Raw genomic sequence first — 274,790 nt, 5'->3', positions numbered from 1 at the left:
TATAATTTTATATGTTTTTTTAATAAGTGTAAAAAAGCTATAACATGGATCTTTTAAGATCAGATGAAGTAAGTTATTTCGTAAACTCTTTTGTTACCATTCTACTATCAAACTTGCTTGTTTTACGTTTTCGCAGTATCAACAAAGTACATGTACGAAATTACCTAATATTTATTATATTTTTAATATATGTGAAAATTTTATCTTTTTTTAAAAGACAGAGTATTTCATAAAACATATTATCAAAAGCTTTGAAATTTTGCAAAATATTTTTCTTCAACTTTGGGATAAAGCGTTTTGACTTGAAAAGAACAAAAGATTCCTAAACATTTCATATCGAATATTGGTGGACTCCAATACGCTGATTCCCGATATGAACTCTTCTTTATTTTGTAAATGGAAAACTTAACTTTTGAAAAAAATATCAAACCGGACTCCAATACGCCAATTCCAGATGTGAACTCATCCATAGTGGAACTGTGTCCAGCGGACTACATGCAAAGTGGTAGTTGTCACAATGACCTTGTTTTAGCTCTCATTACCCTTTTTTTAGCTCTCATTGCTTACTTCACGTCTTCTAACAATATTTGTTTGCTACTGACGTTCTACTAAATCACAAAAATAAACTTAACTGAACCTATTTTGACCATATCCACTTGGAAAAAACTGTGAACAAAAAAAGAAGATAAACCAAAGTAAAATATGGATGTACATGATTGGCTCTTATCCCAATACATATGGTGTCAGAAAAGTTTGTGGCAGTAAAAGTTCATCAGACTGTACTAACATCATAATTTCAGACGCAGTCACTTTTGTTGTCTCTCCAACCTCCAATTGAGGTCTCTTGCACCGTCCATCCTAGAAGAGATAATACTAAATTTTTTTATAACAAACAAAAAAAAAAATTTCTATCAAAAGAGAAATTGACTTTGAAAATAACTTTACTTTTAAATGTGGGATATTACATAAAACACCATAACATTAACATTTTAAACTATTCCTAAAAAATCTTTAATAGCATTTAAGTCTTTTTCCAATCACAACTACTTAACCATGCAAAATCAAATTAACATTGCATTAGATATATATATATATATAAAGTTCAACGTATTACATAACCAAACTTGGCTAATCAGTTATTCCTACCCTTAGACACGAAATCCAATTAGTCAAGATTAATTAGTTAACAACAATTATTTCTGGTACATAATTATGATTGTTCCGAGTATGCACTACATGTATAACTATTAACCGACATCGGTTTCTTTTTTTCCAACTTGGTTAACTATATTAATTTTCCACTTAATATATACTCACTTTGACACCATGCATCGTTACATCTAAAAATCACTAAAACACTACAAAACGAAAAAGATGGAAAAATGTAAAGATAAAATGTTAAGAAAGTCCTAAGGCGGAACCACATGATCACCCATATAAAGCTACCGACCATCAAGAATGGTATGCAAAAAAGAACAACCATGTAACTGAAGCAAGAGAAGTTTATCAAAATTTTGAAGGAGAAATGATTGTTTGTAGTTTTTGAAACAGTTTTTGGTTTTTGATTTTCCAAAAACCATTTTTGATCCAATCAAGATTTTTGGGTTTTAGATTTCCTAAAATTTAGGGAAACTAGTTTTTAGAATAACTAACAATTTCTAAGCAAAAGTCAAAATCCAAGTTTTTTCTAGTTTTATGGCCCTAACGATGATTTTATATTATTTTTTTTGAAATTATAAATACTCTTATTTAATAAATATTAATTAAGAAAATAATATTCAAAAGATCAATAATAAAGAAACTACTTATCTAGCTGGTGCTTACCGTATGAGAGTATGTAATATTCTCAATCACATACACATAAAATATATGATTATATGTATATATGTGCATAGTTTTGGAACTTTAGTTTCAACAATATAGTTCCAGCCTATTTTTTTATTTAGTAATGTCACATTTATTAAAAAATAATTTATAAGAACCAAATATTTACAGAGTAATCAAATAACTAATATGTAACAAGCATAATCTAAATATTACCATATGTGTAGAATTATATGTTGCCACAATTTTAGAAATATACGCCTAGAATTAAATTTTGTAGTTAACCAGTAATGAATATATATATATATAGATTATCGTTATGGTAAATTTTATTAAAAATTATGTTTACACATTTCATTTTATATGTACATATTTCTAAATATATTATATATACAAGTTTATAAAATAAAGTATATATATACATATGTCTGAACATAGAATTAAAATTTTAATTTATCTTTAAACATAAAATTATATTATTTTGTTTATGCTTTTTTTTAATAATATTCTATATTTTATTATATTTTCATCATATTATTTTAAAAGTAAAAACCAAAAACCAAAAACTAAAAACAAAAATCTAAAATCAACATTCATGCTTCTCTAAAAACTAAAATCTACTGCAAAATCAAAAACCAAAAACCAAAATCTAAAATCCAAAAACCAAAAACTAAAAACCAAAAACCAAAATCCAAAATCTAAAAACCAAACAAACAATCATCAAAGAGATGTTGGTTCTTAATCTATTGGAGAGGAAGATGAAGAAGAGTTGTTGAAGAGAGACCATGGTATACCATACTCTGATCAACATGATGAAAACCAACAAGAAACTCATTATCAAGTCGACTAAAAAATTATAGAGGAGAACAAGAATGTCATAATATATTTGTTTAGGGAAAGTCTTCAATGAGGTTGGAAGAGAAGATGATAAGTTCAGATACACCCATTTTGCAGACCATCATCAAGAACCATAATGATACCTATGCTGGGAGAGAAGCATAAAACAACCAGTTTAGATGTTTTTAGATTTTTATGAATTTTATGATTTTCTAAAATTTTATATCTATGGAAATTTATTATTTTTATTATTTTATGAAATATTCAATTTTTTTTGGAAAAAAAACAACTGTTTTTTCTGCAAGAGCTGTTGTTAATTGAGAACATTCATAAAATTGATGTACTAAATTGACAAAACAGTTAATAGAATTATTATATTAAATAACAGAAAGGTTAAGAATTATTGTCTTATAATTTTTTAATTTCTTGTCAAAGTTCTTATAAAAAGTTACTTAGAATACTGTTATACAAAAAAAATACATGTTGTATAAATATTTAGTTTATGACATTTTAGATATTTAATTATTTTAAAATTAGATATAAATAAAATGTTAAGAATAAAAGACGTATTTCAATATGTTCATGAATACATTCAATTTTCAGTTTGATTCATGTCCAATTTTTAGATATTGAAAGCAGAAACTATTTAGATATTTTTGATTATTCAGTTAAGTTTGGTTTGATTTGTCGGTCCTAAATAAAACATCCTTACCTAAAAATTAATATAAAGATAAATAAAAAGTAGAGGACTGTAGCAATAAAGAAAACATAATCCCCCCATACACAGAGCCACTTTCTTGTTCCGCCAACCTCTCATTATAAATGAAAGCGACTCTCGCACCCTCCTCTCTCATAAGCCTCCCCAGGCACAAAGTATCTTCTCTCCGTTCACCGTCGCTTCTCCTTCAGTCCCAACGGCCATCCTCAGCCTTAATGACGACGACGACGGCATCACGTGGAAGCGTGGCTGTGACGGCTGCTGCTACCTCCTCCGTTGAGGCGCTGCGAGAAGGAATAGCGGAATTCTACAACGAGACGTCGGGACTATGGGAGGAGATTTGGGGAGATCATATGCATCACGGCTTCTACGATCCTGATTCCTCTGTTCAACTTTCAGATTCCGGTCACCGGGAAGCTCAGATCCGGATGATCGAAGAGTCTCTACGTTTCGCCGGCGTTACTGGTTCGCTTCTCATGCTATACACTTAGAGTTTGATTCGTTGTGTTGTTATGAATGATAAAACTACTACACTTTCTAGACTTATTATAAACATTTTTTTGAACTTATATTATAAACAATTCTTACAAACAAAATACTCTTTGAACTCTTAAAAATATATAACAATGGTTTAGTTTTGATTTGTCGGTAAGAGAAATGAGTAGGGATGTTTGAAGCCAGATAAAGCCTTTCTTTTATCCCTGGGGAGAGGCTTACAGTAAGCCACGTCCCATCCAGAAGCAGACCCATTCCCTAACTAGGCTGGATGATGATGAATAAGTTCTTCCTCATTTCAAGATTAAGAAAACAATCTAATTAAACTGAAATAATAACGCGCAGTCGGTGAAAATATCTTTATGCTTGGGATTGTTGTTGTTATTATTAATTTATATTATAAACACATGACTTTTTTAAAGAAGAGGAGAAAAAGATAAAGAGAGTAGTGGATGTTGGGTGTGGGATCGGCGGAAGCTCAAGGTATATTGCCTCTAAATTTGGTGCCGAATGCATTGGCATCACACTCAGTCCTGTTCAAGCCAAGAGAGCCAATGATCTCGCCGCCGCTCAATCACTCTCTCATAAGGTGTCTTCTTGTACATTCGACCATTTTTTTCTGCGGAATCTGAGCTAACTGAGACGCCACTGGACCAGGTTTCCTTCCAAGTTGCAGATGCACTGGAGCAACCATTTGAAGATGGTATATTCGATCTTGTGTGGTCAATGGAAAGCGGTGAGCATATGCCTGACAAGGCCAAGGTATACTACCTAGCTCACTTTAGTAGACAATATCCATCTTTTTGATGTCAATGACGTCCATTAATTTTTAAATAAACAAAATAAAAAAATGAGAGTAAAATTTTGTCAAACTTATCTAATAATATTATGTAATAATACCACGTTTTTCTATTTAATTATGGCATGGTTTCTTGTTTTGTCTAAAAATTTTAGGCAGAGTTTACAAAAAGAAAATTGTAGTATCTGTTAGAAAACAGAATCCAAGTGTGATATTTTTGAAACTCATTCAGTCTTCGTTGTGGAAGTATATTTACCGTGTGTGCGAAATGAGTGTAGTTCGTGAAGGAATTGGTACGTGTGGCGGCTCCAGGAGGAAGGATAATAATAGTGACATGGTGCCACAGAAATCTATCTCCAGGGGAAGAAGCTTTGCAGCCATGGGAGCAGAACCTCTTGGACAGAATCTGCAAAACATTTTATCTCCCGGCCTGGTGCTCCACCTCGGATTATGTCGATTTGCTTCAGTCCCTCTCGCTCCAGGTTATTATATTTCTCACGCTCCAATTGCTAAAATTAGTACTTGGAGCTAGTTAAGTAGTGTCTCAAATATATGTGTGTTTGTAGGATATTAAGTGTGCAGATTGGTCAGAGAACGTAGCTCCTTTCTGGCCGGCGGTTATACGAACCGCATTAACGTGGAAGGGCCTTGTGTCTCTGCTTCGTAGTGGTATGTTTCCGCAATGTTGTTTACTTTCATGATTCCAAATGTTTATGAGATTAGAACTAAGGTTGTTGGGTGTCGGAAACACACAGGTATGAAGAGTATAAAAGGAGCATTGACAATGCCATTGATGATTGAAGGGTACAAGAAAGGTGTCATTAAGTTTGGCATCATCACTTGCCAGAAGCCTCTCTAATAAGTTTAATCTATAAACAATAAAATTGTCTTTTAAGTGCTTTTCAGCGAATTGATTTCTATCTATGATATAGGAGATTGAATAAGAGTCGCTTAAGAAATGTGGATGCATGAGATCCCTTAACGTCATGAATATTGTAGTTGATGTCCATTATGGAATGTTCTAAATTTACTTGATTCCTAAAACTAAAAGGACCTACATATATGTTTCATTATCAATAGAATAAGACACACAAATTCCTCTTCTCTTTTTACTTACAACCCTAGCAGTTGAGCCCCTAAAAACCAGTGATATCTCCATCATAAGATTCATAACTCATCCTCAATCATCGAGCCGACCAATGAGATAACTTCTCATGATTTATAAATCTGCCGTGATTTATTATTGATCTATTGCTTTTCTTCTATATGCCACCAAAATTTAAACCATGTTTCGTTTTATAAGTTACTAGTATTGGTCCCATGCTGCGCATGGGAGTAGTTTTGGCTTACAAATAAAAGTAAAGTAAATGTTTAATTACATATAACTAAAAATGACATGTAACTTTGATTTATCAGGAGATAAGTATTAACATATTATAATTAATTAGATTTTCTTAAATTTTGTTAAATTTATTTTAATTAGCTTGTTGGATACAAATATTACTTTGATGCTTTCCTGCTTTACTTTTATGTCTTGTTCTTTTTCCATATTTTCCTAATTCTTAGCATGCAATCTATGCTTCTTAGTTTATTACATCTAGTCATTTATTTAGTATATCCATCTGTAAACAGTAAGAATCATATGTAACAGAGAAACATCATATCGTGAAAGCAAATCAAACGGTAAAATAATCAAGTTATCAAAGTTGCTACTAACACGTAGCTGCTAATACAAACAAAGTTACTGCAAGAACTACAATAATACAAACACGTAGCTGCTACTACGTATCTATGTTAATTTTGTCTTAGAATTTAAGCAGCCTTCCAATGAAATATTGATTTTGCCATCTTAAACAGGTCATGTTTCTCTTGTCCTAATTGTACATAAACAAACTTTTTACAGAATATTTGAATAATTAAAACTCTAAGGCAGTAGCAAAGTACTCACATAGTCGGAAGGATGTTTTCAATCTATTGTACAGGAAAACAACAATATAATTAAGTCGATTCTTTAGTAATGAATTAGTGGAAGGGTATTCACCTTTTATCCAAAGCCTTTCTTCTAATCCCACCACGTCTTCTTTCTATCTTCCTCCTTTTTTATCCAAAATCTTTTTGTTTCTGGTTGAATATCTCCAGCAATGCAAATCTACCAAATTGACTCTAGAACCTTCCAAGCTTTAAACTGGTTTTGATAAATATATGTAGTGCTCTCCAAAAGTCAATGAAACCGTACAAATAGAGGGGATATAGGTTGGTGGCATCTGTTTTCTACGCCTTAAATTATGGATTAGAGTTTTGAAACTAAAAAGAGTATAGACCTTTTAATTTTGTTATGATCGATGAGAGTTTTTCAGATGTTTGTTTCCAGATCTGAGAAATATATAAGTATGGAAAAAAGATCATGGACAAAGGAGCAAGATCATGGATTTGTGGAATTGTTATTTAGAAACCGTTAGATAGTTATTTTTTTCCAACTATTATTTTTTCAATTGATTTTTTTATTTTGTAAATATTTTCCACATGTCAAATTTTGATTTGTTGAGTGACTTGTGCTTTAGTATATAAGGGATTCTGTCACGCTTTTCAATTTTGATAAACTGAGTATTGTTTCTTTACTGGCTATATTTTAAGAAAGCGCATGTGATATAGTTAAGGACTTTAGAACCATTTCTATTACGCAGATAAATAATCTTGTTTCTGGCATAGTTTGCAAGCACTGCACCAAGATAAAACTTTCTTTAGTTACCACAAAAAGTTCTTACTATGACGAGCAATATATTCATCCTTGAATAAAGAATCCGTCGGAGAAGTAAGAAGGACGCCTAAACAGATTCCAAATGAACTAGAGCCACACCCGTCTCAAAATAAAAATGGACCTTGTGCAAGTTGATTATTTTAAACCAAGTTTGGTTCATAATGATCATATATGAAAACTGGACCTTTTTGAAAAAAATAAAATAAAACTTAAAGACCCTAAAACACAAAGAAAAATAAAAAAGAAAATATGTGTCATGTGCTACATTATTGGCACATGGATAAAGACGGGTCTGGCTACAGCCTGTGTCGTTTTTCGTTGGATATTACCAACATCCTCCATAGTCAACTTCTGACAAACCAACTTAACCTTCTACCCTCCAAATCCCAAGCTTCAGTGATTATCCGTATAAATGATGGATAAGTTGATAAGTCTAAGTAGGATTTGAAGCCCTTTTTACTTATGTCGTCTTCGGAGACGGTACTAATGAGACATGAAAAATGATCCAAAATCTAGGAAGGTCGAAGATGGCAAATTGGCAATAGAGTCTGAGAACTCCGCAAACACTTCATTTGTGGGAGATGATGAATATATTGTTGATTATATTTTGCAAAAATTTCAAAATTATGCCGAATTTTTTATTACATAATATCTTGTCATCTAGAGTTCAAGCTTTACTTAGTAGGTCTACCACTTAAAGCCCAGACCCACAAAAGTTGATCGATTTCGACAATTGAGCGGAACAAATGTTGAAATGCTCTTAAATGAGAAAAATTAACTCAACTTTTACTAATTCTCAAATGCACTCCCTATTCTCATACTTTTAAGAATAATTGTGAAAATTTAAAGTGCATTCTCTAATTTGACCGATCAAGATTTTTCTCTCTATCCTATTACCTTTTTCCTCTCTCCCTCTCCTCATCCTCGAATTCCGAAACTCGTTTCTCAACCCATCTCGTTTGGATGCTCAAGTTGAATTGAACTGTCAGGCTTATCCTCCCCCACCCAACTCAATTGAACTTCAGGTAAGATATTCTCTTGCTATATAGCTTAAATCGTCTTAAAACCCTCCAAGTTATTCAAAGTTCAACATACATGATTGTGGTTGTGATATTAAATAGATTTCATATTGTGTTCACAATTAATTAATTGAACATTAGCAACTACGGATGGTCAAGTTATTAGAGAATTGGATAATCAACATCTGGTATAATCATAATGAATCGAAGAATATACGAAATCAAAGCTGATTTATATTTTGAATAGAAGAACAACTAGAAAACTTAGTAGAACTTGGAATGAATAAAATGGTATAAATATGGTATTAGTTAAACCATAAAACTGTTAAAACTTAGTAAAATTTTAATAGTAAAATTGTATAACTTGGTTAAGTTAGACTGGTAAAACTTGAAATAATTTGGTATTAATTAGTTGAACCATAAACATGTGTAATTGGTGAAACTTTAATAACAACAATGACTAGGTGAAACTTTATCGAGAAGACTGTGTAACAAAATATAATTTTAGCGGTAAAAATGTATAATTTGGTATAACTTTAATGGTATAACTGTATAATCAGGCTTAACTTGATTGATATCATTTTTTTTACAAGAGACAATGAACTCGTCTTCTACACATATACACTTTAATTATGATGGACATTATTCGAAGTCTGAAGATGATTATGATGAATGGATTCCAGACGATAGTTGCTTGTATGCTATATCTTTTTAAGACATTATCAATGGAAAGATCACTTATTCGTTGTTAAATAGATCCATCTACGAAGAGTTTAAATTTGAGTTACATTCAATTGGTATTGAAACGTAAAAGACAATCATATATTTTGGATGATAAAAAATGTGTTTGTTTATTTAATATCACTAGATAAAGTTTAAAGAAAAAAGTATTTTGCATGTAAAAAGACATTAAAAACGACAAATAATCATTTTTATTCTTTTTAAAATCAAAAGGCATGTGTTGGTTTAATTTTATAAAACAAAAGGACAAAGGAGCATATTATATGAAGCAAAAAAAAAAAAGAGAAAAAAAAAGAATGTAGTATAATAGAGTGGGAAGTCCTATGCCAGACATATTGATACCTTGATAGCTAAAGAGAGACACACACACACACACAAAAGCCTCTATACTTCTCATCTCATGGCAGGCGAATCTGTAGACGAGTTCCTGAATCGGTGCCAACAATCGGGCGACGCGGCTTATGGAGCCTTGCGATCGGTTCTGGAACGGCTCGAGGATCCGAAAACTCGATCCAGCGCTCGGATCTTCTTGTCGGACCTCTACAAACGCGTCGGATCCTCCGATACATGTCTCCAGAAGTACCACTTCCATATCCAGGACATAGTCCTCGATCAATACGAAGGTACTTTTCCTTCAGATCCGATCCGATTGTTTTACGATGCGTTGATGATTGTTCTCTCCGATCTGAAACTGATTTTCCCAGAAATTTGGGATTCGTCGACTTGTTGACTAACACGTCGATGAATAAATAAAAAAAAAATATATATAAAATTTAGCCTTTCAATGCCACTTTTGTCGTTTACACACAGTTCTTTTTTTTCCCCTACTTTGTCATCTTTTAAATCTACTGTCAGTTATATCTAAAACTAGTCACATTTGATCATAGCTCAAAAGCTAACAAGCTGATTTTTTAATTCAATACGTTTGGGCAAAACCATTCTGAGGCTTACGCGTAATATAGAACTTGACACTGATCTTTATGATATGTTAAATCAAATTATAAATTTTATACATATCAATCATATGTTTACAGATATTCACGAAACCTGCCTCTGTTATCTGCAGGTTTTCAGTCAAGGAAGAAGTTAACGATGATGGTGATTCCTAGTATCTTTGTTCCAGAAGACTGGTCGTTCACGTTTTATGAAGGACTTAATAGACATCCTGACACCGTCTTCAAGGACAAGACTATCTCTGAACTCGGCTGCGGGAATGGTTGGATATCCATAGCCATTGCTGCTAAGTGGTTGCCTACAAAGGTCTTTAGATTTTACATTGAAGCATACATGTGTCAAGCATATATCTTCATAGTTTTGTGTTTTTTTTTTGTTTGTTTGCAGGTGTACGGGCTTGATATTAATCCTAGAGCTGTGAAAATTTCTTGGATAAATTTGTACCTCAACGCTCTTGATGATAATGGCCTACCTGTCTATGATGACGAGAAGAAAACTTTACTGGACAGGGTGGAATTCTATGAATCTGATTTGCTTAGTTATTGTAGAGATAATAAAATTCAGCTCGAGAGAATTGTAGGATGCATACCTCAGGTATTTTTTTTTTATCTATTTGTCTCCTATAACTTATATGTGTAGGTCTTTGTACTTATAATAAAGTCTGACGTTTTCCTTTGATGTGTGTTTTCCTTTTGTCTTATGTTCTTGCTACAGATTCTTAATCCAAACCCAGAAGCAATGTCTAAGATGATTGAAGAAAATGCAAGTGAAGAGTTTCTTCATTCGCTGAGTAACTATTGTGCCCTTCAGGTAAGGGAACCTCTTTTCAGTGAAAAACAAAAATACACTCTGCATGTGTCCCTAGAATGTATGGAAGCTAGCACCCTGAGGCTTGAGCTCTTCCGGTTTAATCCATATTCATCTTAATTGTTGAATTGTCAAGTCCGCGATTCCATTTTTTTTTTTCCTTGTCTATGTCAGTTCATGTGCAGTCTCACCTTTAGTTAGCCGCAGGGGTTAGTTAGCCAGTCATATGCATGCCTTGCATATCACATTTCAACCTAGATTGTGCATGTTTGGATAAGGATTAACGTCTGAAATTGTTCTTCTCTTCCTCTACAAAAAGACAAAACTTCTCTCTTTTTCTGTCGCGCCAATTGCTTTTCGCGTGCCTGATGAGTTTTATCCATTTTCAGGGTTTTGTTGAGGATCAGTTTGGTCTAGGTTTGATTGCCAGAGCAGTTGAAGAAGGGATATCTGTCATCAAACCTGCAGGGATTATGATATTCAACATGGGTGGTCGCCCTGGGCAAGGCGTCTGTAGACGCTTGTTTGAGCGGCGTGGAGTCCGTGTCACGCAGATATGGCAGACTAAAATACTTCAAGTAAGAATTTTACTTCTGAAAGTATGAACGATCATGCTCCTCCACAATGGCCACTTGACATGTGATTTCACAGGCTGCAGATACGGATATCTCGGCATTAGTTGAAATTGAGAGAAGCAGCCCTCATCGTTTCGAGTTTTTTATGGGACTTTCCGGAGACCAACCAATTTGTGCTCGAACTGCATGGGCCTACGGGAAGGCTGGTGGACGAATCTCCCATGCTTTATCTGTTTATAGTTGCCAACTTCGCCAACCAAATCAGGTGAGTAGATAAAAGCGTCTTGTTTAAGTTGTTGGATTTATCTTACTATTTAGTATAAATAACAAAGGAATAAAATAATTGGTTTTTGCTTGACAGGTTAAGATAATCTTTGATTTCTTGAAAAATGGATTCCAAGAAATCAGCAGTTCACTGGATTTATCTTTTGAAGATGAAGCCGTTGCTGATGAGAAAATTCCATTCCTAGCCTATCTTGCTAGTGTTTTGAAAAACAGCTCCTATTTCCCGTTTGAACCTCCAGCTGGCAGCAAAAGATTCTGTAGCCTAATTGCAGGATTTATGAGGACATACCACCGTATTCCAATTAATCAAGATGTAAGACTATTCTCTCTTTATGTTTTTTTCTTAACAGGTTTCTTTCAGTTCCAGAAAATTACTTTGTCAGACTGATATCGTTGATAAACGAAACTAACGGGCCACTAAAGAATTTTCTAAAGATCTCTAGAAGGAAAAATAAAAGGAAACTAGATACTTATGGACTCATCAAATGTAATGAATCTTCCATGGGAAGCATCTAATCATTTCTGGTCTTTTTTTTTTTTTTTGCAAGAACATTGTGGTGTTTCCATCAAGGGCTGTGGCAATCGAGAGTGCATTCCGGTTATTCTCTCCTCGACTTGCAATTGTTGATGAGCATTTAACTCGACAACTTCCAAGGACCTGGCTAACTTCTTTAGCCATTGAGGTAAAATTATATCTCCGCATCTGTTGCTTTTACTTAGTTTTGAAAAGAAACGATGCAAGGAATGCATTTTGTATTTATGTAAGGAGTCGCCTAGTGTTATGAGTGTATATCGTCCTAGCTGGATGTGGACATACTAACTTTTTACTGAAATAGGAGAAAATTACCAAGTCTAAAAAGAAGAAATAATCAGTTATTGAATACAGAAGTAAGGAGACAATAGTTGAGAGAAGGATTTAGTAGTTTGATAGCAAAAGGCGTAGTAAGAGAAAGATTCTGTGACGGGTTTTATATAGACACCAAGTTAAGAGGGAGCCTATAATTTAACGATTTGAATCACGTAATCGAGCTAGCTCATGTCACATGAATGATTCATATTGCATGTTACATTTTTACTGATAATAGAGAAATTGATGAGTGCCTAGTACTGGCAAAAAACATATGTAGTCAGGAAAAATACAACAGTTTACAAATATCCAAACGAATGATCCAGTCCCGAGGAGTTATGTTCCTTTTTTATCAAGAACATATATGTTGTATAGACTGTAGAGAGTCATACCTACAAATCAAATGAAAAATTAACTTGATTATCAGGATTTGCTTTGATTCATTTTGAGAGCTAGGATATAATGTTTACGGCACCTGCTGCAAGAAATAGTATTATTTGGTTCGTAGTTGGTAAATTGTAATAGATGAAATTTCTGCATTAAGGCATCATTTTACCTGATGTCTCTGAATTTATTGAGTGTCTCTCTGAGTAACTATGTTTGAAGATAAGTGTGTTTATTAATGCGTGCTTTCTGTTTTGGGTGTGCTTAACGTACAATTTATTAATCAACTGTAGGGTACTAGCGTGGACACATCAGCTGATCAAGTCACAGTCATCGAATCCCCGCACCAATCTGATCTGATGATAGAACTAATTAAGAAACTAAAGCCACAGGTGGTGGTTACTGGGCTGGCTCAATTTGAGGTCATTACCAGTTCATCATTTTTGCACCTGTTGGATGTGACCAAAGAAATCGGATGTCGACTTTTCTTGGATATATCTGATCACTTTGAGTTGTCTAGCCTCCCTGCATCCAATGGAGTACTTAAATATCTCGCTGAAAATCAACTACCTTCTCACGCTGCTATTATCTGTGGTCTGGTAAAGAATAAGGTAAGGTTTTCCTCCGACCGCATCTGCTGACGAGTATGCATTCTGTTCTATCTCATCTAGTTGAAAACAAATAAATCTGTGATAATTTCTTCAAGTCTCGCTTTAAATTTTTGTCCTGTGAGTTATTTACCAAGTCATCGTTCTGCAGGTTTATTCAGATTTAGAAGTAGCCTTTGTCATTTCAGAAGTTGATGGCATTTCCAAGGCATTGTCTAAAACTGTAGAAGTATTGGAAGGTCATACTGCTATTATCAGTCAATACTATTATGGTTGCCTTTTCCATGAACTTCTGGCTTTCCAGCTCGCTGATCGCCATGCACCAGCTGAGGTATGTTGTTCGAACTTATGCGCTAGATTCTTTTTTCAAAGCTTGTTTTGCCCAATTACTGTCACTTGCTTAGTAGTATTTGCATAAAAATGTGGCAAACTGGTCTGCAAGAACTTAAAAGCGTACGTGGTATACTGGATTAAATCTTTGACATTTTAGTGATTTGTTTTCGTGACACCCTAAAACTTACAATCCTGCATCCTTAGGAATAACAAACAAAAAGAAAGAAAAAAATCTGGATTAGGCTCGTTTATGGGAAAAAAAAGGTTAAACCGATATGTCAATCAAAAGGGTTGCAACGTGTCTTCTTAGTTTCTCTAATGTGTTGCTTGCAGAGGGAAATTGAGAAGACAAAGTCTGAAGAGATCATTGGATTTTCAAGCTCAGCCGTTTCTGTTCTGAAAGATTCAGAGCTTTCAGTGACTGAGAATGGCGACACTTCTCTAATCCACATGGATGTGGATCAAAGTTTCTTGCCAATTCCACGTTCTGTTAAGGCTGCAATCTTTGAAAGTTTTGTGAGGCAGAACGTATCTGAAGCGGAAGTTGATGTCAACCCAAGTATCAAGCAGTTTGTGACGAATAATTATGGGTTTCCTACAAAAAGCAGCACAGGCTTTGTATATGCTGACGGCTCACAAGCACTATTCAATAAACTGGTCGTTTGCTGCGCTCAAGAAGGTGGAACGCTCTGTTTACCTGCTGGGACAAATGGGAAATACGTTGCTGCTGCCAAATTTTTGAAAGCTAACGTTGTGAATATCCCCACTGAGTCTAGCGACGGCTTTAAGCTGACGAAAATCACTCTAACGAAAGCACTAGAGTCCGTGAAGAAACCATGGGTTTATATATCTGGACCAACAGTTAGCCCAACAGGATTGGTGTACAGCAACGAGGAGATGGGTGTACTATTGTCTACTTGTGCTAAATTTGGAGCAAAGGTCATCATCGATACTTCGTTCTCGGGATTAGAATACAGTTCAACTACCTGGGATTTGAAGAAATCTTTGGATGCATCCTTGTCGGTTTCGCTGCTTGGATGTCTCTCTTTGAATATGCTCAGTGGAGCAATGAAACTCGGGTTTCTAGTTTTGGATCAGTCTCTGGTTGATGCCTTCCATACCCTCCCAGGGCTGAGCAAACCACACAGCACTGTGAAGTATGCCGCTAAGAAAATGTTGGCTCTGAAAGAAGAGAAAGCAAGTGACTTTTTGGATGCCGTTTCTGAAACCATTAAAACGTTGCAACGCAGATCCAAGCGCTTGAAAGAGGTACACGACACTCCCTTTTGTATGAAAGGTATTATTATTGCGCCATTGATCACTTTTTTTTTTAAATACTGGGGAACAGGTACTAGAGAAGTCTGGTTGGGAGGTTATCGAACCAGAAGGCGGAATCTCAATGGTGGCAAAGCCGAAAGCTTATCTCAACAAAATTGTAAAGGTGAAAGAAGGAGAAGTGGAGCTAAAGGATTCAAATATGAGGGACGTGTTTCTCAGCCATACAGGTGTTTGCTTGAACAGCGGTTCCTGGACTGGAATCCCAGGCTACTGCCGCTTCGCATTTGCACTGGAGGACAGTGAGTTTGAGAAGGCTATTGAATCCATCGCTCAATTTAAAAGCGTCCTTGGCAATTGAAACTAAAGGCGCCCTCCGTGTTTCTGGTTTATGGCCAGTATGAGTGGAAACTTCATTCGCTCTTCTTTGGCGTTTCATTGTTCTCTTTGCTTCTAATACTTTGAGTTGGTGGGTTTTCCTTTCGAAAGGTCATGCTAATAAAAGGATTTGTGGACTGTGTTCTCAAACGGTCCATCACATTGACTTCGTTTCTCATATATTTGAATAAAGGATTTGTTTTTTAATACCTTTCTTTTTGAACTTTGCAAACATGTTACAAAAGCGGTCAGCGCCGAGAGACCAATACTAACACTGACCCTCAACATTACTGAAACAAGCAGCATCCCTAGAACATACCAAGGGACTTAACAGAAGAGAGAGGGAGCCAAGGATCCAGGTATATGCGAGGAAAGCGAGTTGCCTTGAACCTTTGAAAGTGAGAGAAACCTGTAGCAGATTGTGTGCTTTATGTCCTCTATCAGCAATGAAACTGGTTTTGAAGATAGGGAGTAGAGACGTGAGTTCTGTGAATTCTAAGTATAAATCGACCGACTTTTTATCGGATAGACAAAAAATTAAGAGTGTTTTTGTGAATCCCTCAAACATTTCTCCACGTTTAAGACATCCCACGGTAGTTTTTATATCCTTACATTCTGGTAGGTCTATATAACTATTTTTTGTATTACAAAAATATTTGTATTACAAAAAAGACAAATATACAAGAACTTAGTAAAGACGACCCATATAACAAACAATCACGTCAAACCCATAAAATCCATACTATAAACCTATCTATCCGTTTTCATTCTTATACTATAGCTACTTTCAATCATATAACCAGTTTCAGTTTACTTAGGGTATGACTGGTTTTCCCGCTACCACCCGCAAACGCAGTTTTTGCGGTTGGTAGCGGTTGCTGGCGTTTTGCAACAATCGCTCAAACCGCTCTAAACCGCTCCAAATAGCTCCAAATCGCTTTGAACCTCATAAATTCAAAAGCTGGTTCCAGCTAGCGTTTGCGGTTGCGGGTGTTTGCGGGAGGATAAAAAAATTATTTTTTTTCCAAAACAATATAAATATAATAAAAAAATTCAATAAAAAAATTAAATTGAAATTATAAAAATGCTAAAATATATCAATTAAATTTTAATTAATATTATAAAACTTTAAAATAACAATATTTTCTATATTTAAAAAAAAATTAAACTATAACTTTCTAAATATAAATTTTATATTTATTATAATATTATTATTTTTGATATTTTTATAATTGTATAAAATGTAAATATTGTTAATTTATTATTTAACTGCTACTGCATTTGGTAGTTAACCAGTCATAAATATCCCGCAAACGCACCAATTTCTAACCGCAGAACCAGTCATACAAATCTCTTAAAACCGCTAGAAACCGCAACCACCCGCATCCGCAAACTCCCGCAACCGTAAACGCAACCGCTGCGGTTGAACCAGTCAGGCCCTTAGTCTCTCGACTCTCGTACACATTTCTGATTACTAAGGTTGTTTATACACATTTTCACCTTGAATATTACTCTTTAATCAAATTGCTTACACTATCATCAACTTGTGTTTGGTTGATTATTAAGACAAGCAATACTCATTTTGGATCAAAAACTACAAACCAATAATATTTTATGAATTGCAGGTTTTCAATGTTTATGAAGAATGTGCATTGATTATGATGTGAGAAGTGGTACACGAAGATTCATCTCTTAAATTACACCAGCGACAACCCACAATTTACAAGTGCTACATATCTTCTATCTTTTTTTACAGCATGGTTAATCAAACGTGTATCAACCAAAATCTGTTTCTTCCAAGACAACAAAACTTGGAAAGGTTATCATAACAAAGACCAGCTTCACGATGCGTTGCTTACTCCTCCTCATCATTCATATGACATAACCTAGCCCGGCCAGGATTTAGAAGAGATTCTGACATTCTCCATCCCTAGCAACATAGATCAAGAATGAAAACCCACCCAGCTCCTTCAATATGATACTTTAAGACTAGACAATAGATTTCTATCAAGTTACCTGTTCCGCAGCACTGCTTTTGAAGATTCCATAAGAGGTAGACACCATTTCACACGACTCAGCAATCCGAGACTCCAGCTCATATTCCATTGGAGCAAAAGCAGGAGGATCCAGTTGCTCAACCGATTTTGAGGCACCACCTTTTGATTGATTCATAAAATGAAGAAGCACATGTGCCTGTTATATCATATCATGCAACCGAATGAGAAACTTTAAAGCATTAGTTACTTCTTCATAGAGAAATTTAAGAATTTGGAAAACAATCCCACATGAAATGCAGCTTTGAGAATGTCATCTGAGCTAGCCTGGTCCTTGAGCAGTGCATAGACTTTACCCTTGGTAGGGCTGTAAGTCACCATGTATCTTTCTTTCTGCCATAAGTAAAGAGAATAGAGAGTGAAATATATAGATTAACAAAAAGGGTCAAAGCTCTATATTTGAGACAGTAAAAAAAAAAGAGGCATACATCGAAAAAAGGCTTTACTGCCAGATATGTGCAGGGGTCTTGGAATGCATCCTTAAATCTGGCTCCTGCCACACGATGGTATGAAAATCGTTTTCAGTAAGGTTAGCAGAAGAAAAACAAAAAGAATATAGTGTTACATAAAACATACCAAGCATCACCGGTCGATCCTCAACCCATGGAAAAGTAAATATCTTTTCTTGGATATTACCTTGCTGTAGTGAGGGAACCCGCCCTGGAGATAGATGCAAAATTCGGAACTGTGAAGTCTAGGCTAGAAAAGTTTGAATTGACTAAACACTCATCTGCATGCTAGATTAGCATCATCACTTACCCGTCTTGATAAAGGATTCCACTGCTACTGTAAATCTTGCACGGTTCAGTGTATGCAGTACCACAGATCTAACCTGAAAGGGAACTAGCCACGTTAAAAAAAAAAAAAAAAACAAACAAACTGGTATACTGTACTTGAAGCTGCACTGTACCTCTTGGTATGAGCTCAAGAGATAGCCACATGACAGAAGACCAAAGGTTGTAACCAACGAAGGATTTCTTTTGGATATCAATATACTAAACCCAGTTCCCATCTGCACATACGATTTATATAACAATTTTTTTAAACTCAAAAAAAAAAGATGAATAACAAAAAACACCCAAGAAATAAAGAGAAGGATCTCATACCAGATCTGCAATATTACCAACACACTCTCCCTTAGCAGTGACGTCTCCTATGTTCTCTCCTTTAGCAAAGGCTTTATAGATGGGGGTACGAGTAGACGTTGATGTTACTGCTGCAACATTCTGTAATAAAACAAAACAACAAATTAAACATCTACAAGGAAACTATACGAGTGTTAGCGGCCACTAAATACCTTAACAACATTAGCAGCACAAGCTAGAGGAAGAAAAAGGTGCGGAACGGCAGCAGTTCCTAACTCCACAGCAGCACCCAGCTCCATCAAAAGATCACCAGCAAACCGTAACTGTAATTCAAAAAGCTGAGTTTCAGAGGATTCTTCTATCTACTATTGCTAAGTTATTTAGAACAAGTACCTGTTTCAAATCATAATCGAATTTCTTTCCCTGACGCGCAAAAAGCATTTTCCCAACACGCCCAGCACCATCCTGAATAGATATTCAGCAATTAAGTAAAGCCATGTACGTTTGTTAAAACAAAAAAAAAACAAGAGGAAACTGAAACCTTGAGAATCCAATTAATTGCAACAGCAGCAGAAGCAGAACTGTTCCGTGAGGCTCCAACTGAATTGAGAAGGGTTTGAGTGGTAAACACACCCATCGCTCCACCAAAGAAATGCTACAAACAAACAAACAATGTCAATCAAAACGATCAATAACATATTCAGGGCGGTCATGGGCCAATCCTAATGAAACATTAGCTCTTTTCGAAAAAAAATTATATATAAATAGGCACCTAAATTTGTAAAAAAAAATACTAATTTAACTCCCAAATTATTAAAATCCTTCTTAAACATTCATACAATACACACCTTCAAAGCTCGAAAGGTCATGTAAGGAACATAGGACTCATTAACACTTGCTGGGAAGCCTTCAGGTACAACGTAAGATCTCAGGAACGAACCCACTTCCTGTAATAAAAAGTGAATAAAGTTTGAAACTTTCATTTGCTAACAAAACCTCAATTTCAAAATGGGAACGTGGCGTACATCAAAAGGAGTCCGAGGAGACTCCAAGCTTACAGCACGAACCACCGAGTTCCTCTTGAATTTCCCAGAGCCATCGCTCTCGGCGACGTACTTCCATCTCCGGCCGTCGATTTCCTCGCAGCAGATCAGTCTCAGCGTGGAACGGAGAAAGTGGGAAGAATCGGGGAGAGCCTGAGGGAGGAGATCGTCGGGAGGGGAGGCGAGGGAGGCGCTGATGCGGAGGGTTTCGCGGGAGAGGAGGCGGACGGAGTCGGAGGAGGAGGATATGGTGTCCGGCGAAGAATGTTTGAGCGGCATTCTCGTGAGGCGGAGGAAACGAGGAAGCTCTCTTGTTCCACTTGTGACCTACCTTTGACGTCTGACACAGATTCAGGCTGTATTATACCCAATTTTGTTTTTTGTTCTATTTTTCTTTAAATCCAATAAAACACCAAAATTCATTTGATATATATATATAAATTATATGGATAATTCCGAAAATATCTCACTCTTCTCCATTCTCTATTTTTGAGAGAAGTGTTTATTTTTCAATCTGATCTTATGTAAACTGGAATTTAATTTTGATCTTGTACAGAATTATGAAGAATTTTACAGACAAACTGCAAAAAAATCTATTTATTTTTATTAAAATTGTTATTGTAAGTTTAGTATGTACTGTGTCGATTTATAATATTTCATATTTTATTAAATGACATATATAATTTTTGTAATACTATTATTTTAATATTTAGTTAAATCACAAATTATAAATATATAAATATATGAGAATACAAATAGAATAATTTACATGTTTGACATTATTTAATTTATTATTATTATTAAAAGTTCAAAATGGGTAATCAATTTGTAAAGCATGGAATTATTATTTGATTGTATAATATTAGATTAATGTAGATTTTAGTTTTTGTAATTCATTACTGTATATATTTATATTTATTTATACATAATTTTTGTAATTTGTGTTTGATAGATACATTTTTGGGGGTTTCAAATTGAATGGCCATTATTAGCGTAATTAGTGTGATCAAACATTTGGATATATTGTTGTGCTGTGTTGAAGTACTTGATGACATACAGTACTTTCGAATTTAGAAAAACTGAAATTTAGACCCTAGAGGGAGTTTTAGTCTAGAAATGGAATTACACTAAATAGTTGTTGTAATAGAAAAAGACAGTACTTCAAGAGGCTTGTGTCTAATTTATGCGTTAGCAATTAGTTGTATTTGCTTTTTTTGTGAATTCGAAAAAGAAAGTTTCTTTTGTCTTGTTTACTTATGCACCACTCTTACCTCACTGCACCTACACTTTCGTTTGTTCTTTCACCCATGATTTCGAAGAAACAAGATCAAGCGAAAAATCGAAAGTCAAGAATAGGTTTTCGTATCATGTTAAACTGGAATCCTTTTTACAAAAAAATGTTAAACTGGAATCCTGTGAGCGTCTCCTTATATATATAGGACGATATACAAATGATTTTATCTCTAATGCTTCTCGGCCTAACTTTCACAAGTTCGTGGAATGTTTTTCTTAATTTTTCCTGTCTATTACTTTCCTTGCTAACCACATCACTTGAAAATGCGAGATCTCTGTTTTACGATCGCAAGTATGTTGCCACCAATACTCTAAGCTTTTTATACATAAAATTATAAATTATGCTCAGCTTTTTATAAGACAGTAATTTAAGTGACCTCAGCCAAATAAATTGTCATTCCATGGCCTTTTCAGATAAATCAAATCTTATTTAAAAACTCAACAATTCATCATGGATTTATTTTTATTTTTAAAAAGATTCATGCTATAGCAATTCTTGTGTTACCAATGTAAGCCAAAGTAATGAGCAAAAACGCAGTTTCTCTTTACTACTTCAAAAACAGCTACTTAAATTTACAACTCTCAGTTCAGTTCCGGGTGAGCAAGATCTTCATCAAAGACTGTAAATCAGAATGGTGACAATAATCTTTCGGTTTCACGAAAAGAGATTTTCCTACATCAAATCCGTAACATGGTGACTAAAGATCAACATTCTCTTTACTTGACAACCCAAAGAACAAGAGATAAGAAAGGACCAATAAAAGAAAACATTCAACTCAACCACATTTACACACCCTTGCATCAATAATTTGAGATTCTATAAAAGAAAAGCAGAGCTGAAAAGAGAAAATCAAAAGTTCTTACCACTAAGCTTCTTTACATACATAATATATAATATGGGGGTTGGTTGGTTCAACAGCTGCCATGTGATCTCGCCGATGAAACAGACTGAGCCGAGACAGAAGCAGTCGGGCTGTGGACTTCCCCATTGTTGCCTTCTGCTTTACCACTCAATCTTTCCATTCCATCCAGACATATTTCAGTAAACCAGTCGTCTTTTGGCAGCTCACTGTACATCATTCAAAACCGAGTTTAATTCATTTATACTACCAGAAAAGCTAAAACATAGCCAAAACCGACATATACCTATCCAGTCCCGTTGCAGTGAAAGCTGCTAAGGCTTTAGATATTATCTCATTAGTTCCCCTGTTCAAATTCCTCAATGGGTAGCGACCTTGGGATGCAAAGCATGTGACAAACTTCATGTCCAAATACAGCTGTGACAGAAGAAGATTGTTAGAAACGGTATACAACCGTTTTGATATTGCTCGCAAAACAAAAGCTAAAACGAATTTACAAACCTGCCGGAGGCCAAGAGGTCCCAAAGGTCTAGGACCTTTCTCAATGTCATCCCAAAAGCTCTGGTCTCCGGAAAGCCATAAGATCACAGTCTCTTTTAATCGCATCAACAAAGATGTGGCAAATCTTTCTCTTCCTACAAACATATCCGCTGCTAAACTTGCCATCCTGTTAAATTTGGCAAAAAGTTCCTGTTTTCCAACGACGCAACACCAAAAAGTTAAGAAAATTCAGCTAAAAGAAGAGAGAGAAATAAAAAAAAGTCCATGACAAAAACCATAGTTTCAACTAGACAAAACGTGGCAGTACTTTATAAAGGGTTACTAAACTTATATGGAGATGGGGAAACCACAATTACCTGAAATACCAGAGATGGAAACCAGTCCACATCGTCGCCATTTTCATCCATGTTTATGTACATATCTGCAGACAAACGGCAATCTCCTTCCTCGGTAAAAATGAGATCCAAGGCATGCTGGCAACAAAACGCATCTTTTAACTTGTCAACAGTACTAAGTAAACGTCTCTTCCACTCACGTTGTTCAGGATTACGATTTTGTCTGTCTGAAGGTCTCCTTATGCCATCTGTCCTGTGACTTGTCTGATCAAGAGGAGTGAGTTTCATGGCAGCACGTGGGAGCAATTCACCCGCTAGCAGTGATGCATTTGCAAGTAATGCAAGTTGGTGTGCCTCGGTCTGAGCCATTTGGACAATCTTATTACCAAAACCTTCAAAATTTGCCTCTCCTTCGTCTTCTATGGAACCAGGAAGTGCTCTAATCAGCACATCTACATATGAGTTGAACACTATAAATAGCCCTTCTAGCGCTTTACTTCCCAACTGCTTACTTAGAAGAGGTCCTACATCCTCAAAGAAGTCCTGCAACAAAATTCAGAATTTTAAAACAGATCTACTTTTACAAATATCTCCAAAATTCATGAGAATCCACTAGGCACTACTTTGCCTATCGGAGCAGACTAAGACAGAAATGGTACTGTATAAGAGTTTAAGACTCAAAGATAATCCAGGTTCCTAGCATGTCTGCATTCCCTAAGACCATCTCCAATCCCACTCTAATTAATATTTTTTTGTTTGTTCGTTACTCCATTTTTCCACCCCATTTTGGAGTGAAATATGGAGTGGATTGGGATGCTCTAAGAACTTCGTTTTGTCTACTAAATTTTAAAACAAAGGTTGAAGCTTCTGAGAGGTTTGACAAAAGATTGTCTACCTGGACCATCAGGTTAAAGCGGTGGGCACTGGATGTAAGCTTATTCTGAAATGCCGTACCAACATGGCGACTACCAGCAGGAGGGTACGTCAGCACCCAATCATCTGCAGCAGCCATACCTGCAGTGTTATCTTCAATGCGCTTAAGATTTGCCTCCAAAGCCTGTTCCACGACAGGCTTAAAGTGCTTTAAAAGCACAGGGCAGAGGGACAAACCACGAGCTTCCAACAAAGAGCAATGACCAAGAGCTATCTGTGCACACTCTGCGGCGGCTCTTAGTCCTCCAGAAGAAGCTAACGCATGCTTTTTAACGAGAAGGAAAAAAAACGCCTCTGTTTGCTTAGTAGCCCAAGTCACGAGCTCAGAGCTATACGCTGGCTCTTCCCCAAAGATCCCCAATGAATCGCTGGAAGCGTGAGAGATAGCTGAGAAAAAAAGCTGAGAAAGTGCAGCAGCAGTGTACGCTACTCCATTGCTAGATGGACGAAGACTCTGCATGTTGTATTGATATCTCTGGAAATGGGCATCAAGAAGCACAGTATGGGCTCTAGGCCCATCTCCAAGCCTTTTTAGAGCCGTTATTATTGAACGAAGCTCCCCGCCTCGAGTCGAAGGTTGACAAGCAGCTTTGGCAAGTTGGTCAGCCATTTTTCGCTTGCGTTGGGAAATAGCAAACTGGAGAGAAGAGCTTAGAGTGTGGCTTTCGTTTGCTTGAGATATCAAAATTTCTCCCTCGTCAAAAGCTGTTAGAGCTTCATCGACTCTTCTTTCGGCTAATAAAGCATCAAGCTGGTCAATGTACTCTGCAGCCCATTTCTCTAGATCAGAGAGGTCATTATCTCCAAAATTCAACACATCATCAGACGGTTTATCGTCGTCAATGTAGACTCCGTTTGCTAAGGCGTGAATTAGAGTGGCCTGAGTGGAGAGGAGATTTCTGATAGATGATAGCTCCCCTTCCAAATCCGATATCTCTTTCGATGTGCTGCATAGAGCACAAGATTTTTACAACCATCATATTAACACTAGGATTAAATAACACTAAGCTAACCGTATAAAGGATGGATAATTAGCATAAACACTGCGCCGCATTTCTTCAGCAGAAGCTCTCTTCAAATCCAATAGATAGGAGCATAACTGCTTTATATCCTTGTGGTTGATAGAACATTTGGATTGAACATAAGCGTCAGCATCGAACTTATCAGACTTGAATATACTCAGGCCTTCCTCCACTCTAACACCGTTTTCCTTCGTCGGTGTGCTTTTTATTCTGGCCGTCTTCGCCGCCATCGTTAATTAAGAGAGTACTTTCGGTTTCCGATCACCACTCCCGAAGCGCAGCGATACGGCAAAATGTATGGGAGAATTAAGCACAGATCATACGTAAAGGATAAAGATCAGAGCGGGAGAATGATAAGATTGATAGTGGCGTTAGGTAGAAGATGATCGAGTTGCCCAACCAGCGACGGAAGATTGGCTTTTTCGTCTGCTTAAATAAATATTTGTTTTTCTTCTCTCTCTAAAAAATAAAGGGGAAATACTTTTAATAAAAGCTACTAAAGTAAATTTTTAAAAGTTCTCAAAAACTATATATATAAAATATTAAAGTTCCAAAACAATAATTTAAAAAAAAAATAATTTTTAAACTATTATTTTTGAAAAACATAAGATGGTATATTTTAAATAATAATTTATTTTTATTATTAAAATAAATTGCGCTTTATCAGTAATTACTTTATTATAATTCCGCATTATCACTTTTTAAGTTGAAGTAGAAATGCCGGTAAAAATCATTTAAAACTTAAACTAAATATAAATATTACTTTAGACGTTTTAAATATGATTTTTCTGTCATTTTTTTTTGTAAATAGCATTTTCATTATATAATTATTCAAACATTGGAAATACTAGAATATTTTAAATGCTTTGAAGACGAGATCTATCTTTTTTTTTGAATGAATGTTAAATTTTTATTCATCAAAAAAGTTTTTTTTTACATCAAAGTGTAGACCATAATAAAAGATATTTCCTATCATTTTATTTCTTTACTTCTGATAGTCCACAAAATATTTTTCCATACCCTTTTCTCCTTTCAATCTCAATAAGCTTAGTTTGTTTATGACTCCTTTGTCAACAAGCTTCTGCACAACAGCTATGGGCAAAGGTTTCTCGCCATGGTTGATCTTATTTCTTTCTCTCCATATCGTGTGAGCAACTTTGATTATTCGGGAATGAGATAAGTTTGTTTTCCTTACCTAAATTCATTGCAACTTTGATTATTTAGAATTCAATATTCAATATTCTGGATTGAAATACAATTTTATTGGGTTTGAGTAAGTTTAGGAAACAATTTTCATAAACCTAAATGGGATGTCACAAAAAATGATAAATTGAGTGATTTGGTAAAATCTGTCTTATCCTCTCTTGTTCCACACACGTTGTTTCATTCAAGACAAAGACTGTACGTAGTCTTATCATAGATGGTGGAAGTTGCACCAATGCAGCTAGTGAGGTTTTGGTGGATAAGATCGAGTTGAAGGTCCATAAACACCCAAAACCCTACACTCTTCAGCGGCTAAGTGAAGAAGGTGAGATGCGTTTGACCCATCAGGTTGACATTTCTTTTACTATTGTTCGATACAAAGACATGGTCGAATGTGATGTCCTACCCATGGAAACAAGTCATATCTTGTTTGGAAGGCCTTCTCAATATGAAAATAAAGCTGTTCATGATGGCTTCACCAATAGACACTTTTGTGCATGAAGACAAGGTCACGTTGGTACTAACACCTAAGAAGTACATAAGGATCAAATGCAACTTAATCAAAGGAAGGAAGCAGATAGAGCAGATGGAACCAAAGCAACCGAAAATGAAGATAAGGTAAGAGGTTTAAGTCTCCTTGCTACCTCCTCTACACTTAAACAAGATGTATTCGACCAGCAATCCTTGGTGTTACTAATCTTTAGGGAGTTGTTAACTTCTTCTAACCACTACCCGGTCACACCAAGGAAAATTGAACCCTTTTTAGGGAAAAATGGAATTAAACTGAACCTCCAGGTGGAGTCTCTTCAAGTAACCATGGATAATACTTAGTTACTCTTAATTAAAAAACAATCAAAATATTATAAATGACATAGATTATACAAGTGTTAGTTACATGCTTCTTTTTTTTAACTGGTAGATTGACGTGGTTTATTTTTCATATAAAAAATTAGTTTAAGAGTTTGAAAACAGACCATACTTTTATTACCCAACTCACTACATTGCACAATATTCCCAATATTCTTCTCAACAAAAATAATTGAAACAAATGGTTATGAATGTGGGCATAAGAGCAAATCAAATGCTCATCTGGGGTTTTAAATTTGATATGCACATATTCATCACAACGAGTATAAAATGGGGAGAAAGAACTCTAAGAAACTTTTTCTCTTCATTCCTTATCACCTGTAAATACAAATCAAAGTTTCAATTAGATAAAAGAAAGAAAAAAAAATGGATACACAATGCAGGCAACAAGACTAAATGGCTAACCATATTTTCACTTGAGAGGATCAATGTGAGGGTAGAGGCCCAGGACATGTTCCGGCATGAAATCATGCCTTGTAAGTATCCCAACAATAGGCGGTCTCTGCGATACAAAAGACATGTGCGTTAGAAACGTAAACAAATCTCTAGAGAGAAATAAAGATAGAGAGAGAGTCTGACCCCTGGTGTTTTGGGCACCACACACAAGTGGCGAAGGCCAAGTTGCCGGAAAAGAATAGCGGCTTTAGCTAGAGACAAAGTCTCAAGCACAGTGTAAGGAGACGTGTTAGTGATGGGATGGAGATCAACATACATCTCCATCTCCTCATCACTAATAACCAAATCATCAATCTTGAGCCCTTTCCCCAACCCTGCTTTCGCAAAGTCACGGGCCTTGCAGCTTCTAAGAATCTGAGAACCAAACGTCGTTTTCTGCTTGGAGAATCTCTTTCCTTGGAGAAGCACAAGGAGATGAGACCTCAACGCAATCCCACACAGCTCAGAGGCTTCGGTGAAAGGTGGCTCATCAATCACAGGGAAGCCGTTATGACTCGTCATCTTTAAAGCCTGCCATATCACCCCAACCTTCTCAACTCGTGAAAAAGACAGCAAAGGTCCAGCGACAACGTCCTTCGCCATCAAATTGCGCATGTAGGGCTCTGCATGGTCTTCCATGTAAGGCAGTCCTTTCATTGTCACAATCTGGTCATACACCCCTTTGTTGAAACAATCGGCAACGGTTTTGGAGATTAAGAGTACAAGCATCACCAGCGGAAGCATTAGGAGATTGTTTGTAAGTTCGAGAAGAATGACGCATAGAGAGACCGTCATTCTCATTGTGCCTCCAAGGAAGGAAGCAGCTCCAAGCAGAGAGAACAGACCCACGTCAAGCTGAGATACTGGTCCCAGAAGTCTACCAACAAGCCGTCCATACGAAGCTCCAGCGAGAATGACGGGAATGAAAAGCCCAGAGGGTATAGCTATGCCATATGTTATGATGCCAAGGCAGTAGACAAACACAAAGAACATGGCGAGGGTGGAGATTTGGAACTCATTCTCAGACCTTGACGTGAAAAGGCTGCGGATTGCATCGTCATTGGTGTTGAGAAGGAGTGAGGAAAGGTCATTGTAATGGTTTGGAGGACACTGGAAACTCTTGTAGATCCCGGATCGACCCACGCTTGGGCACTTTCCCTCTGATCCAATAGGACAAGGGGTACACTGTGAGATCCATGGAAGACCAAATGCACAGCACGAGCTCAGAATTGAAACCGCCATCACAAGCATCACTTTAAATCCCGGACCTCTCCTGCAAGTTATGGATAGAATAAATATGAATTGAGAGAGCAGCCAAACACTTCATCTTAAGACAAGTGACTTACTCGTTGATTAAGGCATATGTGCGGAGGACAATGTCCACAAGGTAGTTGTAAAGGCTTCCAAGAACACCACCAACAACTCCAAGGAAGACTACCGCTAGCAAATCTGGTGTGCTGTAAAGAACTGGTCCAGAGTTGACGTCAAACATGATAAGACCTCCTTTACCGAACAGTCCACATTTGCCAGATCGGCAGAGCTCAATCAAAGTTCGTAACACTACTGCTACAACTGCGGTAGTGAAGAAGGTCCTCCAAAGAAGGGCACTCCTCCACCTAACCAGTTCAACAAAGTTAGTTAGACATGATCCTTTCAATAAAGGTTATAAGGGAGAAACCGAAAAATTACCAAGAAGCAGCTTCTTCAAGGGCGAAAAGAACTCCACCGACTGGAGCACGGAAGGCAGCCGCCACACCAGCAGCAGCGCCGCAAGTGATCAGGTCTCTTCTGTCTCTGTCGTTTTTGAAGAACCTGAGCCACTTCCATGTCAGTTTATACTTTCTGGAACCACCTTGTCCAAGTAAATTAGCAATGCAAGCACCAGTATGCACCATAGGCCCTTCTTTTCCAACTACGAATCCAGCAGCAACTCCAAATATTGACCCAAATATCTGCCAATAAAAAATCATAATTAATATGTTCGATTCAAGACGCTTGGACAGATGGTTTTGGGATCTTACCTTAACGAAGAGGGTGCTCGGAGCTAGTATTGAATAAGCATCTATACCATTGAGATAAGCTTTAACCTCAGGTATGCCAGATCCTGCTGCTGCCGGAGCAATGAAAGCACAGAGAGAAGCAGCAGCAGTCGCCAAGATCAAGTTACAACCAGCGAATGCAAAGAAGGCCTGAAAGTATCTGCAGTTTCAAAAAAAGATTCCGCAGTCATTAGAGAACATCAGAAGCAGAGATGAAACAATGAAAATGCTATTAGACTTACTTTTCCTTGAGCATGAGGTTGCCGGTGAGCAAGAGTTTGAATCCAGCTATGTTCTCAACAGCAAGGTTATTCAAAAAGCCGACAAGGCCAGTGGCTAAACCGATAAGGAACGCAAGCGCCCATTTGAGGATGGTATACTGAAGTATCTCAATCTTCTTCCTAGACCTCCAGTCCTGCTTGAATAGATCATTCTCAAAGATCCTGCCCAAAAATAATAACAAGACACACCAAACTATCATAACAAATAAAAGGCAATACAGCAATAAAATAAAAAAGCAAAAAGAAGATTAAATCTTAAAAGATTTAGAAGACTTAAAAACTCTTTTGCACTTTTACTTAAAAAGAAAATGATGATGTCTCTCAAAAAGCTTCAGTTTTTTTACCTATGAATTAAAAAAAAATGCAACACTATTCATAAAAAAGTACATAACACGACAAAAAGCAACACAACCCAAATAATCTTATCCCATTGATTGTCTCTGTTTTCCAAAACAAAAGGAAAAGTGAAATTGGGAAAACACAAAGACATACTCGTAATCAAGGCTTTCGATGGGACAAGTGTTGGCTCCGACAATTGCGATCTGGGAAGTCGTGTTCTTTCGGTTCCTCGCGAGCAGAGGCTGTTGGAATCCGACAGATCCATCATCTAGAATCCCAGATATCTTCCTTTCGTACGCGTGGATGCCTCCTTCCACCTCTATATCATGGTCGTCGCTACGATCATCCATCTCCTGTTCCACAGTTTTCGATCCCGATCAGATAGGAGATTGGTGTTATATAATTGGTTTATTTAAGAGAGCTCGTGTCCCCCTGGAATCAAGGACCTCTCGCGCTCAGGTAAATTGTTAAAGTCGATTTTTTTTTTTATTTATTTTTTTTTTTTTTTTTTGGAGTTTTGGTTTAGGACGCAAGGTCAGGGGAGTTTTTATTGTTTTCTTTTTTGACATGAGTTTTTGTTGTTTTCCTTTTCCTCCTTTATTTAGCAAACCCAAGTCAATAAGAATGAAATGAACGAAAAAATGTCTCTTTTGTTTTAGTACGATTTGACTGGAAATTGTGGATCCTAAATTCACATTATGTATTGTTCAAAAAAAAAAAAATTCACATTATGTATTTAAAAATATTTTAATCAGGTTCGAGTTAAAAGAAATGGATTATATTGAAGAGTATCGAACTATAGGTGTAAAAAGGAAATAAAATCGAAAACTACAAAATAATGAACAAGTGTTGATGAGTATCTATATTGATGAGTTCGAATATAGTTCAGCAAATACCTTTTATTCAAAGGAGAAATGTGTACCCCAGCAAATACCTTTTTTTTTATTAGCAAATACCATTTCTTCTACGTATTAGAATGAATTTTTTAATCAATTTTTATTTCATGCATAAAAGAGTTGTACAGTTTTGTATTTTTAAATTATGTAAGGTGGAGCCGACCTAGTAATTTAGTCCCTATAACGTAATCATAACATAAACAAATTTAAGTCTGCATTAGGAATTTGGGGGTGGTGGAAAGCCGTCTTAGGATATCATTGTTATGGCTAGTGATAGGCTAGTGACAATAAATCAACTGCAATAAACTATATAAATTTTAAAGTTGACCAATTTTTTAAAATGAAATAAATTAACCATCTATTTATGTGAAAAGGAAATTACCTTTTAAATTTCGTAAACGAAAAAAATGCTTGAATTCTATATGATATTATTCACAGTTTAGGATGAATCAACTAACAGCCTTTTTCAAACTCGAGTTTCAAAATCTCAACTTAAACCGTTAGGAAACTTGATCTCAGACATATGATCTTGGGATTTCAGATTTGATCTGGGAACCTCGGTTCAATGTTTGGTCACATGGTAATATCTTTTGATCATATTAAAAAAATTTAGTTCGTCGTACATATCTAATATATTAATTTAGGGTCATATTTTTTATCTACGATCAAAAATTGTCATTTAAATTTTGAACATTCTCTAGAATCTAATAATAATCTTATCATTTTAAATAGTACGATCATGTTTAGTTCTTTTAATATATCGACATCACTTAATTTAAACGAACTTCTAAATAAATAGTATTTCGGTCATCTACAATCTAAAATATAATAAGAATACACAATTTATATTTTTATATCAGTGAACAGAAAATTTATATTTTTATATCAGTTTAACAATACAAGTATCCACCTTTGTATTGCATTCATATTACAGCATTATATCCACCCTAAATCACTTAGACTAAACCAACTTTATAAGTTGCTTCTCTTTAGTTACCATGTTCTGCACCTGCTACACAAACTCAATTCATATTTGTCAAACGTTCATCATTCCAAAAATTGTGACAACGTTTATATTTACATGAGTTTTGTGTAATACACCATTCTATGCAGTTATCAATATGATGAAGAGTTTAATAAACAAATTCATGTATGTTTCACTTCATTTCACGAATCTTGCAACCTTCGTACATCAAAATCATTTATCTTTATAAGAAAATATACATATATAAATTATATGTTCTGTAAATTAGTGAAACAGAATATTCTAACCACCTATATATAGATTAGTTCAAATCCACAGTAACTTATCTATATTTATTTGTATATATCTTTTTAGATATTCAAATTAAATCTGTTATTTAAATTATTTCTTCGCTGATATTTCGAGAATCCATACCATGCGCGGTTAAATCCTATATTTATATTTAAACATTTATTTTGTTTTATATATTGTTTGCGTTTGCATTTTCTATCTTTTAGAAGGATAGTACGTTGTCACTGGGTTCTAAAAGCCATATATAAATCATTATATATGAAGTGCCAGCCAGAAATCCACAAAATCTCTAACTCTAAATGAGTCGCCTATAACTACTAACCTTAATCTTAATTTTCCATCATGTTTTCAATGTTTTGAGATCTTTTAGAAAAGTAATTTTTTAGAGGATCCATTTTGAATTTGTTATTTTTTGGAGCTTTTATTTGGATACATTAGTGAATATATGATATGTTTAAAATTGGATTTAATTTATATTGTTCCATTTATAATCGATTAGTTTTAAAAAATTATAAACATTAATGAATGTAAAATATGTTATTTACAGATTTGATGAATGAAATCTAGAGAAAGAATATTAAGTTATTCTTTAGAAATATCTAGAATTTGAAAATTTGTTAGTTTATATATTTGGGAATATCTTATTTAATAAAATATAAAAAGTTATAATAATTACAACTTTATGGAATCGTATATATTATGGTATATTTATTAATGCTTTTCAAAAATATATTAAAATATTATTATATAAATATGGATTTGTAGTTATATATTATGTGGAATGATTTTATGATTAATCAAGTATTTAAAAACTGCTCAAGAAATCTAAAAGATTTAGAAGAACCTGTATTTGGTGGTCCAAAATTAAAATATAAAACATAAGTCCAAAATATAACTTTAATTTAATAGATTTCATATATTTAATATATATTTTATTTGAAATACAAATGAATATTTTAAAAATAAATTATAACAAATATTTTTAAAATTTAAATTTTAATTATCAGTAAAATATATTAAACTATTTTATATGATTTTATTTATGTATTAAAATGAAAAATTATTTAATTTTATGCTAATTATATTTTAGTGATAAGAAGAATTTAAATTAATAGCGAAAATAAATTTCAAAAGTATTTTAAAAAAGATTTTGTTAGAATTTTTAAAATAAAGTCATCTATTTGTATTTTAAAAGATTAAGATATTATAATTAAATTATATATAATTTAATAAAATTTCTAAGAGATGGTCTAAAAAAATCACACATCAAAAAGTCATAAGATTCTAATTTAAATACGTAATCTCTGGAATTATTAAGAAAATTAGTCTAACCATATCAGCGCATAGCACGGATTGTTTTAGTATCTAGTTCTTATTTGTTTGTTGCATTGTAAAATAATTAAATTTGACTTAAACTGGATCGAGAGTGTTACAGTAATCATTTATTGTGGGTAAACGAGCATTCATCTCGCAACTACGACCATTGATTGATTACGTGGGTACTTTAGGTGTCATGTTTGTTACGTATTAGAGCTAAATTATATCTATTCAGTGTGCTAAATCTGAGTCCATGAACTTACTGTTTTAGCTCCTCATAATTCTCTGAATGATTACATGTTATTCACATCTCTTTCTTCCACTTTTCAGGTGATGCTGAGTTATGTATCACATCTTTCGTCTTAGAAACTCGTTTATATTCGGGAGCATATATCTAACACCCATTCAAATATTTATACAAAGAGATTGTGTTTGGTTTAAATCCAAAAACATGTAATTTAGAAACAGTACCAAATTATATTGTATATATAGTGTATTTTTTAAGGGGAAATTACATGTTTACCACTTTTATGGTACCACTTTTCATTTTTACCACCAGGGACATTTTCAAAAATACATTATTCATTAAGTGGCAAAAGACTTTTATGTTCTTGTTATTATATATATAATAAATTATTATTTAAATAAAATAAAAAAATAAAAAATAAAAAAAGTGAACTTTTTTATAAATTTTTTTTTGAAATTTTTTTTTCAAATTTCTTTTTGAAAAGCAAAAATTATGTTTGAAACTATTTTTTTAATTTTTAATATATTTTTTAAGTATTTATTATATATTTATTAGAATCCTAAATTTCACATTCCAAAACCTACTCCACCCCTCAACTCTAAACCCTAAGTCTAGATTAGTTAACCCTAAGGGTATAATTATCTTTTATCCTTCATTAAAAGTGAGGGTAAAAGTGGTTAGTGTAAACATGAAAAGTGGTACTATGAATATGCTATTTGTGGTAATTTTCCATATTTGAAAACAAATTTACCAGATATTTGCATAATTTGTTTAAAATTTTAATTTTATAAATTTGATCTATTAAAATTTTGATGTATTTAAAAATTAATGACAAAAATAAAACCTCTCAAATAATTAAGTGTGGTTAGGAAAAACTTATAAACTAAAGATTTACTAGTAGCATTTCTTTGTGTTACGGTAAATAAAGTTAATTTGGAGATGTTTACGTTAAATACTTCATAACAAACTTAATTAACATGTTTTATCATTAGAAAATTATTCTAGGACACGAAAATCTTAAATTCAGTTTTTGATTCTGCTAGATGATCATCCAATAATGCTGCCCATATGTAAGCACCAAAGGGACCATCCAATGGAGTTTTTAATAATTGTTGTATTTTTTTCCTAATTAGTTAACTCCAATATATTATGACGATATGTTATCAAGTTAAGAAAGTTCTAATTTCGCTTGAAAAGAAATATAGACAAACTCTTACCAACTATTTTCTTAATTTATCATACACACGATTAATATCAAAGATGAATTTCAACAAAATTTGTGTTTGAACGCATAATCCATGATCTCAACCACAAATTCTCATCAGATTTACAAACACATACAATAAACCAATTATATATAACATCTTGCAGCCTTTTCACAAAAACATTCTCCTGCAGCATATCACGCACGCAGGCGCACACATTTAGTAGATACCTACAAATGTTGAAAACTGTACAAGAAAACATACACAGATGGTTGCCGCAAATGTCATGCAGCAATATCAGAGACGAAGGACATGGTTCAGAGGACTTTGAGGAACACTACCTGTTCTGCCCCAGAACCTACGTTCTTCATTACACCCCAACTTTCCATTACCAGTACCACCACCGGAGCTATGGGCGTTACTGGGTGGATCCCAGCCTCTCTGTAAAACTAAAGGGGGTGATGGTGGTGGTCGCAGCCTACAAGTCAAGTAGTTAGGTGGCTGAAGGTAAGCACTGTGGTGGTGATAGCTATGTGGTTGAGTGATGTTTGGACTGCTCTGTACTTTATGCATTGGGTAAAGCCTGCTCAACTGGTAGCTGCTACCAGTTTCAGGCAGCTCGTGATTATATCCATCAGGTGATGATTCTGATCTCGGAGAAGAAGAAGCACTAGCAGAGAGGGTGAAAGAAGGTCGTGTTCTGATTGGGGCACGAAGAGAAACACTCTTGCGAAGAATGCCATTGACTGCTTCGATGTAGCGTTGCTCTATCGTTTGTGGCTCGATAGGACCTAACTGATTCTCTAGAACCAATGGGTTCGCTGGAAACAAGAACGTTCTTAGCTTCGGAGCTTCGTGACGGTTGTATTCATCCATCATGTGTTTGAGATCTTCGTCGGACTTTACGGAGACTAACGCGTCAAGATCTTCAGGGATGATTTGGTATTTGAGCACGACATCGTTCTCTGTGATTTCTATGAGTTTCTTCATGAGTTCTGAAATTAAGTTAAAAAAATATTTCACAACAATGATTTTGATTACTGCAGGAGAAGATTAAGAGAACACGAGGTTAGTGGTCCAGTGATTAATTTGAGGGCAAAGTCTAATACTGTAAAACCACCTGGGTTCGAATACCATTCGAATACAGGTCACTAAAGAATTAATGTTTCCGCATAGGGCCAATAAAGTAGGCTAGGCTGTGGTTAATCTGGATCCACTTTAATGGGGCCATGCTGCCCTTATATAATTCAAAAAAGGAGAGAAGTTTAAGAGTCGTTTTACCCGCGAAGGTAATGTCTGGAGAAACGGCGATGACACGAGTCTCTCCGCCGACGTATTTGAGAAGGCCGTCGGAAGGTCTAGGGAGGATTTTGCCGCCAAAGCTGCTCATGAACTTCACTTTATTCCTCGGCGATCTCTCTCCCATGGACATTTTTGCCGCCAGGATCTTTTAGGGTTATTCTTTTTTGAAAAATAAAATAGGAAATATCAAAGAAAATAAAGAAATGCAAATTGAAACCCCGATTAATATATTTAAAAAGATTGATGCTCTAGCCTCTTCCTTCTTCGGATCAATTAAAAATGATGAGATTGATGTAGAAATGCATGATGAAGAAGAAGAAAAGAGGTTGATCAAATTGTTGTTAATTCGGGAGTTTTTCAGAGCTTTTTCTACAAAAAAATATTATAAAGCAAGAAAATAGGTGTAGGAGATTTCGTCGCCGTAAGATTTTATTAGATTGTTGGGATTTTGGCTAATTTTGGATTTTATTATTGATAAGAAAGCATCATTTGCATATGTCACAAATGTCAACTTATAACAAACTTTTTTCCAGTTTTTACAAACTATTTTTCTTCTTTTACCCAAGTTTATATACATCATTATCAATGTTTATGTAACTACCATGATTTTCGGGTGTTTTTCAAAACCAACCCATATTTTCAAGTCAAACCCAAAACCAACCTTTTTTTTTTGTCCATACTATTCATCAATAAAATTTCCATATTATCCTTATATTTTTGAATTATTCACAAAATTACCATTTTATTTATTTTTTTTATTAATTTCGAAATTAACAAAAAACCAAATACATCCTAACCATTTCTTCTTATTTACAAAAATGCCATCATCATCAATTTTTCCAACCACCATGAACTACCATTTTTGAACTCTAAAGCTCTAGAATTCAATTTTCAACCACTTTTTTTCTCATTCTAACCCAAAAAACTTCATTTCTTCTCATCTCCTCTACATTTCCATCTAAAAAACTCTCATAACTATCATTTTCATAATCATAAACTTCATATTTTCGAGTTTCTTCATTAGTGAATCGTTAAAGATGCTTCTTTTTGCTCATATTTGGAGTTTGGACGGTTGAAAAGGTTGGAAACGAGCTTTACACATGAAAAAGGTAACTATTTACATGGTTTTCGTTCTTTTTCAGATCTGTGTCGTGACGGTAGACTGTTTTGTATGTCTACGCCTCCGTAGAGACTTACGATGCAGTCTATTTGTCAACGCACAGGTTAGTTTTGCAATTGACCAGACAATTTTTTTTTCTAACGTAGACTTCCTCAGTAGTCTCCGTCTTTACCTTTGACAACAAAAATAAATTTTTTGGTAGACTTACTAAGACGTCTACCTAAAAGAGGTTAGTTTTTCATTTGACCGAACTTTTAACTTTTCAAAATAGACTTCAACGGAAGTCTACAAAATGTAGACTGCCACCGAAGTCTATAAAAGGTCAGTTTTGCATTTGACCAAAACTTTGACTTCGTGGAATAGGTTAGTTTTGTGTTTGACCAAAAAGTTTAAAAAGCAATAAAAAATTTATTAAATTGTAGACTTCATATGCAGTCTTCTTATCTTAAAAAAAAAATGTAGACTGCGTATAAAGTCTACTTTTTTATTTTGGTCAAATGCAAAAACAACCCGTCGGATATGAGAGTAGACTTCACAAGAAGTCTACACACCCGTAGACGTTCATTTCAATCTACTGATTTGAAGTCAAACTTGGTCAATTGCAAAACTAACCTCTTTCAAAAAAATTCAAACATGTAGACTGCATATGAAGTCTAGTTCTGAAAGTCAAATCTTGGATGAATTCTGGTCAATTGCAAAAAGTAACCTTTTTAAATTGTAGACTGAAATGAAAGTCTACATGTACAAAATCACAACTTTTATTCAACTATAGAAAGCAACCCGTAAAATGGTCAATTGCAAAAACCAACCCAAAGAGTAGACCTATTTGACAGTCTACGTCTGTAAACTGAAAAGAACGTCTACATCTTCAGAGACTGAATATTAAGTCTGCATAGAAAAATCTATAAAAATGTGAATTTGTGTATTATTCATTAAATTTTTTCTAGTTTTTTTGTTTGACAGTGTGTGTTAGTTAATCCTAATGGGTTTGAGTGATTTTGAAAAGATTTTTTTTAATAATTATGAAGGTATAATTCATTTAATTTGACAATGTTGTTAGCTAATAATTGTAGACGTATTTGTAAGTCTTCGTTTATAGTTTTGCTAATAAGGTTGAACTTGTTTTAAAGCTGAAGTCGGTGACTGTGGAATATAAATTTACATTCTCAGCATATAAGACATCATTTAAAACAAATGACTCCGAATAGGAAAATATTCCTCTTATGCCAGTCACGAATAATCGACAAGTACGAAACTTGATCGAGTTATCTAAGACATACTTTGTACGCCTTTGTGTATCAAGCCTGCGCCAAATACACTAAATTTTTTTGGATTGACTATATTTTAGATAATAAGTGTAGACGTTTTTGTAAATCTACAAATGTAGACTGCAGTTGAAGTCTACGTCGTAAATTCTATTAAAAGTGTATTTGTGTATTATTCATCATATTTTTTCATGATTTAATTATTTTACAGTGTATGTTAGTAAAATTTTAATGGTCTTGGATGAATTTCACAATTTAATGTGTTATAATTATACACTTGATACTTATTGCAAATTGTTTTAATTAGTGTTATTCTTAAAAAATTTTGGGAAAATTTTGTATAGATTTTCTTCTTCTCACATGTGTGTTAGTTTTTATTTTAGCTTATGGTGGTTTTACTTGTTTGGTTGGTTAGATCTTGTGAAAAATTGATATCTAACAAAAAATTAATAATATCATACAAGTGAAAACAACTAAAAATGAATACAATGTTTATAGATTATGCATTAAAAAATTATTTAAAAATTAATATTTTATTATGAAAGTTATTACAAAGCAATATATTAAAAAGTATTATTGAGTATGTTTGATTTTTCATAATCTTGATGCTTCAAATAAAGTCTTGGAAAAAGTACCTGCAAAATAAGATAGAGTTATGAGAAAAACATAAGATAAAAAATGAAATCATATTTTAGTAGACCTTTTATTAAGTCTACGTAAAGTTATTGTTTAGTAGACTTTAGTTGAAGTCTACACTAATGGAAAATTTTCATATCTAAAAGTGTGCATTTAGAAAATTTGAAAATACTTTGTTCTGGAAAATATTTCAAAAATGAATTTTTGTCATCCTTGTAACAAAGCAAAAAGATAATGTATGAATCTATAAATTTAGTTCATTATAAACACAAAATATCTTATAATGAATATATGGAAAGCTTACATATTTGGGAAGATGATTTGAAAACATTGGAAGAGAATACCTGCAAAATAAAATAAAATTATGAAAAATAAGATAAAAATTAAAATCATATTTGAGTAACTTCTAATGAAATATGCTTAAAAGTCAAGGCTAGTAGACTTCGTTTGAAGTCTACCAGCAGTAAGTTTTAAGTAGATTTCAAATGAAGTCTACTCTATAAAAAAAATAGATCTGAAAAATAAATACACTAAAAATATGAAATAAGTTTAAATCTAAAAAACTTTTAAAAATATGATTTAGTAGACAAAATAGTTATAAATTAAAGACATATTAATATGAATTTTAATATGTAACTTTATTTGAATATAAATACTAGAACACATATTTTAAATGTATAGATGTAAACCTTACATTTCTAGGAGGAGAAGAGAACAACTATGGAAGAAAATACCTGCAAAATAAGATAAAATTATTAAAAAAACATAGAAAAAAAATTAAAGTCATATTTTTGTAGACTTCCAATGAAGTATGCTTAAACTTTGTGGTTTAGTAAACTTCATATGAAGTCTGCAAGCTTTAGTAAACTTCTTTAGAAGTCTACACTGTCTGATAATTTTCAGATCTGAAAAAATCTATATATTTTGAAATGTGAAAATAATTTTAAATCTGAAAATACTTTACATAATAGAATTTATAAGGTAAACTAGTAGCAAATTAATGTAGAGAGCTTGATCTATAAATTTATTTGAATATAAACATATAAATACATATTTAAAATCTATTAATCTAAAACTTACATTTTTAGAGGAGATGATAAAATCCATGAGTGATAATACCTACCAAAAAAAGATAATATTGTGAGAAATAAACATAAAAATACACATTTAAAATCTATAGATCTAAAACTTACATTTTTTTAAAGGAGAAGATGAAAACCATGAATCATAATATCTAAAATGACAAGATAATATTGTGAGAAAGACTTGAGAAAATTTTAGAGAGAAAGAAGATAATGAGAGAGATTTGGAAACAATTGAGAGAATTTTAGAGAGAAGAGAGAAAGTTTTAGAGAGAAGGGAGAGAGTTTTAAAAACTTGTGCAGCCACTTTAGAGAGAGATTGTATAAATTTTGTTTATATAGGGAGACACAAATGTAACTAGGTTAAAATTTACGATACTGTAGACTTCGTTTGAAGTCTACTAAAATTAAAATTTTGGAGTAGATCTTACTATAACATAGTAGACCTTTTTGGAAGTCTACTATAATAATTTAATTATTGTTATTTCTTCTTTATTATTTTAGTAATTTTAATATATGATTTATTAAATTTATTTCTTTATTTTTTAATAGTTATAGTATATGATTTCACTTTTTTATTCGTAAGGAACTTAACTTAGTTTACATATAATGATTTTTTGTAAAACAAATTGAAAAATATAGACTGAAAAAGACGTCTTCAGATAAATAGACTTTATTGTAGGTCTACGAAACCCTAAACCACAAATCTCAAACCCTAAATGTTTTGCTTGATAATCAAAAAGTCTCATTTATACAAATTATAAACTACTAAACATTAGTATGCAGATTTAAGTTAATAAAACAAAAAAAAAAAAAAAATCTAAAATCTAACCCTATGAAATCAACTACTAAAAGACATAACATGTTAGAACATTTTGTTTCTAAACTATGAACATAGTCTAACACATGATAACTAAATTAGTATATATTCTTCAAAATTGTTCGATTATATGAAATTTTAATTTATTTACTTCATATTATCCATTATATTGATGATTAGTTAAAAATATCACAATAATTATTTTTATACATTTTCAAAATTAAATTATTAGATCAAATTAGAGTGTAGACTACAAAACAAGTTTATAAAGTAGACTTCGTATGAAGTCTATATATATGTAGACTTCTTTTATTACATGTAGACTTGCAAAGGATAGAAACGTAAAATACATTTCTGTTTTTTGTTTGGTCATAAGGGTTAAATAGTACTTTCATTACTCCTTTAGGTTGGTTTTGAATTTGACTGAAAGTGGGGTATACTTTTAAATTTGACTTGAATATTTGGGTTAGTTTTAGCAAATGTCCCATGATTTTCTAAGACCATCTCTAATCCACCTCTATTTTTATCTTTATATTTTTCTATAAAATAGAGAAATTCTATTATAGATATGAAATTAATCAAATGTATACTTCTATAGTAAAGTTCATCTATATATATATAGGAAAATATAGAGATATGTAATTTTCATCTCCAAATGTAGAGGTAAAAAATAATTTTCTTCTAAAATAGAGGAGCTCTGATATAAGAGAATGATTGGAATAAGCTGTAACTTTATGTTTTTTTATGTAGAATTGAAGTTGTAGATTTATTTGATGTAAATTATTTTGATGTACCTTTGTAAAACACTATTTATTTCCTCTAGAAATAAAGCTTTCTACACCATATTTTGATTTTATAGAGATTTTTTTGCTGTGAATTTTTTAAAGAAAGAAAAACTCGATTAGCTGACATATATGACTCTAGATTAAATTTTGGTTATCTAGAGCATCTATAACCGCAACCAATATCACTCTTACAGATATATATTGGAGCATTTTCACCTCTATAATAAAAATCTTTATTTTTGAAGAAATTATAGAGTTATATATTGGAGATGCTCTAAACCTGTTTTCACTATTTAATTTTTCTTGAACCAAACTATTTTATCTTAAACCAAATTGAAACCCTTTTCATCTCGTTAAGTGCAACACTACCTTTTAATTTATACATTCCCTTGTATTTCATCACCAAAAAGAAAAGTTGCCGTCATCCTACAAACCACCATGATCTCATGCATCTTCTTATTCCTCTGAGTCCCCTCTCTCATGCGTACCAATCTTTCATATGTGTTTCTCTTCTCCTTATGATATTCTTGTTATACTCTCTCTCACCCCCCCCCCCCCCCCCCCCCCCCCCCCCCCCATTTTCTCAGATATGTGCGGTTGATGTTGGAGAAAACACGACGCAACACCTCGCCTCCATCACATCTAGTTGATAGAGTTGATGAGAGTATAGAATTGGAATAAATATTATTGACTCTCATGGTGAATAGATTACAATATGCATATAGATGAGTAGATAACTAAACATAATTCCTAAACTAATATGGAATATTAAAGATAAGTTCTCTATTCTAATATATTGATGTATATCTTGGATTTGGGTCGATCTTCTAGATCTCTCAATACCCTTCCGCAAGCTCATACGTGTGACACATCACACGTGTGAGATTGAATATATCTTCAAAGTATGGTAGCGCGGCTTGTTAAAGCAGCATTAGAAGTGGTTATCTGAAAAAAAAGCAACAGCTATTTGTAGTAGTAAAGTAGTGCTGAAGAGACGGTCTTGTTGTTGTGAATGAGACAAAGGCGGTTTTAAAGAAGCAACAGCTTGATGAAGCTCGATTGCTTGAGTATAAGTAGAATTTGAACGTTGCTTGATGACTATATAGCTGGCCACCCATTAATTCTATTTTGTAATATTTTCTTCGCTAGAGCAGAGAGTTTACATTTTGATCCACTGATATCCTTTTATATGTTTATATAAATTTTCATACCTCTTTCACTTTGAATACCCAAAATAATTTTGATTAGTCTTTTATTGTTCAAGAAATTCGCTTGCCAAAGAAAATAATTTATACATTGACCATATGCTTTATTTTTCTTTGTTCCATAGAAGTCTTTATTCCCACATGTAAATATTAATATGATACCCACGTCTAAATATTGGTATGACATTTACTTATACAAATATCAAATAATTTTCCTCCCACATTTTAATATCCAAAACGCATTTGACCAAGTTCACAACGCATTTGACGACGTCTCAAGAATTTTTCTGACGGGCAATCGCGTGAGACCGAGTAGTTAAGGCATCTGAAAGCTTATAAATAGCGATCTCTTCTCCCTGATCCGACCAATGACTTCCCCAGACAGGAAAGGTAAGGCAACGACAACAGAGCAATCCTCCCCACTTCCTTCGCTTCCAGATGATTTGCTGTTGACCTGCTTCGCACGCGTCTCCACATTGCACTACCCAACACTCACCCTCGTCTCCAAAAGATTTCAATCACTCATCGCCTCACCTGAGCTATACAAGATCCGATCCACACTAGGCCGCACCGAGAGTTGCCTCTATGTGTGCTTTGGGTCCGATCATGACCCTAACCCTCTCTGGTTCACTCTCTGCCTGAAACCTGACCGAAACGTGATTAACCGGTCAAGTGGGAATGTTTTGGTTCCAACCTCAGTTTCCCATTCTGCTCCTGCGCACTGGTCTGGTCTTATTAGCGGACCTTCCAATGATATCTACAACATCGGCGGCCCCCTTGAGGATGCTCCATCCTCAAGCGAGCCGGGAAACATGTGGGTGGACCCAATGGTCGATGTCCTTGATAGAAAGATATACCTAACAAGAGGCTGCAATCCAAACACTCGAACTTGGGACCCTGAGGGGTCGACCCCTCACGCTTTTGTAAGCTTAGTGGTTAGAAAAAAAGTTTACATGTTTGGATCCTCTGGCGATTCGGTTTACAAACCCAAAAACGGTCAATGGGAAAGGTTTTGGGGTTGGAAACCGAGTTTGGGATGGTTTTCCTGTTGCGTGGTTGAAAAGGTACTGTACCGTTATCGTTCCGAAGAGTTCAAATGGTATGACACCAAGGCAGGGCACTGGAGGAAGTTAAAGGGTTTGAAAGGACTGCCTAAGTTTGTCAGTTATGGTTTTCAGTTGGTTGATTATGGTGGAAAGTTGGCGGTTGTGTGGGCCGAGCTCGTGCCTAACGGTGGCGATAAGAAAAAGGTTGTTTGGTGTGCGGTAATTACTCTTGAGAGGCCTAAGAGTGGCGATGAGATTTGGGGGGAGATCGAGTGGTGTGACGTGGTGTGTACAGTCCCCAAGTCATATCAATTGGAGTATGCTCTTGATGCTACTCTCTGATCAATCACATACCATAACAGGTGACTTTTTTTTTTTTTTATTATTTACTAATTGTGGATTCTCCTGCAATTAACTTCATTTAACTTGTATCTTTCATAGAAAAGAAGAACCAAAAAAAGATATTCATTTGATTCAAGAGTGTTTTGCCTTGAACTGTACAATAAAATAATTGTCTCTGTTTCTTTGTGATTCAATGAAAATGTGTCGTAATATTTGGCGTCTAGATTGCTTCTTCTTCTTCTTACCATCTCTCCATAAAATGCAAATGGTTTATATTCTTGTTTTTTTTTTGTTGCTCTGATAAGCAAATCTCTATTACTCAGAGATTAGGTGTTAACACATGAAGAGGTCATCTACGGTTTTGTTAGTTACTGACATGAAGCAATGACTACATAAACATCATCAAGCGACCATTTTCTAAGCTTTGATTTATCTGAAGGATTTATAACAGCTTGGTCCATACCCGCAAGGCGATAACCGATTATGATTTCTTGTCTTTGACGAGCCCTTCTCATTATATCATAGAAGCAAACCTCTTCTTGGTCATATATGTAGAATTCTGCAGGTCTTATGCACAATTCGTTACCCTGCAGCAAAAATAACTATACTCATCAGAGAAAATTGATATCATTTGGCAAAGCACGTTACATTCTTATGTACCTTCTCAGCGAAAAGCTCTTCCAAAACACGGTTTATTTGTTTATCTTCTGCGACCATAGCAAGAGCCATACTAACTAGCTCGTTGGATAGTACGTAATCACTTATTCTGGAGACAGAGACAAGGTTCTTTGTTCTTGAGTCCAGAATTTCACTTATCACAATGGATTTATCTGAAGCTTGCTGCATTTTACGGATCCAACAGCTACTTGGGAACACGTTTGATTTTGAATCTTTGCAGGGAAGCCGTTTAGACTGTCGATTAACATAGGAAAACAGCAGCTCTCGTTAGTAGTCATATATTTGTTGGGACAGGCATACATAAAGCTTTCGACTCTGTACACTGGCCATTCTTACTGAATACTCTGAGGGCATTAAACATGCCTGAGGCTTTTATTCACTGGATTAAGCTATGCGTATGCACACCCTCCTTCTCCGTACAAGTCAACGGTGAGCTAGCAGGGTTTTTCCAAAGCAAAAGAGGGCTGAGGCAGGGGTGCGCTCTCTCTCCCTACTTGTTTGTAATATGCATCAATGTCCTGTCTCACATGTTGGATAAAGCGGTAGATAGAAAGCAGATTGGCTATCACCCTCGGTGCAAAAATATCCTACTGTCACACCTGTGCTTCGCAGATGATTTGTTGGTATTCACAGATGGAACAAAGAGATCAGTTGAAGGCGTGTTGAAGGTATTTACTGACTTTGCAGCCATCTCGGGTCTAACCATCAGCCTGGAAAAGTCCACTCTCTATGTTGCTGGAATCTCTGAGGCAGTCAAAGCAGATATCATATCCAGTTTCCCTTTCTCTTCTGGAGAACTCCCAGTTCGTTACCTCGGGCTCCCGCTTCTCACTAAGCGCATGACAATAAACGATTACATGCCGCTAGTGGAGAAAGTTCGAAAGAGGTTGCGAAGCTGGACGGGCAGGTTTCTGTCACACGCGGGTCGGCTTCAACTCTTAAGTTCAGTAATAACGAGTCTTGCGAACTTCTGGATGGCAGCATTCCGTTTGCCAGGTAGCTGCTTGAAAGAAATAGAGAGACTGTGCTCCGCTTTCTTATGGTCGGGACCGAACTTGGAAACTTCTAAAGCTAAGGTGAGTTGGAAGGATGTCTGCATCCCTAAGAGTGAAGGAGGTCTGGGGCTTCGGCCATTAAAAGAAGCAAATACGGTGCATTGCTTAAAACTCATATGGAGGGTTTGCTCGGGGGGGCCTTCCTTATGGGTTAAATGGATTCACTGCTACTTGATCCGTAAGGGATCTTTTTGGTCGATCACAGATAACACCAGTTCTGGATCATGGGTGTGGAGAAAATTGCTTAAGCTCCGGGAACTTGCGAAACCATTCCTCAGGAAGGAGATTAGAAGTGGGGAGCAAACATCTTTTTGGCATGATCAATGGTCGAAGTTTGGAAGCCTCAAGGAAATGATAGGAGATCGGGGCATTATTGATTTGGGTATATCTGAGAATGCTAGTGTGGCTGAGGCTTTAAGACGGAGAAGAAGAAGAAGAAGCCATCGGCTGAGCATTTTAAATGAAGTGGAAGAGGAGCTAAATGCAATTCGCCTTATTGCAAATCAGGAAGAGGATATTGCAATGTGGAAACAAGCAGACGACAGATTTGTCTCTACTTTCTCCACTAAGAGAACTTGGGAGCAGATACGAGGAAACCACCAACCATGCACCTGGAGCAAAGGCGTCTGGTTCTCTCAGTCCACTCCAAAATACTCTTTCTTACTTTGGACTGCTATTAGGGGAAGGCTTCAAACACTTGATCGTATGCAACAGTGGTGTGATGGGCTTAATACCACTTGTGTTCTATGCAATGTCGCTCAAGAGTCCTGCGCCCATCTCTTCTTTGAGTGTCACTACTCAGAGCAGGTGTGGAAAAAGCTTGTGGGGGGTATCATGCGAGACAGATACACCGCAGATTGGAATGACCTTATTGGAATTATAGCAAATCCCGGCTACAATCCAACTGAGACCTTTCTCTTTAGGTATAGCTTGCAAGCAACTGTGCATACGATTTGGAGGGAGAGAAACTCGCGTAGGCATGGTGAGGAGTCACATGATGTGGCAGTTTTGGTCAAGTTCATTGACAAGGCAATCAGGCTGAAGCTACTTGCAGTTAAAGGCAAAGGGCATAAATATCTTGAAGAGGGTCTCATGGCTTGGTTTGGATCACGAGAAGGCTGAGAGGAGGTTTAAAAAATAGAGTCTCTGATTTTTTGATTCTTTGTACAAAAATAAAACAGTAGCATCAGATGTAATACAGTTTTGGCTGAATAAATTTTACATTCATTCAAAAAAAAAAAAAGATTTTCATATACTAAAAAAACTAACTGAAATGAAATGGTACATAAGAGCACGAAGCAATGTAAATGACAACCCCACAACATGTTTGTTTTGTTTAGAAAGATGTTCAATCCGATAAAACTGAATCAATTAAAACGAACTGAAATAGAGAAAGTGGTTTGGATTTGGTAATACCGTATTAATTGAACGGATGTTATTTTTAAGAAAATGCAGTGTATGAATATGGTTCAAATATACTTATCAATCAAACCGAATAAATGGACTAATTGAAATAGAATAGTACAATTATATATAAATTATATAATATAACTGATATATATATATATAGTTTTTTTTTTGTGATATAACTGATATATAAGACGCCAATTTGATTTGACTTTGATATTTAAGACGCCAATTTGACTAATTTGTTATTTTGTTTTAACTTAAAGTTTTTATTGACACATTTGTGCTACAATTTAGTTATTTAATAATATTATGATATTTCTAAGTTTTTATTTTTACTTTACTAAAATTATAATAATTTTTTAAACTAATTATTTTGTACTAGTTAAATAAAACAAACATTATATTTAAAATTTAGAGTACTGAAAAAATCTTTTAATAAATTTGATTTTAATAATATAAATTAAAGATAAATATAGTTATGGTCTTTTTTAGTATAAAACCGAATAAACATATATCGATAGTATACAACCGAGTCACACCAAATTTAGTATAGTTTTAATATTATAGTTAATTTTTATAAACCAAAATACTGAAAAACAAAAAGCCAAACCGTTACTGACCGAAATCCGAATTGAAACAGCCCTATTAGAAGCCATAGGATATGTACCTGTATATCTCGAATAAGGAGAAGCGTGGCAAGAGATCGGGAGTCTGAATGAACAATAGAGTTTTCCAGTGACTGTTCTGCAAGAATTAAGATCTGCAATTTGATTTGGTAACATGGCATATGTATTCTCAAGCTACATCAACCAGATAAAGCAAAAAGAAACCAAACAACTTACCGAGTCAAAAGTTTCTAGAGGTAAACTCTCTAAATGACGCCTAATTACTGCATTTCCCTGCCTATGCACAAGTCTTATATTCACCAATTTGGATACATTCAATCCTGCATCTGTCAGCTTTTTCTCTCTTTCCTGATCTGGAACCTCATTAAACATCCACAACTCAGATCCAGGCGCAAGCAGAGCTTCTAGCACCTATAGGGATAGAAAAGTAAATAACCCACAGGATAGTATATCTACTACCATCAACTTATTTATGCTGTAGTTCTTATTTTATATAACATGCACCTTGATCATATCATCAATGTCACGGCGCCAACCACAAAATAGTATTTTCTCTGGATATTTTGGAGGATTCTGCATTTTTGGAAAATGACACATCCGCACCTACAATGTGAACACATCTCTATGTACATGATGAACTGATATAACTATATTATGAAATCATGTTAGCTTGACAGGGTACCTATTGTCAATGGCAAAGTAGATTCAGGATGTCCAACAATTGTATGCATATATTTACATGAGAGGGAGGGAAGCAAACCTCAGGAAGTGAACCAGGAGCATAAGTGTCATCATCCTCGGCTATAACAAGTATTTCATCTCCTTCCTCCAGAACATAGTTGTCACTCGGATTCAAAACTATCTTCCCATCCACTGCAATCTTCACTCCGCAGGGAATCGCATTTGGAAATGAAAGGAGGGCATCTTCAAAACGGTAGCCATCAAGCTGAGGCCACTTCTTTATGTAAAATTCAGCATTCTCAAAGCCCAATATATCCTCCCATATCTTGACAATGGTAATACAAGAAGAGTTAAAAGCGGAAAATGATGAATGGAGTTGCCTCATCTAGAGAGACTAACCTGCGCAAGGCCAGGTTGAAGAGCGCATTGTATCATTAAGCGTCCAATCACATCATGTGCTACAACTGTTTCAATGCGCTCCCCACCAACAAGCTTTACCAATGGCTCGTTGTCAAGATCACACATTTCAACCACAACATGCCCTTTCAAACCCTCCTTCACTCCCGTTAAACTGAGAACAACCCTTAAGGCACGTGCATCGCTCTGTTTATATTATGCTAAAGCGATTAATACTTCACAAAATTACCATATTGATGGAAAACAAGAAACAACCTGATCAGCATTTTCATCAGATCCTAGTACAATGATAGCACGTGCATTTGAAACCGAAACCTGTCAATCAATCAAACGTTTTCACTTGTCAGATTAAGACATACAAAAATTTTAAGCTTAGAAACAGAAACTTGACCTTCTTTAAATCAGCGAGTATAAGTGCACTACCACTTCTACATATAACTGATGTTCCCATCAAATCAAATTCGAATTTGGCAATATCAGTCTCCATCTCTTCCTTGTCTCTTTCCGCTAGCACCACCACAACACCTCCACCAATGCTTTTATTTGCTATTGCCAGCTGCTTCAAAAGGGAACCCTACACATCAATACAAGATGATTTTCACTGTTTCTAAGCTTTTTTTAATTTTATTTTATTGCCAACGTTACACAAAAAGCACAGATTACCAATTTGTCACTCCATCCAAGTATTAATATATGATTGCTTTCAAGGACTTCGCTTTTCCCTTTCCTCAAGGAATCCACCATCTTCGAGATAGCATCTGAAATGAGTCCAAGCATTGTAGCGAATATCAGCATGCCTCCTGCGCTTATAGCCACTGAAACTATCCTCGGCCCGACGCCTATCCTATCAGCGTGGTTCCCTGAATCCGCCACAAAAGTCCACGAAAGCCAAAGTGCTTCATCGACCCCACAATCGCTGACTGCATACAACGCCAAGCCGCCGTATACTATAAGAACCACTGTTGCGAAGAGAAGGGCGAGTAGCTTAGCATATGGATATACTGAAAAACACACATCCAATGAATAAGCTATTCTTTTCTTCAAGGGAACCTCTTCTTTCTTCTTATTCTTGTTTGTTCGTTTCAGTAGATTCTTGACGTATGAGAGATCGTCTAGATACATGTACAACAAAATGGGTAAGGCTATAGTCATAATCACACTGTATAAAACAACAGCTCTATTATTAACATCTTCCATCTGTGGATTCTCGTTGTTGCTACTGCTTCTGCTACATCTTGTTAAAAGGATGGAGTTCTCTGCCTGTGACAAGAAAGCAGAAGTTGGGAGATAACACCAATTTAAATAAATAAAAAAATAAAAATAAAAAAAACTCTCACTCTCTCTCTTGTAAACTTAATACAGAAAGAAAAGTCTGAGGTTTATTCAAACATAGTGTCCAGTTCCGACCAGAATAACAAAAAAAAAAACATACCTCTAGTTTTGCAACTTTAGCTCGAAGAAACATCACATAAAGAAAAGAAAATGAACAAATGAATTTGAGCTGCAACAAGAGTTAAAAAAAACATTAGAAAACGCCAAACAACTCACTATGCTTGAATTGGTGAAGACAGAGAAAAAAAAACATAACATACACAATGAGTAAGAGAAAAATGAGTCCACAGCTTAGTTATCCTTTGACTCGGTGATTGAGTCGCCAAAACTTGACTCGGCGCCGATTCAGAGTTCAGCACCGCCACCGCGGAGTTAGTGGTGTCACTGTCGCAGCTGCCACCGTCACCGTCCCGTCGAAGATCAGAGGCGGAGTCGTATCTGTAAGTTGGAACCAGAGGAGTTGTAAATCTTCGGTATGATCCCGTCGGCAACGTTTTGGATCTCCGGAACAGAGACGACTTCTCCGAGCTTCTAGAGCTATGATTCGGCATCGCTTGAGATATAGAAACTGAGAGAAGTGATCACTGACAATGAATCAAGGTCGCCATGGAAGAGATCTGGAGAGAGCTTCTTCTTCAGTGTAATTTTCTTTTGTCTTTTCACTATTTTGTCAACAGTTTTTTTAAATAAATTAATGAAAAAGTAAATGGAGGGAGAAGGCCTTTGATTACCCAATTTAGAATAAAAATCTTCGGTTAACTTACCTTACTCTTGTTGTAAAATATCAACAAAAGAGTGGTAAAGATAGTTGTATAAGAAGCTAATATATTCTTACAATAGTCAAAGGCGAGTTGATCTATATAGTCAATGATTTTCCATTTCAAGGGATAATAGCATCAGGACTCGCAAGATGAACATTTGCAATATTCCAAAGATTGATCGACCCTAAGAAATGATACAATTTAGACCGATCAGTTTTTACCATGTTAGTTATAAGATTATTTCAAAGCTATTTTTTATTTTTATTTTTGAATTATACATTGATATCATGACCTCCGTAGAAGTGGTCCAGACTAGTTAAGTGTTGCCAACTATTATGTTATTATGCCCAACTTTCATATCTGAAATTTAGTCGGCCTTTATCGATGAGATATATTTTATAGATAATATTTTGATAACTCACGAGATGTTTTATGTGTTGCGTACGAATCCAAATGGACGTCACATACCGAATGACGATAAAACATGATGGAGTGGAATTTCATTGAGGCAATAATGGAAAAGATGGGATTTTCACATATGTGGATCGGTTCAATTATGAAATGATTAAGTCTATTAAGTACCATGTGCTTTAAATGGCGACCCAAAAAGGGAATATTACACCGAAGCGGAGGATAACATGAAGGAGATCTTTTGTCTCATTTTATTTTTATCTTACGCACGGGAGCTCAAGTTAGCTTTGTAAATCATGTAGAAGTTCAGGGTAAAATAAAGGGTGTGCAATATGCATGTGCTAGTCCTCTAGTGTCTCACTTCAATTTGCAGATATTAACTATTTTTTTGTAAGGAGGAACTCCGTGAATATGATGAAGTTATGATTTTCTTCCAAACTAATGGAAAAGCATTGGGACAATGAATAAATTTTGATAAATCATTTTTTGCTTTTTGGCAAATGATTTCATGGGACAACAAAGGAGTCGAGTAAAACAGTTTTGGGTATTCAAAATGAGGAAGCTATTACGCTAGCGCTTAAAGAAGATTATATCCAACTTCATATCTGAAATCCAGTCGGCGTTTATTGATGAGAGATAGTTTATAGATTGTATTTTGATAGCTCAAAAGATGTTTTATGTGCCGCGAACGAATCCAAATGAACGTCATAAGCAAATGACAATAAAGACAAACATAAGCAAAAAATGATGGAGTGGGATTTAAATGAGGCAATAATGGAGAAGATGGGATTCTTACATATGTGAATCGGTTCGATTATGAAATGTATTAAGTCTATTAAGTACCATGTGCTTTTAAATGGCGACCCAAAGGGAATATTACACCGAAGCGGGGATATTTTGTCTCCTTTTATCTTTATCTTATGCATGGGAGCTCTAGTTAGCTCCCTAAATCATGTAGACGTTGAGGGTAAGATAACGGGGATGCAATATTCATGTGATAGTCCTCTAGTGTCTCACCTAAGTTTTGCAGATGATAAATTTTTATTTTGTAAAAAGGAACCCCGTAAATGTGATGAAGTTATGAAATTTTTCCAAACTAATGGAAAAGCATCGGGACAATGTATAAATTTTGATAAACCATATTTGCTCTTTGGAAAATGATTTCATGGGACAACAAAGGAGTCAATTAAAACTGTTTAGGGTATTCAAAGTAAGGGAGGTATGGGCAATTATCTTAGCATTCTGCAGATATCAATGGGTCAAACTGCGAGCTCATTGCGTTCATTAAGGTAAGATTAACAAATATAGTGAGTGGGTCGTCAATTAAATGGTTGCCTAAAGGTGGAAAGGAAGCCATGATAAAATTAATTTCTTTGGCTTTCCCCATTCATGTTATATCCAGTGTTTTTTTTCTTTGGAGATTTACGAGAAATTAGCTAGTGCCCTTGCACACTTCTGGTGGAGTTAAACTCCTCCAAGGAGAGTGATTCATTGGATGAAATGAGAGAAGATGTGTCTACCCAAAAAAATCACTACAATAAATGGTCTTTCTTAGCGTAATATATGCTATAGATAGTCTTATAAAAACTGGTATGTATGCCCCAGCTATAATAGGTCTTCTCTATATTATAGCAGGTTTATGAATGCTATTGTCTTCGAATCATATGATATGCACTTATTATAGTTTGCTAGGTGAAATTTATAATTATAAATAAAATAACTAAAAATTAAATCGAAATTTATTTGTAATTGAAAATAAAATAAATTTTATTTATGAATTAAAATCGGTTTACAAATAATTTGATTTATAAATTAAACCGGTTTACAGATAAACCTGGTTTAGAAACTAAATCTAAAAATACACAAAAATTAACCCTAACTCCTCTGCCTCCACCATGGCATAACCGCCACCACCTCAGTCTTCGTCGAGGTCTGATAAGCTGCTGAGAACCTGCTCGTTTCTTATTCATCTGCCTCTTCTCTCTGTCTCCGTCTGTTTTTCATCTTGTCTCCTCTTCTTTAGTGAGATGAAGAAGCTGGTCTGTCGTTACGAATCCGTCACCACCTCCAGTTCATCAAGCTATATTCGTGACGCCACCACCTCCGTTTCATCAAGTTCGTCATACAACCGATTCATTGCATGTTGTTCATTGTGAAAGTTTTTGGCTTCGATTTGTGAAAGTTTTCTCACACTTTGCTCCAACAGTGTGGAGTGCTCGTTCATTGTGTTCTACAAGACTTGAACCTGCGAGAGAAGTTCAGGATTGTCTGTATAGGCGTTATTATTCCGAGCTATGTGCAACTCAGTGATTTGACTTAACACGGCGTCAATCATGGCCCACAACTCAATTTCAGCCAGGGTGGCCAAAACTGCTCATTATGCTCACTCCATCATCGTTACATAGTCTAGATTACTTCCTTCCTTACAGCGTCAAAATGTTAGGGTAGATTCATGCAGGTACGTTGATGACACTACAAAACGTTAAGTAAGCAGATGACAAGCAGGAAAAGAGATCAAAAGTATTGTATTATTGATCTTTAGAGCCGGGCTACAATGTTTGGTATATGAACCCTAGTTATATCCGCCTAACTCTGGTATTTATGTATTGGATAGCCAAACCTTCTTTTTAGGGTATGGATCTTCCTTATATATGTTGTTCATAGTCGGAAATTAGGTTAAAGACTTCCATATTCTAAAAATGAAAAAATCACTTTTAGTAGAAATCTTCTATTTTACATGGAGGCAGAGATGGAGCCGGGTTTGAGCCGGAGTTTCTCTAGGCAGAAATATGAAAGCCGGTGTCCTGCTCGAAAGCATAAGTAATATCTTCCTGAATTATTTATTCCAACAGTCTTGATTACCTTTTCTGATCCCGAAGAGACCGACAAACAAAAAACACTGGTGAGAAAGATGTAACCAAAGCTCTAAAAAGAGTCCGAGAGAGCATCTCTTTTATAGAAAAGAGGTATGGTGGTGAATAATTTAACTCCTCAGTGAACGAAAATGATAGAAATAGACACAGATAATCCCAGTGAACTTACCAGTAAATTCCTCATAAGATAGAAATATAACACTGGACGCAAATTAAAGGTCTCCGGTGAATAAAACATTATATGTAGCCTAAAAATGGCATAGTTCTTTTTAATTACAAAGCTACATAATTTGAAAGCATTTCCTACATTTTCCTTGAATTGAATAACAGCACCATTAAATCATATAATTAGATTACAAAATCTGCCACTAAAAAAAATAAGATACTTCACTAAAATATGTTAACTCATTGTCACTAAACATAGGTCAGTCAGTCCAGTAAAAATAATATTGTATATTCTAATAGTAATAGTAAATTTAATGCTAATTTGTAATATATTACCAAAATTAATTCATGAATCTTATCATTTATATAAAATTGTAAATCAAATAATTCAGATCAGATTAGTATTTCAACTTAATTATGTAAATTATTTCTCTTATAAATTTAGCTACAACTTTATTACAAAAATGAAATCACATTGAAAAGAAGGAAGCAGATAATAAACTAGACTTCTTCTTTTATAATTTCTACACATGTAACATATAGATTCCTTTTTAAGAAAACATAAAAATTAAAAAAAAAAATTTGAAAAAATTTGAAAAGTAACATAAGTAGGTACAAACCAAATGCTTATTTTATAAACAAAACTAACAAAATATATTCTTATAAACATACATAAAAATAAGAAATTAAGGCATATGTAACCTATATTTTTATAAAAAAATATTGTAAATCTATTATATATTGGCAATTTAAATCTTTTACAAATAAATTAAGTTAGTAATATATATCCGCACTACGTGCAGACCAAGATCCTAGTATCTTTTAAAAGATTCATAGAAACCAATGTAGTTAGAATATAAAGAGTATATTGTAGGTGAATTGGCCGTTATATAGAGAATTGATTGGAATCGGAAATTAAATAATTAAGATGATTAATAATGAAACAGAAACTCAAATATCATCCTTTGGCTTGTTTAGGGGGCCAAATCTCAGCTGGAGGAAGACAACAGAGACACTTGTGCCAGGGAGGAAACACATTCTTCTCAAGTCTTCAAAGGGTAATCTCAGACCAAACCGTTGACTTTGTCTCTATTATTTGTTTATACTAACCCAAAGATATTTTGATCTAAGGATCACCGTAAATCATTATATAAAGACATAATGTGCACCATCCACCTTATCAAACATAAAAGTCAATCAAAGGCATATTCCTCTTCTTCTCATAAGCCTTTTTTCCACATTCAGATTCAAGAATCCATGGCGATCAAGAAGCTCCTCTTCGCTTCACTTCTAATATGCTCCATGATCCAATCCAGTCATGGTGCTACCAAAGAGAGACTATTCACCGACCTGGAGAAAGGTGCACTTGAGATCACCGCTACACCCAGCAGAACTGGAGAAGGTGTCGGTAAGTGTATTCTCTTATCGCTATTTCCCTGCTTTAGTTCGGCATATCGTGTTCGGTTTTCTTGTTTTGCTCTCATATCTTACTAGAATTAAAAAAAAAAAAATGTGTTGAATGAAAACGTTAGGAGACCAAGATTAAGTATTGCTCTCGTATATCTTTTATCCCTATGTCGCGGCTTGATTTATATAACATATTTGTTTATCTTACGAGCATTACTATTTCAATCAAGGTTAGAGACTGTGAAAACCTTGAATATTTTCAAGAATATTCGGCGCACCAGAGGTCCTGAGTCTGAACTTAAGCACTGGTTATGAAAAATATAATAAAACACGTTAATCCTACTTACTTTTGAAAAGTGATACAAAACATATTATCTAACATTATTGTATGGAAAATTGAGTCATTACTGATATACATCAAGGCTGATCAATTTGGGATGTGTTTTTTAGTTTTGGCTGCCGGAATTGATAAGTTGAGCATTACATGGAAGGTAAGCTCGACGGCTACAAAGGAGCCTGAATTTAAGACAATTAAAGTAAAGCTATGCTACGCTCCGATCAGCCAAGTGGACCGACCATGGCGCAAGACGGAAAATGAGCTCTTCAAGGACAAGAGTTGCCCACACAAGATCTCTTCATTTTCTTATGACCCCACTGTCAAAACCGCTCAATCATTCGACTATACCCTCGAGCGCGACATCCCTACAGGGACCTACTACGTTCGTGCCTACGCAGTTGATGCCAAGGACCACGAAGTTGCCTTTGGACAGAGCACAAACCAGGACAAGACAACCAATCTCTTCAGCGTTCAGGCTATTAGTGGCCGCCACAAATCCTTAGATATTGCCTCTGTCTGTTTCAGCGTCTTCTCCGTCGTGGCTCTGCTCGTCTTCTTTGTTAACGAAAAGAGGAAGGCCAAGATAGAGCAAAGCAAATGAGCCACGTTAGCGTAATTGCGATGTTCAACAAAAAGGCGTTGACTTTAAATTATCTTTTTCTATCATTGCTTTTGTTTTGTTGCGTTTTTTTTTTTGCTAAAACAAGCTTACTTCTTTCTTCTTCTTTCTTCTTTTCTTTGTACCTTTACTTGCGTGTTTGTATCGTTATATAAGTCACTCATGTGGGACCAAAAAGAAACTAATCCTACGGTGTGATGTGTTATGTGTTTTCTAAATTCTTATTACAAAAATTTGATATATCGATATAAACTTTGTTTGATGGTTCTGGATAAATACCGAAGATCACGTCGCTGTTAAAATTCTCTTTCACACAAACTATAAAAAAGATTAGACCAAAAAACTATAAAAAAGACAGAAACAAAAGAGAAAGGGGTCCAAGCTTCATTCATCGAAGATATCCCTATTTTATACTCGAATACATTTGTACTCAGAAACTCTCTTAACCATTATTAATTATATAAAAATCCATTATCAATATGATATACATTTTACCATGAAATCATTAATAACTACTCGATTTATTCATCACTTGCTATGTTAGACAAAACTATAACCCTAATTTATGAGTGGATCATGTGATCCATCATTTGGAGCTAGAACGTTAGAGTGATTAAAAATTAAATAACTCTCCGATAATCCAACGTAAGAGACACATCCCAATCCTAATGAAAAGAGTAGACACATCCCAATGACAGGAGTAGACGCATCTGGTTCAGCAAGAGCATGAAACCTCTCAGGTTCCATTCCGCAGGATGTACTGCAGTTCAACGCTGATGGAACTCCCACCATCCTTCCACCACCAGCGAGCGGCACAAACCATACATCTGGACGAAACTCTATCCCATGTATCAACTGATTTACAAAATATTTGATTCAATGTCATACAAGTAAGTAGGATGTAAAAGGACAACAAGCTCTACAACGTTTGAAGCAACTCACCCAGATCCAAACCGACCAGTAGGTGCAAATCAACTCCTTAATTGGCTCGTTGCCTTGAAGCCCACAAGATTGTTCTAGGAGTACGAACAAACTCCACGGAGAATAACATATCCTGCAGCAACAACCATGAATCCATTGCATACGATGAAACATCAGCCCAGAAAATGAGATTGGCATCCTTAAATGGACGATAGCCCGGGCTACATCCAAACCTCAGGGTGTTGCAATCGAGAATCCACTAACCCACCAGCTCGGCCTCTGAAGTCGATAAGTTCATCGAAGAAACACAGAAGTGTCGTTTACAGATCGCATCGTCACGCTCTCATCCCAAACATCAAACTAAAAATCTCTTCATACGATGGGAAAACCTACACTTTGTAAACTAAACTATGGTAAGACTTGATCTCATTTAGGATATGTAGGCAACCCAATAAATATAGCTATTAATAATGTGAGGGTTTGATCGTTTGCTAAAACCAATTTAGAGTAAGCATAAACTGTAAAAGACACAAAAACTTTTGACCCAGTTCATGGCCTCTAACCGTTACCTCTGGGGAGGGAACTCTTGTCCCTCAAGCTTCACTATAATCTGAGAAAAGTACAAGCTTTTAGTATTTCTTCTTTACACTTTTTGATACAGGAGATTACTGCTAGGGTTCTTAATGCTTAGGATAAGGTTCTATTTATACTAAGCATCTCTATCACAACCCTTGTGTGCTTCACGTTTACTGTTAAAACGTGATGGGTTTCATATGTGAATAAACCCAGTCTCCATTTTTCTTGCAGTTCCATTGATTAAGGCCCATCTTGCTTGTACGTGATTAGAGTCAACATTCACATTCTCCACCTTTGACCTAATCACCAACCGACGTTTGCTTTTGTTCCTCGGTTTCTCAGATTCCTTGATCTCACTCCACCGCGACGTTCAGCTCCTGAGCTTCCTCTTGTCTCTGTTGCATATCTGATGTCTCTCAAAAATTGTGTAGCCATCCTTGCATGTAACGCCGGTGAGATCCTTTCTTCTTTACCTTGTGTCAGTGATATGTCATAGCAATCTTTCTCAGATTTAAGCTCATGACTTTCCAGGTGATTCCTCTGTTCATTATCACCATCTGAACCACAAAACCTGAAGATTTGATAGTGAAGCCAATCAACCAAGATCATTACCTTTCCGTCAGCCACATGTAAGGTAAGAATCTTCTTGTTTTCCTCTGATGCATGGAAGGGTAAGTAGATGCAACCGCCTGTTACAAATACTTATCCTTTCAACTGATGCACGCACAGATAACCAGATGCCACTTCCTATTTCGGATAACATCTTTTGAGATCGGATATATGATAAATTTCTGATTTTCATTTATGCAGCTCTCGATACTTGAAGCCGACCAACAACAGCTTGTTTGAACTTCAATTCAGTTCCTCCTGCGACAATACACGAACGTCACTAACTGAACGCGAGCTACGATGACCTTCTCAGAATAAGAAATCTAAAATCCAACAGAGCTTCAAGGTGCAATTTCCTAAGCTCTGACAAGTCTCAATTCCCTTCAGTTACTTTATCTCCTGCAACTCATAATCTCCCATGTTCCACATAGAATTCCAGATTAATGGGAGAGATAGAGAATACCCACTTTAAAGTGCATCCAAAACCACACAAAAACGAGTTAGTCCGCCTGACTATTCTCTTTTCTTGCATTTCCTGTGTTGATTTTAAATACAGAATGCTCACTTCTGCATTTCCTTTATCCTGCGAGATTCCAAATCAACAAAGAATCCCTACAGGTTTCCACAAGCTTTCATCAGGCGATCACCTTCAGGAATTCAAGCCCCTTCTCGAGCTTGTTTCCAGGTACCGCCTTAGTTAGTAAGTCTGCCGGGTTAGCTGATGTATGAATCTTGTGTAGAGTAACATCCCCAGCCTCAATAACATCTCTGATGAAATACAGCTTAGTGTCAATATGCTTGGTCCTCTCGTGAAATCCACCATTTTTCGCCAAGTGAATAGCACTTTGTGAATCTGAGAAAACCTTAGCTTCATCCTGTAGAAAACCCAATTCACTGACAAATCGCTTTAACCATAAAGCTTCCTTAAAGCCCTCTGTTAGTGCCATATATTCAGATTCTGTAGTCGATAATGCTACAATGTGTTGGAGCCCTGATCTCCAGCTAACTGTATTTCCTCCAACCTGAAATACATACACTGTGACTGATCTTCTGTGATCCAAGTCTTTAGCATAATCAGCATCTGTATAACCCACTACCTTGAACTCAGTGTTCTTTGTGAAGGTTAACCCAAAGTCCAATGTTCCTTTAACATATCTGAATATCCATTTCACAGCTTCCCAATGTTTCCTTCCTGGGTTTCCCATGAACCTGCTGACTACTCCCACCGCATGCGCTAAGTCTGGTCGAGATCCAACCATCGCATACATTAAGCTCCCCACTGCGCTCGCATAAGGAACTTCACTCATCAATTCTGATTCTCCTTTTGATTCTTCTTCTGTGAGAGCCTTGAGTTTGAATTGACAGCCTAGTGGTGTGGTAACAGCTTTTGATTCACTCATGTTGAATGTCCTGAGAACTTGTTCTAGATATCTTCCTTGTGACAGCTTCAAAATTCCTTTATTCCTGTCTCTCACGATATCCATTCCCAGAATTCTATTCGCAGCCCCTAAGTCTTTCATCTCAAACTCAGCAGCTAAACTTTCTTTCAACCTCTGGATTCCAAGCTTGTCTTTTGAAGCAACAAGCATATCGTATACATACAACAACATATATACCATGTCTGATGTACCCTCTCCTTTAATGTAGACACATGGATCACTCAAACTTCTGATGAATTTGTTGTCTTTCATGAAGCTGTTGAACTTCCTGTTCCATTGTCTAGGTACCTGTTTTAGGCCATACAGTGACTTCTTCAGCAAACATACCTTGTCCTCTTTTCCTTTTTCAACAAAGCCCTCAGGTTGTGACATGTAGATCTCTTCATCGAGAGTTCCGTGCAAAAAGATTGTTTTTACGTCCAACTGCTCAAGCTCAAGATCATAGTTTGCAACTAGAGAAAGCATGGTTCTAATTGAAACATGTTTCACCACTGGAGCGAACACTTCTGTGAAGTCTATTCCTTCTACTTGAGAAAACCCCTTGGCTACCAACCTGGCTTTGTATCTGAAATTTCTAGAAATATCCGGTTTTAGTTTGTAAACCCACTTGCAGCCGATAACCTTTTTGTTCGCTGGCTTGTCTACTAATTCCCATGTTCCATTTTGCTGATGAGAACCCATCTCCTCTGTCATTCCTGAGTTCCACTTTTCACAGTCTTTACTTTTGTTTGCTTCAAAATAAGACTTTGGCTCATCCATATCGATTTCTTCTGCACATGTCAATGCATACGCAGCCACATCAAAGTCATCAAATTTGGATGGAGGCTTCGTCTGTCTGCGTCCCCTGTCCCTAGACAAAACATAATCATCCAAGTTTCCAAGATTAGGTTCCTCATTCTGACTAACATCAATATCAGTCTCTTCCTCAGACGTCACGCCTTGATCATCTGAACTTTCTCCTGACTAATCTGTCCCAGATGATGCTCCACCTTGATCTGAAGTCTCACCTACTTCAAAAGTACCTGAAGGTCCTTGAATGAGATTCTCGCTGAAGGTAACTCTTTTTCCTTTACTCTTTTTCTGAGTAGTTTCATCGATTTTTCTCGAGTCACCTTCATCCTTTTGCTTCAAGGTATCTTTGTACAGTTCTTCTTCATGAAAAATGATGTCTCTGCTGATAACACATTTATCCTCTTCTTCAATCCATATCCGGTAACCTTTAGTCCATTGCGGATATCCCAAAAATAATCCTTTGATTGCTCGAGGACTTGTTTTCCCTTGCGAGACATGTACATATGCTGAGCATCCAAACCTTCTTAGATGACTAATCTTTGGTCTTTCTCCAGACCATACTTCTTCTGGCAACTTGAAGTTAATATACGAGTTTGGTGATCTATTAATCAAGTAAACGGCTGTGGAGGCAGCCTCTGCCCAGAACTTCTCTTCTAGCCCACTCTCAGCTAGCATGCATCTCACCTTGTCCATAATGGTCCTGTTCATGCGTTCTGATACTCCATTTTGCTGTGGAGTGTAAGTACACGTCCTGTGCCTTTTAATACCAGAATCCTTGCAGAAATTATCAAACATGTTGTTACAGAACTTGAGTCCGTTATCTGTCCTCAAACAACGTACTTTCTTTCCTGTCTGATTTTCGACCATTGCCTTCCATTCTTTGAACTTAAGAAATGCTTCATCCTTAGTTTTTAGGAAATAGATCCAGACCTTCTTCGAGAAATCGTCAATGAAGGTAATGAAATATTGACAATTCCCCAAGCTCTTCTCAACTGATGGAGAGCCCCACAAGTCAGAGTGAATGTATTCCAAGACTCCTTTTGTAGCGTGCTTCGACCTGGTAAAGCTCAGCTTGTGCGATTTACCCAAAACAGAACTCTCACAAAAACCCAAAGTCTTCACTTCTTTATCTGTCAGATACCCATCTTTGACCAATATATTCATGCATTTTAGACTCATGTGACCGAGCCTAGAGTGCCATATCTTGGTCATGTCAGTTTCTGGCCTTGCTACCATCGACTCTCCTTGCACCACTCTCCCTTGTAGATAGTACAATCCGTCTTGGTATTTTCCAGAAATTACCTTCTGTCCATCTTTGTAGAAAGTGACTACAAAATCCTTTCCCTCGTATTTGCAACCACTCTTTTCCAACTGTCCATAAGAAATTAGATTTCTCCCCATCGTTGGCATATACCGAACCTCTGTCAGAATAACCACAAAATTATCTGGATTTAAGATTTTAATCTTGCCAATCCCCTTCACCTCACTGTGCGTCATATTTCCCATCAAGACTTTTCCTCCATCAAGCTCTTGTAGATCAAACAAAGACTCTTTATCTGGAGTTATATGGAAGCTACAGCCTGAGTCCATGACCCAAGCGCCTTTGGAGTCATGCTTGCTTGCTGTAAGAACAAGCGGCTCTTTCACCTTCTCTGTCACCTTTGTCGCAACGTTTGCAAAGCTGTTTGGCTTCTTTCCATGTTTATCTGGACACTCCCTCTTCCAATGTCCTTCTTTACCACATAAGAAACATCCTGTAGTGTTCTTATTATACTTCGGTCTTGACTTTGATCTACCCCTTGACTTGGACCTCGGTTTGTAGTTTCCTTTTTCAGGTCTTCTTTCAGACCTGCCTCTAGACTCAACGTACAAACCTTCTGAGTTTCCTCTGGTTCTGTTCAGGAGACCTTTCTCCTTTAACACCACTTCTTTGGAATACGCTGAAGTAGTAACATCACTTACTGAAAGTGTGTCTTTACCACTACCATACTTGAGAGTGTGAACCAAGGCTTCATACAGTGGTGGGAGGCTAGTAAGGAGTTGAATAGCCTGATCCTCATCACTTATGTTTATATTCAGACTTGCAAGATCATCCACAAGCTTTTGAAAACTGTCTAAGTTTTCTTCAATACTTTTGTTCTCCTCCATCTTGAAACTAGCAAACCTCTGCTTCAGATAGATCCTATTGGGTAAAGTTTTGGTCTAGTAGTCAGTCTCAAGAGCCTTCCAAATCCCAGCAGCAGTAGGCTCTTTCATGACCTTCCTTAAGATCTGATCGCTTAGACACATCTTAATAAGATTCTTCACCCGTTTATCCTTCTCAGCAAACTTTGGATCTTTTCCTGGTTACTGGCCTTCATCTTGCTTGTCTGGTTCTGACTCAGAGGTCTCACCTTCTTCCAACACAGACTCTAAGCCCATGAGCTCCAGCTGACATAACACCTTATGTTTCCATAATCCAAAATCACCTTTACCATCAAATTTCTCTACATCCAGTCTGCTTTGAGGATGTTCCATGCTGATGTATTTGACCCTTTGATTTCAGGAACCAGATTCAAATACAAGAACAACCTTAACTCGCCTGAGTTTGGGGTTGTGTAACGCCCTCCTCAACACAACAGAAAACTAGCTCAAGAGATATGATGAACCAAATCCGGATAACAATTTCTACTCCCGGTTACAGCAACTATCTTCAGAAAACTTACTCCACCTCAAACCAAGAAATCTCAAATGAAGAAACAACCAGTGAGAGTTTCTTCTAACCTGTAGATCTTCTTCTTCTGGTCGACGATCGGTTTAGCTTTAACCAAATGTGTTCTGATACCACTTGTGAGGGTTTGATCGTTTGCTAAAACCAATTTAGAGTAAGCATAAACTGTAAAAGACACAAACACTTTTGACCCAGTTCACGGCCTCTAACTGTTACCTCTGGGGAGGGCAGGGAACTCTTGTCCCTCAAGCTTCACTATAATCTGAGAAAAGTACAAGCTTTTAGTGTTTCTTCTTTACACTTTTTGATACAGGAGATTACTGCTAGGGTTGTTAATGCTTAGGATAAGGTTCTATTTATACTAAGCATCTCTATCACAACCCTTGTGTGCTTCACGTTTACTGTTAAAACGTGATGGGTTTCATATGTGAATAAACCCAGTCTCCATTTTTCTTGCAGTCCCATTGATTAAGGCCCATCTTGCTTGTACGTGATTAGAGTCAACATTCACAAATAAAATAAAATTTATTTTTGCAAATAACCGTAGTTTTTAATTCACTTTAAGAGCTCTTTAGCTCCAAGCGGTACACATGGACCAAAGGAGTTTAGAACAAAAAATTTTTGTTTTTTTTTTTTGATAAACATGTTAAAATTTTAGAACAAAATTTATGGGGTCGTTTCTGTAGCACTGCCATATCTTGTTCATCTAATCAAAAGTCTTTAAGAAGAACTTGGAAAAACACTATCCCATTGTCGATGGAGAATCAGAATCTTCTCCTGGATTGTCGCTCTGCTCAGTTTAGCGCGTGGCAACAGTGAATGCCTTCTAATTTATTTCAAAATTTTAATTATGTACTTGTTTCACCAACTATATGCATGCTAAAAGAATCCTTAATTTTGGAAATAAATATCCACATCCCAACTAGATTCGTGTCATAAGCTCCCTCTTCACGTGTCAAAATCTCTCACCATCCTACATCCTAATAATAGAAACCAAACTTAAAATAAAATAAAAAATTCAAACTCTATGACCAAATGAGTAAACAAGATTGGGCCATGTGTCCTGCGTCTCGTAGCCTTAGGTTACACGTATACTGGCAAGTTACAGACATATGTGTCCGTTACCTTTAATCGCACCGCAACTAATAGCCACTCCTCGCTCTGCGATTGGCCGTCACGCCCTCGTACCGAGTCCTTTGTGTGACCCCAAAGTTTCAACCGCAAGACGCCACGTCTCTCCCCTATCGTCCAATCACAGGGTTGCGCTGTTCAGCCTGTGGTCTCGCACGTGGCTGTTTCTCCAAACGTGTCGACGTAACAGTTTTCTCTTTATAAACGTACCGGCAAGCTTCACGTTAATTCAGCATCTTCATTTCATTTGCTTTAAAAGTAAAATTTCGCAGAAAAAATCAATTAAAAATGAATTTTCGGGGAGGCTGTTGTATAGCGAGATACGGAGGCAGTGGTGGTGGTGGTGATATGTCAAAGGTGGATAGGATTATGCTCCGGTACCGTCCGATTGCTCCGAGACCAGATTCCGGCGGATCCTCTTCGCTGCCGTTGGATTCCGTATCGCCCAAGTCGCGGAGAGGAAAGAGAAAATATTCGAAAGAGAACAGTAGCAGCAGCGGGGGATCTGTTAACAGTAACGGCAACAGTAAACGGAGGAGAAACGAAGAGGCTAAGAACGGATCTGAGACTGTGACGTTGCCTCTTCTTCCCGAGACTCCTGAGAGGAGGAAGGAACCGCCTAGGGTTTTGGTGCCTGCGGCGGCGTCTTCGTGGTTGAGTTTCGGAGATGACGGACGTTATCAAGCGGCGAAGAAGAGTTTAGATCTGACGGAGGGATTACTAACGGCGAGAACGGAAACGGTTGTGTCGTCGTTGTTAACGGTAGAGTGCGTAACGGAGGGGGAGTACGAGTTAGGGTGTACGGACGAGGAAAAGAAGATGAATCTGGAGAGGGACACGTGTCCTGGTTTTATATCGGACGGTTTAGGGAGAGTCGTTTGGACGAATGGTTCGTACAGAGATTTGGTGATTGGGAAGGACAAGTGTTGTAGTAAGATGAGTGTGTGGCTGGTGATGAAGGAGAAGCCTTTGCTAACGAAACGGACGTTCACATGTAGAATGAGACTGCAGTACACGTGTCGCGATAGTTTAGTGAGTTCGATTACTTCGCCTTGTGATGGTTGGAAGATGAATGACGGTGGCTTCGCGTGGCGGCTTGACGTTAACGCTGCACTTTTTCTTGGACGGTGAGTTTTGGCCGTTTGATCTGCAGGATCGAATATCTACCGTTAGATTGACATGATGAGGAGAGAAGGCTTAGTTAACTAGAGGCTAGAGCCATGCAGTTCGAGATCTTTGATATTTTCACTTAGAACTTAGGAGGAATGTACATATTTTGCAGTTTTATTTTCTGTTTTGGAGCTTTTGTGTTTCTTATTTTTTTTTTTTTGGTCGAAGTTTGTTTGGTAATCGATATAGTTTCTTTTAGTACTTCGATGAATGGCAGGTAGCTTATGTTAATAATAATAATGCATGAAGCTCAAGCAGTTATAAATTCTCGACTATCAATGGGCGATAACAGTTGTCTTCCATGGATATAATCCGGCCACGTGACATAATAAGCGAAAGGGATTTTTCGCCGTTGCCGGAGATTCGCAGTTTCATCATTTCTTCAATGTTTCTCTTTAGCACTACCTGAAGACTTCAAATCATACTTCTGTCACATCTAGTCTATCACAAATCGCTTTAGCTTGTACCGATGATCTTCAATCAACATCTTCTTTTCTTTTTTGCGCTATAGAGAGCTTGAAAGATCAAAAGGTGGATCATATGTGAGACGTCTATCATAGTAGACCTTAACTTTGCTTAATCTAAATCTGATTCTACCAAAAATCTTCCATCTGTTCAATACACAACTAAAAGAACATGAAACCCACTTTATTGGTCATAAAGTATGGAGATTTATAATCAAAAATGGAAGGATCAAGCAAGAAAAAGAAATAATACGACGCATAACCGTTAGGGATTATAATTAAAGCAAATGAAGAGTCCGGTCAAAGTTGGAAGAGAAGCAGTCTCTTTGATTTCACCTTTATCTGTTTAAACTAAAATTCATTAGCTGGAGAGAGCAGCCATGAACTCCAATCGAGAGATGGTGGGAGAGCTTTATTAAAAACAATAATTAAACTGCTGGACATGAATTTTGATGATGATGAAGTTCTGAGTCTGGTGGAGAAATATGGTATCGAAGAGACAGAAGATGCTATAAAGAAGATTCCTCGCTCCAAATTTATGAATATATTTTCACCAATGCAGAACGAAAATTTTCTCAAAGATATTTTCAATTTGAATAAAGACACCCAAGAATACCTTGACTCTCGTGGATTAAGCATAGCTTTGAGGAGCCTCGGATTCGTTTTCTCGGAAGTGAATGCGCAGAACCTCGCACACCGCCTCACTGGGTCTGGAAGTGCTTTTGGTTTTAACTACCGTGTCCGGCTGTCTTTAAGATCTTTCTGCGAAATAGCATGTCTTGCTTGCATCCACATGAATGTGGTTAGGGAAGTTCCCGTTGGTACCGTACGTGTTGGATCATGGGATGACATTGTTTTGTGCCTCCACACTGTCATAGGCGCAATGATAGTGGCTATGGTAGGATTCTTACCCAAGCCAAGTCCAAGCCCAACGGTGAGCGCAAGCAGCAACAACACTGCTTCTCCTATTCCGCCCCTTCTTCCATTCATATACAACAAGAACAAGAATCTGGGAAGCATTGTTTTGATGTCTTACTATGTCTTTACCCTTTTTATGGGCAGGTAAATATTTATTATCTCTCTGTCATACTACTGTCCAAACAAAACTTTGATGTCCTTATAATATATACTTTTGCATTGTATGTGCACGGTACCTTCATCAACAATCGACAGCTCCGGTCAACAATGCAAAAGTATATATTATTGTTTTTGGATCGGTTTAATTAGATTCTTCTTAGTTTAATTATTCTAAAAAAAATCTATATTATTAAAGTTGAAGTACACATTGAGATTGTTTGGCAATATGGATAATAGTTACAAAAATAGTATTGTTTGGAAACATGGATAATAGTAAATTAAAAAAAAAAAATGGGCTTATGCTACTAAAAATTGGAAGTCCATTACATTATATTAAAAAAATAATGGGTCTATGTTATTTGATATATAATATATTCAAATCAAAATAATAAATTAAAATTGATTTATATCAAAAATTCATTCATATATATATATATATATATTCAAAATTTGATTTTTACTAACATATTTTCTAATAACTATTATAAAAATATTTTCAATATATATAAGAAAAATACAATACAAAGCTCAATTTCAAACACCAACTTAAATTATGGTTTTTCTATTTCACATTAAATTTTAAAATATAATATATGTGATTATTTATATGATTGTACGTATAAAATATTATTAATTCTAAGAAAAACTTATTTGATGGTACATATAAAATACGATTAATTATATGATAACACATATTTTGTAACATATGATGACACATATATGATATATATATATATATATATATATATATATATATATATATATATATATATATATATATAATAGTGATTAGGGGTGGGCGTTCGGGTTCGTTTTCGGGTCTTTTTGGAATTTCGTGTTTAGTTCAGATCTTTGAAGATTTGGTTCGGATTTGGATAACCAATTTAAATAGGTTTGGTTTAAATATTTGGATAGAGAATTAATAATTATTTTAGTATTTTTGGAGTTTTGAGTATATTTTAACTATTTAAGATATTTACGTTTGATTATTTGTATATATTTTCAAGCATTTAAGCGAACTTAAAAGTTTACATCATATATATAAGTATTTAAGCGTAGAAGTTTACATCATATTTTCAAGCATTTAAGCGAACTTAAAAGTTTACATCATATATTTAAGTATTTACGTTCGATTATTTGTATTCATTTACATCATATATATTCTGGATATTTTTATATATATTAAATCTAAAAATAATTTATATATATAAGTATATAAATCTATTTTGGATACCCAAAATACTTCGGCTCGGTTCGGATTAGATTTCAGTTTTTCAAATACCAAAATTTTGAATAATTCAGATATTTAATCAATTCCGCTTCAGATTTAGTACTACTTATTCGGATTGGAATCAGTTCAATTCTTCGAATTCGAGTTTTTTGACCAACCCTAAATAGTGACATAAAAATCAAATAGCATCATATTTTTTAAAAAAATACATCCGCACGGGCGTGCGGGTCAAAATCTAGTTATGTTTTAAAACATAAACTAGATCTTGACCCGCACAACCGTGCGGGTATTTGTTTTCATTCATATTTACATAGATATTTTGTTTTTACTTTAAAATAATATATATTATAATAATCACATATTTTGAAATGTGTAAATAACTTTTTCAAACTCAAAATTGTTATAGTTTATGTGTTCTTAATCAAATTAATTGTTTCAAACTATCACATTAGTTTTTTTTTATTTTCTTTACAATATATTGTTTGTTGGATTTTTGTTTAATTATTAAACTCGGTAATCTCTTCTAATTTTCGTAAAATAGAAAATTATTGTAATGTCTAAAAATATATTACATATGAAGGTTTATTATTAAAATACAAATTTATATGTGACTTTACATAATAAGATGACTTTACATAAATAGAAAAATCCTATCTAGTAAAAAAATATATTTCGTTTAAAAAAAATAGTTTAAACATTTAAAAATTAGGACAATGTACGAAAATATACTATCTATCTATAAATCCAATGGGCGTTAACATTTTAAATTCAATTATTCAAGAAATATGTGATCTATTACTAATAGCTTTTATATATACACTTGGAATATATGATTAGTAAACCCACACACAATATTAAATGATTTATGAATTTACCTTTTCAAAATGGATCTTGTGTATATTAGCTAAGGTCGATGAGCTTTTTATGGAGATCAATAATAAATTATGTCAATATTATGGAATATAGAAAATATTTTTGAGAATCGTATATTGCAATCAAAAGGTTTAAAAAGCCTTTTAAAATAAACATTCGTCTTAACTAATAAATCCATAAATCCATAGAATCTTTTTATATAGGTATAATATGTACTTGGTTCTCAACAATAATTTATGAATTATGAAAGTACCCAAAAATATGAATAGTATTTCATTCCAAGTACCGTTCAAATCTTATTTTGTTAGTTTTATTTACTGTATATAACGAACCGGCTGAATACTCAAGGTAATAATGTATTATAAATGATGATCACTTGATGTCCGGTTAAGTCCAATGTGTGATGTGGTTTATTTAGTGTTTAAATCGAATAGGTTGAATAGTCAAACTAATCATATATTATAAATGATGGTTAGAACCGGTTTAATCAAATGCTTTCCTTGTTTATTAAGTGTATAAAGCGAGCCGGTTCAAGAGTGAATCTTATTAAGCATAAGTTAGGTTCGATATATACATGTCGTGTATGTGATTTATAAATGATGCCAAAATATATTTGTTCAACCGTACCAATTTTATAGGCGTAAGTAATTACCGCCGAGTAAGTCAGAAAATATTAATTAGAAATAAATGAAACATAACTTTCTAGTGAGGGTCCATTTTTTGAAAAAATCACACATGAATCAAAGTTGTGACTTCTGTTTTAATATATAAGATTATGTAAACATAAACGATGTGAACTAAATTCTATATAAAACTAAAACAAAAACTTTTAAGAAGTCACAAAAAGTATATAAAAATTAAAACAAATGAAATTTAACTAAAGTAAAAAAACAACAACATCATTAGTAATGTCTCTTATATCATATCATCAAAAAGACTGCAACAAATCAATAACTAGTATATATATATGTTATACACAAATACAAGTATTTATTTATATCTTTGCCACTCTAAACACATGATTCCATTATCATAGACCTAGTATATTCTTTTCACTAACTAGAATTGCAAACAGGATATTTCAAACTAGAATTATTAGGTTAGAAGAATATATGTTAATGAATGAAAAATGAAAAATATGGGGTTTACTATTAGAATTTTAGTATATTTGTATTACTAATATTTTTAATTTAAATAATTACAAAAACACATCAGTTTATCGGTTCGGTTTGGTTTAAAACCGAACTGAACTAAACCATTTGGATTGGGAAAATCTTCAATCGAATAGTTTGAAATAGACTTTGGTTCGATTTGAATCGGTTTCATTTCGATTGGTTTGGTTTAACTTGATTCGGTTCGGTTTTTTTTGTCCACCCCTACGTGTTATAATACGGTTAGCATTTTACATATATTTGACATTTCAAAAAAAAAAAAATTTTATTTATAAATTTTAAATTGAAATCTAAATTTCTCCTGAAACTTCTTCTAGTTAGTAGCGATGAATTAGAATGAGAGAATCTAGGTGTAATAATAATTATTTTCTATTAAAATTTAAATAACTGAATTAGAATAAAAATTTACACATGGCATATGTCTGAATTCTGCCAAAAACTTAGTTCACTGAAAAAAAACTAATATAAATTTTATACGCACATTTTAAATATGAATCATATATACAAAACATAAAACAGATAAACTATTTATAAAATTAATTTTTTATTTGATAAAATCTGATCAACTAAACAAATACTCTTAATAAAAGCACGGATCAAAATATATTATACATAAAGAAGGATTACAAACATTACGTGAATTGTTTTTGAAGTGTATAGTCAGGAGCTACTTTGAAGCTTATAGGAGTAACCTTTTATCTTTTGGTGTGGATATATTATATTACTCATTAAAATATATTGGTTAATTCATTCAAGATTGATATGAAGGGCATCATGTCAATAGGAGCTAGGGTATGAAGTCGCGCCTGTGTCTGTTTGAGGCTCGACCACACAACAAAGCATTTTTAGGCAAAGGATATTCATCTCTGGTAGAGTTAGCCGGAGAGTGAACTCGGAAGTAGAATTGTTGACCTAAGTATTGTCTTGCCCAAAACTCACTTCTGAAATTCCACATCCCCACATTATCGAAAGCCACATATATAGCTGTCCAAGATTTTGGATAGACCTATAATAATATACACATTTCCAACATTAATTAAGAACCAAGTGAATAATTCCAGTCTTGTGGTACTATTTAGGAATACCAAAAGGGACTGTTGCTTAGATCCCCTAATGTGAATTTCAGCTGGGAGGGGACGTGCCCCACGGGGAATTGTATGAGCTTTGCATAAAATCTATTGACAACAAATTCCAAAACTGTATAGATATATGGAGAGAGTTCACGTCACCTGACCTGAGTAGTGGAGCGAGAAATAGCATCCCTGAGGTTATAGTCTCGTCTGCTCGCATGTGACCATGTAGACCATCGATTACCAATCCTGTTGAGAAGTCACATACGTCAATGACCTTCAATGGTTAATATCATTACCATAGTATATGATTAAGTTATTGTTCTCACCCGACAACCCAGAAGTTGTATCCATCGAGATGGTAAGTCTGGACGTACTTCTCGCGGTTTTGAAAGACGATCTCAAGAAAATCCTTGTGGTGTACTCCCATCACTGCTGTTTCTAGTCTGATCCCTGCTCTTCCAGGCTTATCTGGGATGCTTCCTACTTTGAAAACACCTTTGATCTTAAAGTAATCTGCTAGCTTCAGTGGAGTATCAGCAGGAACGAATGATACGCCATTTATGGCATATCGTTGCTTCCTGTTCACAACGCCTGCTGAGCTTTCAAGTATTAATGTCCTAGAAATCTTGATTCGACCATAATGGTATGAGCCCTGAGCATCTTGCCTTTGCCTGGACGCAGTCAGGTTAGTCTTAATGGACCGAGCCTGTTTAATCGAAAAGTCTATGTCATTGTCAGGTTGTCTATTAGGGACAAATTTAGAGCTTTTGGAGTTGGAGTAGTGAAGAATAATTCTATTCGTAGATCGTGAGTCAGTGAATCTCGTCCCCACGACAATCGAATAGTTTTGGGGAGGCTGGTCCATGGTGACCAGGACAGAGTAAGATTGACCAACGTGAATGTCGAGTGAAGTGAACTTGGTTTGGATTGTGTAGGTTCCCTCGACCTCAACGAGCTTCAACATATGACCTAATATTTCGAAGTTTAGGGACAGTTGAAGCCCCACATTTGATATTCTGAATCTGTACGTTTTACCTGTTAATTATTAACCCATGAAAGTGATGATGAGATCGCGAAAATGCTCTTCTTTGTAACTAACATATTAGAGTTTGGAGTTTTAAACATTAACCTTTGTCGACAGTTAGAGAAGTAGAGGCGGTGTCTTCATTGCCATTGATCAAAACACTATAAGGCCTAGGTATCATGCGTCCTCCATCCAAACGTGCCTTTAAATCCTACGTGTGGATTAGTAACACTTTTTAAAAACAAACATTATTTAATAAAAAGGTCTAGAAATCCAATGTGAATCCAAAAATAAAATTAAAAATCGCCATGTAAACCCACAATAATCTTGAGCCAGCCGTTGTGCTAAGCAAACATGATAAGTTAATAATTAAGATATAAACCTTGTGGTCTTCCCCAGTATACCAATCCCCGATGAGGATGGTGAAGTCTCCGGCTGGTTGCGGGAAAGGGACGGGCGTGCCAGGGCGACTGAGGATACGGATGGCACCAAAACCACCGGCGGCTTTTTGAACGGCCAGCGAAGGGAAGTAGAAGAAACTTCCGATCTGGTCTTCGAGATGGAAGGCATAAGTGTAATTCTTTCCAGGTGGGATTGGACAAGTCGTCCCATACACTCCATCTTGGTAAGAGTTTCTCTTTAGATGCAAGCCGTTCCTCCATTTATGAAAACATGTTTTGTGTTTATGATATTTATATGATTTTTTTTTATGATACTGTAATTAGGATGAAACATTGACGTGTAATATTACCCAACAAAATAGAAAGAATGGGAAGAAACGGCACATGTGCATGCAAATGGCCTTCTTCTAATATAACTTATAATTTCCATATATGCATATATATATATATATATATTAAAATTGCATTGCTTTTTAAATGGATGTAGAAATATTTCATGTGAATCGGGTTCAAATTATGTTTACCGAAAGGTGAAACGAAAGAGGTAAATAAATAGATACCAAGACAAGAGAAAAGGCTCGTCCAGATCATTGTGAACATTGATGATCAAATTATCATTGGTGACTAAGTAAAGCTCCGGTCCGGGAAATTTTCCGTTTATTAGAATTACCTGCATGTCGATATGCATGTGTATTTTAAATAAATAAATTTTACATTCATTCAAAAATAAATAAATACATACACACATATATATACTACGAAAACAGAAGTAGCCATATTGTTGAAAATGTACCCTTGTTGGAGGAACGTACTTAGTCACAGAGACATTGCCGTAAGTGACCCTCAAGTCGAAGAAGCGGTTGGAATCTTCGGCTTGAACGAAAGAAATGATGGTCATCATCATCATCATCAAAAAACCGCCGTCAGGCCACCACGCCATAGTCGATCTCGTAGCTGCCTTAGATCCTGATGAAATTTTGGTAGCGAGAAAGGACAAGAAGCAAACGTTGGAAGAAATAGCTTGAAGTTTGTAACAACCCAACTAAAGGACTCGGTGACGTATTGAAAGTCTGAAATCTTTCCAATAAGCTAATTCCGTAATTCATTCAACTAGCTTATTCTCATGCTTTTTTTTTATCATCTAGAAATTTCATCAAACCTTATTCTCATGCTATGAATAGTTTTTTTTTTGTTGTTGTAAACTAAAGACAAAGAAACTGAAGAAGGTATACAAATAAGATTTAATCAAAAGCCATTTAAACTATCCATGTCAGATTAAGTATCAAAGTTAACGAGAAGAGCCAGCTCAGCTTAGTTGCCATGTAATCTTATTCTTTTTGTTTTGGAACACGACTCACTTTCATTACTCATCAACTTGTTTGATGAATACAATAGGTAGAGGGAATTATCTATGCTCTTTGATAAAAACCATAAACTACAACAACATAAGATACCAATTAGGATAGTTCTTCGAAAGAAGTTGACAACAATTCGAAAAGGAACTTGAATGCGTCAACATAAGATACCAATCGATTAAGGTTCCTTAAAATTTACGAATATTTTGGTCTTACTGCACTACAATACAGGCTGCTACAATATATAATATATAGTAACACTTTATTTTTTATTTGTATATGGTTTATATATATATTTTGTATTACAGAATGTAATTCCTCAAATAACATTCAATTTAAAAAAATACTTTAATCAACGTCAAAATACTAAATCCTATTAATCTAATTATAATATATATTTTGTATAATTGACTATTTACATTCTTTAAAATAATACTTTAAAAAGTTATGGACTTTGTTTTTAACATAATTTAATTAATATATATTTAAAAATATAAGTATATATGTTTTAATTCTTCTTAAGAATGTTTCTCATATTTTATTCTATTTTTCGTAGAAAATAACTAAACAAGTAGCAACAATCATATACTTCCTCTTTCCTTCAAACACAGTATGTTTAGGCTGTGAGCAACATTTAATAAAAATTAAAGAGGCAAACATCGTTTTACAGCTCATGGTGAGCATCTCTCTCTCCCTCTCTCTCTTCGTTGGGCCTACATATAGTCTAGAAAAGGTTACAAGTTACGGTTTGCTGCACTGCACCAACATACATTCAAACAAAACTCCATACAGCTACATGACCTTAACATTTCACAAACAGTTCTACAACACCAAAAGCAGATAACAGACGTACAAAGTCAACCAAAAGGAAGTGTTCGAAACCAGCTTCTGATTGACTCTACAAAGAAGTAGGTAGATAAGTTCATGTGTTGGTTATTCGAGGCCTTGAAAAATGCGGAGCTAGTTTCTTCTCGAGCTCAACCAAGCTGGATGATGCGTAAAACAAACATTAGTATAACCTTTAAATGAATAGTTAAATAAGTTTATGTTTATTACACAGAAAGTGTTGAGAAATCCCACTCACATCTCGAATCTGCGTTTAGCTTCTTTAAGTTTAGTACGGTAGAGGTCACTGTCTTTTGGTATATTGCTCATGGGATCAGCTAAAACATTAAGAATGACACTACATCACTAACAAAGAGCCCTTTGAATCTAAAACAATCATAAATAAAACAAACAATTACAGAAAGCGTTTCTATACCAGAAAGGGTGGCATTATGGTGTTTCTCCCCAAATTCTTTGTGAACCTCCATTGCAGTTTCTCTACTAAGGCGGATCAACCCCTGATTCAAATTGCAAGCAAGTCGAAAACAGATGAAAAACAAATGAAGAAAATTGCAAAGAGAGTTTTGCTTTTACCTTCTTCTCCTTTCTTTTAAGTATCTTGAGATGACATTTTTTGACATAATGAGTCAAATGATAACGAGAATGCCTTGACGAGAGCTCTTCCTTAACCTCTGGATTCGCGTCGAGCCACTCAGAGATATCCTTCGATTTCACCAGCTCTCCACTATCCAGAGATTCTAACCACGAGTACACTGGTAACCACTGGTCAGTCCTCTGAAACCGAGCTGGATGCTGATCAGCTTGGCTCTCTTGCTGTTTCGTTAAGACAAACAAACATCAGATAAGAGAAATCATAAACACAAATCCAATTCATCAAGAAGAGACACGTACCTCGTTCTGTTCAGATGCTGTCTGTCTCATGTACTGTTGCATGGAGAGGAAACGGTCGACGAGGTCGGAGAGGGGCCTCTGACGGAGATCCGCCGGCAGGGAGTCGAAGTTGGAGCCGATCCAAGTCTCGACTTCAGTGGCGCTTACGACGGAGTTGGCGTCGGGGAAGGCGGCGACCCAGGCTTGAGCCATGGTCTCCCATTCCTGAGACGGCTCTGTTCGTTGATTATTAGAGATTTTGCCATCGGATTGTCCCTTTTCAGACAGGGTTTCGTTTGTTGAGTTTGACATCTTTTATTTTTTCTTGGTCAGGAGTTCTATCAGATTTTGTTTTCTTTTCTTCTAGTAAATACCACTTCCTTGAAACATTTAACAAAAAAAATTAAACAAATTAGAAGAAATCCAACTTTATTATGAAGCCCATGATTGGCCCAGCGACATTTAGGATTAATTAGTTTTTACAGTATACAGACACTTAATAACATCTAGAAAGTGCTCTTGCATATTACAAAAACAAAAGTTTCTTTTTTATCACAACATTACAAAAAAATAAAAATAAACTTCAAACTTTTATCGCTTGAAGAGAGACAAAAACAATACATTTGGATTGAGACAACTTTGTATAATATGTATTACTTGTTGAGAACCCGAGGCTCTTTCTTCTATCGATTCACACTGTTATCTCCACACCATCATGGAAAAAATAAAAATGGAAAAAAGTATCCAAAATCGGGTTTCTATAACTAACTACGACTCAACTAGAATAAGAGAACAATGGAATGTGGGAATAAAACAAGTTCGTAAGAAAAAAAATGTATGCTTTACTTATTCATCTTCTGCTATGAAGTTTGGTTCTTCCCCTCGACATAGGTACTCATCGCACATAGAAGACGTCCCCCAATCTTTCCTTAGCCTCAAAATATCCTCCGTGAACGTCGATCCAGAGGCTCCAATGAAGACGCTGGACATGGCACATATCGTTTTATCCAGCATTGCATCCACCTACACATTTGCCAAAAAACAATTTACTGGTCTATGACTCATGAAGATGGTAACATGCAAAGTTTGATACATCACGCCATGATATATCATTAGGCATTGTCTAGTCGTCTATAATAAGCATTTTAGTTCACTTACCAAATTCAGACCGCGCAGCATTTCAAGAGATATGGTTTTTTTAACCGTAGACAAATTGCAGAAACACTGAGATTCATACCTGAGAGTCATCCTCTATACCATGTCGATATAACAGTGCGTCCCATTTCTCAGCTGAATTACGCGGTGGACGTTTGACAAGTGGCACAATTTTTCCATCGACCACAACAAGTGACTGAAGCAGACTTGTTTCACTTTCTGCAGCATCTGTCGAAAGATAGATTACTGCACCGTTGGATCTTTCGACCATCCTAGCAATACACTCCGCAGCTTGTGGAATCGGATAGAAGCAACTCGGCGCTTTTGCATTGCTGCGAATGAAATATATTCAATTTTAAATATGACTACAATGCCGCTTATAAGCAAAGATGAAAAAGCTATACCAGAATTTAAGGAACCCATGTCGACGGAAATGAAGCGCGATGAAATTGTTTCCCAAGAAGGTCTGTATGAACCGTTGCGCGGTCAGCAAAATAAGCTTATTGGGTTCAATCAACGTCTTGCACTTGTGGTTAATAGGTCCACCAGGCTGCATCACCCAATCCTGCTCCATATCAGCATAGAAAACATCCCCAATTGCGATCACATCATCATCAGACTTGAAACTTCTCCGCACCTCATCCACATTTCTCTTGCTAGGTTTCTTTATATCTTCGCTCCAAGGAGACTCGAGCTTCCGCTCGATTGAAACCCCCAAACCTTTAAGCTTCTTGATATGCTCATCATCTACATAGCAAAGCTGCGGCGATGAGAAGTAACAAATGAAACGGTCGATACGAGGAGGACGACTCTTTTTAAACTGATCGAAAGAAACGACAACGTTTCTTCCCAAGCAAGTATTAATCCGCTCAACTTCTATCACTCTGTCGTACTGGTAATCAAACTTGGAGCTCGGGATCACAAGAACCCGATCCAGCAATGCGGCAAAGAACATGTGCTTCTCTAGGCAAATCAAGTGGTTGCTCATTTGTCCCGAGAGGCATATAGCGAACAGAAACTTGTCCGATCTCGGCTTCCACTCTACCGTTCTCCGATCTGACAATTTCTGATCCACTTTCACGCATCTCTCATACAAGTTAGCCACCACCGAGCCGGAGTAGTTCCCGGTTTTGTGTGGCGACAGAAGCTCCTCTTGGATCTCATTATTCAGTGAGATCTGCTTCGCGACGGCGACTCTCACAGAAGAGTTAGCACTCGTCGTACCGTTCCAGATAGAGAGAAGCTCGAGCTGTTGCTGTCTGAGGAGATAGAGCGCCCGGAGCTCTGATTCTTTGACGCGGCTCGAGAGCGGATCTACCTTGAAACTGGAGAATTGCTGACGGAGATCAGTGAATAAGAAGATGAGACCGATCAAGATAGTTAGCGAGACGGCGGCGAGGAGGTAACGCTTGTTGAGCGAGATCTTCCTCCGCGACAGAATAATGTCTTCGATCTGGAAAGATGATCCGCCGTTTGTGGGATCTTCTCGGTGGCGGCTGCGAGTGTCGTTTTGAGGGATCAAATGCTGGTGGTCTTCTTCGTCGTCGTCTGAGGAGTTACGCTCCATTAGATAGAATGAGGTCGTGAGATTCTTCTGCTCCTTGCTTTCAGGGGAAATCAACTACATTGAGTAATGAAGTAGTGAGGATTGGAGCGTGAAGGAGAAGAAATAATAATTTCGTCGGTTGATGAGACTGGTGTGGACAGTGGGTGGGTGGAGGAGAACGACTCAGTACGAGTCATACCGGGTTTTATTCTGTATTAATGTATGTTTGATTAGACATGTTTTGACTTGTACTGCTCATTGTAATTTTTGTAATCTTACTCTTTTGAAATAGAGTGTGACCAAATGGGGATTGAACAATTTGGACTGCAAAGCTGCCACAAAAACCTTTCGGCTCTCTATGCTGCGATAGAAGGATTACTGTGGACAATGTCATGCTTACGGAATTTATATATTACTATTGTCCAAACATAGACAGATTGCTCAGACGTGATGGAAATAATTGCTAACCCAGTCGACTGGCAAGTCTTTTCCTCCGAATTAGTTCATTCCGGATAATACGACAAGGTTTCTCTGGATTTAGCATTGCTCATATCCCCATGGCTAGGAATCTGGTCAATGACATCAGTTATTTAGCATTGCTCATATCCCCATGGCTAGGTTTCCTCCGAATTAGTTCATTAAAATTTCATTTTCTTAAATTAGTTGAAAATACAGGTGAATGACATCAGTTATTTGGGTTTCTAATGTCGAAAATCGACCATGATCATTCTGCAGCAACAAGAAAAAAGCTTCATAAGAAATCGCAGATGAATAACAACCAAAGAGCTTAGGTAATTCCATGTTATAAGGATATCCTGAAGTGAACTTGTATCTTCCAATACTAGAATCCACTTATCCAAGAAAATTGGAATATAAGAGTCAAATGCTGTTTTGTAATTCAGAAGATCATGTTTTCTAATTTTTCACACAACAAACTTAATATCGAATAAAAACATTTAAAATATTAGATTTTTTTTAACACCTTAAAATATTAATTTAAAATTTTAAATTATGATTCTCATTTGACCTGGACTGAAGATGACCAAATCGGATGATAGCAATTTTCTTAGTTTTGTTTACAATAATGATTTGAATCATAACCAAATGAGATTCAAAAGATTACCAATTGATTTCCTGGTGCAGTCCCAAATCGATCAGCCTTTTCTTAACTATTTCGGAAAATAACAAATATCAATTTTTACAGAATTTTACAAAATATATTTAGAATAAACAAAAAAAAACTTGAATAAACATAAATAAATAAAAAACTTTTCTGATTTTAGGCTGATTTGAGAAAAATAAATAGTTGTGGTTCAGTTCAAAGGAATACTGTAGTCTAATATATCAAAAATGAATAACAAAGTCGATCCAAATTCTCAAACCCAAAATATTTTGGCTAATTAAGACAACATCATAAAATCATTTAATTATTTTATTTAATTCATATCAATTATAAACGAGTACCATAAAACTTTAAAACAAATAAAAGTATACTATTAGCCAGCTATTATAATTTAGTATAAATATTAATGTCCTTGCTTATGTTACCTAATGTAAATGGGGAAAAAATGTAATTAGCATAGAGACAAAACACAACAGTTGATGTTACCTCCAACTTTCCCCTACTAATATTGATATACAATTTGATCAAAAAAAAAATATTGATATACAATAAACATATAATTTTCATGCCTGATACAACGTGTATGCATGTGCTTGTTTGAATATGAGGATTCTGCTCAGTGAACGTTCCATAAATTACTAAATTAATGAAAAATTAAATATCCCAGCATCTGAAAAGACTTCACGTGTGATCAGATCTCAAAAAGTCTCACGAACAATACAAAGCAAACCACCTTTACAACTTGTCTATCTCTTTAATTATATAAAACATCTCTACTCAAAAATTCCTCACAAAAAATGGACCAAAAATAAATTACCAATGAAGAGATTACATCCATCAAGATCGGTCTCAGTAGCTCTCCTTCTGATTTTGCTAGCTTTCTTTAGCAGAAAGTTTCACACAGAGGGACACATAGATTTTCAGATAAGCATGGAGAAATCTATTGGAGGTAGCTTACGAAGAATCCCAAGAAGTCGATACAGTCCTATACAGAACAAGTAAGTGAAAGCGAAACACTACACAATCAAAATTTCATTCGATATTTATCCACACCCAAATCTCTTTTAGATGTATTTTGACATCAAGATTGTGTATTTCTGTACCAGGAGAGATCCAAGTAGGAAACAGAAGATCACATCAAGAGAACCATAGATCTCTCTCTCTCTCTCTTTTAAGTTAGATCTTCTGAGGTTTTTTGTTTGTTTGGGTTACAGAATAGTATGCATACACTTGTTTGTGAATGCTGCAGTGTAGAGTTTGATACATTTACTGTTTTAACTAGTTTACTCTGCCACTGTTTTTGAGTCAGGACTCATTGTTTAATGTTTAGACCTCTAAGTAGTGTTTACTGGAATTTGTAGATTCTGAAACATTTTCAAGTTTCTATTTATTTACTTGAATTCAATATGGATTTTTAAATATCCATGGTATATGTATTTCTTTTTCCTTTTATTTTATAAAACTTCAAGGATTTGAGTGGAATGTTTATTGCATATTCTGTAGAAATCCTGGAGCAAGTTTAGCTACTCATCACTAGAATAACTAATTCACATACCGATCAAACAAAGAATTTTTTAAACTTCGTTTAACATTTCCATATACTTCAGGCTCCACTTCTAAATTCGCCTAAAATGGGAAATTTAAATACAGCAGTAACCAACTAAAACTCCATCGAAGCTAGAAGGTTTACTCTTTTCCATTTACAAAAAAGCTTGGCTATAAACAAATACTTGGACAGATTTTAAGAGATACCCTATCATGGACTCGAGATACTTTATGTCTCTCTACATTATCAAAATCTGTTTTTAGTTTTGTAAATTGGTAAATTAAATTCTCATTTTTTTGCCTTGTCTTTCCGTCTGACACAAGTACTTGCAAGAAGAGTTGAAGTCCAAGATGATTTGTGTTGCTAGGATAATCCATTGTCTCCTTCATCATGATTGTTCTTACTATTTGTTCTTAGAACAATTAACTAGACATTTTGATTTTAGGATAATTGGAATAAAACGAAAATGTGACTAATTTTCGGATCTGAATCCTTCAGAGCAAGGTTGCTAGACACAACGAGAGTTGTCCTAAATAACTTGCCAAACATATCGAAATGAATCTTAATGCCTGTCTAAGGAAATTGGTTACGCAGCGAGAGTTGGCCTTCGAAGATGTAGACTTAGATAGTTCGTCGCAACGAGAGTTTGACAACTGATAACTGAATTCAAGTTCTGGGATTGAACTTAATAAACCCTTAGTAACAATTGATATGAGTTTTGATTGCATGTTTGAGATCTCTGAATCTAGCATTTTCCCTATATGCCTACGAAGCGATATCTTTGTTCTGTTTGATTTACTTCTTTCTATTTATGTTATAGCTTTACCAATAACTGTAAATTTATTGTGTTATCCACGTTCCTTGTGAATTCAATCCCCAAGTATTGCAATTGACTTCTTATTTAAAAGAGTGCTCTCGGGGTAATGTGAGCATATCATGTATCTACAACAAGCATTCTCCATGTTGATGAAATACATTATGAAGTTCAATCTGTCCAAATGCTCCTTCAGGGTAAGTTCCTGGAAATTTCTAAGGTACATAGTTACACATCATAGTAGCGAGGCTAATTCAGAACAAATAAGAGAAATCCATGTGATCACTTCACCAAAGAGCCCAAAATAGGTTCATAAACTAACATCAAGAATGGAAGCCCTACGTAGGTTCATCTCACCACTATCAGGCAAATCTTTCATCTTCTTCAAAGCCCCCAAAAGGCCAAAATAATTCAACTGGGTTGAAAAGTGTGAAAACGGTTTCACTAAGTTAAAAGAGTACCTTAATACGCTTCCCCTGCTATCAAAACCTTATAATGAAGAAATATAGTTGCCCTATTTGGCGATATCAGAGTATGCAGTGAGTGTCGTCCTGGTGCGAAAAAAAGAAAATAGGCAATACTAGGTGTGCTACGTCATGTGCAAGTCATTCCTTGATGCAGAAAACGATGCAATCACCTTGAAAAGTTGCCTCTATCCCTGGTCGTAGCAGCAAAGAAACTACACCCCTATTTTCGGGTTCATCTTGTTTTCGTGGTAACATCTATACCCTTTAAAGCAACACTCCACAAGCCAGAAGTATCATGCCGTTTGTCCAAATGGGCAGTACAAATCGAGAATACAACATAATATTCAGACCCGCCACAACCATCAAGTCGCAAATACTAGCCGACTTCATGGCTGAATTCTCCTCGACTATTCTCCCTGCAGTGGAGGAAGAGGCAAACATCCATAAAGATAATAATCAAGTAGGGGAATGGAAACTCCACCCAGACGGATCCAAAAACATGAGAGGGGCATGAGTAGGCATCATACTCATCTCCCCAATAGGAGACACGACATCAAGAGCCATTATGATGCAACTTCAAAACGACCAATAACAAAAGCGAGTATGAGGCTTTAAAAGTTGAACTCACCCTAACTAGAAAAATGGGAGTAGAAAACCTTCAGGTATACAATGACTTGGAACTAATCATTAACCAAATGCAGAGAGAATATCTGGCAAAAGATGCAGTATGGCTAGATATTTGGTGCTAGCCAAACGCATGATCGACAAGTCCAGAGTTGCAATCTAACAAAAATCATGAAGGAACAAAACTCCCAGGCCCAATGCCTTAGCAAATCTTGGCTTCGTCTTGGAAACCAAAAGTTAGCTAAGTATCTCCTTGCTCGTGCTCTAGTGGGAAGAAACGGATGAGTAATATTTGCCATCAAGAAATCTCGAGGCTAGGATGATGGTGCTGTACGGGTGAGTTTTGGAAGGATAAATATTTATTCTCTGGGCAAGGTTGTTTAGTACACTTGATGGATATGTAGGTTTAATGGGAGCACAAAATACAAGAGGTAGTCAATCACCCTTTTATGAGAAATTTGAGGCCTTAATGTGAATGATGGAATGTATAAAAATTATGCGACAATTTCAAGTAAATTGTACAACATATCGTTTTCAATTGACTAATATGGTTTTGGAATCAGAAAAATGATCTGTTTTTGCAACTTACTTGAAAGAAATACCACAAATAAAGGAAAGTTTCAGAATATCTGTGGTATCTTATAGTTAGAAGAAAGAGAAGCAATCCTATGGAATGAATCACAAGTGACAATGCCACAAACGGACACACAATTATCATCCAATACGGCTGATACCACACAAATCTCCCCAAGATTAGGAATATGGTGCTTTATGGATAAGTCTTGGAAGGATAATCTTTATGCTCCTGGTAAGGTTGGTTTAGTACACTTGAAAGATTTGAAGGTTTAACAGGGACGAGAGATACAAGAGCTAGTAAATCACTTTTGCATGCGGAATTTGAGGCCATAATCTGAGGGATGAAATGTATGAAACTCTCCGACAACTTCAAGTGACTTTTGCGACAAATTATTCTCATTTGGTAAAGATGGTTTCTAAATCAGAAGAATGATTTGCTTTTGCAACTTACTTGGAAGAAATGTAACAGAAAAATGAAAGTTTCAGCATGTTCGTGTGATCATATACGTACCCCGGACTCAAATTCAAGGACGGACAATATTACACGAAGTGATTGGACTCAACCATCCTATTTTGTTGACATGTACACAAAGTTTTCAGATTGCTTAGCAAAGTCTTGAATGAGTCTTTTTATGTTGATGGTAAAAAATTTTTTTTTAATTCTGATTAAAAAATTTATTTAATACTTTATTAAATATAGAAAAATAAATGAATACTAAAAATTCAAAAATAATAAAATCAAAAAATCAAAAAATATGTTTTTTTTAATTTTGTCAATATTGTTTTCAAAAGAAATTCAGATTTTTTTTAACTTTTTTAAACGGTTTTTCTTATAAGAATTTTAAGAGGACCATTCATGTAAAATATTTTCTTAAATCTGTAAAAAAGAATTCTGAATTCAGTAATGCATTCATAAATGTGTAATTAGACGTTTTGAATGTAACTTGTATGTATATTTAGGAAGATCTTCTTAAATGTGTATGCCATTTCGAAATACTAGAAATGTTTTTCTAAAGTATATACTTACAAACTTGATATTCATATATACAACAATTACAAATGTTTTCTATATTTTATAAAGATATTACATCTTTAAAAATATCATCAAATTTTTTAGAAAGATGCTATATATTCAGTGATCTTTCCTAAATAGGCATATAAGTTAAATTCACCAAGATATCATACAAATTTAAGAAGATTTTCCTAAAACTTTAAGAATATTTTATACATATTCAAAAATATCTTACTAAATATATCTAATTCAAATTTAGTAAGATATTATTAAATATATATTCATCAAAGCCTTCCTAACACATAGTTAAAATGTATTTTAAAAATACATTTTTTCCAAAATTGTATGAAAAATTACAAATATTTATCAACATTTTCCTAAAATTTAGGACGATATTATATACATTTATTAATGTTTTCTTAAATATGAATATAATTCAAATTTAGAAGGAAATCACACATTTCAGGAAAGTCTTCTGAAACTTTTTTTTAATTAAAAATTGCCTTTCAAAATGAAAGAAAATTTTGAAAAAAAATTCAAAACGTTTTAATTTGTTAAAAAATATTTTTTTTCTTTTAATAAATGGATATAATTGTTATTTACCTTTAGTAAATATTATATTGGTCATTTTGAACCTTGTATATTAGTTAGGGGATAAAACATGTTTTAGAGTTATTTATGACAATTTTATTATATTTTTGAAACCAAACAATTTTGAGTTAATTTATCATAAAAATAAAAATTAAATTGGTTTACAAATAAACAAAAGCCAAAATCGAATATTTTTATTTCATAAAATTAAATTTTGTACAAAATATAATGGTGAGAATCTAATTTATTTTTATATAGTTTGAAAATAAATTGTTAATTATAATCATAAATGTTAAGATAAAGAAGAAAAAAACATGAAAAATTGATCGATTATCAATAACCAAAAAAAAAAAGTCAAAAGGTTACAGAGACAGACTGCTGGCAAAATTAGACATTTTCTGATGTAACATTTAAAAACTAAAAAAGAGGCAGAGCAGTTATCGAGCAGCATGATTCTCAACTTCCACAGCATCAACGTCCTCGTCACCGACGCCGATCGCCGCAGCCCCAACCCACAGATCTAACGGGGCACATTCCATCTTATGCTTCACTCTCCAATCTAACGCCTGACACCCTCTCGAACAGTAGTTCACTTTCCCACAGACCGAACATCGCCGGAACTCATGCGACCTAGTCTCCGGCCTTCCGCAACCGCCGTGAGAACACATCCTCAACCCCTCGGCTAAAACAACCCGACCCGAATCAAACCAATCCTTCAAAAACCGGTTTACTGGACGAATCTCCTGAACCGGTAATCCGTTGAGTTCGGTTAGCGTTTCGTCTCCCGATTTGAGAGAGAGGTAAGAGCGTAGAGAGCCCGCGAGCTCCCTCGCGTTCGCCTGAATCAAAAGCCGACGTCCTTCGGCGACGTCGCGAGGAACGCCGTAACCGTCTTGTAGGCAGTGACCGAGCTCTCTGAGCGCGTCGACGTGGCCGAGGTAAGCGGAACGCGCGCAGAGAGCGACTCCGGCGCGTAGATTCTTGTCGGATTTGGTACCGCCGCTCCCGTTGAACTGAATCACCGACAGCGAGTAAAGCGCCGGCGCGTGAGACTTAATCGCGGCTCTAGCCATTAAAGAAGCGCCGCTCACTGGGTTTTGAAGACAGTAAAAACGGATCTGCGCAAAAAAAAAAAAAATCAACATCACAGAGAGAGAGAGAAGGAGGTTTGAAGACGAACCATTCCGAGAACGTAGCAAGCGTCGATGTTTCCGGCATTAACACAGAGTTTGAGGAATCTGTGGGCGGAGTCAGACCATTTCTCCGCCGTGACGGCTAGGGTTTGAGTTCCGGCTCTGGATAAAACCAGAGGATGCAAACCCAACCGGTTCAGTCTCTTGCATCTGAAACGGCGAAAGAGAGTTCGTCAAAATAAAGAATCGGGTGGTTTAAGGAAAAGAAGCCTGACTGACTTACGTGATGAGAACGTTGAAGAAATCGGCGGGACAAGAAGCGGAGGAACTGAGTTTGCGGAGGATAGAGAAGACGAGATCGTCAGGTAAGTCGTCGATGTGGTTGACGTTAACCGTGAGGTTCTTCTCTAACCTGGGTTTTTTGTTGAGATGCGTCATCTGAAATGATAAGATGGTTGGAGGAGAGCGAAGATGAGAGGATTTGATTCTTTTGTTGGTTAATGTTAATCTTGGGAGTGGAGAGAAAGATGGCAGAGAAGGAGGAAAGAAGAAGATGTGTGTTACATTTATACACAGAAACACGCTCGTGATTATAAAATAAAACTGTTTATTTATTTTTTTGGCGTCAAGGCCTTGTGCCCTCGTGGCTCTTTCTTTCTCGTTACTTTTTTTTTGGCTTTAACGTCTATCGAAAAATCAGGATCAAAGGGTGAGTGTGTAATTAAGATTAAGGTGGATAGTGATTAAACGCGAGATATTATAATAAATACTGTTATTTTTAACTATCTTCCAAACTATCAACGACACCTTGTTTTGTGTATAAATAATTAAATACCAAGTTAATGAATATACAAATATATTAATTGAGAAATTATTTTATTAATTTTTTGCTGACGTTCAATCATAAGTGAACTCTTACAAAATTGTTATAATTTGATTGGTCGAAGATTTTTAATTTTTATTTATTTTAATTAGTTCTAAAAAAGTAAGTTTGTAACCAATTAATATCATTTGCCAAATAATCTACATAATATTATTTATGGTAAATAATTATTAAAATTATAGAAAGAATAATAATGTTGATTAATTTTTTATATTTATAAAATACATAAAATAATAAACAACAAACAGTTTATATAAATTAATATAATGATTTTATATTCTTATTTAAAACATTATATTTTATATAAACTGTTATAATAATTATTAACGTCTTATAAAGTTCACATAATATGTTTTATAAAATTACAAAAAAAATTATAAAATTATTTATCTTGGCTTATTATATATTTAAATTATTATAAACATTTATACTAATAGAGACTATATATTAGTCATCTATACAATCTATTTTATAATTTTATCCTACTATCCTACTATATATTAATTGAAAAATTATTTAAGAGATTTTTTCTTATTTGTCGATCATTGATGAAATCTTTAAAAAAGTTATAAATTGAATGGTCGATAATTTTTAATTTATATTTATTTTAATTAGATTTAAAAAGACAAAAAAAATCTATAAACAATCAATATCACTTACCAAATAATTTACATAATATTACAAATAATTATTTATGGTAACTAATTGTTAAAACTATAGAAAAAGTAATGATGTTTGATCGATTTTTATATTTATAAACTACATAATATAATAAAAAAAAGTTTATTAAAATTGATAGAATAATTTTATATTCTTATATAAAGCCTTATATTTGTATTTATAAACTATATAAAATATTTCAAAAATAATTTATGGAATTGATATAGCATATGTGATTGGATATGTATATGTAGAGAATCTGTTACAATTATATTGTTTTAACTTTTTAAGCTTATTAAAGACATAAAACTTTAGCTATAAATTATTTAAAATCAAAATTTTCAACATTATATACCTTCAAAACCTAAATAGTTTTATTAAAAACTGAATCTTGAATATTGTATATAACTAATTTTAGTAAAATTATCAAAACAAAATATCAAAAAATATTTAAAATAGTCATATTATCTTTTTCAAAAAAAATTTATTCTTAGAAAAATATTTAATAAGAAAATACATAATGATAAAAACATATTTTAATTTGAAAGTTATAATAAATATATTATTAAAAAACATTTAATCCGTGAAATCGTGGACATCCACCTAGTAAATAATTAAATACCAAGTTAATGAATATATGAATAAATCAAACAGTTTCGAATGTATTTGTCAAACCAAGCTATTTGTCTGTTCTTCATCCCATCCCATATCGTATTCTACTGGCAATGTTCTTGCTTCATATATTGAATGGTGAATATATTGTGATAACATAGTTTACAAAAAACAAAATATTTTGATAACATTAAATATGTAAACAGTAATCTCAGAGATTATTTCCTATATAAAATCGGAATCTTTTTGTGTATAAATAAATACCAATGTATTGAACATGTATAATGTATCTAGCAAGCTGTTAATAATTCTTTTTATTTTAGCATCATTTACAATAGTCTAAAACAATAATTTATACATAGATACAGAAAATTTTAATTCTTAAATTTAAAATATATCTTGTTTTAAAAAGGTAAAAAAAATATGTCCAAATTAAAGATAATTTTACTATATATACATATTAGATTTTAACTATTAATATAGTTTATACATAGATAGTAGTATATGATAAGTAGATGATGATAAATAAAATTTGAATTGAATTCATGTAAGAAAATATAATTTTAGATTAAGAATTTTTCATTATTAAATGTTAAAGAAGTGTTATATATTTTAAACATTTGTAAGATTGATTGTAAACTTCGTATTTAATGGCTAAATAGTTTGTATTTTATATACCAAAGATGAAGTTTTATATGTTTGCTTATGAATATGCAAAATAAAATATCTTATCATTTTTTATTTCGGGTCATCACATTAGAAAAAAAAACAGAATCAACTCTCTTTCACCAAAAAGTAAGAATCAACTCTAAGATTAGTTATCCAATTTGATGCAAAACCTATAATGCTTTATTTTGGCACAAATTTTACATTAGTGTATCCCCAGAAACACAACGTTCTGAGTTGACCTCTATGACAAGTGAGGTCGCATAGAGGAATAACGAATCACGGCTTTACTCCGCGAAATCGAACCAACGAACTTCCTAGGCAAGTTGCAATATTCGTGGAGTTGGATTTTGAGTCGGCCACAGGTAAGGAGGTCAGGATCATTTATATGCTTTTGGAAGCTCGATGTCGGCTAGACTGGGACATAGAATCAGCTCAATTTTGTTTCAACAGTACCTATATATGTGCTAACGAGGATGGATGCAGTTTCGAAATTAAGAATCGAGCAACAAGAAAAGGGAGAAGATATCGGAGGAGGCTAACGATTATAAATAGTGTATAATAAGGGGAGGAGAACGGAAAAGAGGGGGACACAGACATATTGATTCCCGCATACACACATAATCACCTTTACCTCGAGCTCTAGTTCCCTCAACGCTTCGAACTTGTTTTAGATCTTGTTCTTCATTAGACTAGACGACTAGTCTTATTTTTATTCAAAAACACTTGTAAACTCGTTAATATCATTATACAAATCTATTTTATTCTAAGGATAATATTACCCAAAAGATCTTGTTCTCTAATTTACAAATAATATTCTAAAATATCTAGTGTGGGTTTTAAGACTCACAACTGTCAAAGCCGTTCAGAACCTAAACAATGAGAATATGCAACCATCCTTATTAGTTATTTCGGTTTATTTCAGAATATGTAGAGACTGACTTAATTTGGTCAAAATTTTACAACCCGATTTAGCTTAATGTAGAGGGAGATATCAATAAGCAAAGGCTGAGAGGGACACATAAGTACGGAAGACCATAAATCATGTGGCCGTCACATACGAACACATATGGTTTAATTGTAAGCAAAGTTACTAAACACGTTTTCATTTGTCGTTTTTCCCCCAACAATTATCTAGTTTTGGAGTGAACTTGTAGAAAAGGGCATCTTAATCATTACATATGGATGTAGACTAAGAAAAGAATATCAACCTTCAAGAAAGGTTATCTCTTCAGATAAGAATATGAAATATAATATCCCTATATTTATGTCTTATAAAATGTAAATATATTAGTCAGCGTTAAGGGTTCAAATAGTCTAAACCTATGGATTAGGACATGAACTTCAAGATTATAAATGTATAATGCTAAATATAGCATACTTATATAATTACTAGCATCAGACTATAACTTGATCTTTTCACTATCAAATAAAAGGAATTCCAAGATTGTAGTACACTTAAAACTTTTTAAATCAGATTTATGATACATTTGTTAGTTTTTTTATGTAAGCAAGAAATTCTGGACCTTTAATATGTACTGTATGGACCAAAGACCAGCTTCTAATAATAATCGGATTCGGTGAACTTTAAGACCCCTCTAACTAGTTGAGCAAACCACATTTGTAGAATACCTTTGTAAGTTAGTATTTCTAAGTCTGGAACCAACTTTTATTAAATCGTAAATTTCATAATCCTTATCTAGATGCACCATGCATCCTCAAGTAAAACACGCATAGTCCAAGTGGAGAGACGAGCAGTGGAAAAAGGAGTTTTGGAAAACAAGTTACCAATAAGCTACGCAGATGAAAATGATTACAATAATATATATGTATATATATTCGTTTTCTAATAATAAATAAAAGATAACAATAAAAGATATTTGTTAAATTGATTGCCATAAAACTAGATGAAAATGACCAGATTAAGGATTGCATGTGGATAAGATTTGAAGGATGAAAATCGCAGATTGGAGTAGGTGGAAGACTCATCCTTTTCACGACCACCAGAAATAAGAGAAGCTGAAATAAAATGATTTTTTCTTCTAATAAAAATATATTCTCTTTTTATTTTCTTTGAAGGGTCGACGAGTTTGGTTGATAATGAGTGTCGCATTTTGTTCCCACACTGTACCATTTGCATGCCATCATCATCTTTTCTTCAAACTCTTTTCTTAAGTAGAATAAATTAATTATACACAAAAGGTTTGCTTGCAAGGACTGCAATGAACATAATTGCATGTGGGATCAACTTTGGTTTAGTTCGCTGAGTATGAACGATACGCATTCTATATTTAGTGTTTAAAATGGCTTAACGCATAATTATATGGTAGGACTACATTTGCGTCTCATTGTGCTTTATTACTTTAATAAAGTTAATTATTATAAGTTAAATAGAAAAAGAAAAAAACTCTAAAAGCATAGTAAAAACAATCTACAATTCGTTAGATCCGAAAATTAGTATTTGGGAAAACGAATCACATCCAGGCTCTGCTCGTTGATCAAATCGGAAATCATAGTAAAGACAAGACTTAACTCGTCTTCATGTAGGTACTACTGACTTTGTCACCTCGCTCCAGGAGGTGCATAAATTGGTTGGTCGGAACTTGGAGACTACGGCCCTCGCCTATAAGGAATGAGCACACAAGCGCAAATGTGAGTTACACTTTCAGCCTGGTGATCAGGTTTGAGTCGTAATGACGAAGGATAGAATTCCTTCACATGAGTATAATAAGCTCATATTGCGAAAGATAGGTCATGTGTAGGTTTTGGAACGCATAAATGCCAATGCGTGTCGGGTACAACTTCCCCCTCGTATCAATACATCCAATGTCTTCAGTGTTAAGTGCATGTCTTTGTTCCGTGGTGACAATGAGGTTCCAGATTCAGGGAAGAATCTTCTCCTACCCGGGGAGACTTGATGCAGTGCATCTAACCTTTAAACCGCCGGCTATAACTTTTTTTTTGTATCCATCGAACCTGTTTGATTTTATTTCTTTATAAATATGTTTGAGATTATTAAAGTGGCGACTCAATGAAATCCTCCGCCACAAGTTTCTAAATTAGTTTGATCTACATTCAAGATGAGTCCAGTTTTTCAGTCGTGAACAAAATGAAAGAAAAAAAAAAGAGAAAGAAACAAATGAATACGATTACATAAACATAACGTGCGAATTGTTGAAAACAGCAAAGCTCTAGCTTTCATTTCTCAAAACTAGTTTTTGCCTTTCTCCCATTTTGTTCTTTGCTCCCTAAAAACACACCAAACAAAAAGACTTAGGCCCTGTTCGTTTGTACATCTCGAAGGTGCATCCAGATGGTCTATCTAGATGTCTTATCCAGATGCTCCATCTGGGTGTTGTTCGTTTCTTCATTTCGTCCATGCATCCAGATAAATCATCTGAATGCAACTATGTTCGTTTGCTTGTCATTTTTTAATTTCCATCTGCATCCAGGTGAACTTGTTAATAAGATGACTAAAATATAATTTTTTACGTTTCGGCGGAAAAATAGCATTTTTACGGTTTTGGCCGAAAATATTTTTGCGGTTTTTGAGGAAATATGTGTTTTTCGCGAAAAAGTGCATTTTATGGTTTTGACGGAAAAAATACGTTTTATGGGCTGGGTGGAAAAATACGTTTTTGCGGTTTGGACGGAAAAAGTGTGTTTTGAAGTTTTGGCGGGAAAAGTGTTTTTTTGACGGGAAAAGTTTTTTTTCACTTGGCGGTAAAAGTTATTTTTCGCGTTTTAGCGGGAAAATACATTTTTTCCGGTTTTAGCGGGAAATACATTTTTCTGGTTTTGGCGGGAAAATGTGCTTTTCCGGTTTTGGCGGGAAAATGCTTTTTCCGGTTTTGGCGGGAAAATGTGTTTTCCGATTTTGGCGGGAAAATAAGTTTTTTTTCGGTTTTGGCGGGAAAATACATTTTTCCGGTTTTCGCGGAAAAAAAAATATACATTTTTCCGGTTTTGGCGGGAAAATACATTTTTCCAGTTTTGGCAGGAAAATGCATTTTTCTGGTTTTGGCGGGAAAATGCATTTTTCTGGTTTTGGCGGGAAAATTTCATTTTCCGGTTTTGGTGGGAAAATACATTTTCCGGTTTTGGCGGGAAAATACATTTTTCCGGTTTTGGCGGGAAAATACTTTTTTCCGGTTTTGGCGGGAAAATACGTTTTCCGGTTTTAGCGGGAAAATACGTTTTCCGATTTTAGCGGGAAAATACAGTTTTCTGGTTTTGGCGGGAAAATGCGTTTTCCGGTTTTGGTGGGAAAATTTCGTTTTCTGGTTTTGGCGGGAAAATTCCGTTTTCCAGTTTTGGCGGGAATATTATGTTTTCCGGTTTTGGCGAGAAAATTGTGTTTTTCTGTTTTGGCGAAAAATGCGTTTTTTTTTTGTTTTGGCGAGAAAATGCGTTGTTTCCGGCCAACAGGAAAATGCTTTTTGCGGTTTTGGCCGGAAAATGCTTTTGGAGTTTTGGCGGGAAAATGCTTTTGGAGTTTTGGCGGGAATATGCGTTTTTTGGGTTTTGGTCGAAAAGTGTGGTTTTACTGGTTTAGCCGAAAAATGTGTTTTAATGAAAATGTGTGTTTTGTGTTTTTTTTGCGAAAAATGCATCTTGCGGTTTTGGCGGGAAAGTGTGTTTTTACGTTTTTGCGAGAAAATGCATTTTTTGGTTATAGCGGAAAAATGTATATGCAAAAAAATAGAATTTACGGTTTGAAAATAATATTTTTATTTTAAAAAGTCATTTTTGCCATTTATTATTTTGGACTGAACTAGATGCATCTGCATCCAGATGCACCATCAAGACTCACCTTCATTTGGGTGTGAATTTGAGATGAGTTTCTAAAAATTCAGTTGGGTGATCCATCTGGATGTAGCTTTATAATGCATTAAACGAACATCAATTTGCATCTTCACCCAGATGGATCACCTGGGTGAGCAAACGAACAGGGCCTTAGAAGAGTAGTTCCCAAAGTAAAACCAAACAACAGTTTTCACATCATCAGGTACTGAAAACAAAAATTTCTTCCTCACAACCAAACAACTGGGGTTTCTATCTAATTTATCAATTTCTTATTGAATTTGAAGTGCTTCAGACTCAGAAACTGAATTTACCAACACCATATAAAAGCTTTCTCCAAACCGAAATCAGAACAAAATGATAGAAACCAAAATAAAAAAAAAATTGAATTTTTCACAAAAGTAGCAACTTAAAGAATTATACAAGTAGGTTTCTCACATTCATAATCTCATATGCTAATTTTCAATCTGATCAAACACTTCTTATAAATCAATCACAGGAGAAGCATGATGGGACAATGAAACACAAACAAGGACTAATGCTCTGATCCAATCAACTTTTAACTATTGTGATGAATAGGAAAATCATCATCATTCACATACCTAAGTGGCACCGACGATGATGTTGTTGATTGGAATAAAGATGAGCTTCACAAAGAAGCCCACGAATCCCATCACAACGAACCCAATCGCTGTACGAACAGCAACTTTCGTGAATTCTACAAAATCAACAAACGCAAAATCAAAACCATCGTCAGAAAGCCAAATACACAGATCGACTAGCAAGATATCATTCATGAAGAATCAAGTAAGGTACCTTTGCGATCTGGTTTGTGACAACGCTTAACGAGACGAATGCTATCCTTAGCGAAGTCTCTGAGAGGATCGACGACGGAATCAATGGCGTCCATGGCTTTGCTTTCGATGATCTCTCAGTCTCAATCTCACAGCTCTTTTTGTGCTTTCTTTGAAAGAAACGTCACAGAGTTTCTGATGACCAATCACAACGCTAGGAACAATAACAGGTGGACATAATTGCCGCGTCAGCTGACATTTCAGATTTAGTATTGGGCTTTTATTATTTGTGGGCCCATATCCATTAATGCTAGCTTTCATCTCTTTTTAAAAACAAACAAATGACTAAACATATTTTGTTTTGATTTGTGTCAAACCATATTTACATGAAAGAAATAAACTCCAAAAGAAAATTCTAATTCCCAACAAAAACCTTAAAACCAAAATCCATACATTTCAATTTTCGTCGCTTTCCCCACCCTCATCCTCCCGTCACCACCATTAACCGCCGGCCAAAGACTCGGCCCCGACTATGGCTCGTACATTCCACTTCCATCCATTACCACTGGGAATGATACTGCATGCATGCCCGTCGTCTTTTTGGCATGTACCCAAAACACATTTGTACGTGGTCATAATGTTTTTATAAATTTTAGTTAAGGTTTAGGACCCTTTGCAAAAAAGTATTAAAGCCAATTTTTTTTTTTTTTTGCTAAAAGGTAAATATCATTACAAAATGAACTTTGAAGTTTACAAGATGTTAGAACAACCTGTATACCTCTATGCTTGATTACACGGCAAAAAAGTTAAAAACATGTAATCAAGAAGACAATCGAGCTTGAAACCGTTCTGCCTTGGAGCGAACAGGATAACAAGGATCGATACAAACTTAAGAGACGGGTGAAAAGGACATAAACAAAGTAAGCAGATGGGGAGACCGAGAACCAGAGATCAAGGGACACAATGCTGGCTGGAAGTTGTTTCATCTGATTTCCTGAACCAATACCTTCCTCTGAGACACAGAGACAAGCCCGCTCAAGGACGGCCCTCTAAGTCCGGGCTGGGCAAACACTGAACCCAAAATCTGGTACAGACAGGACAACTCAAGACCACAGGAGCTTAATAGCGCTCAACTAACCTAACCGCTCGTCCTCTAAGCCGGTTAATGGAAAGGGGCAGCATCACCACTTCCTGGGACTTACTCCCTCCTCCAGCCTCAAGGTGCTTACCCTGATCTCGAAGAGCTCAAAAACACCACTCCCATGCTCGTTTAAACCTGCAAATCAAACCCATTCTCCCAAGAAACGCCAATCAACTGCAAAGGGGGGGGGGGGGAAAGAGGAGCTAACAAGAGCATCGACTCAATAGCCAGAACGTCTAGTCGACCCGAAAGGAGAATCATCTCATCAATCGGGATCTGAGGTCCCGGGACCTTATCTCAGACGCAGCATACCCCAAATTACCTTTGAATCGATGATGGCAAGAGGCGACGTTTTGGAACCTCGCCGTCGAGGTGGTTTTGATGTTGGGAGAGGAGTCACCTTCACCAGTGGAAAGAAGATTCGTGTTCTTGACCCAGTCGCAGAGAGCCTAGACACGAACCCCTGGACTCGTAACAGTACTGTGGACAGAGCCACAAAACGCGGAGAGGCAAGGCGGAGGCTGAGGTGAGTACAAAGGGAGTTAGGGTTTGGGAGAGAATTTGGGGGCGCGTTAGGTGGACGCGCCAAAAATTTTTTAAAGCCAATTTTTTGCAGATTATATGTATTTTTTTATAAATTGCACATGCCCTAGTAAACGATTGAGACGGGCCTGACTGCATGCCACTTTGGGATGATGCATTTTTTATGTAGCCGGATCAGCATCGAGAGATTCAGCTTTGGGGACGACGCCGAGAAGGAAATCAAAGGCGAATGTGTGTGCCACCATGGCGGAGATACGATTCATGAAGTGTACAGCGTTTTTTCTCGTCGGTATGGAGCCATGAGTGCATCGTTAAATCAACTATGCACATCTCGCAATGTCTTGGCAAACACCATCGTAGGCTCGGCGGATATCATATATATGGACATTGCGATCTGATTCCATAATTTTCTTATTCCAAGCCGAAGGAAGCTGATGAGTACTGAAATTCCACAGCATCTGCTGGTACGATAAATTGTTTAACTGCTCGTTCCCTTCCTGTGAAACGGGGTTGAATGTCGCCGTCTGTGGCGGTGGCTTGTGGTTGGGCTTGATGATTTTGTTGTTCTCTATCTTTCTGTTTGTGCTTTCAGTTTTTTTTTTGGGATAATTCAGCTTTCCATTTTTTATATTTCAATTCCTAAGGGGATCATTGGTTGGTTCTCTAGTTTTAGATTTTATGCTTTAGAAATTATTTGTTGTGAGTATTTTGGCTGTGGTTTTAATTTGTTTGCTATAGAAATATTTTCAAATATACTGAAAGAACTAAATAAAAGCTGTAGAAAAATGGACTTCTAGAATTAAGATATTTCCTTTTCTAAACTTCGTTTGCCCTAGATTTATTTTTTAAAAGTTAAAGCATGATTGCTTTACAAAATAGCTTTAGAAATAGAGATGACTGTCAACAACATCTAGAGCATTTGCCAATCAGCCCATAAGTATTTGGATTTTGGGACATGAGATTTTGATTGGAGTTAAAGGGAGTATATTCATACGGTGGTTTACAAAAGCAAATAATATTTTTTCTTAATCTATGTGCCTACTCCCTAGCTTATCTTAGTAATTCTTTGTTCTAACATATTTAATATTATTATTTGCATTATATGTTGGAGTTATTAACGTTAAATACAAATCAAATAAAAATCTTAGTTTTCAATAAAAATTTACTAGTAAAGTATATATCTTTATCTGGATAAATTAAGGGTCTAGATGGTTGAATGCAACAATTTTGGATATGGTTGTGGGAGTTTGCAGATGTGGATAGATGTGGTTTCAAACGTTATTAAGTTGTATGACTGGTACAACGATTAAGAGTTGATACGTTTGCAGAATACTTATGACTTGTTGATTATGAGATGATGCAATAATTTAACAATAAATTGTCAAAATTAACACATTATAAATATGTCAAAACATATTATTATGATAACATATATAAAATCATAATTTAGTATAATTAATAATATTATTATGTTTATTTATTTAATTTTTTTTAGTTTAGATGACAGTTATAATTTCAAAAACAATTATGAAGATTTATATTAGACTTTCAAAAACAATTTGGTTCCTATATGTACATATATTATTGTTTAAAAATTATAGTGAATATTTTTGGTTTAAAGTTTTTATAATACAAAAAATAATAATGTTAGTGAATATAAGCTAAAAAATGTTTTTATATATTTTTATTTATAATATATTAATATTTGTTTTTTAAATATTTCATTTCCAACCGTCGTAATCGTAAACGATACCGGAAACCAACTGTTGATTTTAATAAGTTTAGAACGATTTAAAGTGATTTATAGTGTTTTTGTGATTGTTACAAAACGTTAACAACCACTACCACCCGCAAATGCAGTATTTACGGGTGCTAACAGAAAAACCAGTCAAGCCTTATGTAATGCAAATGTTATTATTATTTCTACTTTGATAGAGAAACTACTTTCAAAATGATATATGGTAAAATCAAAGTCTCATTCCTAAAAGATAACATTGCTTCAAGATACAATCATGTTCCTAGGAACATCTATCAACTTTTGAAAACGAAATAAAAGGCAGAGATAAAGTCACTGAATCAGTATCACTAGGGATGTTAACGTAGGGTAAAATAACCCAGCCCAGCCCAACCCACAAATAACCCAACCCAGTTTATACCCAACCTGCAAAAACCCAGAAACATCAGGGTTGAAATCCAAACCTAGAAAATAAACCCAATATGGTATAGGTTTACCCGTGGGTACCCAAAGTATTATCTTATTTATTCTGAATTTTAGCAGTTTTGGCAGGAAACCTCGCTTTTGCGGTTTTGGCGGAAAAACTCGTTTTTGATTTTGATGGAAAAACTCGTTTTTACGGTTTTAGCGGGAAAACTCGGTTTTCGACTTTGACGGGAAAACTCGATTTTTCGATTTTGGCGGGAAAACTCGATTTTTCGATTTTGGCGGGAAAACTCGGTTTTGCGGTTTTGGGGGAAAAACTCGGTTTCTCGTCTTTGGCGGGAAAACTCAATTTTCGGTTTTGGCGGAAAAACTCAGTTTTACGGTTTTGGCGGGAAAACTCATTTTTTGCGGTTTTGGCGGAAAAACTCATTTGCGGTTTTGGCGGGAAAACTCATTTTTTTGCGGTTTTGGCGGGAAAACTCGGTTTTTGCGGTTTTGGCGGGAAAATTGAGTTTTACGGCACTGGCGGGAAAACACCTTTTGCGGTTTTGGCGGAAAAACTCGATTTTGGGGCTTTCAGTCGGAAAACTCGATTTTACGGTTTTAGCGGGAAAACTCAGTTTTGCAGTTTTGGTGAGAAAACTCAGTTTTGCGGTTTTGGCGGGAAACTTAGTTTTATGGTTTTGGCGGAAAAACAAGTTTTGTGGTTTCGGTAGAAAAACTCGATTTTTCGGTTTCAGCGGGAAAACTCGTTTTTGGTTTCTGTTAGAAATATTAGTTTTAGGGTTTTTGCGAAAAAAAATCATTTTTTGGTTCTGACGGAAAAAAACGTTTTTGTAATTTTTATATAATTTAATTAAAATGGTAAAAATCTATATATATAATTGAAAACCCATGGGTACACCATTACCCTTTTGTATTTACCCAACATAAATATGGGTTTTAAAATTAATACCCATGGTTGACCCAATTAATTTTAGATGGGTAAAAACCCAGCCCATTATTAATGGGTTTGGGTAAACCCATGGGTAACTACCCATGTTAACATCCCTAAGTATCACACGGATACTAACTCAGCTTCATTGTAGTTTATTATATCAAGTCTAGAAAGAAAACAGGATTAAGAATTGGTCTTCACTGTTTTTTTCTTCCCTTGTTGACATGAGGGACAGTTGTTGATGAAGACGCCTTTCGTTTTCTTTCTCCTCCGCTAACTCTGAATGCAGGAGGAGGAGGTTGTACCATCTGTTCATTAGACATGTTCGGTTTAGGTGCCGACAAAACCACGGGAACAAATAACGAGCTCGGGAGCTGTCGATCTCTTAATTGAAGCTCGTGGCGCCTCATGTCATAAAGTTTCTTGCCCTTTTCATTGCACAAGAATTTCCAGGAGTCAGACAATATCTTCTTTGCTTTATATGTGCCATCGAGAGACTCGCCATCGTCCATGGTCATGTCCAGAAACAGTTTTCTGTAACGTTCCTGGATTGTTGGAACATCCTCGGTTGGGTAAGCCCCTAAAACAGCGTACCAGTCAACACTACCGATGAATTTCTTATCATACCCGATCAGCACCTGAAGAACGGCATTGAGACGGCGAAGACCAGGAAGCTCGGGAAAGATATAACTAGCGACGTATGCTTTATCTTTGGCTCTACCAAACCTGCCCGCTTTGTAGCACTCCATAGCGGCCTCTTTATGTACTCTAGCTGCGTTTCTAAGGCTTTCCGATTGCAACATTTCTTCCTCAAAATATATCCTTTTAGGTCTTTTAGTTGAAATCCTGCAACACACAGAGACTCTGAGTTTCAATTTGTGAATAATTCTTAAACATAGACCAAGAGTAGGTTTGCCAAACATTGATCATAAACTCTTTAACAGAAAATGCGATCTCCAAAAAAAAAAAAAAGAGAAGATGATGTTGAGTACCGGAAGATAATGTTTACCTCTGGGTGGAGAGAATCAAAACGAGCAGCTTCAAATTACTAGATGACGGATTATCAAATATATATTTGTATGTAATGTAAGAAACCTCAAGATAAACTTTATATAGAACGTCACCGCCCAGTGATGAACACGTCAAGGATTAGTACAAAACTGGTATGCCAGTTTGTATTTTCCTAAAATCCACAAATGTGCTAGGTCAAAAGTTATATTCTCAATTTCAAATTATTTCCATGCATATCCAATATCCAAAATAGAAGTAAATCATTTTTTACGTCTGCGTTTTATTTCCCTCTTTGTTTGATGAAGACAATACTTTGAACGAAGACCTTGTTTTAAGTCTCCAATTAATAGCAAAATGTTTTGGATTTTGTTTGTCCTATGACTTAGGAGGAGTCCTAGAGATTTTTTTTAAAAAAAATTAGGAGAGAAAGTGTGTAAAAATCTTAAACTTATAGATTTAAAAAAAAAACTAAATGATAAATGATTTAATTGGTTTTAAGAAAATAAAAAATAAATAAATAATTATAATATTAATATTTTTATGTATTTTAGAAACTTGCATAGTTTTTTTAACTGATGGAGGTGCTCTTATTATTGCCGTTTGGATATTATTGTTTTGAAAGTTCAAAAAATAAGAAAGATAAGTGTGAATCAAGGAGTGTGGACCATTCTCACATAAATAAAGATTTTATTTTCTTTCCTAACAGTTGAAAGATATTTTCTGTCTATAGATTATTTAGGTGGAGATATTTGTTTAAAAATTTTGGCTCCTACTTTCACAAGTCTTATATCTCAAAAAAAGATCCCTTTCCTGATTTTCTTACTGCTTATCGACTTGCATTGGTTTACCGTCAGTAAATCTACAGTTTGAGTTAAACTGTACCTGGTTTGATAACTAGCCAATTTTGTAGTTTCTGAGATATCTTATATATTAAAACAGAAGTCAGAACTTTATTCATGTGTGATTTTTTTTAAAATGGACCTAATGGACCTATTCATAGAAATTCATACTATATTTTAATTCAGACTAATAATAAATAGAATTTTTAAAATATTTTAATCATAATATCTTTTGATATCTTTTCATTTTAAATATAAATATATTTATTTTAAAAGTCTAACAAATCTGTTTGAAAAGACTTTTACAAGATCTTCATTTTTGAAATTATATTTAAATATTTTCACTAATTTCGAAATTAGTTTAAAATATTATTATACATTAATATATTCAGTTATATAAAAAAAATCTATAATATTTTATTTATTATATAATAATCATAATCAATCTTATATATTAAAACAGAAGTCACAACCTTGATTCATGTGTAATTTTTTTAAAAATGGACCTAATAGACCTATTCATAGAAATTCATACTACATTTTAATTCAGACTAATAATAAATAGAATTTTTAAAATATTTTAATCATAATATCTTTTGATATCTTTTCATTTTAAATATAAATATATTTATTTTAAAAGTCTAACAAATCTGTTTGAAAAGATTTTTACAAGATCTTCATTTTTGAAATTATATTTAAATATTTTCACTAATTTCAAAATTAGTTTAAAATATTATTGTACATTAATATATTCAGTTATATAAAATGAAAAATAAAAAAATCTATAATATTTTATTTATTATATAATAATCATAATCAATCATATTAAAATAAAATTATTATATTGAGCTAAATAAAATTATTATATTGAACTAAATATAATAAAATTATATTAAATTTATATATTTATACATTTTATTTTCGTAATTATAAAATATTTATGTTCAAAAATAAAATCTAATATGTTGGTAAGATGGGTTAACATTAATTTATTAGTTAATCAATATTAACTTTGTGCCAATTATTAAATAAAAATGTTAAATAACCAGGTTTTGCATAGAGATGGCAAAAGAAGAACCTGCCCGCGGGCCGGGCCCGTGTGAACTTGCTTCGGGTCGGGATTGGGTTCTAAGACACAGGCCCGAATTGGAAGCGGGCCTCGCGGGTAAGGCTTGTGCGGTATTGGACCAGACGCGGGATTGGCTCGATGTGTACCGCGGGACGCGCGGGGCTCCGCCAAAGACGATCTCTTCCAGCCAAACACTGTTCTCCGCAATTCCACCATGAACTTGACGCTTTCTATGTCGTTGAGATCGAACCGGACTTTTTTTAGCGCGACGATCTTGTCGTGAGTGAGGTCACGCCGGATTGAACATTGGGATCAATTCTAAAATTTTCCACCCTCCTCTTCTTCTGTTTATGTTCCTCCAGATCATGAGCTTGCCTCTCCTGTGAAGAATTAAGTCAAAAACAGAGAAAACAAACAGAATAAGGTGCTTATCTCATATTCTCTGTTTCATTTCCTTACAATAACTCTCGTCTGAGAATTAACTTAAAACAACAAACAAATGCTAAGATTTAGCTTACTTACCCTCTTCCATGGCCTAGAGCTTGACTTGGCTGCGTGTCTTTTCTTACCCCAAGTTGTATCCTGATTCCTGAGTACCAAAATTAAAATAAAACGTTAAATGAATAAAATTTAAAGTTTGGCTGATAAGAATAATATAATAGTAACCACAATCTGACGCATAGGTTCTGCTTCTGCACCATCCCCACTCATTGAATGAGTAAATTTACCACGTGAGCCATAGTTCTGAATGTGTTTCCATTTTCCAATACAGAAAACTTTTAGGATTATTGGCGAACAAATGTATGCAAATATACATAACAAAAGGAGCTGAGAAGCATAATTAACCTACAAAAATATAACAATCAGGATTAAAGTCTTAAACTATGACAATCAGGATTAAAGTCTACAAAATAAAACACTTTCTTGTCACACACGTCAACGCCGAACAGATTCTTGATTAATAGTATAAATTAACGAAGGCCTGTTGGAAACCCTTGAGTAATATGATACCTGAAGATATATAATGAGCCTAGATGCAAATATCAGGTTTACTACATTTACCTGTTGCTGAAGAATCCACGCTCTTTGCTTCCTCCTTGGAAGTTTCTTGGCTGATCATCCACGGGTCTAACCCAGGCATCGACTGCACCACGTGATCTAGGTCTTTCTGTTGACTCAAAACTCCTTGACTCATCTATTGGATCCAGCCCGGGAATGTGTTCTTTCTGAATACGAACCAGTTCTGCCTGAACCTGACTTTGTCGTCCAACTCACGGGTTAGTAGTTCCAGAACTTTCTCTTTGCCACGTATAGTTTCATGGTGATTATTATCACTCCCGGGTTCTTGATCAGGCCTGATCTCTGGAGCAAAACTTCTCTAGGCTTCGCATGGCCAAAAGGATTCACCACATTACTCAATCCTGAACTCTCAGACCTATTAGACTGAGCACTGGAAGGTCTGCTCGTTTGAGAACTTCCTTTCTTAGCAACAACGACCTTCATATCTTTATGAACAACAAACAGAAGGAGAAGAACGGGTGTCACTGCCATGGCTTGGACGGGACTAACGTTTAATGCTCATATTTTTTTCCATACAGACGTATAACTCATATTTGCGTAAACTTACGGTATGAGACTTGATCTTTTAGTCTAATAATTTAGATGATAAAAATTTCTTATAATGCTTAAGTCTCTGACCAATGGGAAATAAGTAAATAATAGGTATAATTTTTAAAATTACATAAAAATACAAACAAAACCCTAAAACAATATTACCTAAACAGTTTAGGCTAAACTTACGGCTTTCACGACCTAAGGCTTAAGGCAAAAAGAAACGACCAGAAACTAAACCTAACGAAGAAGAGAGAAAGAGATGACAGATGATGATTCAAGTTTCGATCCAAATTTTACGCCCTTGAATACAATGGATTTAGAGAGTCAGCGACTCATTGGAGTTCTTTTGGCAGCTGACGAGGCTGATGATGGTTCTGGTTCATCTGATGGAAGAAAAAAGAAACACAGAAGAAAAAGAAGGCTTACTGAGGTTGCTGATGATGAAGATGACAGTGATGTTGAAATCACTCCTCCACCAATCCAAGCTACTACTCTGCGCAAACAATCCACCTGCGGAACCGGGCAAGCCTTGAAATCAAAAAAACCAATGATACAGTCTACTCTAGACGGTGGCATTGGATCATCTTCTAAGGCCAGTAAAAGGAAAACCAAAGCCAAATCTATTCATTTTACCATCCGTGGGGGGAGAAAGAGTTCCAGGCCGACACAAAGCAATGGTAAGAAGAAGAAGAAGATTCAAGAGGAGCAGCTTGATTCGGAAGGTGAATTTGAAGAGGACGAGATAGAGAACGAGATGGAGAACGAGAAGGAGGGTAGGCAATGGTCTGATGTATGGCCCCATTTTACTAAGATTCGAAATTCCAATGGTGAGGAGAAAGCTAAATGCAATTATTGTAAGAATGACTATGCATGGAGTTCCCACGGGCATGGAACAAGTGGTTTGAGAAGGCATCGTGATAGATGCAAACTCTTTCCAAGGAATCTCCGAACCAAAAAACTCGATGCTGAAGCCAAATTAGTAAGTGGCAAGTATGATCATGTTGTCTTCAAGCAGCTGGTAACCAAGACTATAATTCAGCATGACCTACCTTACTCATATGTTGAGTATGAGCAAGTCAGAGAAACTTGGAAGCACTTGAATCCTGATGTCAAATTCATTTGTCGGAACACAGCTAAAGCAGAGGTCTATCGTTTTTATGAAAACGAGAGAGAGACATTGAAGAGGGAGTTGGCTAGTCTTCCTGGAAGAGTAAGCTTCACTTCTGATTTGTGGTCATCACTGAAACGGGAGGGTTATATGTGTCTCACAGCACATTACATTGACCGGAATTGGAGGCTGAACAGTAAAATACTGACTTTTTGTGCTCTCCCACCGCCTCACACAGGTATGAATGTTGCTTTAAAGCTTCTCGAATCTGTGGAAGAGTGGGGACTAGAGAAAAAAATGTTCTCTCTCACATTAGATAATGCTACAAGTAATGATTCGATGCAAGATATAGTGAAAACTCAGGTGCTTTTGAGCAATGATTTGTTGTGTGGAGGTGAGTTTTTTCACGTCAGATGTGCAGCTCACATACTTAACCTCATTGTGCAAGATGGTTTGAAGGTTATTAAAGACTCTTTGCACAAAGTTAGAGAGAGTGTTAAGTATGTAACAGCGTCAGAGACGCGTGAGATGACGTTTGCAAAATGCGTGGATGCTGCTGGTATAAAGGAGAATGCTGGTTTGATAATGGATGTGCAGACAAGATGGAATTCGACATTCTATATGCTTGAAAGAGCCCTTCCGTACCGTGAAGCGTTTGTTAAGTTGGAGATATATGATAGGAGAAACTATAAGTTTTTACCTACAGCTACAGAATGGAGTAGAGCTGCGAAAATATGTGCTTTCTTGGAGCCTTTTGCTAAGATTACTAGTTTGATGTCAGGTTCGAAATACCCAACATCGAACTTGTATTTCTATCAGGTATGGAAGATCCATAATTGGCTGCAGATAAATGAGGAAAGCGATGATGAGATTATCCGAGACATGGTGATACCGATGAAAGAGAAGTTCGATAAGTATTGGGAAGAAGTCAGTGATCTTTTTGCAATGACAGCTGTCTTTGATCCACGCCTGAAGCTTCCAGTTGTAGAATATTGTTTAGGGAGACTTGACATGAGTACACGTGATGCAAAAATGAAGAACTTGCGTCTGAAGCTGGAAATTTTGTTTGAATCATACGACAAAAAATCAAAGTCAACATCACCTTCGGCAGAGCCTCGTAAGATGGATCAACAAAGTGTTAGTGGAGGACCGAAAGGAACATTTGAGAACTATGGTGTAAGTCTCCTGTTTCTTTTTTTTAATTAATTCTGAACCTGTGCTATAAGTTATGGATAGCTTTGAAAGTTTGGATGTTCCATCAAAAAAAATTTTAATATTTTTTTAAACACTACAGGATTTTTTTGCGTTTCGCAAAAGTAGTGTTGCTGCGAGTGGAAAGACAGCTCTCCAAGCTTATTTGGATGAACCTGCGCTAGATATGGATAGCTTTGAAAGTTTGGATATTCTTGACTGGTGGAAAGATAATACTCACAGGTTTGGTGATTTGCCAGCAATGGCTTGTGATCTACTTAGCATTCCGATCACAACAGTGGCTTCAGAATCCTCTTTTAGCATCGGTTCGAGAGTTCTGAACAAATACAGGAGCCGTCTACTTCCCAAAAATGTGCAAGCTCTGATATGTAGCAGGAATTGGCTAAAAGGATTCGAAGCTTATGAACATGGTAAATTATTTACATTATTATATATTTTAGGGTGCCATGTTCTTTAAATCTAATTAACTTCGATTTTTTTTTAATATTTCAGAAGGTGAAATAGTTGGTGAAGAAGAGACAGTACCATGGTCTGATGATGAAGTTGAAGAAGAAGAAACTTGATTTTTATTTTGCTCTGGTGTTTTTATTTTATTTATATTATGGATTTCGTGGCGCTCTTTTTCCCTTGTCGGGTTTTGTCCCAATGGGTTTTCCCGATAAGGTTTTTACCGAGGCCACATTACATTAGTTGGATATTGTTTTGGTGTTCATTTACATTACTTAAATTAATTCTAATCTTCAGTCATGAGTAATAACTTTAGGATCAGTTCTAAGAGCGTCTGAGCATCATTATGTTTAATAGTATGACTAATGTTCGTCTCTTTTTCATGCAGGTGACATGTCCAGGTTGATGAACATTGCTGGCCCGCGGGACGACCCGCATACCCGCTCCTATAGTGCGGGTCGGGATTGGTCATATGGTTTAGGGACCGCATCCCGCCGCGGTACGACCCGCAAAGACCCGATTGAAAACAAAACCGCAGCGGGGCGGGACAATTGGACGCGGGAGAGCCCAAATGCCATCACTAGTTTTGCATATGATTAAACGTTTGATTTAGTTTGTTTTATTAGAACATTTTTATTTGAGTTTCAATCGGTGGAAAATTACGTAGCCAAAAACATAATTCAAAGATATGTTTTTGTAGATAAAATAATAACTTAAATCAAAATAATAAAAATGCGCTAAATTTATTGCCACTTAATTTCACTTCATATAATTATTTTACTTAACAAAAAACTCTTTCTATTTCACTTATTTTACCCAAACACATAAAAATAGATTTTTTTAATTAGTTTATAAAATCAGTTATAATTGAACATTATCTATCCGTTTATGTACATGATGTTCCTCCGGGTATCATTTTTTTTAGTTCTGAAACAAGGTCCCGCTTAAATATTATAAATTTATGTGTGGATTTTGAGTTGGGTCATTCTAGTCTAGATCTGGATGAATTCAGTTCTGATGTATAGGAATCTAAAAATATCTAAGTAACCAATGTTATCTAAAACGGATTCGGATATTTGTAACAAAATAGCCATATTACCTGATTTAGTCAATGTCTTTTGAATATCATTAGTTATATTATGATACATCTAAAATATATAACAATAATTATGAAAAATAAATATCGATGTATAAAAATGTACAAACCAATACCCGCGCGGGTGCGCGGATCAATCTCTAGTATGTGTTATACTGGTTGACCAAAGAACAAATCTCATTTCCTTTGTGATTTTGTATCCAACAGCATCCACATTGATGTCTTGTTTAGATCTTGATGGACAGGAAAAGCATACTAGTTGCATAATATAAATGCAACTTGATTAGTTAGTGCTCTGTAGTCTTCTCTTGATACATTATTCTTCAGTTCATCACTTAATTGATGCAGAGATTTGAGGACTCTGAAACTTAACTATATCCTTATACCTGTTTACAGGGCTAGGTATATTTTGCTGTATGCCAACCACTGTGTTGCCCTCACTCACGTACTCAGTTTGATATATATATTTCCAATTCAATATTTTGTGCACAATTGTTGTTTTTTTCTGCGTTCTCCATTAACTTACCACAATTCCAATTCAGCTTGCTGGGGGAAACTCTGCTCTTGCTCTGGCGGTCACTGTGGCATCCAACTTGTTAGGCATTTTAACTGTAAGTACATACTTATCTGTTACCCCTTTGAAACTAGGAATTGATCATTCTGAATCAATTATAGTTCTAGTCAGTTTGCTTCCTGGTCTATTCAACGATTGCTAGGCAATTGTTTCAAAATAGCATAAGGTCTTGCATTATGATTTAAGTCACTGATGCTAACATGGTTAGCTTGACCCATTTTATCAGATTCCATTTTGGGTATCAAGATACATAGCCGGAGGAGTAGGGGTCTCGTTTCCAACTGACCAACTATTCAGAAGTCTTATAGTTACTCTGTTAATCCCTTTGATCATTGGCAAGGTGAGACCATCTTTCTGTGTGTCCTACCTTTTGTTACTGCAATGATGATTTCATTTCAGATTTTATTATATGGGACACTAATTGTGAAAGCTTTAGTATTCAGTGGCGGTTGTTGCCAAAACCTATTTTATCACTTACGAGTGAGGCTTTGACATATGTGTGTGTTTATCTGTTATAGGTTATTCGGGAAACATTCAAAGGTGAGCCTCATTTGTTATCTCTCCCCTTTCTGGTGAAACTAATTTGAATATATAAACTCTATGGTTAATCATCTAGAATATTTTCAAATGTGATACACAAGTGATGATAATTGACTAACTCTATTGAAAATGAAAACAGTTTTGGAGGAGAGCCACTTTAGCGTGACAATGAGTCTCTTGTTGAAATGTGTGATACAGGTTTCACAAACTTTGTTGACAATAACCGTAAACTGTTTTCGAGAATGAACGCAACCTGCCTCAGTTTGGTCTCAACCATTTCTAGCAGGAATCTTAATGTTGACACTTTATCCGTAGGAAGTTAGAACTATTCCCATGAAATTGATGTGCCTGTTGCCTTTTCAAAGCTTGAATCAAATAGTGGAGATCATATGGTCATAATTACAAACAATAAATGGACCACTACCTCTCTGGCTACTTCAAATGGTCTCTGACTTTGTTATTGCATTTACCTTTTTTTTTTGGAAGGAACTTGAGAGTATGTTTATCTCATGATACCAATCTAGGTGCCATGGATCCAAGTTAGCAGGTCAAGATCACTGCTACTATCCGTTGGAATGATTCATGATTGATTCAATTCTTGTCAACGTACGGCTCCGGAAGAGTAATGCATCTTCCACTGATGTAAAGACAGCTTATGAAACCAATGTTGTTTGAAGATCATGGAAGAGTTTTGTTTCAGACTTGAGTCCTATTGTTTTGCAGATTCATTTGTATAAATTTTCTGAAACGTTGTAAAATTTATTTGTATTGACTAATCAAAACCGTTTGTGATTAAAAATGTTAATTGTACAAAGCAATCCACAATTTCATAGATAATCCAACAAGCAGTAAGTAATTATTAAACCGGGCGGTTTGAGATATCAATTAGAATTACGGTTTATTAACTGCGCATAAATACCAAGCCGACCGGTTTAGCTCCATCCAAGAACTACGTCGGTTTAATTCGTGACTAGAAAACCCTAATACCACTTATCTTCTTCACAGAGATTCTCATCAGGCATCTCTACCTTCGTTCGTCTCCATTGAGGTACTCATTCCTTCTTCATCTCTGTTCGACTTTGATGTAAATCGATTCGATTTCTTCGTGTTAAAAACTGTACTGAGTCGTTCGAATCTGAAGTTATTTGTATGTAATCTGGTTGTATCGCTCCTCTGGTTATGGTGTTCTCAGGTTTAAGCTCTCCTGCTAAAGAAGAAGAAGAAGATGTCTCGTTTTTTCGCTCAGGTTCCCTTCTCGTTTCCCGCTCTCTTGTTAGATTCAGTTTCTCAATCGATTTCGTTGCTATTTTCGTTCACAGGGTGGTAGTGACAGCGAGGATGAGAGTGATATCGAGGAAGAGATCCTGGAGGATCAGAACAACGACATCAACAACCGTTACCTTCAAGATAACAGCGACGACGACGACGACACTGATACCAAACGTGTCATCAAGCCAACCAAAGACAAGCGTTTCGAGGAGATGACGCACACCGTTGAGCAGATGAAGAACGCTATGAAGATCAACGATTGGGTCAGCCTCCAGGAGAATTTCGACAAGGTCAACAAACAGCTTGAGAAAGTTATGAGGATCACCGAGGCTGTCAAGCCTCCTTCCTTGTACATCAAAACGCTTGTCATGTTGGAGGATTTCTTGAACGAGGCCTTGGCTAATAAGGAAGCCAAGAAGAAGATGAGTCCTAGCAACTCCAAGGCCTTGAACGCTATGAGGCAGAAGCTCAAGAAGAACAATAAGCTGTACGAGGAGGATATTAATAAGTACAGGGAGGCTCCGGAGGTTGAGGAGGAGAATGAGCTGGAAGATGAGGATGATGAGGATGAGGAAGACGAGGATGAGGAAGACGATGATAGCAAAGAGGCTGTGACTGACGAGGAGGTGGATGATACTACTGATACTCGCTGGGAGACTATGCTTAACAAGAAAGATAAGCAGATGGAGAAGCTCCTTAGTAAAGATCCTAAGGAGATCACTTGGGACTGGGTCAACCAGAAGTTTAAAGAGATTATGGCTGCTCGTGGGAGGAAGGGGACTGCTCGTTTTGACCTTGTTGATCAGCTTACACACTTGACCAAGATCGCCAAGACTCCTGCTCAGAAGCTCGAAATCTTGTTTAGCGTTATCTCAGCACAGTTTGATGTGAATCCAGGTCTCAGCGGACACATGCCTATCAAGGTCTGGAAGAAATGCGTGCTCAACATGCTCACCATACTGGACATCCTTGTCAAGTACAATAACATTGTTGTGGATGATACAATTGAGCCTGATGAGAATGAAACTTCCAAGCCAGCAGATTATGATGGAACAATCAGGGTCTGGGGAAATTTGGTTGCGTTCATTGAGAGGATTGACACTGAGTTTTTCAAGAGCTTGCAGTCAATTGATCCTCACACCCGTGAGTATGTTGAGAGACTGAGGGATGAGCCCATGTTCTTGGCCCTTGCTCAGAACATCCAGGACTACTTTGAGCGGATGGGTGATTTCAAAGCTGCTGCAAAGGTAGCCCTGAGACGAGTTGAGTCAATATACTACAAGCCCCAGGAAGTTTATGAGGCTATGAGGAAGCTGGCTGAGTTGGTTGAAGAAGAGGAAGAAGCTGAGGATGCCGAGGAGGAAAGTGGACCTATTTCTTCATTCATTGTTGTTCCAGAGGTTGTTCCCCGTACGCCTACCTTCCCAGAGAGCGGCCGAGCAATGATGGATATTCTCGTGTCCCTTATCTACAGAAATGGAGATGAGAGGACCAAAGCCCGTGCAATGTTATGTGATATCTATCACCATGCATTGATGGACAACTTTGGGACTGCGAGAGACTTGTTGCTAATGAGTCATCTCCAAGACAACATTCAGCACATGGACATCTCAACACAGATCCTCTTTAACAGGACCATGGCGCAGCTTGGCCTTTGTGCTTTCCGTGTTGGAATGATCACTGAATCCCATAGCTGCCTCTCGGAGCTGTACTCTGGTCAAAGAGTGAGGGAGTTGCTTGCCCAAGGTGTCTCGCAAAGTCGATACCATGAGAAGACACCCGAACAGGTAATTACTCTTATTCTGTCATTAGCTCTTCTGATACAAATAGAAAGTGAAAATGAATTGTTTCATCATATAGTTCTGACTAATCAGATTAATGAATTGTTTCTTCATTTAGTTCTGACTAATCAGATTAGAGTATGAATTAACTATTCAAACCTGAGCTTCTTGTGTATATTATATTTCTGCTGCATTTGAGGGCTCTACATTTTGTTTCCTTTTCATACAAGTCTGTTTTATCTATTTCAACACGGATGCTTATGGTCAGTATACTTATATGTGATGTATACATATGTTGACTTAACAGGAAAGGTTGGAGAGGAGGAGACAAATGCCATACCACATGCACATAAACCTCGAGCTTCTGGAGGCTGTTCATCTCATCGGCGCTATGCTACTTGAAGTACCAAACATGGCAGCAAACTCGCTTGAAGCCAGACGTAGAGTGATCAGCAAGAACTTCCGTCGCCTGCTTGAGATCAGCGAGAGGCAAGCGTTCAATGCACCACCTGAGAATGTACGTGATCACGTCATGGCAGCCACCAGAGCCCTGACCAAAGGAGATTTCCAGACCGCGTTTGAGGTTCTGAACTCTCTTGAGGTCTGGAGAATGCTCAAGAACCGTGACAGCATCCTCGAAATGGTCAAAGCTAGGATCAAAGAAGAAGCTCTAAGGACTTACCTATTCACATACTCGAGCTCCTACGAGTCCCTAAGCCTTGAACAGCTGGCTAAGATGTTTGATGTCACCGAAGCACAGGTTCACAGCATTGTGAGCAAGATGATGATCAACGAAGAGCTTCACGCAAGCTGGGACCAGCCAACACGATGCATAGTCTTCCATGAAGTGCAACACAGCAGATTACAGTCGTTGGCTTTCCAGTTAACCGAGAAACTTTCGGTTTTGGCTGAAAGTAATGAAAGGGCAATGGAAGCAAGAACCGGTGGAGGTGGTCTTGATCTGAGCTCAAGGAGGAGGGACAACAATCAGGACTATGCAGGAGCAGCATCAGGTGGTGGGAGATGGCAGGACAACAACATGAATTCTGGATATGGAGGAAGACAAGGTAACAACAGATCTGGATATGGAGGAAGACCAGGACAGCCTAGAGACTGGTCGGGCCAGAACCGAGGTGGAGGATATGCAGCAAGAGCTGGCTCAGGAAACAGAGGTGGTATGCAAATGGATGGCTCAACTCGTATGGTGAGTCTTAACCGAGGTGTTCGCGCTTAGAGATGTTGAGAGTGTTCATCTAGAGGTCTCTTTTAAGACGTTTTGTTATGTTTTTTTTTGTTGTCGGTTAAGGTTTGGATCTGTCTTTAATAAGTTGCTTCAGTACTTTAAATTACTTTGTTGCAGAGTTGTTTGAACAATATTATTTTCTATTCAAACTCAGGTTTAAAAGTTGCAACACACTAATACAAGAACAGCATCATCATATAACATATGGTTCGAACAAAAGTCACACAACTAATGTTTTAGTACAATACTATATAGAAGGGAAAACTATGTGTAGTTCAACACTGTCTGCAACCTACTACTACTATGTGGTTCAGACAAAAACCTGAATGCATCTTCCATACAGGGACGGTCACACTGGTTACTTGATATGCATAGAAGTGCAACCTCAACGACTCTTTTAACTTGTTGTTCAAAACCATTTTCGTTTTCTGCATACACTTCTCGTAGAAGAACATCCTTAGGCTTGTTATGTACCAATCTACCTGCATCCCTCAGCTTACCATTTGATAAGATCTCCAAAACAAGCTCTCCAAAGCTGTAAACGTCCTTTTGCTGCTCTGCTCGTATCACATCGTTCATCTGATCTGCATTTTTAGAGAGCTTAGTGTTAGAAACTACTATACTTAATGCTAAGAATTTTCGTCATGGTTAGTTACCTGAAGAGACCAAGCCTTTGTTCAAATGTAGCATGTACTTGAACCCAAACTCACCCAAGCAAGGCTCCGTGTTATTATCATCATTAAACAAAACGTTACTAGACTTCACATCGCCATGTGGAATTGCAGGGTAACATTCATGGTTAAGGAAGCAAAGCCCCTTTGCAACTCCACTGATGATCCTCTTCTTAGTAACCCAATCTCTCTTCTTTGTACCTCATCTTCTCAGCCAGAGTCCCGGTATGCAGATTATTATTATCATACAACACATACACAAGATGGTTGTTGTAACAAAACCCAAGCAACCTAAGAAGATTGACATGTCTTGCATTCCCCATCTGCGTTAAAACCTTCAACACAACACCTCTCTTCTTGCCTTGAAGCTCTATTTTCCTCACTGTAACTGTGATTCCTGTTGGCAGAACCGCTTTACACATAGAGGATGATACTTGAGGAGGCTCTTCAGGTGAACCAAAGCTCCTAAAAACATCATCTGCTGTGAAATGAGGGAGACCAGAGAAAGACACCATCTTCCACCTCCCTGAACTTCTATGACGAACATAGTACAACCCCAAGGTTCCAGCTACTATTATTACAAAGGAAACTAGACAAGCCCTACCAGAACAGACACAAGCTTCCTCGAGCTGTAAGCAGTCAAAGGAAGTCCACACAAGTTTGCATTCCCTTCATATGCCTCTTTCCCCATTGATCTAAACACTTTGTCAGAAGGGATGGAACCAGCCAAGTTGTTGTCTGATAAATCCAAGACTTTCAGATGTGGAAGCTTTGCTAGTTCCTCAGGAACACCACCTGCAATGATGTTTCCAGCTAAATCCATCTTGTAAAGAGACCAGCAAGAGGATACCGAGGCATGCAGAAAAACTTCAAAGCACTTTCAGCTTCCTTAAACCATATCACAAAAAGTTGTAGTTTAGATACCGAGGCATGCAGAAAAATGCTACCAGATCTCTGCTAGTCAAACAAAGCCTTAATGCATGATGCATCTCCTGTTTTTAATGATCCTACTCCTAATTAATTTGCTGATGTCACATTGGAATTGATAAACTCTCTTCTCACACTAAAACATAATCAACATGTAACAATGGATGGACTGCATACTTACGTGAATGCCTTGAAAGAACACAAGACTATAATCACAAAATTGGAAAAGAAAAAAAAAAGTTAGAAGCATTGGTAGAATACCGAGAAACTGCAAGGCAGAAGCTGGAAGGTTCATAATAACATGGTCGATATGCTCCCATGGCTTTGCGATTGGAAGCACCGTTTGTTTCAACCTCTTCTTTGCATTTCCTTCTACAGTCTTCCTTCAGTGTGTAAAAATATACAGTAGGTCGAAGAATTTTTGTCATCTTAGGGAAATTTCTTAATATTAGATTTCAACTCTAGTTTGACCCCAAAAAAAGAAGAAGATTTGAACTACTTAGCAGATGCCTGTTTGTTTGTACATCTCTCATCTCCGTCTAAATGATCTTTCCAAATGATCCATCTGAATATTGTTCGAGACTGTTCATTTCTCAGTTCATCTAGATGTATCATTTAATAAAATTTATGTTCGTTTGCTCATTTCTATTTTTCTCATTTCAATTTAATGTAGATGATTTTAGTAAACAAATTACTTATATATTTTTTTCGGCAAGAAAGTATGTTATTACGGTTTTGGTAAGAAAATGATTTCACGATTTTGAGAGAAAATGCATTTTGGTTGATTTGGCAGAAAAATGTTTTCACGGTTTTGGCGGAAAAATATGTTTTTATGGTTTTGGCAGAAAAATGTGTTTTATGATTTTAAATTTTGGCTAGAAATATGCATTTTTACGGCTTGGTGGGAAAATGAATTTTATGGTTTGGCGAGAAAATACGTTTTACAGTTTAGGTGGAAAATGCGTTTGCCATTTTTTTGCCGGAAAATGAAATTCCTGGAAAATATATTTTTACGGTTTTGACGTAAATGCGTTTTTGTGATGAGGGTAAAATGTGTTTTGCGGTTTTGGCGGAAAATATGTTTCACGGTTTTGGCGGAAAAATGCGTTTTTGTAATTTTGGCAGAAAAATATGGTTTTGCGATTTTGGCGCGAAATGCATTTTTGTGGTTTTGGTGGGAAAATGCGTTTTGTGGTTTTGGCAAGAAAATGTGTTTTTTGTTTTGTTTTGGTAGGATTCATTTAAAATCTCATTTTTGGTAATTTTCCCTACAAATATCATAAAACCACCTGACTCATACGATATGAGTATGAAACCTCATTTAATAGTTAGTCATATTAAAAGTATACTATATTTCTAAATTAATATCATTTAAATTTATTTATATACCATTTAAAATAGGAATTTTTTTGTTTATCACTTTCATGGTATCATTATTCATCTTTATCAGCACTAAAAGAAATTTTTCAAAAATATCTGCTTCGTTAAGTGGCAAAAAACTTTTATACCCTTGTTCTCTCTATATATAATAAATAATTATTTAAATCAAAATAAAAAAACATTTTTTATGTTTTCGATTTATACTTTTTCTGATTTGAACTTTTTCTAAATTTTGTTTTTTTTTTCAAAATTTATTTTTGAAAATCAAAAATTATGTTTGAAACTATTTTTTATATTTTTAAGTATTTATTTATATATTTATTAGAATACTTAATTTCACATTCCAAAAATCCCAGCTCCACCTTTCAACTCTAAACCCTAAATCTAGATTGAAAGTGAATATGTTTCCCTTGAAATGTACGTTGTATACTCTTCACAATATATAGTACAAAGTTTTTGAGAGATCACAGGATATCTAACAGGAATACAAGAGAATAATATCCTAACTATACGCAGAAAGTTATCTCATCTAATACCCTCCCGCAGTTGGAGCGTTGGTTCTTCGACGCCAAGACTGGACATGAAGCTTGTGAACAAGGAAGAAGCAAGACCTTTGGTGAAGATGTCTGTGCTGTAGTGTCGACGGAATGTGAAAGACTCGCACCTCTCCCATACGAACTTTCTCACGCACAAAGTGGATGTCTATTGCTAAGTGCTAGGTTCGTTGGTGCTGAACAGGATTGGTAGAGGGGTAGACAACACTCACATTGTCACAATATACAACAGTTGCTTGTTTTAGCGGTATTCTCATTTCGAGAAAAAGGTTCCGTAGCCAGCGTTCGCTCAGTTACTGATGCGTCGACATTAGCAAGGAGATCGGCGATCGATTTGAGTTCTTGACAGTAAGAATGGATTGTGAGATCACCAATCTCTTTTGTGCGGAGTTTGTGGTCTAACTGAATGGGCCATGCCTCTTTGTTGTTGCGGGAGAAGTTTTCCAGTCGGATTCATATCTCCCTCGATGTTCCTCCAGTTTTGAATGTGCTCTTGAAGAGATCCTTCATTAGAATCCCATAGAGCCAGAGCTTGACCAGAACATCTCGCTTCTTCCAGGCGTCGTCATTGTCATTCGCGGGTAAGAGGGTTCCATCGAGATGTACAGAGAGTCAAAGCTCTGACAATGAGTGAGGAATAGCTCCCTCCATGCATCATAATTGCCATCATCAATATCCAGGCTAAAGGGAATGTGGGATTTGATATTGGTTACCCCGTAGGCTCGTTCATGTGGAAGAGTAGGAGCAGCCATTGGATTTCGGAGAAATGGAAAAGAAGAAGATAGAAAGAGAGGAGATTTAGAAAAGAGACGCAGAGAGTTGCGTTAAGAGAAGGTTCAGAATCGAGAGCCCCCTGATACCATGAAAGTGAATATGTTTCACTTGAAATGTATGTTGTATACTCTTCACAATATATAGTATAAAGTTGTTGAGAAATCACAGGATATACTCTCATATCTAACAGGAATATAGGAGAATAATATCTTAACTATACGCAGATAGTTATCTCATCTAATATAGATTAGTTAAGCTTAAGGTTATACATGTTTTTTACCATTTATTAAAAGTATTGGTAAAAATGATTATTGTAAACATGAAAAGTGATATTATGAATGCTGTATTTTTGACAATTTCCCCATATAAAATAGATAGATTAATCGATTTTGAATTATTTACCATAAAATGGCTGTAATAAACAAGAGTGAATATTTTACTGTATGTAATAGTTACTGATTTATCAACTTTTCAATAAATATTTATTATTTTTATAGTATAACATAAAATAAATAATAATACTTAAAATAATATATATATATACAAGGTTTTTCTTCACAAGACGCATATTTTAACATAGTTAATATATTAAGCTACAAGCAAAATATCACATTACACTATTATTTCTGTAATGTTCTCATATATGATCAACTAGTGCATTTAAGATATTTTAAATCTTATTTTATAGTTTTTATTTAATTTTATGTGTTACATTTTAATTTATAAAAATAAATTTGAAATATTTATCAGATATAAAATTTTAAAGAATTAAAACGATAAACAAAAAATATTTAATTATACACATAAAGATCAAAATATGAAGTTTTACTATTTAAAATTGTTTTCAAGTTTTTTTTAGAGCAAAAACATCATATTTAAATTTATAGAATGTCTTTTCGAGATGCTCTAGACTGTAGAAAAAAATAAAACGTGTACATTACTAACTCTTTAGGGTAATCTTTTAACATTACAAATGAACTCTAGTAAGATTTTGTCGAATTTAAACCAAATTGTAGAATTGCTAACATATTTCTTACAAAAGGCCAAGAGAACAACCTTTGGCACGTTAAAAAGGTCCACTGTCCACATTATCTTCAAGTCTTGGACACTCGATGAAGCCTCAAGTAAAACGTCCTTGTCCTATAAACAACACTCAGACTCAGCAGCATAGCCATTAAACACACCACGGACATGAGACCACACGTAACCGAATAACACACTGATCCTGTGCAAGTGAGTGACTCAGTCTCTGTGGAGGTCCCGGCTTGCTTCCTGGCGTAGTAGTCATATATGTTACTTGCAATCACACCTGAGAACACAAACGACCCAATAGGCAATGCTGTAATCTGGAAATTGTAGAGAGAACCAAAGCATTTTAGTCCAAAAATGTCAGAGACTGAAGCAGGAGCGATTGCCCAATGAGCACCATAACCCATTCCTATTACAATGGTGACTACATAGATCTTCCCAGGCCAGTCTATGGCATAGTAGATGAGCCCTAATGACATTATCGCCTGAACCGCAGACATTGCCATTGTTCTCGGAAGTGAGAGTTTCCTAGTAAAGACGAAGAAAGTGATGATTATTTTCAGTTTAAAAAAAAAAACAATGACTATAAACGTTTATGTATGAATGTCAAAAGTGAAATTGCACCTTATGATTAGCTCAGAGAAGTAGCCACCAGCAACACGACCAAGAAAATTGGAGATGCTGATTAGTGAGACGAATACTTTGGCGTTGCTATAGCCAAGGGAATAACAGATCTGACCAAGATTGTCTATAACCGTTATCCCCGAACCTACACCTAGAACCAGAGACATAAATATAAGCCAGAAGTCAAATTGTCCCAAAGCCTGTAACAATGTGAAATCTTCTCCTATACACGGGGCTCTTCTCTTTCCCGGCGATATGTCACTCCTCTCAATCAAAGTTTTAACCTCATTCGGGTCCACACTAGAGGTTCCTTCTTCGGTCTTCACCAAGGCGGCGTTATTAATACCTGAGAGGAAAACCGATGCAAAAGGGACAAGAACCGGAGCAACCATCAAAACGACAAGAATAGCTCCTGAGGCTGTGGTAACCGTTTGAGTTATATCCACGAGACTCCGAAGTACCAACACTCCTAATAGATACACTGCGAGGACAACACAGAACCCGTAAATAGCCAGGAAACGTAAATCATCGGACCGCGAGCTCGCTCTGCAACTTCTCTCCACGGGTCTAACAACGAATAGTAGAGCGAGAACGACCAGTGGCGGTCCAAGAGCAACCATGAGGATAACAGAAGAGTCGTGAGAGGGGTTGAACATCAAGTAAACCTGAGTCAAGATTGCTCCGCTCAAGCCAGAGAAACCTTTCAAGATTCCAACAACAGGACCACGGCTCTCTGGGAAGTTATGAATGCACGAGACTAAGGATGCTGTGTTGTAGTAGGTTTCTCCATTCGTTCCCACGAAGATAGCTACAAACAACTGCATTAACAAAACTTATGTAACAAAACGTTTAAAAAAAAAGCATAAAAAAATTAAAAATTAAAAATTAAAAAAAAAAAAAAAACAGGAGTCTTGTTCGGATGTTAGTTATACATCATGTAATAAAAAGAGATCATGTATACAAAATACGAACTGAAAAATTCATCTCACAATCCAAAGAGGAAGATTAGGCAATTGACCGGTGACGACGAGCCAGACAACACCGTAGCCGACGAAATTCTGAGCAGCACCGACGAGCAGAACCGTCCAAGACGGTGATACGTCCGATAAAGCACCGGAGACGAATCCGATAGCGTCGCCGAGGTTCTTAGCGACGCCGAGAAGACCGATCTGTTTCTGGTTGTAACCGAGGGAAGTCTTGATCGCCGGGGACATTGAGCCACCGAATAAATAACCGACGCCGGCGACGGACTGGATCCACATGGCACACACGAACACTAGCCATCGGTCGTTGGTTAGAGTCTCCAGTTTGTGACGCCACAAAGCCATAGTCAATGGGGCTTGATATTTTTACGGCTAAGGAATTTAATCATTTGGAATGAACTTTTATATTTTAAATAGAGTGCGCAAATATCCAAAGCTCCAACTCTTACCAAATCAAATAGAAAATGTCACTCCAAATATGGACAGAAATTTTAAAATAAGGTAATGAAATTGAATTAACAAAACAAAACCAAGCCCACTCTGTATACTATCTAAAATCTGTCGATGTATTCCTTTCCGTTTTTGTGGATAATACATTCCAATGTGTTCAGATTTCGCCTTGGCCAATGATAAAAAGATTGCTAGTAGCGTTCCGCTGCTTAGGTTCAATCTGCGTTGGTACATATTATTTATGATGCTTGGTTTTCCGGTAAAAAGATAAAACCATTTTTCTACACCAAAAAAATATGTTGAGATTTTGAATTTTTAGATTTAGTCTCTTTTTTTCTCTGTTTTAGTTTTTGTGTCAATACCGTAAAATCAAGTTCTTTCAGAAATTTAGCAAAATCGAGTTTTCAATCAAGTTTTCCAGTAAATTGAACAAAATTAGGTCTTTTGCTAAAATCACAATTTTTTTTTTCAAAACCGTAAAATTGTGTGTTTCCGTCAAAACAACAAAATTGTGTTTTTCCACCAAAATCGCAAAATTTTGTTTTCCACCAAAACCGAAAATTGGGTTTTATCGTTAAAACCGCAAAAACAAAATTTTCACCTAAACCATAAAATCTTATTTTTCCGCCGACACAACAAAGTTGTGTTTCCCTGCCAAAAACCACAAAATCAAGCATTCCCGCAAAATCGTAAATTTGAGCTTTCCATTCAAAACCGCAAAATCAAATTTTCTCGTCCAAATCATAAAATTGAGTTTTCCGCCAAACTTGTAAAAGCGAGTTTTCTCGCCAAAACCGCAAAATAACAAATAGAGTTTTCCGAAAACCACATAACCAAGTTTTTCGCCAAAACAACATAATTGATTTTTCCCTTCAAAATTGCAAATTAAGTTTTCTTGTCAAATTGCAAAATTATTTTTTCTCGTCAGAATTTTCTGCTAGAACTGTAAAATTGATTTTTTTTGCAAAACTTTATAATTGATATTCATCGCCAAAACAACAAAATCAGTTTTCCATCAAATTCGCAAAATCAGATTTTTTTTTGTCAAATGACAAATCATGATTTCCGTCAAAATTGCAAAATCGTAATTTTTTTCAAAATGGTAAAATCATGATTTCCGTCAAAACCTCAAAATCAGATTTTTTTTGTCAAAATGGCAAAATCGGAATTTTCTTCAAAACTGCAAAATCAAGTTTTCTACCGCAATCGAAAAAATTGTACTTTTTTTTGCAAAAATATTTTAAAAATATTTTTTGAATATTATAATTAGGTCATTATTAATAATAGAAATCATGCATTTTTAGTCTTTTTAGTTATTATTATTCATATGTTATTACAAAATAGAAAACAAACAACTTAACCTTTAGATATTGTATCTAGATGCAAATACTAACTACAAAGTTAAACAACGTTTGGACACAACATTCAGATGTCGTATTTAGATGTTGCATCTAAATGATGCATCAAATGTAAAGATGATTTATGTTATAGTTTGTGATTTATTGAGTTCAGCCGTTGTTTATCACAACCATTCTGAACCTATTTTTTTGGGATGATTGGTAAGTGTTACAATTTTATGTTTTTGGCTGTAGAATTTAATCTGTAAATTTATTTGTTGTAGTTTTTCTTATATAGTTTTCTTAAACACTAATTTTTTGCTTTATAAATAAAGCTTTCTACGGCCATTTTTTAATTTCTTTTTTTTTTATTATATCCCTGACTGCAGAGCAAGACAAAGCAAAAGAGAGTCTCCACGACAGATCAGAGGTGATGGATAGTACTATCAAACTATTCCGGATTGATTATGGAACCGAGCATCTTGTGCATTGATCAGACAAACCCGTGACTGAGTAGAGACAAGAAGAGAAAATGTGTGGTCCCTTATCTGATATGGTTCTCCACATAACAATCAAGCAAGATAAAAATTCATTGAACTTCTGAACGTCACTCAAATCATCCAATATAAGTTTACTTATTTATATACAAAAAAATGTGTAAGGTTAAAAAACAAAAAATTAAATAGAATGAGTAACAAGATAAAAGAAAAGCACACGAATAAATGAGAATGGTTAATACTTTTCCCAGTCATATGCGCAAACATTGGTTGGCAAAAGCATCCACCTTTGTACCTCGCCAAAAAAATGAATCAGTTAATTTGAATGGCGCTTAAGGTATACCAAAACCCCCAGTCCAGCGGCAAGAGCTGCCCCGGCTGCAACTGTCTTGTAAGCGACTGCCCATGATTTTGATTTATCGTATTCCATATCCTCTGTGCTTACACCTCTCCTATGCCCTCTCGCTTCCACGTAGTCCAAGTGCAATTTCAAACCCTGCACCAATTTCAAAATACATTTTCTTTACCTCAAAAACCAATTTAAGCATCAGAGCATATATATACCTTAAATTTAAAATGATTTTACTATTTGAATCGAAACCAAAGTCAAGGAAAGTACCATAACGGTTCTTTAAACCGATCCAAGTATGGATTAGGGTTTTGTACTTTGGCTACCATATTTCTAGAACCCAAACCAAAACAAGATTGACTGACAAAATGAATGATGTAAGTATTTTTTTTTTTTAGTTACCTTCCAGTCTATTGATTTAGCGTGCTCTACGGCAGCTACAAGATCACTATCTGATGCCAAAATGACTTTGTCATTGTCTTCATCTTCATACTGCACAAAATAAGAACATGTCCAGAAAAAAAAAATTTCCTCTTTTTATTTCTAAAGCTTTCAAACAAATACAAACCATTATCTGAGGCAAGTTGTCAGGCTCAATGTCATCCCCCATCCGTTGTAGTATTGCAGTTATCAGAGTTGCCAAACTATGTGTCTCTATCATTATGGTTTAAAAACAGTTATGAAGTGTCTGTGCATAAGTACAAATGGTGTTATGATTAAACGTACCACACATAAACCTATGCATTCGTCCCTTTTTATCTTGTAGTTTGAAAGTAAATGTGTTGGGATATGAGAATGACTTTGTTCCTTCTATCTCCGAAGGTAGTTTAATTGATGATTCGTCTTCACTGCAAAATTAATGATCATCCAACACCAACAGTTTGAGGGACCTAGCTAGTGGTCAAAAGCTAAATGATTTTAACGAAAATAAGTAAGAACCTCCTCGTTGTTTCATCTCCATCTTCGTTAGGAGACAAAGCCATAGCGGCATCCCAAAAGTTTTGCATCATTGAGTTTGCTGTCTCATTATTTATTCCAGCTGTACTTCCAGCCTGTCCAAAAAAGATGTGAGAGCTTAACCAAAACACAATTAAACAAATTTTGCTCTTCTTACGTATCGTTCTACTCTAAGATTCTATTTGCCAACTTTATTTAAAAGAGAAAAAAAAAAAATGTACCGTGGTAACAGCAGCATGAGTTATGTGGATTACATCAATCACAGCGACAACATCTCCATCTATGTGAAAGCATTAACATTAGACCCAAATGTTGAAATTATGATGCTTCACATACTTAAGATTGATCATAGTCAGTTTTTGGAAGATTTTGCTACCTTTATCTAATACAGGAAGATGAAGAAATTTTCCATTATGCATGATATGCAAAGCGTCAACAATTGCCATATCAACTGTTGCAGACTCTGGATTTTGTGTCATAACCTATAGAATAATGGTAGGAAATAAGCAACTAACACTAGAAAAGAACATTGATTTCAGGAAGAACTGAAATAATAACTCCTCACATATTCTAATGTAGTAACAACTGAAAAAGCTACCACAAACCCAGTTACTAATGGAGAAAAATTACCTTCTCCACAGCAGTTGTCTCTGGAGGAAGATTTTGGGCAATCACCCGCATTAAGATGTCCTTTGAACTAACAAAAACAATTAGAAACCAAGATAAAAGCTCCATTACAAAAGTTGGAATATGATGTTTTAGTTTATCCAGGGACATATTTTCGTAACCAGAGAAACTAAAACCAAGCATATATTCTCCAGATAAATAGAAATAAAAGCCAACCATGAGAGACTTACGTGAGAATCCCTACTAATTTGTTCTCAGCCATCACCATGGCTGAGCTAGACTCATATTCCACCATCTTCATAGTTACTGCTAACACCGTCTCTTCCAATCCAACCTTTAAAACTCTGTACGTTTTCATTCCCAACTTTACTCGTTAAAGCTTTGCGTTACTTTTAATAGAAACAAGTATTTTTTTTTTTTTTTTTGAACAAAAACAGAAACAAGTATTCAGATCAAAATGATATGAAATATGATAATATAGAGTTAAAGGAGATATACCCACTTTGTATCATCTGGAATTATAGTCGAAAGCAAAGGCTTGAATATTCGTTCTCTAAGTGTTTCCATAAAAGTGTTTGGACCTGTATTTCAACAAAACACCATCAGCGACAGTCATTTCTATTTAAACACAAGCCAGACAATTTTCAAGCCAGCAGAGAATCGAAATCTGTTTGAGACAATATTTGTAACATATATACCAGCGATAGATGTCCCCCAATTCTTTTCAACACCTTCAACAGCTGCAGCGATGGCCTTACCCTTCTCAACTGATCTTTCCATACGAGCAATTGCATCGTATAAACACTTTGCTATATCAAGAAGTGCAATAACTTCTCCATTCTCTACCACTGGCAGATGTCTAAACTTGCCTACAGTTTCAAATTTCAAGAATTTATATAAAACAAATAAACAATGAGAGATCAAAAGAAATGAAAAATGTGTGGTTTCTTATTAAGAATTTAAGAACCTTGCACCATCTTCTGAAGAGCTTCAACAGCGATCGTGTTAGACAAAACAAAGACGGGGTTCTTGGTCATAACTTTAGAAACAGGAGTTTCTTCAAGGTTGAGTTCTTTAGCAATAACTCTTGTTGCTATGTCCTTTAACCAATAGAGAGGAACGGATCAATTCAAGCAAAAAAAAAACAGACAATATTTTGAAGCGAAAATGGTAGTAAAATGTATACCCTGTCCGTAAGGATCCCACAAAGTAAGGCATTAGAATTAGTGAGCAGTAAGGCATCAACACGACGTGCAGCCATCCTCCGACATGCTTCATGTAAAGTTGTGCTATCGGGTACGGTAAGTGCCTTACACAACCTAAGTCGCTTTACAGTTCTCTCTCCACTCCTTTCTCCACTCAAGCTTCTAACAACGACATGTACAAAACAAAACAAAACAAAAAGAATAAAAAACGAGCCAAAAAAAAAAACTAAGAAGCCTTAGCTAACACGAGTCTTAAGATTCAGTAATGAAATTTAACATTTATAACAATGTGTCATATGACGAAACATTAAATGATAAGTTGGCTTGAGGGGGTGATTACATGGAAGAACGAGAAGATGTGAGAGATCTCCGTGGGAGGTCAGAGCTTCCTCCTTCATTGTTTTCAGAAGGTTTCTTCTTCCCTTGAAATGACTGACCAGAGAAGGATAGACTTTTCCTTGACGAACCACCTTGATTAGCCATCTCAAATGATTCGATCTCCTCTTTCAGTTTCTGAATTTATATCAGAAAACGATCATCATCACACTAGACGCAGATTTTGACTTTTTCCAGAAACAAGAAAAAAAAACAAGAATACTCAAAAAAACATCATCCACAAGAATACGTAATGAGTGATGATCATTTCACAAATAATCGATCCAAAGAGCGATATGGTAAGGATTAGAAGATAACAAAATCAGCTACATAATAATCGCACCGCTGCTATCTCTCAGCAAGGACGCGATCCACAATTTTTGAATTTCCTTATACTTTGAGCCAGAGAAACAAGACAATCAGCCTCAAAATGCCGTTCAACGAAACTGATAATTTCAGGTGAATCAATCAATGAGCACCTGGAGAGAGAAAAAAAAGTCGAAAGAGAGGGAAAGCCAGAGCCAGAGGAAATGAAAATAAATTAATTATAAAAAATGAAAAGAAAAATAAAAAAGATTGTTATTCAAAGCAGATTTGGGATCAGGAAGCTCCCAAGTCCCAAGCAAGAACCTTTGCCAATAGCCTCTCTCATCTTATTTGGCTCCTCCCCTTACTACTCACAGGTTACTAATATTGTATTTTTGAAGTTTTCACACACTTTAAGAAAAACATTTCTGAAAATAAACATAGTATGGTTAATAATTTTCTTTAAAAAAATAATTATTACATGTAGTAACTCTCTTAGTTAATATTGACAAAGTGGGTAAATAAACTATAAAATTGTATTGAAAACACAAAACTTCAAACTTTGTAAAAAAAAAAAAGCTCAAAACCACAATCTTTGTGGAACGGAGATAGTACACCTTACCTCTCCTCTCTCCATTCCATAATGTTTAGATATTTATAGACTTTTCACACATATTAAGAAATGATTACTGTATATCAATAAATATCTTGATTTGCGTGTAGAAAACTTTTTTATAATTTTTAAACCAATAGTTTTAATCAAAAAATCTCAAATTACCAATTTATTCTTTTTAATTTATTAAATCTGCATTGAAAATCTAAAAATCGCGAAACAATTTTTTGTCAAAATACATATGTTTGGAAAGAGAGAGAATCATTTTGCATTGTTAAACATTTTAAAACAATTGTGAAGTGACTTATTGACAACAAAAGAAAGCGTCTCCATTGATTATATATCCACCCATGTTTCCCTTGGTGGCTTTCACGTCTTTTGTTTATTGAATACTAGGGGTTTTCCGGCGCTACGCGCCGGTTTCTCTATTATTAAAATAGTTATATTATTAGAATCTTAATTCTTATATAAATTCGATATTTAGGTTTTTCAATGGATATTATGTAGCATCTATATTAATATGTTAAACATGATTAGAATATAATTGGTTCATAGCGGAAATCAAATACAAAACCAATTAAACGAACATATATCATGAGTAGGTACGTGCACATTTATTCAAAACCAAAAAACATAACCAAACAAAAAAAAAGTTCATTTTGGGTTTGGATTTTACCAATTATCCAAGAACCAAGGAACTGGAATCGTACGGTGCCAAATTTCCAAAATATAATATATAAACTTATAAATTAATATCAACTATATTTAGTTTTAAAATAATCAAATAATTCAAAAATACTATTTATAATCTGAAATATCCGAGTTACCAGAATAATTTTAATTTATCCAAAAATTTAAAATTATCTGAATTATCTAAAATTTTATCTGAAATCCTGAAAATCTAATACTTAATCTGAAAACTCAAAATTTGCGACTTTTTAACCTGAACTAACCAAAAAAAATGAAACCAAACGGGATCTTAATTATCTTGGATATTAGCCGGTTCATAACTTTGTTACATGAACGAATTGAGAACCAAAACCGGAAACGTCCCAAGTCTACAATCTTTTCCATTTTAAAATGTCTTTTAAAACATTATAATTAATTGGGTTTGATTGTAACTGATTTTAGCGGTCAATTAAAAAATGTTACAAAAATAAATAAACCAAATCTTAAGTAAACATTTAGCCGTCTATAAGTCAAGTATTACATCACACTGATGGCCCTCTATGTTTTTATTTGTTTTTTCAAAATTTTGTGGGGATTATGTTTCTTTTAGGCAAGCTTTTGGGTCTCTGTCTACCGTAGTTATGTATTACTCTTATATCTATGATCTATATAAGTTACGCTTTATAAAAGATGTTTGTATATTTAATTTATGCAATACCAAGTGTGTATACAGTTATTTATATGTATGCTCATTCCTCTACTCTGCTGTAATGATTTCATTTCAAAACTCTGTTTTTATTTTCAAAATAAATAATAGAGTTAATAGTTCTAGTTAAGGTGGTAGATTATAGTCCTAGCTACATCATTCACAATTTACAAATTGCAGAATATGTATAACTTTGTCAAAACAATATTTTTCCTTATTTAAAGTCACTTTTACTTAACCTCATCCACAGAGGTAGAAAACCACATAAGACTCTCAAAGTTACCAATCTGAATTGATCACCGGACTTGAAACGGAGAGCGAAGCGAGCAGACCAGATGCGTCTACGCCAATGACTGCAATATCACATACAGAACATACGCTTTCTTCCTGGGTTGGTAGAAACCGGGCGGTGAAGGACATGACACATCCTTTTGTCCTATGCAGATCGGGATATAAGTTGACCTGCATATCACAAACGGGTTTTTAAGTCGTAGTTAAGCTTGGTTTCATGGGTCATGTTGCGTTTAGGGATTTGCACAACTTGTGTAGCTGTAGCCATCTTGGCCTAGCTCGCTAGATTTGGGTTAGTGCCAAAGAATCTTCTGGAAGCAATGGCAAGGTTCTTTGGCTTGTAGGAATGCCAAAGAATCTTCTGGAAGCAATGGCAAGGTTCTTTGGGTTGATGCCATGAATGGATTTCAGGGGTTATTTGGAGAGCTTTGGTTTTGTCATTGGATTGTGGAAGAGAAGGTTTTATGAGCTTTCTAAGTAATTTGTTGTCTGAAGTCTGAACAAAGCTAATATTGCCTCTGTACGACAAATTTAAAAAAATGCAGGAAAAACATTAGGAACCACACATATCACAGGAGAAAGATAAGCATCAATGAAGTAAAAGCAAGCAGGGTAGGAAAAAAAATGTCCAGTATTTGTAGAGGTCAAAATCTGTAACATCTACACAGATAAGCATGTCCACTTACGATAAATTAACAGGCACCGCTGTAACAAATCTTTTTCTTAAAATATAGCAACACCAAAGTTTAATAAGCAAGAGATGGGAAGTCAACATTTTTGTAGGCTGTGTTCCAAGGAATGGATTGTTTGCTAGAGCGAAGTCATGATCCTCAATTTATAGGATTGAAAATAATGAAGGTGAAAGGACGAGAGATAAGTGAGGATTAATGAAAGGATTAATGAAAGGAAAACTCAGAATAAATATCAGAGCAAAGATTCTTGGGACGTTACGTTGTCGACTTTCTGTGAAGAGGCAGGGAAGAAGAAGAACGACCAAGATGAAAAATAACCTAATCATATTTGGGCCTATATTAATCACACAAAAGCCCAACCTATTTGGTGGGACAAACACGCAGACGTAAGCGACGCGGTCGCAGAGAAGGGAGAGCGTGAGAAACACCGATCCACTCCCGAGCCGACACGTGTCAAAAAAAGCCCCCTTCTCTTTTGATGTCGTGGAGGCGTGTGTGCATCACACAAGTCAACTTTATATATAAAGATATTTATTTATGGTTGATCAAATTGTTTGTTTGGACAATGGCTATTTGTCGGTTATTACTACGACCGTTCATGTTCTTCCTTTGTTTCCAAATTCGATGTTGGAGTGAAGCGGCTACTGCATAGTCCGTCTCGTTGTTGCAGCCCGTCTCGTTGTTGGGAATTATGGACCACTACGATCAGGGCTGATCCTGGCCAAGCCATATAAAATATTCGTTTCAAGCCCACAAAATTTTTGAAAAATATATATATACATAGAATTGATGGATAATTAATGCTGGATCATATTTTGAGGGAGGATAAATCTCCTTGAACATACTTACCTCTATGTAATCATTACATATACTTATGAACTCATGATCTTTTTTTTGCTATGTGGAGGAATCCAAGAAGGTGAGCTGATATGATTTTTAAGACAACATACGTTTCGCAGAGGCGATGAAAGCATTAACGAGGCGGAACCATGCCCGATGCAAAGGACAATCAAAGTACATAAGTGCAGCAATGCCTACCAGTGCAGCCACATAAGTTGAAGATGTACTCCAATAGAAGACGGACATGTCAATAGTATCTTCATCATCTTCTTCTTCTCCTTTTCTCCCATTATCTGGTTCCTCTGAGCTAGTGTTGTTCCCTGATCTATCGAAAGAAGTAGGAAACTGCAGAAGCGGATTTCCGAGAAAAGATGCTTTCTCAAACGTTGAAAGTTGTCCCGACACAGGTATCACACCAGAAATGAGAGGGTTGTAGGAGATGTTGAATGTACTCATCTCATTCAAGTCGTTCAAGCTCTTGGGAATGGTTCCTGAGAAATTGTTCCAAGACAGATCAAGATTCCGCAGGCACTTGAGATTTCCGACTTCTTGGGGAAGCTGGCCTGAAAATTTATTATGGGTAAGGTTGAGGAAAGAAAGAGGCAACTTCCCTATCTCTGGAGGCAGTCTCCCTTCAAACTCGTTAAAACCCAAATGAAGCATACTCAACCTCTTCATCTGAGAGATGCTTGCAGGTATCTCGCCTGATATCTTATTCCCACTGAGCTGAAGATATGCTGGTATTTCAAGTGTGTGCGCCATGAGACCAGCAGCGCAGCCAGGAAAGAGACCTTCCCCTTCAAGAATATGACGCCATAGGCTTCTACAATTCTTTTTCGTAAGAATTGCGTATATAAACAAGAAGGGAGGGAACTTTACAGGAATCCATCTCGTCAATTCCATGCATTCCCCAGTTGCAGCAATAATTATGCTGTCATTGCTCTGCCTATTCACTTCAAAGGTTGGGAAAGGATTGCTACCCATATTAGTCAATTTAGGATGAAATCCGCCAGAGAGGTTGTTGTTTGCCACGTTAAACCACAAAAGGCTCGTGCAGTTTCCAATCTCTTGAGGGATTTCTCCTGAGAGAGAGTTACTGTCAAGCATTAACCACAGAAGAGATGTCAACTTTCCAAATGAAGCTGGTATCGAACCGGTCAGCCTGTTAAAGGAGAGATCAAGTACTTGAAGCGCCAACATGTTTCCATACTCATGTGGTATGCCACCGCTGAAGTTATTGTAAGCAAGAATCAAGAACTTTAAACTCTTGATCTGGGAAATTTCAGCAGGCAACGTGCCAGAAAAGTTGTTGAAGCTAAGATCTAGCCTGAAAAGATTATGTAACATGAAAATCTTGGAAGAATAGATTCCTCCAACGTATGAGTTTCCATTCAGAACTAGATACTTTACTTGAGTGAACCTCCCGAATATTTTTTGTATATCGCCTCCAAAACCATTTCTACTCAAATCAAGAAACGCCAAGTTGCTCAACTTCAGGAGAGTTTCCGGTATGTCTCGAGAAAATTTATTGTTCCCCAAGTACAAACCTCTGAGAGAGGATATGGAGCCTATCTCAGCTGGTATGCTCCCGGTGAAGTTGTTTCCCCACAGATTCAATTCACTCAGATCCTGACAGTCTGAAACTTGTCCTGGAAATTCGCCACCAAAACCATTCTCAGACAAATCCAACACTCGCAAAGTGCAGTTCCCCCTGAACACTGAAGCTGAGATGTTCCCGGAGAGAACATTTTCAGAAACTGAAAACTCCACCAGCTTTCCCAAACGAGCCCCTATCTCTCCACTGAATCTATTGGTACTGAAGTCAACGTACTTCAGATACCGGCATCCACTAAAGATGTTGTCGATTCTACCCGTTAATTTGTTTGTCGACAGATTTGCAACAACCAAGCTGTTGCAGAACAACGGGAAGCTAGAGTGAATAGTGCCCGCAATCCTATTCACTGATAGATCAAGAACCTCAAGATTTGATAACCCCGTTAGGTTCAGCTCTCCTTCAATGATATTATGAGAAAGATTCAGATGCTTTAGCTTTTGACAACGGCTCAGGTCATATGGTATTGAACCTTCGATAGTGTTCCTCGATAAATCGAGATATGTGAGCTGAGTTAAAGCGGAGAAATTCCCAAATAGACCACCGGCGATGAGGGACTCGCTTAAATGGATCCCTATGACTCTACTTCTCTGAGGTGTACATGTGATGCCTGGCCATTGACAAACATCTTGCTCCTTGGTTTTCCACGCCGTGTACATTCCTCCGTTGGTTGGGTTGTGAGATTCGAGGTACACTTTTAGCTCTATTAAGACTTCTCTATCACTGTCCAGAGAACCTCCCGCCACAGCTATGGCTGCCACCCAAGATAATAAAAGCACATAAAAAAAGAAGCAAATTCTTTAGATAGCTATAGAAATGCAAAAACAATCATAAAAGATGTCATTCTGGTTTCTATAGAATGTCTAAATGTCTTTGACATGTTCGCAAGCAAAGGGAAATTGAGACTATTCATAATGTTTTTAAAACTGGACTTGAAACTAAACCGAATAGCTATTTTGAGTACTGATTTAATATACTCCGACCGGGTGAATACTACATTTAACAAAATATAAATTAGTTATATTTCAGATAACAGTATAATTTTATAAGTAAATATTATACATAATTATAATATATATCTATATAAAATAAAAGCACTGTAAAAATATTGGATTAGATAAAAAAAATTGAAATAACTTATATTTTGACATATTTACCTACAACGTTGTATCCAATAAATATTTAAATAACCAGAATTATCTAATTGTAAAAATATTTAAAACCTTAATTATAATGAATATTTTTCTAATTTTTTTGTTTAAAAAAAATAAAATTTTGATTATTTTTGTTATTTGGATTTTGGTTGTTCTTTTAAGAATATAAATATATTTTTAGTAAGATTATTTATGACATAATATCTCTTTTTTAGAATTAAATAGATAAAATAAAGTAAAGTATCGATTGGCTAAAATTACATAAATGAATATAAATATAATATTTTGAAATCTCATGCACATATATTTTATTAAAAAAAATTTAAAATTAATTATATTTTTATTTGTTAATATTTTATTGAGGTGTCTTGCAATTTATATGTATAAAATAAGTAAAACGTTGCTATATTGGTTATTAAAAATTAGACTAATTCAGTTACTCATTTTGTTGGTATATTGAGTTACATGTATTTTCAAATTGAAGTATAGTTATTTTAGATCCTTATCGATCAAATCAGATTAGTTTTATTTATTACATTTGTTCAGTTCTTTCTCTTTGTAATTACAGTTTCATATTATTTTTAATAATAATATATATTTTCATTTTTCAAATTTTTAAATAAAAAATAAAGTTATGATCAATAGAAAGTTGCAAAAAGGAAAATAACCAATAAAATTTTGAAAGTTCAGGAGTGCATATTGATATTTATAATAATTAAATATTTTGTAAATTTTCAGTAGTTTATACCTTAGATCTATAAAAGCTAAACAGAACAATATTTTAAATAATATTAAACATAATAATATAGATTTTCTTAGGTACTTTTATTATGAGTATATTGAACTGTACAAATATATATAAAAATAAAAGCAAATTAAATATTAAGTAACAGAAATTTGTTGTGGTAAAATATAATATTTTTAATTATTTAATGGAAATTTAATTATGGAAAAGTACATTAGTTTCATAGGGAAATTACATGTTTACCACTTTTATGGTACCATTTTCATTTTTACCACCACTAATGAGACATTTTCAAAAATATCTTCTTCATTAAGTGGTAAAAGACTCTTATGCCCTTGTTATTTATATATATAATAAATCATTATTTAAATAAAAAAATAAAAAATAAAATAAAATAAAATAATAATTTTTTTTATGTTTTCGAATTATACTTTTTCAAATTCGAACTTTTCTATAAAACTTTTTTTTTGAATTTTTTTTTCGAATTTTTTTTTTATTTTTTTTTTCAAATTTCTTTTTGAAAAACGAAAATTATGTTTGAAACTATTTTTAAAAAAAAATTATATATTTTTAAGTATTTATATATTTATTAGAATTATAAATTTCACATTCCAAAAATCCTACCCCACCCCTCAACTCTAAACCCTAAATCTAGATTAGTTAACCCTAAGGGTATAATTGTATTTTAACCTTAATTAAAAATGAGGGTAAAAGTGGTTAGTGTAAACATGAAAAGTGGTACTATGAATGTGGTATTTGTGGCAATTTCCTTAGTTTCATTTTTAATACAAATAGGATGTATTTTTTAAGTATTTATATATTTATTAGAATTATAAATTTCACATTCCAAAAACCCTACCCTACCCCTCAACTCTAAACCCTAAATCTAGATTAGTTAACCCTAAGGGTATAATTGTATTTTAACCTTCACTAAAAATAAAGATAAAAATGGTTAGTGCAAACATGAAAATTGGTACTATGAATGTTGTATTTGAGGCAATTTTCCTAGTTTCATTTTTTAATTCAAATTATCTAGCTTAAAACTAGTTCAAATGAAAACATGTTTTGTGATTTTTTTTTTGATAAATCATGTTATACAAGTAAAATATTGTATATATATATTTTGTTGTAATTAAAAATAATTTTCAACTAAAGATCATGGAAAAGTAATAAACATCTCAATAATACTAATTACAAGTATTTTTAAACAACTAAAGATTTTAAGTTATGTTATTTTAATTTTTATGTAATTATCTAAGAAATATATATATATTAAAATATTTGTATTTCTTTGAAAATATAATTTATGTTGTCTAAAAATATAAGATTATGTTTTAAAGAGAACATTATTTTTTGTTAGTATCAAGATTATATATAAATATTTTTTTTAAATGTCTTTTTAAATTTTATAAATGTTTCGTTTTATTATATATGTTTTTTTGGAAAATATAAAACTAAAATAAAAATCTAATTAACAAAAACTACTAAATAAAAAGAAAAATAAATTTAATAATAGTAATTAGATGTAATATTCCGTAATTCATTAAAGGTATCCTGTAATTAATCATCATAAGAATTAACATAAGAGCGAGACGTATGAAACTGACTTCTCAAATAATATTATAAAGATTTCATTTTTATAGAAAATAAAATATAACAAATTACACATTTACAAAACTAAAACAACAACCAAACGTAATCAAATTAAAATTAAAAATATTTGTATATTAACTCAGAAAAATAACTGCAATCCAAAATATGCTAAAAATAAACTGTTCAAATTATATATATAAAATTTCATGTATTGTTAAGAAATAATTTTATTTATTTATATATATATTAGTTATAAATTAAGATAAATTTTACAAATAAATGAAAATTAAATAATAATTAATGACGATTGTTTAGTTATTTTGTACATATTTTATATGCGCATGAGCACGGAAAATCACATAGTGAATAATAATTTTTTCAAAAAAAAAAGATTAGACATTTCAAATTTGGCTAGATATACCAACACAATATGACAACTACAAGATTATTTTCTAAAATGTTTTTGTTGAAAATTTGATTCCTAAATTTTATTTGTACCTATTAGCATACTTTTCTGAAAGATCATCTAATATAGGAATACAATTTAGGAATCAAATTTTAAACAAATACACTTTAGAAAAATCATGAAAAAAACGTTTTGGTACCAACTGAATCTGTTCTTGGAAATATTTTTGAATCACTTTTGATAACTATTTTCTAATTTTAAATAAACATATATTTATTTTTATATATTTATTTCATTTTTAATAAATATTTATTTTCTATTTTATTTACTTTCTATTTTTTTTAATGAATGTTATATTGTAATTTGTTATGTGTTATTTTGTAATGTTCTATTTTGTGATAACTTTTGTCTTAATATGCTATTATATTTGGTGCTACCTAATGATAGTTCGTTTTTTTCTTTTGTTAATTCAATTTTGAAATTCAAATTTCATATGATTTAATTTTATTATTTTGTGTATATAAAATCTTTTTTTATAAAGTTTTAGCTTGGTTTAAATATAATTTGACTAATTATTAGCAAAATATATTGAAGCGTTAAGAAAATATAGAGATAATTATATTCTAATTATAAAGCGACCAATACAATTGTTATAATATGCATATTTAAATAAATTATTAATTTATAATTAAAACAGAAACATATTTTTACACAGAATTTTCTAAAAAATTGTTATCTTATTATCTTATCGATTTGTGACATATGTTAAACCGGACCAATTCAGAATCAGATAAATTTATTAATTTATAGTTTTTATTTATGGAATATTAGTTTATAGAATTTTACTATAATTTTTTCATTACTCTATTTGTTTATTCCAACATTGAATAGGGTTGAACTAAAACCTAACTCCCTGATCTTAGAACGTGAGTCAACCATTCGTTTGGTTCATCATGTTCATAGGTTTTTAACAGGTTTTTTGTTGTTTTTTATCCGGTTTGAAAATTTTAAGTTTTTGAGTGAAACCTAACCCGGTCACATGTGGTCCGACAGCTGGGATGGTCGGACTTAAAAAGCATATATTGTTAAACCAAGAATTACGAGAGTTTAAACCAAAAAAAAAAAAAGAATTACGAGAGTTTAACTTCATCACCTCGGTCACTTCAAGTACGCAACACCAATCTAGAAATATAATGAAGTAAACATGAAAGAAACAGGTACCAGAAGAGAAGAAGCAGATACCAGAGCAGGGCGCGCAATATGAACAAAATAACTAAAAGAAAGTGAAGAATTACCGGTGATCAAAACAAAGAGTAGGAAAGAAACCAAGCTAAGTGATTCACAATCCTGATCTGCTATTATCAAACGGGTTACTATCTTCATTATATTTCAGTTTGGTATATTGTCTCAGCAAGGACTAAGTGTATATATTGGGAGAGAGGAAGAAATTACGAGAGACATCTCTCTGAGAAAATACTTTAAAAAATTGTCTAGAGTCTCTACGTCTCTGTGGCTAATATTTATTGGTTATAGTGTTTTTATTTTATTTTAAACTTAAACACAAAAAAAAATTATATTAATACTATATTCTATATATAATCTTGCAAGAGTATCGGCTTAATACAATACTCTAATTGTTTTTTCTTGTGATATCGAAAGACCATTATTTTACTCAAACAATAAGGTATGAAAAAGTAGATCAAAATAGAACAACCAACACAACAAAGTTTCATATGAAAAGATTTTGCAGTCCTAGTTAAAGAATTAACAACTGTATTTTGATCTTGCGGTATATATGTAAGATATCATGGATTAATTTTTTTTTGTAGAATAGATATTTCTTTTAGCTTTGTCGAAAATTTTGGCAAGACATGCGGTTCTTTTATGTGGCGATCAAATCTTTGCAGTTCGATCCAAAGTTTTGGCAAAAAACTCCATTCTTCTCAAGTTTTTTGTACTCATAAGTTAGTTTTGTCCAGACATGTTTTTCCAAATCCATCAACAACCATTAAATTGCGATATAGAAGATCAAGAGCCATTCACCAAACATATATTTTGTAAGCATACAACTTGTGAAACAATAATATGATCTGGTGTTTGCACTACTATAGTTTTCTGTTGCATTCGCGACAACTAAATTTGGCATTTTTTTCTGCATATCTGATCAGTTCTAGTGAATCCATATATGTTTCTTTGAATAATTTATCATTTCTAAATTTTGATGGATGCCAAATTATCAATAGATAATAATCTTTATCCAGTTCCAGATTTTTAGTGCTTTTCTGCAATATTCTCTATTGGTTTAAATGAATGGAAATGCGGAGACAACATTTCACATCGAAAATAATACAATTTCATAATTTATAAAAGGCTATTTTTGGGGGGGGAGGGGGGGGGGGAAACTATGGTGATGATAGGTTCGACTGTGGCGGTAAGAATTTAGCTGTAGGTAAGTTGGTTGTAGCTGTAAAGTTGTTACTGTAGATTTTTTGCAGAGACATTTGTTGTAGTCAAATTTTTTTTTTTTTTGGTAAAATGTTAAAATTATATTACCAAGCTTTTCATTTTTTACAGAAGGACAGAGGAAACAAGAAACAGAATGCAGAAAATAAACTAAACAGAGCATCTTGAACAAGCCTATTCTAAGAATACAGACTAAAGTCCTTCAAGCGAACTGGAGATAGCAAAACGTTAATGCCCCAAGAGAAGGAATGAGAGGAGCGAGACCCCGGTTGCCGCGAGCTCCCAAAGAGAAAGGCGGCTCAAACCTTGAAGCAACGGGATAACCTACAGCTTCCGAGAGACCCAATCATCAAGACCATCACCGAGAAATGCATCCACGAAACAGCTAGCCCGTTCGAAATCGCCTCACCGACAGCACGAAGAGGAGTCCACAAAACAGGCGGTGCCGTCGTTCGGAACAGAGTGTTGGAGATTGCTGTCACCAACCCTCCAACTCCGGGACCGTATACACCCATTTAACCCACCACACACGTAGAGTAATAGTTGTAGTCAAATTTGTTGTAGCTGTAAGCTATAAATATTCAAAATTAAATATGTGATGTATATATAAAATAATTATTTATTTTCAACTAAAATAATTTATATTAATGATTTTTATAAATTATAAAAGTTTATTGTTATTTAAAATGTGATATGTAAATAATATTTATGTTATTTAGAAAAAATTCGATAATTTTAAAAACACCCAGATTTAAATTAAAATATTTATAGATGTTTTTATTATGATTATCTAATTTATTTGATATTATAGATAGTTTTTTCATTGTATAGTTTATATAGCCCATAAAACGAAGATGCAGGTTTTTTGCCTAAAATACATAAGAAAAAATTGCTTTAGTTTTTTTTTGTAACCTTAAAAGTAAGCTAAAGCATGATTGGTATAAGTTAATAGAAATATGTTGTAGACTTTAACTTTCAAAAATAAAGCTACAACATGATTGGTAAAATTAAGTGTTTTAAAAATGAATAAAGCAAAAGTAGTGAGATAAAGCCCAACGAATCACCCCCTATGTCCTATTAGGCTAATTTCTTTTTTGTAACATCTTTTTCTCTAATACCCTTTAGTATTTTCCAAAATAAATCAAATAAATAGTTTTATAAATAAAAAAATCAAAAAATAGTAACTACCGATGAAATACATATATCAATTCATTGGTATTTTTTCACAGTTATCAAAATGTTTAAATTATAACTTCATATTTTGTTCTACAAAAAGAAGATTTGATATTCTACACAGTACAAAATGTAACCACTTTTTTCATTGAATCTAATATGTTTAGAATACGTGATCTACGTAAATAATAGTAATCTAAAAATATTTGGAAAACACATTTCACGCTTAACCTATCGTTCTAAAATCTGTAGAATCCGGAATCTATACATTACTATAAATCTAAAATCTGTAAAAATCAGAATCCACACATTACTATAAATCTAAAACTAGTAGAAATCAATTTCAAACATGTTTAATGTGTTCTACATATAGTATAATACAAATTCTACGAATAAGAATAATCAGTTCCAAAAATATTTCCCTCATATTTCTTTGTTGTTCTCCTCCAACAAACAATATAGCAAATACTATATTGTCAAACAATATAACAACACACAATATAACAACAAACAATATAAACAATACATTTATAAGATATTGTCAATATTATATTATAAATTTTATTTAATCAAAAACAGTATAGTATGTTATTATATTTTACTTCTCTTTCTTCTCTTTTTTCTCCTTTTCCTCATATTCTTTCTTAATTTTCTCATTCTTCTTCTTGTCCTTCTCTTCATCTTCCTCTTTTTCTTCTCATTCAACAAATACTATATTACTAGATAATAATCCGTGAACAAATATTTTATTACTAGATAATAGTATGCGCTCTACGCAGGATGAAATATTTCTTAAACATACATTAATGATTTTATTAAGGGAAATTTTTCCAAATAAACCATTTTAAAATATTTTTTTTCACAAAAAGAGCCTTCAAGGAGAAAAATCACCAAAATAGATTTCATTAAAGAGTAAAAAACCTTTTACCCCTTGCTTTATATATATAAATAATAAAAATAAATAAAAACTAAAAACAAATTAGAAATATATAGTTTCGAATGATATATTTTCAGATTTGAACTTTTTCTATTTTTCAAACATTTTTTCAAAAAAAAAATTCAAATTTTGTTTTCAAAATTCAAAAATGCTTTTTGAAACTATTTAAAAAAAATTAAAATTTAAAGATTTATTTTTAATTCTTTTAAAATTTTAAACCCACCTCTAAACTCTATGGTCTATATTAGTTGATCCTAGGGGTAGAAGTGTATATTTACCTATTTAATAAAATATTTTGGTTATTTTGATCCTTAGAAGCTATATTTGAGACAAACTTTTTAGGGCTATTTAATTGTATTTATCTTTGATTAATTGTAAAATTCAATTTAAGTATGATATTTTTTATAAAATTTTGAAATTAAAATAATAGATCATTTAATTTAAACAATATTAAGTATATATACATTTTAAATTTGAAATCTATCAAATGACGTTTCCTACTCATATGTTTTATGATCATTAAAATATTTTTACAATAAAAGATTTAAATTACTGATGACAAAATTTCTAATGTGAGATTTTAATAGTTTTAAATTTTTAATCATATTTAAAAATTTTAAATAAAACAAATACAAAAAATATGAATTTTTAATATATGATTAGCATGATTGTTTAATTTATTTTAGTATTAAAACATTAAACAGAAATGATATAGGATATAAAGAATTGTTATCAAATTATTATTATTAAGTATTATTTATTATCATATATAATTTAAATCACATTAGATAACTTCGGATATTTTTTTAAAAAATTATTTAATGTGTTATGTGAGAATGCATATAGGGACGATGTGTCAGTATTTTTGTTGAAAACATTGCGGTTACGATACATGAGTTTTTTTTGTGAGAAATATTGTGGTGAACACATGTCTTCATGGCATTCTCAAAATGTTTCTCAGATAATATATGTTCCTCCTTTTATTATTCATTATTCACAGTTAGTAAAACGATCCTGTTTTTAATATGCTATTGGAACGAATGGATTATTATACACTATTTATCTAACACATATGGTAGAATATAGTTTTCAGTTTCACATTGCATCAAGAACGGACAAACGTGCAGGAGAAATTGGTTCACTTTCGCCTAAAATTGTCACATCACAGAACCATTTTATTACAATATTAGACTATCTTCAATTGTTTACTCTATTTTTTACAGTGAAATAAAGTAACTTTATAATAGAGTTAAGTTATATTCTAATGTTATTCTATTTTAAAGTAAAAAATAGAGTCATGAACAAAAAAATAAACAATTTATTTTATATATAGAGTAAAAAAAATTTTTATATTATTATAAAGTGAAAAGTAAAATACTATTAGAAAATTTTTATTCTAAATTCTATTTTTACGAGAATAATAGAAATGGGTTGGGAGATGCCATTAGTTGTTCAATTTTTCTCGTTAATTCACTTTTTTATAAACAAAGCTATATTTTTCCTAATTTGTCAAACTTTTCCATAGGAAAACACTGTTTTCAAAGTTAGGGTGTGACTGGTAACCATCATATGAACAATAGGAACGGATATGAAAAGAATGAATAGGAATAAATTTTTAGAAATGATACGGAATGATGGTTCCTTATCAAACTTGATGAGGAATTGATTTGTTCTATAATTCTCTACAAGTAAAGAAATGAAGAGAAATGAAAAGGAAAACTTATTCCTCATGAATGGTAAAATATTTAAGGAATATTAAAGAACATAGTGTTTTTCTTCGTTCTCTTGGTCACCAGTCCCACCTTTAGTCTTTAGAAACTTAGAATAATGATTCTATTAATAAGTGACGCGTAAACAGTTTTAAATGGTTTTATCTGTTTACTTACAATCAATCATTTACAAATTGATCGTGAATTTCAATTTAATTTTCCGGCTCCTACATATACAAAGTCAAAGTTCCACTTAATGACAAGACTTTAAGTCGTGAGGATCCTTTATCGTTTACTTTGAATACTTTGAATCGTATAACACTTGGTTAGGCTTAGGCATACAAAGCCAAAGTCTTTCCCGATATTATTTTATGAAATGTCATGATCCGTCTTTTACTTCGACCCAATAGCCATATATAGTAGGAAATTGCTTACTAGAAAACAAATAAGCTGAGGAAAGAACCACATATTTCTATACCACGAAACTATTCAATATATAAAGTGAAACTTTTGGAATCTGCCAACACACTTGAATAGAAAAATAAAAATGTACAAGGAAGAAAAGACAGAAACTTACACAGAAAGGGGTTGCTTGATATCAATCAATAAGACTAAAAAAGGAAGTTGGACATGTTAAATTTTTATGTAAATGCAAGATGCAAATACAATAAAATGACATGTAATATAAATAGAAATAATGGATATAAATAAATACTTTTTGTTTTATTATTTAAAAATATTTACAAAAAAATTAGTTTTACACAATTCTTGTAAACACCCTGACAATTAATAATGAAAGATTCTATTTCTTCGTCGCTTGATACATCATCTAACTCATGATGAACTAACAATAATTCCAAGAAATTCTCGCTTTTCCTTTATAAATCAGTTTTAAGTAGCTTGTTAATTCTTCATATTAATCTACGTCTATTTTATAGTAATCTACGTCTCCAAAATCCAATGATCTTCAAGAAAACCATAATATGAAAAAAAATCACGTTAATAAGTATAACTTCATTTTATTGAAAATGCACTTATTCATTTTTTTCAAAGATATAAAGCTATAAACCTTCTCTTCAAGTTTATTTTCTTACCATTTTTCTTAAGTGCTAACTTTCTCCTCGAATTTATCATAATCCAGGTCAGCATCGTGCATCCACATGGTTTCCTCACTATACATGCTTCCTAGAACACTGTGACACTCATTTAGACTGCTGGATTTACTGCGTGTATAAGTTGTGGTTTGGAAAGGACGCACAATGTGGTTTCTCATTCTACATCTCATCTATGGTAATAAGCTCTAAATTGCTCTTTCCCAACTGACTACTGGATAATCCGAATCACAGTTTTTTTCACACTATCGAAATTGACACCTCTATGCAAGTTAGAGTCTTCAAAAAAATGACCATATGCCAGATTTAGCATGCAATTGGTTCACAACATCCTGAGTGGTCGGCCTTCCAAAACCTGAAACTGGATGTGAAACTAATCTATAAATTATACAATTAGTTTCTTGTGAAGGTGAAAGACAAGGTCAAGGAGATGGTTTTGATCAACAAGATCCTGAGCATCGTTTTTCCGATCCTCTCTTGTCATTTTCTGCAAGTTCTTTGGGATTGTGGGTTCAAAATATCTTCTGGACTAGTATTCTCTGCTTCGAACTGTTAATATCCTAGCCAAAAAGAAACTGAACCATTTGCATTGTAAACAACTCCATAACAACTCCAAAAAAGGCAATTTCTTGGATTTTGGTGTGTATTCACATCAGTTTTAGGCTGGATTTCTCCTGAGAACTAAATTATCATCATTTGGTTAGTCTGAATTTGGATTTTGATCCAAGTAGTTTACATGATAAATTCATGTAAATCGTAACAAATAATCAGTTTACCCTCTGAAATTAATGAGAAGATATTCCAAACTCAAATCGACAGTGTGGTCCATTCTATAGCACTAAGTGTGTTCCTACTTAGGGTTTATCAAAAAAAAAACAAATGATTAAAAATGGATCTTGATAAGAATCTAAAATATAGTAGGATTGAGCAAACAATCATATAGACTTCTTCTGTGTAGTAATTTCGTTTTTAAGAGATACGTAACCTAATCAAAAGTGATTTCTCCACTCTGGCTCTTGGTTGGAAAATTGCTAGTTGAGTTTGGTTGGATACTCTCCAGTCTGTATTCGTGTTTGGAGCTCCAAAGTTCACTTATTCTTATACACATAAACAAACAGATACATCATAGTAACATGTGCATAATAGAAAGTCCATTTACAAAACATGGCTCCACTTTATGAGACACTTATTAAGTATCAACCTCACTCTACTCCGACTTGATTTCTGGCGTTCTGATAGGTTCAGGGTATAGAGCACTACGTACACCAGGTATGTCCAGGATCTTCTTGTTGAGTGCATTTTCCTCCGGCGTACCATGTCCGGACAAGAACATCAATCTGCAACCCCACTCGATCAGTTCCGGACAAAACACTTTCCAAAGGTACGTCACCTTAAACCACGATGGTTCGGTCACGTATCTCTCTTTCCTACACACACCTTTCACTATCCCCTTGGCACAACCTGATACTGACGTTACCGGAAATGCTCCAATTTGAACCTAATTTTGCAAATGAACATTCTATCAACAACGACACAAGTCATAATTATTCATCAATGTACATGTAGATTAAGGAGTTAGCCTTTGACTTACATCTCTAATGTCTTGGTTGACTACTAGCTCGCCTTCACCAGAGACGTACTTGCCTTGTGTGAGTTCAGATTCAATATAACCAGGTGTGACGATTGTAATGTGTACATCGCTACCAAGCTCAATCCTCAACGTCTCGAAGAAGTTCAACAAAGCTGCTTTGCTAGCCTAGTCAACATAATCACGTAACAATTCCTCACAATTAAACCTTACGTCCAGTAAAGCTGCTTTACTAATCATGAGAGATGTGTTTATATAGTGACTTACATTATAAAAGCTCATCCTTGGGGCGGTTAGCCATGCCGCAGAGGACGACATAGCCACAATCTTACCATTGCTTTGTCGAAGGTACGGAAGCGCAGCACGAGTTGTATAAACCGCTCCCCAAAAGTTAGTATCCTGGTACAAAAATAAGATTTAGTCTGTATTCTAATTAAAAATAATAGTTAGAAAGATTGGATCCTATTTATCACGATAAGTGTAACATTACCATAACTGCTCTTGTCCTAGTTATTTCTTCAATGTTTTCGAACATTGAAATTTGCATTATTCCAGCATTGTTTACAAGATGATCCACTGCAAGTTCAAATAAAATCAATAACAAATGAAACAAAAACAGATTTACTGATATATTCTTGAGATAAATAAGTCTGGAAAAAAATATTTCATTTTTTTCTGATTTTCTAGCAAAGTGGTGGACCTAAAACTTGTGAATGGTAACTAAAAGAGATGGTTTTGCCACGAAGGAACTAGTCAGCCTGGTGTGGTTTTGCTGACTTACATCTGCCAAAATGGGAGATGGTCTCATCGACGATTCGTCTACAATCATCAGGTTTGGAAACATCAGCGTGAACTGTGACAACATTAGGGGATCCAACTTCACGAGCAATCTCTGCCACTTCCTCTAGACGGTTCTTCCTTCGGGCAGTCAGAGCCAAACATGCACCTTTACTTGCGTACTCATATGCCAATTGCTGATGATAATAATAAATAATATATAGTTATATACACTCGTGTTACAAAAATAAAATATAGATACACTCAAATGAATAGACAAATAATATTCCTTTCTTAGATCTAAAATTTTAGAATAAATGCATTATAACCGAACCTCGCCGATCCCGGAGGAAGCACCAGTGATGAGAACCACTTTCCCATATACGTTTTCAGAGAAAATTGTCGAGAAGATAGACTGCACGAACTTGAAGAAATAAAAAGGGGGCAAGAAGAAGCAAAGACCAAAGAAAGTAAAGAAAGGTGCAGTTAGATTGAGGAAATCGTTTATCAATTCCATCTTCGATCAAAACACAATACACATTAACGGGATACGTACTCTCCTCGATCATTTGCTTCTGCGTTATATATAAATACAACTAAGAGAATTTAAAATTGGATTTCGAGCTAAACGGTGATGAGACAAATTGTGAAGACACGAGGATCAGGAGTACAGAGTGGCATCATTGCATGGCAATGACACGACACGTTGTCTGAAGATGTCGAAAACGCACGTCGATCACTTTGTGTACTTGCGGTTTTCTTTTTTTCCTTATATCTCAAGTGGATAAGATCAATCTTCATTCCACCTAGTTATATTGTCGGCGTTTTGCGTAATACAAAATAATCTACTAGATGTTCTGTGGGCGGATTAAATATGAATTGAAAACATATAAAATTCTGCGTAAACTCGTACTGATAAATTCTGTTATATATGAAATTCATATGATGAGAAATACAAAGCTAAATTTATGCGTAAGATACAATAATCATATAATAAACAAAAGATTTAATCATATAAATTATTACGATAATACGTTATCTAGTGGCTGATCTAAAACTGTTATTTTCGTTGTCTTTGCTCTATCATTTCTTGATTTTGAAAAGGTATATAACTATGTCAAATCAATCATAAAAGGTTATGATTGTAATGTTCAAAAAAAAATTATGATTGATTTGACATATTTTCTATATACCTTTAAAAATTAAGATGATGATAGATAAGGACAACAAAAATAATAGTTTTTGAAAAAATATTGTTGGATTTACCGTTTAACATTTTATAGAACGCATGTGTATTAGTATATATTTCTTTCGTTTCTAAATGGATGATGTTTTAGGAAGTTTTTGATGTTTCAAAATAGATGATGTTTTGATATATCAATGTGTTTTTTAGCTTTATCAAAAACTGTGTAGCCAATGATATTTTGTAGTCTCTTTTGTAATTGGTTGAATAATTTTTATATTATATTTTAATAATATTTTTAAGATAAAAAAAAAAATTTTAATAGTTGTGCACAACCTTAAAACTTCATGTATTTTAAAATAGAGGGAGTAGATTATAGAAGGGACGATATAAGTAATTTAAAAAAAGTCTTTAGATTATTTAAAAAATAATAAAAATTTAATTATAAACAATTAAACATATTTTATCGTGTTAAAATATATAGTTTGATAAAGTTTCTCTTCGCATGTTTCTCCTTATTTTATCATCTCCAGTTTTTGACCAGATTGCAGCCGGATCCAGTGAACCAAACTGGATTCAAGATGTGTACCCAGCTTTTTTGGAGTGATGGGGCGGTCGCTGGTCAGATCAGAATAGGAAGCGCCGCTTCAAAAGTAGATCTAAAGTTTGACTTTAGGGTGTATCTGGATCAGATTCCCTTCATAGGGTTCGAGCTCTTTCATCAGTTGCTTTGCTCGAACTTCCTCGATTTGATTTTTGAGTCAGAATGTCTGAGGGTTTCGCCAGGGTGTAGAATTGGATACCAAACTAACTTGTTTATTAACGTTCAATGTCAAACTGTATATATACAACATATGAAGTCGGCTAGACGTATCTTAAGCCTTAACAACCGAGATATCTTCATCCTTATCACAATGGAAGAGATATCACAAAACAATATATATCTAGGAAATACAATCATTATCTCTAATGATATATTTCCGTAATACTCCCCCTCACGTTGGAGCGTGAGGATTACGAACGCCCAACTTGGACAACAAAGTATTGAACTGAGCTCGCCCAAGAGCCTTGGTCAAAATGTCAGCTACCTGATCATGAGTACGAATGTGATAGAGAGTAATGAAACGAGCCTTAACTGCGTCACGAACTGCATGACAATCGTTCTCAATGTGCTTGGTACGCTCATGGAAAACAGGATTTGAAGCAATATGTATAGCAGCTTTGCTATCACAATAAAAACGAGTGGGCGGTTGTTCGATACCCAATCCCTTCAACAGCTTACGTAGCCACAACACTTCACGAAGAGCACCTGCCATCGCACGATACTCGGCTTCAGCGGAAGAGTGAGACACAACATCTTGCTTCTTTGTTTGCCAATCAACCGGAGAGTTTCCAAGCATAACAACGAACGCAGTAAGAGAGCGACGCGAGAGAGGACACCCGGACCAGTCGGCGTCGCAGAAAATGGTTAACGACAAATCAGGTGAGGAACTCAACATTACTCCTTGACCAAGAGTTCCCTTGAGGAAACGTACCACCCGCGTAGCAGCCTCTAAGTGAGCTTCCCTCGGAGTCTGCATGAACTGTGCCAAAATGTGTATAGAATAGCTCAGCTCAGGTCGTGTGTGAGAAAGATATATCAACCGACCCAAGAGCCTACAGTAAGGTGTAGGATCAGTGAGTAGAGGACTCTTATCGCGCCCAAGTTGATGATTCTGCTCGAGTGGAGTTGGAGCAGGTCGCGATCCGAGGTTACCTGTATCTGAGACAATATCGAGAGCGTACTTTCGCTGTGACAAGAATATACCCTCAGGCCCTCTACTGACTTCAATTCCCAAAAAATACTTAAGTTTACCAAGATCCTTCATAGAGAAACATTTACTGAGATACTCCTTAAACTTCTTGATCATGTGGGAGTTGTTGCCCGTAATGACCAGGTCATCCACATAAATCAAAACATGAAGTTCAACACCCTTTTTGTTGTACGAAAACAGGGAGTAATCATCGTAAGCTTGTACAAAACCAAACCTCAACAATGCATCAGACAGTTTCTTAAACCAACACCGAGGGGCCTGCTTAAGACCATAGAGTGATTTACGAAGGCGACACACTTTGTTGGGATGAGAGTGACGAAAACCTGGAGGAAGTTTCATGTATACCTCTTCTTCAAGATCACCATGAAGAAAGGCGTTGTTAACATCCATCTGATAAACTTCCCATTTATTTGCTGCAACTATACGAAGAAGTGTTCGAACTGTTGCCATCCGCACCACCGGCGCAAAGGTTTCGTTATAGTCAACCCCAGCAACCTGCTTGTTCCCACACACCACTACCCGGGACTTGCGCATTTCTATAGTGCCGTCCGCATTATACTTGTTCTTGTAGACCCACTGGCTGTCAATGGCAGTTTTACCCGCAGGAAGATCACAGATGTCCCACGTGTGTTGTTTCTCTAGCGCAACAATCTCAACAACCATGGAATCGTCCCATATTTTCACACCTGCTGCCTCCTTAAAGTGACGAGGTTCGAAATCTGCAGTGATATTAGCTAGGAACACGCGATGCTGAGGTGAGAAGTTAGCATCAGAGACAAAATTAGTCAAGGGATACAGTGAATTACCTTGAACCGGAACCGAAGACTCGCTTGAAAAGGGAAGAGGAGCGTGAGGGGTACTTAACACGGGTAACACGACTTCGCTGTTGTAAGCGACATAATCTTTCAGACGAACAGATGGAACCTGTTTTCGGTGACCACGACCGAGTTCTTCAGGTACCTTAGCTGGAGGATTCTCAACATTCTCATCAGACACGACTGCTGCGTCAGTCTGATCCGGTTGTTCTGTCTGAACATTCTCAACATTCTCTGTGACAACAACCGGACTCTCTGCACTTTCCAAGCCCCCAACAACTTCCTCAGCCACTGGCTCTGCAGAGGCAACTTGGGTGGAATCCTCTGGCAAGCCAGGCGCATCAGTTGCCGCTGGCTCCGAAGAAACATCAACTGAAGAACTCCCCCTGTCCTCCGATGTCACAACAAACTGCCAGTCTTCATCACAACTATCAACCCCAAGACCTAGCGTACGGGAGGGAACATCACCAGACTTGTAAGGGAAGACATCTTCTCTGAATACAACATCTCGCGAGACAAGAAACTCCTTTCGTTCGAGATCAAAAACTTTGTACCCCTTCTTTCCGAACGGATATCCCAAAAAGACACACAAACGACTTCGTTCAGCAAACTTGTCTTTGCTCCTGATCATCCTGTGAACATAGCAAGCAGAACCAAAAACTCGTAACTGAGCATAGTTTGGTTTGCATCCATGAAGTAATTCATACGGAGATTTTCCTTTGTGAATTGAGCTTGGCGTCCGGTTAATAAGATAGGCAGCAGTCAAGATCGCCTCTCCCCAGAAACTGACAGGCAAACCGGCCTGAAAAAGTAAAGCTCTAGACACGTTTAAAATGTGTCTGTGTTTGCGCTCTACTCGTCCATTCTGCTGAGGTGTTGCTACGCACGATGTTTGATGGACTATACCATGCTCGCGAAAGTAGGTTGAGAGACACATAAACTCGGTCCCATTGTCACTGCGAACTGTCTTCACTGATTTGCCAAACTGCTTCTCCGTATAAGCCAGAAAATTCAGCAACACACTTCGAACTTCTGATTTTTCTAGAAGGAGATACGTCCAAACTGCCCGAGAAAAATCATCAACAATTGTTAAAAAATATATTGCACCACAGGAAGATGGAACACGGTATGGACCCCATACGTCAACGTGAATTAGTGAAAAACAGTCCTCTGATTTATTAATACTTTCGGGAAAAACTGCTCGAGTTTGTTTAGCTCGAAAGCATACATCACAGGTGTGAGAACCAACAGTAGAAGATGAAAAAACAGGTAAAGCCGAAAGAACTGAAAAACTAGGATGCCCTAAACGCTGATGCCACAGTGTCTGATCCGAAGAAACGTCAACTGAATGAATCTTTGCTGTAGCCACATCCGTTAAGTAATAGACCCCATCACGCTCCTCACCGGTTCCAATCAGAGTCCTCGAGAAACGGTCCTGTAAAACACAAACTGCATCAGTAAACATTGCAAAGCAACCCGTCTGTTTGAGAACTTTGGAAACTGAGATCAAAGTGCAATTGAGCGATGGTACGTAAAGAACATTATGGAGCGAGATTTTGTCAGATATGGAAAACTTTCCCATACTCAACGCAAACGTCTTACTACCATCCGCAAAACCAATCGAACACGGAGGTATTGAGACTACATCATGTAAGAGAGACAGCTTCCCAGTCATGTGATGCGAAGCACCTGTGTCTAATATGACATTACCAAATTTTGTCTTACCAGAAAGTTTGTCTGCTCCTGCCTTTTCATGAATCATCTGAGACAATATTTTCCACTGATCATGAGTGAAATCAGGAAACGACGAAGCGTTGGAGCTGGTAGCATGTGCTGCATTCACTTGCCCTCTGCCACGACCTCCACGGTTTCCACGACCTCGACCACGACCAGCTGAAGCACGATCAGTACGTTCATTCCACCACTCAGGAAAACCCACCAACTCCCAGCAGTCCTTCTTTTCATGACCGGTCCTGCCACAGTGAGCGCACGGCACCGTACGATCTCTGTTACGAAGTATCGACGAGTCAGACTTCGAGGCACTCTGGTTGTCACCATGTGAAGACACGTCCGTTTGTCGGGTTAAGAAGCCAACAGCGTCTTGTTTCGCCACTTCACGATCACGAGACACTCCCAACCTCTGTTCCTCCCTAACGACCTTCGAGTAAACTTCTCCTATAGAAGGCAACGGATCCAACCCAATCAGAGTAGTACACAAAGACCCGAATCGGGAATCATCAAGTCCCATGATGAATTGATGCACTTTATCATCATCACGTTCTTTGGTCAATTCACCAGCAGCCCCACACGAGCACACTGGAAGAGGTCTATACACCGAGAGTTCTTCCCACAAAACACTTAGCCGTCCATAATACTCAAGAACGGTCTGTCCTTCCTGTCGGCATTGCGCCAACTGAGCTTTCAACTGGTGGATGCGCACTTTGTTCCCGACAGAGAACCTCTGTTTCAACCCTGCCCACAACTGACTTGCATCGGAGACAAACGTCACGGATGACTTCACCTTAGGGTCGATGGAGGCACGTATCCAACCAATGACCATTGAGTTCACTGCAACCCAACTATCATAATTTTTGCTATCAACCGGCGGTAACTTCACAGTGCCGTTGATAAACCCTATTTTTCTCTTGGCTTGGAGAGCATTGAGCATCTCGTTTGCCCAGAGATTGTAATTATCTCCTGTCAACATAACCGGAGTAATCAAGGCTCCTGGATTATCAGAACCATAAAGAGTGTACGGCGAGGAGGACACAATCTCCTTGACTTCACCAGACTTCACCACCAACGCATCTGTCGCTTCTTCAGCACTCTTTGAATCATCTCCAGACATCACTACTCACGTTTGTGCTCAAACAATGAACACGGGTACGAACAGAAATTTTAAGAAAGATTTTTAAGCTGATCTTAGCTCTGATACCATGTAGAATTGGATACCAAACTAACTTGTTTATTAACGTTCAATGTCAAACTGTATATATATAACATATGAAGTCGGCTAGACGTATCTTAAGCCTTAACAACCGAGATATCTTCATCCTTATCACAATGGAAGAGATATCACAAAACAATATATATCTAGGAAATACAATCATTATCTCTAATGATATATTTCCGTAATACAGGGACTTCTCCACAGTTTCTATCTTCGAAGCATCCACCATGGCATCCTGGGACTCAGACTGTTAGATGGGTCGAGATAGATTTGGGTTTCTGCCGTTGTTCCAATTTGTCTCTGCTTTGCGACGGTTTCTGAGCCTTCTCCGCCTGTTGATGGGAGGTCCTCATCCTCTCTGCTCAATGTTTCAGAAGGAAATCGTCCTAAGCTTCCTACCTTTTTGATGCCGAGTTGCCGGCATCTTTCGTCCTCTGTTCGTGTGATGGGGTCAGTGTCGAGCCGTTATGTCCTCTGTTTTCGTCTGCCAGTATCTCACCAGTGTTTCATCGGCTGGATTCTCTGTGTTGGTTTGGATTCTCAGAGAGTTTGATCTGTCGCATTTACAGAGTTAGTGTAGCATCTAGTGAACTTCAATGTGCGGTGGCCAAACCAGAGCTTAGTCATCCATGCTTTGCATGTCCTCCTATAGGAATTCTTTGGGATGGTCTGTGGTGCCTCAGACTGTTTTCTGGTTGTTAACTCCAAATATCTCTTCGGTGCAGGTTCCAACATCTAAGTTTCAAGTCGCGATCTCATGAGACAATAGTGTTGTTCTTAAGTAGTACAATGCCAAGCTTTAATCATGTTCCAAGTGAAACAGATTAAACCTTCATTTGCTACTTTGATAAGCTCCCTAGATTACTAGATTTTGATTCATCCAAAACTTGTAATCTCTTTGTATCATTACTCATCTAATGAATTAATGTAAACAGATTATTATTTGTAAATAATATTTAATTTATAAACCAATGGTAATAATAAATCAATTTTATTTGCTAAAAATATTGTAGTTTCTATTTTTATTAATATTTGTGATTAATTAATAAAAAAATTAAAAAATTCTAGGAGTGTATCTATGACTTTATAAAATATTATACAGCACCAATCATATGTTTTAAAAGTCTAACCTATAGATGACAATTAACGCTACAATACGTCTACTTATCATAGTATATAAAAAGTAGTGGTCTATTATGTATGCGGCTGACATACCGTTTATGGAAATACTACAAAAGCCCCATGGTAGTGTTTTCATTGTGTTATTAATGCTGATATTTCTTCTAGTGTCTATTGGATCTGGATGCTTATATATGAGATTTCCTTATATATACCCACAAACGCTTACTCTTTCGTTTATTCAGTTTTACAGTTGACTTTTCAGAGATTTTTAAGTGTAGGGAGAAGACTGTATTCTCTAACCTAGAGAAAATTTATGAACCCTTGTTTCCATTGAGATAATACTGGTTATTGTTTTAAAAAAATAGACATGCTGTAGATGCCACGGGAAAATCGTTAATGAGTTAGTAAATTTATTCGAGTTCCTATCATGAAAGAAGTTTCATAGAAAAGACGGTAATTTCTTGTTTTATACTCTAATAGACTTATGATTCCACTTGTATTAATATATATTTTCGCGTGATAGTTGGGAGAAAAAGACATGGCACGTTTACTTTCGACGTGTGCGCAGAAAAAGTAGAACATTTTGAGAATTGGTTCTCAACGTGCTGTTAAACTTTTAGGTTTGGTTCTTTCTAACCTATATATCCAATTAATTATGCATTAGAAAAACAAAGTTTGTGAAATATAACAAACACTTAAAATAGTGGATAAAGCAGTTAATAATTCGAAAGTTCTCTCATACCCACATGGTTACGTAAAAAGCTAAACTAATTAAGTAAAATATATGTCTGAAGCATGTGATTAGTTTAATCTTAACGAGTAAGAACCCTTAAACTATATAAAATCTCAAACTGCATAGCATGCAAGCACGCACTATAAATATCGTCCGAAAGTAATCGAGTCATTTCAAGTTCAGCCAGACTCTCACCCTTTAGCTCTAAGTTTCCTCTAGCTGCTTCTTCAATATTCCCATCTTATTTTAACTAAACCTTTTTTACTTAAGGCATACCTTGAACCGGTATTTGCCATGCAAGAGTCCCAATATAACAAGAAGTCATCTCTTAAGTTGCTCGACCGCCTATTCGTGCCGTTTATTGTAGTTGTTGTTGGTGTTATAGTTTTTGTTAGCCCGTTTTGGCTTCAAGTTTCTCCCAGATTTTTCATATCAACTATCTCTAGAGTGATTACTTACATGTCATCCCCCAAGGTCTTATTCCTTCTCACAAATATCATCGTAATCATCCTCATTAGAGAATCAATGTTTTCTAGATCAACATCTGTTCTTCCAACTAGCGAGTTACGCAAAGAGTGCATAACTGTGAGAAACAATTCTTGTGACTTGTGGTCTTGTGCAAACATGAAGATGGGAATCGGATGTCAACAGCTAACAAAAGAGAATATGGATAGACCGAGACACGAAGATGGTAAAAGGCGTAAGCTTAGTCCGATGCAGATGGATTCACTACACCAGAGAGCTGATGATCTGATCGCTCGTGTGAACAGACGGAGGAGGCTTGAAACTGGGATTTTACATAGCCACATAGACCATAGCCGTATGTCATAATAATTACATGGCCAAACCTGTGTGCATATAAAGTATTGTTATCACGAAACTAATATTCATCATATCTTAAAAAACGAAATAAGCATTCTCTCCAGAATGCAACCTCATCAACGTGTATTTTCATTTAATCATAAAGTATAAAATTCAGTTTAAATTTTATGTGCATATTATTAGGGATTAATGTCCCACATCGGATATTGGAAGGGATCTTTAACAATATATAAGATGGATGGACCACTTCACTTAGCACCAATTGGTTTTATGTTGAAAGTCCATCTAGCTTAACATGGTATCAGAGCCCGATCCATGTAGTCCAAATCCGATCCATTATCGATCCAGCCCAAAGTCGGCTCATCGATCCTTGTCCGAACATTCCGAGATTGACGCTCAACGAGCCATCATCTCGAGGGGGCGTATTAGGAATAAATGTCTCACATTGGATATTGGAAAGGATCCTTAGCAATATATAAGATGGATGGGTCACTCCACTTAACACCAATTGGTTTTACGTTGGAAGTCCATCTAACTTAACACATATAATACGTTTTAGAGACGAATTTTACTATACTCCGTGCACACAAGTTTGACTCCGGGGCTTGCATTCTTTTTTTCTCTCGGTTCTGTCACCGTGACCGTAAGTAATTAAAATAGCTTCTGGGTGGTCCAAAAAGGAGTTAGTAACATTTATGTTAATAAGTTAACGTGAGTGGTGAGTAATATGTTTTAATTTAAACCAAAAACAAACAAGAATAGCTTTAAATCACCGAGTCAGTTGATTGAGCTCGGATACAGGCATACAGCTCAACTACGTTTCAATAGATTGTAATTTTTTTAGTAAGAACTCTTTTATTTAATAAGACAATGTACAACGGTTTCAACACACAAATCCGTTTCCTATGGGTGTGCCGAATGTGCTTTTACTCAGGGCCTAAAATTTTTTAGACAATTTTAGTTATAGTTTAGGGCCTGGCCTGTTTTTCAAATTTTAGGGCCCTTTTTAAAATAAATTTTGTACTATTCATGCATTGGGCTTCCTAAAACTTTGAGACGGACCTATCAACACCCTCTTCACTTTCAACACTGTCATTTTCTTCTATTTAACATTCTACATCATTTTCTTTCTATTTCACCTAATTTATTTAACACACATTTCATTTTAAATATCTACAATGGTTTATTTTAATAAGTTCAACACCTTACCCCACAACTTTCAATTCATATTTTTGTTTTTCACAACATAATAATTATATTTATATTAATACTTAACTTAAAACTAAAATAACATAACCTTTAATAATATTTATTTAGAATTATTATGCTTAGCTTACTTTTTAAATAATACCAAAATTAATATTAATAAAACAATTACAATTAAAAAGTTTTTTTTGACAACTTACAATTATTATTTTTTTAAATACTAAAATACTTGATTATAATAAAAATGATGTTTTTTATGTGTCCAAATGATATGATAGTGGTCTCTATTTATAGAGAAAAAAATCTAGAATTTTGATATAATTTTTTTTAAGTTTTATTACATAAAAATTACGTTCGAATTATTGGATGAAGATAAAAAAAAAAATCTGCACAGCCAATCAGAACCGATAATTTAAATCTTATCCAGATAAAAAAAAAAGAAGTCGTGATACACTGCGTGCGTGTACACACTCTAAATGTTCCTGCCAACCATATAGTGACACTTGGCAGTGCGGGCCACAAAAGAAAAATTCAGTTGTTGAAATTTTCCAAAACATGGTGATGCCACGTAGACAAGCACATTTTTTCAACATCCCCATAATTTCAACTGTTGAAAGTGTGTTTCAACACTCTCATTGTATGAGTGGTCTAAGTATATATATTTATATAGTGTGAGAATGGCAAGCGACTGACTGAGATGTTCAGTCCTTTGTGCTCTGATACTGTAGTGGGCTCATATCCGCTGATGGACCTAGTGACTTGAGACCAAATGAAAGCAAGACAAGTTAGATGGGCCTCAATTTATTAATGAGAAGCCCATCATCAAGAAGTTAACTGATATAAATATGGGAAGAGATGCAGATGATTACAACAGAATTGTAACAACATTTCTTCGTCATCTCTTTCTTTGTAAAAAGTCGTACGCCATTGTTGGCAAATCTTGAGCTCACGTAAGCACTAGATATAATAAATTCTAGGTACTGATCCTGAGAAGATGTACCAAAAGTCAGAGAAACTCTAAAAGCTTATGTGTGTTGTTCTTATTTGAAATTTCTTCGTCGTCTCTTGATTCTTGTGAATGAGTGGAATCGCGATCTGTAAACACAAGAGAGAAGAGAGCTAGTGAATTAGAGAGGACAGCAGAGTGAAGTCAAAGAATTCAATCATTCAACCAAAGAGTAGGTTGGATCGGATTCTTCTACATAGTTATGTAAAATGCACCTATCGATATACCATAGCAGCCTTTTCGCCAAAGCTAACATTGGGGTCTTCTGAAAGCTTATGTAGTTTTATTATTAGTTCCTTCTTGCCATTGAATATATCACCATAATTAATGGTTTCATTCTTCAACAACTGTAATTGCTTCTAGTAATTATGTGATGACTTCATAGTCTATTGTGATGGTTTTATAGTCTCGTACTGAAAATTTTCAAAACTACCAAAATCCGCAGCATCATTCTCTTTGACAACACACTTTTGATTTCTATTTACATTATTGTGACCATTGTTTGTAGTCAGTGAGACATAAATACACATAACATCTGTCTTGGACAATGTGATAAGGTTTGAAATGAAAGCAACTGAGCTTGCTTATATTATGAGCTTGCTTATATTACTATGTTATAAACTTATTGTTATGTTTGTTTTGTTTTGGAACTTATATTATTGTGTCATGAACTTATTGTTATGTTTTTTATGTTGAATTTGTGTCAACTATTATATTCTATAAGCCTCTCTTTTAATTTTCACAACTATAATTTTTGTTAGATTTACAATGAAGACAATAGTGTATGATTATAAGAACTTGAATAAATGAAATAAGCATTAAACAAATATTTTTTTTAATAATTAGAGATAAAGTGGATTTATATTTATAATATTATATAAACTGTCAAAACAAGAGTATTCTAACCATAAAAGAGAACTAAAATCCAATTAAGTTAAATATTTTTGGTTCGGAAGACTTCTCTGAGATGTCTGCTCGTGAAGTCTGTTATAAGTCTTCGATATCTGAAATATTTGTATATCCAAAACGTTTAAGTGGCTTCAAAACAGTGAAAACTTCAAAATTAAAAAAAAATTAATGCTTAAATAATTAAAAAAATAGTCACATATGGTTGAATCTATAACTTTTTGAATCTAACATATAAGCACACACAAATATACATATCCAGAATTTATAGATATACTTTTAAAGAAGTGAAATATGAAAACCATGTAATGAAAAACTTGGAAAAAAAACAAGATAAATTAGTGAGAAAGACTTGAGACAAAAGATGAAGAACTGATATAAGTTTGGTGTTTTCAAGTTTAAGAGATTATAGAGAGGTTGAAGAGTTTAGAGTGAGAAACATTACATTTTTGCTCCACCCATTTGAGAAGAATAGAGAATGTAAATTTCCTTTATATAAGAAGACAAAAAATATCCAATTAAGTTAAATATTTTTGCTTTGTAAGACTAAGTCTTCTATTATAAAATGCATTAAAAGACTTCTCAAAAAGTCAAAAAGTCTTCCGAGAAGTCTTCTAAAAAGTCTGCTTGAGAAGCCTGCTCGTGAAGTATGCCAAGAAACTTACATATCCAAAAACGTTCAAATGGCTTCAAAACAAATAAACCTTCAAAAATAATATTTTATGCTTAAATAATTAAAAAAACAATCACATTAGGTTGAATCTATAATTTTTTCGAATCTAACATATAAAATAAAACACACAAAAATACATATCCAAAATTTATAGATCTATCTTTAAAAGAATGGAAGAAGAACATGTAATGAAAAATCTACAAAAGCAAGATAAATTAGTGAGAAAAATATGAGACAAAAAAAAAGAGAAATTAATATAAAGTTTAGTGTTTTCAAGCTCAAAGAGATTAGAGAGAGGTCGAAGGGTTTCAGAGTAAGAAACATTACATTTTTGTAACAGCCATTTGAGAAGAAGAGAGAGAGAGAGAGAGAATGTGTGTAAAATTTTATATAAGTAGACAAAAAAATCCTATTAGGTTAAAATTTCAGTTTATAAGTCTGACAAGTCTCCTTGAAAAGTCTACTCGTGAAGTGTGCCGAGAAGTCTTTCGAACCTGAAAAAACATGCATATCAAAAATGTTAAAATGGTTTGAAAATAGAGAAAAATTTCAAAAATATTTTTTTATGGTTAAATAATAAATAAAACAATCACGAACAAAAAATACTTATCTAAAATTTATAAATCTACCTTTAAAGGAATGGAAGATGAGAACCATGTAATTAAAAACCTGCATAAAAAAAGATAAATAAGTGAGAAAGACATGAGACAAAAATGAGAAATTGATATAAAATTTGGTGTTTTCAAGTTCAAAGAGATTAGAGAGTTTAAGAAAAACATTAAATTGTTTTTTGGGATACAACCATAAGAGAGAAAATGTGTAACTTTTCCTTATATAATAAGACAAAGATAAAATTAGGTTACATATTTTTTGTCCAGAAGACTTCAATTCGTCCAAGAAGTCTTCTAATGCATTTTATGCTAGAAGACTTTCCAAAAAGTCTTATAAACCCTAAAATCAAATAACTAATTAATTAACAACACACTTCATTAAACATAAGATGAACTTATAAAGTGTTTGTATATACAAAACTAAACACATATATGTCCAATTGAATTTTCTTTTAAAAATTAAGATTCTAAAATATAACCCTAAAATAGAAACAATACTATAACATATGTTACAAAACCCTAAACCAAAGACATTCATGACTTACAACATATATTCATTCATTTATGTTGAAAACAATTGAATTTCAGTAAATCTAAATTTACATCATTTTAGAAATGTTTATAATGATAAGATTTCAATTTTTCCCTCACAGAAATATTTTTTTATAAATTTATAAATTATTTTTAAAATTTACTACGTGACTTCTTGTGCAATATTTTAACGAAATACCACATAAGACTTTTTGGAAAGTTTTCCCACATAGGACTTCAAAAACCACATAAGACTACTTGACAAGTTTATATTCATAAAAATGCATACATAGTTTTTGTTTGGTCGTCATAAAGAGCTGGTTGCAATTTTATTAGTTTTTAGATTATTTTTGCATTTGATTAAATTTAAGGTATAATTCTGCAGTTAAAATCAAGTTTAGGTTATAATTGGCAATTTCCCTTTATAACAAGGATATATTGTTAGAATTTAAATTTATGAGTTTTTCTTGGGTTCACCCCTATGGTGAACCTCCAACCAATAGTATTTTGTTATTTCATATTCAATATTTATTTTAATTTTTTCTGTCAAATTATATTATGTTTAAAAAAAAGATACAATTTAATAAAAAATAGTAGTAGTTGCAAAAATAATAATTAAAAAGTCATAGCTTCCCGGAAACATTCTCTGTAATCTTTCGTGCCGGATATTTATACATGAGTAGGATATTTCCGGTTAAAGAAACTATACAGAACATGATATATGAGTATATGACCCTCTAGTTACTCATATAGGTGATACTTTTTATATATTTGGTAGATTATACATGGCTGTTAACAAGTGTCCCTTAATGTAATTTGTTGTTGGCTAGATCAACAATTCCTCTCGTCTGGAGCTTCCATATTGTCAACCCATCACTAGCCACCGTCCCAACGAATCTGTTACCTCTGAGCAGAACACTTTCCAAAGTATTACACAACTGATCCATGCAGGTTCCAACAAGTACCTATCTCCTCTGCACACGCTCCTTAGTATCGCTTTAGCGCACCTCTCTGCTGATTCCACTGGCAATAAGCTTATTTGTACCTGCTTCATATGATATAACAATGTTAATGTTGAAACTAAACTCCATCGTTTAATTTATATTTTCTCGTTATTCTTCATGCATGTATAGGAAATATGTATATATATTTGAAAGAGTAGATGAACAAAACTCTTGGGTAAATATTAAAAAAAACAAAAATATAAAATTGCAGGTATACCTTGAATGATAAGTTCTCGTACATTTTGGGTGCAACTGGTAACTATCGTATAAACATTAAATATTGATAGAAAAATAATGAGTAATGAAAAACTTTTGGAAATGATTAAGAATGATGATTCTTTATCAAAATAAGGAAAAAAATTGTTCTACAATTCTCTAAAAAAAACGAGAAAGAATGAAAAAGAAAACTATTCTTCATGAATAGTAAATTTTTTAAGGAATGTTAAGAAAAGCAGTGTTCTTTTTCTTTCTCTTGGTTATCATTCAAAGCCTTTTTGTTCATCCTACTATTCTCCATACTGAGTTGGACTTTTATATTACAACTATAAAAGTAGATCATAAATTAAGCCAGAAATGCTTACATCTCTGAGCTCTTTGTCCACTATGAATTGTCCGTTCTTTGTCATGAACTTGCCTTGGGTCATTTCTGAGTCAACTACCCCAGGTGCTGCTATTGTAACCCCGACCTTTGATCCAAACTCAGATCTTAGAGTTTCGTAAAACGCGATCACAGCAGCTTTACTCGCCTGAATCCATCAAGAGAATATCAAGGATATCAGATGAGTGTGTAAGATCAAAAGGTTAACATGCAAGTACGAAAAGGCAAATGGATAGAAAAGTGTTACACAATAAAAGCTCAATCTGGGTGAAGCGATGTATCCACATCCAGAAGCAATCACCACAATCTTTCCTCTAGACTTCTTTAAGTACGAAGAAGCAAAGAAGGTGCAATACACAGATCCCCAAAAGTTTATGTCCTGTGGGGAAAAAAAAAAAGAAAAAGAAACAATTACAAAGATTAGTAGAAGACATATTTTCTTTACATAGATCTTTGGTCTGAGTAAATTTACCATAGCTGGCATAGCCTTGGAAAGATCGTCGATGTCTTCAAACAAATAGAGTGGAGCAACTCCTGCATTTGTAACTAGATGATCCACTGCCAAAAAAGAAAGAAATAAAAATCCACAATCAGTACTAGTTTACTACAGATTTTTATATTTGTAGTATATATGAATAATAGTTTTTGAAGTTTCCGAATTACAACTTGTTAAATGTTTTTATGTAAAGTTTAAACAAAATGTCAAAAACAAATAGTATATTTATTTTAATTGGTTTTGGCGTTTATATTGTAACTCAAATGATTTATAAAAGTACTAGCTCTAGATTACTTATAGTAAAACGCAAACAAACCATCTAGAATATAATCAGGATTGTTGACATACATCGGCCAAAATGAAGAACCGTGGCTTGGATAAAACGTTTGCAGTCGTGGAGTTTAGAAACATCGGCGACCATGGGGATGACTTCAGGGGACCCATAGAGCTCAGCGAGAGCCGCCACGTGGAAGAGAGGTTCGTCTCTTATATCAACAAGTGCTAAGTACGCACCTTTCTTCCCGTACTCATATGCTAAAGCCTATACAATAACAATACACACTATCACATCCACATCTATTTAACCTTGATTAATCATCAAACATTAAATATTGGTTCCTAAACTTGCCTCGCCTATGCCAGAAGCTGCGCCGGTGATTAGAACCACTTTTCCGGCGACATTTTCCGATAAAACATTCCGCCAGATGGAGACGGCGGACTTCAGCCTCTGGTAAATTGGGTAGAAGACAAAAAGTCCGTACAAGGCTAAAGGAGGAAACACGAAGTTGATGATCCTGTTGACTGAATCCATGCATGGAGGACTCTGCTTCACTATTGGTTTTTCTTTGTTCTCTCCGCCTTCTTTGTTTTTTCTTTTGTTAGTCGTCTATTTTAAGGCAAGCTCTAGTGGCAATGTGGCAAACCTACAAGCTGAGGTGCCAACATGTGTTTCTGCAGCCTATTTGAGAAGCATAATAATTTGTTACAACAAAACTCACACATATAAACTCACAGTCTAGAAGGGTGCTTCAAGAAAAAAAAAACAACGAAAGCAAAGCTGATAAAAATCTTGAACAAAATTGTAAAAGAAAATGTTAAAGTGGTGATGAGGCTATTCAAAGTGTTTTTGCTTTCATTGATGATGTTATTCACTCATACTTTCATCATATATCTGTAATCTAACACTATTAAAAGGGGGATATGAGAGTCCCTGAACCTGTCCACGTCAGATTTTATAATTAGCCAATGGGAAGTAGTTATTTTGTCATGTAATCCACCTGTTGTGTTCGGCAATTGGGCTCCGAATTTTGATATTTTTGGGCCTGATCTTTAATTTATCTCGGCCTGTTATAAGATGTAAGGCGTACTCCTGATATTCTCTCGATCTCCGAATTTGACTTCCGTCGCCTCTTCCTCTTCTTCGATTATCGTCTCTGCATATCGGTTTCATCCAATTACTTCACCATTACTCCCCTAATCAATCATTTTTCCATCTCATTCAATGGATTCTTTTCATCTTCCTCATCATTCCTATTCCTATAAAACTCCTTTTCTTAGATTTTCTTTCAAGTACGATTGATAAAACTCACACAAAATTTCACTCACATATTGCTTCCAATGGAACCTAAAGGCAACCCTAACGTCCCCGGCGACCGCAAGATCAACAAAAAGACCGCCGCCTCCTCCGCGACTGTGAAACCAAACAGCAAGTCCCCTGCCTCTTCTCCGATTGTTTCATCTGCCCTTTCGATGAAATCAAAAGCCGAAACCGCTCTCATTCATGAAGAGCAGGGGTCGTATAGACCTCCCATTCATGCCGAAAACCCGAATGTGTTTAAAGCTTCTAACGGACATGAGAGATACAATAGGTCTACACGTCAAGTTGCTTCTACATTGGGTTACATTCTTCAGATTCTTTTTCAAGTAAGTGCCAAATGTGCTTAAGTTACTCGGTGTTAGGTTTCTCTCTGTCTCTCTGAACATGTGTTTTTGGGGTTTGTAGACTTGTGCAGGAGCTGTATTGCTTACAGATGGTGTGTTTTGGTTCATTATCTACCCTTTTCTCACTTCCAAAGAATTCAATCTAGATTTTGTAAGTTTTAACACACATTTTGTCATTTGTCTCTGATATGTTTAACTCTAACCAAACATTTTTTTACGACAGTTCATTGTAATAAAGCATTCAGTCAAGCTGTTTTCCTCCTCGGTGAAACATTCTTGAACTCTTTGGTTAGTATATGTATCCTTTCCTTATTCAAAGATAATAACATGATGATGGTTATAGTGTTGATGACATTGATGATGATTTCTTTGTTTACGCAGTGGTTCCCATTGTTTAGGATTTCATACTTTGTGTTATGGACCGGTGTATTCGTTATACTCCAATGGATTGTTCATGCTTGTGTCTCCTTCTGGTAACACTCATGGTTCTATCCTTCTTTACATGATTCTGTAAATAGATTAAGTATAACAAATGTGGCATCTATTTGTCCAGGTGGCCATACCCTTTCTTGGATTTGTCATCATCCTACGCCCCTTTACGTTAACGTTACTCAAACTCATCTCCCCTAACTTATATCGATTATAACAAAATTTTTAATTGATGTTGTAGGTATGCTGCTGTTGGGTTGATGCACGTACCGTGCTTTGGAGTCTTTGCTTTGATCGTGAAATTGAAGTACATGTGGTTCTCTAAATGTTTCTCAGAAGAACCATAGCTACGAATAGTATATATAATCGAATGGTTGATTATATTCTTGAACAGAGTTCAAAGAAAGCTTATACAGAGAGATTCATGTACATATACATGTTCTCTCCTGCCTTCTGTATCAATTTGTTTTTTGTAAATGACTTAGAAAGCCACTATGATTATTGTTGTGGAGAGTAGTGAAAACTACTATGATAGCCTGATGAACAGTGTCATTTTCTTTCTAGCATATCTCCATCATAGATAAAATTCTCTTAATTTTACCAGAAATGTAATAATAGTGGACAGCATTTGAAAAGAAGGAGACACCATAAGTTCTTTCTCTTAATTAATTATGATTTCTTAAGAATAAAATAGAGATTTATATAGATCAGTTTCAGTGATTGAGAAATGGTGTGGTGAAGCAGTGGAGTTGCAAACTAACAACTGATACGGTGACTATCTTTTTTTTTATAATCAAGTAATAAGAACCGGACCGGCTGATAAGATTAAGAATGGTGATAAAAACCAACAAGTTCGGTTTGAGAACTGGTCCAGTTTGATATTAAACTCTGATTTATTTTTTTCAAATTCAAGTTAAAATTGCAAATTAGAAAAAAAAAATTCATTAGAAACCTATATTATTTTAATATCTATTTGAATAAATTAGGTTTCCATTATATTTTTATATTATTTTTGAAGTGTTCTTTTTATTTGCATATCATTTTAGCTTCTAACAATGATAAAATGTCTTATAAAAATAATTATATATATATATACTTAATTTAAGATTAAATTAAATTTACAACCCAGTTTGACCGGTGCAACCATTGACCTAACTGCAATGGCAAGTCAATGTTCGGTTTGGTTTTCAAAACATTGATGGCGAGAATAAAATATCTTCCCGTTTATAATAAATAAAATAAATAAACATTATTGATAACAACAAAATATATACAATCTTAAATTTATATAATATCATTTTAAATTTAAATAAAAGTCAGTTCATTGTCTATACTTAACTTTTCAGATTTTGAGAGTGATTATTTTCTACCAACATTTTGAAGATAGAAAATATAAAACTACAGATGAAAATATTACAATAATTATTATGTAAGTTATTTATATCAAAAATAAAATGAGGGTTTTTGTAAAAAAAAATTAGAAAAACTATATTTTGTAAAAAAATTGTTCATTATTAGTATTACATATGAAAATTTTACATGCATTAACTACAATGATTTTTTCAATCATTATCTTTTCTAATTAATTTAGCATTCCATTTCTTCTGGATTTTAACTAAAATTTTATTATACAATATAAAATACATATAAGTAAAATGATTGGAAATTTGTTTAATAGACTAGCCGCGCGTAGCGCGGCAAAAAGATCTAGTATCATATAAAGAGAGTTCACTCTTATTATCAAAAGCAAGCTAATGTAATATATTTCTTTCCCTAGAAACACCCTAGACATAAATCAATCTTCAATTGGTAGTGATGCAATTCAAAATCAAGCTACTAAAATTGAAAAGTTTCTAGAAAGAGAGATTCGTTTATATTACCTTATAAAAAGAAACTTTTTGAAAAAATATATTATGCAAATCCATTGCATTCAATATAAGTACATACAAAACATTTGCTAAAAGTTTAGAAGATATTTGTTAACTCTACTTAAATTTTAAGAATCTCTCAGCTCTTAAAATTATTAAATTCCATTCAAATTCTTGTTCCAATAACCCCCCTTAATTGCAAAACAAAATCCAAAATCATCTTCTTCTTTTTGCCAACTCTACCTACGGGCTTCGAATAAAAGAGGGTAAAACTCATTCCAATGAAGAGAATGATAAACGTCCAGGAGAGGATATAAAATATGTATACAAAATATATATGTTTCTACAATCCATATAAATGAAAACATGCTATGTATATAGTAACAGAAAAAGGCAAAAAGAATACATAAAGATGAAATAATATAGTCATGGTTCTTATAACTAGTAAAATATTTTGTGACACTTTTATCATCAAACGAGCAAGATCATCATACTAGCAAACACAAAAATGGATGACTACACAATAATTCGAGATCATTAGAGTTTTTTTTTATCAAAAGAATATGTAAACGTTGTAAAAAAAATGTAACCAGTTTTTTTATTACTTATTTAGTTGAAAACAATGAAACTTCCTACGAAATTTCCACATTATACAAAACAACCAATGCGTCTAATGCATACTAATACAACCAATGAGCTGATAGTGCAAAACTTCTTTCTCCTTTTTCTCTCACCAGAAAAACCAGAGCGAAGTCCTGTAGAGAATTCCTGGAGACCGAAAGCTCTAGATGTCAAGACCTTCTCTCGCGTGATCTCTCTCTTCTCTCTCTCCCCGCACCATCACTTCTCTCTCCTCGCTGCGAGCCCGAGTCGCATGTCCTCTCTTCCGGTCGCCGTTGGTGAGCAGACACTGAGCCCAAGTGGTTATTGTTGTTCTTACATGCCCCTTGTTCCCTTATCTCAGATCTGTTCAGATGTACTTTCAGGTGAAGGTGATTCAAACCCTCTTAGCTTCTTATGTTCTTGTATCCTTTTGAGTGAGGAATTAGGATTGATTATCTCTGACAGGTTGATAGATCATAACGGATGCTAGGATGGTAGCTGGATGAATCATGTTGCATAAGAACGTCCATATTGTTAAAGGACCAAATGGACTGACTTGTGTTGATGCGATTGATTGGTTGTTTGTATGGATTGATTGAATGAATGGTTGCTACGTTTTCTTGATTGATGGTATAATGAGATAAGTTGTTAAAAAATAGTTAACGAGTAGGTTAATAGATAACTTGTTATCTGAACTTGATAGATGAATACTAAGAATATGCGTACCATATGCAAGTTGAATTGAGTGTGACACAGAGAACGGGTGCTGTCTGGAAATAAAAGAATGTGATTAAAGAAAGAAAATGAGAAAGAAAATGAATTCGTAAGACACCGAGCACGGTGAGGTCTTGACAGGAAACGCAGTCTGCAGCGGTAGCGCGGTAGAATTAGCGACGCCAGTTATAAGATCGAGTCACACCGAATCTTGCTGGGAAGTGATCAGCCTACACAGGGTGGACCGCATCCTGCTTTGGATGGTGAGCATATAGGGAGCATGATCACATAGGTATCGTGTGATGGGGGATCCGTATTTGACCCCTTGAGCGTGCGGTAGGTTCTAGAGTTCTAGGTTGTTTGGAGTCGTAATTATATAACTATATGTGTGGTGATGACTGAGTTCATTACATTGTTTGATTGCACTGAAATGTTGATTGTTAGTGGTTACTCAATACTCATTTTGAATTGTGCAGTACAGAGGTTCATGCAGGGAAGTTGGTCTAACACACGGGATCTTTGGGACCAGTAACAAAACACGGGAAATGTCAGGTGTTTTATGTTTATATATGTGTCCTTAACCCCCGTTCTGTAACCCTGGGTTAATGTTGGGAGGAGGCGGGTGTTACAGGGTGTATGTTGCATACATTAATATTTCAGTTCTGAATTATTATGTAAGGTAAAATGAGAGAAAATTATATACCTTAAATATTAGCAAACCTGATTACTCTGATTGCTCAGTTTCGTAAGTAAAGGCAAAGAAGATTCTTCTAAAAAAAAGATAAAGATACGTTGAAGCCAATATAATAAGTTTGTCATCACAGTTATCTGCAAATTCAGGAGAGGCTGCTAACTGTGAGTCAAAAGTGACAACAAGAATGCATATGCACTTAGGTAAGAACCAACTATGCATTTGCCTAAATAAATCACTAATTACCAAATTTAGGAAATAAATTGCAACTACCGATCAACCCCATCACACAATCTCAACCCTTTAATAATCTCGCCGCCTTCTCTAATTCCTAAATATTATCTTCCAGTCACGTCCTCCCAATCAATTGGCTCTCTTCTCTCCTCTTCTCTTTTCCCTTATTGTTTGTCTAGATTCTTCGTCTGCCACCAACCCGCCGCCGTATGATCTCTTTGGTGGTGGCGATTACACCATATATTTGTTAGTTTTATTGTTATGGGCTGCAATGGCTCAAGGCTAGGAGGTGCGGCAGCTGCGAGAACAGATGAGGGCGGCGTTGTACCACTTCCCGCGGGAATACGTCCGCTTCTCCGGCGAAGATTAGAGGAGATGAAGAAACGGAGCCATGCAAGCGTCTTGAAAGGAAACCAGACGTTGTCCAAGAAGGAGCTTCTAAGGCACGGCTCCTCTGAGGTCGACGACGGAGAAGAGATGGAGGAGAAACACGACAGCTTGAAGTTGTCGGCTAAGGTTGCTCCTGTGCCTGATCATCACGTGGAAGAGAAGAAAGAGGTTATTTATGAAAAGATTTCGTCGAGAGATGGTGTTAAAGAAGTGAAGAAAGAGGAGGAAATTGTGAAGAAACAAGATGAAGACAATCATCATCATGGTGTCGTTGATGATGTAGCCATGAATGTTAACAAAGAGGGAGATAATGGTTCTAACCATAATGAGCATGACAAGGTCATCAATGATAAGAAGGATGAAGATGATAGTGTTGATCATGATGAAGGGAGGATGAGCAACTTTGATGAGAGGATGATATGTCCTGGATCTCCAAGCTTTAGGGTTTATTGCATCGATGTTACTTCTGATGATGATGAAGAAGAAGGTAAATCTTACGTTCTTAATTAATGCTATTTCAAGTATTCGTACCAAATAAAAATATAAAGAAGAAGAAATTTCTACTCTTTATATATGTGGGTTAACTATGGATGCATGCACGTTACACGAATGTATATGATTGCTAGGAGTATATTTCTATTTGGAATGCTATTTTTTTCATAATTGTATGGATATTGCCTAGTTTGTCTCAGATACGTTTAGTTTGCTCTATCATGCCAAACTGTATGGATATTACGTACTTTCTTGTCTTATATACGTTTAGTTTGCTCTAGAGTTCAAAACCGATTATTGAAACAAATTATACTTTTCTTGTACAGAAAAAGATGCTGAAGACACGAGAAAGTCGATGGAATCCGAAAGCGTCCTCATAGAATCAAAAGAGGTAAGAATTTCTCTTTATAACAATTTAAGTAACTTAACAATGAATTTAAAAAGTGAATCATATATCTATCTACATCATTCTTTTTAACTATGGATGTTTGCATTCGAATGACTACTATACACAATAGGATGAAAGCATCGTTAAAAAGGAGAAAAGAGAAAGAAAAGGAAAGAGATTCGGAATAGCATTGCCAAGGAAGTATTTGGCTAATGTGACTGCAGGATGCATGGGCAACCACACTCATGCTCGTCTGATGCAAGAGAAATCGAGCCAGTGATCTAAATATGTTTGCCATCTTTGAATTGATTTGGTCAAGGAAGAACGGTGTGTTGTACGTACGGACGATGCATAATCAAAAGACACCCCATCATGTAATCTGTTAATTAGACCTTTGATTTATTTTGAGGGACTCTTGTTTCAGAATTAGTACAATCTCTTCTTCATCTTTGCTTTCTCTGAGAATAAGTTAGTGTTTGACAAATTTTACTTCTTTTTCACGTGGACAGATTAAGTAATTGAACTTGTGCAATTAAAAAATGGGAGAACTAGCAAAATAAGTCATTCTCAACTTTATTTGTCAGAACTTTTGATCTTTTAGACCATTTTGGAACATGTTTTACCAATTTGTAACATAAAAATAGTAATTTAAGTTTCTAAGGTTTCTTGCAGATTATAAAATGAAAAAGGTTAACATAAGTTTCAGAGTGTTGCATGAAGAACCGTTTGTTGTGTTGGTGTGCTCCAAAGATGTCCATCATGGATATTGTACATGCATAACTGTATGTTTATCTGAATGTTACAGAAAGAGTTTCATCTTGAAATTGTTCGGAAAGATGTTTATCAATATCACATATGTTGCGGGTAGTTTATTATCATTTTGTAACATCAATAGTCAATATTTAAAAAAATTTGATATTTATTTGGTAATTCAATTTTTTTTAACTAGTCTAAGGATTTATTTTTTTGAACAATTAAAGTCTATGGATTAATTGAACTATAGAAATACATGTTTAACTTAGGATTTTTAACGTTAAAATTCTTCAACTAAGTTTTTTCGGATAAAAACCCCCGTGAAAAGAAACTACGACTGGGAATTCTTTAGTTCAGGGGTTTTTGCACGAACTAAGCATAGTTTAGGAGTTTACCATTAAAAAACTAAAAATATATTAAGAAATCCAAAAATATTAAAACATAATAGCTTATCTAAAAATTAGTACTTTAAATTTTTGAAATTAGTATTTTAAAATGTTATGCAAATAGATGAGTTGAAAATGTAAAAAAAAAATAATTATCTAAAAATTGACCGGTAGTAGTGGTTCTTTTGACCGGCACTAGAGATAAAATAACTATCTAGAAATATTGATAACTAACATTTTCAAAATTAGCATTTCAAACAATTATGTAAATCGATGAGATAGATTTATTTTAAAATTCATATGAAATTTGGGAGCTAAAACCTGCAATTATATTTAATATGAATAGAATAAGGTTTAGTCTTACTAGGCGATATTCATTGGTAGTTATGTGACAATGATCCTTCGTTGCCCTATATTTTGGGGGCGAAAAAATGTTGGTGAAGCGAACCACTCTCAAGCAAAGAGGGACCACATGAAAACTAGCTCGTGTTCTCCTGGGGTCGATGGATTCGATGACATTTCGATCACACAAAGGATTATCCGATTAGTGAAGATTGGAAAAGTACAGCAAATCTGCTTTGCTACTTTTGTGATGTAGAATGTCAATTGTCTACGCTTTACCACCTGAGTGAAGGCGAAGTCTATATGGTTGGCACTGCTGCTTCAGTTAAGGTTAGCTTTAATTCCGTTCTTTGGGATTACAGTTTGTTTTAGCTCTATAATTTTTATATATTTTCTGGTTTTTTACATTTTTAATTTAAACATATATAATGTTGATTTTAAAACAAATTCAATCTCATATATTTACAGATTTTTTTTAAAAATGCTAATTTAAACATTTTATTTACTAATTTTAGATAATTTTATATTTTTGAATATTTAGGAATTTTTAGATTTTTAACCCCTCAAAATTTACCGGTCATATTGGTTTTTTTAACTGTTACTGTAGACAAAAGGTTTAATTCATTAACTAAAGTTTATTTGTGGGTTTGTTTGTTAAATATTTAGTTTGAAGGTGTTTATCCAAAACAAATTTAATCGAGGGAGTTTAACAGTAAATCACATCCAACAAAACCCGTAAAAGGTTTTGCTTCTGTACAGAAGTCCGTCACATTTGTAAGAATATTTGGGTATAAAATATTCTCTACCTTTCTCGCTGATTCGTACTTGGTTTTGAGATCCAGAGTCTAACAATGGACCCCAATTTGCTCCCCGAAGTTGATTCCTTACCCGATGGATTCGTCGACACCGAGGAAGCAAACCGAATCACAACAAACAATCCAACAGGTGATGTCTCGATCGAGAAAACAAAGAAGCCCAGGACTTTTCCCGTTCCTTTGTGTGAAGAAGAAACAGATGGTAATGAAGACGACCTAAGTAAGGTCTCGAGCTTAGAGCAGAAAGAACCATCTCAAACATGTGAGAGAGATGTGAAAATGCAAAATTCAAAAATCTTTACGGGACTTCTTTGTAACCACCTAACGTTGCGTCTTTGCTTTTGAGTTTAGCGTCATTACAAGGGTCCTCTCAGAATTCAAACAAGGAAACAGAATCTACTCAGAGTATCGAACTCAGAAAACAAGTTAGTATTTTTTTTTAATATCAAATTGGTAACAGACTCATTTATGTGCTGATACTGAATTTAAGCAGGAGGCAGTTGAGACAGAGCGTAAGACTTCAAAGAACATGTTCAAATCCGAACAAGATTTTCTCGAATTAATGCTCAAGTATCAGCAAGTCGTTTCTGAAAGAGATTCTGGTAAATAGGACAGTCACAATTTGATTGTTTAAATGCTTAGTCACAGATACAATTCTCTAACACCAGCAAGTCATTGTTTTTTTTTTTATTTCTCTACTCTTGTTTGTTGTAGCTATTACTGTCCGTGACAAGCTTGAGTCACTTTGTAGAGAGTTACAACGTCAAAACAAAATGTTGATGGTACACTCTTTTCTTCTTCTTCTTCTTCTTCTTCTATTTTTTACTGTACTTTGTTTGCCTTATAGAGTGTCTTGTCTTGTCTTGTTCCTTTGTATTACAGGAAGAAAGCAAGCGGGTTTCGACTGAGGGACAGAGTTTAAGATCAGATCTGTCCACAAAGTTCCAGGAAGCTATAAAGGTAATTGAACACTTTTTATCTTGTTTGAGTATAAACTATAAAATTTTGAGCGATTTTGCCAAATAGGATAAAAGCATTATGTAAATTCTTCATTTTTTCTTCCTTAGCAGGCAAACCCTAATGCATATATCATTCTTGATCCTTGTTCTATTCCCTTATCAATCTTCTGTGTTACTATATACACGTTGGAGATTTAGACTGATAAACCTATTTTTATCATTGGAAATTAATGGAACTTGCATTTATAAGGGGGGGGAAAGGGTCCATATAAGTTTTCACGTAGATGGATGCCCTGAAACAGACAATGAATCTTTGCTTGTACGGTTTTGCAACGTCAGAGACTTGGAAGAAATCATAATCTGTTGTTCAGTTTCCTTATAAATATTTTAGTTATACTCTCTACCTTTACTAATTCTCTTTGGTTTATAGGATGTGAGCATTAAGTTGGACGCGCAAAGGGATGAAAGCCTCTCACAACTAAAAGAAAATGAAATGTAAGCCGAAAGAACACAATCACCACGTTTTCAATTGTAGATTCATATCATTATGTTGTACATTTTAAGTAAAAGTCATTGTGAAGATGCCTCACTCACATACTTCAAACTATATTCTTACATTTTAGAAACGGTGTTGCTTGTACTAGCTATGCAGCATATTTTTAGAGGCCGTTTTCAATTTCAGTGGCTTTGTTTCTTAATCTCCAGGTTGAGGACGAAGTTGAAGCACCTGGCTGATCAATATATGCTTTCAGAACAACAACATGAGCAAAGAGTATATATATTCTTTCTTCAACCTTTATATTAGCCAACATTATTGGCTTTAATACTAACATCTCATCTCTGAATGAGCAGATGAAGCAGAAAACACTCGAGCTACAGATTTCTGAATTAAAAATCAAACAACACGAGGAGAAAGTAATTCATGAACAATCTCAGTTGAAAGTATATGCAGATCTAGTTTCTCAGCTTTTAACAACTGAGAAAAACTTGCGGGTGCAGCTAACATCTGATGGAGAGAAGTTCCAGCAGTTCCAGGTCTGCTCTCTTCCCCTAAAACAATTTAATATGATTAACTTGCATGCAATATTCATGGTCTTTGCTTTCACAAGATTTGTAATAAATGATACATGATTGATTAATAAATGCAGGATGCATTGGTGAAGAGCAACGAGGTGTTCGAAACATTCAAACAAGAAATCGACAAGGTAAACATGTCTTCATTGTACTTTTAAAAGATGTGCATTGCTGTCTTGTGTTATTTTATCAAACTGATATTTTCTCTCTATTGATGTGTGTTGAGTAGATGTCAAAAGCAATCAAAGAACTGAGGAAAGAAAACGCATTCTTGAAAAGCAAAACGGAGAGATCAGATTTTACTCTCGTAGAACTAGTTGAAGAGGTAAAGAAAAAGTGAAACCGTCTCTTCTCACCATTTTTGAAGGTTTATCAACCAGTAAACATAACTCTTTTGGTTCAACGTTTGAACAGCGTGAGAGATTGAAGAAGCTTTTGGAGAAGACAAAGAACCAGAAAGATAAGCTTGAGTCGCTTTGCAGATTCCTTCAAGCACAAGCAGAAAGAAAGCAAAAACAGTCTTAACAGTAGCCATTCTGCAGCTGCTCAAGCTTGAAAGCACAGAGAGATTGTGATTTAAACTAAGATTTTTTTTTTTTTTGTGGGAGTTTAAACTAATTTAGCAATTTGATCAAAAACTACAATTCACTCAATTAGGACTTTTTGAAAACTCTCTCAGGCACATCGCCCAATATACAGCTACCTACCTTTTAGACATTTATTAAGAGCATCTCTAATGTAAAATTCTAATATATAATAATTTCATAATGGTTTTGAGTTTATTCAAACAGTATTCCAAAAATGGAGTAAAAAATATAGTAATTAACAAAAAAATGAAATAATTACTCTATCTATGAAGTAAAATCAATTTATCATATTATGGAATGAAAAATAGTGAAACTGAAACATTTGATACTTCAAATCTCTTTGCAGTAGGGTTGGAAATGACTTAACTACTGCACAGTTAGTTTTGCCAGGCATTTCCGACAGGAAAAATAAAAATGGGTTGCTTGATCTAGTTGTCAAAAAGTTACAAATCAAGTTGTTCAAAAATTTTAATAGGTGGTCGACCGGCTAATTCAATACTGAAACTTGTAAAGTAGATCTGGAAGATCAAATGAAACTACTTTCTCCTCTAGAAACATCATTATTAAAACTAGATCTATTTTCTGCAGACAAGATTACTCCTTTGAACCTCTACCATAGAAGCACCCAAAAAACTTTAAACTTTCAACACTTGAATTCCTTTCTTGATCGTCGACGAATCCTTAAAAAAAGACAAACCTAAATTAAAGTCCCTAAAAAGAACAATTGAGATTACTTTAGAAGATCTTTTTTTGGAATTAATGATTGATTTTATATTGAAAAATAACGGAAGATTTTTTTATTTTGAACAACAGCGGAAGATTTAACTATGTTATACAGTTATACTGTATTTTTCCTAACTTATTTTCCTTTCTTCCCCATCAACCACTTAGAAATATTGTCTCATCCCTTCCAACATCTCCGGACCAATCTTAGGACGGCCAAGAATCGGGTACATATCTACTTGGCTCTCTTCAAGCACCCCATAAAATGGATCTGAAGGTTTGTGCACCACTTTCTTTAGGATTTGTTTTTAAGTACACTCCACTCTTCTTACAATCTCTTCAAGCTCCTTATTTTTCAACAATAGCGGACAGTTAGCCTTCTCATGTGTCATATGCTGACAATTGTAACATCTTTTATGGACCCTCTCATAGAAGAAAGGAGACTTCAGCTTGACCCCTTCAGGAAGATTAACCATCTTGGATTTTGAAGAGGATTTGACACATTAAAATTTACTTGACACTCACATACTCCTGGCTCTGAGCTTTTTCCGCGATCACCATCGTCTTCCCAATCAAATCTTCAAGAGCAGTGATCGCCGCTTCAGTGTAGTAGTTAACCATTATATAATTTGCACCCACTAAGGAACAAATTTCAAGTAATCCACATCATATTAATTTTCAACCCATCTTTCCATAAACAAACCTCATTCAGTGTAAGAGTGGAGAGTTTTATTCATTATCTCATTGAGTTCATATTCATGTTGTAGTATGAAATGGAATCTCTCTTATAGGCATAGCAACTCCTCTGACTCTCTCATGTTTGTAACATTTGCGAGGCATATCCAGTATCAAACTAGACATCTTCTGGTTGGAAAAATTGAGTAGTTTTCAAATCAAACTTCTTGAGTTTCTTTCACACGAACCATATTGCAGCAGATCTGGAAGATCAAATGAAAGAATTTTCTCCTCTAAAAACATCTATATTATTAAAACTAGATCTATTTTCTTCAAATATGATTACTCCTTTGAATCTCTACCATTAAAGCACCCAAGAAACTTTTGACATTTGAATTCCCTTATTGATCTTCACGATCTGTGACAGAGAACTATAAAAGCGATAAAAATAAGACAAACCTAAATTAAAATCCTTAGAAAGAATAATCGAAATTATTTTAAAAGACGAATTTTTTTTGGAATCAATGGTTGATTTTTTATTGAAAAATAAAGGATGATTTAACTAGGTTATATTTTTTAAGAGTCAGTTGATTTCTTTATTGAAGAAAAAATGCATATTGTAGAATTTTTTTATTTTATAATTTGATAATATAAGTATTGTTTTATAAATTTCATCCTGTGCACCATGTAGTGTTTGGGTCGCCATCACCTAAATAAAACAAACAGCATCAACCATGGAATAATATATAGTTGAGAAAGAAAAAGGAAAAAGTAAAATCCGAGAATGTCAACCAACCATATGATAATGATCATGATCGATAGTAAACTAATCGTACGGCTCCAGTGCATTTGGTGAGAAGAGACCTACTTACTAATCGTACGGCTCCTGTCATTTGACGAAGAAGAGACCTACTCTAATTGAAATCTTTGTCACAAAAAAAAAACAAGCATTTGAGTCGTCTTCTTCTTCTTCTCTCTCTCGAATCCGCCGTCTCCGATCTCTTTTCGCCGGCGCCGTAGATCGTATAAACCTAAGGTAATCAATTATCGATCTACTCTGATTAGTCTGTTAGAGATCTACGGGGGTTTTGATCTGAGAAGAGTGCTTATTGTTTTCCAGTTAGCTAGAAAATGTGGGGAATCCTGGGGAGAAGAGCCGTCGATGGAGGCTTATCTGCTTCGGTAAGAGCCTTTTACTCACTTTTGCATTTTGATCTGGGATTCTGATTTTCGAAAATGGGGTTTTGAAACAGTCTCTCAGAAGGATGCGATCCGGGTTGGTTTCCGCAAGGAGCTACGCAGCTGGTTCAAAAGAGGTATTCTAGTCAGTTTACGATTATTAGAGCTGCTTGATTGATGATCAATAGTCATTAAATAGACGAAATGCTAATATAGATCAATCATGTAACAACTGTTAATGACTCTTTGCTTTCTCTCCTTGTGTTTTTTTCATTTAAAATGGTGGATTTTAGAGGACTTACAGTCACAGTAACATATATGTTGTGAGCCCATAGTTTTAGTTATGATAGGATCTGAGTTACAATATAAAATGAAGATGTTATTCCTTTGTACATGCAGTTTTAAGACCACTTACATTTTCCTGTGCGAATCCTTGTTTAGATGACAGTCAGAGATGCTCTGAATTCTGCAATCGATGAGGAAATGTCTGCAGATCCTAAAGTCTTTGTCATGGGTGAAGAGGTTAGTTGCAGGCTCACATTATTGATTTAATATGGCATTTTATAGTCAGATATTGATGTTCTTGTATCTTTTTTTTGTTTGGTAGGTTGGACAATACCAAGGTGCTTACAAGGTTAGAATTACAAGATAAAACATTACGGAAATTTCTAGTTTTGGCCATTATCTTATTATACTGGAGGTTTATTATGTACTCACAGATCACTAAAGGCCTTTTGGAGAAATATGGTCCTGAGAGAGTTTATGATACCCCTATTACCGAGGTTTGGATTTCTTATTTCATTTACAGTCACAAATCCTTATGTCCATGTTTCTAGACTCTGAAGATTTCTGACTGTCATCTTTTTTATCATGTTTTAGGCTGGATTTACTGGAATTGGAGTTGGTGCCGCCTATGCTGGCTTAAAGCCTGTTGTAGAATTTATGACTTTTAACTTTTCTATGCAGGTTAGCGTTGATTTGTCTTACATCTTTCCTCTTTCCTTGACTTGATTAGTAGGCATCATTGTTGCCTTATGGGATCATGCACTGTGGTTGAAAATATGTTGTTTCCAGGCATCATTGACACTTAAGTGCACAGACATTCTTTTTTTTTAATCTCTATATGTATCCTAAGATCTCTATTGCAATTTGTTTCAGGCAATTGATCATATCATAAATTCTGCTGCAAAGTCAAATTACATGTCTGCTGGACAGATAAATGTACCCATCGTCTTTAGAGGACCCAATGGTGCTGCTGCTGGTGTTGGTGCTCAGCATTCTCAGGTAAATGCTAACCAACATACCTTTTCCTTCACAAATTAAATCGCTGTTTTTCACTCTTTCAAACATTACCTTTGGCTTCTGTTAAAATGATTATCCAATAAGATCAAGGAACTGGCTCGGGCTTTAACTTTGATCAAACTTTCCCTAAATGAATTAGGCATTTTGAAATGATTTATTAAGAACAAGGTTCTTAGGACAGGATGTGCAACTGTATTGCTTAAGTCTGGTAATGATCACATGGATGATGGAACTATGACTGTGTGTCTCAGAGAAGGGCCTAATTTTTTTTTACATTTTGCAGTGCTATGCAGCATGGTACGCCTCAGTTCCTGGTTTGAAAGTTCTCGCTCCATATTCAGCTGAAGATGCTCGTGGTCTTCTTAAAGCTGCCATTAGAGACCCTGACCCCGTTGTCTTCCTTGAAAACGAGTTACTGTAAGTACTTTACCTAATTTGAGATTTGGTCATGTAGTTCACTTAGGTAAAAAGACCCTCATGCGAAACCCGTCATGCAGATATGGTGAATCATTTCCAATTTCAGAAGAAGCACTTGATTCAAGTTTCTGTCTTCCCATAGGAAAAGCCAAGGTAGTTTCACTCTACATTACCGCCTTCTTCTTCCTTTTTTTTTTTTTGCTTAATATCTAGTAAGTTAGATGCTTTAATGCTGTATTGGGCTATAACAGATTGAACGAGAAGGAAAGGATGTAACAATAACAACTTTCTCGAAGATGGTCGGGTTTGCCCTCAAGGTTTGTCATTTTCAGCATCTCAAATATACCTCTTAGATGATTTTTTTTTTAAAAATTAGTGCTTATCATTGTTCTGTCTCTGAATTTATTAATGTACATGATTCTAGGCAGCTGAGAAGCTTGCAGAAGAGGGAATAAGTGCTGAGGTATGAAGAGTCTTGTGTCTTGTGATTCTGCTTAAAAATACTGATACGTAAGCCTCTTAAAAACTTCTTGTTTTTTTTAATTAAATGGTTAGGTAATAAATCTGCGGTCAATCCGCCCGCTAGACAGAGCAACGATCAATGCTTCAGTGAGAAAAACAAGTAGATTGGTAACAGTTGAAGAAGGTTTCCCTCAGCATGGAGTCTGTGCAGAAATCTGGTTAGAAACGAATCTGTTTTTGGATTTCGATATCGCTATTGTCAGAATCATTGATTAATGTTTGTGTTATGGTGGAACAGTGCGTCGGTAGTAGAGGAGAGCTTTTCATACTTGGATGCACCGGTGGAGAGGATAGCAGGAGCCGATGTTCCAATGCCTTACGCAGCTAACCTAGAGAGATTGGCTCTTCCTCAGGTAGAGGATATCGTTCGAGCAGCAAAGAGAGCTTGTTTCAGATCCAAATAAGACAATCATCATCTTCAGAAACCAACCCCCCAACACATTCCTTCTTTGAGTAAAGGAAAATAAGAAAAGAGGAGAAAATGATGTCTCTTTTGCCACAAAACCACCATTCCCCGTGATTTTTATTTGATCTTTTGCTACTAATGTCAATCCTCGCTGCGGTTGTCTTTTTGTCCTTCAATTTGAAAATTATTGAATCTTTTGGGTTAATTGATAAATCGATCGAGAAAGCTAGTAAAGAATCTCACAACCCCTGTTTTTTTTTGTGGAATGATGTGCGCTCAACAGAAGCCCCCACCAGGTAATGGATGAGGTGCACCCAATCTACTCTACTAAAAGAAAATATCTCCTTAAAATTAACATCTTGAAAGTTAGAGGTGCGATTTGTTAATGTTCAAACCACTTCAAATTCTATTGTGTATATTTAACAAAATGTCCTTAGGACTAATTCTAGAAAATTGTTTAAAATACTTTGGTTACCACTTATTATTGACTTATCCAAAACCAAACTAAACTATATATGTATACTAGGGTTGGCCCGCCCTACGGGCGGGATATTATTTTAATTTTATATGTATTATTTTATTTTATATATATGTGGAATATCTTTTTGTATTTTTAATTTTTTTTCTTTTATTATCTGGAATTAACATTTTCATAATAGAGCAAAAATGATGGTTCATGTTTTTTTTTTAATTAGTATAGATTGTATTATTACTTTTCAACTATTTTGCTAGGAAGAGTGCAAAATAACGATTTTTTTAAATGAATATATTTTAAAATTAAATGTTATATAAAACTATATTAACGGTTACATGATACATATTAATTTAATTTATTTATAATTTGAAGCCATTTATGTGACTGGAAATATTTATCACAAATATACTTTATCCTCACATACAATTTTTAATCGCTTGATTTGTTTTTATATAGAGGATAACTTAAACATTAGTTATCTAATTAATATCTTTGTTGTTTAACCATTATGTTTCTTATCCAAATTTTTGTCTATAAATTTGTGTTGTGCAATGCCCATTTACAACAAATCATACTTTTTGGATCAGGCCTGCTCAAAGTCTACCATGTCTATTTAAATTATAAAGCGGTCAATATTGCTCTTATTGCAGTAACCAATAAACTATACAGCGGTCAAAATTTCTCGTCCTTGTTCATTCAAAAAAAAAAAACAAAATTTCTCGTCCTTGTTGCTCTTATTGAAGTTTAAACTTTTTGTCTGTTTTTTTTTTTGTCGACTTGTCTGTTTTATTTATGCAACTATACAACTTTTTGAAATCTATTAGAGCTACACGTGCCAGTTTTGGAAAAGAACCTTGAGAAATTAGGTGTAGAGAAACTTAGTAAAGATGATGTTTAGAGTATGCAATGAAATGTCTTAATAGCCAAATATTTGGAACTGGAGTCATTACATGCGAATATATGTACGAATACATCTTAAAAATGAATGATACCTACGTAGATCCATTACTTGTTTCTTCTTTACATTTAATTTTGTTGTTGCCTGCCATGTGACCTGGAAAACTCTTATTTGCGATGGAAAAAAAATATCTGCAACTATATACTCGACGGTGTTAAGTCACTAAGGAATCAATATTTTGGTGAAGTTACTGTAAATAATGTAGATGTGTTTCTTAGTTTCAAGAAGGCTATTTCTTAAGGCAAGAGATCACCCAGAAACTGTTTGTTTTGTTAGATATGTATGAAATAATGAGAGGTTCAACCCGAGGTAATGTTTTCTGTCTTCCGAATGTTTGTTCTGTTATACCTGAACGTCTCAAATCTGTATGTATAGAAACCGAAGGCTCTATACAACAACAATTAACTGAACAAATCTGTATGCATATCTACCAAAGTCACCAATCATGTCATTGCAACTCATCTGAAAGTCTCATAACTCATTAGTAATAAGTACCTGATGCATACGTTCACCAATGTTGTTGACATTCTTATCGTGTAAACATAGATTATGATGCAGATAGATGAAAAATGCAGGAGATGAGACACTAACCTCTGTATTATCGTTATACTCTAGCTTTCCCTGCTGTTTCGAGGCCGTTGAGATGGAGCAACAGCGTCATGAGAAGCTATGTAGTCATGTCAGACTCCTCCACAGCTACTTTCATCTCTCCGTTTACAGAAACTTCAAAAGCATGAACCTACTTTTGCAAAAGAAAATCAACATAAACACAATCATTCACTAAAACAAACCATAAAAAAATTGCAGCTCTTATAAACTCACCCTGTCTGAAAGCCTATCAACCTCCATTGTGCCATTGAACTGCAACAATTGCCTTTGCTATTTCACGTCACACTCTCCGTCGCTTGTTCCATGGCTGTCCATCTCGCTCTCTCCGTCACTTGCTCCATCAGCTCAACGCCGCTTGTTCCATCGCTCTCCGCCGTTGCTCTGTTGTTCTCCGCTAGTTTCTCCGTCGTTCTCTGCTGCTTGCTTTGTCGCTCTCCGCCGCTTGCTCCGTCGTCCTCCATCTCGCTCTAGTGACATGCCAGGCACGTACTCAATTAAACCTTGAGTTAGGGAAGGACCTCACATTGACAACAATAATACAAATGTTGGATTTATATTAGAAGCTTCAAAGAGAATTGGCCAAGTGTGAGAAAAATATCAATGAAAAGAACAATTGCACGATCTGAGTAAACGGCTTACTACGATTTTGTTTGAAGAACAATCTTGATTCTGGGTAAGTCTCAGTTCTTCATCTTCCTCGGTTTCAGATTTTGGGTCTAAATATTCTTGTAGAATCCTCGTTCTGAAGTTGAACATGAGAGCCCATTAATTAGAATCTTGAACTGATGAATTTTTGATGGGGTAGAGCATAACGTTTTTTAGTTAGAGATCCACAGCTAGGAATTAATGGGAGATGCAGTCATTGATAAATCGTGGAAGGAGTGGAGATCTTTGGTTAAGGCGTGTGTTAATGACGACGATTGAGTTCCGGTTGATTCCGTTATGCCGCGATTTTTTTCTAACCGGTGGGATGAACAGATGAAGAACTTTGACGGCCAGTAGTATAGATGGAAGCGTCGCCGTATCCAAGGTAAGACATTCTGTCTAGAAATGGCCAAGTTTTAGTTCAGTATGACCCATACAAATCAAACGCACCAGAAAAAAGGACGGTAACTAAGGACAGGTGTCACTCTCTCCTTTATCCAATTGATGACGTGGCATCACCAGGAGAGAGTGAACTCTACTTTATATAATAAGATATACTGATACTCTAAGGTTGGTTCAGCCAATCAAGCCCTGATAGCACTCTCAATTCTTCATTCACGTTCCTCTCGAGAGTCCCACTGATTCTCCACAACACCATCTTACTTTCCATTTTCATGCCTCTGATTTCACAGAGGCTCCTACGCAAACCCTTAACGAGTCTGTACTCCCGAGCCTCGTACCAGTCCCATTGTTCCTCCACAATGCGTTCAAGATCCCTGAAAGCTCTCCTCACAAGCCCAACCTCCATTCTCCTCTCAACAAGCACTTTCACTGATTCTATCATCTTAACTGCAATCTCCCTAACAAAACCCACCCGTAAACGCCAAGGCCCACCTACTGTTATCCACCAACACCGCCCTCGGCGGGTTCAGCCTTGAGCTTATCTCCGGAAGAAATTTACTTACAGCAGGAACCACAAAGCTTTCTAAACCAATATTGAACCGCATTGTCAAGCACTGGAAGATATAAACCGCTTTGTCGAATTCGCTTTCCGAGGCGATGTAGTCCCACAGGTCGAACCACGGGTCCTCCCCAAAGCCGAACGTCTCCATCGCAACGTGGTGAATCACCTTACCGAGAATCTCGAACGTGTTCTCCAACATTGCTTGTTCCCTAAGGCAACTGATGAGCATTGGCTGGAGTTGCTCAATCTCCGAAACGTCTAACTCCCACTTGCCTGAGGTGTGGTCACAAAGCAAATCATGAAGTCTTCTCATTGCCGTCTCTCTATACCTATCGTCATGCTTAGTTTCCGCAAAGGTAGTTAAGATCTCTACAGAGGATAACGCGCGTGGACAAGTTGACGTACAAGTCACGGTATTGCCCTAATCCATAATCATGCTTTGTAACCATCTGAGAGATCTTTTCCGCGGTTTCTTGTTCTCCGATTCCAGCGATCGCAAACGCAAACTCTACCACGTAACCGCACTGGTCGGTACTCCACTTACACAAGCTTGCGTCTTTCGCAAGAAATTTCAAGAGACATTCAAGCGCCTTTTTCAGAGTTTCTTGACTCGCAAGCTTCTCAGCTGAGTTCACAACAGTTTCGAGAATCTCGGATCTTTTCTCTGGATCCGAAACCCGAAGGCCTAGTTTGATAGTAGTTTCTAACCCCAAAGCCCAATCACCGTGAGGGCCAAGCAACAACAACACCTTGTAGACTTCTTCTCGAAGCTTGCGATGGACTATGCTGATGAAATCTCCATTTATTGGAGTTTGGTTTCTTTTTGTTAAATTTAGTTTTCGGGGATTTGTATATATGTTTTACTGGCTCTACTATTTCAACCATGTATTTTTCCGATACTATAGATGAAAACTCTAGTGACAAAAAAAAATTCATACATTCTGGCTTCCACTCACTCTTCAGCGTGAACTAAGTCAATCGTTCTACCTACTCTACCCTTCAAGGAAATACCTTCCACGACAAAACGTTAAGGGTGTAAAAGGTATTTACTATAAAACTCGACAACAAAAACAAGATGACCGTTTGATAGATCCGCAAATCTCAGGCGTTTCAAACTCATTAATTAAAGTTTTTCTTTCTAATTAATTCACAAATCTAAAAACTTGCAACTTTGTCTATCTTACTTTTTCTCCAGTTCCAACGCTTGAAAACAGTTCAATTCGAATCCGATTCCCACACGATCCGGTTTCGAATTTGCCAACTTGCATTCTTCTCCAAAGTTAAATTCCCACTGAGAAGAGGGTGTGATCTGATTCTCTAGTCGCGTAAAAGAAACAGAGAGGGAATGTTGATGGCGAATTGTGGAGCTGTGGAAGAAGACACGACGGAAACTGAATCCTCCGTGGTGTTAATGGCGGCTACTACTACGCCGACGACTCCAACGACGAAGAGGGCGGTGGTGAAGGAAGATGACGCTCATCACCCTTACGCGTTTCACGTCTCGGGGCCCAGAAACGTTGCTTCTCCTAACTGGAGAGATCTCATCAGTTCCAGTTGGTATGATTGCTCTCTCTTTTATTACAACTGAAACTAGTTTCTGTTCTTACATTGTTGTTAACGACAGTTTTTAGAAGAAAAAAGACAAAAAAAGACAGTTTTTAGATTGGGTTTCTGTTGGTTGATTTTTTTTTGTTTAGCTTAATTTGTTGCTTCAGATAAAACCATTTGAAACTTGGAACATGCTACACTTAGATGGTGTCTGAAGTTACCAACTTTCACTGTCCTGTGAGAACTGATAAGTTTCTAAAAATAACTACTTTTTTTTGTTCTGCAAGGATTTTTACTTTTGATGAATCTGATTAATTAGAGTATATAAAAATAAATAATGTTTTAACCTTTTTTGTTGTTTATTATCTGTGTATGTAGGAAGGATCCGAACTACAAGAGAACAGTAATGGCATGTTTTATCCAAGCAGCTTACTTACTTGAACTCGACCGACAAGAGAACAGAAACGCTCTCGCACCCAAATGGTGGATCCCTTTCAAGTACAAGTTATCGCAGACGCTGATCGACGAGCGAGACGGATCAATATTCGGAGCTGTTCTCGAGTGGGACAGAGCAGCTGCCATGTCTGATTTAGTCGTCATCAGACCAAGCGGGGCACCGAAAGCAGTACTCGCTCTCCGAGGAACCATACTAAAGAGCCTTACGATGAGACGTGACATCGAAGATGATCTCCGGTTTCTAGCTTGGGAGAGCCTTAAAGGCTCTGTGAGGTTTAGCGTGGCTCTCGAGGCGCTGCAGTCGGTAGCTAAGAGGTATGGGAGCAGTAACGTGTGTATTGTTGGTCATTCTTTAGGAGCTGGTTTTGCGTTACAGGTTGGTAAGGCATTGGCTAAAGAAGGGCTGTTTGTGGATGCTCATTTGTTCAATCCACCTTCTGTATCTCTCGCTATGAGCTTAAGAAACATTGGTGAAAAGGCTGGGTTTGCTTGGAGAAGACTCATGTCAATGCTTCCTCAAAAGAACGAGCCTTTGATACTAAATGGTGATGAAGCAGAGAAGGGTCCTCCTAGTCCTGGTAGTGGTTCAGGGTTTAGGAACTGGGTACCGAGTTTTTACGGGCAGAATCAGAAATCTTCAGTGGATTTGAGGAAATGGGTGCCTCATTTATATGTGAACGACAGCGACTACATCTGCTGCCACTACACTGAACAGGATGGAGTAAATGAGAAGAGAGAAGTGAACAACAAGGAGAACAACAGTCCTGTTGTGAACACTATTCCTCAAGCAGCAGCTAAGCTTTTCGTGATGTCGAAAGGGAAACAAAAATTTCTGGAGGCTCACGGGTTAGAACAATGGTGGTCAGATAATCTAGAGCTTCAATCAGCTATCCACAGCAGCAGGTTGATCAGTCAGCAGCTCAAATCGCTATACAGTATCAAGTAAACATCAGCATGATGGTAACGCTCCCATCGTTCAATAAACACATTTGCTCTCTTTATTGTTTGATATAAGAACATTTATTCAAGGAAATGTAACGATATAAATGTAAGAAAGATCAGTGGTAACTGATCTGCCCCCATTTTGTAGAGAAATAAACTGAAGATAACTTCTATTTTTTTTTTTTACATCACTTCTGAACAAAAAGAATCCAAGCAATGTGAAGATTTCAGATTTGTGATTTTAATCATTGGACTAAGTCTGAAGAACTTAACAGCTGTATAACAATCATACGGGGCCACAAAAAATAAGTTTTAAGATTTGTGGAATAAAGGGATTAACAAAACAATGCCATGTGCTTTCCGACCAACATTACTTGAGATCTGTTCAGACATGACATACCACCAGATTCCAACTCAAATATGCAACAAAACAGTTTGAGATTAGACACTGAAAAGCATTATTCTGTTCCTAGATTTAGATAAATCAATCAAACACTTGATAGCAAGGACCAGGTTCTTGAAGTTTTAGAGGACATGAACAAAAGTTGTGAAAGATCAAACTCTGATATGATTAGCTCACCAAGAAAAACAAAAACAGAGGATTACATACTCTACAAAGATATTATTATTATTTGTCTACCGTACTAATCAACAATTAAACTCTCCCTACTTCAATCAACCAAACCTTATGAACAATCAAACAACATATAGAGAAAAGAGACACGACAAGATTCATCAGTGTTCCTTACATACAAGTTAATAACGTATCCAGTCCCTTATGGCCTTGCGAAGACGCCCCAAATCTTACTCCGAGCAAGATTCTCTGCCAGTTTCTTAGCTCCTTCAACATCCATCTCCACAAGCTTTTGCAAATGCAAGCAAGCACCAGCAGCAACGACTTGTTTCCTACATTTCTTAGAAGTTACAAGCAGTTCCAACGCAGAGACTGTGTATCTCTTATCAAATTTCGTAATCTTCGGGTCCAAGAGCTGAACAAGACTGAGTACACCCTTGTCACTCTTCTTGAAAATCTTTCTGTTGCTTGTGCACACCAATAACGTCGACAGAGCTTTCGAAGCTGCTTCTTTCTCTTCCATGGCTTTACCATCTAACATGCCAATCAATGCACCGATGCATCCGCTTTCACCAATCTCTTTCCTGCTTTTCGAGCTGAACGCTAGCGAAGAAACAGCTTCCGCAGCTGCGATTCTAACACCAAGAACCCCACAGCTCAACACCCGAACCAAACGTGGGATAAACCCTTCCGAGATAACAACATCTCTCACAATAGGACACAAAGCTAGATTCTTTAAAAGCACAACTCCCACCTCGAGACTCTTAGCATCGGAAACAGAATCCCAGAAACTCTTTAAACACTTAACCCCTCCTTCTCTAACAATCAACATCATCATATCCTCATCCCTGGAAGCTAAACTAGCCAAACATCCTATCGCATTCTCTCGAGCAGGAACCGTGCCTGAAGAACCGAGAGAGACAAGAACAAAAACAGCGTTCTCCTCAACAAAATTCTCCTTAATCTCTCCAAACGAAGCCAAGTTCCTCAACACACCAGCAGCGAAAGCTTGAGAGCCAGGAGTCCCCGCCTGGCAGATCTCAAGAAGAGACGAGATCCCTCCTCTACACCCAATCGCTCTAGCGTTCTCCTTACACAAACTCAGAGCTTGAAGAGCAACACAAGCCTTCTCTTTACCAAAACCACTCCCTGATTCCAACACTCGAAGGAGGTGATTCAGCAGAGACAAACCTTCAGCTATCAACACGTGTTTACTACTCTCCACGGACGAGATTCTTGAAATCACAGCTACAACCTTCTCCTTCACGCTCAAACTACACGAATCTAGCAACCGAACAAGAACGGGAACAACTCCTTGAGCTACTGAGATCATCACGTTTTTATCATCTCCCTGAACCAGCTCGAGCAGCGAGTCAATCGCCGAGTTCTTCGACTCCGGTTCACCGATCTGTAACCGGATAACTAGATTCCTCAACGCAGCTTCCTTCTTAGATGAAACCGTAACGATTTCGTTGAGAAGGCCGCTTCTGATCAGAACCTCGGCGTCTTTCGCGTGGCGATCGAGTCGAGCCGTGATCGAGTCGACGTCGCTCTGCGTCTTGAGCTTTCCCTCAGATAAATCCGGGCCCTCGCACCGCGCCGCGACGGAGGCGGCGTCGTGGAGCGTCTCTCGAAGGGAGAGGAGGAGATCCAGAGATAGCTGGTTGGTGGTAGAAGAAGAGGCGGAGATATCGGAGAGGTGAGTGTTGAGATCGGCGAGTTTGACGCGGATCGAGGACCATTTGGATTTGAAGCTGAGGAGGTTGGGGATGCGGTCGAGGAGGGAGGAGATGAGCTCCGTTAAGGTACAGTTACCGTCGTTATCCAACGGCATCGGAGAAGCTGTGAGAGAGAGAGAGAGGTGTGAATTAATTGGGGAGCGATGGTGCTTGCTTTGTGCCAGTTGGGAAAGAGCGAAATACAGGAGGGGTAAGTAAGTAAGTGAGTTGCATAAGCGCGTGAGTTTCTTTTTCATTCTTTACACTTTCTTCGTCAACCCCCAATAGAATCTCATGCATGTGTTACGTGGAAACACACAATTTCTAATTTAAAAGTTTATTATTAGTTGGACTTTTTGGGGTTTAATATTGGGCTTTAGACATTTTCTATAACGATTAAATGAAGGGGAATTGGGGCCTATAACCATGAAAAAAACATTAATTAGAGGACTAGCACTTTACCCTAACGGATCGATACACGCCGTGATATATACATAATATTACTGTAAGACCCTCTTTAATTTACCGGCTCACCTGCTATGAAAAAAAATGAAAAATCATTTTCAATTAACTCCTAAGTAAATCGTGTCTCTTTCCTTTCCACACAACCTCCATTCCCACTTTCTTCATCTACGGTTCTTCCCCCTCCATACGCTTCTCTCGCAAATCTCCTTCACCCGCTCGCCTCCGTCTCCGTCGTTCTCGCTTCAGATCGTCTCCGTCTTCTATTTTGCTTCTCGGTTCTCTCCATCTTCGCTAACGCGTTACGGTGTCGGCAGAGCCAAGTAAAACCGCCGGTGTCTTCAACTTCATATCGCCGCGGGGTTCTCAATTCTCTGCCACGACCGTAAGTTCTTGCCTCCTTATGCTTCTTCTCTGTTTCTCTGTTTTGATTATTCTATCTCGTCAAAATTAGGGTTTTTACAAGTTCTCTGTATCATCGTGAAGGAACCAATAACATATCGTATGAAGCTGTTTATACTACTATTGCTTGGAATTATCCATTTCAAATGACATAGTATTCGGGAATCACTCAACCATTTTTTGTAGTATACTATATCTTGTCATATCATGGTATGTATTTTTATTTTAGGTTTCCACTTCGAATGACATAGTAATCAGGAATCACTCACCCAGGATATTTAGTAAACTATAAGTTTGCAATTGCTTGATTTGCTACCGGTGATTCTGTGTTGTTTGAGTAGTATGCGCATGTTCAAAAGAACTGGCCTCAACCATTATGTGTAGTTTTGGTGTGGTTTGATTAGTAAGTTTGTCATGTCCGTTTTGTTGTTCATTTAATTAACAAGTGGAATAGAATTAAGCTACACTAACAAGACAAATAGTATACATGTCAAACTATTCCATTTCATCTCTAATAGTAAAGCCCCTAATACTATTTTCCATTCTTCTATCGGTTCACCATCCTCCTAGTCTTTCATATGTACTTGTTTTCATTAATTTTTGTTAAGTGTTTAACGTCATGTGTAGGTTTACCACTCTCACATTAGATTTGTATCCAAGTGACGTATACAGTATATGGAATGGAAAATGTCCACCAGAATATACATGTCACTACAAGCTTTGTATATAAGTTTACCATAGATTTCGCTTCCCTGTGCTGGATTTATATTTTCCTATCTTGGATTTAGTATTTGATGTCAAGTATTCTATTATCATACCCCATATCTTTTTATTTGATTTTGCTCATAAAGCGTCTACATACATATGTCCCCTATTATGCCAGGTGAGTTTTATTCAAAAAGGTTTGGGTTCCATTAACTAGGTTTTGGGGTTTACATTCCCCTAACTTGGCTTTAGTGTTTACTCTCAAGTATAGTTTTAACACTCCCTCGTAATGAATCATCTAAATACATATGTCCCCTATTATACCATGTGGGTTTAATTACAAAAAGGTTTTGGTTCCGTTTACTATGTCTTGGGGTTTATATTCCCCCAACTTGGGTTTAGTGATTACTCTCAAGCGTAGTTTTAACAGGCCCTCATTAAATTTGTTTCCACCTAACATAGTATACTGTAAATGGAATGGAATGAATATAAAATAACTATCAGAATAGGATTTGGGGTTTATATTTCCCCTAACTTGGGTTTAGTGATTACTTTGTCCCCTATTATGTCATGTGGGTTTAATTAGAAAAATGTTTAGGTTCTGTTTACTATGTCTTGGGGTTTATATTCCCCTAACTTGGGTTTAGTGATTACTCTCAAGCCTAGTTTTAACAAGCCTTCATTAAACTTGTTTCCACCTCACATAGTATACTGTATGTGGAATGTAATGAATATAAAACTATATAACTATTTTGGATGGCAGAAGAAAGCTTTGATTGAAGATAGAAACGAAATTTGGGAGAAAAACAAAATTATTGCACAATTGAAGAAGACAATTGCTGAGTTTAGTAGTGATTTGGTCAAGAAAGAAGAGATAGAAGAAGACATAATTAACCGCTTTCTTAAGATGTAATGATCTTATTGTAATGTTTAAGCGATATTATTGTAGTGCTTACGACATGTCTTGGTCGGAACTTCTTTGTAGTTCCTATAATATCGACTAGTTTTTAATTGAAGACATCATGTTTCCTTTGTCGTAGAGTGAAGGTGAATGCAAATCTCCTTTACCTTTGTATATAATCTAGCTCATTAGGAATGTAAATACAAGTCTCCCATCTCCATTATATTATTTAGATATATGTATATATGATATACTATACAGTTACTATATGATTAACATGGCTTATATAAGGTTGAATTGTAGTTCGGATCGAATTTAAATGATTAAGTGATAGAATTGTACATAACATACACTATACTATGTGGAATATAACTACCTTCAATTGCAAATTTATTGCACTAACGACATCATCACAGACGAGCTGTAACCCACAATTGCAAATTTATTGCACTAACGACATCACCACCTTTCCCCAACCGCACACTTCACCGTCTTCGGTTGTGATTATTTTAGTAAATATAAACTGATCTATATCCGATAGAATGGAAAATATTATCATATGACATGGCGGTGACAAACTTTAAACTGTTGTTATACTATGTGTATTCTATTTGAAGTGGAACTATTTCTATATTTTGGCATCAGCATTACGATCCATGCATTCTCCGTTTGTAACGTTCTTTCTTTTACGCTTCTGTTTTTTTATATTTTCATCTCTCTAGAATGTTTTCCGAGTTGATTACCCATTAAGACACTTTTCTGTCTTTTTTGACACAAAAACACACTTCTTGCTGGAGGGGCACTTTCTCCATACAGGTGGCAAAAGGTGGACATTACTACCCCTCGCTGGCTTAACTGGGACAGGAAGGAGATGTTTGGCGTTTTGTTAAACCATTGTCTGGTTAGTTGGGACCAAAGTAAGGGGAGAGAGTTTTGTCTTGTTGTGTATCCTAGTTAACGTTATTTGTTATTAAGGTAGGTGAGCTGGGCCATTCTTAACCGTTGGATGAAAACGAATCTAAAGGTGAAGGACGTTTTGTCTGTAAAGATGTAGGTATGTCATTAAATGCATGTATTCTCTTCATCTCGACGACGGAGGAAGTTCTTCGACGCCGAAGGTAATTTTTAAAGATTGTCTAGTTTTTTAGTTCAACCAAATGTGAGGAAAGATATGAACTTTGTTGAATCAGATTTTACGACAAATTTAGGTCTAAAAATTGTAGCTTTGATGGTCTCGTAGGTGAAGGAAGAAGAACGTGTACATCGGCGATGGATGACCAATGTTTGGTTTTGTCAGGTGACTGGGTATGCGGAGATGAAGGGAAGTGGGATTTTCTCATCGAAAAGAACCAGATGGGGAGAATGGTTGAGATTCACCCCGGTTTGGGTTTCAAAGAACTTGAAGATAACGTTCTCCGGGAGTTTAGACTTGATGAAGGGCATTTCCGTGTATCACTAAGCTACTGGCCACCATCAAGTTTTGAGCTTGCGACCGGTATCCGAACGCCACCGGTACTTATAACAAGTGATTGCTCTCTGAAGTATTTCTGTCAACATATGAAGGTAAAAGGAGGGATGAACCTGTTTGCTCGGTTTGACGCAAAACCAAAAGACGTGGACACTGAGGTTGTGGATGACAGTGGAATGTGTTTTGTTTCACCTACGGCTGCTCGATTTCAAGGAAGTGGGGAGTTTGGGTCAGGGCGTTCTAGAAAAGGGTATTTATCATCTGCAGCATCGAAGACCAAAGTTATTAATCTAGAAGATGATGATGACTTCGTACGTGAAGTTGAGAAAGTGGAAGGGATAATGTTCAGTGATAGTTGCAAGGCAGAAGAAGTCAGTGGTTGCAGTTTGGGAACTGATGAAGAAGAGAATGTTGAAAGGGAGCTGGACGAGATAGAGTTGAGGCCTAGGGGATATGATAAGGAGTTTTGGGATCCGTTGCTAGCGGGCGACTATGGAGGTTCTAATGCCGTCAATGTTGTGTTCAACGAGGATGAGATTGTTGAAGGGTTGAAGAAGAAGAATGGACCTCGTTCCTACTTCTGTGACACTAATAGTTGTTTTGACCATTGGGTTGAAGTTGGTGGTGGTAGCGTTGGAGATAACAAAGCGAAAGTGGAGAATTTTGGGGGCGTGGGGAGTGATGATGTTGGGAGTGGTGGTGGTGTGGGTAGTGGTGGTGCGGGGAGTGGTGGTGGTGTGGGGAGTGGTGGTGCGGGGAGTGGTGGTGGTGTGGGGAGTGGTGGTGCGGGGAGTGGTGTCAATGTTGCAGAACAAGGAAGTAGAAGTAGGGGCCCGCCGCGGAGGCTAGAGGATGTTGATGACGAGGAATTTGATATTCCCCCTCTTTTTGATGACACAGAATATGATGCAGCTGAAATTCCAGATATGGATGTGGATGAGGGTGATGGTAATATAGAAGTTGGGAAGGTGTTTGGGAGCAAGTCAGATTGTCAGATTGCACTGGCGATATATGCTATTAAAAAACAGTTTAAATTTACTCAGACAAGGACGAAGTTGGATTCATTCGTTGTAGAATGCCCTGACAGTAAGTGTGATTGGAGGGTCACTGCGCATGAGATTAGGGGCTGTGGATACTACGAGATAAGGAAGGCGCAGCTTGATCATAGCTGTCCAATCGAATTTAGGTCTGGGTACAAGAGCAAAGCAACATCTCGTATAATAGCGTCTGTTTACAAAGCTAAATTTGGAGATCCGGGAAAGGCGCCAATAGCAAGGGATTTGCAGAGGCTAGTGTTGGAGGAGCTGCGGGTAAACGCTTCATACATGAAGTGCTATAGGGCAAAGGAAAAAGCCATTATAGGGTTGCGTGGTTCAGATGAGGACTCGTACTTGAAGCTGCCAGAGTATTTGTATATGTTGAAACTGGCTAACCCTGGCACTATAGCTGATTTGGAGACTGATTTAGATGATGACGGTGATGAGCGTTTTCTCTACTTGTTTCTTGCATTTGGTGCGTCGCTGAACGGGTTCAAGAAGCTAAGGCATGTATTAGTCATTGATGGGACACACCTGAGCGGCAAGTATAAGGGGGTTTTGCTGACCGCAAGTGGCCAAGATGCCAATTTCCAGATCTTCCCGCTTGCCTTTGCAGTTGTGGACAGTGAGGATGAGGATGCTTGGACATGGTTCTTACAGAAAGTTGAGAGGATTCTTAGCGATTCACCAACTCTTTCAATAATATCAGATAGGGCGGTTTGCATATCGAATGCAGTGAGTAAAATATATCCTCAAGCTAAGCATGGCGCGTGCATTGTACATTTGGCAAGGAATGTGAATTCAAGGTTCTCAAGTAAGAACTTAGCAAAGATGGTCACTGCAGCAGCAATGGCGCATAGGCTACGAGACTTCAGGAATATTTACGGGAAGATTAGGGCGACAAACAGTGCTTGTGGAGTTTACTTGGGTAAAATTGGGGTAGCTCGGTGGTCAAGAGCAAATTTTGCAGGAGAGAGGTATAACATAATGACAAGCAATATTGCGGAGCAACTAAACAAGGCGTTGTTGGAGGGTAGAGGAGCAAACATAGTTGAGTTGGTGACATTTATACAGAGGATGATGACTAGATGGTTCAGTGCTAGGAGAAAAAAAGCTGAGAAACATAGGGGGGTGGTGAGCGCTGAAGTCGACAAGCAGATGACTAAGAACATGGCCACTGTTCGAGGGAGCAAGATAAATTCTGTGTCTAGCTGGAGCAGTGAGATAGTGGGGAAGTTTGGGGGCAAGGACCAGGTCATGCTAGCTGAGAGGAAGTGCAGTTGCAAGTATTTTGATGATATCAAGATTCCTTGCGGGCATGCTATGTTAGCAGCAGATGGGGTAGGTGTTCCTTACGACACATTATGTGGGCATTGGTACAAAACAACAACGTGGAGGGAGACCTATACTGGTGTTATCAACCCTGATGGTGATCCAAGGGATTTTGAGATACCAGAAGAAGTGAGCAGTATGGTTCTGTACCCACCTATTACAAAGAGGCAAGCAGGACGTCGCCGGAAGACACGCATACCCTCAACTGGAGAATATCCGGTGGGTTTAGTTATACACATGATAATAATTGGCCAAGTGTTGTAGTTTTAGGCAGTTGATTTGATTGTGTTTTGTTGCAGGCCCCAAAGAAGAAACTGGTTCCCAACAAATGCGGACGGTGTAGGGTGGAGGGACACAATCGGACAAATTGCACCAACCCCATATAGGAGAGTTTGGAGTAAAGGCTTTTTGGAGCTGAATGGTTACGCAGCTTAAAGGGTGTGATTTTGGGAGTGTTGTTTAGGGTGTTATTTTCTAAGTTTTAGACTGGCTGTTTGTTCTGAAGCTATGTTGTCTTTACTCAACTATTGATTTTGGTTTGTTGAGATATCGGGATTGAAGAACAAAGCAACCTATAATTTTCTTTTAAAAAGGTGAATTTATTTTAGATTTTCTAATCGCAGCACATTTAGTCCCTTGCCTTGTGGACATGGACAGTAGTGTTTATGCTTAGTTTGCAGATTTGTGACAGTTGTAGTCAGTTAAAAAAGTGATGCTGGTGTTTATAATTTGAGCAGTTGCTGATTGCCGTGTGTTGTTTAGATGGGATGATTGCGCTCGTTTACTTGACAAGTAGAAATAGATGAAAGGAAAGGATTCTACATATCCCATATCTTACAACATGATAAGATCAACATATAGAACCGAAACAAGTTATAGTTTGAAATAAAGAGAGCAAGAATAGAACAGAGTCTTGATGATTGAAAGAGATTACGACAAGGGTTTTGTGTTACATTAAGTGCATATGAATTGGAGTTCAGGTGGTGAGCTTGACATATAGCCATGCCATTGTTCCCAATGCAATGGCAGCAGCTCCAATGTTGAGAACGGGATAATGAGGTTTGGTACCAGCGGTGCAATGATTGGACTTGTCAATAGTAGTAGTTGATATTGTGGCAGCCATAAGCTTACTTTGCTCGTCGATAAGTTTTCTCATCTCCAGGAGGGCGTCTTCGATGTGTTTGTCTTGTGCTTGAAAGCGTAGTGTCGTCGACCTCTTATAAGACTCAATCTCGGCCTGTAGCTGACATCTTTTTGCATCTAGATTGTTTATCTCATCAACAAAAGCCTCATCAACCCATTTGAACAAGTGGTGTTCTGATTTCCTCTGTTGACAGGAAAAAATTAATTTGGGATGCAGACGAGATGACAAAAAAGAACAATAGTTACGAGTTACCTGAACGGCAATTTCACATCTGTAGAATCTCCGGTATAGGTTTTCCTTCGTTTCGGCGGCGTAGGTTGTTAGATTGGCTCCACACCAGCAGCGAGTAGGTATGCCAACTGTTGATCTGCGTTGAACGGAACGAGATGAAGAGCTGTTGGAGCTCATGGCTGGTGGGTGGTTGATAAGCAGTGGCGGCGGATACCCTTAATTGAGAAAAGAAAAGCGATGCGGTCACCTAATTGAGCGACAAAATTCGACCAAATGAATTAGAAATGGCGGACCGGGTATTGTAGAATGATTTTAAAGAAAAATCATAAAGATCTTGGATAATTATTATTGTTTTTTTATAATATTAAATGATTCCGAAACTCACTATTTGAACGTGTGGACGTGGACAGGACAAATTGATGTGGTTGTGGATAATTGAGAGTGATGATATAGACAATAATTAGAAGAGTAAATGAGAAGGCATGTTATCCGTAACTTAAAGTTTAAACATTAAGTAAGCACAGCGTATGTAGTTTCTTGCCCGAAAGTGGCAAGCATCGCACCCAAAACATAAAACAACAGGTCCTAAACTCCCATATGTTACACAAAAGGTAGGAGTAAGTCGAACAACGTTTTATAAGAAGAGATACTTAGGCTAAAGGCAAGCGGAGAGCATAGTAAGATGGCATGACAATAGTCTTGTAGATGTCCAGAGCGTACTGCTTCCTTATGTCGTCAACTGCTTTGTCTGTTAGGCTCTCCATGTGATGGATTGGGTCACCATGGGCATGCATCTCAAGAAACTTCATGCTGACGGGGCTGCAATCACCTGAGCGCGTATTCTGGTAAAGACCTGGAACCCGCTTCCAAACAAACTTCTTGAGTCCGCTGAATTGAGTGAGCTCACACATTGCAACTTTCTTGACAAGGTAAGGAAGTGTAGTAACCAAACCTAGCATGAAGCGCTCGACGCGCTTATCTGCATACAAAGCTGGCATAGGATCAAGGATTTCGACATACCCCATGTCGAGGTTGATAGCCAGACCCACCCAGTGAGAGTCGTTCCAAATCATAGGAGTGTAGATGGTGTGGATATCTTCCATCCATTTCTGACCAGGGTGCATGACAATGTCCACAAGGCGCTCGTCCCAGACAAAGGTCGCTTTCTTTCTGGATCCCTTGAATGTATTCCAATTCTCCTGGATGCATGCCGCTAGGAAGGGTGAGTTGAAAGCTGCTTTTTCAATAGCTAGATGGTTGGAGTGTCTAGCAGCGAGCATGTGGGTAAGGATTTCCAAATGCTGATATAAGAGTGATGGTTAGTTGGGAATAATGCGGATATAATTCTTGACAATATCAAAAGTGAGAAGCTCTTACGTAGGTTGTTGTCCATTTCCGTGGTTGCGCCAGGTCGAGCAGGAATTTGTTAGAAAAGTCGAATGTGGACGGGGTAACGTGGAACCTACATGAGACAAAGGTTTGAGGAATAAGTAGCAATCAGGCAATGGGCGTGTGTAACGCATACTTATCAATATCAGTCTAGTGAGTTTTTACGCATAACTTACACGTTTTGGTTGGCGGAAAGTGTTTTGAAGAAGAGATCCCATTGTATCTGTGGAAGTGGTGTGATGAGGGTACGTGCCGGAATATCTGGACAGTTGAATAATTCCTTCGCTAGATGGTTCTCCTCCATAGATGGAACGTGCCTCGGGGTGTCCTTGGTGTGGGTTAGGTCGACAAAACCGTCTTGTCGGAGGTGTTCCTGTAAAACAAATTGCACCCCGACAATAAATAGCTTGCACATAAGTAAGGGGTTTGAAACGTGAAGGTACTTGAGATGTTATAAAGGTAGGTGAGATGTTACCTCGTTAACCATAAGCTTAGGAGAAGATGGAGATTCTTGTCCCTGAAATCAGAAAAACAAAAGATAAATGTTTTGGAAACGAGTAAATGTTTGTTAAGTGAGGTGTGGACAATACCTTGTATACAGCTAACTGAGTGCCTATGCAAGGTGGAGAGTGGGAGGAAGCTGTTGCTTGGAAAGCATTGACTGTGGAGGCATGAACGGCAAAACCTGACAATGAATCATTACTCTTATTGGGGGAAGTTAGCGGTGTTACAGGCTCTGGAGAGAGTAGGAGAGTATTGCGTAAAGGAGAAGATGGAGGTAAAGAGGAATCATATTTAGGTCCTGGGGAGGGTGGGTCTGGGCTGAGAGGGTCGTAGATCCTGACACCATGAAGGAGGACGTGATTAAAGGGTGGGCTGTTGGGGTGTTCACTTTTGTCGTAGATAGCAGAGTTTGTGTTTGGATTGGAGAAGTTGTAGCGTTTTGGAGTTACCTCTAGCCAGGCTGGGGAATTTGGGTTAGTAGTGTTCATCTCAGTGTCATCTGTCTCCATGGAGCCAACCTGATCAGTTTCTTGGTGGTGTACAGGAGATGTGTGGACATCTTGTGGGTGGACAGCTGGTGTGTGGACAGGAGTGTGGTCGTTGAGGGTTTGGGTGGAATAGCGGTGTAGCTGAGCTCCATATTGACTGATGATGGGAGACTGGCTTAGTGGTAACTCATCTGTCTCCATGGCGCCAACATCCTTAAATAGACAATGGATAGAAGCATTAACATTCATACATCTCGTTTGTAACGTAATAGTAGGAGTTAATATAACCAAATTGTACCTGATCCTTTGGAGCTGCATCATGGAGAGGAAAGGCTTCAGGCTGAGCTTCATATTGACTGATAGGGGACTGCCTTTGAGGAAACTCATCTGTATCCCTTGCAAGAACGTCCTAGAGTTCAGAAAAAAAAGTTTTGATCAAACAAAGATTTTGGTAGCCTTTGGTTGAATCTAATAATAGTTCATTGGATGAGTGAGAGAGATCAAATTAAGAGAACCTGATCATTGGGTCTGTCGTTGCGAGACGAGGGTTCCGGATTATCAGTGTTTTGAGGTGTGTCTGGCTTCTTGCCACGGTTAAGTAGTGTGTGAAACGATGATTGTCTACCATGAGAACGTTTCTTCTTCCTTTTTATTAGTTGGTGCAGCTGCTTCATCCCCCTTTGTAGTTCAATGACCATCTTCGTGAGCTGTTCATTGCTGAGGCTAGTTGTACTGGAACGTGTGAAATAGGAACTTATACGCCTTTGCTTCTTGTCAGAGGTGTGTTTGTTGATGACCGGTTTTGGCTTGAGAGATTGTTTTAGTCTAACAGACTCCTTGTTCCCAGGACGTTTACACCGAGTCTTGGGCGCCACATTGAGGGGCAACGATGTAACTCCACCTGGCCACATTGCTTTGTTGAAAGAGTGGTGGTCATCTATCAACTGTTCCAAATATCTGACACGATCATCGTTAGGGTCGTTTGGCCACACTCCCCAGCCTGGCTGTGGTTGGCTCTGGATGGGGATCATCGGTGTAACTTGAAGCTGCAAGCGGAACACAACAAAACACAACAAAATAAAGAACTGCTTTGTAGAGGAAAATGTAAAGATTCAAGAGGAACAATTGACTTACATCGGTGGCGAATTCCACTCGGAACATGTCGTTTGAATTGATGGATGGATGTTGTGGTAGATGAGGACCCTCCATGTCCATTAGTGTCTTTTGGTCAGTTGGAGCCGGGATATAAGAGAGCAGCTGTGGTATGGCGCGGAATGCCACCAATTGTAATGAGAGTGGGAATCCTTGAAGTCTAAAACTGTCCTGCTTGAGCTTAAGGACTAATGTACCAACAGGATCGAGACATTTCTTCTTCTTCAGAAACTTTGGTGGTTTCATGCAAGAGATGGTTTTTAGGAATGACTCTCTACCCCAAGGAAAAGCAAAGAAGGTTTCCAGGTTTTCAAGCATACTGACATATCGAGGAGTAGGGCGTGCTTCTTGCTGGTGAGCAATGAGGACGCCGTCGACGATGATAATCAACGCAAGTCGTATCTTCCTCCATTGAGACATCTTGTGACCTGTTTCGAGCATACGACATAGTTCCGCAATCGTTATGGTCTTCTTCTTGCCAATAACTCTTTTCCATACGTTGTCTTTGCCAGGAACAACAGATTTAGCAATGTCTGGGTGATACCCTTCCGGGAAGGGCCGACAGTCTAAGCCGGTGACGGTACCAAACTCTTGGAGACCGTAACGGAGAGGCTTCCCACCAAAAGCCGTCCAGAGCGTGTGTTCTGGAAGACATAGAAGTTGACGCGAGAGGAAGGAATGAATCATCTTACAGGAAACTGGAGCTTGGCGGGCAGGGATGTCGAAAAGCTTCCCAAAAGGTGACTGGCGAATAGTATCGAACTCCGGAGTACCTCGGAGAACATGGCGAATGAACGGCAGAATCTCCGGCGAGGAGTAGATATTGAGTCGCCTGACGGGGAACCTATCAGTTGCGAATAATCTGGGTGGGAGACGGAGGTCTTCTCCGACTGTTCCTAATTTAGCATTGATGTTAGTGATGAGATGTGAAATCAATAACTATAAAACCCTAATTTCTAATAAAAACCCTAATTTCAATAAAAGCTTAAAGAAACGTAAAAGCTTAGAGACTAACCGTCGATTTGCGTTGGTGGCGTCTGCTGCGTCGTCTTTCCTTTCTTCTTCTTACACTGCGGTTTCGTCATGATTCGCGGGAGGAGAATGAAGAAAAGGTGGAGATGAAGAAGACAATCGAGGATTGGAGATTTCTGGGTTTGATTTGGTGGAGAAGGTGAAGAAGGTGACGATGAAGGAGACAATCGAGGGAGAGTGAGTCGCCCAGTCTAGGGTTTGTCAATTGGGGGAATCGTAAAAGCATATAGGATAATGTTTTAATTGAACATATATTTTTGAAATTCGAAATTCAAACAAATAAAGAATATTCAATAAAAAAATCAAAATACTTTTAACCTTAGTTAGGATGTCCAGTTAGTTCCTCTAGTTAGTATTAGATAAGGTTTCATAAGATTGAGGGTATGTAGGACATTGCACATGAAGAATGTGTGCCTCCAGCAAGGAGTGTGTTAATGTGTAATTCCAAAGACAAAATGTGTCCTAGGAGGTAAAAAATTCATGTTTTCCTTCCTTTCATTTTTATTTCAGGCGTTGTCAAAATACTCTCATTGTTACTATGGTCAGTAAATCACCACGTCGTTTACTTTAGTTAAAAGAACTGGGAACCTGTTCTCTATAAGGGTATAACCGGCTAGTAAGATGGTAAAAAGACAGTGAGTACATTATGTCAACATCATGACTACTCTCTTAATTTCCATCTCAAATATGGCTATTGCTGCAATAAGCCTTTAAATGAATCATACAGATTGTAAATGTATACAACATTAAAATAGTTTGTATTTTGGAAAAGCCAATATACAATATTTCTACAATTTCTTAGAATGACACGTAAGCAGGCAAAAACAATTTGTTGGTTTTTAAAATAATAATACCGTACATAATACCAATTTTCTAAAAATCGCTAACTAGATGCTTTATAGAGGACTAGCGCATAGGCGGATTATTCGGACCTTAGGCACAGCCTAGACGTTAGTAAATTATTGATTTATTTTATATATTTTATATATTTATATGATATACTTTAGTTTTTAGTTTAATTATAAAATTATTGTAATGAAGTATCAAAATTAGATATACAAAACAGAAAAAAATTAGATAAATTTGTAGATTTTTAAAAATATTATTGCTTAATTTAATATATATATACAATTTTAGATCAATTTTAACCAATTTTAATTGATTTAGAACATTTTAAACCAATTTTTTTTGTAAACTCATTTTAAACCAATTTGAATCATATAAATCGGTATAAATCAGATTTTAGAAAAATCGTTTTGAATAAGACCGAGTCGCTAGGCGCCGCCTAAACCGATTTTTTAGAACCTTGCATCATACTAATTTGGTTTGAGCAAAGAAACAACAAAAAAGAACAAAGGTGGTGTGAAAACGACTTGGTAATAAATGCTATTAAGCATTTGGTCAAAAAAATGTCTAAATAAAGCAAAGGGTTGGTATAGCGAGTTGACCAGTAAACGCGGCTCAGATATTTTTATAACGTATTGAACTCCAAATGGGAAGAGTAACCATTAGAAATTTAATTATTGAACAATTAGGCCTAATAACCAAAACTCAGACCAATATCTGAATGGATCGTACATTTGTACCCATATCCAAAGAGATTTCCAAATGCCCAACTCTATCAGATACTACTACTGTAGAAACAAAAGACAAAAAAAAAAAAAAAAGTTCGGGCAAAACAAAAATCCTCGATTAGACTCCAAAATTGAAAATTGCTTCAGTTCGAGCCGAGCGAAAGGGGTTTAAGAGAGATGCAGAGAATCTCCCTTTCCATCTCCAGAATCAGAAGATTCTCCGCTTCAAACCTCGTTACACTCGCCGGTAAGAAAACCTTTATCCTTTCTAGATTCCGACCACACATTTCCGACAAACCATCACCACCAATCTTATCCTTTCTTGCTTTAGATCATCGGTTGCTGAAACAAGTTCTTGAATCATGCAAATCTCAACCAAACTCCAAATGCGTTCTTCTTCAAGCACATGCTCACATCCTTAAACTCGGTCACCTAACACACCCGACTCTCGTCGCCTCCATCGTCGCAGCTTACAGACGCTGCAGCCTCCCACACATCGCTCGCCGCCTCCTCACTCGGTTCCTCTCGCTCTCTCCTAGCGTCTCCAACACAAACATAATCATCGAGAGTCTTATGATAAACGGCGAGTGCGGTTTGGCTAACAAGGTTCTTCGTAAGGCGAGTGATCGTAACGTCATCACTTGGAACTTGATGATTGGCGGTTACGTCAGGAACCTACAGTACGAAGAAGCGTTGAGAACTCTTAAGGATATGATTAGCTTTGCTGATATTAAACCGAATAAGTTCAGTTTCGCTTCGGCTTTAGCGGCTTGTGCTCGTCTTGGAGACTTGAATCGTGCGAAGTGGGTGCATTGGTTGATGATGAGGGACGGTGGGGTTGAGCTTAATGCGATACTGTGTACTGCACTTGTCGACGTGTATGCAAAGTGTGGAGATATTAAAAGTTCGAGAGAGGTTTTCTATGGAGTTGAAAGGGACGATGTGTCTGTTTGGAACGCGATGATCACAGGTTTCGCGACGCATGGACTAGCGGAAGAAGCGATGAGAGTGTTCTCAGAGATGGAGGCAGAGCATGTTTTGCCGGATTCGATAACGTTTCTTGGGTTGTTAACAGCGTGTAGCCATTGCGGTTTGCTTGAAGAAGGGAAAGGTTACTTTGATCTAATGAGGAGGCAGTTTTCGTTACAGCCGAAGGTGGAGCACTACGGGGCCATGGTGGATCTGTTAGGACGAGGAGGGAAGGTGAAAGAGGCTTATGAGTTGATAGAATCAATGCCTGTGGAGCCGGATTTGGTGATATGGAGGTCTCTTCTTAGCTCCGCTAGAACTCACAAGAACCCAAAGCTAGCTGAAACCGCGATACAGAATCTTTCAAAGGCGAGGAGTGGAGACTATGTGCTGCTCTCGAACATATACAGCTCCACGAAGAAGTGGGAGAGCGCGCAAAAGGTGAGAGAGCTGATGAAGAGAGAAGGAATCCGCAAAGCGAAAGGGAAGAGTTGGGTGGAGTTCGGAGGAGTGATACACCGGTTTAAGGCGGGAGATGCATCTCATGTAGAGACGAAGGCGATATACAAACTGTTGGAAGAGCTGATACAGAGAACAAAGTCTCAAGGCTTTGTGCCTGACACTGATTTGGTGTTGATGGATGTCTCTGAAGAGGAGAAAGAGGTGAACTTGAACTACCATAGCGAAAAGCTTGCGTTGGCGTTTGGGATATTGAAGAGTAGTCCAGGATCAGAAGTTAGGATTCAGAAGAATATAAGGATGTGTAGTGATTGCCACAACTGGATCAAGTCAGTGTCCAGGTTGTTGAATAGAGTGATTATAGTAAGGGATCGGATACGGTTTCATAGGTTTGAAGATGGGTTGTGTTCTTGCAAAGATTATTGGTAAGCAAGAAACCATAGTTTGAGTGTTCGAAGAGTGAAGTTGAGCTTCCATAGATTCTTGTCTGTTATTGAAAGTTTAGGAGGTTCTGGTTTACTGAGGTTTTGGTTTTGTGGGGTTTATACGGAAAATCTAAAAGTTTCAGAGAGTAAATTTATAAATGTTAAAATCGGAAAAGTAAAAAAATTCCGACCTGCCGGAATCGAACCAGCGACCTAAAGATCATCTGTTGTGAACAACTACAGTCTTCCGCTCCACCAACTGAGCTAAGGTCGGCTTGTTACTTGACGTCTGTTTTGCATTTTATATATACTTGTAACTATCTTCCTAAACAACAATTCACTCTATTGCGTATGAGTCTATGAAACAAAACTTCACCATATTTTGGAAAATATTATTGCCTCACCGAAAATATATAGATGAAATATACTTCTTTCTTTTTTGATTTTAACATTTTGGTTCAATTCATATTTATTCGATACAAATCAACATAAACCGACTGGTTTTATCGCGGTTAATACCTGTTTAACGAAACTGTATTCCAATGTGGTCAGGAGAAGGACACGACAAATGTAGGCCCATTAGTCGGCCATTACCACTTTTGTTGTACTTCTTTGCCTTGTACATTCGCTGCGACTCACACGATCGAGAAGAGAGAGCATCAACAAAAAAATGGCCAGCCGAAAAGCTCTCATTAACGTCCACCGGATCATCCGCTCCACTGCGGTGGTTAGACAGAGCTCCGTCACCCCTTCCGCTGCACCTCCTATTTTCCAGTATAATTTTTCTTCCATCGTTTACGACAAGAGGTAATTTATCATTAATTTCTGGGTCTTTTTTATTTGGTCTTTTAGAAATGGAGTTGATTTGGGGGCAAGATTCTTCTGCTCGAGTCCACAAAGCTTTGATATTGATCTCTCCAACGAAGAGAAGAAGAGGATAACCATCAACAGGTATGGTTCATTTATTTATTTTCAATTTGTAACAAAAAATATTAGTGTTTGGTGATTGAGTTTTGTGTGTGTGTGTGTGTGTGTGTGTGTGTGTAGATTGTTGTATAGGAGCAAGCAACGAGGGTTTCTGGAGCTTGATCTTGTTTTGGGTAACTGGGTTGAGGAGAATGTCAATTCCATGGACGAAACCGCTGTCAAATCCCTTATTCATGTCCTCGATTTGGTATGTGTTCCTTTTGTCTCTCTTATCAGTTAAAAATTTCACATCCCAGAGGTTTGTATATGGATCTGCTCATTGTTTTTGAGATACATAGATGAATTGTATAGCAGTTTCTGTAGTTATGTAACAAGATCTTGAGGTTAGGTTGTGTATCACATGGGTTATTTGTTTAGTTATATTATGTATTGTGGTAATTTTTTTTCTCCCAAGAGGACTAACAGAAACAGTTTAGCCATGACCCTGTTTGAGTGATTATAATCTTTTTTTTAACTTAATTGTTTGATAATAGAGTTGTTGGCCCTCTGCAGGAAAACCCTGATCTCTGGAAATGGCTAACTGCTCAGGAACAGCCTCCCGAGATAGTGAGCTCAAATCCGGTAACCTTTAAACCTCATGATGTATCCTTTGTTTAAAAAGCATAATCTGAAGCATAATCAGTCGTCTCTTTGTTGTGATGATTTAAGGTATTTCTGGCGTTACACAAGAAAGTCATGACGAATCTGAACAAACATGCAGCCCCAGAGACGCGTGCAGCAGCTGGACAACCCTGGGTCAAAGGCTGGGATGATTTCAAGAGAGGCCGTGACGCTCCCATCTCCGGGAACCAGTAAAAGCAAAAACACACAAGCACACTCTCTTTCTTCCTTACAAAAGTAACAAACTGCAAAAAAACACGTTTATAAAAGTTATCTTATAAATATAATAAAATGCCAGGCCGTGAAGAAGGCCGGAGGTATAAATGTGTTTCTGTAGTGAGTGACACGATGAGATAGATAAATTGGAAGTTCTTTATATGTTAGTTACAGTTATCAAGGGATATTGTATTTTTTTTGAAATTGCTGTGTTTTCTCTTCAGCTTGTGGTGACGAAGAGTTTTTGGACAGTTGAGATTTAGTATTATGAAAACAAAAAGGAAAATGGATCGTTCACTTTTTTTTTTTACTAGAGAAACAATAATGCATTTAGATAGAAACACTATAGGGAACACCCATTCCGGTAACACCGGGTTGGGAGATGGGCTTCAGAAGCTCATACTTAACAACACCTGCTCCAGCTCTGTTCTTTAGAGAAACGTTCACGTTCCTCTCATCTATCACGTCTTCAAGATGTTTGAGCCTGCCTTTGAACCGTTCATATGCAGCAAAGATAACAGGATCGTCGACCCAAGATGCTTCTGGCTCTTCTCCAAGATACTCTTCGTCTGGTGAATGGGTCGATAGAAGATCCAGAGTCACCATCACTTGCGTCGCCTGCTTCTGCGACGGGAATGTCTTAAGCAGCACCTTCTCTGGCTCCTCATAGAACTCTTTTAGCTCTTCCTCTGTTGGCTCTTCAACTGGCATTCTTATCCTTGTTGTGGTTGGTCGGTTGGGAAAGTACCCTCCATACCCGTACTGTCCAAAGTTTACAGCTGCATGGTGACCTGAAGCCACCCACGCAATCGTGGTCACGACGCCAATCAAGTCATCTTGTGTTCTGAGGACAGGCCACCATGGTTCGTCTTTCTTGTCTCCATGCCCTATGTTCCTCACTTCACTCCACCATGCTTGGAGTTCCTCATCACACGTGATCAGTGCCGCATCGGGATAATAATGCTTCACAGATTCTGTGATCCATTCTTTGAGTGCATCCCACAACATTAAACCGTCATTCGCAAATGGGTAGTCTGGTATAGTAAGCCGCAGTCCGTGTTCTGCGGTCTCATCTTCCACAGCCAGCCCCCTTTCAATGGTTTTTGTTAGCTTAATTAGTAATTTAATTATTGTGTGACAAAATATTACACAAGAGCTAGAGACAGAACCCTAACAGTAAGTTACCTGCTGATGAGGTCCGCAGGTAAACCTTCCCTGTCGAACCTCCATAGTTTAGCATAAACATCTGAACTTAGCTCTAATGAATATTTGCCTGGCCAGAAACAAGTCTCAATGATTCCACCTGCGTTGACGAGACTTTGGCGTGCGCGAGCGTTGATCTCCAGGGTGTAGCGGAAGTGGGGATGCAACAGCCTATAGATAGGATGCATGGCACTTAGTTGTCTGTTTGCAGCTATTATGTATGGTTCCATACAACAATGAGTCCTCAGCCTGTAAACATTTCCCATCTCATTATTAGAATAACATATGTGTAATGCAGTTAATAAATATATATATGCAGTTAAATTCAAAAACGTGTTTTCTAAAAAACCTTATGTCTGAATCTATTCTATAGTGTTCAATACCAGTGAGAAATAAGCTGATGATAACCAGCATCATGAGCAACAGCGTGAGTCTTAGCAAGATTCCATAGCCAGCAGGAGGTAGCATCATAGCCTGGTGTGAAGACCTGACTCCATTGGGGCCTGTTGACATCAGGGGGACGAGTCAACTCAATGGCAACAGGCCTCAATGTGCTATCATCGCTGAGGAAGAATAGTGTTCTAGAAGCATATAAGGTGGTGTCGTCCAACTCTCTCACTTTGTTCACATACGGTAGAAGCAAATCGTGGTAATCCAACATGAATAATCTCTTATTCTTTAGGGCCTGCATGATTACATACATTATTCATAACGGAAATCCTCCATATATATATATATATATGCAATTATTCATTATTTGTAAGTAATTTTAATTAAAAGTGTGAATATTAAGAAAACTTTTACTTTTGAAAAAATAACATTTAATACATAAATTCAATCAATAATAAAAATATATGAATTATTTGATTGGTCACATAACATGTAATAAATGTAAAAGGTGCTTTGGATTATGTAAACATTTTACATTGTGAAACAAACATTTTTTGCTAAAACTACTTACATATAAAAACAGAGGGAGTATATATATATATATATATATCTTACTTCATCAACTGACATGACTCCTCTGATTTCTTTTTCCACAATGTCCCAAGTAATGAGTGACTTGGGATCACCATAAACCGCGGGGTCTAGTTTGCTTTTCAACGGCCACTCCTAGAATAACAAATAGTACATCTTACACTCATTAAAAGCAGACAATGTTTTTTTTTTTGCTTTATTGGAACAAGCATAGCGCTTAAAATATTAGTTATAGCTCACTGTAACTAGCTGAATGCAATATGGATTAAGGCCTGCAAGTGTCTGGCGAGCAAATTCGTCGTCTCGGATCCACGAAAATCTATCCTCTGAATCAAATATCAGAATGAAAGGAAATTAAATCAGATAAATTGTAGTATAGAATTGGATTTGATATAAGGGAGGACTAATTAAAGAAGAAACAGGGAGGGAGGTTGTTGGTACTGTTAAGAAGAATAGGGGGGTCAAACTGTAGAAGATTGTCTTGAGCTTCAGCAACAACTTTGATAAGTTTGGGGATCATAGGTAAAAGGCCAGCGTCCTTGGGAATGTCGATGCCAACTTCATAGAGATCTTCTATGGACTTGAAGTGTGGGAAAGGCAAGTTGGGATCAAGCAGAGCAGCCTCGATCTGTGGGAACACGGAGGGAAGAGCTGCTAAGATAGCCTTGCCCGTGAATGCAGTGCCCTTTGTTGAAGAGAACTCCTCGTCTCTGGGGACATAGAACTCCCCTTCGCGTTTCTCTGAGGAGGCATCTTTCTCGCAGGGTTTGCGACCAGTCTTGCACCGTCTCGGGTACGGATGAGAGAGGCCTCCCATAACAGGACGGGCAAGTCTTTCATCTTTGTCAGGGTCACCCACATCGTTGTACACATCATAGTCGTAAACGCGTTCGTACTTGGCGAATTCACCAACTCGCTCGCGGTTGTTGCCTTGCAAGGTCTCCAGCTCTTCCTTCCGCAGCTTTTTGAGAGGCTCCGGAGTTGCGGATGGCAAGTAGGACTTGTTGGAGAAAAATATCCGCTTGGTTGGGTCAATGGACTTGGGGGTCACCCATGAGTTACATGTAAACGTTACGGAGCCGCTGGGTAACTCAAGCTTCATCTCCTTGATGAACATTTCTCTACGGTGCTGGTTTTGTACCCTGATGGCCCCCACGGTTCCAAAGTCTTCGGGCATGTCGAACACGCACTCGTACTTCTCATTACGGGATTCGAACCATACACGTTGTGCATAGTCTTCTACTGGACCCTCCTCCATAACCGTCCCTGCCAAGTGTGTACGTACGTGGGGTTATAATTATTATTACAATGAATTGAGATATGGTTTCATTAACCTAAATATTTTGTACTCCTAATATGTTATTTAGCTTCCTTTTTTTTTTTTATAAAACAAATGTTTGTTTGATATTATTTTTTAACTCACGGGTGTCAGTCTCGGCGCTAATAAGCTCGACGAGCAGTGATCTGCCGCGGATATCTGTAATGACATCGAGAGGTCTCAACCAACTTAAGCTCTCCAGCAGCCCTTCTTCAGCAGTTATGAATCCCTTAACTTTGATTCTCTTAACTTTCTCTTTCAGTAATTTACCTTTCTGTGCAATATTGAACTGTGAGGCTGTGATCCTACATCGTCCACGGAAGTTTTGACGACGACACGGCTTGTCTCGACGTCCTGTCAAAATGGGGTTGATGAGTGCTGATGGTTTAGGGAACAGAGAGCTGAGGCTCTGTGCTGTGCTCAAGGTCTGGAGACTCGGCGACTCTTTACAAAACATATTTTATCTATTTGTTTGTGTTCCGCATACCATCCTCTCCATCCCCGCTTCATCTCTTTATACATGTCCAAATATTACCCTAGCTTCTTTGTCTTTTCTAAAAATAATACATGTCCAATAAAACCATCAAACTTGTCTACCTTATTTTTTTTCTCTACTGTATTTTTTTTTTCTCTACTGTATCCACCGATTTTTTGTCCCTTTTCTTTTATAAATTATTTCACTAATTTAGATTCTAAATCTTCAGTAATCGGTAAGTTAAGCCATTAAAATCTACCACCAACATTAACCTCTCTAACCAAACCATATTGCAAATAATAATAATCTATAGCTGTGTTGTATTGGATAGACATCGATGTATATGATTTGCATAGAGAAATACACCTTTTCAGCTGACTTATTGTATACTAATTTTCCTAATTAATGTGGTACTTCAAACACATGCTGAATCAGATCAAAAGAAACTGAGTTTTATGCGCAGGAGTTTGCTTGTGGAAGACACGGTTACACTCCTTCCAGATCTGATAAGACTGAGATGCTTCATAAAGAAGAAGATTCATACAACCCCCTTCAGTTTTCTCTCCACTTTCGATTGTCCCTTTTTAATGTAATCTCTGAAATTTCTTGCATATTTTATTTAATTTTTGTTTTTATTCTCTTTACATTCTTCTGTTTTCCTTTGACGTATTTTTTCTTTAATTTCTTTTATCCAAAATGCATTCTTCGATCTGTTTATGCTGCTGCCCTTCTCCTCTATATAACTATTTCCACATTTTTGTTCTTCTAAAATATCACAAATCAATATCTACACAACAATGGATCAAGCTGCTCAGTAAATACACATTTCGTTAAGAAAATAATATATATTGGAGTTTTTCAAAATATGAGTCAAAATTTGAAGTCAAAACAAAAATGATCAATGCTTTTTTTTTTAACTTTCATTTGTTATATTTACACTAGAAATTCGATTTATTCACGAAAATGAACATTACTTTTTTTTTTCAAAAATGAATGTTTTATTCTATGATCCTCATCTTCACCAAATATTTATAATATTGCTATCAAGACAACAACCGCCATGAACAACAAAAAAATAGTCTTTTTTTGAGATGTTCTAAATGCAGTCTTTTTATAATAGACTTTTTTCGAAATGCTCTAAATGCAATCTTTCCTTATGGATTCGTCCAGAATACTCTAGGTTAATTAAAAAGTAGTATTCTGCAGTATTCTGCCGCTTTTGTAATGTTTATGGATCGTTTTCTTTTGCAACTTCAGTCCCTTTTTATAAGGTTCAGTAACGGCGAACACTTTCCTTTTAAGTTGTGCAAGATCTAGTTTCTTTTTTTTACATTCAATTCGTCAAAAAAGAAAATTAAAAGAAGGATTAGGTCGAATACAATGCATGCATGATGGATTTTGTTAATGGTGTGAATCTGATCTCCAACAATAATCATCTCCCATAAAATAATTCTAGACAAATATGAGAGGCCAAGATAGACGCTAATACCACGAATTTGGTTGATGTCTAATAGTGATACTTTCTCAGGTAACTAATCAGCAAAATGAATTCAAAATTCACTTTCTCGCTAAACAATGAGCGTGTAACAAGACACAAAGATTGTTAAGTTATTTTTGTTGTTTTCAAGATAAGTGAAAAGGAGAAAGCGCACGTTTTTGTTGTTGTTGCCCAATTTCAACTAAAATATTACCCCCACACCATCCTTTGGTACATTGACGAATGAACACCTCTTCTTCTTGTCTCACGTGAACGCTAACCAGTACCTTCCGTCACATTGAAAGAAGACATAAATCACTTATACAGGACCAGCTGCAATTCTAGTACACTCATTTATTGAGTTTGGAGCATTGCGAATATGTGAAGATGGTAGCTTGTTATGTGTTCCAGGCTTCCAGCTAACATTTACTGCACTCATTCATTTTAACAAGCATTGTGTGACTTTTTCTTTCCCGAGATATTGCATTCTATTGATGTCTGAATTATGGCTATGAATGTTTACAGTGGTCCGCATATTCCACAGTAAGAAGCTGCCTCCATTCATCCAACTTTTTAGCGTATAAATTTTAATTAAAAATTATAAAATAAAAGTGAAATGCTAACTGCGGTACTATTACTACGACAAAACGCAACTAAAAGCTAAAGAAGCAAAAATGGTGTGTTTACTTTTACAATTCAAAGTAAAATTCCTTTTTAAGATTTAATTTTTTTTGTGAACTATTACAAAACAATTTGAATGTTGATAGTATAAATCTCAATAGTAGCACCTTTTCTTTTATATTATATTCCTGGGAATTTTACCAGGATCCGAAAATTTGAACCGGAACCGATCCAAATAGACCCGGCCCAATAACAACCAATTCATATCCGACTTAAAAACATGAATATCCAAAACTATGATTTTTTGTGTTCTATTTCCTATATTTTATTTTACGATTTAGTGGAAATATGTTTTGTAAACAATCTTTGTTATTATTTCTGTAATATTTTCATGTAATATGAAACTTTAAATGTAAAATATAGAGTTAAAAAAATATTTTAGTTATTAATAGTTTATTTAAATTTATTTTGTAAAATTTTAGATATATATGATAGATTTTGACTAAATTTGATGTGGTTTCGTCCTTAATACCGAACCCGACATGGACATGATATGTACTTAAAAATTACGGGTATTTTACATGTATTTTAATTGTAAACCCGAACTCAAGAAGAACCGACCTGAACCCGTACCAAAAATTTACAAGTACCTATTGGGTGCAAATGTTTAGGACCAAAGGATCCTGATCCGAAAGGAACTCTCCTAACCTGAAGACCCGAACTTCGATGCCTATTCACAATATGTATATGTAACTATAGATATATTCAATAAAATCTTTTATGAGTGATTATGTATTTTTTAGTTAACTTTTAATTATTAACTAAATAGATTTGTATACATTTGTTTTTTTTTTCGACAGCAAAGCATTTACAGATTCATGTTGACTCTGTAAACCAGATCGGTAACTCCGCATCTATGTGAACGACAAAAGATGGTTGTTTCCTAGCACTGCGTGCTAAACTATCCTGCCGAAGGTTCGCCGTTCGAGGTACATAGACGATGTCTGAGTTGAGGAAACTTCCTTTGAGAATCTTAATGTCTTCCAGATAGCTTTCAAATGCTGGTCATTCTTCTGGTTCCGAAACTATCTTCACCAATTGAGAATAATTTGTTGCAAACGTATACATTTGTTTACTAGATCTTTATATTATCTTTACATGTTTACGTATTTTTTCTATATAAATACAAATATGTTCACTCAATTTCATCAAATAATTTTTAAAATATATCACTTATAGATAGTTTTGAAGATTTATTTTTAAAATATACTAGATCTTGACCCGCCCGACCGGGCGGGTATTAATTTTTTCGTATATTTTTTTGATTGTTTGTATTAATTGTTGCTATTATAAAAAAAAAAAAAAACAGACGGTGTACATATAATTTAAGGTACGTATAGTATACATAGGAAACATAAAGTTGAATTTGGAATTATGATCAAATAAATAACTAATAGTTAGCATGATACAAACTATAAATAAAATATCCTTAAATTTTGAAAGGTATAAAACATTCTATTTAATAGTTAGCATGGTGAGTATTTTCCTTTACCCACACCGGATACCTTAAAGTTTTCAATCACACGCCACTTTCCTATCATAAGGTCTCGCTGGATCCGAAACATGTGTGATCTGTTGCATGATGCATGGATTTTATGACCTTGTAAACAAACAAAAATCGATTAGAAACTTTAAGTATAACCAACATTTAAACAATGTAGGTAGAACTTACAGTCTTATCAGCCAAAACCATTTCGACTGTTTCATCAGCATAGGGAGGGGTTTGTTTTCTTGATTAAATCAGCTTCACCTGCACACACCATTTACTCAACCTTGGCTTCAAGTAGTTTAACAATGTAAAACTCTTGTTTGTTGACATTATAACCTCTAAGAAGCGAACTAAAAAAATTGTTTAGGAGCTATTGAGGTGATGTTGAATATATATATGCAAGGTACAGTATATATATGTATATATAACGTGATTGTAAAACCCTAACGAAGAAAATATACCTAAACACTTTACACGATAAAATCCCTTGATTTGCAACAATTAAATTGTTACCAAAATATCTCCTACTATACGCAAATATAGTCAATTGTTTGCAGTTGAAATATTTACAAATAATTTAATTAATGTTGAACTCTTCCGCCAGTTAGCAAAGAAAAATTGATAGGAAACTTTTTTAATGATAATTTATTATTCACCAAAATGTAGAAGTTAACGAAATTATAGGATACAATTTCTATATTTTATAGGTAAATTAAATATTTGAGAGTGATTATAGGTTAGAACTTAATTACTATCGGTAAAGATTTTTTTTTTTCAACAAATGCAAAGATATTCTGTTTAGATTTTGAATTGATTGATTTGATTAGTTCAGAAAGATTAGATCATCGATTGGTATAGCTGATTTATATTTTATAAGTCATGTAAAATCTCTATTAAATAACTTTCTTTTATCTATTTTATTAATAATATGTATGCTGCTTTGACTAACGTGACTTCTTTTTATATGTATTATTAATTAGATTCATGTATGAAAGAATAATTGGATTAATGATTTTAGTTTTTTCAAAAAAAAAAACTAAAGTTATAATCCATCGCTATCTAAACAGGAATATCAAGTTCTACGTCAAGAAGAAAACTGCAGATTAAACTAAAGTTATAATCCATTGATTTACTTTTGAAGTAATTCGATTCATCTCATTGTAGGAGAAGAAGAAATTTTTTTTCGTTACAGTGGTAAGATATATTTATATTTGCCTGAGAGTTTTCATGTAATTAAGTTAATTCACATATGTTTAACGTTTGAAGTTGTTTCCGTTTTTAATGCATAAATTAAAATGAGGAAATATGCATTAAATGATCGGAAAAGACAAACTAATTTTAAGGAAAGAGTAATAATAGTTTCAGTGGCATTCAAAAGTAATTAACATTGAAAACTCAGGGTTAGTTTAATTTTGTACTCCTGTTTTAATAGATTAGATTACTCAATACATAGCTATAATACAATATTTACGATAAGATTTTAATTTAAGGATTCAAAATAACAAAATCGTTAAATAAGATCATTTAAACGAGAAGCGCAAGAAATCCACCGTTCATAACGCGAATAAGGACACCGAGCATTCGCACAAAGGTTAGATAGTGATCTTTTGGGCGGCTCTTTCTTTATTTTTTCATATCGTATTTAAAACCATCTGCAATTGGGAAATCATTTATTTGATACAGATCCTTTTGGATACTGGCTTTGTATAAACCAGTGACTTGGCTAATATATATTTTTCTTGACTCTGATCATACTTTAAACTCATCAGTCATCTCCAATTTGGAGAAACAAGTGAGATGATTAACAGTCGATACAGTTTCTTTAGCTTGTTGCAAAGTGCAAACTATTATAATTTGGTCGAATTGAATCTACGAGTAGTCCTGATCCCAATAGATGACTGCATCATGTAGACTCAAATTTATATTAGCTTTTTTTTTGTTAGATCGTTTGTTTTTTTAGTTTATCTCATATCCTCTCTTTTATGTCAGTAAAAAATGTTCGAGCTTCCAAGAAAATATCTGCTAATCATGTCGCTATTGATAGACTGACTTCTACCATTGAAGATGCTTATGATGTTAATAAGATTCTCTAACCACGCCTTTACAGCTCGTAAGATTTGTTTTTGCTGCTTTATTTATTCATTTTTTCTTCTATTGGCAGGAAATCATAGAGTTGAGAGAATCTATCGAAGAGATGACTGAAACTATGAAAAAACAACAGGAGATATTATTGACAATGGCTGGAACTATGAAGAACCTACCGGTATATGTTTCTTATACATCATATAAGTGTTTACTTTTATTTCTATGTTTTGTAGCTTGCTTGACACTTTATAGTTGATCCATGTATAGGAGAAAGAAACCCCAAAAGAAAAGTCTACAATCAAAAGAGAGTGTGCTTTGTCACGGGATTATCAACCAAATAATAAGCATACCATTCCGTCCATGCGTGTGTGTTCATATTGTAGACGTAATGTGCTCAAACCCATTAACAAGAACTTTAATGGATATTTCTGTGGCGTCAGACTTCAGGAGCTCCCACTTAAGTAGGAGGAGATAACGGCTTATAATAAATCAGCTTTTCGCTAATACGTTGAAAATTTCTCTTAATATGCAGGCTTTGTTTAACTGATACCGTTGACATGGATGGCCCTACCAAAGTCCAATTTTTTTTTCTTCCTTATATTTTATCTTTTTTTTTTGTCTTCCTTATATTTTATCTTCTTTTTTTTTAGCAAGAATACCCGTATTCTATGAGTTTTGATTTTCTTCGTTGCAAAGTTTTTATATAGATATTTATATTTTATCTAACATAATCACAATCGCGTTTCTTTTCGGGCCTTAACAACAACTCTCATATTATAAACCTCCCTCCCCCACCTAGGCCCGGTCCAAACATTGAAAAATTTAGTTAGAACCCTAAGCCAATATAGAATATATACAAGTAATAATTGTAATGTAAAATTTTAAAATTCGGTTTATGTGCCCTAAGCAGTAGTTTATGTGCGGTGTCTAAAAAACATTTAGAAAATACTTAAATTAGTTTTATTTATTTTATTTTTATTTCACATATAAAATATCAAAAAATTAAACAATTTTTATAACAAGTTAAAAGTTATGACATATAATAAAATATATCAAGACTTCAAATCCTTAAGTATTTAAATGTCTAATGTGAATAATGAAATTAAACTTTAAATCAAAAATAAACCAACAAAAAAAACATAAAGTTGTAATAAATTATCGATAACAAAAATAAACAAATACTAACTCACATAACCTAGTTTTGTTAATAGATTCATAATACACATGATCATAGGATTTTTTTTTAAAAAAAAAAACTAAAAAACTAAGTTTTTAGTTAAAATACAAAACAGATTCTAAATAATGTAAGTGAAACATATTAAGAAAAACAAGTAAAAGTTTTGTATTATTATTATTTTTTTTTTTAACTTCTTTTTATTTATTTATAAACTTTGGGTTACAAATCAATACCACTACGGTACCTTTACAGAACCTAACACAAGATTTCCCCCCGCTAACCACTTCCCAAACTAAAGCAAAGAAAAACTCCTAAGACATTTAAAAAATCGAAAGCCAAACAGCAAGAACTGAACTCTCTCCTATTCCCAGAACTTGTGCACGAGCTAGTGGATCCAACCTCAACCGAATTGTTTGCTTTATCTCTGAAATGATAGCTTCAGGAGGCCTCGCAGTATCAGTATGTACTCTGGAGTTTCTCTCTTTCCAAATCAAATACACGCAAGCTTGATATATCAACCTCACAATCAACTTCACATTCTTGTCTCTTGTCGGAGCCTTCAGCCATCTCAACCTATCCTCAAATACCCGAAGTGAACTAAGGTGGAGTCTCGTTGTGAAAAACGACCACACTCTCTCACTGAACTCGCAGTCAAAAAATAAGTGCTGCCTGCACTCATTATGACCCACGCACAGCACACAAGATGGTGGTACTATCAATCCCCATCGTAGAAGTCTGTCTCTCGTTACCATCCTATCTCTTGCTGCCACCCAAGATAAGAAAGCATGCTTAGGAATCCTACCCGAAAACCATACCACATCGTGCCAGTCGACCTCCAACGTGCATGGAAATAGGGCTCTCCACGTCTCACTAGTATTATTTCAACCAGTGGTTGTAGTCGGTTCTTGGTTTTAACTATTTTTTGTGGATTCTACCGGATTTCTAAATAATAAATTATTTTCTTAAACTCAAAGCGGTTATCATATAAGATCACAGGATTTACTGGGATCGGATTTAAAACATTGGTCCATTTTAACATGCCTAGCTGGGAGCTTGTTGAAGTCATTTTTTGGTGGACAAAATAATTGGATCTGACCGATACCGACGGCTGTAAATATTGTGGAATCAGCCTGTACAGAAGTAGGCCCAGCTAACACGTCACGTATTTCTTTCCCAGCCTCGGCCCATTTACTGTAAAAGGACCAACCGTACCGACGCAACTGAATTTGTATAAGAAATTACGAACAAACCCTTTTCCCTTTTCTTCCCCAAATCAAATTCCAACCCCTATAATTTCGCAACTTTACCTTCACGACAGTCGCCGAGTGAGAGAGAGAGGAAGATGGCGCCGCAAGATGAGCAAGAGCACGAGGTGTACGGTGGAGACATCCCAGAGGAGGACGAAGGCGAGATGGAGACGGACGAGTATCAAGAACACGCCGGAGAAGAAGAAGAAGGCGGCGCCGCTGCCGAAGACGAGGAGGAGGAGCTTGAGCCAGGCTCTGCCTCTAGGGTATTCTGATTTCTTTTGACCCCCTTCCTTGTTTCCTACTGTACTGTATTGAATTAGTTTGCTATGGTTGGATAGGATTTAGAGGACATGAAGAAACGACTTAAGGAGATCGAGGAAGAGGCTAGCGCTTTGCGTGAGATGCAAGCCAAAGCTGAGAACGATATGGCTGCTGCTCAAGGTTTCTGCTTATCTTTTTTGCTTGCCAGATTAGGGTTTAGAGCATGTCTTCTTGATTAGGGTTCTTGTCAAAGATATGGGCGGAAGTTCTTATGTGCATATGTTTTTGCTTCAATCTTTGACAGATTAGTTTGAGAGAATGTCTTGTTGATCATGCTACCTTTTAGTAAATCAAAGGATCTCTTAAGATATTTTCTTGGACTTTGGTTATTTGATAAATTCACTAGTAGTTTCTTGATTTGGTGCTTAGATGATTATAACCTTGAATACCCTTAGCTGATCGGGTTAATGCCCTTTGTTTGGTTGCATATGAATGAAGATCCATCAAGTGCTATTAGTGCGGCTGAGAAAGAGGAAGTGGATTTGCGTTCAATATATGTTGGCAATGTGAGGCTTCAACTTTTTTTATGTCTTACATTGTCTCTCATTTATTAATGTTTTGTATCTTTTCGAAAGAATGTTTGTTTATATTGCTTTTAGCATGAGTGAAACTTGCTTGTAGCAGCTAAAGTACTTACCTTGTAAATACGTAGAACCTTATTTCCAGTCTCTTTTATGATCAGTATCTGCCAAAGCTTGTGTAAACATTAGTTTTCTCTACTTTTCCTGTGAAACTATATGGTTCTGTGTATGTTAGGTGGACTACGCATGTACTCCAGAGGAAGTCCAGCAGCATTTTCAATCCTGTGGGACAGTCAATAGGGTTACGATTCTGACAGATAAGTTTGGCCAGCCCAAAGGTTTTGCCTACGTGGAGTTCGTGGAAGAAGAAGCCGTTCAGAATTCTCTTGTTTTGAACGAGACAGAACTGCATGGTCGTCAGATAAAGGTGCAAAACTCGTTCTTCAGTTAATTGGGCTTATAGCTAAAGATTTTGTCATCCTAATACTTTGTTTCATGCATCTTTTCAGGTATCTGCAAAGAGGACCAACGTCCCCGGAATGAGACAGTTCCGAGGAAGGCGCCCCTTCAGACCCATGAGGGGCTTCATGCCCGGACCTCCATTTTATCCTCCATATGCTTATGGGTACGTTTAAAGAAACTTCATCCTCTCTTCTCAAAGAAAGCAGCAACGGTTCGGTCGGTTTGTTTGATTCAGTGTCTATACATGTTCATCAATGGTTGTTGATAAGTGGTTTATGGTATGTGCAGGAGAGTTCCCAGGTTCAGAAGGCCAATGCGTTATAGACCATACTGATTGAAGGAAATTGGAGTTAAGAAGTAGCAGCTGCCTTTTGTTTGATGAAAGCTATCATCATCAACCCGGGCGCAAAGTTGTTTCGCCTTAACAGAGATGGGCTGAAGAATTTTATGGAAGAGAGTGAGGCAAAAGGAGGGAAGAACTATGTTTTAGATTTTCTGTAACAATATTTGATGAGAGAAGAGCAAATATTTTGGGTTCTTTTCTTTTTTATTTGTCATAAAATCTTTTTTATTGAGAATGACCTTCACATTACTGAAAACTTACAAAAGTTGCGATTTTTATTACTTTTTTTTTTTCCCCTCTGAATATCATTGATAACATTAGAAACATACAAGATTGTAACATTGAAGCCGGCGGAACATATAGACCTCCCCGGAAGCTAAACCCAAAAGAAGGGATCGAAAACCCAAAACACACGGGTGACACATGAACAACTAACATATAAATCAACTCTTTCAACAAACCCAGATCAAATCAAACCTAGATAAAAAGGGCAAAGACTTAACAATCAATAGCTAGCCGGATTTCTTACCATGAACTAAGCAAGATAGCACGCAACGCAATAGAACGGAAGAGCTGAGACTTCATTTGAACCCCAAGTTCACAATGACAACGCCTGAACCATCAAGACCTCATCTGAACTACATGTTCACGATGACGACTACCAAACCACAACGCCTACACTAAGGCACAAAACCGTGAAGAGACAACACTCGAGATAAGGTCCACCTCAACCGCACCTTCATCTGGAGATCTTCACGCCTCCACCTCGTTATAATGCTTCGCCATACGAAGCCACAGAGGAAACACAGAGACTAGAAGCACCCAGGAAGAACACTTATTCAAGGTGCGAGAGGGACCTTCATAACCGGGAGATAAGAGGAAACCTAAAACCATCTTCATCTCAAGGACCATGACCTTCACTTGCTCACCACACACAACCACGACACTGCTATACCGTTGCTGAATCTAAGAATAGTTAAGGCAACCCCAAAATCCATGAGAGACTAACCGGGTTCAACCCTCTAAAACTGTCGCGAAACCACTCTAAACAGGTTGCGAACAACCACCACATCACAGGAGAACCACAAAGGTTGAAACTTTACCTTGATCAGAGACGCAGACGGAGACCTGACAAAGGTGAAACCTTATACACCCCCGGGAGACACCGCTCACGCCCACAGATCTACCAAAGGTTCATCAGATCTAGAAAACGATGGCTCTTCAAACTGTTTTGCAGCAAACAGAGGACTAGCAGACAACTTTAAAGGGAGGAGAAGAAGGATCCGTGAACAGACAAGAAAGATAGCGAGGTTAAGACTAGTTCCGGCGACCGCGAGAGGCGGCGGCCGCCGGCCTTAGGGTTTCACACGAGGGAGCTTTTCTATCGTCTTTCTTTTTTTTTTTTTTTTTTAGCTTGATTGCGATTTTTATTACTTACAAAAGGTAATATTTATAAGAGGTAATATTTATAGAAATGAGTTTACACGAGGTTTTTTTTTTTTTTTTTTTTTTAACAACAATACTTCCTTCAAAAAAAAGAGAGAGAAGAGAGAAGAAAGAGAAGCCAGATCTATTCCGGTGTACGGCTGGCGCGTGAGTGTTTGTGTCGTTACCGAAGCACTTTTTTCTTCTTAGTTTATGGCCCTCCCTGTTTTCTCTTCACAGTTCCGTCAATGGTTGCCTTGTCGGAGTTCTGACGCCGAGGCTTTCCATTATAGGAAGCTCGGCTTTGGAGTAACGACACGGTCGTTTGAAGATGAAGCGGCTTGCATGTTTAGTCGGTTTACCCGGGAGGTAGAGACTATCCTAGATTCATCATCGTCGGTCTTGTTGCGGGGGAGGGTGGAGGCTTTCTCAGTTTCACCGACGCCGCTCTAGTTTCCGGGAAGAAGAGGCTCAGTCAGTTCCTTCTTCGCTGGTTTTTGGTCACAGAGAGTGGAAGCTTACAAAGCTCCGCGCTGCCGTTGTGGAATCCCAGGTCTTTTGGGTTGTGGTGACGGTTTCAAGGTTTTGAAGGTTGAGGTGTTTCGTGGATCAGATCTGGATTCGTGGGTCGCACCGGTTGAGATCCCAAGAAGAAGAAGATCTCCAGCGATGGCTATGCTTGTTGAAGAGGAGAATAGCGGTGGTTTTCGCCTTGCTTGTCTAGGGTTTCCGGTGATTCATAGACGGAAGAGATTTCGTTCAAACGATTGAATTCTCTGACGGGAAGACAAGGCGGCGTAGAAATCCGATGGTCTCGCGGAGGCTCTGTAATTTCGGAGCTCCGGCGAAAAGTGGTGACGGTGGAAAGTGTCGGTGGCTGTGCGAGGATGGACGTCTAAGTCGAGGCGGACGACACGTGGCGGGCTGATGAGCCAGATTCTTATACGTGTTTTAGTCCTACCTCCTTCACGCACGTCCAGATCAAGCCCGGCGTAGCGGTTTTGAGCTTTGGGCTATGTTCTTTATATGGGCTTTGGCCGTTTTTTTTTGTTGCCGTTAGGTAGATGAACTTTTTTGGGTTGTAATTTGGTGTATTTGGGCTTCGGCCGTGGGCTAGGTCCATTTGATCAATAAAATAACAATTTAGGAAAAAAAAAAAAAACGTTGATCGAAATAAGACTCGTTAAATCTCTTATTCGACGACGCTTCTTCTTCTTCATCTGACCTCGCTCTGGCGCCGCTTACTAAACCTCTCTGGCAAAGCTTATTCTTCTTCTTCCTCGTGTAGTTTCGTTTATAATCCTCAAGCTCATCTATCTCATTTTAACAACAAAGGAAAACCCTAATCTCGTGGGCTTTTGTTCAGTCGCACAATGGGTCAGGACGAGGACCTGAAGAAGAAGAGGAAGAAGAAGAGGAGTAGAAGCAACGAGAAAAGTGTTGAGCTAGTAGTAGCTAATGAAGCGAAGCAGATTCAACAACAAGAACAAGAGAAAGGAGAGATAGCTAATGAAGAGAATCAGAAGCCGAAGCCGAAGCAGCAACAACAAGGGAACCAAAACCCAAACAAGAAGAAGAAGAAAAACCAAGAGTCCTTTCCATTCGGAAACTACAAAAACTACTATGGCTATCGAGTTAGTCACATTCCTTCATATAAGTGTTTTAAGTGTTTTGTCTACTGATTTTGCATGTCTTTTTGGACATATAATGGTGTTGTTAAGATAAGCAATGATATGGATGAGGATCCACGGCTTAAAGTGTTGAAGAAAGAATGGTTTCAAGGCAAGGACTGTCTTGACATCGGCTGCAATAGCGGCGTCATGACTATCCATATTGGTAAATATGTTTTCTGCTTTTTCATAATAATAAATTATCACAATCCTTTCATAATTTTGTAGAGTAGTTAGATGTGTAAAGATTAGTTGGCTTTAAGACTGTTAAGGGTTACAAGTATACGTTGTTTGGTTTCTACTAAACCGTTAGCTTCACTTGTTAGTTTAAGTAGATTGTTTCTCTTGCTATGTTAAAGTCTGAACCTTTCTCTGTTTATATCTTGTTGTTCGTTCCTTTTGGCAATACTTTGAAGCTGTTAGTTAGCATCTACAATCTTTTATATAATCGTCTTGTCTGATCGTTGTTTTTTTTTCTTCAGCTAATAAGTTTGGTTGCCGGAGCATCCTTGGAGTTGATATTGATTCAAGTAAGAACTATTTGTTTTTTTCACTGAATTTATCATTCAAGTCTGCAGAAAAAGTGTTTTGTTCGATTTAATATAAGTAGCTCATATCAAGTGAACACACATAAGAGAATATACTTTATCCTGATACGTATGTTTTGAAGCTTCCATAATGTGTATCCTTGCTTAAGCAATCATCAGTTCTTGTGCGTTGAACTAGATTTTCTTTGATTGAAGGTCGGGTCGGGGATGCTCAATGGCATCTTAGGAATTTTATTAGGAAGCAGAATCACGCCAAGCCAGGTGAAAAGAAATCTACTTCAGTGGGTTCAGATGGAGTAGCTCTTGGTTCCAAGGAGGAATCTGTTTCTCTTTCTAATGGCAGCTCAGAAACTAAAGACCTGCTTCAGATTGTGTCCTTTCAGAAAGAGAATTTTGTTCATACTCGAAACCTTGACGAGAATCGTTATGATACAATTCTATGGTAAAGCTTCTTTTGCCCCCCTTCTGTTTACTCGTACGTACGTTTGGCCTCTTGTCTTTTTGGGGATTGAAAACAAAAGAGCAGAAACCAATAGTGTTCAAAACCTCAAAGTGCTTCTGAAATTTCATCTGTGATGTTTGTCATAAGTCTGAAATGAATTCATTTGAGTGTGAATGTGACAAGTTTCTTTTTATTTTGGGTGCAGTTTGAGTGTGACAAAATGGATTCATTTGAACTGGGGTGACGATGGTTTGATCACCTTATTTTCGAAAATCTGGCGCCTTCTTAATCCGGTAAAGCTACTTTACTATACTTACTCGAGTGTGTGCCCATGTTCTTATTGCTTTTCATATGCGCATTTGAACAGCGGTTGGATTTGCTTTTTTCAGGGTGGTACATTTATAATGGAACCTCAGCCTTGGAAATCTTATGAAAAGAATCGTCGTGTCTCAGAGGTGTGTGTACTTACGACACAAGTTTATTTATAATGTTTCAAGTGCACAAGCTAGCTATGCATTATATAGTTTTGAATCTGTGTTTGTCTTGTGTGGTTGCAGACAACTGCAATGCATCACCGAACCATTGTCTTACGTCCAGAACATTTCCAAGAGATACTTCTTGATAAGGTATTCTACTCCTTTTTGCTTCCTTATTTTGTCCAGAATCCTATTTTGATCTTATAAAATCTGTCAAAACTATGTGCATCACAACCAATTTCTAATAAGCTAGTATTGGCTTCTTATATTGTCATTTGATATTGTTTTGGGGGTGGGATCCTCATGTTCTGTTGTTTGTGTTTTTGTTTTTTGGGCACAGATTGGGTTTAGAACAGTGGAAGATCTTACGTCAAGCTTGTCTGGCGTAAGCAAAGGATTTGACAGACAGATTCTTGCATTCCAGAAATGAACATAACAAGCTGCAGAGACCACAATGGAGGAGAAGACCAAGTTTGATCTCTCTTTTTTATAAGCCTAGTGAAAATCAAATTAGCTGTGAAGAACAACTACAAAGTTGCTTCTTACTAAATATGTAATGGCTTTTTGCTACTGCTTAGTCTCTCTAATCCAACTCAACAGGGGTCCTCTTTTTTTGCACACGGTTAATGGCACAAAGTTCATTTCATAAAGTATGGGTGGAGTGAGATGAGAGAGATAATCTTTGAATCCAACAAATCAACTTGATCAGATCGTTATAACAGTTCAACCAGTATACAAGTAAGTAAGTTGCCACAACTGTTTCTTGTCCAAGAAATGGCAAAAGCAAAAATGGTTAAAGGGAAGCCCAAGATGGATAAGGACACTCGTATTCCCATCCAGTTCCAGAGTAACGAACGCAATGCAACCAAAGAGCCTCATCATGCTCCTCGTACCTGCAAACATTGAGAGACACAGTTTACCTCAATACAATAATAACACTGATAGTGGTTTTAGAGTCTTTTATGTATATACCCTTGCGGGATCAGCTTAGGGCAGTTTGTGCACATTGGATCGATGCTGAAATCTTCACTGGAATACACATAGTCGTCTGGGGAGACAAGCTTTCTCTCACCCGCATCAATTCTTTTGGCAATCTTGGTCTCAAGATCATCCACGTGTTGAGTTAGATAAAGCGGGTCATTCGCTATGGGATGCCCTGTATATTGTAGATGCACTCGTATCTACAATCGCCAAAAGAACAAAATGAGAAACAAGGCTAAACGTGTCCCTATGTACTCTCCTCATAAGCTAGCTATGCGTTATGTATTATGTATAAACACTTGCTTACTTGATGAGTTCTCCCTGTCACTGGTTCACACAAGACGAGGCTATGAGTCCCATTTGTGTCGATTCTCGTGAACTTGGTGCACGCAGGCTTCCCCTTCACGTTCTTATCATCACCACTCGAACTGGCGTCCTGCATAACGCAATATAGGCATTCTAATGTTTTTACTTATAAGTGTAAATGGAAGACATTATCTTAGTGTGGCTTTTACCTCTGCTGTGCTTCTTCCTTGGCTGCCATTATAATTTATATTGGCGTCGACCACTTTCTGAAACATCAAAGCCATGCAGCTACTTCAAATAAACTTTCAAACCAGACGTCCCAAGTGTTTATACCATATTATGCTCCCTCAAGTTAAGTTGGTTGATTTTGAGATATTATGTCAGTTGAGATGTTGATTAACACCGTAGTAAGTATCATTCGTGTACCAGTATATATAAACCATCAACAATGTTAGAAAGAGTTCAAACCTCCTCTTCTGGAAACACGCCAACAACCTTTGCAATATAGCGTTTCTTCACCAATCCACCCTCTATCTGAAACACCCAAGATAAGTACTAAGTTATGACATCTTATGGATTATGGACAAAATGAGACTAACTTAACTTATACGAATAGTACCTGTTGCCTGAAAAAATCAGCCTTTGCAGCAGTTCTTGCTATGATGAGCAATCCAGAAACCAAACGGTCTAATCGGTGAATAGCTGTGAGATAAATGATGCAAGGACAGCTCGTACTGTAATATTTTGGAAAACGGTAAACTAGCTAAACCTATCTTAATCTAATATTCTTATAGCTGGATACGAAATAGAGGGCCAAGGTCATGCTCAGCATCAAGGATTCCAACAACCGTGTTCTTACGGTATTGACCACACGGATGCACCTACACAAGAAGAAAACGATCGGTGCTGTTACCAACATATCAATCTTACACCATAAAAGCAAAAAAACACACCTATATGTATACACAAGGTTTGTTGTGTATCCACAATGTTTTCATATATACTAATGCTTCAGACAGTGAAGAAAACTATGTTTTTGGCGTAGAGTCTAATTTAATCATTCTGATTTCTGAACAAAACATGTTTCACATTCTCCAGAGACCACATGAAGTGAGAAAATAATCAAAAGGGAATAATACTCACAGGAATAGAAGCTGGTTTGCAGACAGTAACAACATCAGGTTCTTTAAGAAGGATCTCTACATCATCAGTCATCACAGGTGGTTCATGCCTGAAAACCTTCCACACATTCCAACTTTAGATATATACACTTGGACATAAACACTTGAGCTACTTGTAAACTTTGCAGTTAGCTATTAAGAAGAAGAACAACCTGTGGAGGAAATGAGTGATCTTTTGGGAAGATTTGACAATATAAGAAACTGGTACAGTTTCTCCATCAACTTTGATTCTTCCACTTTTAACAGCACCAACCTGCAAAATGTTTGGATACAATAATCAAAAATCAAAACTTTGTATTCTCATCATGAGATATAATCACATTCCCAAGAGAGGAAGATTTTTACATAGTAGTCACGAGGTCTGCCTTTGAACTCATCTGCGAACAAATCAACAATTGTTTTTCCAGTCCACCGTTTATTCACCTACAAATTGGCGTAGGCAATTTTCAAATCTCAATGCGGCCGCTTTAGTGATATTTACAGGATACTTACATGAGAGATGAACTCGAAGTAGTACGGTCTCACATGCCGTCTCCCTCCGTGGAAGATGTAGTCTTGCTTCTGTGAGAGTTTGGGAGATGATGACTGCAAAACTATGTCGGTAACATTCATGCTGTCTGAAGAGTCTACGGCCTCCTCATCTTGCATCTTTTGTTTCATGTCTCTTTGCTTTTTTTTTTAGGAATAAAATCTTTAAGGTCGTTGTCAATGTACAAACCCCAATTCTAATAACTTCTAAAACCCACGGCCTTGTATTAGTTTTTGGGTTTAACCCACTCTCTAATCTATGTTTCATTTCGAATTTTGCATATCTCAAAATAGTTAAAATTTCAAATTTAAAAATATATTTTTTGAAGAACTTATTCAAAATTATAATAAAATTAAATCGTTAGAAATATCGATTAAGTATTCAAGAAAATATCTATTAAATTATTAAAAAATGAGCCATATCAAGAAATAAATCAAATCTTAGAAAAGTTTAAAAGTTTGTAGCTAATTTTTTTTACGTCTTTGTGTGTATTTGTGAATAATTATGACCCTTTTATTTAGACATATTTAAAGCTGATTTTCTTTACTTTTAATATATTAACTAGATTTCCACCCGCACAACCGTGCGGGTATATATTTTCACATTTATATATGTAGACATTTGTTTTACATAATTATTATATATTTTTAATGTTACTCACATATTTAAATGTTTGTATAATTATGCCAAATATAATAATTTTATAGTTTTCATGCTGTAAATTAAACTCATCACATATATATATATGTTGCTTATTATATATTTGTCTTATTGAATTTGCGTTTGATTACTAAACTAAATTTTTTAATGCATGAAACAACATATATGAAAACAATTTTGTATTTAATTTATTTATAATCATGATCCGTAATTAAAATCGCTAGATTTTTTTTAGTAATTTCTAATGTTTATTAAATTTATATAATAATTACTGTATATTAAAAAGTTTAAGATAAGTTAAATTTTTATACATGTATTATATAGTTTACTAATATTAACCCGTTCTTCTAACATATTATATTTTTAGCATAAATATTTTATATTTATGAAAATAAAATATGTTAACTTATCAATTTAAAATAATTTTATCATATTTTGTTCAGTATAACATTTTTATTTTAAAATGATAGATATTATTATAAAATTGATAAAATAGGATATAATTTTATTCTTTTAGTAACATTTCATTACTAATTACAAAATTAGTTGAAAATATTTATATTCAATTTATGACAATTAAGATCTTATTATAATCTTTTTCATGAGATTTGTTAAAATTTTAATTTTTTTTTTAAATAAAAGATATTATGATTAAAGTAGTTAAAAATATTATGTATATTAGCATTAGTGATATACATTTATTATAAAATTTAAATGATGGTCCAAATAAAAATATCACTCATCAAAAAATCATGATTTTTATTTTATTAGAAAACAAATTTGAAAAAATTAAAATAAATATAAATATTTATTTCTAACAAAATCTTTAAAAATTATTAGTAAATGTATTTGTGAAATTAATTAATTTTATTTTATTTAAATTTTCGTTTATAAACCAAAACTATATTCAATTTTAATTTCTAATTATATTTTATGATAATTTAAATTAAAACTAACTAATTTTTGAAAGTAAATTTAAGAAAGATTCTAAGAAGATTTTAAAAAGATTTTGTTAGAACATTTTAAATATATTCATTTGTATTTCAAATAAAAACATAAATATATTAAAAGATATAATAATGAACTTATGTAAAATATGATATTTTCTAGAAATGGTCCAAACTTAAAAAATCACACATGAAAAGAAGTCATGACTTCTGTTTTAATATATAAGATTTAAAGTCATATTTTTATCTACGGTTAAAATTTTATTTTAGACCTAACTTAAGTTATAGGTGATATTATATTTTTTGAACCTAACACCTTATATATTCATATATATATATATATATATATATATATATCTTCTAATAAGAAAATATATTACCTTACCTATCTTTTTTAATGAACTCTAAACATCAATAAAGAAGCAAAGTCTATCTCTTCCCGATCTCATATTTTTCAGAGATAGTTTCAATAGTAAAATCGGATTTTGTTTTCCAGCTATGTCAGAAAAATTTTTCCGGCTAAGTCCGGAGCTGTCATCTCTTTTTTTCCTCTCTAAACATCTATTAGCTTTTCGTCAAATCCGTAAGCTATTTGTGAGGAATTTTCTTTCACCAACTGCACAATTCTCTCCTTTTTTCATAAGATTAACGTCTTCGCTTTCCATTTGTATAGTGGACGGTGGACCTATAGATTAGGCATATGCAAAGTTTCTTATTCAAATTGACTGTTGTGGTGATGCTCGATGAGAATGGTTAATCTGTAATTTAGAAGCTTTGTTATGCTCCGACGGAGATTGTGTTTCTTGATCAACTGGTGTTGGTATAGGTTTGAGTTGGTGGTTGAGTCATATTCCAATCATTTTAGCTTTGCAGGCTTCGGAGCTCATGTGATGGTGAAAGGAAGTATTTGGCCGAGAGTCTTAGCCATGTATTTAGAAAATAAACTTGAAAGTATAAATCTTAAATCCTAAACCCAAAAACCCTAAGACAAAACTCTAAACATATCCCTAAATATTGGTTCTATCCTAGTGTTTTTTTTTAAGTTAAGTCCTTTAACTTTTAGAGTTTATTTTATTACATATGTTTTTGTGGACATCATAACTTGGATCTTTCTTAATTAATTAAAAGACTTAAATAAAAATTTGGAGTCCATCTACCTCCATAAGCCCTCCCCTAGTCTGTCGGTAAGGCTTACTCGTATTCAACAAATTTCCAAAACCGTTTGATATTGGAACCAGAATTTTCAATCATTAAAAGCTTGAGTAATTTCTTTTATAATTCCTTATTATCAGTTTATATGTCATCAACCTTAATGGTTTCACTCTTTCGAAGTTGCGAAGAATTCAGTCTTATATTGAACATTTTCAAAACTATTAAAATTTGCAATATTGTTCTCTTTGACAACACATTTTTGATTTCCACTCACATCATAACCGCTATGGTTTTCTCTTAATGAGACACAAATATGCATACTGTTCGTTTTGGACACTTTGATAAAGTTTTCAAGTTGTATATTATTACTCAAAAACATCAAAAGTTTGTTTCTGGGCATTTGTTTCAATATGTATTTAGGCAAAATATAACAAATCTCAACTGCTTTCATCTCCTTAGTTATGTCATAATCTTCGCAAATCATGTGGAGAAAAACTTACATATTTGATTTGTTTTTCATAAACAAAAACCTTTCCTCCTTTATTTGAATTAACAAGAAACTCCCACACCACATTATCCATCTTTTCTTGTCCAAAAACAGTAAACAAGTGCATCATTATTTCTTAATAGCGAATTTTTCTTGGTATTCTACATATAATAGTTTCTCGTAACTTTGCATGAAAACACTTGTTGTTTTGGCAAAAATTAACAGAAGATCAGTCAAACATCATTAAACCCATAAACCGTCTTGGCAGATTTAATTATGTCAATCTTTGTTTGTAGATCTAAGAATCAATAGTTACTCTTACATGGTATTTCTCAGATATGGGTTCTTCAAGTGTTATTTTGAATTTTACCTATGAGTGAACTTCTTGAAATATGTTCACTTATAACATGTTCTCTTTAAATTTCAAATATAGTTACATTCTTTTGATATAAACGAAGATCGGCTACCAAAGAATGCATATGCAAATTGAATGTTTTTAAGCAAAGTTAATGAAGTGACTTTGAGAAAATTTTCAATGACAGCTAATTTAATGACAACATTGGAAGAGCTTGTTTATACATAACGAGAGAAGTTTGTCTCTGATTTCATTACTAATTTATATATTTTTGGAGACCAATGATGCTATATTTTTGTTATTTTTTAAAAACAGTTATTTAAATGGTAATTATCCAAAGTTTGGACCCCAAAAAAATTTCCTATGAAAAGTACCATTCTCAATTTAAATTCTGAGAGTGTGAAAATTTTACAAATCTCCTTTTTTATTTGCCCCCTCATTTTTCATGACCTTGCATATTTTTGCTATTTTTTTAATTTATAGTCTAATACTATAGTTTACGAAATGACCTAATTAGTATTTTCAAGTCTGATATCCACTAGGTAGCTTAATTTATCATGCTTTGTTGAAAACTTTGAATAGTAGTTCAAATGTTGTCAATATAGTTACTAGGGAGAAGAATTACTACATAATAGAATATGTGTAGACTTGACATAAATAAATCTTTGACTGTTCTCCTTTATATGTTTTGCTAGTAATCAATCATTCACTCTTAAGACATATATTATATATATAAAATTTTGTAGAAAGTATGTTACAAATATTTCATCCGCTCTGCTTATTTTTTTTAAATTTAAAGGATAGGCAAAGTATTGGAATTGGATATGTATTTCTCTTCAGATTCATGTTTTTGAGTTTTATACTAAATGAACCTTTGTTATAGTTAGATTTGCTATGGTTCACTTCTTCTTGTTTAGAAATTAAATTTGGTTTGAGTTTTGTAAATCATTTTTGGCATTTTTACATTGTAATTAGATATTGAAACTTAAAGTATATATGCATCAGCAAAATATTCAAGAAACAAAAAAAAGAGATGTGTATATGTCATTTTTTGTTAAATTGTTTGTCTAAAGTTCAAGGTGATCTAGTCTGAGTTTTTCAAAAAGGGTTTATTATTATTTTATGATAACATCTTGATTTGGTTGATTAGATAATATATCATGTAAGAAAACTATTGTATGATTAGATTTAGTTCATAAATTCACTTAACAAAATGCACAAAATTAGCTCAACAGTTTTGAATATAAACTATTTAACTATGACAACTTGCAAAACCGTAACAATAGATGTATCACCAATAAGTGAATGTCATGCTTTACAAACTCCAGTAAAGGAAACCGTAAAAGTGCATCGATATGGAAGTTTATTGTGAAATTAATTGTTTGTTAGATTAGTTGTGATGAACTAGACAACAAATGAGTTGTTCATATGATGATATAGTTAGTCTATTAAATTTGGATCCTTCCTTTTTCCAAGCTATTTCAACTCGTATGAATGATCTTATCTTATTGGATGTGAGTTTTCTGTTTGTATTTATGTAAATCGTAAACTATGTTAGTTTATCTCATTCATAATACATTTCTTTCTTTACTCTGACCACAACTTCCACTTTTGGGTTACTTTATAGTTGTAACAAATATCAGCAGGGAATCATTGACAAACCACGTTGCCAAGCTATTAGTATAGCCAATAGCCACGTTATCATCACTTGAATTTAACATATATTTATCCTATGTGTAGATGATTGTTAGGCATATGTTCTTTCTAGAGGGCAATTCTCTTTGGTAAAGAGGTTATGATCTACCAGGAATATCCTAACTCAAAAGTTCTTTTTTTGGTGTTGATGAAAAATACATTAAAGCAAATTTGGATTAATAAAATTTGACACCGTGGTGAACTTCCTGAAGAAAGAAGGTTATGTTGAAGATATGATCATCCATTGAAGGAAGAAGGGAGGTCAGCCATATCACTATTTTGAAAACTTCATCAAGAGACTTTTAGTCATATCGCCAGTGGTCATTACGATCGACTGTTTGCCAAAATTCAAATCATTCGTGGAAGTAAGGTAAGTTATTTATATATTCATTAGTTATATTTTCAATTAGTATAATAAATTAAATAAACATTGAATTTATATTCCATTTAATCTTCTTTATATCAACAATATTTAAGATTATTAAATTTTTCTAAGGGAATTTGCACTCCTTTAGACATGGATCTTTAAGCTACTATGTGTGAGAAGTTTACAAGACATTTGTTGCTTCTTACCTGCCATGATTAGCTATTTTTGATGAATCTTGGTCCAGTGACACGAGCAGAAGTTGAAGAGCAAGACCAGTTTAAGTATGTATTTTTTGCATTGGGAGCTTGCATTGAAGGATTTCAAGCCATGAGAAAGGTGATTGTTATATATGAAACTCATCTAAAAACTATACATGTTGGAGTACCCATTGATTTTGGTGTTGTTGATGGTGAAAAACATGCAAGTTGGGTGTGGTTGTTGACTATGTTGAAAATATTAATACCATATGATCTTGATCTTGTGTTTGTTTTTGATAGAAGTGAAAGCATCATTGAGACTGTACACGAGGTCTATCCACAGTCAAAGCATGGATATTGCATATATAATTTGTCTTCAAATGTGAAATTGCATGTGTCAGGGGTCATGAAAGATCTTATTGCTAAAAAATAATTGTTTGCTCTCATGGTTATACATAGTTTGAGTTCCAAACATTGTATGCTGATTTTCTAAAAAGGTATTCTGCTGCCATTGACTATCTAGAGAACATTGCTCATGAGAGAAAATGAGTGAGATTTTATTTCTCAAGAGAAAGATACAACCTAGACAATACAATTGTGTTGAATCTCTCAAGGTTTTTTTGCAGAGACAAAGCAATATTCATTGTTGTCAATGATTGATGTGATTGTTGGAAAAATAACTAAGTAATTTATTAAATATATAAAGCTTTCTGCTGGAGTACCAGAAACACAAGTACTAGTGATGTGCGTGCATGGTGAATTGCACAAACGACGTCCAACTGTGGAACATTCTTCTTGACAGCTTCATCCTGACCAGCATTTGGAGTATCTGGAGCCTCTGAAACCGTATTCTCTGCAGTACCAGCAGCTGCATCCTGAGGCTCGGGAACCGTCTCTTCCGCATTAGCATTCTCATCAGCACCACCACTAGGCCTGGACGTTTTAACCTGGACCCGGATATCCAAACCGATCCAAAAATACCTGACCCGGAACCGAACTGAAAATTTGCAAGTACCTTTTGGATCTAAATTTCTTTTACCCGAAAGAACCGGAACCGAAAGGAACCTATCCGAATAGATCCGGACCCGAAAAGAACCAACCCGAAAAGACTCGACCTAATAAGAACTGATTTATAGCCGACTTAAAAACATGTATATCTAAAACTATGTTTTTTTGTGTGTTCTATTTTATATATTTTATTTTATGATTTAGTTAAAACACTTTTGTTAACAACATTTGTTATTGTTTTGTAATATTTTTTAAGTAATATGAAGTTTTAAAATGTAAAATTTAGAGTTTAAAAATATTTTTTTTAACTATTAATAGTTTCATTTAAGTTATTTTATAAAATTTTAGATATATATGATAAATATCAACTAAATTTGATGGAGTTGGATATGTCATGTCCTTTTCAAATCCTAAACACCCGAACCCGATCTTGACCCAATATGGACTCGAAAAATTACGGGTATTTTAATTATAGATCTGAACCGACCCGAATCCGACCCAAAAATTTTTAATTACCTATTAGATCTAAATATTAAGGACCCGAAAGGAACCGGCCCAAACCCGGCCCGAAAACCCGAACGCGCATGCCTAACCACTACCACCTACAATTTCAACAAGAAGTGCCCATTTCAAAAATATTCACTAACTTCAAAAAGATTCATAAATGTGATTAAGATTCATCAATAATATTTTATAGAAATGTTCAATGACACTTGTAACCATTTGTTTTATTTAAGGAAAACCTCAAAGTCAAATGTCAAAGGGAGCTTTGTAATAGAATAATTCCAAGTGTCTTCATAGTACAACCTTCTAGTATATGTTAAAATCAAGATCTACTCTTTCATAACCAAAATGGATGCTTTTGAGACTCATTTACCGAAGGAGATCGTGCCTCATCCTTTACATAGCTCCTTCAATCCCAGGCTTGAAGAATATGTGGTCGCCGGGAAGATTCTACCGCAGCGGTCAGTTTTTGAGTTGGACAAAGAAGGTTTTAGCCCTTTTCATGCGGCTGCAGCAGCTGGCCAAGTAGAGACTGTGAGGGCGATTTTGGGAATTGATAAGAAGCTTTGCCGGCTTAAAGGTATAGATGGAAAGACTCCTTTGCGTAGAAGATGAGACTGTTCAAGGTCAAAGCGGTTTGCATCTTGCTGTTCTGCAACAAGAGGTCGGAGCCATTGTTGAGTTGATCACAGAAACTGATCGGAATGACGTGTTGTACAAGAAAGACGAACAGGGTAACACAGCTCTTCATCTAGCAACCTGGAGAAAAGGTCGCGAAGCTGGCGATAGGGAAATCTATGAGAAACTCATCGAAGCGGGAGCTCAAAGAGGGCGAGACGATGGTACCACTAATGTCGAGAGAACCAATTCTATTTCCACATGCCAAGTGGGAGCAATGTAGCGCTTTACTGGTGGTTGGTTCACTGATCGCCACAGCCGCGTTTCAGGCCAGTCTGACTCCACCAGGTGGAACCTGGTAAGAAAGCCACATACCTGATGTTTCCAAGAACAGAAGAATACACCAAAACAACAACCTCGTATAGCAGGGCAATCGATCATGGGGACCTTTAATGGAGTTGTTTTCACTTTGTTTGTGTGCTTTTTTTAACACAATGGGGTTTTCGGTTTCACTCTATGCTTAACATTTGGATTCCTACTGCGTTTCCAGCTACAGGTCTCTGTATGGTGGCTATGTAGTTCTCGAACAACGCGGCGATGATTAGTGTTGGGCCTGATAATGTCAAGCTTTACTGCGTTCTCATCACACCAGATTTGATGAGGTGGCTCGAGAAGCCTATTGGCATGCTCGGTAAACTCTGGAACACCATGCTACAGAAATTGGTAGACACAAACAGGATCTTGACCTCTGGTGTAACTGAAGTTTTTGCCTAAGCATAGAAACCAGTGAGCTAAATCTGGTGAGTGGAACATCAGATTCCACCAAATGAAGATGAGGAACAAGTGATGCAACCCTCTTCAAGAAAGTGACAAACTCCTTCTTGGTATAGAAACTACAAGACTGATACTAATTCATCAATGCATTCTAGACTAAATGAAAGTTGATGATGAATGTGAAACAGTGAGAGTACCAGAAGAACGATCAAGAGTAGAGAATTCGTGATCATTCATCACCTGGTTAAACACGAACACAAAAAACCAATTTAACCGAACCGAATCAAACCAAAAACCAATATAAGAGAACCAAATCCAAAAAGAAAAAAAAATCCTCGAAAACTAACGAGGGGGCTGATTTGATAATGGGCCTGAAACGAAGAGCTAAGAAAACCCTAACTACCCCCTGACAATATATATAATTAGACAGCGATCGCCGTTGAAGATCCTTCTATCGTTGTTTTTGTTTTTGTTATTGTTTCCGATTATAGCTCAATTAAAATAGAAAAGGCAGTGACGACTCGGAAAATATCAAGCTCAACAGACCGGAATGAGTCGTTTCTTCCTTAACCGGAGATTCGTTTCTGTGTCGATAATCCCGCTGAACTGAGCCTTCTCTCTTTGTTTTCTTTTTCACGTTTTGATCCGTTTTTTTTTCTGAATTTGGGTTTTAATTTACCAATTAGTTATTTTCCTTTGAAAATACGATTGAATTTTGAAATTGTTTTGGTGGTTTGGAGAGATGACGATGAGGATATAATGCTCCCTCTTCTGAGTTCAGCTGAAGTAATTTGCTGGCAGAATCGAACCTAATATCACTAGCCACCACTGAGTCATCTTCTTACCCCAACCCATAAATGATTTTGCCTAGTTTATTTTTAGTCCTTAAATTTTAAATCAGTTTGATACCGAATTGATATAGGCTGTGGTGATAATGATGAAGCAATAAATCTAATCCAACACTTGATCTGATTAATGCTATGTGCATTTGATGTTACGCATGTTTAGCTTCTGAATCTACCCTGATAGAACCAAGTCACGCATTTACTATATCGATGATCATTTTTTAATTAGCTAGCTCGTAAATCGTAATTCCTCTTCTTATTTTACGATATTGAAGATACCTGTTTCGTAAATATACCTAGCATTTGTTCTGATAGTTTTTATATTATAACTAAAACCTATTCTTATTCAGTTGTCGAAATTACAAAATTTTGAACTTTGTGTAGAATTTTGAATTTTGCCAAACAAGCTTCTCTTCTGATTTTTGAGTCCCCATGAGCCGTATCATACTCGAACCAAAAGGAATACATAACCATGTGTCAATATAATTTGGACAAATCACTAGAATGAAAAAGGCAATTAGTATACCAATTGAAGCAAATTATATACTTCAGTGACCTAATTAACTTTCACTAATGTTTTCATGATCATCTTTGATGCTAAAAGCCAGCATACTCCCAAATTGGATATAAGAGGACTGAAAAAAAAACAGATCAAAGACTGTTTCACGACACAGCTCTTTCAAGTCAATGATGCTTTGTTCTCCAATGGAGTGACCGACTTCTCTACGTACATATCTTTCCATTGCCTGAAACACTAAAGCAATGTTTCAAACAGTTTGGTATACAGAGCCTAAACTCGTGAGGGAAACTCATGCCTTGGCAGCTTTTAAATCTGTTTCAATAGTTGTTGTTCCATCATCAGAAAATATATTACTCAATTATTATTCTGAGAACAATCTCTGCCAAATTCAATGCATAAACCGCTATCCAAACTTTACCTCCATAACTTGATTTGTAGATCATTTGGTTTAGCGTCCGGAAGTAGCGCCCCGTCATAAACATTTCCATAAAATATTCTCTCCAATTCCTTCATCCACGTCAACAGAAGCAAGTTAACCTGCACTGTCAACAAAGATTAACACCATCTAATTTATTAAGGAATCTCAAAGATTTAATTCGAAACTAAAGCCTAACAAAACCAATTTTAGCACGTACCCCGGCTTTAGATACCTTGACTTTCACATTATGATTGTAGATCTCATACACAGACTGACCAAGATCAACACCTTCCTTTCCCTCTTCCTTCAAGCGCCGTAAAACAATCCACATATGGAGGACAAGCAACGAGTATGTTATTTTGAATGTTTTCTTCAAGTTGAATACCGAAAAAACAAAATACGGTTTTGAGGCTGAAACTGTTAATCTACAAAATTACAAATGCCTAAATACAAAGCTATTCAAATTTAATATGTTTTACATCAAAAACTCACTTCACTATTAACTAAGTACTACTATACAAGCAACAATACATTAATAAAAAAAAAAAACATAGAATATATTAATTTATCACCTACTATTATATAAACGATTGCACAATTACATATTTACATCATCCAAAAAAATATATTTAACAACAATAAAAAATATTATGCGCGAAACGCAGATGTGCTCCTAGTATAATATAAAGACATCAATAATACCTTTTTTACCATGAGTTATAAATAACGTATGATCAAACTCCGAGATTCTGACTGACTAATTCCTTTTTCATGAAGACATTTGTGCATTTGGTACCACCACCAAGGAGAATTTTCATACCATATATAACTTCTTTTTTTATTGCACATTCTGATACTGTTGATCTCCTTCGTTTTCTTTTTTATTTTTGTTTTTGAATTTTGGATTTTTTTTTTTTTTAAGTTCAAAATAATTTCATGAATCTCTTCTTTCTCTTTCAGCATTTCAAAAATACATTTCTTTTCATAAATTGTTATAATATCTTTTTGTCTATTGAATTCTTTAACATTTATAATTTTCTTTCATTTTTGACAAAACAGAAAAAAATATTGTTTCTTTATGGAGTTTAAACTACTGCTTTTACATAAGTTTTTATCATAAATTTAATTAAAGTTCTATACATTATTTAATATTTAATAGAAATGGTTAGACATATTCATATATATTATCGAAATGGTTAGATACACTTATAAATATTATAGTATCATTTTACTTTGGATGTCTTTAATATTTTGGAAACATTTTATATGCTTCTAACTATTTTCAAAGTTACAAAGTACTTAGAATTTTGTTAAAATTATTACCAAAAAAATAACAGTTGCATTTTTTTCGTTTTTTATTAATGAGGATATTTTCTTACATTTTGAATGAAGTGAGGATTTCAAATCAGAATAGAAATCAAATCCGAGTCTTATCAGTCATACAAGGATATTTGCAAGCACATCGTTTAGTACCCGTGAAGTCACATATGCCATCTGCCTTTGGTCCAAATTGAGCTTTGCATACTTGATCACATGTTCCACGAACAGGGCAGGGACCGATATATTGACCGCATCCCATATTTTCATCAACTAAATAAAAAACAAATAAAAATATTTGTTAAACTTCGCAGTGAACAAACCGAACCTAAAATTAATGGTGTACAAGTGTTAAAATTTTGTAAATATTGGGATGAACGTAATTTAAATATATATAAAGTTATACCTAGCTAACGCTAACATGACAATCAGTTACAATATTTGGGTCTTAACATTCCTACCCCCCCCCCCCCCCCCCAAAAAAATACAGTATTTGGGATATGTGCTAATGAATGAAGATAACACTAAAATAATTGTTCTGTGACAGGAAAACTTGAAAACACTTTCATGAATAAATCATAATAAATGTATACCTAAGCAAAACATGACAATGAATATGATTGGGAGAACAAGTGAAAAAGCTGTTTTAGCCATTGGTTGTTTTTTACTTTGAATAATAATAGACTTGAAAAACCTGAGGCCACTGGAAAAGAGCTTTATAGAATTACAAAATGGTCCATTTTAGAAATACAATTATGTTTAGAATGTTTGACTATATATTTAGAATGTTTGACTGTATATATTTGACTTTTGAAAATAGTTTTTGGTAATCTTTCAAGTTTATCATAAATAAATTTTCATCTCCAATAGTTATTGATTTTTTTTTTTAAATATTCATAATATAAAAAATATTATAAATACTCATAATATAAGGGATGATTTTTAAACACGAACATTATGTTAACAACGTGAATTATGAATTCTTATTTTTTGTTCAGTTTAACTTATCATTGTTAGGATCAAATTTTGTCATTCAAGATTAATGGCCAAAACTACGAACTAACAATGAAAAAGTTCCTTTCCGTAAAAGTTTACAAGCCAAAAATTTTGAGTTAATAAATGCACATATATCACGCCGAATTTAACAACATTTCAGCTAAGATAAATTTGTATAAATAAAAAAAAATGCAATTCGGAGAATAAAAGACAAACTCAAAATAAGAAATAAGAAAGATCGGGGGAACTACGGAAACAAGACAAATAGGGATATACGGAAACATGAAAAGATAGCCAACTTTCGATATATAGGGGATGCAGTTTCTCTATATTTTTCCTCTCTTTTTTTTAATCATTTTCCCCGTTATCCTCTTACATTTTTTTCAATTGATCATCATTTTTTTATGCTTATTCTCTTCTTCCTCTTCATTTCTCCTTCTATTTTTTTGTTATAATTGTTTTCCTTCCTACCCGTGCTATATTTCTTCCTCCTTACTCTCTTTTTACACCTTGTGTTTCTTCTTACCCTTCGCAGTTATTAAAACAAATGAAGCAAATGAATAAAATACATCCTATTAACATAAATTGATTGAACTATACTATTTGTGCAATATATACAGTATAATATAAAAGTTGTATCCCTTATATACTAAAGCGCAAGTCGCCTCACCACTTAAAATTTGACACATGGAAAATCTTTTTTTTTTGTTGCTCAAAAAAAAGGAAAGTTTTTTTTATAAAAAAAATTGAAAAATACAAAGCAAAACATGTGAAGCAAAAATACAAAGCAAATAAAAATATGGAAGTTTCAAAATAAGACCAATAACCAACTTTTTTTAACGATCCAATCTTGTGAAGCAGTTTTTTGTTTTTTTTTTCTTATCAACTATTTGAAGTCATTATCTATGTGTCAATAAGTTCTATAGAAACATAGTTAGTTTTGAATATTTCTTTGCATCTCCTATTTATTCTGGAGCCTAAATATAAATTAACAATTTCCTTATTTTTTATATACTAAAACATAAGTTGCATGACCAATTATATTTTTGACATTTCATTAATATAATTTTAAAATTAAAATTAAATACATCATTAATACAATTAAGATTTCTTCCGATGAAGACATAAAGTTAGCATAGGTCTCTCTAAACAGTTCCTCAATCAAAGCCACGATGGCACGATTACCACCATCTTTTCACGTAAATGGTTTCTTTTTGTGTATCGAACTTTAAAATTATTTCAACAAATAATTTTTTTACAAACCAGTCTTCGTTATGAGTTCTAAGTCTCTCACGGTTTCTTTTAATATCTTCTCTCTTTTTCTGTGAAACTTTTATCATTCATTGCCTAGAGTACTTTGTATGATGGGTTTTCACTAAGTTTCATAACGAGTTTGCAAAATATGAGCAAATAAAATCATTAAAACATCAATCTTTGTATTATTTAGTTTTTGAAACTATTTTAGTTTGCTATAGACGTGTATGGGAAATCAAAGGTACAAGAAGAAGAAGAAGAAGATATGAGCAATCAAAGAAAAGGGTGGGTGAGCAATGTTTTGGGTAAAGTTAGCAAAGGTTAAAGACGATTGGAAGAGTTGCATAATGTTTGACCATTCATAATTTAGGTAAACAATAATTTTGATTATTTTTTTGTCTTTACGATTTCGAAACTTAAAATTTTAATTGCTTTCTGCAATTGAATTTTGAAAATTCTCAAGTTTTGTTGTTTTATAAATTTCCTAGGTTGTTTTAATAGCTATCTAAAAACAAAAAAATAATTAATATTTTTAGATAACAAATTTTCCAGCGAAACCTGTAAATAATAATTCAAGAAAACAGTTTTCTTTTAATGAAACAAGCCAAAAAAACTCAGTTCAAGCCATCTCCAAAAATTAGTAAAGGACTATGAAATGACATTTCCAGATGTTAATCACATTTCCAAATTAATCATGTATCCTCATCTCTGAACTAATTTTATATGTCTGTGGTTAACCAATGATAATGTTCTTTTAACACTGATAAATGTGTGTTAATAGTTTGTTTATGTATATATATTTCCCTCTAATAAATCAAAGTTATTATACATGTAATTTTAGTGATATATAAAACTGATTTTGTTTTTGTAACAGAAAAAAGATTCCCATGCATAGCATGGGGTCAACACTAGTATTTTATAAAATGCAAGCACACACATACAAAAAGAACCATGTTCACATTTGTGTCAAATTGTCACATCCACCACCCACTTTATTATATAATTATTCAGTTAATATTGTTTCCCAATATAGGTAGTAGGCAAATTAACCCTTATAAATACCCACATAGTTTTGCAAAAAAAAAAAACAAATCATTTTCACCAATATCAAACATTAAAATCAATCATGTATCTTCTTTAAATCGGCATCTTAAATAGTGTCATTTTTCAATTTGATTCGTTTTTATGGTATTCTGCTTGATTTGCCTAATAGTAGATTTTCGGTCTCTTCGTTACATCTCTGTAATGGTAGATACTCTTTGATCATATGCTAATTGGTTTATGCTTTTAACTTTTGTCACTTATATAATTAAGTTTTTGAAATTTACACTTTAACTAAGAACTTGCTTGGTTGAGTTTTTGAAAAACATGCTTTTGATATGTAATGAAATTTTGTTAACAAAAAAATTAGGAAATCATTAAAAAGTGTAAAACTATACATTTTTATTCTTCAATGCTTTCACATAATAATTTTGACAGAATTTCAATTTCAATATATTATATACTTTAAATAATTTTATATAATGACCTTTTATATAATAATATAAAAAGATAATTTTATATTAATATATAAAATAGATTATTAATTAATATTAGTATCAATTATTATTATTATATAATAGTACTAAATATTTAATCTAATAAAAATTAAATATCAAGAAATATTTCAGGAAAACCATAAGAAAATAATTATATATATGTATATATATACAGGATATTCTTGAGTAATTAGGTTAAATATTTTCTTATAATTTGTCTTATAAAAAATTTACAATTGTGCTAACCACTTATAAATTTTATTATATAAAACAAATAATTTTGTTTTTGTTATTTAATGATACACTCTAATGAGAGATTAAAAACAGATTTAGAATTCCGAACCGAACAGATAAAAATGACCATGAATCAAAACCCGACATAATACCCAAATGAGTGTTTTTCTACAATATTTTAGGTTTAAACCAAATCCGAATAAGTATCCGAGAAAACTTCAAAACATGAAAAACCCATGAAAATCACATAAACCTCAATTTAGTCTTGAAATGTACCCAAAAAATTTCAATGAATCTAAAACATGGATAAATAACTTAAATTTTTGGTTTAATGTATATTTAAATATTTGGTCATATGCTATGTTGTATATAGTTTTGAAGTAATTTTAGATTTTATAATATATTTAGAAAAACATAAATGGGTAGACGAATCCCCACCAAACCCACTAAGTTTCGAACTAAACCTCAACATAATTCAATCTTTTATGTATATGTGAATGACGTTTAAACATATGATCCAAAAAAATCCCAAACTCTTAACATTCTTGTCAAATTTTAATATATATATATATATTTATTTCTAAATTCTAATTAGTATACTTTTGTCAACAATTAGTATATTATTATTAAAATAAATAAAATAATTGAAAAGTAATGAAATAGTTTATTTTGTAACTGAAGCAATAAAATAGTTTTCATCTAGTATCGTCTAGGTTCATACTCGTCTCTAATCGTTAAGAAAAAAAAAAGGAAAAAAAAATTGGTAACAAAGGCAATTCACGAGTTAAGTTGGTAAGAATCAGACAAGAATGGTTACTGGCTTCAAAACACTCTTCTGTGTTTGGCTTCCAAGATAATTCTCAAAATTAGGGTTTTTTGTTGTGTGTGTGTCGGTTAAACTGTTCCATCTCCCTTTCCTGATCCTCACCCTCCACTCTTTCAATCGGACATCTCTCTGAATTCTAAGTTTTTGCGGAATTTTCGAAGGTCACTCTTCCATTTTGTTTTCTGTTAATAGCTTAGAATTGATTCTCTACTTGTGGATTGTTTTGACGAAAGACCCTTTTTTTTTTTAATTCGCAGGCTGAAGGTGGAAAAAGCAATAGCAGTCTATGATGATCTCGTAAGCGAGAATGCCAGGCATCCCTCTCGTCACTCGTCAAACCTCTTCGTATGCCCTCTTTCACTTGACACACTTGTAGATTTTAGAAAGCTCGAGAAATGAGTCAGGAGAACACTTGTAATGAGGTTGCTTGCAAATCGCAGGTGTTCAAGAAGCACAGATCAGATGTGCAATGAAGACCCCCGTGTGCATTTGTCTGAAGAGGAGAAGATTGCTGCTGAAGAGAGCTTGGAAGCGTATTGCAAGCCTGTTGAATTCTACAACATTATCCAGCGCCGTGCTATTAAGAAAGTATGTTTTTTTATTTAACATTTCTTTTGAGGGATGTGTATGATTAGTTATGAGAGCCATCCTAACTATTTCTCTCCTCCCTCTCTGGTGTAGCCTTTGTTTCTTCAGAGATGTTTGAATTATAAGATTGAAGCAAAACATAAAAGCAGGTAAAGTTTTTTCTTTTCTTGTCTTCTGTTCAGAATCTTCATTGTTTTTTTTCTTCTAGTCACCTTAATGCTTTGTTAAGTTTATGAGACTTTCCGCTTTGGTGCAGAATACAAATGAGTGTGTTCCTTTCGGGGACTACAGATGCTGGGGTACAAACTCAAAAGCTGTTCCCTCTGTATATTTTGCTGGCAAGACTCGTTTCTCCTAAGCCTGCTGCAGAGGTAGGCGTTTGAAACCTTAAAGTGAATTTGATTGATCATTATCTGATGTCACTTGTACCTTATCTTTTCGTCGCTAACATTCTTCTTCTTTTGTTTTTGTTGAAATTTTCAAACTGTAGTATTCTGCAGTATATAGGTTCACTAGAGCATGCATCCTTACTAGTGTCCTGGGGGTTGATGGAGTTAGTCAAGCTCAAGCCAACTTTCTTCTCCCTGATTTGAGCAGGCTTGCCTTGGACGCAAAATCAGGATCTCTAGCTATCTTATTTATCAGCTTTGGTGAGTTAGATTTATTTGAAGACATTCATATATATGTCCTGTATCCAGATAAACTGATCAAATGATTATTCTTTCTTGTAGCTGGTGCGCAAAACTCTCAGTTTGGCATTGATTCAAGCACTATACACTCAGGTACTATTATTTTGATTATAAACGTTATGTGCTATTGTTTTCCATGTCATATTGTGGAAATATAGAAACCTCAGTCCATGTCATAAAAGATATCTGATTGAAATTCTTGTTTTTTTTTGTTCTAACCTCATGCTATTATTGTTATTTTATACTTTTTTTATCTTTTTATTCTCAAAGTCTCTTTCTTCTATGATAATGAGAGTTTTTTTTTTGTTGTTGCAGGAAATATAGGAGGACATTGCCTATGGAGCAAAATACCTCTTCAATCGCTCTATGCAACGTGGCAGAATTCTGCAGACTTGGAATTGGGACAGAAAGTAAACTCAGTTTCTCTTGTTGAAATGCAGCCTTGCTTCATCAAGGTAAATATTATTTCCTAAATCTTTTTATTTAATTACTGTTTAAGTATGTTATGCTCTTCACCATTTAAATGAAACCATTACTGGGTATAACTTGTCCATTTCTGCAGCTAAAGTCTATGGCTGAGGAAAAGTGTGTCTCGATTCAAGTTCCCAGCAATCCCCTCACCTCGGTAACTTTGCTATACTTCCATCCGTTGTTCTGAGAATGTTGTGCAATGGTAATCTTATAATTCTTGTACTTCTTGTTTGAAGAGCTCACCCCAACAAGTGCAAGTCACCATATCTGCAGAACTGGTTGGGGCAACAGAAAAATCTCCTTATAGTTCATTTTCATATAATGGCATCTCTGCCTCTTCACTCGTACAAATTATCAGGTAACTTTAGTTTAGTCTACAATCTTTCTTTCCTCATCTCATTGTGTTTTATTTCAATTGTATAAGCTCTGTTGCAATTGTTTTATTGCAATTATATAAACTCTGTTGACCTTTCTTAATCTAGAGTTTTCAGTTTTCTTGAATTGTAAGTGTTACCTACAACTTATAATGTCGACTCTAAATCACTATGCTACATTCATTGCCTAGGTTGAGAAAAGGGAATGTAGTTTTCAATTACAAATACTATAACAACAAACTGCAGAAGACTGAAGGTAATTTTGTATAATCACTAACCTATTTAGGTAAAGAACATTTTGTATTATCTTTCTTGTTGTAAGTAACATCTTGGATTCTGTTTGCTTTGTGTCTTGCAGTAACTGAAGACTTTTCTTGTTCAATCTGCTTAGTAAAATGTGGCAGTTTCAAGGTGGACTTTCAATTCCATCCTCAGTCATACCTCTCAGACAGAGATATACAGCTATAGTGACTTGTACTTGTAGTGATGCAATCCTTTTTTTGTCCCAATCATGTTGTAGGGCCTGAAATTTCATTTGCCAGCAACCCATGATCTCTTCAATTTCGAGTTTTGGGTTAGTAACTTCAAAATTCAGTTAGATCTTGCTCAGCATTGTTTTTTTCCATTTTTTATTTTGGCACTAATCTGCTCCGCTTGGGTTTCAGGTAAGTGAAGAATACCAGGCTGTAAACGTGTCTCTTAAGAGTGAGACAATGATCGCCGAGGTTAGAGCATCTTCTTTGTTTGCTCTATATCCATTAGTTTTTTCCGATGTTGATCATTTGGAGTGGTTAAATAGCATAACTGGAATATCCTTGTTATTTGCCACATTACAATGGCATCGCTGCTGAACTGTTAAACCTTCTTGTAGCAGTTAATGCTATAATATATTCTATGTCTGCCTAGTTTTTCCAATTTGATGATCACTCTTAGCAAAGTTTTGTAAATGTAAATGTTCATAAATTTTATTTCTCAGATCAATGAGGGCGGTGTTGACCCAAAGCAGCAAACATTGTATTTCTCGTAAGTAATCTGGCCTATTATGTTTCCTTTACTTATCTTACTAGCATTTGGATGTCTTACAGACCATAAGAATTATATGACAGTTCAAAGAAATACAGACGTAGGAAGCAAAAGAGTCAAGTACGGAGCTCAAGGCAGGGGCGCCAACTTGGACTAGGCTGCGAGGTGCTAGATAAGACTGATGGTTAGTGGTCGTTTGTAATGCATCTTACTTGGATTTTCCTTCTTTTTCCATGAGAGCCTGTCTAGTTTTATGTCTTAGTTTCTTATGTGCATTCAACATCATTGGATCATTTGGTACATCTTTTTAAAATTTTATTTTCAGATGCTCATCCTCTTAGAAGTGAGAAGAACCGGATACCACCTGGAAATGGGGTTGGTGAGTCGTCTGGTCAAAGAGTTCTTCCTGCAGATATGCAATCAGGTGGTGATCCAGACAATGTGCAGTCAGTAGCTGGAAGTACGATGCTGCAGTTTGCAAAAACGAGGAAACTATCTATAGAACGGTCGGAATTGAGGAAGTATGTTTTTACTTTCTTTGATTCTCTGTCCCAAATCAGGCGACTGATGTTTTCAATGTTTTTGTCTCCTCCAGCCGTAGCCTCCTTCAGAAGAGACAGTTCTTTCACTCTCACCGATCTCAGGTGACCTATTTCTTCTTTAGCTCTCTTTCTTATGAAGATTACAACTGATTGTGATTTGTACTATCGCAGCCCATGGCTATAGAACAAGTACTTTCTGACCGAGATAGTGAAGATGAAGTTGATGATGATGTGGCAGATTTTGAAGATAGAAGGGTATGAATATGATGATGCCAATGCAGCCAGTCTTGCCATATCCCTCCCTATTGAACTTTATAGGAGCTAAAGTGTTATTAAATAGTATGGTAGAGGTCTCAATAAGAAATATGTGAGCAAGCCCTCATGGTCTGATATGGAACAATAGAACCAGATTAATAATGTGCTTATAAAACGAAACTGTCTCTGTTTGTTCTCGGTTGTTACATAGTTTGACCGATTCCTCATTAGTTTACAGTGAATGATTTTTTTCTCTCTTTTACAATCTGAAACTCTTACTTTCTCTCAGATGCTGGATGATTTCGTTGATGTGACTAAGGATGAGAAGGAGATGATGCACATGTGGAACTCGTTCGTGAGGAAGCAACAGTACGTGTCTTATCTCTTCTTAATACGTATGATGTCTAGTCTTACTTCAAACAAATTTAGAGGCATATGTGGAGTTTGTGGATTAGTAAAAAAAAAGTGAACATTAGAGGATAATCTCAGGATAAGCATTACCTTGACGCTTTGCAGAGTATTAGCAGATGGTCACATTCCATGGGCATGTGAGGCGTTCTCAAGATTACATGGACCAATCATGGTTCAAAGACCCGATTTGATCTGGTAATTTAACTCTCATTTCCTCCATACTTTTTTTAATTTGACAAATGTTTCGTAGAAGAAAGTGGTTTTGTTGATAAAGGTGAGTGAGTACTTGTGTAGGGACTGGAGAATGTTTATGGTGAAACTATGGAACCACGGCCTTCTTGACGCCCGAACCATGGACAAGTGTAATGTCATTCTTGAAAAGCTCCAAACTGAAGATCCAGAAACAACTATATTTAAATAAAAGAGAAATGCCAACCTAAAAAAAGGAAATGAGAGAGAAGAAGAAGAATTTTAGGTGTAACATCTAAAAAAATTCACATATTTTTATTCAGGAGTTATTACTTTGCTTTACATAAAAGATTTAGTTGGTAATATATTACACTTGTTAGAAAGATGTAATAACTATTCAGTAAAAAGGGACTCTAAAGAATTGTCCAACGTTATTGAAAACAAGAAGGCGAAGAGAAGTCAAGAGCTTCTTTTGAAATGCTATTCAAAGGGACCAAAGAATTATCCATAAGTGTTGAACAATAGCAGGTTCTCTCGAATGATGATTGTCTTAGGGTAAACTCTTAACGAATGTGGAGGATACTCTTTGATCTTGCGATCGAGTTCCCATTCTCGGTGATTGCAAAATTTGTATTTATACGTTTTGTCCTTCCCTTATAAAAAAACGTGTTCGAGATTGAAAACTTTTGTGAATTATCTTCATTTTGTTTTACTTCTATGTCGCAATAATACGTAACGACTCTTGCGCCAAGCACCAAACTGACACAGGCCTTGTTGTGTCGGGGTTCCCGACCAAAAGTGGCTTTGCCATCGTCGCTGATGTGATATGCTTGAAGAACAGGAAAACAAAAGTGGCTTTGCCATCGTTTTCAAAAGAAATTGCAATTTTTACCAAAAGAAATTACAGTTTTTACCAAAAAAAAAAGAAAAGAAATTACAATTACACCATAGTGAAGAAAAATATATTTTCAAGAAGTTGAAGCGCAAAGAAAATATGTTTGTTGTTGTGAGAAGTAAACAATACTCTTATATCAAACTCAAAGTGCTCATAAGTTTTGCTCATTCTTATTCTTTACAATAAATACAAATATTTTCACGTATTATTCCGTTAGATGTTGCCTTATCGTAAGTCTCATGTAGTATTTACATCCAAATCGTTAACACGATGTTATAAACCAAACTGATTAAGGAAAGTTTGATAATTTCCAGATGATACTATTACAGTATTACTGCGTTACAATGAAAGTAATATTACTGTCAGCTCTATATTTATTTTCTTTTCCCCGAAACAAGTTTTACTGTGTTATTAGTAGTAGTACATATAATAGCTGACAAATTACAAGCGGAGGCAATCATGAAACTTTGATTACCCTCTGGTAAGTAAGTAAGCAAGTCTATACAATTTAGAAAATATTATTGAATAAAGCTCCCTGTGTCTTCACACTCGTCACTCTTCAAGGGATATAGTACATTGGATTTGCAAGTTTGAAAGATCGTTGAGACATGGAGGAACCCAACAGATCACTCCATTGGTCACCTGAATTGCCTCGAATCCTATATCCCTCTTTCACCATCTCATCCCTCTTCTCAGATTTGTACAGCGTCGCCATCTTGTGCTGTTCATCTGGAGATCTGCAAGTCCAAATAAATAAAGCTTTAAGAGTAAAACCAACGAGCTACTTGTGTTTATATGAGCAAGAATATACCTGAGAATGAGCTTGTCCCAGTTCTGGAAACCGGCATTGATGAGATTCTCAACAGTGACAAGCCTGTGACTCTCTTTCCTCCCGGTAAGCAAGAAAACTCTGTACCCCAAATCAATAACTCTTTGGTAAAGCTTCAAGCTTGGTGCTATGGCTGGTGCCACTCCTCTCTCAACCCACTTGTCGAACTCTGAGTGATCAAACACCTCAAGCCTGCATGCAACAATGTTCGGTAGTGAGTAACAAGATTGAGAAACTAAACCAAGTCTTGAGATTAAGAAACTAAACCAAGTTTTGAGATTGGGAAAACTAAACCAAGTCTTGAGATTGAGAAAACTAAACCAAGTCTTGAGATTGAGAAACTAAACCAAACTAAACCAAGTTTTGAGATTGAGAAACTAAACCAAGTTTTGAGATTGAGAAAACGTACCCAAAGCCATGGTCGATGTAGTACGGAAGATTGGACAAGAGAGTCTCGTCGATGTCGAAAACCCAAGCGTCTTTGCCGTCGCCGGCGGAGAAATCGACGGTGCTCGCGAAGACGGAAGCCTCTTCGGAGACTCTCTCGAGATCGGCGACGTACCCTTTACCCAGCACGTAGTCCTTGACGTAGTCAGCGCACTCCGCCGGAATCGTGCTCCACGGGGCGAGGTTGTTGGTCTCCGCCGCGAATCTCCAGCTCGTGCAATGCAAATTGACCTCGTCTCCGTCGACTCTCTTGGTCTCCTCCGACGGATACTTGAGAATCGACGACGGGTCGGAAAGTTCATCGGAAAACGCGGAGGCGAACAAGGAAACAACAAGGAAGATGACGTAATAAATCATCATCGGAGAAATCAAAAACACAAACTTTATGTTTTTTTTTTAAAATGAAAGTTCAATTGGGTCTTTTAGCAATCAAATTGAGAAAAATTTGAATCGAATGAGGGTTTATCGAACCAAGGAATATAAAAGGATGAATTGGATTAACGGAGTATCGTAACTCGTAAGGAAGAAGAAAGCTTCGATTTTATTTTTTTTAAATTCAATGGAGAAAGAAATAAAATAATCTAATCGGAATGGTAAAGACAGGACTGGCCGGTGACGTGTATGAGGAGATGTCTTTTTTTTTAAAGTGTCTGTCTGTTTCTGTTCGTCTTGAGGGTTCGGATCTAAAGATCAGATCCAATTGGGTGGATCCGAATATTCGTAGTTCTGTGGGGTCCACAACTGGTCTTTTGGTTAATGTCTAATTACAAAAGTTGGTCAGTGACTAATCTATATGTTCTATGTGATGTCATATAAATTCTATGTATTTGAATCGCATTTTGTGTTATGAGATGAATTTTATAAGAAAATAGAATTGCTCATCTGAAATTTCTTAAGAGTTATTCATAATTATATTTTATAGGTGATATCATATAATTATATTTTGGCTAGGATCCTAATCAGAACTCTTTAAAACAAAAACAATAGAGCATTAAAAACAGTTACTTGCATGCACGCATAGCAGCTACGCGTGAATACCGTGTTAAATTGTTAATGTGTATTGATTGTTAATTAAATAGTTTGAAAATTAATTATTGTAAATCCTTGTTATGACAAAACTTGTTTGTACACTATTGGCCAAAACTGAATATAAATATACATGCTTTCATTTGTTTAATTTATGTTCTTCTGATATGATTACTTCTATGACAAGAAAACAGATTGGAGACTCATTCAATCATTTTATATTGATTATTACTAATTTACTACATATTGTAAAATTTACAAAAATGAATAATGCAATGTAATGTAATGGGAGAATAGTCAAATGATCAAAACATTTAACATACATAGACTTCCACCCAAATTATAATGAAATACTAGGAAACTATTACCCAATAGATCTATGACTCCAGTCTTAATATATGAATATTTTGTATGAGGAATTTAGCAGATAAGGAGTTAAATAACTGAAAAATAAAGAAATCTCTAAAGATAAAAACGTAGTTCAAATAAAAAGAGCACCTTCCCGGATTTATGTTGTGATAACCAAACATAACACAATATGATATTTGTACAAAATAGTTGGGATTTTTGCAAAATTGACCTACAACTTAAAGTCAAACACAAAACTAACCTCCTTTTTTTTTGAAATTTGGTTTTGCCCTATTCACCCCACAAGTTCATATAATTTACGAAAATGCCATCAATTTTTTTTTTTTTTTCGAAAATGACATTTTTACTCTCTCACCCTCATCATCTTCAAGTAATTACAAGATTGCCATTGTCATCAATACCACAACCACCATGAACAACCAATTTGAAGCTCTTAATGCTCCTAAAATCGATTTACCCTTCTTCTTTTTCCATTCTTGTGAACTAAACACAACATATCTCTCACTTTCTCTCCACAATGAGCTAAAAAAAACCCAAGATTTTGATTCTAAAATTTTTATGGTTCATAGAGTCATAGAAGCTAACGATTATGGGTGGGTGACTTCCGTTTGTGATTCTGTGTGCTTGGAGAAGCCTTATGTATGCTAAGGAACTTATCTCACCAATTTAAGGTATGACATCGAGTTTTTTTCCAGATCTGTTCGTCAGACGACTTACTTGGGAAGTCGTCTGGCTGTAGACGACTTACCTTTCAGTCGTCTGGCTGTAGACGACTTACCTGGAAGTCGTCTGGTCAACGCAGAGGTTATTTTTGCAATTGACTTTGAAATCTGTAACCTGAGACGACTGAAAGTTAAGTCGTCTACTATTGTTTGGTTTCAAAAAAAATTCCAAAGAACCTAGACGACTTACATTTCAGTCGTCATAGGTTAGTTTTGTATTTGACTGGATAATTTCAGAAGTTTGACTTCCCCAGACGACTTACATTTCAGTCGTCTGGCGAAAATTAAAATAATAATATTTTTTTTAAAGTAAACGACTTACAATTAAGTAGTCATAGGTTAGTTTTGCAATTGAAAAAAAAACTTCAAGATTTAATTATACACAGACGACTTATAATTCAGTCGTCCACCAGACGACTTAATTGTAAGTCGTCTAGGATTTTTTTTCCGAGATTCTGGTCAAACCTCGTAAATCCTGGACGACTTACATTTCAGTCGTCTCGTGGACGACTGAATTATAAGTCGTCTGTATATAATTAAATCTTGAAGTTTTTTTTTCAATTGCAAAACTAACCTATGACGACTTAACTGTAAGTCGTCTACTTTTAAAAAAATATTATTATTTTAATTTTCACTAGACGACTGAAATGTAAGTCGTCCAAAAAGTCAAACTTCTGAAATAATCCAGTCAAATGCAAAACTAACCTCTGACGACTGAAATGTAAGTCGTCTAGCTTTTTTGGAGTTTTTTTTTTAACCAAACAATAGTAGACGACTTAACTTTCAGTCGTCCGAAATAACAGATTTCAAAGTCAATTGCAAAAATAACCTCTGCGTTGACCAGACGACATATAGTTTAGTCGTCTAGACAACTTAGATTGAAGTCGTCCGCGTCTTCTCCACTAGTTTTTAAGTCTTCTACGTTAGTTTTTGAATAACTTGTATTTTTAAGAGTGATAAGTAACTTCAAGATATGTAAAACTCATATTTACAAAATATATTCTCTCCCTTAGTTTTACTAAATTTGACTAAGTTTTTCAATGCAAACTTATAAAAAATATGATATGCTTTGACTAGTTACTATTGTTTGTTTCCATCTCTTACCAACATTCTTGTTTATTAAGATGAGAAAAAGGCCATTGGAGTTTATTATTGCATATGAGAGATCCAAAGATAAGAAAAAGGCTACTGAAGTCTATTATTTCATTGATTTGTAAATGTGTAAACACATTGTTAGCACATTTAATACATCTTGGAAAACATTATTACTGATTTTATAAAAAATTCACAACTAAAAGAGTATACATGCAATTCATAAAACAGACCACAAACAAAACTATTATAGATCATTCATCTACAAAGACAAGCTTGGATTCCACTTGAGTAGACAAGACCAGACAACTTTTAAGAAGTCCAGACGACTTCTAAGAAGTCCAGACGACTTCCAGGATGTTCAGACGACTTTACCAGAAGACTTTTTGGAAGTTCAGACGACTTCCAGACGACTTTACAGGAAGTCCAGACGACTTTTAGGAAGTCCAGACGACTTCCAGACGACTTCCAGATGACTTCCAGACGACTAACAAGTAAGTCGTCCCAAAAGTCTTCTAGATCTGAAAAACCTGCATATTAAATCCAGATCTGAAAAACCTGCATATTCAAAAACGTTCAAATGGCTTAAAAACAGAAAAAATGAGTGGAAGATTAGATAAATCTACCTTTACAGAATACACAAAAATACATATCTAAAAATAATAGATCTACCTTTAAATTAGTGGAAGATGAGTACCAAATAATTAAAAACCTGCAAAAAAAAAATAGATTAGTAACAAAGACATGAGACAAAATTGAAAAATTCATATAAAGTTTGGTGTTTTCAAGTCAAAGAGATTAGAGTGGGTTTGGAGAGTTTTAGTTTGGGAAAAAAGTAAGAACTTTATACAACAAGAAGTTACCAAATGAAGAAAAATCAGACATAAGAACTTATCAAAACGCTCAGAAAAATCCAGACGACTTCCTGGAAGTCCAGACGACTTCCTGGAAGTCCAGACGACTTCCTGGAAGTCCAGATGACTTCCTGGAAGTCCAGACGACTTCCTGGAAATCCAGACGACTTTGTCAGAAGACTTCCAAGAAGTCCAGACGACTTCCAGACGACTTCCAGACGACTAACAGGTAAGTCGTCCCAGAAGTCTTCCAGATCTGAAAAACCTGCACATCAAATCCAGATCTGAAAAACCTGCATATTCAAAAACGTTCAAATGACTTAAAAATAGAGAAAATGAGTGGAAGATTAGATAAATCTACATTTATAGAACACACAAAAATACATATCTAAAATTAATAGATCTACCTCTAAATTAGTGGAAGATGAGTACCATTTGATTAAAAACCTGCAAAAGAGATAGATTAGTAAGAAATACATGAGACAAAACTGAAAAATTCATATAAAGTTTGGTGTTTTCAAGTCAAAGAGATTAGAGAGAGGTTGGAGAGTTTTAGAATGATGAACATTACATTTTTGTTGCAGCCATTTGAGAGGAGGAGAGAGAATGTGTAAATTTTTCTTTATATAGGGAGACAAAAAATCCAATTAGATTAAATATTTTTGACTCAGACGACTTCCTGGACGACTTACATTTCAGTCGTCTGGTGAAGAAATTAAAACATACGACTTACATGTAAGTCGTCCAGAAGAGTTTAATATTTTTAGCGGGAAATTAAATATTTTTAGCGGGAAACTAAAATAGAAGACTTTCCAGACGACTTACAAGTAAGTCGTCTGGACGACTGAAACATACGTCGTCCGGGTAAGTTATTCAACAGACGACTGAAATATAAGTCGTCCACACCCTAAACATAACCCCTAAACTTAATTATCTAATTAAACACTTCATAAAACCAAATCAAACTTGAAAAGTGTTTACTATACACAGAAATAAACACATGTAGGTGAAAACTAATTTTTGAAAAAAACATTTTAGTTTTCCAAAATCTAACCCTAACAATACATACAATACTACAACATATGTTTGCCAAACTCCTAAACCAAAGTATTTCATGATTCACTACTTCCACTGATATATCTTCAAAACAAATCAATTTTATCATATCTTAATTTATATCAGTTAAAACTGTTTATAATTACTTGATTTTTATTTTTTACGCATCAAAATATTTTTTACAAGATTTATAAATTATTTTTAAAATAAACTGGTACCAGACGACTTACACTTCAGTCGTCCAGACGACTTCCAACATCTCAGACGACTCAGACGATTTACTGGGGCTATATTCGTAAAAATGGCTTCTGTTTTTTTGTTTGGTCACAAGGGGCTGAGCTGTAATTTCACTAGGCTTTTAGGTTAGTTTTGCATTTGATTCAATTTTGGGTATAGGTTTGGAATTAAAATCAAGTTGTGGGTTAGTTTTGGCAAAAACCCCAAAATAGTTTCAATATAGTTTCAATAGATTTACTGCAATCCATTATAATATATTTAAAAATTACTAATTTATTTAAATTTACAATTATAATAAGATAATTAAAAATATAACAGATTTATGCACGGAAAGTAACACTAGTTTGTTTATATTTAGAAATTCCAATTGAGTAACAACCGTAATTAATTCAAGTATTGTCTATGCTATGTTATACTGAATTTAAATTTATCATGATTTTATAAGTCATAAAGTAAAGATCGGATGTCAAGAAAAAGTGTTATACAAAATATTAAAATATAATATTTGCACTGTAACTGATAAAAAAATCCTATATATTGATATGACCAGCACCTTGAAAATAAGGTACAAACCAAAATACTTGATCCAAAACTCAAATAAACATCACAAAAAGGTAAAATTAACACAACATTATCATCTCAAAATTTGTCATTATTATTTTAATTTTAAATCTGTAAATCAAATTAGAAAGAAACATAACTCACGCTTAGCGCGCGGGTTCTAGACTAGTTTATGTTAATTACATATTAAGACTATTCTGTAATTTCTATCTTGCGGCTTGCAAATCAAATCCAAAAGAAAACAGAATCACATGTTTGAAATGTGACAAAATAGCATACCAGTTGAGAATATATGATTAATAAAAATCAAGTCATGGTCAATCTCATGTGTTATAGTACTAATACATATCATAAAATTAAGGATATATAATCACAACAATTTCATATAATTGCTTCAATCATTCTCCATAATAATATCATAATCTCCAATAACATCATTCCTCACGGTGCGCTCGCTTTTGTTTGCCTTACTGATTTCTACGGCACCACTCGACAATGGCTGCATGAAGAGTGTGGTTGGGCAAAAGGGTCATGTTTTCTAAGGGGGAATCAGTCACCGGCGAGCTACGGTGGTCCTCCATCCACTTCTCTATGGCTTTCCGGTCATAAGTGTATCCGTCAGCCGCAATACATGGATCCTTCATCACATCCTGCAAACATCATAACAACATTCTTCTCTAAACCAACCTGAGACTTCTTTAGCAAGCAAACGGATGACGTGATGAACAAGTTATATTACCTTAAGTAATGGGCAGATGAAATGGCTTGGAGGTTGCTTCGGCGCAGAGGCAATCGTTTTTCTTGCTTTCTCAGCAACCTTCTTCAAGCTCTCTAGTACTGGAAGAATCTGCTTTTCCAGGTCTGGCCTGTCTTTAGCACGGATCTCTGTACAATGCAGGGCTAATGCAGCTAGTTTCCGGGTCTCTTCCATTGGCCAGTCACCTGCTTTTTTATCAAGAATCTGTATCAGCTCGTCGTCATCGTTGTTCTCCATGGCTATTTCTACTGTATACGTCAGTGCTATAGCCGGCTGAGCGGTGAGAAGCTGGAGAATGATCATTCCCAAGGCATAGACGTCTGACTTTGGAGATAACATCCCGGTTCGTTGATATTCGGGATCGATGTAACATAATGTTCCCACGGGACTTGTCTGTTTGTACATTGTGAACTTGGTTGATAAGAGGTCGGTTTGGATCATTGTGGAGAGACCAACATCTCCTACTTTACTGACGAAGTTGCGATCAAGAAGGATGTTTGCTGGTTTAAGATCACGGTGTATGATTGGTGTCGGTTTAGACTTGTGGAGGAAAACGAGAGCTGATGCGACTTCCCAAGCGATTCTGAAACGTACAAACCACGGGAGTGGCTGGCTGTTGTTGACTTGGAAGATTCTATCGTCCAAGCTACCATTCTCCATGTACTCGTAGACTAGAGCTCCACGCTCAGGGCAGGCTCCTAAGAGGAGAACCAAGTGTGGATGCCTGATCTTGCTCAAGATCTCCAGCTAAGAGAGAATATGAAAATGTCAGTTATTTTTCTCTTTAAAGTAGGAAGAAAACGCTAGGAATGTATGTATTTTTCAGATCAAATCGAAACGAATAACAAATTGAATCAAATTTAACGGATAAAATATCCAGTCTTATGTCTACGTACCTCTTGATCGAATTGCTTGGATAGATTACTTTCAGGGGAATGCAAAACTTTGACAGCGGCGACTGTATGATGAAGACTACATTTGTAAACAGCGCCGTAAGCTCCTTCTCCGATCTTAAGATCTTGAGAGAATGATGAGGTTGCGGTACTGATTTCTTCCCAAGTGAACTCTTGGTATTGCACCTTAGGAGCCACCTTAGGAGCCACAAGGCATCTTTCTACAAGCTTCTCCTTCTCTTTGGCTTCGTGGGCTACTTTCATCTCAGCTTCTCTTCTCTGTGCAGTCTCTTTCTCTTCCATTCTCTTCTGCTGTGTTTCCTTTTGTGCTAACCCCTTTGTTCCTTGACCTTTTATTGTTAGCTCTTCCAACTTTAGCTCTTTTAGCTGAAACCATAACAAGAAAGATTTTATTTAGACACACAAACCCATTTCTTCTTTGAAGCTTCAGGAAAGACCTTTCTAGAAGCATCCAAGGTCTCTACTTGAGCCACTGCATACATTTCCTGAGCTTGTCTAAGTTCATCTCTCAACTTTGTAATTTCTTGGAGTGTTTCCTGAAATCAATGGAAACACACCTCTCATTTCAAATGCTTTCCACAATCTCACAAGAGTTTTTTTTCTCTTGAAACACCACAAGAAGAGGTTTAAATATGGAAATATAAACCTACCTGGTCGTCTGTGAAATAATCTTCACCTTGATCAGTAACATTTTCATATTCAGGGTTGCTAGAGATATGACTCATACCGTCGTTTCTCTCATCGGTATAGGATGTTTCTCTCTTGCTCACTTCCTCTGCAGCATCCGAACACACACTTCTTGTTTCATCAGAATCAGTTTCCACACGACCAGAAACCCCTCTTACTATTGTCGGGAGATGTTGCAATCTCTTATTGGACAGACCAAGAGACTTGGATTTGAGTGCATTTGACGACATTGCATCTACCCAAAATAAATAAATAATAATAATGAAAAATTACAATCATGAATCATACTGCAGACATTAGTTTCTCTGCTTAAAAATCTCCGAACCTGAGATAGTCCCTGAACCAGAAGAACAGCTGGAGCTTCTCTCACTACCAGTATCTCTTAAAATTTCATTTCTCTCTGTGTCTGAAGCTGAAGGTAATTTCTCTTTCGAAAGAATATACACTCCTTTTGAGACAACATAGACTGTGCATAGGTTTGACACATAGTGTGATATCTTCGCGGTAATATCATTATTCCTGTAATTTGTCTCAACACATATATCATGGAGAAAACACTATGGAAATATCATAACATTTAACCAGAAAAGATAAAGCCTTACCCGTACAAGCCAACATTACATGAGCGTCCAATAACAAGTCTGCTGATCAAATGCTGATTAATATCTCTGGTTATTGCCACTGCAACACTATTTGATTCTAGCACTAAAAGTTCCACTACAACCTTTTGGTTAACAAGATTCAAAACGTGTGAGTTTCATACACATTTAGCTATAAGATATCTGATAAAGAAAAAGAAAAAGAAAACCTTTTTACGCTCGCACATCTTCTTGTAAGGTTTCAGAAGTGTTTCTTTAGTCTCCTCCATAACTTGTCGTCTATAAGTAGCAGCCACGTCCTCTGGTGCCTCAGTGATAGAGACTATGTTTCCGGCTTAGTAAGGAAACAGAAACCAGTTTCAGGATCTTTAATTAGTCACATAAAGTCTCAGGTAAATAAGAAAATCTGTAGAGCTTACAAGGTGTAGGTATAGAAGTGAGCTTTGGATGGATGTGAATCAGCTTGAAAATGATATTTTTCTCGGAAGCAAACTTCTTGAGCGCCCATTTAAGTACATTCTTGCTTTTGGTACTACCACTAATAGCTACCGCAACGGTCAACGATTGAGAAGGAGACGCATGATTAGAGCCGGTACTAACGGGAACCGCCGGTTTGGGTTCCAGATACGAAGTTTTGAAAAAGAAGTCCATTTATTTCTGAATAAATAGTCTTTTTCAAAAGCTGCTTGGAGCCTCTAAAACGTCAGGGTCGGCTCTGCACAAGAAGTTCTGCAACGGTTCAAGTCGTCGCTTATTTTTGTCTCAAAGCCATTTGGGAGATAAGTCAGGACAACATCACAACTGAAATCAAATCAAGATCCGTTTTGGTTTGGGAAGTAACCAAGGAACATTAGAGAGAAATTGTTATCACATTGGTCAATAAGGAATGCAAAGCTTTTGATAGAGAGAGTGCATAGATCAAGAAGATGAAATTTGATATTGATCATAATTAAATCTCTCAAAATTTCAATCTGGACAAGTTATTATGAATACTGATCAAACATTCCAAAGTCAAATTAGATGGACAGCTAGACAATGCAGAAGGTGAGGAGATACTTGCAAAACTATGAAAATGAATCATTTTCACAACTAGAAATGTATGATCTGAGCAGAGCACATAACTTTTGAACTTTACCAGAAACCCATCAAGTCAAGCATGATCAATTATAATCTCTAATAAACCAGAAAAAAAAATCAAAGCTTTGACCAACCTGATGATGAATAGAAGATGTCAAGAAACTCAAACCTAAAGAGAAGAAGTTGGGGCAGACTCTCTCAATTTGACATGTTGAAGTTGAATGAGGATGGAATCTTGTATTCTCTCACAGAGACAACGCAAAGAACAGCCATGCACGTTCGTGCTCCTAATTTCATACACAATCAAGTCCTTTGAATAAACCACATCATCTTATAACGCTTCTTAAATTATTTTTGTTATTACTGTTGTTTGAGAATACAGTAAACATGAGATATGTATTCAATTAAAATAGAAATCACGATTTTTTTATCTGTGATTTTTTTTAAGTAGACGTTTTTTTATAATGCTGATTTATTATGATATTACATTTATGAAAAATATTACATAAACGATTCGACAACCAACAATACTATCTATTTAGTGAGGATCTACGTCTAATTGCATCATGTGATCCGTCTAGATTTACTTGCATCATGTTGAAGATCACTTGTAAATCTTTTTCTGTAGGGTGATCCGTCCAAATTTACTTGCACCATGTTGAAAATCACTTGTAAGTCTTTCTTCTATAGTTTGTATTAATAAATCTGGATTAAAACCTGGATTATCGTTTTCTCTGGGACTTAAAACCTAGATTATCGTTTTCTCTGGGACTTAAAACCTGAATTTTCTCTAATATGCAAGAAAATGTATAGTACGGGATCCGAACTCCAGACATGGATATTGAAACCTTTAAACCTTAACCAGTAGGCTAAGATGCTTCCATTAAATAGATGTTCTCTAGAAAATCATATTTCATTTATTTCTAACTAACATTTTGGCATCTTTAAGATATCACATCTTATATAATCCACACATATAAAAACTCTACCTTTAATAATGTCTTAATTTTACTTTTAACTATAAAAAATATGTTGACAAAAAATCTAACAAAATATTAGTAAAAGTTCTAAATATTTTTTAATAAAATAATGCATGAATTTTGTAATTAGTAGTATAACGATATTAAAAATTAAGGTTAATTAAGTTTTTATTATGCTATTATCATAAACTTTTAAATTATAGTTTATAATATACTAAAATAGAAATAACAACTTCTTTTTATGTGTGATTCTTTTAAATGGACCTTCTCTAAAAAATAATCTTTTATTTTATTTCTAGCTAACATTTTGGCATCATTAAGATATCACATCTTACATATAACAACTTCACCTATAAAACTGTCTTAATTTTACTTTTAACTATAAAAAATCTCTTGATAAAAAATCTAAGAAAATATTACTAAAAGTTCTAAATATTTTTTATAAAATAATGTATGAATTTCGTAATTAGTAGTATAATAATATTAAAAATTAGTGTTAATTAAGATTTTATTATAAAGAATATTTTTATGCTAGTTTCATAAACTTTTAATTTATTTATATTATATTAAAATAGAAGTATTATATGATTTAAATTTAAAAATTATATTAAATTGATAAATTAACTTATTTTATTTTAAAAAAAAAATCATTTAGAATTTCATTCACCATTAAAATGGATAAAATTTGTAAACTATGTATTAAGTCTAAATTATTTAAACATATATAGCATCATATTTACTTATAAAATCCTGCTTTAAACTAAAATTGTAGATGCTAAAGTATCTATACTATTAAAAGAGAAGGAGTTTTAAAAAATCTACCTATGAAAAGTTGTTAGACCCTTTTATTAGACTTAACTATGTTTTTGGTCTCACCTTATATTTCTCTAACTATGCAATAATCAATTACCTTATATTTCTCTAACTATAAAATAATTAATACTCTTATTTATTACTCAACTTACTATGATACACCAAAAAATTATACATAACTCCATTATACTAAAATATATCATCTCACCAAAACATGTCTCATAAATCCATAACCAAAATATGATTGGTAAATTTAAATACCAAAACTATATTGTTCCTTGGTGCCACCAACTTTGCAACATTTCACACTATCATTTATTTTTTGACCAAAGGCTTCACTCTATCATTTTTTCGTTGATCGAAATGTGGTTTTTCAAATGAATATGTTGACATTTCTAAAATATTTATCTACACAACTTATACATCATAGATTCTCCTTGACTAACACTTCTAATAATTTTGACTATATTTTAAAGGAAGTTATTTTGCATACAGTTTAACAATTTATTCTAAATATATTGTTAGAGATTATTTTGCGTACGTTAGTTTAACAATATATTCTAAATATATTGTTATGATGATTTTTGATAAGAATATATTATAGATGCGATTGAAAATTTATATTATTAAAAGAAAATATTTTTATAAATATATTATAAAAGAATTTATAACATCTATATAAAACTCTTTATTTTTTATCCTACCATTAACTACAATAACTATAAATAATTTAAATATTTTAAATAAATCCTATTATTATTTCTCATTTTGTATGATACACTTCTCTAATTATTTTTCTTATTATCATCCAATGTTATTGTTGTTATTCAATAACGTTATATACATCATATATTATGCTCAAAGATGGATATATAATATTTAGATATCAATTATTAAAATGAAAGCATATATCATACAACATATTATATCATGTCATCTAACATTATATAATTCTAAATATTTACAAAATCAAATTTAATAAAAAACACTTTAGCAAATCATTTGTTAAAACAAAATTATATATATTTACGTTAAATTATTTTTTATTACGTTAATATATTAGAAGTTTCTTTCATCTCTTAAAATATTATTGAAGATATTTTTTCCTACCATGTCAACCAAATGCCGGGTCACACTTGATTGAACGTTTTTTCGAAGTTTGCATGCTTTAAATTAACGAGTTTTCATTAAATCTAAACCAGCTTATGTACAAGTCATCGTGTTTACTGGTTCGATGACGGGTCCAAACTTGATATAAAAGTATTGTTCTCATCTAATTGAAAATAATTTATTTTAAAATAATAGACGCACTGAGTCTAATCAATCCATATAATTTTTTTGAAAAAAGTAATCAAACGATTAAAAATATAATTACATTAACTAACTTAATAAAAACAATAGTTTGTTTTGATATAATAAAATTTTGTAACATAATAATGTATAACAAGACTAAAATACTAATTCATATCATATATTTTTATCAACTGAAAAATAACCCGCGCTTTTAAGCGCGGGTCAAAATCTAGTATTATTTTAAATAACAAAGAAATATAAATGATCCTGAACAGATATATGTTCTATAGTATAACTAAATAAATTTTAAAAATATTTTTTATATGCAAACTGTAGAAATGAAAAATATTATTTTGAAGGGGATTATCTATTTAATTATATCAGATTATGAATTTATTGTACCGAACCTGAAAGTATATTAGTATGTAACAAGAACTAATAACAAAATAAAATGTATAAAAATTATTATATTACTAATTTCAAATAAAAAACCTAAATAATAATATTACAGAATTACAATATATATAACATTGAAATGTATGTATTATGTATGTGTTATGTAGATGACTGTATGTGCTATGTAGATGACTGTATGAGCTGGGGCGGGCTTGGTCACATTTATAATGATAATTAGGCGTGGGCGTTCGGATACCCGTTGACATCCGGGTTGGATATTTTAGATTTTGGTTCTAAAAAATAACACCCGATAGATCCAATTCTAGTAAATTTTTTACTACGGTTCGGGATCGGATATAATTTATCAGGTTCGGATCGGTTTTTCAGGATCGGATATAATTTATATAATATATCATTTGGTTTTTTTTTATCGGTTCGGATTATACTGAAGTAAGATTCAAAAATAAAAAAAACAGCAAATCATAAGAAACAGAAACGCATAATTGAAAATTACTCTTGAAAGTGAAATTGAGTACAAAGGTTTTAAACTGAAAATAGCAACATACGACAATGAAAATAGCAACACTTAAAAGTTTTGAAACTGAATGACATAAACAAAACAACAAACAAAACTAACACACGACAATTAAAGTGAGAGACATTGGAACAATCTTGAGCTCGACAATCATGATGTAGTGATGTGGAACGTACTACTCCTGCCAAAGAAAAGTTTGAAAATCAGGTCAAAAGAAACTAAAACAGAAGCGAATCATTGTAAACTAAGGGTTTTTTAGTGCAATACCTTAGAAGAGAATAGGCTCTTGATGTCATATAGCATATTCTAATGCAAGGATAGAACAAAACAAACTAATACACAAACAAAATAAAAAGCTAAACGTTAGAACTTGTAAGATAGAAGATGATATACCTCTCTCAGTCTTTTCTAATTTTTTGATGTTTTCAAGGATTTGTGCATTAGTAAGCATTCTTCATTCACAATGAATGTCATGCTTAAGCTATTATTTAGTACACATCAATATTTCAACCATGAAGTGAGTAAGGCAGCTTCAAGATGGGCTTATGATCCTTCCATCTGTACTGAAAACATTCTCGGATGCAACAGAAAAAACCTGCAGTGCAAAGACATCCTTTGCAATCTGTTAGAGAATTAGGAACTTGGTACAGTTTCGCTTCCAAAACGAGAAGACATCATACTCTACACCAGACATCAAATCTGGATTCTTAACTCCTTATTTCAAGTATATATGCAGCTCGTCCCGATTGTCTTTTACTCCAATCTCGTTAAGCATCTCTTTATACCTTCGGTCAATTCTAAAAAGTAATCGGTGTACAATTTATCCTCTTCCTCTATCTTGTCAAACGCAACTCTAAACTTCAAAGTTGTATTCAACATTAGGTAAAGTGGAGTTCGACCTGATAGTAACATCTAAAGGCAAGCTTCCCCTAGTCATTCTACCGGATTTTACTTTTTGCTCAAAGGATATCAACTTATTTCCTGAACTTCTAATATCCTATTTGAATTGGTTAAATAATATTGGTTGATATTTATTAGAAAATACATAGTAAAATAAATAATAAATTTAATTGTATATATTTTTAATAATTTTAATATACGTAAATATTTAAAGAAGAATTTATTCGAGAATGGAGGGAATATATTTTAGACAACAAGTTATTAACTTTCAATAATATAAAACAAAACAAAAAAAAATTAATTACGGTCCTCAGTTCGTGCAAAGTCTTCGACCGTGTGCCCAACCTTCTCGAACTTCCCTTTCTCAATATTCTCCCTGAACCTCAAATAATCCCCACATTTAAATGACCGAAATACCCTCCCACCTTCACCACCTCCAACAACTTCGTCAGGGGCAAACACGACTTTCTGATCCTCAAAGCACCAGAAGAAAGCAAGGGAGAATCTGTTATCCACGAAACTATGACGTTTCAACACAACCCTGTGTTGGGACGATCTCAGCCGTCCGTTGGTCCAAGCGTGTAATAAATCTCCGACGTTGACGACTAAAGCCTCGTCTTTAGGGTTAATATCCATGAGACCAAGCCCGTCTCTGGTTCTGACTTGAAGACCTCCAATGTCGTCTTGATCAACGATAGTGATGCAGCTCATGTCAGTGTGCATTCCCAGCCCTTCTAACAAGTCAACATTGTCTTCTTGATGATCTTGTTCTAAAGGGATTGTGTAGTTGTTGATCCTGAAGTAGCCATGGCAGTTTCCAAACTCAGACTTGTAATATTTGTGATGAAGATCCTCTCCAAAGCTAGAGAGTATAGCTTTCAGTATTTTCTCGCATAGTTCCGTCATCTTTTCTCCATATTCTTTCATCAACTCGCTTTTTAAAAAATAAAATAATAATAACAAAAACGATTAGGAAACACAAATCAAATTAATCACAAATTTGGTTTTGTTGTCAAGATCTAATAATCTTTTAACTTTGTGATAGATCAAAGCATCACAACATCCAACTTTCACCTCCTTTTGTATTTTATGTACAAGTATTATACAAAGACAAAAGGAATATATTAGTGCTTGCATTAAATGCTTGATTAAAGAGAATTCAAATATGCAATGCGCACTAATCAAATAAAGAGTAACCAATACATTTGGAATCAGATTTGTCTTTTGTTTGACAATCTTATTATCACGAAATCGTTCTACTATTTATTAATTGATGCATTTCAGCATCAACAACGAATTGACATAATGGTTAAAACTCTTAAATTACTAAATAAGGATTTTCGAGATTACATGTTCAAATTCTGTTGGAATATATTTACTTTTAATTTAATTTCGTAGTTTGGGCACTGCCCTAACCGGATGTTCGTTCTACTAAATCACAAATTCCTAGTCATTGAAAAACAAATATACTGTGGTGCATTTCGTTCAATGGTATTCGTGAATTGATGTTCTGATGAAAAAAAAACACTGCATGAACATCTCTAGTATACACTAAGCTACCTAAATGTAAACACATTAACATAAACTCTAGAAATTACAATCTGCCCCTTGGCCACTTCTTAAAAATGGTACTACTAAAATATGAACAATATTAATCAAAAGGTGGATTGCATGTAAATTGGTTGAGAAGGCAGCTTAATCATGGTTTCTACAATTTTCAAAATATTGAAAGACTTTAATTCAACTCATTAAATGACATCGTTTTGAGGGTTGTCAAAGAAAATGTCAACAAGCATCTGCAGGTTTTAATTTTATATATACACATGTAATAATGTATATATATATGCATACCTGAACTCCTCATCGGTAGCTTGGTCGGAAAAAGCATCGATGGAAGACTTGGCCGAAGCATAGAAATCGGGACCGGAGACACGGAGGCTCTCGAAGAAAGGAGATGCAATGAAACGAGGAGTATAATTAGATGCTCCCATCTTCATCTTCTCCTCGTCTCTGAGCCCGAAAATTCCACCGGAGAATTGACGGAGTTTCTTGTACATATCGCCGGAGATGCCATGGTTTGTCACGTAGAAGAAACCCCACTCCTTACAAGCATCTTGTAGCGACGTCAGCGATGACTCGTTTAGAGGCTTTGAGATGTCAAACACCGGAAGTTCCACAGACATCAGTTACCTGAAATAATGATTATGATTGATGTATGGTAATGAATATTTTTATATATGTTGCATCTTTATGTTGTGATACAACTTAGTTTCGTAACTTTCGTTTGGTGATTCAAATAGGTTTTTATTTGCGTGTATATATATATGTGTGTGTGTCGAGGTAGCTGGTTGATTAGAAGAAATATTTTTCTGTATTAAGTTTATAATATTATTTCCACTATACAATTCTTATATATTTTGGTTGAACTCTTACATATAAATCTAGTATTTATTTCGTGTAATAGTCAGAAACTCTGGATGCTAATTAATCTTTGTCGTCATTGCAATAATTTAAACCAACTAACATCTTTTTGTTCTAACTATTTCTACATTTTAAGATGTTTGGTCCTAAAGAGGATTGCGAATGGTGAGATTCTTATTCGACCATTTTAGTGGGTTATTTATCGCTAAATTTAGGGGAATAAACATTACAATTTTGAAAATAGTTACACCACTGCTTGCGTGAGAAAATAAGAATCCATCACCACCGTAGAACATGTAGGTATTAGGTTAGATTTTCAACCCTAATTAAAACGATCACATTACAAAAAAGTTAGAGGAAAACCACAACTGTAGATGTCTTGGGAGTTATTACCATAAAATATAAATAATGAATGCTCTTTTACTGCGGATAAATTTTGTAATCAAATTGATTTAATGATGAATATTTTTATAATAGCATAGATTTATATTTCGAAAATGGAATATTTATGCACATAAAATCTAAACCTAGATTATTATCGGTCTTCTAATTTATAAACTGAACAACAAAAAGAAATAGCTGTGTTCATTCGTTACAAAAATAAGGCAGAAGAGTGGTGGCCTAGCACCTAAATGACATATATTGTTAGTTTTCAGAACACTAACATCGTTTTTTAACATAACAAAAATATTTAATCATACTTTCTTGTGTATATCATCATTGTTAAGTAAGATGTAGTTATTATAGTATATGATACCAAGTCTTAAAGCAATGAAACTTTGTTTATTTGTCCCCTTGACACACAACGCATTTTTAAATTGTCACAAACTCAGCCGAAATAAAATGGTTAAGGCAAAGACTACAGTTGTCTTCCCGTTGAAAACTGGATTTAATGAGAACATGAACATAATTTGAATTATAAAAATGATTTTTTATATAGTTCTAACAGTTATTAAATAAGAAGGTCAAACACTTACAGCTAGCTGGTCTGCTACGTTCCGGCTCTACGGAAGTTTGGAACTCTTCATCCTCGAGAATCTTAAACAAATTGTTTTCTCTAGTTTCTTATGAGGTTGCCGACTTAATTTTTGTTCTTTTATATTGTAAACTATTCCTCTTGTGAGTTTTCATCACACCGGAAGATTTTGGGTTAATAGAGGAGAAAAATATACTAGATTTAAAAAATATATATATTTACAGTGAAATGTATGAAAACTAATTTCATGGAGTGAGTCAACTCAGCTCTTTTTTATGAGTTTAAATTGGGGGGGGGGGGGGGGGGGTGCAAATGGGCACAGCTAGAGAAATCAATAGAATATATATAATTAAATGATAAACAGTTGAAATGAAACAATGAAATTGAGGAATATGACAAATATCTTCACCATCTCCATATAACTATTAGAAGAACACTTTTATTTACTTATTTTAAGTGGAGCTGATTTCCTTACTTTTCATCACAGATGGTGAAAAGCTAGAGTAAAACATTGTTCCATCTATTTTTATTTCTCTAATTGTATTATAATTTCCAATCTACAGTTTCTTTTATTTCTTTCTGAGTTATTCTTGGGTTCACCCCTTAGGATGAACCTCTAAGTTCACCAACCAATAGGATTTCATTATTTTAAATTCGATATCTTTTAGAAGAGGAAACAAAATATTGTCAAAGATATATTATGCTTTTAAAATAAAAAAGTTAAAAAATTAGTAGTTAGAGAAAAACGAATTTAAAAAAAAAAATTTTATCGTCGTCAGCAAAACACTAAACCCTAAATCCTAATCCCTAAACCCTAAATCATAAACCCTATAAACCCTTGGGAAAACTCTTAACCCTTAGATAATTCATACTCTAAATCAAAAACACTAAATCTTAAAGCCCTAAACCCTAAACCCTTGAGTGTTTAGTGTTTTTGATTTGAAGTTTAGGATTTATCCAAGGATTTAAAGTTTACCTAAGGGCTTATGATTTATAGTTTAGGGATTAGGGATTAGGATTTAGGGTTTAGTATTTTGCTGAGGACGTTAAAATTTTTTTTTTTAATTACTACTTTTTTTAATTTATTTATTTTTATCTTTTTATTTTAAAAATATAATATAACTTATAGCTTGATAAAATATTTTATTTTCTTTTTTAAAAGATTTAGAATATGAAATAAAACAATTCTATTGGTTGGTGAACCTAGAGGTTCACCCTAGGGAGTGAACCCAAGAATAAGTCTTTCTGTAATCACATCGGACGATATTTATGGGTTAATAAAGGAGAAACATATACTAGATTATATTTAAAAATTTACAGTGAAATGTATCAAAACTAATTATATGGACTGACTCAATTTAGCTCATTTGTAGAGTTTGAACTGTGGGTGCAATAGAGTACAACTACAAAAATCAATAGAATATACGTAAATGATAAATAGTTGAATAAAACAATGAAACTGAGGAATATAACAAATTTCTTTTCCATCTCCAGCAAAAATATCCGAAGGACACTTTTGTTTACAGCCACATTATGGTGGTTTAATGATTTCCACTAGATAAAAAGTTGTCATGTTAGTTTAGGTTAAGGATTGATTTCCCTTTTAATAAAAAGTTATTAAATTTTACATGTGGTCATTCATATATGTATCTAATATTTTCATTTGTATATTCTGAGAGACAAGAGAGTTTCATCTCTGGATTGCACTTCTTCTTTATGATTAGTCTGAATCTTTCTATATATTCGAGATATTCTAAGATTAATTAAAAAATACTTATTTTAAGTGGAGTTAGTTTTCTTACTTTTGATCACAAATGGTGAAAGGCTAGAGTAATATTACATTGTTCCATCCATTTTAATTTATCTAATTGTATAATAATTTTCGATCTACGTTATCTTATGTTAATTGATGCTAAAATGTATATTTTAGTGTGTAGCTATATTAATTTGATTGTGTACGTATAAATTATATTATAATGTGGTTCAATCTACAATCAAATCTTTTTTAATTGAAACACATTAATTATTATAAGTTTTGATTGAAAATTTACACTGTTCAATCTACACTCAAAATTTCAGCTAAATAAAAGTTCAGCTATATTTATCTTGATTATTTTTTACATTAGAATTTTTAAGATTGAACATAGGATAGAAAAAAATGAATTATTCTTTTATATTTTTAATTAACTAGGAAAAGTTTGAATTAAGTACTAATCATTCCTTATCTCAAAACCATGCTAATACAAATGATGCGACGTAAAACATTCTTTTTCATCAGTGTTCGAACTACGAGCACCAACTCCTACGCTTAACCATTAATATTTAATACACTGGTGATATTTAAATTTTTTTTGTCCAATGCCTTTGTATTAATAATACTAATAGTAACCAAAACCGGTGATCATATGAAATAAATTCAAACAGTCTAGCAATTAACATAATATATATATATATATATATTATTTTCATTCATCATTTCAAATTTCTTAGCCTATCCAATATTAGATGTAATTTAACAATTGAAAATAATTCTATTTAATTAGCGAGTTAAATTCTAAATATTTTAAAGATAATTGGATTTTTCGATTTTATAAATTTCTTTAGTTATTTGCTTAAGATTAGCTAGCAAAGTTACTTATTTGGATTTGGAGTACATTTACAGTTAAAATATAATTTTATACAATAAATGAATTAGGATTTTTTTTGTTGTGGTTAATCAACAAGCGACAGACGACAAAAGGAAAATCAACAAGCGACATGTAACAGCATCTCCAAAAACCTTTATTTTAGAGTTTACAAAACTCTATATTTGAAGTTTCAATACGTTTTTTTTTCAAAATTAAAACTTTAAATTAACTTCAAAAGTTATTTGTATTTTACACTATGATCCTTATATTATTGTCACAATTAATATAATTCCATACAAAATTATAAAATAACTAGCACATATATAAAAATATTATAGTAATATTAATTAATAATATTTTACAGTAAAATGTAAAAATAAAAATAAAAAATTAAATATTAAACTATAAGAACATAACATATTGTTCTATAAAATTATTTCCGCAATGTTCTTCTATCTTAGGTTACACAAAATTATTTGGATAATTTTTTATAGATTTGGAGGCTCTAGAGAAAATTTATTAGACAATTATTGTTGTTGTAATATTTAAATTTGTGTAATAATTATATTTTCATGTATCTTTAAAAAACATTTTATTACGTTATCTTTTGTAATATTCTTGTTGTCTAATTCTAGTTTAAAAATATTTAAAATATTATTTTAAATTTTTTATTTAATTTTATGTGTAAAATATTGAATTTGTTTTTGCTGTCTAATTCTAGTTTTAAAATACTATAAATATTATTTTAAAAGTTTTATTTAATTTTATGTGTAAAAAGTTTAAATTTTTTTGGTTGTCTAATTCTAGTTTTAAAATATTATAAATCTTATTTTAAATTTTTATTTAATTTTATGTGTAACTTTAAATTTATAAAATTAATTTGATATTTTTATGATATAAAAAAGTTGTAAGCATTAAAACAGTAAATGATAAAATACTAAAAAAAATCATAAATATGATGTGTAATTAATTCTAAGGACCAAAATGCAAAAAAAAAATATGAAACTTCAAATTTAGAGTTTTGAATAATAAACCTTTATATTTGAAGTTTTGAAGATTAAAAAACTCTATATTTGAAGTTATAGAGTTTTTTTTGGAGATGCTCTAAGTACGGTAGGACCGTAGGAGTGTGCATGAATGGATATTTGAGTGGTGTAACTAAGAGAACAAGAGATCCCCTAACTCGAGTGTATATCGGCTGGAGATCTGTTGACTAGGCGTTTTTATTTGAGACAATATAAAGTGACATGAAAAAGATGCAAAAGTTAATCTGTGCAGAGCACATAATCTCTTTTAATAAATAAGAAAAATCCAAAAAGGAATCACATTCAGAGAAAAAGTAAGAAAAATAGTTAAACAACAAAAATAAAGGAAATTTACTTTTATAAATATACCTGAAGATTTCTAAACACAATTCAACAAAAAAAAAAGATACATATAATCTATTGACAAATCTCCTAACTAAATCACCACATATTCCCAAACCGCCACTATTTTTGTTCTCCATATCAGTATAAACCTTTTTAACATTAGTTTAGAAAATATGACCATTATATAATATCAAATGTAACTCTAATGCAATTTAGGCTAAACAAATGTTGATGCAACTCAAAAATAATGTGTGAACATAAGTCAGGGGCTGACGCTGCCGTGATAGCCAACTTTTGTAACCCTTTCCGTCAAATTTCTTTGGGCACAAGTGATTGACTATCAG

General features: G+C 35.1%; 44 protein-coding genes, 1 long non-coding RNA gene, 3 other non-coding genes and 2 pseudogenes across 68 annotated transcripts; 25 read left to right on the top strand and 25 right to left on the bottom strand.

Annotated features, from left to right (window-relative positions):
- The first annotated feature begins 3,414 nt into the window (after nt 1–3,414).
- On the top strand, nt 3,415–5,776 carry LOC103852208 (tocopherol O-methyltransferase, chloroplastic). 2 transcript variants are annotated; one of them, XM_033284271.1, is made up of 6 exons: nt 3,415–3,844; nt 4,300–4,463; nt 4,532–4,636; nt 4,952–5,155; nt 5,240–5,342; nt 5,429–5,776. In XM_033284271.1, exons 1-6 carry the CDS (start codon nt 3,484–3,486, stop codon nt 5,530–5,532), a joined length of 1,041 nt encoding a protein of 346 aa, XP_033140162.1. In that variant the 5' UTR covers nt 3,415–3,483; the 3' UTR covers nt 5,533–5,776. The 2 variants fall into 2 exon arrangements, with proteins under 2 accessions (XP_033140162.1, XP_009127375.2); XM_009129127.3 differs by having other exon boundaries at nt 3,416–3,844; nt 4,297–4,463.
- A 3,815-nt stretch (nt 5,777–9,591) lies between these two features.
- LOC103852205 (methionine S-methyltransferase) lies at nt 9,592–15,846 on the top strand. The gene is made up of 12 exons (XM_009129126.3): nt 9,592–9,814; nt 10,258–10,451; nt 10,533–10,739; nt 10,860–10,955; nt 11,342–11,530; nt 11,604–11,792; nt 11,889–12,125; nt 12,361–12,495; nt 13,337–13,654; nt 13,803–13,982; nt 14,318–15,253; nt 15,333–15,846. The coding sequence occupies exons 1-12, from the start codon at nt 9,592–9,594 to the stop codon at nt 15,618–15,620; spliced, it is 3,192 nt and encodes a 1,063-aa protein (XP_009127374.1). The 3' UTR covers nt 15,621–15,846.
- Nucleotides 15,847–17,232: 1,386 nt separating this feature from the next.
- LOC103852204 (protein root UVB sensitive 6) lies at nt 17,233–20,184 on the bottom strand. Its single transcript, XM_009129125.3, has 13 exons — nt 19,802–20,184; nt 19,625–19,723; nt 19,318–19,431; nt 19,170–19,241; nt 18,989–19,099; nt 18,798–18,917; nt 18,602–18,703; nt 18,451–18,523; nt 18,268–18,351; nt 18,120–18,184; nt 17,923–18,024; nt 17,654–17,830; nt 17,233–17,567 (listed from the first exon to the last, which is right to left on the bottom strand). Exons 1-13 carry the CDS (start codon nt 20,096–20,098, stop codon nt 17,493–17,495), a joined length of 1,491 nt encoding a protein of 496 aa, XP_009127373.1. The 5' UTR covers nt 20,099–20,184; the 3' UTR covers nt 17,233–17,492.
- A 1,627-nt stretch (nt 20,185–21,811) lies between these two features.
- LOC103852203 (exocyst complex component EXO84B) lies at nt 21,812–26,673 on the bottom strand. The gene is made up of 6 exons (XM_009129124.2): nt 24,755–26,673; nt 23,704–24,688; nt 22,830–23,351; nt 22,474–22,662; nt 22,259–22,389; nt 21,812–22,181 (listed from the first exon to the last, which is right to left on the bottom strand). The coding sequence occupies exons 1-6, from the start codon at nt 24,991–24,993 to the stop codon at nt 22,025–22,027; spliced, it is 2,223 nt and encodes a 740-aa protein (XP_009127372.1). The 5' UTR covers nt 24,994–26,673; the 3' UTR covers nt 21,812–22,024.
- Nucleotides 26,674–26,919: 246 nt separating this feature from the next.
- On the bottom strand, nt 26,920–30,765 carry LOC103852202 (chloride channel protein CLC-c). Its single transcript, XM_009129123.3, has 8 exons — nt 30,081–30,765; nt 29,550–29,750; nt 29,290–29,467; nt 28,958–29,220; nt 28,615–28,884; nt 27,413–28,541; nt 27,239–27,335; nt 26,920–27,151 (listed from the first exon to the last, which is right to left on the bottom strand). Exons 1-7 carry the CDS (start codon nt 30,275–30,277, stop codon nt 27,246–27,248), a joined length of 2,328 nt encoding a protein of 775 aa, XP_009127371.1. The 5' UTR covers nt 30,278–30,765; the 3' UTR covers nt 26,920–27,151; nt 27,239–27,245.
- A 4,150-nt stretch (nt 30,766–34,915) lies between these two features.
- On the bottom strand, nt 34,916–36,781 carry LOC103852201. Its single transcript, XM_009129122.3, has 2 exons — nt 36,150–36,781; nt 34,916–35,863 (listed from the first exon to the last, which is right to left on the bottom strand). The coding sequence occupies exons 1-2, from the start codon at nt 36,298–36,300 to the stop codon at nt 35,166–35,168; spliced, it is 849 nt and encodes a 282-aa protein (XP_009127370.1). The 5' UTR covers nt 36,301–36,781; the 3' UTR covers nt 34,916–35,165.
- Nucleotides 36,782–42,442: 5,661 nt separating this feature from the next.
- Nucleotides 42,443–44,696, top strand: LOC103852200 (F-box/kelch-repeat protein At4g39550-like). Its single transcript, XM_009129121.2, has one exon. The coding sequence runs from the start codon at nt 43,452–43,454 to the stop codon at nt 44,469–44,471; it is 1,020 nt and encodes a 339-aa protein (XP_009127369.1). The 5' UTR covers nt 42,443–43,451; the 3' UTR covers nt 44,472–44,696.
- Nucleotides 44,638–51,455, bottom strand: LOC103852199 (probable ion channel POLLUX). 4 transcript variants are annotated; one of them, XR_004455351.1, is made up of 12 exons: nt 50,931–51,455; nt 50,771–50,839; nt 50,002–50,598; nt 49,730–49,912; nt 49,594–49,653; nt 49,321–49,524; nt 49,001–49,246; nt 48,745–48,843; nt 48,457–48,651; nt 48,282–48,358; nt 45,132–45,383; nt 44,638–45,058 (listed from the first exon to the last, which is right to left on the bottom strand). XR_004455351.1 is itself a non-coding variant. In XM_009129115.3 (12 exons), the coding sequence occupies exons 1-12, from the start codon at nt 51,219–51,221 to the stop codon at nt 44,840–44,842; spliced, it is 2,508 nt and encodes an 835-aa protein (XP_009127363.1). In that variant the 5' UTR covers nt 51,222–51,455; the 3' UTR covers nt 44,658–44,839. The 4 variants fall into 4 exon arrangements, 3 of the variants coding, with proteins under 3 accessions (XP_009127363.1, XP_009127365.1, XP_009127367.1); XM_009129115.3 differs by having other exon boundaries at nt 44,658–45,058; nt 48,282–48,374; XM_009129117.3 differs by having other exon boundaries at nt 44,658–45,058; nt 48,282–48,353.
- Nucleotides 51,456–55,797: 4,342 nt separating this feature from the next.
- LOC103852198 (high-affinity nitrate transporter 3.1) lies at nt 55,798–57,485 on the top strand. The gene is made up of 2 exons (XM_009129114.3): nt 55,798–56,288; nt 56,738–57,485. The coding sequence occupies exons 1-2, from the start codon at nt 56,042–56,044 to the stop codon at nt 57,223–57,225; spliced, it is 735 nt and encodes a 244-aa protein (XP_009127362.2). The 5' UTR covers nt 55,798–56,041; the 3' UTR covers nt 57,226–57,485.
- Nucleotides 57,486–65,402: 7,917 nt separating this feature from the next.
- LOC108870725 lies at nt 65,403–65,608 on the top strand. Its single transcript, XM_018656308.2, is given in 2 exon segments — nt 65,403–65,466; nt 65,469–65,608. Coding segments are annotated over 2 exon segments (204 nt in total).
- Nucleotides 65,609–65,648: 40 nt separating this feature from the next.
- On the top strand, nt 65,649–66,822 carry LOC103852195. Its single transcript, XM_009129112.3, has one exon. The coding sequence runs from the start codon at nt 65,710–65,712 to the stop codon at nt 66,550–66,552; it is 843 nt and encodes a 280-aa protein (XP_009127360.1). The 5' UTR covers nt 65,649–65,709; the 3' UTR covers nt 66,553–66,822.
- A 2,443-nt stretch (nt 66,823–69,265) lies between these two features.
- LOC103852194 (L-ascorbate oxidase homolog) lies at nt 69,266–75,594 on the bottom strand. Of its 2 annotated transcripts, none has more exons than XM_033284319.1 (7): nt 74,700–75,594; nt 74,467–74,576; nt 73,888–74,161; nt 73,611–73,716; nt 72,808–73,516; nt 72,638–72,727; nt 69,266–72,414 (listed from the first exon to the last, which is right to left on the bottom strand). In XM_033284319.1, exons 1-7 carry the CDS (start codon nt 74,844–74,846, stop codon nt 72,321–72,323), a joined length of 1,530 nt encoding a protein of 509 aa, XP_033140210.1. In that variant the 5' UTR covers nt 74,847–75,594; the 3' UTR covers nt 69,266–72,320. The 2 variants fall into 2 exon arrangements, with proteins under 2 accessions (XP_033140210.1, XP_009127358.1); XM_009129110.3 differs by having other exon boundaries at nt 72,643–72,727.
- A 282-nt stretch (nt 75,595–75,876) lies between these two features.
- On the bottom strand, nt 75,877–77,363 carry LOC103852193. The gene is made up of 5 exons (XM_009129109.3): nt 76,999–77,363; nt 76,681–76,920; nt 76,523–76,604; nt 76,346–76,424; nt 75,877–76,247 (listed from the first exon to the last, which is right to left on the bottom strand). The coding sequence occupies exons 1-5, from the start codon at nt 77,287–77,289 to the stop codon at nt 76,184–76,186; spliced, it is 756 nt and encodes a 251-aa protein (XP_009127357.2). The 5' UTR covers nt 77,290–77,363; the 3' UTR covers nt 75,877–76,183.
- Nucleotides 77,364–77,580: 217 nt separating this feature from the next.
- LOC103852192 (O-fucosyltransferase 36) lies at nt 77,581–79,888 on the bottom strand. The gene is made up of 3 exons (XM_009129108.3): nt 78,537–79,888; nt 78,215–78,464; nt 77,581–78,000 (listed from the first exon to the last, which is right to left on the bottom strand). The coding sequence occupies exons 1-3, from the start codon at nt 79,697–79,699 to the stop codon at nt 77,824–77,826; spliced, it is 1,590 nt and encodes a 529-aa protein (XP_009127356.2). The 5' UTR covers nt 79,700–79,888; the 3' UTR covers nt 77,581–77,823.
- A 234-nt stretch (nt 79,889–80,122) lies between these two features.
- LOC103852191 lies at nt 80,123–86,575 on the top strand. The gene is made up of 2 exons (XM_018656619.2): nt 80,123–81,799; nt 81,908–86,575. The coding sequence occupies exons 1-2, from the start codon at nt 81,621–81,623 to the stop codon at nt 81,951–81,953; spliced, it is 225 nt and encodes a 74-aa protein (XP_018512135.1). The 5' UTR covers nt 80,123–81,620; the 3' UTR covers nt 81,954–86,575.
- Nucleotides 86,576–86,737: 162 nt separating this feature from the next.
- Nucleotides 86,738–88,318, bottom strand: LOC103852190 (F-box protein At5g50450). The gene is made up of 3 exons (XM_009129106.3): nt 87,848–88,318; nt 87,612–87,774; nt 86,738–87,549 (listed from the first exon to the last, which is right to left on the bottom strand). The coding sequence occupies exons 1-3, from the start codon at nt 88,000–88,002 to the stop codon at nt 86,869–86,871; spliced, it is 999 nt and encodes a 332-aa protein (XP_009127354.1). The 5' UTR covers nt 88,003–88,318; the 3' UTR covers nt 86,738–86,868.
- Nucleotides 88,319–88,937: 619 nt separating this feature from the next.
- Nucleotides 88,938–93,500, top strand: LOC117131785. Its single transcript, XR_004455134.1, has 2 exons — nt 88,938–93,037; nt 93,148–93,500. It is a non-coding gene; the product is annotated as an uncharacterized LOC117131785 (long non-coding RNA).
- On the bottom strand, nt 93,414–96,200 carry LOC103852189 (protein transport protein Sec61 subunit gamma-1). Its single transcript, XM_009129105.3, has 3 exons — nt 96,005–96,200; nt 95,791–95,906; nt 93,414–93,633 (listed from the first exon to the last, which is right to left on the bottom strand). Exons 1-2 carry the CDS (start codon nt 96,096–96,098, stop codon nt 95,791–95,793), a joined length of 210 nt encoding a protein of 69 aa, XP_009127353.1. The 5' UTR covers nt 96,099–96,200; the 3' UTR covers nt 93,414–93,633.
- Nucleotides 96,201–98,269: 2,069 nt separating this feature from the next.
- LOC103852188 lies at nt 98,270–101,894 on the bottom strand. Its single transcript, XM_009129104.2, has 2 exons — nt 101,774–101,894; nt 98,270–101,610 (listed from the first exon to the last, which is right to left on the bottom strand). Exon 2 carries the CDS (start codon nt 101,565–101,567, stop codon nt 100,962–100,964), a length of 606 nt encoding a protein of 201 aa, XP_009127352.1. The 5' UTR covers nt 101,568–101,610; nt 101,774–101,894; the 3' UTR covers nt 98,270–100,961.
- Nucleotides 101,895–108,363: 6,469 nt separating this feature from the next.
- LOC103852283 (probable sodium/metabolite cotransporter BASS4, chloroplastic) lies at nt 108,364–111,092 on the top strand. The gene is made up of 8 exons (XM_033285172.1): nt 108,364–108,367; nt 108,453–108,465; nt 109,509–109,605; nt 109,703–109,771; nt 109,961–110,074; nt 110,253–110,274; nt 110,473–110,540; nt 110,799–111,092. The coding sequence occupies exons 1-8, from the start codon at nt 108,364–108,366 to the stop codon at nt 110,862–110,864; spliced, it is 453 nt and encodes a 150-aa protein (XP_033141063.1). The 3' UTR covers nt 110,865–111,092.
- A 76-nt stretch (nt 111,093–111,168) lies between these two features.
- LOC103852186 (eukaryotic translation initiation factor 3 subunit C) lies at nt 111,169–114,733 on the top strand. Its single transcript, XM_009129103.3, has 4 exons — nt 111,169–111,322; nt 111,467–111,520; nt 111,594–113,330; nt 113,632–114,733. The coding sequence occupies exons 2-4, from the start codon at nt 111,500–111,502 to the stop codon at nt 114,556–114,558; spliced, it is 2,685 nt and encodes an 894-aa protein (XP_009127351.3). The 5' UTR covers nt 111,169–111,322; nt 111,467–111,499; the 3' UTR covers nt 114,559–114,733.
- Nucleotides 114,734–119,785: 5,052 nt separating this feature from the next.
- LOC103852185 (protein NUCLEAR FUSION DEFECTIVE 4) lies at nt 119,786–122,091 on the bottom strand. Its single transcript, XM_009129102.3, has 3 exons — nt 121,516–122,091; nt 120,527–121,344; nt 119,786–120,430 (listed from the first exon to the last, which is right to left on the bottom strand). Exons 1-3 carry the CDS (start codon nt 121,852–121,854, stop codon nt 119,968–119,970), a joined length of 1,620 nt encoding a protein of 539 aa, XP_009127350.1. The 5' UTR covers nt 121,855–122,091; the 3' UTR covers nt 119,786–119,967.
- A 1,777-nt stretch (nt 122,092–123,868) lies between these two features.
- LOC103852184 (CBS domain-containing protein CBSCBSPB5) lies at nt 123,869–128,896 on the bottom strand. 3 transcript variants are annotated; one of them, XM_009129100.3, is made up of 15 exons: nt 127,650–128,886; nt 127,272–127,444; nt 126,913–127,093; nt 126,694–126,826; nt 126,425–126,595; nt 126,229–126,307; nt 125,957–126,070; nt 125,730–125,796; nt 125,476–125,581; nt 125,321–125,379; nt 125,082–125,194; nt 124,869–124,990; nt 124,711–124,796; nt 124,545–124,634; nt 123,869–124,289 (listed from the first exon to the last, which is right to left on the bottom strand). In XM_009129100.3, exons 2-15 carry the CDS (start codon nt 127,412–127,414, stop codon nt 124,110–124,112), a joined length of 1,644 nt encoding a protein of 547 aa, XP_009127348.1. In that variant the 5' UTR covers nt 127,415–127,444; nt 127,650–128,886; the 3' UTR covers nt 123,869–124,109. The 3 variants fall into 3 exon arrangements, with proteins under 3 accessions (XP_009127348.1, XP_009127349.1, XP_033141370.1); XM_009129101.3 differs by having other exon boundaries at nt 123,979–124,289; nt 126,913–127,090; nt 127,650–128,896; XM_033285479.1 differs by having other exon boundaries at nt 123,979–124,289; nt 127,272–127,429; nt 127,648–128,890.
- A 2,462-nt stretch (nt 128,897–131,358) lies between these two features.
- On the bottom strand, nt 131,359–145,149 carry LOC103852183 (probable LRR receptor-like serine/threonine-protein kinase At1g74360). Its single transcript, XM_009129099.2, has 2 exons — nt 138,229–145,149; nt 131,359–133,789 (listed from the first exon to the last, which is right to left on the bottom strand). The coding sequence occupies exons 1-2, from the start codon at nt 138,314–138,316 to the stop codon at nt 131,520–131,522; spliced, it is 2,358 nt and encodes a 785-aa protein (XP_009127347.1). The 5' UTR covers nt 138,317–145,149; the 3' UTR covers nt 131,359–131,519.
- A 250-nt stretch (nt 145,150–145,399) lies between these two features.
- On the bottom strand, nt 145,400–147,260 carry LOC103852182 (11-beta-hydroxysteroid dehydrogenase 1A). Its single transcript, XM_009129098.3, has 6 exons — nt 147,027–147,260; nt 146,697–146,889; nt 146,406–146,491; nt 146,183–146,314; nt 145,919–146,083; nt 145,400–145,825 (listed from the first exon to the last, which is right to left on the bottom strand). Exons 1-6 carry the CDS (start codon nt 147,207–147,209, stop codon nt 145,535–145,537), a joined length of 1,050 nt encoding a protein of 349 aa, XP_009127346.1. The 5' UTR covers nt 147,210–147,260; the 3' UTR covers nt 145,400–145,534.
- A 6,387-nt stretch (nt 147,261–153,647) lies between these two features.
- On the top strand, nt 153,648–160,584 carry LOC103852181. Its single transcript, XM_033285486.1, has one exon. It carries the CDS (start codon nt 155,604–155,606, stop codon nt 156,138–156,140), a length of 537 nt encoding a protein of 178 aa, XP_033141377.1. The 5' UTR covers nt 153,648–155,603; the 3' UTR covers nt 156,141–160,584.
- Nucleotides 160,585–161,668: 1,084 nt separating this feature from the next.
- Nucleotides 161,669–164,909, bottom strand: LOC103852180 (11-beta-hydroxysteroid dehydrogenase-like 6). 2 transcript variants are annotated; one of them, XM_033285484.1, is made up of 7 exons: nt 164,768–164,909; nt 163,791–164,698; nt 163,511–163,703; nt 163,139–163,224; nt 162,914–163,045; nt 162,650–162,814; nt 161,669–162,112 (listed from the first exon to the last, which is right to left on the bottom strand). In XM_033285484.1, the coding sequence occupies exons 2-7, from the start codon at nt 163,971–163,973 to the stop codon at nt 161,930–161,932; spliced, it is 942 nt and encodes a 313-aa protein (XP_033141375.1). In that variant the 5' UTR covers nt 163,974–164,698; nt 164,768–164,909; the 3' UTR covers nt 161,669–161,929. The 2 variants fall into 2 exon arrangements, with proteins under 2 accessions (XP_033141375.1, XP_009127343.1); XM_009129095.3 differs by lacking the exon at nt 164,768–164,909 and having other exon boundaries at nt 161,669–162,109; nt 163,791–164,304.
- Nucleotides 164,780–165,879, top strand: LOC103852281. Its single transcript, XM_033285171.1, has 5 exons — nt 164,780–165,085; nt 165,165–165,195; nt 165,327–165,391; nt 165,485–165,576; nt 165,774–165,879. The coding sequence occupies exons 1-5, from the start codon at nt 164,780–164,782 to the stop codon at nt 165,877–165,879; spliced, it is 600 nt and encodes a 199-aa protein (XP_033141062.1).
- A 2,232-nt stretch (nt 165,880–168,111) lies between these two features.
- On the top strand, nt 168,112–171,358 carry LOC103852178. Of its 4 annotated transcripts, none has more exons than XM_009129090.3 (4): nt 168,112–168,386; nt 169,199–170,519; nt 170,851–170,915; nt 171,043–171,358. In XM_009129090.3, the coding sequence occupies exons 2-4, from the start codon at nt 169,904–169,906 to the stop codon at nt 171,190–171,192; spliced, it is 831 nt and encodes a 276-aa protein (XP_009127338.1). In that variant the 5' UTR covers nt 168,112–168,386; nt 169,199–169,903; the 3' UTR covers nt 171,193–171,358. The 4 variants fall into 4 exon arrangements, with proteins under 4 accessions (XP_009127338.1, XP_009127336.1, XP_033141376.1 ...); XM_009129088.3 differs by having other exon boundaries at nt 168,134–168,386; nt 169,194–170,519; XM_033285485.1 differs by having other exon boundaries at nt 168,139–168,386; nt 168,469–170,519.
- Nucleotides 171,359–171,638: 280 nt separating this feature from the next.
- On the top strand, nt 171,639–176,009 carry LOC103852177 (alpha-taxilin). The gene is made up of 11 exons (XM_009129087.3): nt 171,639–173,470; nt 173,560–173,633; nt 173,702–173,810; nt 173,923–173,990; nt 174,091–174,168; nt 174,598–174,662; nt 174,873–174,939; nt 175,020–175,202; nt 175,316–175,372; nt 175,471–175,566; nt 175,656–176,009. The coding sequence occupies exons 1-11, from the start codon at nt 173,245–173,247 to the stop codon at nt 175,764–175,766; spliced, it is 1,134 nt and encodes a 377-aa protein (XP_009127335.2). The 5' UTR covers nt 171,639–173,244; the 3' UTR covers nt 175,767–176,009.
- Nucleotides 176,010–178,017: 2,008 nt separating this feature from the next.
- On the top strand, nt 178,018–181,294 carry LOC103852176 (pyruvate dehydrogenase E1 component subunit beta-1, mitochondrial). Its single transcript, XM_009129085.3, has 14 exons — nt 178,018–178,262; nt 178,347–178,408; nt 178,480–178,542; nt 178,847–178,927; nt 179,013–179,039; nt 179,125–179,187; nt 179,285–179,371; nt 179,564–179,689; nt 179,991–180,124; nt 180,205–180,277; nt 180,376–180,441; nt 180,549–180,587; nt 180,680–180,804; nt 180,885–181,294. The coding sequence occupies exons 2-14, from the start codon at nt 178,358–178,360 to the stop codon at nt 181,048–181,050; spliced, it is 1,101 nt and encodes a 366-aa protein (XP_009127333.2). The 5' UTR covers nt 178,018–178,262; nt 178,347–178,357; the 3' UTR covers nt 181,051–181,294.
- A 368-nt stretch (nt 181,295–181,662) lies between these two features.
- Nucleotides 181,663–185,560, bottom strand: LOC103852175 (annotated as a pseudogene).
- Nucleotides 185,559–187,849, top strand: LOC103852174 (GDSL esterase/lipase At4g10955). Its single transcript, XM_009129084.3, has 2 exons — nt 185,559–186,260; nt 186,630–187,849. The coding sequence occupies exons 1-2, from the start codon at nt 186,049–186,051 to the stop codon at nt 187,651–187,653; spliced, it is 1,236 nt and encodes a 411-aa protein (XP_009127332.1). The 5' UTR covers nt 185,559–186,048; the 3' UTR covers nt 187,654–187,849.
- A 343-nt stretch (nt 187,850–188,192) lies between these two features.
- LOC103852173 lies at nt 188,193–190,207 on the bottom strand. The gene has a single exon (XM_009129082.3). The coding sequence runs from the start codon at nt 190,196–190,198 to the stop codon at nt 188,426–188,428; it is 1,773 nt and encodes a 590-aa protein (XP_009127330.2). The 5' UTR covers nt 190,199–190,207; the 3' UTR covers nt 188,193–188,425.
- A 6,532-nt stretch (nt 190,208–196,739) lies between these two features.
- LOC103852277 lies at nt 196,740–202,400 on the bottom strand. The gene is made up of 2 exons (XM_033285481.1): nt 202,172–202,400; nt 196,740–202,052 (listed from the first exon to the last, which is right to left on the bottom strand). Exons 1-2 carry the CDS (start codon nt 202,239–202,241, stop codon nt 200,977–200,979), a joined length of 1,146 nt encoding a protein of 381 aa, XP_033141372.1. The 5' UTR covers nt 202,242–202,400; the 3' UTR covers nt 196,740–200,976.
- On the bottom strand, nt 197,225–197,800 carry LOC117131938 (uncharacterized protein At4g04775). Its single transcript, XM_033285170.1, has 2 exons — nt 197,645–197,800; nt 197,225–197,575 (listed from the first exon to the last, which is right to left on the bottom strand). The coding sequence occupies exons 1-2, from the start codon at nt 197,798–197,800 to the stop codon at nt 197,225–197,227; spliced, it is 507 nt and encodes a 168-aa protein (XP_033141061.1).
- A 1,199-nt stretch (nt 202,401–203,599) lies between the features above and the next one.
- Nucleotides 203,600–205,808, top strand: LOC103852171 (pentatricopeptide repeat-containing protein At5g50990). Its single transcript, XM_009129081.3, has 2 exons — nt 203,600–204,009; nt 204,094–205,808. The coding sequence occupies exons 1-2, from the start codon at nt 203,940–203,942 to the stop codon at nt 205,617–205,619; spliced, it is 1,596 nt and encodes a 531-aa protein (XP_009127329.1). The 5' UTR covers nt 203,600–203,939; the 3' UTR covers nt 205,620–205,808.
- Nucleotides 205,809–206,151: 343 nt separating this feature from the next.
- LOC103852168 (succinate dehydrogenase assembly factor 2, mitochondrial) lies at nt 206,152–207,641 on the top strand. The gene is made up of 5 exons (XM_009129079.3): nt 206,152–206,389; nt 206,468–206,566; nt 206,663–206,789; nt 207,095–207,163; nt 207,251–207,641. Exons 1-5 carry the CDS (start codon nt 206,286–206,288, stop codon nt 207,395–207,397), a joined length of 546 nt encoding a protein of 181 aa, XP_009127327.1. The 5' UTR covers nt 206,152–206,285; the 3' UTR covers nt 207,398–207,641.
- A 49-nt stretch (nt 207,642–207,690) lies between these two features.
- LOC103852169 (lipoxygenase 2, chloroplastic) lies at nt 207,691–211,498 on the bottom strand. The gene is made up of 7 exons (XM_009129080.3): nt 211,026–211,498; nt 210,044–210,868; nt 209,843–209,928; nt 209,627–209,737; nt 209,005–209,306; nt 208,604–208,870; nt 207,691–208,508 (listed from the first exon to the last, which is right to left on the bottom strand). The coding sequence occupies exons 1-7, from the start codon at nt 211,375–211,377 to the stop codon at nt 207,749–207,751; spliced, it is 2,703 nt and encodes a 900-aa protein (XP_009127328.2). The 5' UTR covers nt 211,378–211,498; the 3' UTR covers nt 207,691–207,748.
- Nucleotides 211,499–214,938: 3,440 nt separating this feature from the next.
- On the bottom strand, nt 214,939–229,296 carry LOC103852163 (RNA pseudouridine synthase 7). Of its 2 annotated transcripts, XM_033285480.1 has the most exons (13): nt 228,723–229,296; nt 228,576–228,653; nt 228,383–228,483; nt 228,193–228,280; nt 227,852–227,930; nt 227,669–227,751; nt 227,518–227,583; nt 227,259–227,315; nt 227,051–227,179; nt 226,735–226,943; nt 226,518–226,655; nt 225,232–225,237; nt 214,939–214,949 (listed from the first exon to the last, which is right to left on the bottom strand). In XM_033285480.1, the coding sequence occupies exons 1-11, from the start codon at nt 228,888–228,890 to the stop codon at nt 226,556–226,558; spliced, it is 1,158 nt and encodes a 385-aa protein (XP_033141371.1). In that variant the 5' UTR covers nt 228,891–229,296; the 3' UTR covers nt 214,939–214,949; nt 225,232–225,237; nt 226,518–226,555. The 2 variants fall into 2 exon arrangements, with proteins under 2 accessions (XP_033141371.1, XP_009127324.1); XM_009129076.3 differs by lacking the exons at nt 214,939–214,949; nt 225,232–225,237 and having other exon boundaries at nt 226,390–226,655; nt 228,723–229,185.
- Nucleotides 219,530–221,485, top strand: LOC103852166 (polyadenylate-binding protein 1). The gene is made up of 6 exons (XM_009129078.3): nt 219,530–219,817; nt 219,893–219,995; nt 220,314–220,381; nt 220,632–220,823; nt 220,906–221,021; nt 221,147–221,485. The coding sequence occupies exons 1-6, from the start codon at nt 219,647–219,649 to the stop codon at nt 221,190–221,192; spliced, it is 696 nt and encodes a 231-aa protein (XP_009127326.1). The 5' UTR covers nt 219,530–219,646; the 3' UTR covers nt 221,193–221,485.
- LOC103852164 (probable RNA methyltransferase At5g51130) lies at nt 223,769–226,412 on the top strand. Of its 2 annotated transcripts, none has more exons than XM_009129077.3 (9): nt 223,769–223,908; nt 223,993–224,260; nt 224,348–224,462; nt 224,779–224,826; nt 225,040–225,286; nt 225,492–225,579; nt 225,676–225,741; nt 225,844–225,912; nt 226,103–226,412. In XM_009129077.3, the coding sequence occupies exons 2-9, from the start codon at nt 224,000–224,002 to the stop codon at nt 226,190–226,192; spliced, it is 984 nt and encodes a 327-aa protein (XP_009127325.1). In that variant the 5' UTR covers nt 223,769–223,908; nt 223,993–223,999; the 3' UTR covers nt 226,193–226,412. The 2 variants fall into 2 exon arrangements, with proteins under 2 accessions (XP_009127325.1, XP_033141374.1); XM_033285483.1 differs by having other exon boundaries at nt 223,794–223,883.
- A 2,504-nt stretch (nt 229,297–231,800) lies between the features above and the next one.
- Nucleotides 231,801–239,855, top strand: LOC117131930 (annotated as a pseudogene).
- Nucleotides 238,030–238,139, top strand: LOC117132289. The gene has a single exon (XR_004455847.1). It is a non-coding gene; the product is annotated as a small nucleolar RNA Z107/R87 (small nucleolar RNA).
- On the top strand, nt 238,262–238,359 carry LOC117132206. The gene has a single exon (XR_004455766.1). It is a non-coding gene; the product is annotated as a small nucleolar RNA R30/Z108 (small nucleolar RNA).
- LOC117132306 lies at nt 238,452–238,544 on the top strand. The gene has a single exon (XR_004455861.1). It is a non-coding gene; the product is annotated as a small nucleolar RNA snoR31 (small nucleolar RNA).
- Nucleotides 239,856–245,171: 5,316 nt separating the features above from the next.
- Nucleotides 245,172–250,709, top strand: LOC103852160 (polycomb group protein EMBRYONIC FLOWER 2). Of its 5 annotated transcripts, none has more exons than XM_033285097.1 (23): nt 245,196–245,632; nt 245,729–245,816; nt 245,912–246,059; nt 246,153–246,208; nt 246,316–246,430; nt 246,550–246,709; nt 246,791–246,841; nt 247,064–247,203; nt 247,311–247,373; nt 247,456–247,577; nt 247,785–247,849; nt 247,952–248,004; nt 248,114–248,167; nt 248,259–248,318; nt 248,570–248,616; nt 248,700–248,800; nt 248,942–249,137; nt 249,212–249,260; nt 249,330–249,413; nt 249,703–249,782; nt 249,930–250,019; nt 250,119–250,290; nt 250,331–250,709. In XM_033285097.1, the coding sequence occupies exons 2-22, from the start codon at nt 245,779–245,781 to the stop codon at nt 250,243–250,245; spliced, it is 1,899 nt and encodes a 632-aa protein (XP_033140988.1). In that variant the 5' UTR covers nt 245,196–245,632; nt 245,729–245,778; the 3' UTR covers nt 250,246–250,290; nt 250,331–250,709. The 5 variants fall into 5 exon arrangements, 4 of the variants coding, with proteins under 4 accessions (XP_033140990.1, XP_033140989.1, XP_033140988.1 ...); XR_004455388.1 differs by having other exon boundaries at nt 245,197–245,632; nt 250,119–250,299; nt 250,337–250,709; XM_033285099.1 differs by having other exon boundaries at nt 245,172–245,632; nt 248,942–249,122; nt 250,119–250,700.
- A 544-nt stretch (nt 250,710–251,253) lies between these two features.
- LOC103852159 (acid phosphatase 1) lies at nt 251,254–252,863 on the bottom strand. The gene is made up of 3 exons (XM_009129070.3): nt 252,147–252,863; nt 251,720–251,929; nt 251,254–251,645 (listed from the first exon to the last, which is right to left on the bottom strand). The coding sequence occupies exons 1-3, from the start codon at nt 252,542–252,544 to the stop codon at nt 251,468–251,470; spliced, it is 786 nt and encodes a 261-aa protein (XP_009127318.1). The 5' UTR covers nt 252,545–252,863; the 3' UTR covers nt 251,254–251,467.
- A 5,499-nt stretch (nt 252,864–258,362) lies between these two features.
- On the bottom strand, nt 258,363–264,681 carry LOC103852158 (putative U-box domain-containing protein 53). Of its 4 annotated transcripts, none has more exons than XM_033285678.1 (10): nt 262,270–264,681; nt 261,478–261,859; nt 261,268–261,392; nt 261,062–261,183; nt 260,785–260,978; nt 260,423–260,694; nt 260,210–260,308; nt 259,755–260,138; nt 258,841–259,605; nt 258,363–258,751 (listed from the first exon to the last, which is right to left on the bottom strand). In XM_033285678.1, exons 2-10 carry the CDS (start codon nt 261,707–261,709, stop codon nt 258,569–258,571), a joined length of 2,376 nt encoding a protein of 791 aa, XP_033141569.1. In that variant the 5' UTR covers nt 261,710–261,859; nt 262,270–264,681; the 3' UTR covers nt 258,363–258,568. The 4 variants fall into 4 exon arrangements, with proteins under 4 accessions (XP_033141569.1, XP_033141570.1, XP_009127317.1 ...); XM_033285679.1 differs by having other exon boundaries at nt 261,478–261,773; XM_009129069.2 differs by having other exon boundaries at nt 261,478–264,681.
- A 783-nt stretch (nt 264,682–265,464) lies between these two features.
- Nucleotides 265,465–273,820, bottom strand: LOC103852157 (gibberellin 20-oxidase-like protein). Its single transcript, XM_009129068.3, has 2 exons — nt 268,904–273,820; nt 265,465–267,986 (listed from the first exon to the last, which is right to left on the bottom strand). Exons 1-2 carry the CDS (start codon nt 269,233–269,235, stop codon nt 267,350–267,352), a joined length of 969 nt encoding a protein of 322 aa, XP_009127316.1. The 5' UTR covers nt 269,236–273,820; the 3' UTR covers nt 265,465–267,349.
- Between the last annotated feature and the right edge of the window lie 970 nt (nt 273,821–274,790).

Source organism: Brassica rapa, chromosome A02 (assembly GCF_000309985.2).
Source record: "Brassica rapa cultivar Chiifu-401-42 chromosome A02, CAAS_Brap_v3.01, whole genome shotgun sequence".
Taxonomy (NCBI): Eukaryota; Viridiplantae; Streptophyta; class Magnoliopsida; order Brassicales; family Brassicaceae; genus Brassica; species Brassica rapa.
This window is presented reverse-complemented; position numbering and strand designations above follow the sequence as displayed.

Coding starts and splice junctions, on each gene's coding strand:
- LOC103852208 (XM_009129127.3), top strand. CDS start 3,484: ATGAAAGCGACTCTCGCACCCTCCTCTCTCATAAGCCTCCCCAGGCAC. Junction 3,845..4,296: donor ACGTTTCGCCGGCGTTACTG/GTTCGCTTCTCA, acceptor ACTTTTTTAAAG/AAGAGGAGAAAAAGATAAAG. Junction 4,464..4,531: donor CTCAATCACTCTCTCATAAG/GTGTCTTCTTGT, acceptor CCACTGGACCAG/GTTTCCTTCCAAGTTGCAGA.
- LOC103852205 (XM_009129126.3), top strand. CDS start 9,592: ATGGCAGGCGAATCTGTAGACGAGTTCCTGAATCGGTGCCAACAATCG. Junction 10,956..11,341: donor GTAACTATTGTGCCCTTCAG/GTAAGGGAACCT, acceptor ATCCATTTTCAG/GGTTTTGTTGAGGATCAGTT. Junction 11,531..11,603: donor GGCAGACTAAAATACTTCAA/GTAAGAATTTTA, acceptor GTGATTTCACAG/GCTGCAGATACGGATATCTC.
- LOC103852204 (XM_009129125.3), bottom strand. CDS start 20,098: ATGCCGCTCAAACATTCTTCGCCGGACACCATATCCTCCTCCTCCGAC. Junction 17,831..17,922: donor TTCTCAAAGCTGCATTTCAT/GTGGGATTGTTT, acceptor ATGATATAACAG/GCACATGTGCTTCTTCATTT. Junction 17,568..17,653: donor AAAGCAGTGCTGCGGAACAG/GTAACTTGATAG, acceptor CTATGTTGCTAG/GGATGGAGAATGTCAGAATC.
- LOC103852203 (XM_009129124.2), bottom strand. CDS start 24,993: ATGGCGGCGAAGACGGCCAGAATAAAAAGCACACCGACGAAGGAAAAC. Junction 22,390..22,473: donor GACCTCTTGGCCTCCGGCAG/GTTTGTAAATTC, acceptor CTTCTGTCACAG/CTGTATTTGGACATGAAGTT. Junction 22,182..22,258: donor ACTGCAACGGGACTGGATAG/GTATATGTCGGT, acceptor AATGATGTACAG/TGAGCTGCCAAAAGACGACT.
- LOC103852202 (XM_009129123.3), bottom strand. CDS start 30,277: ATGGATGATCGTAGCGACGACCATGATATAGAGGTGGAAGGAGGCATC. Junction 29,221..29,289: donor CGAGCACCCTCTTCGTTAAG/GTAAGATCCCAA, acceptor TTTTATTGGCAG/ATATTTGGGTCAATATTTGG. Junction 28,885..28,957: donor CTTGAAGAAGCTGCTTCTTG/GTAATTTTTCGG, acceptor TGAACTGGTTAG/GTGGAGGAGTGCCCTTCTTT.
- LOC103852201 (XM_009129122.3), bottom strand. CDS start 36,300: ATGTCCATGGGAGAGAGATCGCCGAGGAATAAAGTGAAGTTCATGAGC. Junction 35,864..36,149: donor TCCAGACATTACCTTCGCGG/GTAAAACGACTC, acceptor ACTTAATTTCAG/AACTCATGAAGAAACTCATA.
- LOC103852200 (XM_009129121.2), top strand. CDS start 43,452: ATGACTTCCCCAGACAGGAAAGGTAAGGCAACGACAACAGAGCAATCC.
- LOC103852199 (XM_009129115.3), bottom strand. CDS start 51,221: ATGCCGAATCATAGCTCTAGAAGCTCGGAGAAGTCGTCTCTGTTCCGG. Junction 48,652..48,744: donor ACATTGATGATATGATCAAG/GTGCATGTTATA, acceptor CTATCCCTATAG/GTGCTAGAAGCTCTGCTTGC. Junction 48,375..48,456: donor CTCTAGAAACTTTTGACTCG/GTAAGTTGTTTG, acceptor ATCAAATTGCAG/ATCTTAATTCTTGCAGAACA.
- LOC103852198 (XM_009129114.3), top strand. CDS start 56,042: ATGTGCACCATCCACCTTATCAAACATAAAAGTCAATCAAAGGCATAT. Junction 56,289..56,737: donor CAGAACTGGAGAAGGTGTCG/GTAAGTGTATTC, acceptor TGTGTTTTTTAG/TTTTGGCTGCCGGAATTGAT.
- LOC103852195 (XM_009129112.3), top strand. CDS start 65,710: ATGAATTTTCGGGGAGGCTGTTGTATAGCGAGATACGGAGGCAGTGGT.
- LOC103852194 (XM_009129110.3), bottom strand. CDS start 74,846: ATGGCGTGGTGGCCTGACGGCGGTTTTTTGATGATGATGATGATGACC. Junction 74,577..74,699: donor AGTACGTTCCTCCAACAAGG/GTACATTTTCAA, acceptor ATCGACATGCAG/GTAATTCTAATAAACGGAAA. Junction 73,517..73,610: donor TTCTCTAACTGTCGACAAAG/GTTAATGTTTAA, acceptor AATAATTAACAG/GTAAAACGTACAGATTCAGA.
- LOC103852193 (XM_009129109.3), bottom strand. CDS start 77,289: ATGTCAAACTCAACAAACGAAACCCTGTCTGAAAAGGGACAATCCGAT. Junction 76,605..76,680: donor TTAAAAGAAAGGAGAAGAAG/GTAAAAGCAAAA, acceptor AATTTGAATCAG/GGGTTGATCCGCCTTAGTAG. Junction 76,248..76,345: donor GCTAAACGCAGATTCGAGAT/GTGAGTGGGATT, acceptor CGCATCATCCAG/CTTGGTTGAGCTCGAGAAGA.
- LOC103852192 (XM_009129108.3), bottom strand. CDS start 79,699: ATGGAGCGTAACTCCTCAGACGACGACGAAGAAGACCACCAGCATTTG. Junction 78,465..78,536: donor CATGGGTTCCTTAAATTCTG/GTATAGCTTTTT, acceptor TTTCATTCGCAG/CAATGCAAAAGCGCCGAGTT. Junction 78,001..78,214: donor GTATAGAGGATGACTCTCAG/GTATGAATCTCA, acceptor GCAAATGTGTAG/GTGGATGCAATGCTGGATAA.
- LOC103852191 (XM_018656619.2), top strand. CDS start 81,621: ATGAAGAGATTACATCCATCAAGATCGGTCTCAGTAGCTCTCCTTCTG. Junction 81,800..81,907: donor TACAGTCCTATACAGAACAA/GTAAGTGAAAGC, acceptor TTTCTGTACCAG/GAGAGATCCAAGTAGGAAAC.
- LOC103852190 (XM_009129106.3), bottom strand. CDS start 88,002: ATGACGCATCTCAACAAAAAACCCAGGTTAGAGAAGAACCTCACGGTT. Junction 87,775..87,847: donor TTCTTCAACGTTCTCATCAC/GTAAGTCAGTCA, acceptor TCGCCGTTTCAG/ATGCAAGAGACTGAACCGGT. Junction 87,550..87,611: donor CTTGCTACGTTCTCGGAATG/GTTCGTCTTCAA, acceptor TTTTTTGCGCAG/ATCCGTTTTTACTGTCTTCA.
- LOC103852189 (XM_009129105.3), bottom strand. CDS start 96,098: ATGGACGCCATTGATTCCGTCGTCGATCCTCTCAGAGACTTCGCTAAG. Junction 95,907..96,004: donor TCACAAACCAGATCGCAAAG/GTACCTTACTTG, acceptor TTGATTTTGTAG/AATTCACGAAAGTTGCTGTT.
- LOC103852188 (XM_009129104.2), bottom strand. CDS start 101,567: ATGTTGCAATCGGAAAGCCTTAGAAACGCAGCTAGAGTACATAAAGAG.
- LOC103852283 (XM_033285172.1), top strand. Junction 110,275..110,472: donor TATTCGGGAAACATTCAAAG/GTGAGCCTCATT, acceptor TGTGTGATACAG/GTTTCACAAACTTTGTTGAC. Junction 110,541..110,798: donor ACGCAACCTGCCTCAGTTTG/GTCTCAACCATT, acceptor ATACCAATCTAG/GTGCCATGGATCCAAGTTAG.
- LOC103852186 (XM_009129103.3), top strand. CDS start 111,500: ATGTCTCGTTTTTTCGCTCAG. Junction 111,521..111,593: donor TGTCTCGTTTTTTCGCTCAG/GTTCCCTTCTCG, acceptor TTTCGTTCACAG/GGTGGTAGTGACAGCGAGGA. Junction 113,331..113,631: donor ATGAGAAGACACCCGAACAG/GTAATTACTCTT, acceptor TTGACTTAACAG/GAAAGGTTGGAGAGGAGGAG.
- LOC103852185 (XM_009129102.3), bottom strand. CDS start 121,854: ATGGCTTTGTGGCGTCACAAACTGGAGACTCTAACCAACGACCGATGG. Junction 121,345..121,515: donor CTAATCTTCCTCTTTGGATT/GTGAGATGAATT, acceptor TTGTTAATGCAG/TTGTTTGTAGCTATCTTCGT. Junction 120,431..120,526: donor TTCTCTGAGCTAATCATAAG/GTGCAATTTCAC, acceptor CGTCTTTACTAG/GAAACTCTCACTTCCGAGAA.
- LOC103852184 (XM_033285479.1), bottom strand. CDS start 127,414: ATGGCTAATCAAGGTGGTTCGTCAAGGAAAAGTCTATCCTTCTCTGGT. Junction 124,797..124,868: donor AATGCATAGGTTTATGTGTG/GTACGTTTAATC, acceptor CCATAATGATAG/AGACACATAGTTTGGCAACT. Junction 124,635..124,710: donor ACAACTTGCCTCAGATAATG/GTTTGTATTTGT, acceptor TATTTTGTGCAG/TATGAAGATGAAGACAATGA.
- LOC103852183 (XM_009129099.2), bottom strand. CDS start 138,316: ATGAAGATAGTAACCCGTTTGATAATAGCAGATCAGGATTGTGAATCA. Junction 133,790..138,228: donor ACTCTTTGTTTTGATCACCG/GTAATTCTTCAC, acceptor CTTGGGTGGCAG/CCATAGCTGTGGCGGGAGGT.
- LOC103852182 (XM_009129098.3), bottom strand. CDS start 147,209: ATGGAATTGATAAACGATTTCCTCAATCTAACTGCACCTTTCTTTACT. Junction 146,890..147,026: donor CTTCCTCCGGGATCGGCGAG/GTTCGGTTATAA, acceptor TATTATCATCAG/CAATTGGCATATGAGTACGC. Junction 145,826..145,918: donor TCAACCAAGACATTAGAGAT/GTAAGTCAAAGG, acceptor TTGCAAAATTAG/GTTCAAATTGGAGCATTTCC.
- LOC103852181 (XM_033285486.1), top strand. CDS start 155,604: ATGCAAGAGTCCCAATATAACAAGAAGTCATCTCTTAAGTTGCTCGAC.
- LOC103852180 (XM_033285484.1), bottom strand. CDS start 163,973: ATGGATTCAGTCAACAGGATCATCAACTTCGTGTTTCCTCCTTTAGCC. Junction 163,225..163,510: donor GGTTCTTCATTTTGGCCGAT/GTATGTCAACAA, acceptor CTTTTTTGGCAG/TGGATCATCTAGTTACAAAT. Junction 162,113..162,649: donor TGGACAAAGAGCTCAGAGAT/GTAAGCATTTCT, acceptor TATCATATGAAG/CAGGTACAAATAAGCTTATT.
- LOC103852281 (XM_033285171.1), top strand. CDS start 164,780: ATGGAACCTAAAGGCAACCCTAACGTCCCCGGCGACCGCAAGATCAAC. Junction 165,392..165,484: donor AAACATTCTTGAACTCTTTG/GTTAGTATATGT, acceptor TTGTTTACGCAG/TGGTTCCCATTGTTTAGGAT. Junction 165,577..165,773: donor CATGCTTGTGTCTCCTTCTG/GTAACACTCATG, acceptor TTGATGTTGTAG/GTATGCTGCTGTTGGGTTGA.
- LOC103852178 (XM_009129090.3), top strand. CDS start 169,904: ATGGGCTGCAATGGCTCAAGGCTAGGAGGTGCGGCAGCTGCGAGAACA. Junction 170,520..170,850: donor TGATGATGATGAAGAAGAAG/GTAAATCTTACG, acceptor TTTCTTGTACAG/AAAAAGATGCTGAAGACACG. Junction 170,916..171,042: donor TCCTCATAGAATCAAAAGAG/GTAAGAATTTCT, acceptor TATACACAATAG/GATGAAAGCATCGTTAAAAA.
- LOC103852177 (XM_009129087.3), top strand. CDS start 173,245: ATGGACCCCAATTTGCTCCCCGAAGTTGATTCCTTACCCGATGGATTC. Junction 173,811..173,922: donor CGTTTCTGAAAGAGATTCTG/GTAAATAGGACA, acceptor TGTTTGTTGTAG/CTATTACTGTCCGTGACAAG. Junction 173,991..174,090: donor GTCAAAACAAAATGTTGATG/GTACACTCTTTT, acceptor TTTGTATTACAG/GAAGAAAGCAAGCGGGTTTC.
- LOC103852176 (XM_009129085.3), top strand. CDS start 178,358: ATGTGGGGAATCCTGGGGAGAAGAGCCGTCGATGGAGGCTTATCTGCT. Junction 178,543..178,846: donor ACGCAGCTGGTTCAAAAGAG/GTATTCTAGTCA, acceptor ATCCTTGTTTAG/ATGACAGTCAGAGATGCTCT. Junction 180,442..180,548: donor TGGTCGGGTTTGCCCTCAAG/GTTTGTCATTTT, acceptor ACATGATTCTAG/GCAGCTGAGAAGCTTGCAGA.
- LOC103852174 (XM_009129084.3), top strand. CDS start 186,049: ATGTTGATGGCGAATTGTGGAGCTGTGGAAGAAGACACGACGGAAACT. Junction 186,261..186,629: donor GATCTCATCAGTTCCAGTTG/GTATGATTGCTC, acceptor CTGTGTATGTAG/GAAGGATCCGAACTACAAGA.
- LOC103852173 (XM_009129082.3), bottom strand. CDS start 190,198: ATGAAAAAGAAACTCACGCGCTTATGCAACTCACTTACTTACTTACCC.
- LOC117131938 (XM_033285170.1), bottom strand. CDS start 197,800: ATGAGCTCCAACAGCTCTTCATCTCGTTCCGTTCAACGCAGATCAACA. Junction 197,576..197,644: donor GATGTGAAATTGCCGTTCAG/GTAACTCGTAAC, acceptor TCCTGTCAACAG/AGGAAATCAGAACACCACTT.
- LOC103852277 (XM_033285481.1), bottom strand. CDS start 202,241: ATGACGAAACCGCAGTGTAAGAAGAAGAAAGGAAAGACGACGCAGCAG. Junction 202,053..202,171: donor GCCACCAACGCAAATCGACG/GTTAGTCTCTAA, acceptor ATGCTAAATTAG/GAACAGTCGGAGAAGACCTC.
- LOC103852171 (XM_009129081.3), top strand. CDS start 203,940: ATGCAGAGAATCTCCCTTTCCATCTCCAGAATCAGAAGATTCTCCGCT. Junction 204,010..204,093: donor AAACCTCGTTACACTCGCCG/GTAAGAAAACCT, acceptor TTCTTGCTTTAG/ATCATCGGTTGCTGAAACAA.
- LOC103852168 (XM_009129079.3), top strand. CDS start 206,286: ATGGCCAGCCGAAAAGCTCTCATTAACGTCCACCGGATCATCCGCTCC. Junction 206,567..206,662: donor AAGAGGATAACCATCAACAG/GTATGGTTCATT, acceptor GTGTGTGTGTAG/ATTGTTGTATAGGAGCAAGC. Junction 207,164..207,250: donor AGATAGTGAGCTCAAATCCG/GTAACCTTTAAA, acceptor TGATGATTTAAG/GTATTTCTGGCGTTACACAA.
- LOC103852169 (XM_009129080.3), bottom strand. CDS start 211,377: ATGTTTTGTAAAGAGTCGCCGAGTCTCCAGACCTTGAGCACAGCACAG. Junction 209,929..210,043: donor CCCCCCTATTCTTCTTAACA/GTACCAACAACC, acceptor TATTTGATTCAG/AGGATAGATTTTCGTGGATC. Junction 209,307..209,626: donor GAGTCATGTCAGTTGATGAA/GTAAGATATATA, acceptor GTAATCATGCAG/GCCCTAAAGAATAAGAGATT.
- LOC103852166 (XM_009129078.3), top strand. CDS start 219,647: ATGGCGCCGCAAGATGAGCAAGAGCACGAGGTGTACGGTGGAGACATC. Junction 219,818..219,892: donor AGCCAGGCTCTGCCTCTAGG/GTATTCTGATTT, acceptor ATGGTTGGATAG/GATTTAGAGGACATGAAGAA. Junction 220,824..220,905: donor TGCATGGTCGTCAGATAAAG/GTGCAAAACTCG, acceptor GCATCTTTTCAG/GTATCTGCAAAGAGGACCAA.
- LOC103852164 (XM_009129077.3), top strand. CDS start 224,000: ATGGGTCAGGACGAGGACCTGAAGAAGAAGAGGAAGAAGAAGAGGAGT. Junction 225,742..225,843: donor AGAATCGTCGTGTCTCAGAG/GTGTGTGTACTT, acceptor GTGTGGTTGCAG/ACAACTGCAATGCATCACCG. Junction 225,913..226,102: donor AAGAGATACTTCTTGATAAG/GTATTCTACTCC, acceptor TTTTGGGCACAG/ATTGGGTTTAGAACAGTGGA.
- LOC103852163 (XM_033285480.1), bottom strand. CDS start 228,890: ATGAAACAAAAGATGCAAGATGAGGAGGCCGTAGACTCTTCAGACAGC. Junction 228,281..228,382: donor ATCACTCATTTCCTCCACAG/GTTGTTCTTCTT, acceptor GAAGGTTTTCAG/GCATGAACCACCTGTGATGA. Junction 227,931..228,192: donor GCAAACCAGCTTCTATTCCT/GTGAGTATTATT, acceptor CTTCTTGTGTAG/GTGCATCCGTGTGGTCAATA.
- LOC103852160 (XM_033285097.1), top strand. CDS start 245,779: ATGCCAGGCATCCCTCTCGTCACTCGTCAAACCTCTTC. Junction 246,842..247,063: donor TTCAAGCACTATACACTCAG/GTACTATTATTT, acceptor TTGTTGTTGCAG/GAAATATAGGAGGACATTGC. Junction 248,319..248,569: donor GTGAGACAATGATCGCCGAG/GTTAGAGCATCT, acceptor TTTATTTCTCAG/ATCAATGAGGGCGGTGTTGA.
- LOC103852159 (XM_009129070.3), bottom strand. CDS start 252,544: ATGATGATTTATTACGTCATCTTCCTTGTTGTTTCCTTGTTCGCCTCC. Junction 251,930..252,146: donor TACATCGACCATGGCTTTGG/GTACGTTTTCTC, acceptor TGTTGCATGCAG/GCTTGAGGTGTTTGATCACT. Junction 251,646..251,719: donor TGGGACAAGCTCATTCTCAG/GTATATTCTTGC, acceptor TTGGACTTGCAG/ATCTCCAGATGAACAGCACA.
- LOC103852158 (XM_009129069.2), bottom strand. CDS start 261,709: ATGGACTTCTTTTTCAAAACTTCGTATCTGGAACCCAAACCGGCGGTT. Junction 260,695..260,784: donor TGGTTCAGGGACTATCTCAG/GTTCGGAGATTT, acceptor TATTTTGGGTAG/ATGCAATGTCGTCAAATGCA. Junction 258,752..258,840: donor TCATCTGCCCATTACTTAAG/GTAATATAACTT, acceptor TGATGTTTGCAG/GATGTGATGAAGGATCCATG.
- LOC103852157 (XM_009129068.3), bottom strand. CDS start 269,235: ATGTCTGTGGAACTTCCGGTGTTTGACATCTCAAAGCCTCTAAACGAG. Junction 267,987..268,903: donor GCTACCGATGAGGAGTTCAG/GTATGCATATAT, acceptor TTTTTTAAAAAG/CGAGTTGATGAAAGAATATG.